The 243,793-nt window shown below is 36.3% G+C and overlaps 4 protein-coding genes and 1 long non-coding RNA gene across 6 annotated transcripts; 2 read left to right on the forward strand and 3 right to left on the reverse strand.

Moving 5' to 3' along the window:
* The first annotated feature begins 36,364 nt into the window (after positions 1-36,364).
* LOC134798230 (G-protein coupled receptor dmsr-1-like) lies at positions 36,365-65,646 on the forward strand. Of its 2 annotated transcripts, XM_063770603.1 has the most exons (7): positions 36,365-36,652; positions 51,283-51,441; positions 58,203-58,339; positions 61,638-61,740; positions 62,239-62,819; positions 64,190-64,244; positions 65,505-65,646. In XM_063770603.1, exons 1-6 carry the CDS (start codon positions 36,374-36,376, stop codon positions 64,212-64,214), a joined length of 1,284 nt encoding a protein of 427 aa, XP_063626673.1. In that variant the 5' UTR covers positions 36,365-36,373; the 3' UTR covers positions 64,215-64,244; positions 65,505-65,646. The 2 variants fall into 2 exon arrangements, with proteins under 2 accessions (XP_063626673.1, XP_063626674.1); XM_063770604.1 differs by lacking the exon at positions 64,190-64,244.
* Positions 65,647-119,434: 53,788 nt separating this feature from the next.
* On the reverse strand, positions 119,435-123,520 carry LOC134798005 (uncharacterized). The gene is made up of 3 exons (XM_063770339.1): positions 122,929-123,520; positions 119,665-122,854; positions 119,435-119,492 (listed from the first exon to the last, which is right to left on the reverse strand). The coding sequence occupies exons 2-3, from the start codon at positions 122,688-122,690 to the stop codon at positions 119,435-119,437; spliced, it is 3,084 nt and encodes a 1,027-aa protein (XP_063626409.1). The 5' UTR covers positions 122,691-122,854; positions 122,929-123,520.
* A 12,162-nt stretch (positions 123,521-135,682) lies between these two features.
* Positions 135,683-214,982, reverse strand: LOC134798232 (G-protein coupled receptor dmsr-1-like). Its single transcript, XM_063770605.1, has 7 exons — positions 214,816-214,982; positions 159,092-159,491; positions 158,481-158,639; positions 154,351-154,487; positions 152,063-152,165; positions 140,347-140,734; positions 135,683-135,937 (listed from the first exon to the last, which is right to left on the reverse strand). Exons 2-7 carry the CDS (start codon positions 159,359-159,361, stop codon positions 135,714-135,716), a joined length of 1,281 nt encoding a protein of 426 aa, XP_063626675.1. The 5' UTR covers positions 159,362-159,491; positions 214,816-214,982; the 3' UTR covers positions 135,683-135,713.
* Positions 161,263-161,927, reverse strand: LOC134797874 (uncharacterized). The gene is made up of 2 exons (XR_010145123.1): positions 161,855-161,927; positions 161,263-161,819 (listed from the first exon to the last, which is right to left on the reverse strand). It is a non-coding gene; the product is annotated as an uncharacterized LOC134797874 (long non-coding RNA).
* On the forward strand, positions 192,862-237,526 carry LOC134798006 (uncharacterized). Its single transcript, XM_063770340.1, has 4 exons — positions 192,862-193,605; positions 194,149-195,347; positions 196,074-196,403; positions 237,326-237,526. Exons 1-4 carry the CDS (start codon positions 192,975-192,977, stop codon positions 237,524-237,526), a joined length of 2,361 nt encoding a protein of 786 aa, XP_063626410.1. The 5' UTR covers positions 192,862-192,974.
* The last annotated feature ends 6,267 nt before the right edge of the window (positions 237,527-243,793 follow it).

Raw genomic sequence — 243,793 nt, forward strand, 5'->3', positions numbered from 1 at the left:
GCCACTCAGCATATGCCGTGCCGGTGACTAAGATAAACCATGGCATTGGTTTTCAGGGCAGCCAAGAGAAAAATATTAAATAAAACAAAACAAAACTAAGAGGTAGCAAGTGAGATTAAACTAAGTATAATTAGACAAAAACAGTGCATAATCCGGGCTTTAACAATTAAAACGTAAAAGTGTTACTTACGAAAAAGTACTTCATTCATCATTATTCAAGTACTAAGTAATTTTACGGTTTACGAAGGTGTGCCATGAATATCGTTCCGTCTATTTACAATGTACACATAAACGAAGTTCGCCTGGCTCGAGCAAGAAACTTTAAAGAAAAAATAACAAAGAAGGATGAGAACGGATAGGATTTAAACAACATTAAGTTAAACTTGGCCACGTCTGTAAAGGATTGCAGGGACCACGGCACGAGATAACTTGGACGAGGATCAAGACAAGTATTATTTGTTTGTGTGGGCATTTCAAAAACCGTCCCCCTAACTTTTTTTAATGACGTCGATGGCAAACACATGGCCTGATATTAACCGCGTGGTCAGGTTAGAAGTAAAGTCGGAAAACTCGGACGGACGGAAAGACCAGTTGATGACCAGTTTATACAGTTTATGTTATAGGGTCGCGTTGGAACCCTCCAGATACGAAGCTCTAGAAATACAAGTGGTATTTTTCTAAAGCAACGGGACGTCATTGTATAAAACGATTTCAATTCATACACACTTTGTGCTTCGTCGAGATAAAATTGGTTAATGTTTTCAACAGAACACTCCATGAGCATTTAGTACATTTTGTTCATAATTAAGTAAACTCAACTCGTTAAATAGCCCCAGGACATTTCGATACCTACTGGCTGTTTTTAAACTGTAAGTAATTTAGCGTGACGGCGTGAGGTGATTAGCTAGGTCATGGACAATGGGACCAACTCCAATATCGCGAAAAATAATTGGGTGTTACTCATAGGACACTTGAAATTTTATCTAGTCATGCTAGCTGAATATGATGGAAGAGTTGAAAACATACTGTGACTATAGTGATATACAGAATGTACCTAAGGAATTTTAAATTTTATCTTCCTAGTTACCCGTATAGTTTCGCCATGTCCGTTGTCCGTCCAAAGCATTGGTATGTACCCGAGCAAGTGAAAAATTCCAAAATTGAACCACGAGAGTAGCGAATGGTTCGAAAAGTGGAATCTTGAGCGTTGCGAGGGTTTAACTTGTTAAACGTGCCTTGGCACGAAGGTTTAAGGTATAGTCGCTGACGGTCTAGAACGCAAAATGACTAGTGTAATATTTTGCCTATATCGCTTTAGTCTACATCGCGAACGGTCTAGAACGGAAAATGACCACTTTTTTATATCACACAGGTAGGTTAGGTTCGTTAGTTATCTTCAAATGGCCGAAGGCCAAACCACACAGAATAGGATCCCCGCGGTAGCGGGGCTCCGTCGACATCGCTAACGTAAAGATAAAACGACAGAAAATGATGTAGGCATTTTGCGTTCTGGACCGTTCGCGATGTAGACTAAGAGCGATATAGGCAAAATGGTTAGTGTAATATTTTGCATATATCGCTTTTAGTCTACATCGCGAACGGTCTAGAACGCAATATGACTTTTTTTTATATCACACAGGTAGGTTAGGTTCGTTAGTTATCTTGAAATGGCCGAAGGCCAAACCGCACAGAATAGGAGCCCCGCGGCAGCGGGGCTCCCTCGACATCGCTAACGTAAAGATAAAACGACGGAAAATGATGTATACGCATTTTGCGTTCTGGACCGTACGCGATGTAGACTAAGAGCGATATAGGCAAAATGTTACACTAGTCATTTTGCGTTCTAGACCGTCCGTGAATAACCCAGATTTAACAATTTTTCCACCGAGTGAAACACAAACATTTTTACCACACCAATGCGTGGAAAATACTAACCGTAAACAAAATCAAATCCAAATGAATGCTATTAAATATAGTTGGTCAAGTAGATCTTGTCAGTAGAAAAAGGCGGCAAATTTGAAAAATGTAGGCGCGAAGGGATATAGTCTCATAGAAAATTTGCCTTTTTCTACTGACAAGATTTGCTTGACCATCTATATCTATCATTCAAAATCATCATTTAAACGTAAATTCTACTAGCCAACATAAAGATATAACTCAAAATTTGCATCAGATTACTTTGCCTCACATTAAATATGGATAAAATGCAAAGGCCATGGCAGGATAAGCTAAGTTGAATCGGTTCAGGCGGAGTATGTCACTTTCTTAGGACGTCACATTCTGAGGACGTCACATTCTGAGTTCGTCACTTTCTGAGTACGGCACTTTCTGAGAACGCCACTTTCTGAGGACGTCACTTTCTGAGTTCGTCACTTTCTGAGTACGTCACTTTCTGAGAACGCCACTTTCTGAGTACGTCACTTTCTGAGTACGTCACTTTCTGAGAACGCCACTTTCTGAGTACGTCACTTTCTGAGGACGTCACTTTCTAAGAACGCCACTTTCTGAGGACGTCACTTTCTGAGTACGTCGCGTTTTTTAGCATAGGTACGATTTAACAGTATAATATACCTACACGAAAAATGTATACTGCCAGCAACCAGATTAGCTGTTCGACATACGGTCGCTTTTATATCTTACATACCAATACCAATCTCTGTTTGCCTTACGCCTGACTGGTAGAGAATTCCATTTGGCAAAACGTCCTATGTTTCGTGCAATAAAGTGAAAATAGAGAAATAAATAATATAGAAACAATCTAATTATGTTTAAATCATTATTTAATTCAGAATACTTAGAAACTACAAGCACCAAAACATTTAGCCACAGATTGGAGTTTGGCCGGCAACAGCTTCGATTCAATACACATAAATGTTTCGCGCAGTAGGAACCATGATTTTATCATTCGCCGCTGTGATTAGCTGGTGAAGGTATCACGGCAAGCTCGCTGACACAAGTAGAAGGTCATTCCCACATATTTACATTTAAACGGACTGCCGCTCCTTTCGTGACAACATATTCTTCAACATACCGCGTCTTCTGCTATGTCTCCATAAACTGACGTCTTTTTTTCTGTTGATGGTGTAAATTTTGGATATCTGCGTATAAAAATCAGCTCTTGCAGTTTTGGTTCAGACAATATTTCTTCTCGTGTCACCTGTGGAGAATAGGCGTCAAAGGATTTTTTCTTCATATCGGCAACTTCTGCATATGGATCACTCCCATACTCTCATAGTTCTCATGTTCTGTATATATTTAATGTAATTTATTTGTTTGTTTTCTTCCTATATAGGTTACATGATGAATTTTTAAATTAATATTACATTGTACTTTTAGCCTGACAATAAAAATCTATCATGTCGCCGATTTGACATCGCTGATTTTTTTCTATTTAAAATCCGAAACTACAAAAAGATTATAAAGTTTGTCAAAGGACTGTCTCATTTCAAACATAGACAGAGATAAACATACTATCTTTGTCTTACACTAGTACTAGCACCCAAAAGAAAAGGATGACTGTAGTTTTTAGTGTTCTTATTTAATGACAAATTTGTTTGACCACTTACAGTCCGTTAACTCTCAGAATGAACTTCGTTTTTCGGGTAAAATCGGACGTATTCGCGTAATAGAATGACAGCGTCGTACTGATTTAGTTGCAACTTGCAATCCAACACTCAAAACTATACAGGGTGGTCTATACCACGACGTCCAAAATTTTTTTTAGATTCCTCAATTCAATTACAGAATATGTATGTTAGCCGGTTTTTCATAGTTTACGAGTTATGAATTTTTGAACTTTTAACTTTTGTTAAGTAATTCCGGGCCGAACCAATTAATTTATTAAAAAAAACTATTGAACTTTTTTGAATGTTTCTTTTTATAACATAATCCTTTACAAACGACGCAGTTGCTAAAAAAAATCAGCATCCTCACTTGGCTGCGAGTTGGAAAAAAAAGTCAAAGTTTTACGTTCAAGCAGGTCAAGTTTAGATTTTACCTAATTAAAAAAAAAACAAGCGAGTTCAACGACTTTTGGTTATTTTAGAAACTGCTAGTCCCTAAGTTTTTTTTAAAGGTTAAAAAAAAGTGACAATAGTCATAATTTGACAGAGTCACCGGTCAAAGGAATCGAGGTGGAAAGTTCCCAAATTAGTAATCTGATAGCCCACGTAGTGAAGATACTAAAAAAAAAAACAATGGGTTGCACTCCGGGAGTGCCGGCAGAAGTGAAAACTCAATGACATTGTAACAGTTTTTCGATCAGGCCACGTGTCCGTCTTACGTCTTACGAATCTTACGGTCACGTGACCTGTCGCGAGTTTAACATTTTTTTCCCCATCACAAAAAGTGGACAGCGCCGCTAAAGAAGTTTTCACTTAAAAATTTTGGACATCGAGGTTTGTACCACCCTGTATAGAGTAGTTAATACCACCATAACTAGTAGGTAAATATTTAAATTCATATTAAAATATGTGACTTTAAAGTACTGTGTAATTATTTACAAATTAAATTTAAAATTTTTGTTTTAATTTATTTTTTTATGTTAAAGTAAATTTTAATTAAAACTAGAGATAAAATAAAAAACACAAGCTATAAAAAATATACTTACCTACAAAAAAATATGTGACTGTTATTATTACCACTCTGTATAATTTCAGCCAGAAGTTGTAAATGACGGTGTGACGTTCTGCTTTCAAATTCTGATTCTATTTTATTTAGATTATGACAAAAAGTCAAATCGCAATATAGTCATCAACCAAATATTAAGCATAACGTCATTAAATTAGGGCTTGTTTTACATTGAGACAATAGGTATCCCTAACTTTTGGCGAGTGAGTAAGAAAGCAGAACAGCAGTATCACCTTCGCGTGTTACCGCCGATACCCGATGTATCTTTCTAAAATCCGAAGGTCATTCTGAGAGTTAACGGACTGTAGATAATATGTTGAGCTAGCTTCGACCCGCGACTTCATCTGCTTGGAAATATCATGATGATGATGATATCGTACCTATGCTAAAAAACGTGACGTACTCAGAAAGTGACGTCCTCAGAAAGTGGCGCTCTCAGAAAGTGACGTCCTCAGAAAGTGACGTACTCAGAAAGTGGCGTTCTCAGAAAGTGACGTACTCAGAAAGTGACGAACTCAGAAAGTGACGTACTCAGAAAGTGACGAACTCAGAAAGTGACGTCCTTAGAAAGTGGCGTTCTCATAAAGTGACGTACTCAGAAAGTGACGAACTCAGAATGTGACGTCCTCAGAATGTGACGTCCTAAGAAAGTGACATACTCCGCCTGAACCGTTGAATCTGCCCCCAGCGAGTTTTGGCTTGTAATTTTTTTCGATGATGTGGCTTTGTATTGGTAACAAGTATGCAAAATATGAGCCCCCGAAAGTTTATAGTTTTAAAATAAAAAATAAAAACCGGCCAAGTGCGAGTCGGACTCGCAAACGAAGGGTTCCGTACCATTATCTATAAAAACGGTCACCCATCCAAGTACTGACCCCGCCCGACGTTGCTTAACTTCGGTCAAAAATCACGTTTGTTGGATGGGAGCCCCACTTAAATCTTTATTTTATTCTGTTTTTAGTATTTGTTGTTATAGCGGCAACAGAAATACATCATCTGTGAAAATTTCAACTGTCTAGCTTTCACGGTTCGTGAGATACAGCCTGGTGACAGACAGACGGACGGACGGACGGACAGCGCAGTCTTAGTAATAGGGTCCCGTTTTACCCTTTGGGTACGGAACCCTAAAAAACGAAATATGATCTTTTTTAATATTTTTTTTCTAGCCAGCCGATTTTGACGTGCGTCACGTATAATGTGCACATAGTAAAGACAATTATATAACATTAATTATAGGATATATTGCCATACAAAAAAGAAAAAAAAATACAATTACTTTAAAAAAAAATATTACTTTCACGTCAGCGACACCTCCAATTTTTTCACCAAAGCTAGGCTCTTTAATAAGTTACAAAATGAATGTATTTACTTAATTTTATCTGTGGTAGAACAAGGTGTTTTTTTTATTGAATACATCACTCTACATTTTCTATACCCGCTCGTCAAAACTACTCATGTAAATGCATTTATTTTGTAACTTATTAAAGAGGCTAGCTTTGGTGAAAAATTTGGAGGTGTCGCTGACGTGAAAGTAATAAAAAGACAACGGGTTGCACTCCGGGAGTGCCGGCAGAAGTGAAAACTAAACGACATTGTAACTCTAAATATTAATAACAGCGCCATCTAGTGCAAAATGTCTGCAGCACTATGTATAATTGAGGTTAACGCCATCTAGCGTTATTTCGTCGCATTACTTGAAACCCCTAAGCACATTACTGTGAGTACTACAGTTATATTAATACCAGTTTGAGGGAAACTCACTAGATGGCATTTAAATCAAAAAAGAAAAACACAATGACATTGTCCGTCACACGTGACGTCACGCAAGCGACCTGCGCCGCCTAAACGAAACAGCATGCTCAGGCATACATTTTCGCCGCGTGGTAGAAAGAGAGGGTTACGCCTTACGCCGTATGCCTTACGTCTTACGCTGTCTCGAGTTTAACATTTTTTCCCCACCCCAAAAAGTGCACAGCGGCAGCGCCGCTAAAGAAGTTTTCACTAGAAATTTTTTTTTGAAAAAAGTAATTGTATTTTTTGTTCTGTTTTGTATGGCAATATATCCTATAATTAATGTCATATAATTGTCTTTACTATATGCACATTATACGTGACGCACGTCAAAATCGGCTGGCTAGAAAAAAAAATATTGAAAAAAGATCATATTTCGTTTTTTACTTTTTATTTAAAAACTGTAAATTTATGGGGGCTCAAATTTTGTATACTTGTTACCAACACAAAGCCACATCATCGAAAAAAATTACAAGCCAAAACTCGCTGGGGGCAGATTCACTTAGCTTATCCTGCCATGGCCTTTGTCATTACATCAGTTTTTGAACAATCAAGAGAGCCTTTGCCTTTACCAGCTGGCGTGATGAAAAGATATAATAAAATTACGTTAACACTTTAAACTCTCGCGTTTTGTACACATATTTAATTACACAAACGGGTCTACCGCGATATAATTTCATTGTTTTTACCTTTAATTCCGACGCGCGGCGTTTCAGCTGAGTTGCACCAGCTGTGGCCACGGAAAGACTGACGTCCCAACAAATGTCAACGGAGATATTAATAAAACAACACTAAACTATCCGAAATTAGTTTAAAAAAATGTTCGGGGTAGACAAAGAAATTGCAGCTACCCGTTAAAGTTTAATGTTTATTGTCCACGGCACGACACGCAACACTCACAGTATCCGTACACTGGTCCGAAGATATATCCGCTGGTTTCAACATTTGAATCACTGGTCCCCAAGTAGACGATAATTTGTACCCGTCCTCTCGACCCTCCGTCCGTCGTCCGTTCTGTCGTTTGTGTAATTAAAAATTACGTTAAGATCAATCTGAACCCGAAAATTAAAGTAGCGACTGAAAAATGTTTAATTTTTACGTGAAAATACTTATTATTTTATTCATAAACATTTCACTGTTGTCCAAAATCGATTCGCATTAGAAAATAAAGTATTGCTTCAACTAATTTGTTTTTGTTTTTCGATATTTTGTGAACAACATCATCATCATCTGCCAGCGCCATTTCCCATTATCTGTGGTTGATGGCTTTCCTTGTCCGTTTTCTCCATTCCAGGCGATTTCGGGCGATTTCGGGCGATATCTGGGTTCATATCATAGGGATATTATGTGAACTACAACTTTACAAAAAAAAATCACGTTGGGCGTTGAGGACCTTCATTCTCGGTCTATAGATCCAACCAATAGATCCAAGGCATAGGTATATGCAAGCAAAATAAACCCGTTAAAATTTGTTTCATTTTCGAATCGATTCTGATTCCAGCGAACATACTTAACAGGCAACAAGTTTGGAACTAAAACTAAGTAGTTACTGTACAAAATGGTAGTTAAAGCGATTTTATAAAGTTTGCTCGTCGACAGAAAACCAATTCGAAAACCGTACAAAGTTAGTTAGTATGGAAGCGCGACCGCTTATTCGTTTGAATTAAACCTTTACACGTGAACATGGAATTTACTTGGTACAAGCAATAAAACACAAATCAACAATTAGAAAATACAATTAACTGCAAATATCAATTTAACTAACTGCAAATGTCGATTTGTAAAAAAAAACCCTATTTAAATTAAATAACAGTGTAAAAAAACAGTGCGAGTATGACTCGCCCACCGAGAGTTCCGTACTTATTTGTTGTTATAGCGGGAACAGAAATACATCACATGTGAAAATTTCAACTGTCTATCACGGTTCATGAGACTGCCAGCCTGGTGACAGACAGACAGATGGACAGTTGAGTCTCAGTAATAGGGTTCCGTAGGGTAAAAACCCTTTGGGTACGGAACTCTAAAAAGTATACCTAATAAAAAAAAACAAACAGATAAAACTAAAATCTAAAATTATTTATAGGTGTAAATGTCTCAGTGTAAGAACTAAAAGATTATTATATAGTTTATCAAATTATCCTTGTAAGTTTTCTATGGAAAGCACCACGTGATCACCGATCAGCTGTCATAGAAAAAGACATGCCGGACGCCTCGGCTCGGCCTGGCCCGGTCTAGCGTGCGTCATCCTTAATTCAGCTTACATGTACATATGTACCTACCTGTTGCTTATGAGCAAGGCCTATTGACTTCCTTGAAACGATGTGACCCTTCAAAATTTGTACATGTGTTGTCCGTTCCCAGACGAGATTGCCAGTAATTAACATCAATAGTACATTATTGTCGAGGCTCGGAAGTAGCTACTTGCAGGCTGAGGATTCGTTTTAAACGGACGACCTTGGGAGTCCGTTTAATTGAATCCGAAGCCAGCAAGTAGCCTTCCAGCCGAGTCATATATAGTGCTTTTCTCAAAAATGGTGCAAGAAATATAAATATCATAGAAATATTTTACAAAAGCAACTTTCTTACGTATATATTTTCACAGAAAAAAGTAGAAACAATTGAAAAAATTAGCTTAGCCGCCTTTTTATTTTTTTAATAAAAAAATAGAAGTGTATTTTTCTGCCGAAAATACGCCAACCTATTTGAGACAGCTAAATAGTCACGGTACTAATCATCTGTTTGGCTGTTTAATGGGCCTGTGCCTTCATTTGATATGGCCATTTCAACTTTTAAAAAGTTTGGAACTCGACAAATAATGGAATTTGTATGCAACATTGCAGTCCCAATATCGAGACTGCAATGTTTTTAACTTTTTAATTTTTGACTGACCATAAACTACGCGCTTCGCAACCTATTTTTTAAACGGCAAAGTCGACTTTGCCGTCCATTTTTGAGAAAAATATTTTACTACAGCAACATTGCTAGAACTGGCTTTGTCTATAGATACGATTTCTAGGAACAAATCAAATTATTTTGATTTGTATTTTATGAAGTAAGTAGTCATATGTAAATTATTATTTATTTTTTGATATATGTATATTATTATCTATTATATTTCAGTTTGTCTTTGTCTATGTTCATAAAATCTACGAAGGGTAGACGTGCCTCTACCCTCCTTGATAAAATAAAAAAAAATCTTTGTCAATTGGCCTCTTTGATAGGCCTTGATTTGGGTCTGGCCGGTAAGAACATAGACACGATAAAAGTCTGTAATGTCAATGCTGTCATTTAAGTAATTTAATGCAAAATATAAATTTTCATATAAAACGATTTATTCACTTGAAATATATTTATTTACCTATTAATTTTAAAAATAAAAACTATTCATATGTACGAGCAACATATCTAAATGCGTCTTCGCACAGACTTAGTTAAATTTAAACCGTTGTCTCTCTTCCTTCCTTGCTGTATGTATCCGGCAATGGCGACTTTATCAACAATTCTTATCCGGATTATGGAAAGCCCTAATATAATGTGTGTGTGGAAACCGTTGTAGTAAATCAGAAACAGCGATAATTTCAAGGTAAGATATATATTAATCTTTAAATAAAAATGAGCGTGCTAATTACCAAATTCAAATATAATAATTTAATCTTACTATCCCCGTAAGTCCCGCGGACGCTATATCGCGTCCGAAATTATAATCAAAATTCAACATAGATGTAAAACCCCACATTGTTTAAGCTGGTAACCCTAGGAATTAGCGACGTTAGTAATTAGGAAGATAGATTATATTGTTTAATTTTTTGACTATTTTGTTTTAGAAAGTGAATCAGCAGATGGCTTGAGCGTGAGATAATAATATAATCCTGGGCCGTCATATGATTTCTTGGAAAAAGCTCAGAAGGGCACGTATCTGCCGCATATCCAAACTAGTTTCCCGGTGACCAAGAACGCTGCGCGGAGCTGTGAAGCAGAAAATGTCCGATAACCGGATATATGTAATAACAACTTGTAACCATTTGCCATATCAGTGTATGTATTCATATGTATTATGAAAATATTTATATCTTAATAATACGTAACTTTTTGTTACCTTTTATATTTCACTAATTTCTGAATATAGTACCTAATCATTATCTTTTAACGTATTTTTTTACTTATTTGTGAAATGCTAATTTAAGAGCCCAACAACGTGCACACTAGCGCCACTGCTAAATAATCGTGATTATTTAAATTTAACGACATGTATTTAAAAAAGGGGCCGCTACGGACTGTATTGTGTATTTAGGTACCTTTTGAATACATCAAACTAGATTTTATGTTGCTGGATTCGTCGATCTATGAGCTCAAAACAAAAACGGCCGTTTTAACTTTGGACGGGTAGATTGACGAATCCAATAACATAAAAACTAGTTTAATGTATTCAGCAGTGGCGCTAGTGTGCACGTTGATGTGCTCTTAAAAACCTGACCCCAACAAAAAAGAAAAAAATACAAAAATAAATTCCCTCTCTGGGATTCGAACCCAGGACCATTAGCTTCCTGAACTGGATTACTGCCAATACCCGCTAGGCTAAACGGGTTGTCAATTCTAATTACAATGGTATCCTACCAGAGCGCTAGTAGTATAAACGAACTTTTGAAAGGGACATTCTTTTGTATGGAGTTATCGTTCTTCTCCTAGTGAGTATTATATTCTTTGCTTATGAGCCACATATGGGCCCGATTCGGATTTTGAAATAGACATCTATTAGACATCTTTTAGACATCACCAAGATACGATAACGATATGTTTAAGATCTAACCTGTCAAATTTGACATTTGCGCGATTCTGGAGATGCTGTTGAACGATTTCCACAGGATATGACTTAGAGATCCAATTCACATCTAATAGATATCTTACTCTATCTAACGTAAAAGTGACATTGGTTGCCCGAATTGCGCTGCAAAAGAGAACTAGTTGATATCTAAACTATAACGTATCTAGAATGGATCTAGTCTTAGAGAATATAACCAACGGAGACGCCATGTCTAAAATTTTCGGTACAAAATAGTCTGCCGTTTTTTGCGGGGGAGGGGCACATCAAATGTATAGGTACGTCATGTCAGATAAACGTCAGTCCATACATATGGTTGACATGTGGTTGACCATTGGCCGCCTATTTTCGACAGAGGGGAACGCCTGTTAATGGCGGCTCCAGAGGATCTAGTACGTGTCGTCTCTAGTGAATATCTTGAAGTTCGAGTACGGCAGTATCATAGAGCCACGAGCCGCATTTATAAACATTTACCCCAGTATACCTTACCTTACCTTATTTTGTCTCCACTACCACTCTTAATTTTGGGCCAGAGTACTCAATAGTTAGGCATCGTCAGATGGCTTCGTTTAGTAATTTATTTTTCTCAAACATGCAATGAAATATTGATGTTATGTTCCATAAAATAGGCTGCGAAGTATGACGTTTCAGGTGCGGCTAGGACAAAAGGTCGTAATCGAATTTCATACACATCTTGCAGGCCTAGGCCGGCAAAGTCCTCTTTTTTAATTTTCATTTCACAGATATTTGTGACACAGCATCGTGGCATTCATCCATTAAAAAAAACTAGAGGCAGTATTTGCTTTATGGTTCGTAATGACACTCTGCCACTACGCCTATAAAAAAAAAACAAAATAATGTTTGCTATAATTTGCAGTTTTATTTGTATAAAATCAACATGAACTTAATAAATAATACATTCTATAATTTTATAATTTTAAATTATAAATTTAACTACACAAATAAAAACATTTAAAATATTTCATCTAAACGTTAGCGGTAAAAAGGTCTACTCAAACACGCGTAGTTATATTTTTTAAATTGTTATGGAGGTAAAGTTGAAAAATATTCATTCTGTTTTATTGGATTTATGGTGCGTTGTTGATTTTTTGACTTTAATATGAGTTCCGACGAAATAATGAAATTAATATTAATTGTAATCGTAGGTGTTGGAATTGGCAGCGTAAGCAGAATTGATTTTAATAACTTGCTGCCTCTGCCGCCAAGTCAAAGACGAAGTATGTATATGGTTGCTTATGGCAATTTTATTATTTGAGAAACTCAGAAAAATGGCTTACAGTTTATTAGAAACAGTTTTGTGGCATATTTTAAATGAATGTAACTACAAATTCGTCTACACTGTGGAAATTATACTTATTTACTCCATGCATAAAGCAACGATGTATGTGAAACATGATATCAACATGAAAGACTATGTAAACTTATGTGACGAAAACGACAGTCAGACGGATACAAGGCGAAAAAATCAAAGATACATGAAAATATACGGGTAGTAAAAATACACGACTCGTGTAAAACATACGCGTGATAATGATATAGGTACGTGTTGGTTATATTTTGGGTGTAGTTTACTTTTAGTTTTTTGTATAAATAAAACTTGGTCGTGGATTTTTTATTTTATTTATTTCATTGCATGTTTGAGAAACGCACTATACATACCTCGGCGGGAAATGGGGTTGCCCGCGCTCAGACCTATCCGTCTAAGTATATGTCTTCGGCCGGCAACCCCTTTCGTCCCGGCCTCTGTAGTAATGTACTATTATTACCGCACCATATGGCATTAAGTAGCAATAAAACCTCGAAGCTCTCTATATGATATACCTCATATACCTAACTCGCACCAGAAACGTTCCTGGGCGGGGACGGATTGAAGACCTTAGGTCACACAAAAGTCTTATAAATCATGTATGTACCTATGTCTGATTTATCCTTTGTCTTTCTGGTACCTTGTTGTACATAAGTACATGTTGCTGCATTTGTCACCCTCTTTTCACTTTCTCCTCTCATCTACTCAAAGGTTAACTGGAAGAGATCCCTCAAATGGATATTTAAGTAAGGGATATTTGTACTTCGCTTTTCCTAATTGTATTATGTTACTTCCCAACTAACATTAGGCGCTAAATATAAGGGTTAAAAGAGTTCTACATAAGCGTTTGTTTACTCCAGAGGTTCTATTGATGTTCTAAAAATAGGAGTTATAGCCGGCTATAACTCCTTAATACCCCCGGATTGGGCACAATTTTTATCACCTTGGGTTGTAAAACGGCGCTACAATAGAGAAATAAGAGGTATAAGAGCGCTAAATTAGTGCTGTAATAGCGTTGATTAAGTACTTAGGATTTAAAAGGGTGCCAAATAAGCGACTACTAACTATTTGAGTAGTAGTGTAGGGACATATAGATGATACTTTGAGCTTTAGATGGTATATTAGCATTCAAAGTCAATATTTGTAATACTCAAGAAGGTAATTGCGCATTTTTTCCTTAGCCCTATCTGTTTTGGTTGCAATGTTTCCATTTTGTTGTATTATTATTCGCAAGCTTGCACTGTGACAGCTTGAAGTGAAATGAAATGGCGGATAAATAAAAGCAAACAATTATTTTAGTTCACTGATGCCGGCGTTATCTGCGGATTTATGATGGCGAAATTAATTACACTGTCAATAAATATACCTATGTATTACTAACAAAATTTTAAAGGGCCTCTGATCCTTTGTATATTTATCTGAATATAATATTTTATTACTTGTGGTCCACCGTATTTAATTTTCGAAAAATTGCACAATATACGTGGAATCCGGTTTTAAATATAACTATACTAACATTAAGCCAATATTGAGTAAAAGTATCTATTTTTATTAAGTATTTACGTTCTAATTAATAGTTTTTGTTTTGCTTATTGATTCATCGGTCATCTCAACATGGCACTATAGGCTTAGGTTGCAAGTAAGACTCTATTAACAGTATAAGATGTACTAAGGTATTGAATAACGCTCGTCTGCGACTACATGATCTATAATAGTGACTCGTAACTTCTCTTTTCGACTGTAAGTGATACAAGAGAGTTAAGTAGCGATTGCGATACACGGAGCTATAATAGTTATTTGTACAACAAGAGATCAAAGTTTGATATTTCTTCGAGTGCTTATTTTGAGTCCCGTGCAAGCGAAAGATTCTATAATAGATTCACGAGCGTAGCGAGTGAATCTAATTTAGAATCTTGAGCGTAGTAAGGGATTCAAAAGCGCACGAGATGTAAATAACTTTGATCTCGTGTAGTACACAACATTTTTCACCCTAAGCAGTGAGAACATACCTAGAGGGACAGAGATAATAGAACCCAAGTATATCGAACTTGTATTAGACCCCGCATGTTGAAATTACATTTGACTATAAAGGTCACTTGAATGTCATTTTGTCACACGCTCAGTGAGCAAAATGAGATTTTGCTCACTGAGTGAGACAAAATGACTCAGTGAGCAAAATCGCATTTTGCTCACTGTTTTTAAGAAGCAAAGTACCCCTGTTCGAGCTGCTGAGGTGAAAAAGACTTTTTATCGCCTGTTTAGAACCTTGAGTGAAAATTGCAGCTGCTTATTACTCATATAGATGTTAAGGTGGTAGAATTCACTTTGAGCTATAATTAACGGTGCGTAACGGTGCGTGTAACGAAACGTTACACTATCAACCCAATAGAGTACTCCTTTAAGTAGAGGACGTACTCATTAAATCGCTCTCCATTGGTATTAAGGCTTATTAATCAGTAACCACCCGCTGAATATTAATGAATGTAAATATATCTACAATAATGTGTACAAAGAGTACGATTGTTGAAATGTATTCAACAAAATAATGTCGTATGGAATGTAGGATTACTACAAAATATTTTTAGATAATATTTACATTCATTAATATTCAGCGGGTGGTTACTGATTAATAAGCCTTAATACCAATGGAGAGCGATTTAATGAGTACGTCCTCTACTTAAAGGAGTACTCTATTGGGTTGATAGTGTAACGTTTCGTTACACGCACCGTTACAATAATACTAGCTGCTTAAAGATGCATTATAGCGGCCAAAACGGCTACTGTGGATCTTAAAGCTATACATGGACCTCTTAAAGACCTTGATATCACCAGAGCCTGTAAGTTTAGAATATGTAGCTATTCTACAGCTGTTCTATGTCTTTAGGTGATAAAATAAGTGCTAAGTGTCGCTTAATTGTTTGTTGGGTTTTAATATGTGTTATTGTACAATAAAGAGTTTACTACTACTAAATAAGTAATGTAAAGTCTAATCCATAATGGAACAAATCGTAGTAGGTATATGATTTTATTTCTAACTTTTGTTATTTATTGATTCACCAAAAGCGCTAGTGGCCTAGCGGTAAGAGCGTGCGACTTTCAATCCAGAGGTCACGGGTTCAAACCCCGGCTCGTACCAATGAGTTGCTTTTCGGTGAAGGAAAAATCGTGAGGAAACCGGGCTAATCCCAATAAGGCCTAGTTTCCCCTCTGGAGTGGGAGGTCAGGTGACAGTCGCTTTCGTAAAAACTAGTGCCTATGTCAATTCTTGGGATTAGTAGTCATACGGGCCCCCGGCCCCCATGAGCCTTGGCCATTATGGATTAGACCCACTGCTATGCCGGGGTAACGCGAGAAAGAAGAAGTTATTTATTGATTTTTAAGAGATATGGAAATCATTTGTTAACAAGCAGCTTACGTCGAACGGAACTCTTCAACGAAGCGTATTTTACGTTTGGCGATTTATCTTCTTCGTGGAGTTTTTAAGCAAGTAAGGTTATTCAGGAGCATATTTGTCAAGGACCAGTTCAGGTGATGGGTTCCATGAGGAATTGAGGGTTAAAAATAGACACCTTTGTTATTTAATTCTGCAGACGCAGTTTACTGCGCAAACCAAACATCTGCGAATAGAGTCTATGTGTATACTGGTTCCTGGTTTGTTTGAAATACCTACCCACTGCTATTCAAGTTTATATAGTAGATTATTAGTTTACATAGCACAGTAGTTTACGTAGTATTTCTGATAAAAGTTATTAATAGGTTTATTATGGACATAAACATTGGGAGAGAGAATAAGTATTGAGCTGAATTCGTTGACTATAGAGGTAGAAGAAATACTCGAAGGTACATGAACATAATTGTTGTAACTTACATATAGTTATTGCCCAAACCAGTAACGTTATATCAAATTCTTGCCATTTGTTTCGCCAATGTACAGTCTGCATGAAATAGGTAGTGACAACCAAAGTGTTTGTGAAATAGGTAGTGACAAAGAAAATTTGATCACTTTGGGCGTCACCATCTATTTGTTGCTGTCTGTACTTAACTTGCGGGCACAGAAGGGACAAATAAGCTAAAGCTGTGTATGACTGAGCTGCAATCTCCATGTAGAGGAAAAACTACCTGAAAATGAACCTCTTACATTAGTAGATATAAAGTTTAATTCGAATGAATACCGAAACTATTTTCGCCATATCTCCGAAATTACTTTCATGACCAATTCCCTCGTTACCCGTCAGATAACACGAAAGTTAAGTATTTATTCCCTGAAGGAATTACCGGGCGAACGCTAGATGACATCTCACGGACTCAATAGATTTGGATAGATAGTGGAATCTTTTCTGACGAAGTAAATTCTTTTGATTCCCACAATACTGAATAATCTTTCTCTTGAAATTAAATATACTTTCTGTAAGCGGATTATTTTTTATAATACTTTTTACCTAAAATAAAAACTAAACATACAGTCCGTATTAAAAGTATGCGTCAAAAGAATAATTATCTTTTGAAATTGCTGAACCTACAATAAATGATACTAAATATATTTAAAATTTGTGTGAAAGAAAACAATGAACGCGAACTCTAAAGCCGGGTCTCCACCAAGCGCACGGTGGCCTCGCGAGCCAGCCTCGAGGTTAGCCCGGAGACACTGAGGCGAGCCTCGCGAGGCAGACCGAGCCATCAGAAGTCCCGAGGCAATTCACGATGGATAGTTGTGTAGTTTCTGCTGCTGCAATTTTTCTAGTGGCTTATTGTTTAAAAAAGAGGAAAAACTCACGTTTTAAGAAAAGGCCACAAAACGCTGGTGGATAAAAAAACTTTATGAGCGTCGCAATCGCAATCAACACGGAAATACATTATTTCAAGAATTGCAACTTGAAAAAACCGTACATAATTTTACATGCTGTGACGTTTATACAATAAAAGTGCAATGCGAACTACCTGCAAGTCGACATTCTGTTGTCAACTGTCATGGCGTACAGGCGGGTCGCGGAGCACACCTGACTGACCAACTGAGTTTTATTTATCACCTTGTAATACAACAGAACCTAGACGTCACACATGCATTGAAGAATTTGAAAATTTGTGTTTGTGTCATTGTTGACTGAGAAAGTTAAAAAGTGCAACACAAGTCATAGAGAATCTTTAACTGTGAGAGAACGAATTTTAATAACATTAAGATTTTTAGCAAATGGAGACTCTAATACAAGTTGGCAATTCTTATTTCGAGTATCGAAACAGAGTATTTCAAAAATGCATTTATTTAGACATTTCCCTCCAACAGTCTTCCCTCGTAAATTTATTTAAATGTTTTGGATCTTTGGGATCCCACAACACCTAAGGTATAGTTGAATAAAACGGATCGACTGCTCTTGAGAGTTCATAACTATTTAAACTATATTCGCGCTCGCGAGCCAAAACCACCACCAGTCCACACCGAACGAGCAGCGCATACCGAGGCACCTTTGAGCATGTCGCATTTACCGACAGCGGACGGCTCGACCCCGGGGCACGCTCGGCCGAGCCAACATGCGTCCGAACGGCCCCGAGGCACGTCCACACCGACCGAGCATTTGGCTCGCGAGGCTGCCTCGCGGGCGCGTGCGCTTGGCGGAGACGCGGCTTATGAGATATCTTTATTTGTTAAGCTACTTAATAGTGGGTGGTTGATACTTTTTGTGCGTTGTTTTATCAGCTATTCATGCTGACTGCTTTAACCTAAGTAAATAATGTTGAGTACACAAATAAACAATCCTTTTACGAAGATTCGCCTTTATAAGTATAGACAGGATGACTCACACTAGACCGGGCCGGGCCCGTGCCGTGGCGTCCGATACGTCATTTTCTATGACGGCTTATCGGTGCTCACGTGGTGCTTTCCATAGAAAACAAAGCGCCGGAAGCTCCGGCCCGGCCCCGGCCCGGTTTAGCGTGAGTCATCCTTTATGCTGATGAAAAATATATTATTGTCCTTTAGTTTTGTCTATTTTTAGTTTCATATTGTTAAAGAAAGGTTATAATATAAAAAAAAAACTAAAGACGTAATTCCATTGAGAAGCTTAAGTACCTAACTATTTAAACATAAGCCAGATATACTCGTACAACAAAGTTAAGACTTGACTTTTTATGGATGGTCTAAGTACAGTATTTAAGTAAATACCTATTGGTAAGTACGTATTTGTAAAATATAAAAATTGGATATAAACCATTGCTTATAAGGCAGGCTGGCAGACAGGGTGTGTATGTAAACAAGGGCCCCATAATAACCGTAGTTATCAGCATAAAGCTGGCTTCATAAAGTCGAACAATCCACGTCACGAAAACGCACATTGTGGCGTCACCCGCCTCCAAAGCATTCAGAACACTCTGATGTCTCTAGTCTCATCTCTGACTATGGCAGTTGACGAATGCTTATTTTTTTGTCAATTTTATTATTATCATTCCATTTGTTTAATATTTTATTACTAAGACAATAAAAAGACAAATAACTTATGGACTAAATATATCTATGGATAAAACTAAATTAAAATTAAGAACCGTAAACTATATCTAAAATATCGCACAACGTATCAGCATTGCGATACAGCGAGGAAATGCCGCCAGAATCCTTGGTACAATGCCTCAAGGGCCTATTTTAGATTTAAGCTAGTTATTAATAGTACCACTGTATATATACCTATCTTGAATGTAAATAAATGATTTTTACATATGGAAAAAAAAAATCTAAAACAAGCAATGTAAAAACTACTGAAATAAGCCTCCCCGCGTAATCCCCGGAGCAAAGGTGTCGTTGGTTTTGGTTCAGTTATCAAAAGAATTTGCTCAAAGCCGGTTGTATAGTTATTGCTATAAAAAGCTTTCCCTTGTAATGAAACTTGATATACATATTATATTAACTCGTACCAGTTTCCTGCTTTAGTCTCGAGCACTAATTGAAGTGTAGCCTCCGTCATCAAACTCATCAATAATGGATTAACTAGATGCCCTAAGAGCGCTCAAAATACACCCGGAATTACCGACCCAATTGTGCTTAAACGCCGCATGAGCACTATTTAGCCAGCATTTGTGATCATTTCGTCAATGCGTTAAGGATAACTCACGCTAGACCGGGCCCGGGCCGGGCCGAGGCGTACGACATGTAATTTTCTATGACGGCTGATCGGTGATCACGTGGTGCTTTCATTACCACATACCCTAAACGAACTACCCGAAGTAACTTATAATAATATCAGTAACAACCCACATAAGTGTAAACAAATATTGAAAGCCCTATATCTTAGTTAAGTAAATTATATGTCACACTTATAGGAATATCTCATATCACGAAGGTCGAAGACGGGGTACATGCGGAATCTAGACTCGCAACACCTCATAATAAGAAACATGATTGCCGACTTCGTGAAATGAAATACTCCATAGTTTAATATAATATTAAGAGTAAATAAGAGCGATTACAGCGGCAGTTAAGCCTCAGGGGGCTTTGTTCGCTGTCATAATTCTTAGAATGTATGTAAATATTTTGTGTTAATAAATAAATGAAAAAATAAAATAAAAAAAACCGGGCAAGTGCGAGTCGGACTCGCGCACGAAGGGTTCCGTATCATAATACAAAAAAAAACGAAAAAAAAAGCAAAAAAAAAAACGGTCACCCATCCAAGTACTGACCACTCCCGACGTTGCTTAACTTTGGTCAAAAATCACGTTTGTTGTATGGGAGCCCCATTTAAATCTTTATTTTATTCTGTTTTTAGTATTTGTTGTTATAGCGGCAACAGAAATACATCATCTGTGAAAATTTCAACTGTCTAGCTATCACGGTTCGTGAGATACAGCCTGGTGACAGACAGACGGACGGACGGACAGACAGCGAAGTCTTAGTAATAGGGTCCCGTTTTACCCTTTGGGTACGGAACCCTAAAAACGAAGCTCTGGAAGCTCCGGCCGGGCCCCGGCTCGGTCTAGCGTGAGTCATCAAGAGGATAGTGGACAACCGCTTCTCGATACAATTTCCTTCCTGGATATTTATTTATTTAAAGTATATTGCACAAAAAAAATTAAAATAAGGCATTATCTCGCAGTCAACCATTGGCTCAAACAGAGACACTTAAATAAAATAATAGTAAATTACGATACAAGTGCAACAAGTAGGAAATTCGCAACGACCGAAGGGAGGATAAATATTATATGACGTTCTTAGACAAATTGACTAAGTCACACACATTAAGTCAAGAAGGCTCAGGAAGGAAGAAAGCAGGCATTATTTATGTTGGTGCAGGAGAGATTCATATCAAATACTTAACTGCAAAAAAAACTGTAAATATTTTTCAACTCCTGATCACATTGGAGAGGATAAAACAACTTTTTATTGTAACTCGCCGTACCTATGTCAAAATGGGTTAAAAGTTAAAAGTTTTCAGTAAAGGGCGTCTCTCCCATGGATAATTAAGTTAGACAATGTAAGAGAAAGACACAAAGCGTTCACTCATATTAAAAAAGTTTTTGATCTAAATAATTTTAAACTTCAAATCAAACACAGCGTTGACTACATAAAGCAACTTATTGCGCAGTCAGTGGCGTGCGTACATAGACACTAATTACTTAGAATTAATTACAAATTATCAACGTTATTTTCATACCTTTAGGAACTAAACTGCCAAAAAAGTAGGGTTCTACAACCCTACAATAATATGTATGCGTTTCAAACTTGAAGATCCTACTTTAAGCGGTTTAGTTAGGCTGTCAATCAATATCTAAGTAACCGAATTGTTTTATACATTATACGAGTACATTTATCATTGCATGAACAGAAACAGGACACATAATTGACTACCTACAATTAGTGGCAACTGGCATTAAGTTTCATTTATATTATTTACTGGCCACCGACGATGGTATTTTTGCCTGAACCTTCACATGTTTAATAAACATAATACTTATTTCAAAAATGGTGTGACGCGCCCCGCTGCCAAGGTGTTATCTGGACATAGCTTAATTATGTTGACTCAATATGGCCACTACGTCACTTGGCTTGTTTACCGGCACATATTGACTGTATATTTAGTTGCTATTTTTTGACCGAGACGAAGAAGATCACCATCACCATGATCACCATGGGCAAATTCAGACTTTGCTCTTGCAACTTGCCCATTCATTACTTTGTGATATTAGATTGATCTATTTTGCCTCGTACGTGTGTATTCGTTAAATCGATGTTGTAGTGGTGTAGGTAGGTATCTATAAATTGCATAATACTTAGTTCTTGGTTTCACACTTTTCTCATCTGCCGAGGGGCGGGATGTTGTCTTAAGGGCATAATAGTTTGCATGAAATAATTATTGTCCAAAGAAGATTATCTTGATTTTATTAACTTAATTCTTATTACCTATGCATTCATTTCATTTTATTACTTCTATCGGATATTTTCTAAATTACGAATCTATGGAAGCCAAGATACTAAATGCTAAATTGTGCCACTCGCCTGTATATCTCTACATCCAAGAAACTAATCTCACAAGTACTTAAATATTTATGGGCTAGCTATAATATCTATCTAGCTAATCGCATAAAATAGTCATAACAACAAACAACTGTCAATCGAAAAGAAAGGTTTTGCTTGTAACTCCACGCGCGAAATTAATAACGTGGTTTTAGATGTCGGCATGGAAACTGGATTATGAAAAAGGTTCCTCATTAATTCACAATAGTACATAATTAGATACCCTTCAACACACAATAAAGTTAAATGAATAAAGTTTGGAATTGTATTATTTCGAATCTAGTTTTGGGTTTAATTAAATTTTGTCTTTATAACGAATTTTACTGTATGAAACACGAGACAAACGGGTAAGATATTGATATATTTTTATATCACTTGCTATGGGAGTTCGGCAACCTAATCCCAAGAATTGGTGCAGACACTAATTAATGTCAAGTGATAGGTGTCTAAAGGACTCCACTGTCCCGTGTACGTCAGACAAATGAACAAATTAAAATACTTTTGTCCGTATGCAACGTAATTTCCATGAAAGGAATTTAATAAGTCATAGATCGTTTAATTATGATAATACTAGCCTCTGCCTGCCATTTTATCAGCGTAGACGTCGTTAAACTACCCCTCCCCTTCTTTAATTACACGAGCAGCCCATGGATCTCTTAAAATACGTACACGAGCAGCCTGTGGATCTTTTATACGCAGAAACAGTACAACGCCCTCCGTGTACCTACAGTACAACAATGCCTTCATAGCCGGAGAGCTAGCCACGGCAATAGGTATGCAATTTATAGAGCAACGAAATCCCTCTAGTTAGTGTGACATACTATCATTATTAATTAATTCGGGCGCCTGGAAGCTGTTCAGCGGTGGGTGCGGGAGTGGATGGGCAACAAAGGGGTTGTAAAATCAATTGAAGGTGTGCAATTTATAGAGCTCTGAGTTTGGTGTGATATAATAGCTAATTATGTATTTAATTCAAATATAACAATGCCAGGCGTTTTATTTGGGGGAAAAGTAGTGCCAGGTGATAAAAATACACAGTCACTTGTGCGCCTGCAGGAAGATCACGAGCAAATTGCACCTGACTCACAATCTACGCGTAAAGCAATTGTGAGTACTTCCTGCAGGCACACAAGTGATTGTGTATTTTCATCACCTGGCACTACTTTTCCCCCAAATAAAACGCCTGGCATTGTTATATTTGAATTACATACATAATTAGCTATTATATTACACCAAACACAGAGCTCTATAAATTGCACACCTTCAATTGATTTTACAACCACTTTGTTGCCCTGCATCCACTCCCACACCCACCGCTAGACAGCTACCAGGCGCCCGGATTAATTAATAATGATAGTATGGCATACTAACTAGAAGGATTTCGTTGCTCTATAAATTGCATACCTGTTGCCGTGGCTAGCTCTTAGACCATCAGGATGATGATGGGGCTGTCTCGCTACTGCAGCGCATCGGGGATGTTTGCTGATGCTAGCGGTGCACATCCCTGTCGCGTAGGGTGCGGGACAGCTCTAACATTATCCTGAGGGCATTTGCGTCAAAGTTTGACTGTCAGTACATAAACCAATATGATACATGTACTGACAGGCAAGCCAATATACTGTATGTAGAAATAGTCTGTGATGTCCTGTATATGTCGTAGGACGATAATCACATCAAACCAATATATAGGTAGGATAGGTTCGTTAGGTTGCTACAGATGCCCGAAGGGCAAACTGCCCAGAAATAGGAGCCCCGCGTAGCGGGGCTCCGTCGACTCAGGGAACGAGTCAAAGATTTTCACGTTTCACGATATGCCTAGGAATTTCACGATATGCCTGATCTTACGATCGGCCGCCGACATATATACTAATCTTAGTTCAAAGAAGATTAATTATTTCATACTGCTACTAACAGATGTAATGTATTAATGGTATAATTTAATTTAATTGTAATTTTATTTATTTTAATTTAAATGCTTATGGACCTGGTCTGAAATAAAGAATATTCATTCATTCATTAATTTAATACTTAAGTAGGTGTCTAAATAACAAGTTTTACAGTCAATTTTACCTATTGTAGTGTGTGCCTTACCCACACATATACAGTGTTAGAGTATATAAGGCTGCACATGTATCAATTGACGCGCATTATACTAATATCATAGCAAGCAGTTGTTTGTATTTACGTCCCACCTCACATGGCGACCCTGCCAGTGCGGGCTTGTGCTGCGCTGGCAGCGCGCCGCGCCAGTCAGTGAAGGTCGAGCCAGAGAAGATCGTAATTAATATGTGACCTTGTTCAAACTATTTTCCAAATTAACACATAAATGGAGAAAGTGCTGAAACTGTTATAAATAGACTATGTGAAGAACGTTGCAAAAACATTTAGTGAAGTGACTCAAATAATAAGTAGTGAAGAAGTGACCTTTTACAATATAAATATTAATTACGATTTAATTAAATTGACAGTTTTTCAAGAGTTTATTACGTACGTACAAGAAGACAGGACTTTAAATTAAAAACGGGCGGTAAAAAAACGGACAGTGCATATAAATGATTTGGGATAGTATGCAGGCGGGAGTTGTCGGTGTCCCTGGACTAAGACGGCGAGCCCGGGACAGGAGGTACGATACGAGTACGGCGGCAACAGCGCAAACAGAGAGGTGCTTAACGTGAAATAATTGGCTAGGTTATGATTAAAAGAAAATTTGAATAAAGGGTTGTTGGTACGTAGGTAAATAATATTTTTAGAATTTTTATTTCTTTGTAGGTAAACTTTTGAATGACATATTTGTTTTAGTTGTGGTACTTGGAAAATGGACTTTTTGAGTGTTAATTTTAATTTAAAAATTTATAGCCAATATAATAAGTAATTAATATTAAGGATATCGTTATATCCGCTTAAAGTTATAGAAATTTAATATGGTTAAAAGGACGGTTAGTTGAAAATAAACATTTACTTTTATATTTCTCACTTTTATAAATAGTTTTTTTGTGTGATCTAATTTTATATACATTTTAACACAGTGTTTTTCCAGCCATATGTACATGTTTTTTTATTTTTTATTTATATAATCGTGTTATTTTTAACGTGCCAAAAAGACTAAAAGAAATAAACTATCATTCGTTGTAAATCAGTATACGAGTATGTATTAGGTGTAAAATACAAATATAGCGCGGCGTTGCGAAAGCGTTCCCGTAAACGGTTTGGTATGCAGAGGGTATGTTATTACATCTCAAATTTCAGTCACAGGTGTCTTAAAATGAATCATTGTGCATAGTTTTAGATTATTTAAGTTTTATCAATTTTATCATAATGATACTTATTAAATGCTAGTAGAGACCGCACCGACTTTTAACCATGGCATAGATTTGGTATTTTAGTATACAAATGTTTTTGTTCGTATTTAAGATTTTTTAAAGATTTGGTGTACCGGACTTATAATTTTGTTATTATTTATAATAACGTGGATCTGATATATTATTCAAGGAGTGACTAGATTAGTTAATACAAGAAATATACACCAATTACCTACATACTTATGAAGAATGAGTTCATAGTTAAATAGGGAAATCGTAGAGTTTGTGTAGACCAGTTTTTGTAGGTATGGGCATGATACTGTAAAGATTAACGATGGTTTTCAAGGATCGCAAGTTTTGATAGTGGGTAGGTATAAGTAATTGAATGTTTATGGAAGTTTTAGAAAGGTGTTGAATGTGAAATAATGGTTAGCTTGGTCTTGGATTGTTTAATTAAAAAGAAAATTGTTTGTTGTTGGAAAAGTGCGTTAGTAAAGTGGTTGGGGAAACTGAAACGGATAAGTTTTTCAAAGGACGATTAGCCTGATCAACTAAGAGTTGCTGAAATTCTTATTTGTTGACGTTTTCATAGTATTTGAGTTATGTGGTTGCATTGTGAGTGTTTTGAAAGGGAAACGAAGGTAAATACAAAAAAAAATATGCCTATCGCATCTTCGGTGGCCCGAGGGGCGGCCTTGAGCGATTAGGGTAACAAGGGTACGCCAGGATACAAGGCAGGCACGGAATCCTTGGATGTCTGACCATGATTCGGTCGAGTATCAATTGTGGAGACTCCTTGGACACATGGAAGGTTATGATGTAAGGATGTGTTAAAAGAACTGCCTGAATGTGAATAGAAATATATTATGTATGTGTGCGCGCGCAAAAATAAAATATCCTTGATCCTTGTATTCTGAGCAAATAAATAAATGAATCGGCCGACCACGTGTATAAAAGCGTTGTGTACCCTGGCCAAAAGTGATGCATATAAAATGCCCACTTCAAGCGTTTATGAAAAAAAAATACTGTAAGTAGTAAAGTGTAATATAAAAAAAATGGATAGACTTGCAAGTCATACAAATATACGGATATATCATATAATAAACTCGAGAATTGACTAATTTTTAAATTATGACATGACGAAGAGCAACTAAGGATGTCTTAGGTACCTATTGAACGATCGAAACATTAATGTAGACGGACGCATTTAACAAGTAAACGATAACTGTAAATAATAATAATCGTTTGTCCCTTTCCGACGTATTGGTATGATGGAAAGGGACAAACGATAATTATCGGCTTGTCAACTTTAGTAAACGTTAATAAATAAGGGGGATATTCTGTAAACATTAAAATTATTGTTAATTGTCTATTTAGTATTTCATCATCATCATCATCATGATGTCTATTTAGTATTTACCTACCTATTAAGTAACTTTAACTTTTGTGTGTTTTTCTTTTAATGTTAAAACTAAATTCGAGATGACTTGAGCCTATTGGTTCGTTTTTAAATGTATTTTAGGTAGTAAGTTTCTTTAGAAATAATTATAATTTTTGAAAGATGCATAGTTATACCTAAAATGTATCCCGTACATGCAGAATTTATTTTATAACTCGAGGTCAATATCTACATTCCAGGGTCAATATCTTATTTTTTTTATATTATAAATTCAAAAATGTACCAAAATGTACTTCAAAGAAATGTGTTGAAATTATTAATAGCAAAGTAATGCATTTTTTAAACCTAACGAATATAATGTGTTTTTCTTAATGAGGTTAAGTATTTTATTTTTAAAATGTGTATTACCTATTTTATTACCTTTTTGTTTGCTTTCTTTTCATATATAAAATTATTTTTTATAAAAAAATAGATTATCGTTTTTCTGTTTTAAGTACAGTAATCATTTTTTTTCTCCAGGAGGGAAGGTGTAGTGTGTGCCTTACCCACACATATACAGTGTTAGAGTATATAAGGCTGCACATGTATCATTTGACGCGCATTATACTAATATCATAGCAAGCAGTTGTTTGTACTTATTTACGTCCCACCTCACACTATTTATGTGGGGTATGGTTCCCTGTATTCACATAATTATCGATACCTTAGTGCATACTCGTCCTAATTACAGGGAAAATTTCATTGTAACTCTAAGTTGCTAATTAAATATGTTATAGACAAACTTTCAATCTTTAGTTCTATATTCAACACTTTGCACTTAAAAATGACGGCCAAGAGCATGTCAGGCCATGCTCAGTGTAGGGTTTCGTAGTTATTATTCTGTAAAAATAGACCAAATGGGGGATTAGTAAGTATTGATATTTACCAAAGACATATGTAACTCCGTATAAGATGAATAAAGTCTAAGAAAAAAACGTGCCTCGGAAATCAAGAAAAAGTCATTCTCGGATAGGTGGCGCACACACCTTTGGCCTATGGTCGGCTAGATGGCGTTGACGACACCATTTTATATTTAACAATTTTAACACATAGGTATCAGTGAATGAACATGGGTCAAATTGATATAAAAATAATAAAATCATTTATCCATATAACTACCTATATACATTTTTTCGATAGTTTTATACGTTTTCATTTTGAGTTTTAGTCGTGTGTCGATAGATGGCAGTAAATTTACTGTGACTACAAAATTTACTATGACAGGACCCCTCTATACTATCTATTCTCTTTGTACTTACTAATAGCCCCCGTTTGGCCTATGTACAGAAGTACATTACAAGTTACAAGCATAAGGGAAGTACCTTTGCAGCGCTTTGTACGTCTTTTTACTAAGACGATTTTTTGCTATAACTTAAAAACTACAGGATCGATCATGTTCGCTTTAGTTTTCATTGAAAGTATTTATTAAGCTTATGTTTCATATTTATTCATATTTGTTGGACCCATGGTTCAAAAGTTAGAGAGGGGGGGACACATATTTTTTTTTCGAGTTTTTGAACACGGATTAAATTAATTACCAATAACATATGTTTTTACATACCAATAAAGGTTAAACACGTAAACCTAACACTTAAGTATTATTTTGTACCTGGCAATGTTTAATGCAAAAAAATGATCTGTATCTTTATCCGACGAAACAGGAATCCAGCGAATCGGGAACTAGCAATTATTTTTTTAGTGGATATCACAGAGTGTGATCACATCACGTGGCGTCGCATAACATCGCTGTCGTCCCTCAACTGGGACAACGGGTAAAGCAAATTGTGTGACTGGAATTAACGTCGTTTTATGTGCCTAAATTTGACTGCGGTATTACAAAATGCCGCCAAATTGCTTCATTTACGGTCAATAAAATAGATGCCTCACTCTGTTCGTGTTTTTATGATCTTATACAGGTAACTGACGCGTTAAATGTTACTTGACGTCATTTGGTGTTACCGGGAATTTTGCTACGCTTGCCAATTTGCATGGGTAAACGTTTTGAATATTAAATGCTGAATAAAATGTTGCTGTGGGTTCTGAAATAAGAGTAACTGTAAGTATTTAACAATAAAACAGTACATAGTGAATAAACCAGATACTATTTTTACTTCAACCATTTTCCAGGAGTGATTTTAAAATAAATACGCAACTGGAGAGTGCGACACAATGGATCGTGTTATTTTTGCTAGAGCTGTACCTGCCATTTTTACTTCAAGTTATCTATTTAAATTTAAAGATGGTTTATTTTTCAAGTCGGCATATTACAATGCGCTTATGAATGGCAAATAAAGCTACACCGGCTCTAGCTCTCCTACACCTTTGTCCGAGAAGATTCTAGTCCCCCCTGAATTTGAGGAGGGTGTTCCAATATTATCGGGTATGGGACTGGCAAGAGACTCGGCGGGACACATCTTTTCAAAACATTAGACCTTACAATTAACAGGCATCAATTTAATAAATACAATTTACGTAATTTACCTGAACTGTGTCACCTAAGTAGTATAGTAGTTTAAATTCCATTATTTTTGATTTCGTTCTGACTTTCTGACATCGAGTTTTGTTTTTATGTTTATATAGGAGTCAGAGGAGACTATAGTCTCCCGACATTATACAATGATTTAGTTATACCTGGGCGTTCCTCAGAGATGACCTTCGGTGCTTGACTCCGGTGCCAAATTTTTTTTTTTAACTTATTTGATATGCGACTTTATTTCCTAAAATCTATCCTTAATATAAAAAATATTGGTAGTGGAGGCCTCCATTAGAACCTTATAATTTTTAAGATATTTGAGATTTAAAAAACACCGAAATCATGTGCAGGCACTGAAATCAATTGGCGTCACCGAATTCAATAATGCATACACAAAAATCACATTTCAATTTTATATCTCAATCATATTACATTTTAATCATATTTTTCATTCTTATTTGATTATAAGCGATGTAACAAGGCTAATGATCTCGAAAGCTTACATAAATTTAATAGATATCTAAATATATATATATATCTTGGGTCTACCAAGATTTTAAAATAACCTAATTACGGTTTGTAAAACAACATCTCTAGAAGTCCTCATATAATAGGGTGATGGGTATTGTATGGCCCTAGGAACGAGTTTCAGACATGTCGACCACAAAGTCGCACATATTAGTGCCATAAAGGAGAAGATGTTTGTTTCGCACAATCTGACCGCACACGCATCAAAAACAAACTTATGTTACCTACACCCGATAAACAAGAAACTTTTGAGGGGTGTTCAATGCTCAATAAATATTTAATGCACTTATAAAGCAATGTGATGCAATACGGAAAACAAGTATTTTTGAATAAAAGAGTTTTAAAGCGTGAACTCCATCAATTTAAAACTATTTGAAGTGGTCGACTAATTAAATGCTTGAAGATCTAATTATCTGTTAATTATTTGAGGGTGCTGGAGATCTCCAGCACCCTCAAACACTTGAGGTAATCTGTAACTCCTATATTTAGACATAAAGAAATAAAATAAGAAATTGAGGATTATTAAAACATTTGCTATGTTTAATTTGTGTCTATGGCTATCCTTTAGAAATATCGATCAGTAAGGTACGCTCAGTGCCTTTGAAGCGATCTCGACATTAGAAGGCCACTTTATTTTTAATCCCTTGTTCTGAACATCCTGTCCCTTGGGTGCACCTTGCATAGTACTTACATACACAAGTTATTGTAAAAGAAGTGGGATCTAATTGACTGCATTCATTTAACATGGCTGACACGTTTAAAGGTATCGAGGTGTAGGGCCTCAGGTGATACAGAGGACAATTAACATTATTTACTTCATTGGTTTGAAGATAATATCAAGACAGAGAAAGAAACATTGGGTGTACAAGTTTCAAACACACGTCTGGTTTAAAAAACTACTCATAGTAAACTAGTGATTTTTTGTACCTATTATGACTTAATTTACTCACAAACATAATTTTACGTTTATACAACGTATCTTGCACTTTTTAGGTGTGATAAATTAGTACAACAAACTAGTTTACAAAGCAGGCTTTGAATTCAGTGATCACTTTTTTGATATCGGTGGTCAAAAAATCCACTGAATCCAAGGAAATCAACACCAGCGATGTCAAAATTAATCGCTTTTTAGCAATTACAGAAATAGCATATGAGCGATACAGAGGAGATGTAATAATGATGGATTTACGTACTTTCGAGGATTTCTTAATCACTTGCATAACGATAAATGCACTAAAATTTTCGGAGTAAATTGCAACACCGATCTCAAAAAAACATAGAACCAAACCCACCGAAGGACTGTGAAACCTTTAAAAATCACTTTATTATACTGTGACTGTACCTCTACTCTATTCAACGGTTAAGGCACAACTAAAGCATACTATGTTTGTGACACTGAGTTCCTGGTTTACAACTTTGAAGGAGTACCGACATGTTTTGCAAATTACACCGAAATCAGGCACTAGCCCGGGACACATCGTAAATTTGGTTTTATTCAATGAGTTGAGCAAACACATTATTGTGATATAAAGAATATGATAAGTTAATTAATACCTTATGCGTGAATACCTATAATAACTCCGATCTAATGCCCCATCTTGAGTAATAATTTTTTGTTTCATAAAATCTGGGTGCGAGACACTCCCACCGAACATCATTTTTGGCATTTGAATTTTTTTTCTTGAATTCAGATTTATTGAACAGTAAATTCAATCATTTATTGGCCCGGACACATAAAAATGGCCCCTCTGAGAAATGCCCACCTAATAAAGCATAAAATACCTATCTGACTCTTATATAAACATAAAAAGAAAACTCGATGTCAGAAAGTCAGAACGAATTCAAAAATAATGGAATTTAAAAAAACGCGACATGATCCACTTTTAAGGTTCGCTCCTCGCCCGTAAAACTTGAATGACGAATCGATGCAATTTATGTAATTTGCCAACCGTCAATTATACCCAAGTGGAAAGGGTGAGATATGCGTTAATAAATTGGTCTCCAGCCGTTAATATGTAGCAAGTTTGATGATAGATATTTATTGCATACCGGGTAAAGTTTCAGTGACAGACATTAGGAGTAGGTTACAGGCATTCCTCCTGGTGCTGCGGTTGCTAGGGGTGTATTGTGTTGCGAGGTAAGTACGCGAGCGAAGCCCACATATAGGTTGATGTGGTGGTAATAACAAACAACGTACGTTTTGGTCCATAAACCATACTAAATTTATAGTCGGGAATAAAAAAAGTGAGGCCGTGACAAAGACAAACAATAATAACCCTTTCTCTGCTACTTCTACCCTCGTAAGTCCCCGCGTACTTGTACAAGTACAAATTAAATTCGAGTTTAGAACTCTTATAGAAATAAAAGAAAGTTCCATATTCAAAAGCGCAAAAATTGACTTGGGTCTTACGAGGCTACTATAAGACTATCCCTTTTGGTTATTTCCCCCCACCGCTTCAAACTAGATTCATGACAGCACATGACGAACGAGTTAAAAAGCTCCGCTCCCACCTCACCGTACCCTGATCGTTTAATAGTGTAGTAAATAAAGGTAGTGGACCCCGCAGTAATTCCTCAGCCAGAAAAAACTTTACGTGATAAAGTATCAATGAATAAAAAGTATTATATAAATATCCAAAGAATAATAATAATAGTATTTAAGTAAATACCTAAAGTCTTAAATCGTTGATATCTTTTTACGGAAAAATGCTCCGTTCAAACTTTCGTCTTCACCGGACATATTCATGTAACGTATTGCAACAATATATGAAATATCAAAAAAAAAATATCCCAGCAGAAATACCAATAACTTTTTGGTAAAAAAATTTTGGACGGAGGAATTACTCGGGTAAATATATAAACGGATTTTTATTTTTACGTATAAATACCTAATTTAGGAGTGTTTTAGGGTTCCGTACCTCAAAAGGAAAAAACGGAACCCTTATAGGATCAGTCGTGCGTCTGTCTGTCTGTTTGTCACAGCCTATTTTCTCGGAAACTACTGGACCAATTAAATTGAAATTTGGTACACATATGTAAATTAGTAACCCAAAGATAAACATATTTTTTTTTATAATTTTAAAATACATAGGTTCGAAATTATTTAAGAAAATACAAATAGCCGAAAATGACCATTCTCCCCTGTATCTCCGAAACTACTGGGTCTAAAATTATGAAAAAAATACACAAAATAGTTCTTTACCTATAGATGACAGTACAGACAGTCAACCGTGAGTCGGAATTATGTATGGAACCCTAGAAACGCGAGTCAGACTCGCACTTGACGGGTTTTTTTTTTTTGGATATTTACCTATATGTTAGTTTCGGCTCATACTATACAATAACCAAGCAAATTTCATCGACTGAGAAATTAATGCATGGGTCTCCATACAACAACTTGCTTCGTTTCCTACAGTAATATATAATTGAAAAGAGCTCTCTATATGAATCTAGTATAACTTTACTCACTTTCCTGTGCACTAAAGCTGCAGCAAAACGTACCAGTATAATTGCTCTTGATTCCATATCACGAATCAAAGGACCCAATCCTTTCCTCCAATCCTCACAAAGTCAATAAATGAAATGCAAAGTGCGTAACTCCTATAAATACTCAAACCATTTAGATCAAAATAGGTAATATGATATACTTTAATTCAAACAGCGAATAAGTAGGTATAAATGTTGTATAAAAACTTATAAACTAAAAGTATCCTAAATTAATAAAAATAAAACATCCCTAAACCTAAACTACGATAAAAAATCATCCCTCGGCAAGGTGCCGTAGACGCTGGATATGATATTTTCATAAAATATTAACTCGGATAGAATTTGTTAGGAAAATGTTACATGGAGTACGGCATAGTAATTTAAATTTGTAGGTACATAATAATAAAAGTAATATCGAATAAACTCAAACGTAGGAGCATAGCCTGTGGTTAATACACATCAAATTGTACAAACATATTTTCTATAATGTTAACCATGGCCATGATTGTATGAAGAGGTGGTTGTCCTCTCCCTTCTTAATATCGCCAATACAACGTCATGGCGTTGCGTCATGTGCTCTGGCGTAGGATTCAAAGGTTGCCCAAAATTAATTGAACCTATCAATAGCCTATAGTGTAAATGTTTGCTTAGTCAAATGTAGGCACATTTGTCTCAGCGTCGAGTTGCGGTTCGTACTTGATTGCAGTGGCAACACTAGGATATTCGGATTCAGACTGCAACAGCGTTAAGCCCCCTCCAGACTATGCGCGTGAATCGCAAGCGAAGCCGCGAACGCGAGTGTGGAGTCGATTTTCGCAGACAGCGAAAGGGGGCTTTAGAGTCAGACTAAAATAACTCTTTTGATAGCACAGACTGTGCAAATTATTTTAAACGTCAAACTTCTATGAAATTTTGATTTGCCTGCACATGTTGGTTGGTTGATAGAATTGACTTTAAAGCCGACCACTGACTAACAGGCCGCCGGACGATATCGGCCTGTCAGTTAGAACAAAAATTTGACAGTTCCGAACAACTGACCGGCCGATATCGTCCGGCGGACTGTTAGTCAGTGGTCGGCTTTAAGCTATCATTCTTAATGATATGAGCGTTTCTTTTATTTTTTGCCATTTTTATTATTGTGACCTTTTTTGCCACTTTTGTGTTATTTCTAGTCAGGATCGCGAGCCCTTTTTATCCTTATAGGAGAAATAAAGTGTCCTAAAATTTCCATACATTTTTCAAACTTTCCTTTTTGTTACCGCCATACAAAGTACCTATATGGGGAAATGGTAACACAATAGGAAAAAACTCTGGGACATCTTTTTATCCCATCAGGATCGAAAGAGCTCGTGATTCTGAATAGAAATAACACAAAAGTGGCAAAAAAGGTCACAATATATATATATTTAATGTCATAATCAAATAATCGAATCAAGTGAGATCGGCGAGCCAATTCCATTTTTGCTTCCACACCACACAATTTTTACAATTTTATCAGTGCAATCAGTCAACAAGGACAGTTTATGGCGAGGTGTTGGGAACTAGAGACTCTACGTATCCATATCCATAGGTAGATGAGAGACGGGTCTCTCTGCCTGCGTTCTATCTTAGATGGCCGTCCAGCGGCGGTATCGTGGTCGCATTTTTATCACTTGTCATGTCATGCGTCACTTCCGCACTTAGGTACATATATGTTAGAACGTGAGAGAAATGATGATTCATGATAAAAAAATCTACCATCTTAGCCCTACTGTGTTTGGAGGGTAAAACATAAGTGTCGAGCTAGCTACCTAAATGTTTAAAGTCTAGTAACACCTCTCTATCCTCAGCCCTCTACAACGGTCCGAAGTTGCCCTATCTAGTGAGGGTAATTCCAACACCGTATATGTATAGATACGGGAAACACAAACTTATTTGAGTATGTATATACCTACCTGATTATATTGTTGACTGATTATAGGTTTTTAATTGAATTACGCACTTCAAGTTCACCAAACTTGATGTAAAATCATCAGAAATTACACGCTAATTCGGTTTGGGCACAAATATTTACATTAAACAAGATGGCAAATTGTTGTAGCAAATAAACTATGTACATATTTTAATCTAAAATAGGCTGCCATTTTTAAGGTTCGTTCACCTGGAGGCTACCAACTAATTAATTGTAATTCCCCTCTAGTACACAGTGAATAATTTCATCTTTGTTAACTTAAGTCACGTCACGCCAATAAACCAATTTTATACTTATTTTTGGTATTACATATATTTTAGAGTACTTATACATAAATAGCGACAATATCGATTTGACGATATTTTTTTAAGATGGGAGTAAAATTAATCCACTGTCGATTATGATATGTAGATAGATACCTGAAGTGTATTATTACACTAGGTATAATTTAAGCATTTAACACAAACACATATACAGTATTAAAAATGTCGGGGAAATACTTTAAGCATCGCTGAAAAAAATCTTTTATTTTTTCAAAGAAGCTAAACCGAAATTTCTGCAATAACCCGATTTCCAAATATAGGTAGGTACCTATATTTGGAAATCGTACGTACGCAACAACCGGTTGAAACTGCTTTATTTTAGGTGATGCAATAGTTACCTAGACTTTCTTAAAACTCCTAGCTATGAAGTATTCTATGCATACAATAGGTATAAAAAACTTAAAAACGAATACCTCCGCGTTTCCTAAATAAAATACTTATTAGGTTTTTCAAAATGCTGCGCTCCTAGAGAAACTTAAAAATACAACAAATACCTTAAAGCACCTAAAAATATTTAAGTCCGATTACTGCACACGTTTTGCATGAACTTCAAGAGAATTTTAAGCGATGCAGTTTAAACAGTAGGTATTTTGATTTAGTTCTAGTGCTACGGTGTAAGACCGACTTTTCATTAATAAAATGAATTACTATAAGAACTATATAAAGATCTGGCAGATATACAGGCAATAGTGTGAAATTTTTTATCTTGTTTCAGGCACATGATGCGGCCTTACACAAAACATCGAAGACATTAATTAATCGAAAATAAAACAAGTACATTTAGTAAAATATTTTGATAACAACAAGATCACAATCATGTCGAACAAAACGCAAATCGTTTTGGAGAAGATTTTCCAAGATATACTAGCAGCGTCGGGAGATTCCACAGAAACCATCAACCAATCGCAGATCATTTCGGTGCTTCGGAAGCAAGCGGGGAACGAAGACTTGGAGTCGCTGATGTTCAAGGTGATGAGGGATGCCCAGAGTCGTCTCAACCTGAGCCTGAAGCCGGAAACCTGCGGGTACTGTGCAGGGGGCTTTAGAGAAGTCATTGAGGCGTACAATGGCATTCACGGATACGTCAGTTTACTGGTAAGTTCTCTGGTGTAGGAATACGATTTCATAAGAGTGTAGGTAAATAATTACATATTGCAGAAAACGTTAACCGTCACTGCTAAGTTACGGCCGGCAAGCGCCGACGACGACGTAGCCGTCGTAGCCAGTACAAATGTAGTGCATAATTATTTTCCATTGTTTTTTCACTGAAACGTACGTGAACATGTCTGGCTATTACAGTCAGTCTCGGCACAAAAAGTGCTCAGGTTGACCGAACTAGCATGACAAATACGAACATTTCCAAGGAAATACGATGGAAAACAATGCACTACATCTAGCATGGTTTGCTTAGTACCTATGTGGCGAGAATATTATGTTATGTTGAGGCGTAATGACAACGTGGCGTGATTCGCGCTGAATTAATTCAATAAAAATGAGTGTACTTACACTAAGTAAGTACTTGCGGAACATGCGGATAAAAAATCGATAAAAATTACCATTTCGTTTATAGGACCTAAAAGTCGTGCTGAAGTTGTTACCATACGAAAAACTATAGAAATACTACAAACGGTAATTTCTACAATAGGTACAGGACCTAACAGTTGTGATCCGATAACAACACTATGAGCACTTGGCGTGTGACCAAACAAATACAAATTTTCGATAATTCGATGGTTCATTTTATATAATGAATAACACGAATAACAAAATTTAAAATTCCAAAATAATTTAGAACCAAGTTGTTTGTCTGTTTGTCACATGCGAATTAATGTTCCATTCATCTCCAGTACTGTTTGCTTGATTGCAATTTTAGGTAGTAAAGGGAAGGTATATGATTAACCAGAATTTGTTCTTGGATAGATTTTAATTCACTAGATGGCGCCATTTTAATTTTTGTTGTACGGCTTTTTAACTAAATTGTTTTCATTTTATTAGTTAGGTTATAATGACAAAAGTGATTCCTACCCCTTATTAGGAACCGAAAACGTTTATAGTTATCTATAATTATAGTTTAATGTATAGTATAGTTTACAGTTTGTCAAAATAAGAGTACTAAAACAAAAAATTATGTGACAAAACAAAAATCATAAATGGCAATTTCATTTTATACCAATCGTTGGCTTTCATGTAATTAATTATATCAAACATTACACAGCTTACAGCCATAAATGTTGTACTTATCTAAATGTAGGTATGTTCATATTTCAGAGGAAATGTTTAAAGGGCCTATATGTTCTCACATTAAAGCAGCTTAAATTATATCCATATGTATCTAATTTATTTACGTCACGTCACGTTCCGTTTACTTTGATGTGAAAACATAGTAATTACATCCCACACCTTAAATTTTGTAACCGGAAAGGGTGGAAATAATGATAATATTGTCATAATAATAATTACAAACATTCCAAAATGTATGCATCCTAAGGCTGATTATGAATGTGTGACATTAAATAAATTTACGGTTTAGACTCACTTGTTTTTAGTCACTCGCGCGATATGTTTCGGAGAGCCTAGGTCTCCTTTCTCAAGCACTAACAGTGCGAGCAGCGTTCACGACGGTCGTGTTTCGGGTCAAAAAAAGAAATATTGTCTTAAAATTATTGAATGTTAGTAGGTATCACAACAGTTTAAATTCGATGAATCTAATATTTACTTCTAATACTTAATGCTGAATAAGCTATATATTTCGAGTCTGATTCTGATTTGATGACAATTTTTGTTTTGATCTTATTTTCATACGAGATTGAAGAGCGCTCACGCTAATCGGTGCATGCGGAATGAAGTGAAAGTCATGCGTGAGATACACGCCAATCAACAAGACGATCATCAAGGTCTTATCAAAACCAATGCAAAACCATAAAACAAGTAGAATCGAACCCTTTGTATGGTAATATTTCATGACTTGGCTAACAAGTTGGCAGTATATGCTTGAGCTTTACGCATTTCATTGAAGTAGCTGCCATACAAGGCAAAATTATTTCTAAAGTCTCTGTTTTAGAATGCCCTAAAACTGTTTCACTGATTAAAATGAAGTTTCGCACTAAAGGCCCCTACGAACCTTTACGGTAGGTATGTCAGCCCAACAGAGTGAGATGGAGCGATATTATTGTAGGTCTATTTTATTTTGTTTATCAACTTCCTCGCGGCAACAAGAAAAAAAAACATTGTTAAAAATTGTGTGATATACGGAACCCTTATTCCGCGAGCCCGAATCGCACATGACCGGTTTTTACGATTTTTAGTTATAATATATCCAATAAAATCATGACTACCTTTCGTAAATTTATGATTACCTATATCGCTGGCAATTTCTTATTTCCCATTAGGCCGTAGTATTCAGTTCATGTTTAATTACACAAACGGGTCTACCGCGATATACTTTCATCGTTTACCTTAAATTCCGACGTTTCAGCTGAGTTGCACCAGCTTTGGTCACGGAAAGACTCAACTCAAACAACTGCAACTCAGTTGAAACGTCGGAATTTAAGGTAATAAAAATAATGAAAGTATATCGCGGTAGACCCGTTTGTGTAATTAAATAGGTATGTGTACAAAACGCGAGAGTTTAAAGTGTTAGATCCCGCTCTTGGTTGCGCTTGCGAGTTACACAAAAGGCCTATATACCTATAATTTGAATGCCACCAAACGTCATTTGCTCTCAATTGCTATTATTAATTAACATGTCTTTAAAATATATGTATTAAAATATATTTCATTAAATAATTGATCATTGCACAATATAGCGATACTGATATATTAATTATTAAATTCTTTTTTTACATTGTAGCTAGTATGTTTGTAGTTTTTTAACCGCTCATACAGTTTTAAAATATATAAATTTACAGTAATATAATACATATATGCCACCGCTTTAAGTCCGCTGCCAGGTGGCTTGGGTTCGACGACGGCGCCACCCTTCCGTATATATGGATTGAAACTCCTTTTCTACCCTAAAATTTTCAATTTGTATCTTTACTTTGTTTTGAAATATACCTTTATAAAATATACCTATTTATCTAAAATAGCGCGGTGTTTGTGGCGCGGACATTGAAATGGTCTGACTGACAGATTTGTTTATGCCGTGCCATTTGCGTAATCTCCGGTTCGATTTTCTTTTTTTATCGCAAACGGAGAGACAGATTTATTTGGTTTGATAAAATTTATAATCTAAAGAATGTTTACTCAAGGGTTATGTCAAAAGAGTGTTTATTATAAATGGCCGATATTCATTTTGAACAAACGGAACACTTGGGTGTAAATAGTAATATGACTAATTGTAAAAAACACAAATTAAAATATTTTCATAGAGAGTAGGTACCTAATTAAATTTGTTCTTAGAGAACATCTCTACATAGTTATCTTATGTTACTGTTCTATTTATCTTGACTTCCTACTACATGGAAAGACCGGGAATCTCAAGTAATGAAGTAAGAACTTAAGTAGTATATTTGTATGAGCGAACTTTATAAAGCGTCTTAGTTGAAGGTACACACGGAAATTAATTTTCTCATGTATATCAAGAATAGGTGCCTGTGTAAACTACCAATGTTTATTGTCAATTAAGACTTTATGTTTGTGCACTTATGGTACTAACTAGCTGTTGCCCGCGACTTCGTCCGCGTGGAATCTTATCTTTAATTTTTAAATCTTAAATCACACAGATCAAATACATAATTAATAATTAGGTATTACATAATTAGCTGAGCAGTAGTTAGCGGTCTAAATAACTCATTGTTTGGGCGACGCTTTGATGAAAAGTTTAACTTTTAGCTGGGGATTTCCGGTAGACTTAAACTTAGTTGACGTTGTCTATGTTTAAGGAAAACATATACGTATTTAATATGTAAATAGTTTAATGTATAGTGAAACATCCATGGAAATAAGGTCAAAGAGACGCAACATATTTTTGATAGAAGTAAGTTATATTTAATGTAAAAGGTAAGAGCATAAGGAAGACAGAAAAATAAGAGTGGAGGTACGATTTAAGCTCTAGAAATATCAAATTTTTTATTATTATTGTCACCGTAGAACTTCGGTATATACTACGTTTACAGTTTCACCCTGAGGTGCTAAAATAACCAGATTTTTAGCAGAACTGACCCTGGAACAGGCTACATAAAATTGACCGTGTGAAAAGCAATCCTCCCTCAAGTCGATGCCTGCTAACTTTAATGTCTGGCCTTGAGATTTATTTATAGTCATAGCAAAACAAAGCTTTAAAGGAAACTGTATTCTTTTAAACTGAAATGGATAGTCTGATGGTATAAGTGGAATGCGTGGAATGAATACCGACTCCCCTTTAGCTGATCCTGTGAGCACAGTAGCCTCTATAACATTTCTGTGCAGGCTAAGAATTCGTAATCTTGTGCCATTACACAGCTTAGGCGGGTTTAGATTTCTTAGCAAGATCACGGGTGCTCCCACTTTTAAATGAAGGATATGTTCGGGGAGACCGGAAGGATTCAAAGAATTTAAAAATTCCACCGGATAGTGCACAGCCTCTTCCACTTCGATCACTGTGTCCACAGATTTATATTGCATTTCTACAGCTTCAAATGATGTAATTAGGATTTGGTTTATTTCTCCAGCTGAGTTATTTTTAGGGGTCAAAATTGCACGCTCACATAACCAGTCTATTGTTTTTTCTTTTATATTTTGAATCTCAGGATATATTTTAGATATTAACTCTGATAAGTTTGAAACAACGGTAGCTAAATGAGAAGGTATGTTCAGTTTTCCTTCATTTGTCGGGAAATTTCCACTGCCAATTTGAAGCAGTGTATCAGAAAACTGACCTGCCGACATATCGCCGTATAAATGCACCCTCATATTTTTTGTCAAGCATAGTTTTTGTACATTTGGCCATAAATACGAAGACTTTATGCAAGCTTTGACTTCGTCAGCTCGTGTACCTCTTGGAATTACCGGTAAAGTCTGCCGGAAGTCCCCCGCCAAAAGAACAGTCACGCCGCCCATCAAAGCATCGCTACCCCTTATATCTTTAAGGGTGAGACTAAGAGCCTCTACGCCAGCTTTGTGAGCCATAGAGCTCTCATCCCAAACAATTAGTTTACATTGACGCAGTAATTGAGCCAAATTACTTTGTTTTGCTATATTACATGTTGCTGTTTCTAAGTGCGCTAAATTAAAGGGAAGTTTAAAAGCTGAATGTGCGGTTTTGCCACCTTCTAGCAAGGTAGCAGCAATACCTGACGATGCAACAGCCAAGGCCACGCCGCAATCTTTTCTTACTTTAGCCAGTAAAAGATTTATAAGAAAAGTTTTACCGGTGCCCCCAGGTGCATCTAAGAAAAATACTTGACCGCTGCCTGCTTCTATACTTTCTATTAGTTTTGTATATACTTCAGATTGCTCTGAGTTTAATAAGATCTCATTTTCAGACACCATTTCAGCTAAAACATTCGTATTATAATTTATTTCTCGAAGGTATTCTCTATTATTTAATATATTTTCATCAGTGGTTTGTGGTAGAGGCAAACCATACTGTTGTAGGGTTTGACCCCCCAGAGAAAGTACAGTATCCTCAATGCAATGTAAACATTTATTGTAAATTTCAAATATAACGTTATCTATATTGAATTCTTCAATATCTAACTCGGTTTGGTGACGAATATCTTCGGACAGATTATCTTTGTATTTTTCCCAAAGACTTAAGGGATCAGATAAATTACAGAAGATTAACATTACTGCGAAGAGGTCCCGTAATCGAACCGGAGAGTCACTGAGAGCGGCTTCCTCCAAAGTTGCATCCCAGTGACTTTCATCTTCTAATAAGCCTAAGGCTTTACATGTTGCTTGATAGGTAGGATAAACAATGCCACTAACAGTTTTCAGTTCCGAGTAAGATGTAGGACCACGAATTTCATGCAAAAGCAGTCTCAGGTAATAACACTCAGAGTTGTTAGGGTGGACAGTATACACTCTGCCTAAAGCAGTACCTTTTTTAATTCCAGGCCAGTCAATGACATCACTTCCTTGCCGTCTTCTCTGAAATTGACCATTTTTATAAATATAGTATGTGGGAACTTCAACGTAAAGAAGAGTTTTTGCGAAATTATCATTTTGGCATAGCTTGAAAAATGCAGTAAGTGTAGTTTTGGGAGGGTCATTAATAACATTAGCTAAGCGATTGGTATCATTTGGATTGAAATAAATTCGCTGACCATTTTCTAAGTGCACAGCCAGCTGTTTCACTGCGGGAAATCGTTTGTGAACCGAAAATGCGAGAATACGCCAAACTGCTTCTGAACTGCTAATATAACGACCGCTTTCATATATTTTAGTTTCATCCTTTTCATTTTCAATTTCAAATGTAGCCTGGTCGCTGCCCTTAGTTACATATTTACAAACATATTTTATTGATTTTATTGAATTACAGCATTCTACGTTGACATGTCCTTGGAATATACGCGACAGTACAGGATTATATGGCACAACCCAGCGGTTATCAAGGGTCATACCTTTTATTTCAACAGTGAAACCTCCATTATCAGGATGTCTACGTCGATACTTTGGGTATCCATCTTCTCCTGTTTGCGTGTCATCAAGTAGGGGCCGAGGATATTTCTTGGTACAGCTACCTGCTTTCATGCACGGTGACTTATTATTTAAAATACCGCAAGGGCCGTGAATCATATTAGATTTTATTATATCATAAAGAAGAGGGTCTTTGGTCGGATCTGGTATCTCTGCGCTTATAACCCTGTCTATTTTATCTGGAGTGAGACTATCTCGAAGCCACAACAGTAAGTGAATATGAGGCAGACCGCGTTTCTGCCATTCCACAGAATATATATAGCACCGCATTTCCCCAAACAGCTCGCCCTGAGTTATTAATGTCAATAAAATCTTAACTTTTAGATGGAATACCCTAGCTATAATATCTTGTCGGTCATGGGGCTTCTGACCAGGTAGTAAGGCCTCTTCTATTTCTAACCAATGAGAATTACATGTGAACGTTATGAATAAATCAGGACGACCGTAACGGCGGACGTAAGTCATGGCATCCTGGGTTCTTTCATGCATGTATCTTGGAGAACCGTGAAATGTTGCCGGAAGCACAACCATTTGGCCAAGTTCCGTTGCATCACTGTCATGGCGCCCTATATGGTCGCGTAGATTTTTGTAATTATCCGCTCGGAGTTGCGCCTGGTTATTTCTAATAAAGTTCAACCGCTCTGTTTCTATTTTCGCGTACATATCGACCAAAAATTGACTCAAGAGGGCTCTATAATACAATAAATGATTATCTTCTGTCGACCTACTCATGAGGCGGTAAGCATAAAAGTTCATAGCAGAAACGGTACCCCTAATATTGAATTTGGTGACAGGATCAACCTGTGAAATATTAATTGCATAACCATCTTCGCCCCGACAAAACATTAACGGGTATTGTAAGGCATCATACGAACGGTGCACTTCGCTGATGCGTTGTAATTTGTCAGCGCGATTTTGGATTACAATATCGCGTTTCTCGAACTGCTGTCCTACTATAACTAATGCTACTTCGGGGGTAGTAGGTGCATTGTAACGACCACTGTGAGCACCGACTGGTTTTTTATCAGCGTGTATCACAACGGAAAAGTCATTGCCATCTAAGGGCACTTTATCAAGAGTTGTTTTTAAATCCTTTACGTAAGGATTACTAACATGCAACATTGACTGCAGTTGTTTGACTAAACCGAGCTTCACATCAGATATGTTATTACACCTTAAGCGTGCCTCTTTCTCATCCTCTCCGACAAAATAAATTTGTAAGAATTGAGGATTCTGGTTCGGCAAGGGATACAGACCCCCGATCAAATGGTACACTTGACCCTGTACTTTGAAAGTGGGCATAAATCCATCTTCTTTGACCTGTTTTGCCCCAAATGATGTCATCTGGAAACAACTATTATATTTTCTTATGCGTTCCATGAAATGAGCATGATCAGGATGCAAATCCATGATTAAACTGTATAAGGGCTCAGGAAGAGGCTCAAAAGAAGGCAGATGAACTTTTCCTTCACAGCAGCACATTCCAATTGACTCACCTTTCCATTTTAGGGCATTGCAATAAATGCATTTCAAAGATCTTTTGCCTACCGCTACAACTGCATCTTTTTCGTATGCGATAGTAGCATCATAAGCCAATCCTGAATTTTTTTTAGTTTTCCATTCACGTATTCTCCGTTCTTGCCGAATTCTAGGGTGCTGTGAATCGTGCAAAGCGGTGGATAACCTATGCGCTTCTGGATGTTTTTTTTGAAATTTAGAAACTGCCTCCCTATGCACTTCTGGGTTATTTGTTTGATAGGTTGTAACGGCTTCTCTATGTACTTCCGGGTTATTTTTTTGATAGGTTGTAACAGCCTTCCTATGTACTTCCGGGTTATTTTTTTGATAGGTTGTAACAGCCTTCCTATGTACTTCCGGGTTATTTTTTTGATAGGTTGTAACGGCCTTCCTATGTACTTCCGGGTTATCTTTTTGATAGGTTGTAACGGCTTTCCTATGCACTTTAGGGTTATTTTTTTGATATTTGGTAGCTGCATTCCTTACTTGTATATTTCGGGTTGAATCTAATACACGAACTCTACGTTTTTTTGACTGTTGAGAACACTGGGAATCAGGCATAGAAATTGTACCAGAAGTGTTTAAATTTAAACTATTAGGCTGTGTGAATGTTGGCGAATGTGTGGATATTTCCTGACTCAAAGTGGATGGGACAAATCGCATTTGAAAAGAGGCAAAATCATCCGGATTTGTGTATGTCGGTGACGAAATACTTTGTTCGGCGCATGGAATGTACACGTCAAAGTGACCATTCGACAAATTATCCGTAAAACGCAGTCTACCAATGGGGTGGCCTGTTTGTCCAGAACTTACGTACAACTCACCGTTTCGATACACTTCAAAATAGTGGTTATAAATCTCCGCCGCAGCAAATATTTCACACAAACCACCGTAAGTATTTGGACGGCTCATTTCAGTGTAATAAACCTCAGCGTTTATGTAATTATCACCATTTTCGTCGTGTGTCATGATGGAAAACTTATTCCAATTTTGCACAACGTGATCCACAATATCTTCTCGGATCTCTCTGGCCATTAATTGTGTGTTGTACAATAGGTAAGAAAGTCCCCTGAACAGGCACGCCCCATCTCCTATCATACGAACAACGGTGTGAGGTTTCATAACACCGCTTACATTTATTATTTCCGTGCATAAAATACTTTGTTCGTCGTATGGAATGTATACATCGAAGTGTCCACTCGACAAATTATCCGTAAAACGCAGTCTACCAACGGGGTGGCTTATTTGTCCAGAACTTACATACAACTCGCCGTTACGATACACTTCAAAACAGTGGTTATAAATCTCGGCGGCAGCAAATATTTCACACAAACCACCGTAAGTGTTAGGACGACTCATTTCGCTGTAATAAACGTCAGCGTTCGTGTAATTATCACCATTTTCGTCGTGTGTCATGATGGAAAACTTATTCCAATTTTGCACAACGTAATCCACAATTTCTTCTCGGATCTCTCTGGCCATTAGTTGTGTATCGTATAATAGGTAAGAGAGTCCCCTGAACAGACACGCTCCATCCCCTACCATACGAACAACGGTGTGAGGTTTCATAACACCGCTTACATTTATTATTTCCGTGACCATTATAATTAAGATGTTATTACCGTTTATTTAACTTAATATAACCCAAAGATTATTAATTCCCAATTTCCCAAACTTAAAATAACCCCACACAATTATTATTAGTTCCCAATTCCCCAGACCAACAACGACTCCAAATAATCAAACAAACCAAACGACCCAACAAAACAACCAAACGAACCAATTCAACCAACGAAACAACCGAGACAAACGACTAACGACTACCGAAATTCCTAATCTTAGCTTGACGTGCCTCATCACCCCATCAAATCTGGAAAAATCTTAATAGCGCGAAGTACACTGCATGCGGCACATGTACAGCGCCATCTATTGAGTGCAATTGTAACTAAATTTAATCACAGGCTTTTTTAAAAACAATAAAATACTTACTTAATATCTAAATAAATACAATAATGACGAAAAGTGTGCGTAATAAGTATAACTTCGTTTTGCCTTTTCAGTAGTAAATCGTGTTGCTATAAAATATGTTTACGTAAAAACAACGAAAAAAATAACGACTACTAACGGCATCTAATGACGAAAACTCAAAAACAATTAAATACTTAGAAGATTTCTCATAAAGTATGTTAAGTTTATGTTTTTACTTTTAACCAATGATAGAAGTACAGATAATTCATTTATTGACATTGATATTATTTACGTTCGAATGTTGAACTGAGTCTTAGGATGGATATTATTTCGTGTTGTTACCAAATTATTCATTGAATGTTATACCTACCTATATATACCATACACCGCTATTATAGATTATACATTATACAATAGGTACATATTTTACAGTTTCTGAGCCAGTGTTCTTATGACAATGTGACAGATAGACGTGAAATAATAATTAGAAGTCCATTTTTTAATTTTTTTTATTTGCTGCAATCTTAGAAATCAAGTACAGCTAGTGCCATCTAGGAACGAATAGCTTCACTAATTTCAATAGATTAGGTAAACTTTAAACTACGTATATTAATCTGTAGTATGTAATAATTTAAAATGTGCTGCATTTTCTGATATAATTGAATATACAATAAAAGTTGTCTTTAACTAATTAAATGAAAGAAACTTGGGAACGTATAAGGAAATTGACAACCACTAACGCCATCTATGAACGAAAAGCTTTATTAAAATAAATAAACGCTAAGCTGAGTATATCCGGGATGTTGCGGATGCAGATTTTTTGGCATCCGCGGACGCGGATGCGGATGCAGATATTTAAAGCCTCACATCCGCGGACGCGGATGCGGATGTCAAGATTTGGTAAGTACGTACTTAAAAAACGTCAACTATTACATTTTTAGCATTTTTATTTAAAAATAAAAACGAAACGTTTAGTATTTTCTGAGCAAGCATATAGGTGTGTTTTATTTAATAAACAGTAACTTGGCCGACTTTTCGGGATCTAGACGATTTCGTTATATATAATGACGAATGATTTAAATATATAGATCACGCCGCCGGCGCCACCGCTAAACATATTTTACAGTATCTGAGCTAGTGTTCTTATGACAATGTGACAGATAGACGTGCAATAATAATTAGAAGTCCATTTTTTAATTTTTTTTATTTGCTGCAATCTTAGAAATCAAGTACAGCTAGTGCCATCTAGGGACGAATAGCTTCACTAATTTCAATAGATTAGGTAAACTTTAAACTACGTATATTAATCTGTAGTATGTAATAATTTAAAATGTGCTGCATTTTCTGATATAATTGAATTTTCTGATATAATTGAATATACAATAAAAGTTGTCTTTAACTAATTAAATGAAAGAAACTTGGGAACGTATAAGGAAATTGACAACCACTAACGCCATCTATGAACGAAAAGCTTTATTAAAATAAATAAACGCTAAGCTGAGTATAGCCGGGATGTTGCGGATGCAGATTTTTTGGCATCCGCGGACGCGGATGCGGATGTCAAGATTTGGTAAGTACGTACTTAAATAAAAAAACGTCAACTATTACATTTTTAGCATTTTTATTTAAATAAAAACGAAACGTTTAGTATTTTCTGAGCAAGCATATAGGTGCGTTTTATTTAATAAACAGTAACTTGGCCGACTTTTCGGGATCTAGACGATTTCGTTATATATAATGACGAATGATTTAAATATATAGATTACGCCGCCGGCGCCACCGCTATTAATACCGTTCCTGTTTATTACCGACTTGGTCGACATCCGCATCATGCGGATGCTTCGCATCGATTTTATGCGGATGCGGATGCAGATGCGGTATTTTGTTAAACCCAACCACTATATAGAACATAGGATTTCGTGCGAGTAATTAGACAAACGCTGAAATTAGTTATCTTCTCTTTTAATGAAATAAGTCTTTACGAATGAAATATTTCTAGCTTAAAATAAAATTTGAACCCTATACAAATTTTCAACCCCCCTTTTAAACCTTTTAAAGAATGAATTTAAAAAAAAAGCTGAAATAACTTTTCTTGTTTTCTAATAATATGCCCTTATACTAATAAGATTTAAGTTCCGCACTCACAAAATATTTGATCTCCTTACAAACTTTCCACCCCTTTCTCACCACTTTAGGGGATCAGTTTTCAGAATTACTTAAATTTGTTTTCATGTTTCTTAATTTAATACCTTTTTGCAAACTTTCGAGTTCCTAGCACTTTCATCCCCTTTTTAACCCCCTTAGGGGTTGAATTTCCAAAAACGTTGCAATTACTTTTTTGTATTCGCCTATTATGCCTTTCTAAGAAGTTTCAAAGCATTTGTAATGGATTGAGAAATTCAACCCCTTTTTAACCCTGTTAGGGGATGAATTTTACAAAACGCTGAAATTACTTTTCCTATCTTCTAATAATATCCCTAAATACAAAGATTCAAGTCCACCAATCGAAAAAATGATTGATATCCATACAAACTTTCAACCCCTTTTTCACCACCTTAGGGGATAAATTTTCAAAAACGCTGAAATTAGTTTTCTTGTATTTTAATTTAAAACGTTTTTACAAAGTTTCAAGTTCCTTGCTTAAAATAAAATTTGCACTCGCAGACGAACTTCCATCCCCTTTTTAACCCCCTTAGGGGTTGAAATTCCAAAAACGTTGCAATAAGTTCTTTTTGTAATCGGCTATTATGCCTTTCTAAGAAGTTTCAAAATCGTAATGGATTCAAACTTCCAACCCCTTTTTAACCCTGTTAGGGGATGAATTTTACAAAACGCTGAAATTACTTTTCCTGTCTTCTATGAATATCCCTAAATACAAAGATTCAAGACCCACACTCGAAAAAATGTTTGATATCCATACAAACTTTCAACTCCTTTTTCACCACCTTAGGGGTTGAATTTTCAAAAACGCTGAAATTAGTTTTCTTGTATTTTAATAATATATCTTTTAACGAAGTTTCAAATTCGTAGCTCAAAAGAAAACTGTAACCCCATACAAACTTTCATCCCCTTTTTAACCCTGTTAGGGGATGAATTTTACAAAACGCTGAAATTACTTTTATTGTCTTCTAATAATATCCCCAAATACGGAGGATCAAGTACCGCGCTCGAAATTTTTTTTGATATCCATACAAACTTTCATCCCCTTTTTAACCCTGTTAGGGGATGAATTTTACAAAACGCTGAAATTACTTTTATTGTCTTCTAATAATATCCCCAAATACAAAGGATCAAGTCCCGCGCTCGAAAATATTTTTGATATCCATACAAACTTTCAACCCCTTTTTCACCACTTTGGGGGATGATTTTTCTAAAACGCTGAAATTAGTTTTCTTGTATTTTAATTTGATACTTTTTTACAAAGTTTCAAGTTCCTAGCATAAAATAAAATTTGCACCCGAAGACGAACTTTCATCCCCTTTTTAACCCCCTTAGGGGTTGAATTTCCAAAAACGTTGCAATCACTTTTTTTGTGATCGGCTATTATGCCTTTCTACGACGTTTCAAATCATTTGTAATGGATTAAAATTTTCAACCCCTTTTTAACCCTGTTAGGGGATGAATTTTACAAAACGCTGAAATTAGTTTTCCTGTCTTCTAACAATATCCCTAAATACAAAGATTCAAGTCCCACACTCAAAAAAAATTTTGATATCCATACAAACTTTCAACCCCTTTTTCACCACCTTAGGGGATGAATTTTCAAAAACGCTGAAATTAGTTTTCTTGTATTTTAATAATATATCTTTTTACGAAGTTTCAAATTCCTAGCTTAAAAGAAAACTTTAACCCCATACAAACTTTCATCCCCTTTTTAACCCCCTTAGGGGTTGAATTTCTCAAAATCGCTTCTTATCTCTTGTACACTTTATAAATGCAATCTGGTGTGCAAATTTCAACTTTCTGGCTTTTGTAGTTTCGGCTCTGCGTTGATGAATCAGTCAGTCAGTCAGTCAGTCAGTCAGTCAGTCAGGACACTTGCATTTATATATATAATAATATATAGATTACAGCAAAATTTAGGCTGTTTTAAAACGATTAGGCAATTAAAAACTAATTTTTAACTATTTTGTTGATGTAAGTAGTACCATAAGTGCACAAACATAAGTCTTAATTCACAATTTGCCCCGCGGATTCCTATGTCTGTTTATTACAATTTTCTATCGAATACGGATATTATTACATTTATATCTCTTATATGCGGTATTTGAATACCGAACATAGGAATTTTATGACGTCTCCGAGACAATCAATCAATTATCAAATTATACTCATACTCGTAGCGTAGGTTAGACTTACTTAGGTTTGCTTGATACTACTAATAATATTTAACGCAGTTGTTGCTACAAATCAATCCTATATTCTACCAAGAGCATTAACAATTATTTATGGTTTTATTTTAATTTATAAAATGCGCCTGGTACGACCTATTCAATTCAGCGCTGTAGGTACCTATAAGCGTGTATTCAAACTACAGTATATGGGAGCCAGAAATTACGCCCATAAATCTAAATTCGAGCACAGCCGACCGTTCCAGTAAAACTTCCACTGGTTTCCAGGTGTGCACCGTAGGCGTGATAGCCAACTGCCTGAACGTAGCAGTGCTGACGCGGAAGGACATGGCCGCGGCGCCTATAAACAGGCTCCTAAAGTGGCTGGCCGTGGCCGACGTGTTCGTCATGCTGGAATACGTGCCCTTCTCTGTCTACAGGTATCTGGTGAGTGCCCTGCTGTTATTTATTTATAAGTTTAAATCAGGCAACAAGGTCCTTATTACAAATACCTTGCAGTCTAACATATACGAGTATATGCATTTTATAAACAACCTTAAATACCGTAACTCGCACTCGTCTTCGTATTTGGTTCTACTCGTGACTGGTTGAAGATTTGACTGCTTGAAGGCTTGACTGCTTGAAACTGATTTGTACTACCTATGTTAAATAAGTAAAAATTGTATATCTTAACTAGGTACTTTTATTCCCAAAACTCAGCTATCTTACTAAACTCGAACTGCGAGTGATCGATCGCCGTGATATTTCTTTATTAACTGCCTGAGGTAAGTGATAGACCTTGCAATTGAAAGTGACAGGATCCTCAATTGGTTGGCCGTTGCAGACTTGACCGTCATCCTGTACTACGTGCCCTTCTCAATCTTCAGAATATTTCATGACAATTTTGACAATGGGAGATTCCAATTCCCCATGTTATTTTTAATTATTATTCATCTAGCTTCGTAAATCAGATAATAAGTTAGGAACTAATTGAGTTAGGAACTTGAAAGCGCTCAAGCTACATACAAAAGGATCCATAAATTGCTGTTGCTTCCAATTACAGCAGCTGTAATCACAAGCCATTGTAAATAAGGCTGTATCTGGAATCTCTTTTCATTTATCGTGTGTCGCAGATTGACTTCCCAAGACACAGCAACGCCAAGTGAATCGCTAATGTCGGTGCTATTGTTCGCTTCTGTTCTACTGTTCCATGCTTTAGAAATAACTCTTCTTCTTTGGGAAAATTGAGTTAGTTTATCGCTTATAATATAGTTTTTTATTTATAGTTACTGGTTTTTGGTGTTTCCGTAGATAAGCCAGCATTCGCATATTTTTAGGGTTCCGTACCTCAAAAGGAAAAAACGTAACTCTTATAGGATCACTCGTGCCCCCCTCCCCCTCTATCTCCGAAACTACGGGGTCTAAAATTATGAAAAAATACACTAAATAGTTCTTTACCTATAGATGACAGGAAAACCTATTAGAAATGTGCAGTCAAGCGTGAGTCTGACTTAAATAGTTTTTCATCCGACCCTTACGGGTTTTTTAAAGACATTTCATTCAGGTTCCACATAAAAAAATACATTGTTAAAAATTGGGTAATGTAACGGAACCCTTGAAACGCGAGTCCGACTCGCAATTGACCGATTTTTATTATGCATATATTATCAAATTACACTCGTTACACACACAAATTACGGTACACAATATTGAACGGCTATAATATTGATTGACCTTAACTATCCCATACAACCATTTCCAGTCGCCGTTACGACGCGGTGTTGACACATCTTGTGTCGACACCGTCTGTTTCGGTCACAATTCCAGTCGCAGAGTCGTCGCCGTGTCGACACAGTTACCAGAAATGGGGAAGGGTCGACACATGACACAAAGTGACATAAAGTGTGGTCGCCGTGTGCACACATTGTTTCGGGTTTGCGACTACTTTATGCCAAAATCATTCGTTCATTCGTTCATTTTGTTCCTGTCAAATGGAAACTGTCAGATGGAAAAATACTTAAATAAAAATAAGTGACATTAATACGCCATCTCTAAAACGGATTACAAGACGTAATTATATATTGTTTGCATTTATATTACAATAGGACTTAAATTATTATGGGGAATTAAACTGCTCGAGTGATTTGATAAACTAAGTGTAATATAATCAACGCGCCACCACATTGTTTTAGTTTAGCCGGAAATGAAATTGTTTACTTCTCAGTGCCTGTGTTCATAACTATATTATTTGAAGCATTTTTAGTACTTCGATGCGTATACTATACTTAAATAACAGAAATAACGCTTTACATACTACGAAACTTGTTAATTATGATGTATAAATATGGTTTAAGGCTGAGAAATATTGCAGTCACAAAGTAGTTGCAATGTTTCGACTTTGTGTCGACTCTATGTTGACACATGACACGCGCTGTCAAAAGTAATAACAAAGTTACTGGTATGTTACTGGATTTGCAAAATGGCTCCTTGTGTTGATTTGTTTTCAGATATTCTCAAAGTGTAAAAATTCCGTGGTCTGAGATGGGCATTAATCGATTAACTGTTTATTCGACTAATTCATGGAATAAAAAAAGTTAATTCTCAAATTTTAATCGCGATTAGTTTAGTCGACCTAACATAGATTGAAATTGAATTAATCTGAATATTAATCGAATAAATTATCGATTAAATCTCGATTGAAAGTTGACAGGGGGCCATTTTTGTACGTAAAAATAATAGAAAAGTCTTGCATGCAGATGGTAGCAAAACACTTTGTCATAAAAGTCGAGATGGGTGTCGATATATAGGTTTTAGGGAGTGCCGATTTCGAAAATAATGACCATTTTGGAATCCGAAATGGCGGCCATGCACTGTGTCATAAAATTCGTCATGGATGTCGTTTTATACGTTTTAGGGGGCCCCAATTTTGAAAATGATGACCATTTTGGAATCCAAAATGGCGGCCATGCACTATGCCATAAAAGTCGTCATGGTGTCGTTTTATAGGTTTTAGGGGGCGCAGATTTCGAAAATGATGACCATTTTGGATTCCAAGATGGCGGCCATGCACTATGTCATAAAAGTCGTCATGGATGTCGTTTTATAGGTTTTAGGGGGCCCCGATTTAGAAAATGATGACCATTTTGAAATCCAAAATGGCGGCCATGCACTATGCCATAAAAGTCGTCATGGGTGGCGTTTTATAGGTTTTAGGGGGCGCAGATTTCGAAAATGATGACCATTTTGGATTCCAAGATGGCGGCCATGCACTATGTCATAAAAGTCGTCATGGATGTCGTTTTATAGGTTTTAGGGGGCGCAGATTTCGAAAATGATGACCATTTTGAAATCCAAAATGGCGGCCATGCACTATGTCATAAAAGTCGTCATGGGTGTCGTTTTATAGCTTTTGGGGGGCGCAGATTTAGAAAATGATAACCATTTTGGATTCCACTTTTATGACAAAATACGTAGCCGCCATCTTGGATTATAAAATGATCATCGTTTTCGAATTCTGCACTCCCTAAAACCTATAAATCGACATCCGTGACGACGCAAGTTATCTTTATTTTCAGATCTAACAAATTGCTACAGAATACAAAGGACAAAAAAGAAGCGAGGAGGTAATGAAACAAGCAAAAATACAGATGATTCCTCGACGCAATTGGGTGATTCTTAAATTGTGTCCAGATTTTTTTTGTCATAAAAGTTTATATTTTTCACATATTACTCTCACAAGTTCCGTGACATTTCGACCTTGTAATTTTTTAAGTAAATGTTTTTGTTTATCTATGAGGATCTCAATAGAATAGTATAATCAAGGTATGTTTATATTTGATGAATGAAATAGTAACGCAAAAAAAAATATATTTGTGTCTTATATTCCTGCCGAAGACTTTTATTTTACCTTTTCCTTCTACACAAGTTTGGCCAAGTAATAAGAATTTAGGGCTCTCAATTTTATTTTGACTTCTACAACAGTAAAGCTACGAGGCCATGTTTGGTATCGTTTTCGTATAAATTCGCAGTACCAAATTTAGTTAAGGTATCACATTGACACCATTCCGAAGTAAAAACATATAAACTTATCAAAATACTTTCTTTTAAACTCCTCTTCACGCTTAAACTGCTGAACAGTTTTAATTTAAATTTGGTACACATATATTTTGAGTCCCGAGACAGGATATAATAAGTTATCTCAAAAATCATCCTTTAAAGGTGTGAAATGAGGTGTAGGGGGGAATTCAGAATTGACTTCTTGAAGTTAATACTGTTTAAGTTTAGGTTTGAAGTCATGTTTTTTCATCATTTTTAACTAAATCAAAAATGTAGACCATCCCAAATTTCATATAAATCGGTTCAGCGGTTATTGATTTCCCGTACAAATTTCCACGCCACTTTTCACACCTTCAAAAGATGATTTTGGTTATAAGATCTATCCTATGTCCTGTTCCGGGACGCAAACTATTTCTATACCAAATTTCAACGAAATCGGTTCAGCGGTTAAGCGTCAAGAAGAGTTTCAAAAAAACCGGCCAAGTGCGAGTCGGACTCGCGTATTAAGGGTTCCGTACATTAAGTCCGACTCGCGCTTGACTGCACATTTCTAATAGGTTTTCCTGTCATCTATAGGTAAAGAACTATTTTGTGTATTCAGACGGACATACATACAGACGCACGAGTGATCCTATAAGGGTTCCGTTTTTTCCTTTTGAGGTACGGAACCCTAAAAAGATTTATTTTTATTTTGTGGAATGGTGTCAATGTGATATCTTAAATGGATTCAGCACCCCAGATTTATACGAAAACGATACCAAACACGGCCTAGCACCTTCACTGATATAGATATATCAAGATAAAATTGAGAGCCCTAAATAAACTTTCAAGAGCGGATATCTCAAAAACTATTCAACATATCGAAAAAATTGACTGAATAAACTTGTAACAAATTAAATTAACTTTCATTTTGTATAAGTGGCCATGTCGCTGAGATGCATAGTTTCCGAGATATATTCGAAAAACGGGAAAATGGGACCTTCAAAGCCCCCTCTCTCCCCCCCCCCCCCCCGCTCAAGGGCTACGGCCGGGGACTTTTGATATGTTCACCTCCTAACTTGTCAAACCGAGTTACGGAGTCAAAAATTGTGTTCCGAGCATTTCCCTCTACAACTTTTGGAGCATTCGTTGCCTGACCTAAGTAGCTTATTGAATTTCTTTAAAAACTTTTCTGTAAAAGGTTGACGGGTGTTGGGTGTTTATATGGTTTCGGTCGATTATTATCATTTGCATTGCCCATGATGACTTACTAGAATTACGAGCACACGAGACACTAATAGTAGTTTGACAAACCTTGGTTTTCAAGAGGTATTTTATATTGACATTTGCTGTCAGATTTAGTCGCAAACCGCACGCAAAGTGCACACAAATGTGTCGACACCTTGTTACGGAAAAGTGTAGACACGGCGACGACACTTTGTTTCGAAACAATTCTAGACACATTGTGTGGACTCTGTTACGACACATCTGACATTTAGTTACCACTTTGTGATTCTGCGACTGGAATGGTTATATGGGTATTGTTTTACGTTAGTTTCCGTGTGATTATTTTCAAGGCATTTGCCCTTGATTATAACGTGTAAAAAAATGTAATATTAAACTGCTGCACTGTTGCAGCTTTTCTCGTTATTACCTGTGATAAATTACTAATATTCCTTAAATTTCATATAAATTCTTATCTTTTTTTTTCTTAAGTAGGAATTCGTTAGAATTTGTTAATTTGCAAACTACGTTCATATGTTGGGTAAGTAAATGAATCTTATACACACTCAAAATAAGCGCACCTAAAAAGTACAAACACACTAACCAATAACCGTGTTCAGATAGAAGATTACGATACTACTAACCGCCTCAATTGAGCAACAAAGAGTCTTTTATCCATTCGAACCCGAATCACTCAAATGGTACAATTTGTATCATGATTGGACTAACTAGAGTACTCGTACCTACCTAGGTAATTTAAGGCCCTACCAAAGCCGCGAATAGCGTTTCGTAAGCCACACCCGCTAGCTTCGTCCCCCCCGCTAGCACGCACACATGGAAGCGCTTCGCGGTGCACTTGAACTCCATCTAACTTCAAAACAGTTAACTACCATAACGCGTAACGCGGTCCGCCAGGAACTTAAATTCGGACAGAAAAGAAATAGATGGCGTTGTTACTAATGGCAAATAATAAAATAATTACATATATTGTTGTAATAAACTTAAGACTACGTAGCAAGTTCTTATTGTTGATTTTTGGAAGATGCTAATAGCATAGTTAATTGAAACGGTAAAAAGGCATTTCTTTTTGGGTAACCAATTGTGAATTTTCGCCTATTTTTGAGAATGTTATTTTTTTTACTGTAATACTTGTTTCTTATATGCCGTACCGTGTTTTTTACCGTGGGACTAGACTGATCTGTGTAAAATTGTCCTACAATATTATTTTTTTCTACATAAGATTTTTTATTTCATAACAAAATATGTAGTTATGTTAAATACACACCCAATAACATCGCCTATACCTAGAATAGAATAGAATAGAATTGATTTATTCGTAAGCACAAACAATACTTATTCATACGATTACGACTAGTTTTCAACGTTAAGGTATAATTTCAATTCTTTCTTTACCTCCTCGACCTAAAATGGTAAAAATGCCGTTAGATTATGAAGAATTGTTAAGAAATTAGTAATAAAACCAGAGAAGTAGCTGACTAGCTGATAATTGAGATTAGCTAGCGAAGTGAAAAATGCGTATTTATAAAGTTTATGCGAAAATAGTCCTGAAATAACTTAGCGCTTAATTAAATCTTTAAAAATTACCCCTCAGTCTAAATTGAAGCAATATTTCATGATGTCCATTAAAAGGAACTCTGTCACTTTCTGCAAAAAATAATTAAATTTGAGCGAAATCGAAAAATTCGACAGCACTGGCTTCTTAAAATATTTAGTAATTTCTAATATACGTTTATAAATTTTTAAATCATCACATAGAGAATATTAAATTATCTGCGGGGTTTAAATTAATGTACCTATTCAAAATAACTTAAAACATGCTTAAAATACTTACTATTAAAGCGCTGTTTTTTCATTATAAAATACACCCTTGGAGTAGGTAATTCAAGCCTCTAAGTTTATTTTAATGTATGTTTTCTTTTTGTTTTCAGATTCTTCCCGAGAAACTGGACTTTCCCTACAGTTGGGCGATGTATCTTCTCTTCCATATGCACTTTGCGCAGATTATGCACACTGCCTCTATCTGCCTCACTCTATCACTCGCTATTTGGAGATACATCGCTATCAAGTGAGTTATAATTATAATATGTATTAGTTATCTTCTTATTTTTTGCATTAATGTCATGTTCTGTTGTTGGTTTGAGGTCCTGTATTACACGATTACCTAACTACTACATGTAAAAGTTAGTGTAAATATCAGAGATTTGACCCCCTATTGCGAATATTCAGTGATACCTACTAATTTACTTTTTAACAGACTTGCTCGTAACGTGGAGCTTATTCAACCGCTTTTTAGGCACACGCGAGCTTTCTTCATTATACTATCGCACTTGTGCGGTAATGTATGATAATCCGATCGAGTTAAGACTGTAAAGAGTCTTCTTAAATTGGTCGAGTAGTTTATACAACAAGGACTCGGGGGCGCCGGGGCCCCGGCGACCAGCCAACTGCAGCAGTGGCAGTTTGCGTGACAGATTTAGGTTTTTTACTGTTCGTCTGTGTGCGTGTGTCGTGTTCGTTGTGTGTTGTTTGTGTGTGGGTGTGGTCGTTGTTCTTACCGAAGTAAGTAATACCTAAGTTAGTAAGTTTCGTTTTTTTCCTCGCAAGTGTGTTGAAAAACGTCGTATGAAACACGTGTGCATTGGTCATTACACACATCGACAATATCGCCTCCTAGTACAGCGTACCAACGTAGCACACTTCTTTACCCTTCTGAACCTTTGATTGTCACCGATATAAACAAGAAGAAAAGATTTCGCAACTATAAACAATTTTACCACAAAAATGCCAAAAAAACCCTGTATAAGATGCCAAATGAAATATTTTAATACATTAAAACATTTACAAAAGTAAAAGGACAATGGATTGCGTAGCATTCCAATTAAAATTAGTCGTTGACTTTACCGATACTGGGATTTTATTTGACTGTACTCGTACAAATGACGCCCAACTAGCAAATCTATGTGCTATAAAAGTTGAGAGCACGTTTTTATTTTCGCTTTTTGGTGCTATAAAAGGTGTTAAAACAGTCGAATAAAAGTCCTGTAAGCGTTTACTCAACGCGAAAAAGGCGCACTTATACAGACTAAAAGTGTTATAAAAATCGAGTAAGCGCTGTATAAGAAGCAAATCGATGCTGCAAGAGTGGAGTAAAAGTGGGTAAAAGCGCTTCTAGTGTTTTAATATCAACGATAGTGCTTTTATTCGACTGTTTGTTCTATAAACATTAGCAATTTACTATTACTCAGTGAAAGTGTTCTATAAAAGCAGCCGCACTGCTTTTTCTCAGCAAAAATGTTTCGTAAAAGTAGCCGAATTGCTTTTACTCGGCATTTTAAATGTGTAAGAGTGCAGTAAATGCTTTTATTCAACTAATATGTGCTAAAAACGATCTCAGGTAAGCGATTATATTTCAATTATTTTATTAAGTTTGAGGCCTAATCGTCTTCACGTGTCTAATAAAACAAAAAGGTACTTAAGTATTTTTTTACTGCTGTCATCCATGACATTTATTTTTACCGTGATTGTGTATATAAGTTTTTACTGTCTGTAAGTACACGTAATACAGTAAAACCTAGCGCGAAAAAATACTTTATTGATAAAACCAAAGGCACTGGTTCATATATATTCATGGGCCGCCTATTTTCTTAAATTTAAATAAAAAAATATTAATTAAAATAAGTAAAAATTTGCTTACACGATCTAGTTTCTGTTATATATCATTAATTCGACTATAAGTCGAGTAACTGCGTTTACTGCTACACTTATAGCACATGATGTCGCCATGTTTATGGATTTATAGTCCGGTGGCCGACTGCATGAAACCCTACCTGATAAAAAAATAGAAAAATCCTACTCTGTAGGGGTACCTGACTTTTAGCAGCTTCAACTGCTCTTGGTCGGCCGTGGCTTAACTTGGCAAATTTTGCGCAAGTGGCAAAAAAGTGTTACAAATATTCATAAAAAAAAACAAAAGTGGTCAGCTACATCCTGTGTTGGCTGGTTCCTGTGTCCGACCGAATTTGTGGTACCACGTGAGCTACAATTTACCTCATCGAAAAATAGAATGTCACTTGTATGGTAGGATAGCTGCCATTGACATTTTTTTTAATGCGGACGGACTGCAAAAGCTGTCAGGCTAAGGTGAGACCGACCAAGACATACGTCAACAAATTTAATGTAGGTATTACAATCAGTTTTTTTTTGGTACCACAAATTCGGTAGGACACAGGAACCTGCCAACACAGGATGTAGCTGACCACTTTTGTTTTGCTGTCCTCAATTCTATTATACGATGGGGTTTTTTTTTGATGAATTTTTGTGCCACTATTTTTCCATTTGCGCAAAATTTGCCAAATTAAGCCGCGGCCGACCAAGAGCAGTTGATGCTACTAAAAGTCAGCTACCCCTACAGAGTAAGATTTTTCTATTTTTTTATCAGGTAGGGTTTCATGCAGTTGGCCACCGGACTATATTGAAACGACAACATGGCTGACTTGTGCTGTTAATGTAGTTCAAAACTCTTTAAAAGTACTCTAAGCTGAATACATTTTGAATAAAACCTGTAAATACACTTCAGCTCCTATAACAGCGGTTTGAACCCCATTACCCGAATTATGATATAAGCGCGCTGTTACAGCAGCATTGTTGCCAAATGGTTATTGGATTGCTTTTAATAAGCTTTTATAGCAACAGAGAAGAGAATTGAGTAACAGTTGTATTAAAGCGCCTTATTCAGACAATTAGCTATTCTGTAGCTGTTATATGATTTTAATAGAACAATTATGCTGAATAAAAGTGATTTAGTAGCGCTAACTCAGCATTTATTAAAAGGTGGAATAAAAGTGCTAAAAGATAGTGCTATAAACGTTTATACGACATGATTATAGCACTAATTAGCGAAAATTGCTAAATAGTCGAGTTAACCGCTATTATACGATATATTGGTGTTTCAACAACCGTAACTCGGCTGTTATACGATTACAGGCTGAGTAAATCAATTCTTATACGACTATTTTGCTAGTTGGGCGTACACACATTAATGCTATAGGCACGCTATAAGTAGGCAAGCTAATAAGTAGGTAATAACTTAATAAGCTAATTGTCTAATACTATCTCAGGGCCAAGTAGAATCTTGAAAAGCTTTCATTACTTCATTAGTTATTAATAAAGGCGACCCAGATGTCTAATCACTTATTTTAGAGTGCTTACAGTTAAAAAAATAAAATAATGAAAAAATTTGGAGGAGTTAAATTCTCTTTAATCCTTTCATCAAAGGGCTGAATTAAATATTTAATTAAACATTTCTCGATCACTGAAGCGAGGAAATCCTTAGATTGAAGGAGTTTATCAAAATTTATTTTCAGGTATTCGGATCGAAGTCACATACTGTGCACGGAAAGACGTTGTAGCATAGCAATATTGACATCTTTCATTTTGCCGCCGATTCTCTGCGCACCTACGTTTATGGTAAGCAAGTTCAATAAGTACCTACGTAAGTATTTCATTCGGGTCTGTATTGGTTCCCAAAAAGTTTTAAGTCATAATGTATTGTTTGCCCGCATTTTCGTTAGTCATAATTTATTTGGTTCTGATACGCGTCACTTTTCAGGATTATCATAAAACAAACCTAACCTAAAGGATAACCTTACGAAAATCCTGAAAAGTAACGGTTTCAGTTTTATGACTAACGATAATATGACAAACAATACATTATGACTTACAACTTTATGGGAAACAAAGGGACCCCATTTCATTCATATCAACTATATACGAAGATACCGATCTCTTTGGCTTGTTATGGCTATCAGAACACAAGTCCTTGTTATTGCGACGGAAAGACGACTAGTCAACTATCACTGAACTCTATACTGAGCATGAGTGGAAATGGTCTTAGATGATTTTTTTTAAATTTAAATCTTTAATTAGCATTGAATCCGTGAAAAATATTTTGTTTGTTTTCAACAGGTATTCGATATTCACACAAAGAACGTTACCGACGCGAGCGGAAACCCCGGCATCGCATACCACGTTGACCCCGAGTTCAAAGGAACACTCTATCAAGCAAACTTCTGGGTTCACGGCGTCATTATTAAGCTACTGCCATGCTCCATATTGACAGTCATTAGTATATGGCTCATTCGAGCCTTATATAGTGCCAATCGGCATCAGAAAAACTTAAGGACCAATACGGGTTGCCCGGCTGCGGAAAAGATGGTCAAGAGACAACTGAAAGCCGATAAGCGCACAGACAGAACGACAAAGATGCTCCTGGCTGTGCTATTGCTATTTCTCGTTACTGAATTTCCGCAAGGGATTTTGGGGTTGATGAGTGGCTTGCTAGGATTGTGCTTCTTTAAGCGCTGCTACAATTTGTTCGGGGAGTTGATGGATTTTCTGGCGCTGTTGAATGGGGCCATTAATTTTGTGCTGTACTGCTCAATGTCACGACAGTTCCGACAGACCTTTCGACACATGGTGTTACAGCCGCCACTCGCGCGGTGGCTACCACCGGTACCCTCTCACTCGGACTCTCACAATCAAAATACGTATGTACCTATTATCATTAGTATCATTACCTATTAATCGCATATTGTTACATCAGTGTTCCTTACAATATTGCTCCTATATTTTAGTGAACGTAATATGTTGTAACATTGTCAATGGGTTAAAATCTTATTGAAATGCCAATGAATACCGTGCATGAATATATGTATCTATATATTACTTCGCACTCCCGGCCGCATGATTAACGTTTATCAATTTAAACTGTCATGTATGTAGGTATTTAATGTTTGAAGGGTAGTCGTATATTGTACACGGTGGCATTTGATTGGCCGCATTCCTCCAAATAACTAATACAGAGTTAATTTGTAATATATATTATATTATATGTAATATATAAGCTTTTATTAACCGGGGGTCTAAAATAAATTGTTTACAATGGTTCTATTCTCTTCCCTAAAAATCTTAACATCTTAGAATTAATTTCAATTGTGGTAAATTAACTAATTATTAGTGTTAGCTTGGAAAGTAATGCAACCAATCAAAATTCTGGCGAAAATCAAATGATAAATGCAATTACCTATTTTTGAAACGTTATTAAAATATTAAGTTTCGATGAATTAGAAATACAGTGGAACCTAGAAGGCACGAATCTGAAGGGAAATGCCAGAAAGTTCCTGTTAACGAGTGTGTTAATCAACTCAGAAAATAAATGTTCTTTTAGATTTGTATTCGTTTTAAAGAGGTTCCGAGTTACAGAGATATAATGAATGAAAAATTCGCAGTAGAGAGGTTTATACATACATACGCGTAAAAGACGATCTTATTATTATTTTCTTTGAGTTACAGAGGTTTGTTGGTAAATGATTTCGAGATAAAAGAATACGCCTTGATGTAGAGGTGTGATGGTGGTGTACTGGATAGCCGTGAAGGGAATCGTTGGTTACTTCATGTTAATGGGGTTAAATATTTTTACCAAAGCCCAAAACCTCCATAACTCAAATTCCTCAGCATTTTTGTATTAACGAGGGTTTCGTCTTATTAATCCAGAAGGTTCCACTAGAATTATAAACCAGTTTCATTAATCTGAATTAGTTTTGATTAAAATGCAGCTCACTGTCTAATTATTTTTGTTTTATATTAGAATGTAGGAATGCTAGTAAAAGGTAATTTTTAAAATATTCATTTCAATAATATTGATAGTCCAGTCCTCTTTATTTTTGCTTGCCTCGCCCGTGGATAAGCATTGAATTTTTATGCTCATCTTAATTATTCTATTATTGCGAATTCATTCATGTTTCAGTTTTCTTTAAAAAAAAAGGATTATTCGACCTATATTGCATGAAAATGTTAGCATGTTTATTATTTACTGCTTGAGCAATATCATCAATATTTTTTTTCTTGCCTCATACAGGTTCACGGAAAAGATTAAAAGATAACTTCAGCCACTGGTGTATGAAAATGTGTGCGTAAGTAAACAACTGCGGGGTGTGATGTGTTTATAATAGTGTTAGATCTAAATACTCGTATAGCATATCATTCGTATTAAGAATCAAGCACACTAAAAATTAGTTTCCAATCAGCATAATAGTAGTAGTGGTATTAGTAAACCTTGTAAAAAAGTCATTAAAAACCGGCCAAGTGCGAGTCGGACTCGCACACGAAGGGTTCCGTACCATTATCTATAAAAACGGTCACCCATCCAAGTACTGATCCCGCCCGACGTTGCTTAACTTCGGTCAAAAATCACGTTTGTTGTATGGGAGCCCCACTTAAATCTTTATTTTATTCTATTGTCTGTTTAGTATTTGTTGTTATAGCGGCAACAGAAATACACCATCTGTGAAAATTTCAGCTGTCTAGCTATCACAGAGCACGAGATGCAGGTGACAGATGGACGGACGGACGGACAGCGGAGTCTTAGTAATAGGGTCCCGTTTTACCCTTTGGGTACGGAACCCTATAAATTACATACAATTAGTAAGAAGTACAAAGGCGAACGCTTTGAGGGATCTCTTCCAGTTAACCTAATATATCCTGAGGTCCCTCAGGCTCCTTTTAGGTTGCAATCAATTTTGCTTAAGATTAAGAGTGTGGATATAATCGTTTTGCATGCATTAAGAACGTATATAATATATATAGTCAGCTTGTGATATATCTTATATCATATAAGATCTAGATTGATCTGTGTAAGATGTCCCAGATATTTTTATGTCGAACTAGAGAAAGTATGACCAGGGGGCCGATTTTTGAATCTCGAGCGCTCGATTTCGTCACTCGAAAGTCTGTGGAAAAACGAATTCATAATTTTGAAAAACGAGCAATAGGTAGATATTGGTAATCTAGATTGACCACTCGTTTTCAATTTATATATTGGTAGAATTACTAGATTTGGAGATATATTGAAGGAAAAATCACGAAATGGTGCTCTCGAAATTAAAAAATCGGCCCCCTGGCCTGGGTACCTTCAATTATCAATTTAGGTAAAAATATCGTAATGTATGGAATGGAGAGTTAATTATCAGCATGGCAATTGTATAACAAATCCATTTAAAACTAAAATTTAAATTGCTTATCGTAAAAAAAATGAAAAGAAACGTAGGTACTTAGAAAGTACAGTGTTTTAGAGCAGAAACGTATCATTTTCTGCACATTTTTTAGAACAACATCGGTCCACTTTCAGAGAATGAGAAATGAAAAATAGTATTCCATGCATTTTTTGGTTTCAGAGCCAAGACATCGTTGCCGTGAGGGCGTCGAGCAAAACAGGAGAAGGCTTTAGTGCGTGAACACTTTCTATGAACGAGCCTCTTGTTAAGTGATTGTGAACGAATTTCATTTTTGTGCATGTACAGATTCAAGGACTGTGACTGAAAAAGAACTAAATACTTAGTGGCGATCGTGTTTTCCTGGTCGCCTGTAAACTGACCAAAAGGCTGGATCAGCTTGTTTCTGGACGCTGCTGTGTGTGAGAATCCTTACGAGCAAACACTTCCATCAATAAATACGACTGTTTTCTTAGACGTCATTAAATACAATCATCTCAGAAAATATTTATTCTTTTTCACTTTCATTTGATTTCTTTGTGTAGCGTAGCTAGCGTCCAAGGAGAGTTGTACATCGAATTTGCGCTCAATTGTCTATAGGTAGCAATTGTTTTTTAAATTAATAGCGTATGTACTCGTAATTATGTATGCTATGTTTTTTTAAATATAATGGTAATATCTGAAATTCGCTTGTTGCCTTAACAAGATAATTTATTAGATTTCTATTGTTAAAAAGTTTTTCAAAGATATAGGTATAGGTATGTTTTATATATATATTAAGTTTCTAAATGATGAATACATATTTTTTTTGTTATATAGTATTCCCTATTTATTTTTGAACTGGAATTGGTGTTCGCTAGGTACCTAGTGTACAAAGTGTGAATAAAATGGTTTAAGACATTTTACAGTACATATGGGTACATACACTTTTATAGTAACTACATACACTTTACCGCATTAGTGCGATAATAAGCACATTACCCAACTATGTCGAAAATTTAAAGGGCCATATGTACTGTAAAACGTTGTACGATACATGTGCGAATAGGTAATTCAGAACTCGTGTCGATTTAAAACACTCCCTTCGATCGTGTTTTAATTTACCGCCACTCGTTTAGTATTTCCTATATTTCGCACAAACTTGTATCGTAATTAAATGTACTATTAAATTACCTCTCTCTGAGTTACGGTGGTAATTTTATTATGTAGTTATTAGTACTTTCAGAATCAATTCGAGTAATAACGAATACAACGCGCCAAAAATATCTAAACCCTGAAATTATTTTTTCTCAAACATGCAATGAAATATTGATGTTATGTTCCTTATAATAGGCTGCGAAGTATGACGTTTCAGGTGCGGCTAGGACAAAAGGTCGTTAATGGAATTTCATACACATCTTGCAGGCCTAGGCCGGCAAAGTCCTCTTTTTTAATTTGCATTTCACAGATATTTGTGACACAGCATCGTGGCATTCATCCATAAAAAAAAATTAGAAGCAGTATTTTCTTTATGGTTCGTAATGACACTCTGCCACTACGCCTATAAAAAAAAACAAAAAACAATGTTTGCTATAATTTGCAGTTTTATTTGTATAAAATCAACATGAACTTAATAAATAATACATTCTATAATTTTATAATTTTAAATTATAAATTTAACTACACAAATAAAAACATTTAAAATATTTCATCTAAACGTTAGCGGTAAAAAGGTCTACTCAAACACGCGTAGTTATATTTTTTAAATTGTTATGGAGGTAAAGTTGAAAAATATTCATTCTGTTTTATTGGATTTATGGTGCGTTGTTGATTTTTTGACTTTAATATGAGTTCCGACGAAATAATGAAATTAATATTAATTGTAATCGTAGGCGTTGGAATTGGCAGCGTAAGCAGAATTGATTTTAATAACTTGCTGCCTCTGCCGCCAAGTCAAAGACGAAGTATGTATATGGTTGCTTATGGCAATTTTATTATTTGAGAAACTTAGAAAAATGGCTTACAGTTTATTAGAAACAGTTTTGTGGCATATTTTAAATGGATGTAACTACAAATTCGTCAACACTGTGGAAATTATACTTATTTACTCCGTGCATAAAGCAACGATTTATGTGAAACATGATATCAACATGAAAGACTATGTAAACTTATGTGACGAAAACGACAGTCAGACGGATACAAGGCGAAAAAATCAAAGATACATGAAAATATACGGGCAGTAAAAATACACGACTCGTGTAAAACATACGCGTGATAATATGTATTTTTACGTTACACGTCTATATTTTACGCTTAAAAGTATCTTTGACAGTCTAATTGTTCTATATATAGAGACATGTCTATTTTTGTTGAGCTATTAGAGAGTGGTACTTTACGAGTACGATCCGCTATTTTTAATGCTGAATGTATTACTCGTCTTGTAGTACTATTATATGTATATAGAGACAGGGCCGGATTAACCCTAAGTCAAAGTAGGCAACTGCCTAGGGGCCCCGCCTCGGCCAGGGGGCCCCGGCGGCTCAGCGCGCACCAAATAAAATTTTATTCCATAGGGTCAAAATTCATAAGTAATTTTTTTATTCTTATAATAATGAGTATGCTTTGTTATTGTTTCTTTTTTCGGTCCATTCATTAAATTAATGAAATACTGTAATAAAATTGAAGCAATACGTTACAGTTTACGGGGCGTATTCTGCGTACTGTAAAATGGGGTGAGTAGGTGCAAAACTGACATTCAAACCTCGATAACATTTTATTTTTACATATATGCAAACTGAATGGTGTATATAATAAGTGTTCCGGACGTTTGTATTTTAGTTTTTATTTTATTTTGGGTAGTTCCATTTCATAACTTTGACGATAAACAGGAAATCCCACCTCACCCCGTAGTCCCTCGTATTTGGGGTGAGTTGGGTTTTCATACAAAGGTGATTTTGGAAGATTGTTGGATCGATTTTTTTTTATTATGGGTATTACTATAGCTCTATTTTAAATTGGAATACATTATTTTTGTAACAGTAGCCTTAAAATTCCATCTCACCCCCTTTCATCCCTTCTCTCCCCATCCATAACCCAACTCTCCCCGCGAACCCTACTTACCCCATTTTACGGTACCTGTTGTAAAGTTGTAATAATAGGGGTTTTCAGGAAAAATGGTTCACTTTTTTTCGAACAACAAACAACTTTTGGGTTTTTTCGACCCAGAATCACGAGGACTATTGATTAAAACAAAGAAAAAGAAAGAAGACGTACGTGACCCCAGTTTTTCATAGGACCTTGAGCCTGACTTTTTACCTCAATTTACCATTGGTTTGTGTTCCACAACTCCTCTACTTCACCTTAGCCTTTGGCCTCGCTGCGCCAAGCTCGGCCTGCGGTCTCGCTTTTTAATACAAAAGACATCGTTCACGGACATGGTTTGTGTCTGTGCTCAACTATTTATCCTGAAGCTTGATGAAGCACAGCCTTGACTTCGCATGAAAGCTCGCCTCACTGGGGCACTTCGGACTTTTAGGCCCAGATGAAGATCGATACCCGGCCTTTTAACACGCTTTCACAATTTGCGAAATTGTTAACAAAAAGTTTCGCGCTCGCTGCGCTCGCGTTTATTTTTGATTCTTTACGATGGCATACGCAATGCAAGTGTTATTTACCCGTCATAATTTCATAGAAGTTTTGACGTTTAAAAAACACTTGCACTGCGAGTGCTATCAAAATTGTTGCATGCTGATCTTGGTCTAACTCTAGTAATTTAAGTAATTTTAACATATGGAAATTCTTTATTATTAGGTTGATTCTAATCATGTGGCTCGGCGTTTGGTCTTATGGTCGGACAATCGCTGTTCAGCCTCGCAAAATATTAACTATTGAGAAAATCAACTTTGCGGCACTAGTCGAGCTTAGCCTATAGCCTCGCTTAAAATTTGCCATTAGAGGTAGATAGGAAAGCTCACATTTTTGGTATTCCACTGGGAATTGGCCTTAAGCCATAACGTTAACATAACCATTAAAGGGCTCTCCCCACACTTGACGCGACGCGAAACCGGCAAAAACCGATAGAATAAAGCTTTATGTCCACGCAATAAGAGCAAAAAAGACATCGTTCGATTTGGATCGGCTCGGCCGACGCCTGAAGATTGAAATTAAAAACGCAAACTTATTTCCCTGTACTGAATATGCTGTGTGCAGAATTGACCGTAGGGGGCCCCGAGCCTTGCTCTGCCTAGGGGCCTCGACATGCTTAATCCGGTCCTGTATAGAGATTGTGTAGCCGGAAATGAAAACGGGTGTAATGCCTAAATTCCAACGCTAAATTCATTATTTTAAACTGTGATTGAATGCTGACTGTGTATTGATAGGTACCTTCTAGTAAATATTTAGGTAGGTAAGTATAAAAATGTGTAGACATGTGAATATTAGGAATAAATGAACTAGCACCAGTGGAGATAAAAAAAATCAAATCTTTTAACAATAAAACTGTCGTGGTTGATATGACCGATGGCCAAGAGGAGCTAGGGCTACGGGCATATATTTTATTCTCTAGGGGGAAACAGCTGACTCCCCCTGCCACCCCCTGGCGAAGCCCATTCAGTTAGTGTAAACCATAAGAAACATATTATGCAACCAAGCAGGCATTGTTTTTAGGGTTCCGTACCCAAAGGGTAAAACGGGACCCTATTACTAAGACTTCGCTGTCCGTCCGTCCGTCCGTCCGTCCGTCCGTCCGTCTGTCACCAGGCTGTATCTCACGAACCGTGATAGCTAGACAGTTGAAATTTTCACAGATGATGTATTTCTGTTGCCGCTATAACAACAAATACTAAAAACAGAATAAAATAAAGATTTAAATGGGGCTCCCATACAACAAACGTGATTTTTGACCAAAGTTAAGCAACGTCGGGAGTGGTCAGTACTTGGATGGGTGACCGTTTTTTTTTGCTTTTTTTTCTTTGCATTATGATACGGAACCCTTCGTGCGCGAGTCCGACTCGCACTTGCCCGGTTTTTAGTTTTGAAATGCAGTTTATAGTCTACGTTAAAGCTGTTTTACTACAGACAAGGGTTGCTGGCTAGTAATGCGTATTTTAGGAACTTGTAATAAATCTGTTTCAAGGCAACAAAACAAAAATAAGAATAAAAACCAAGTGAAAGCCATCTTATTATAATTTTTTAATACAAATGCAAAGTATCAAAGTACGTTTCAAAATATACAAAATGGGTATAGTTTATTGTTTTCATTATTAGTTCTCATAAAATTTGGGAGTATTAAACGTATTATTACTGTAAATAAATAAAAAATTGACGTCTTTAAAATACTGTACCTAAACTATTGAAAAAAGATAATTATGTTAAGACATGTAAGTACTAATTAAGCATTGTTAAATTATTAAGTAAAGGTACAGTTTCTATAAGATTGTAGGTACCTAGGTTCGGTATATGCTACCAACATAAACTGTAGGTTATTTACAAATATACTTGTTATAATTGTAGGTACCTACTTACCTATAAGTTTGGTGAGCAAAGTAAATACTTACGAATAGGGATGTTACCTGTATTTTTTTAACAAATTATTTCACACCATGCACAACATAAAGCACCAGAAAAATATTAGACAACCTAGACCGCGGTTATTTTCAAACACAATTTCTATTTAATAAATCCAAAAGAACTATAAAGAGTAGCTAACTTGACCGTGACGTCATTGTTCTGTTTTTCGTATGCTAATCGTTTCGACAATTCTAAAAAGACACAGATTTGACTAATTATCGACTACCCTATAAATTTAAACCTGCATTTATGGGCAGCACATGTGATTTGGTCAAATTGTGTTTTTTGAAAAACAAATTATAGCCAGCATTCGATGAATCTTGATACCTTTGGGTATGGTGCTTTACGCACACTAGCGTCCCATGCCCTCCCCCTGCCGCAACCCCCCCTTTTAGCATGAAATATGTCCCGGTTGATAGTTTTTTTTAATGTTTTGGGGAAAGTATACAATATAGGAAAAAAGTGTCAATGAAAGAAATTATCGCTAAAAAAGGTTATAATATTCATTTTTTTGATATGACGCACCATATTGATGTTATGGCTAGATGAACTTCGAAAAAAATTTAACCGTTGAAAAACTTGTTGAAGATCAATATAACATAGTACGTGATAGTACTGAAATAAATTTTACACGGAGAATAATTTTGCAAGCTTATTTTTCGTATAAGATTTCTTTCAGTACTATAACGTACTATGTTATATTGAACTTCAACAAGTTAATACATGAATATGGTTAGTCTTACCAAAAAGTTGCATGTAACCTTTTTAGTTTAAAATTTATTAAGGATTATTTCTTACTTTGACACTTTATTCCTAACTCTAATACTTTTCTCAAAAATTAAAAAAAACCGTCACCCGGGACATATTTCATGCTAAAAGGGGGGGTTGCGGCAGGGGGAGGGCATGGGACACTAGTGTGCGTAAAGCACCATACCCATAGGTATCATACTACATTCATTGAATGCTGGCTATAATTTGTTTGTCTTCGCCATACATTAGAACACAACTTGACCGAATATTGGGAGGAGAGTAAAGGTACCATTCCATATTTTACTGTAGGTAAAGACCGTAAGTTCCAGCAATTCGCGTAATGGAATATCAGGGGGCCTATCCAAGATGTTAGTCGCTTGTACGACTACAACGAAACGCAATTTGTCTCTATATCACTTTTTCATATTGGTGTGACAGAGAGACAGCTAGCGTTTCGATGTCGTAGCGCAAACGATTCGCAGCATGGCTAGACCCCTGTAGGGTAGGTATTACACTGTAAACGCACATCGTTTATGATTATGTAAAGACATAACTGATTTTGTTTTAATATTTGGCTGCCTAGTTCTAATTATTATTATTGTAAAATTTGCAAGAATATCAAGAAATTCATGGATACAGTTAATTATGAAAGAACATTTTAAATAATATTTGTATTTCTCTTATACGATGTTATAACTGTTAGTAATAAGTTTGTACAAAATAAATGTTAAATGTTTTATTTATCAGACTTTTATTAACTGGAAAAGAAGCCCCATGTATTACTAAGTTCTCATTGCATGTTTGTCTGTCCATCGACATAAAACGACACGACGAAACGGCTAAAAAAATCCATATCTACTTATTTGAATAGCTCTCAACATAAAAGATACTTCTTTTTGAGGTTGAATCAAGGCCAACAATGACAACAGAAGTTTTCCCAGCTGAAGAATTGTGTCAGGATCCTTATAAATATAAAACAAATTCAGATCCATCGAATCTTTTCTAAAGAGCTCGAATTTGGACACTTTCATGCCTTTTTAAGTTTGTATGTTTACCAGAGCCTATAGCCATTTTTCTCACAAGCTAAAGACGGACACACAAACCCACTAAACCTATATTGGCAATAAAGATGTTAGAAGTTTTGAAGTTCGAAGAATATCCCCTTCCCTGAACAAGTACTTAAACAGATCCATAGTTGCTCCGGTAACGATTGAGATTACATTCAAGTGAGGACTGGGGGCGATTTTTGAAATGCGAGCGCTCGAAATCGAAAGCGAGTAGTCGAAAATAATCGTATAATTTTCGATTATGTTAGCATGAACTTTAGAAATACTTATATTTGACTTCACTCGAAAGACCGCACTATCAGTAAACAATGGACTAGCGGGTGTTTGTCTCTAAGAAGGAGTAGTCCCTAGTCATTATGACTACTTCCATTAGATGTGTTGGTATGAACCCCATCAACGCAACCACCCCATGACCAACCTATGACCACCTCACCCCCCTAACTTTCTCCACTCCACTACCACTGAGAAGGTAATGAAAAAACAAGTAAGCCATAAGAATCAGAATCATAGTCAGAATAGCCATTTATTAAATTAACGCATGCTTACTTATCACATTGTTTACAATATTTTATACATTCAAATTCATTGATTATGATTTTAATTATATTTAACGAAACAATTGAAAGTTAAAATGGTCTTTCCTTCAAGGGAGAAGAAGGAGACGTGGTAATAAACTCCATGGGTTACCAGCCCTGCTAGGAGTTTTTCAGAGACTTAAAATGGAAGACATATTTACATAATTATTTATTTTACGTCATAATCTGTTTATTTTTCTCTCACTTTAAGCTATGGCTCTCTACAATAATACTATTCATACTGTAAGCGTTTTAAATTCTACTGACATAAATGTAGTTGAATAAAAGTGGTCAATATCTACCAGTCAATACAACTCGAATCTCAAATTCCATCGCTCATATTTTAAAAATCGTTTTCATCTGAATTTCGAGTGATAAAATCGCCCCCCTGATCGCAAATAGAACGTTAGCGAACGCCTACGTGTACATCACAAAATACTTCGGTATAGCTTCTCGTTTACACGCTCTTGCTTTGCATTAAGTATTCACACATTCGTCGGTGAACAGCAGGTGATGGAGGATTACTTCCATTACAGTGTTTAAAATGGGCTTTTAAATTTAGTAGGATAGTAGAAATCTCGTTTCCTATCTGTATCTAGCTGTAAATAATACATATAATTAATGCAGTATCAAGCGTGTGTAAACAAGAAATGCAGGGACTAGTTAGCAGGGGTGCTACGGGCAGGAAACCTCCTAGAGTGCCGAGTCTCTTGTCATTCCTCTTGATCAGTTGATCCGGGGGAAAGGTAAGGGTTCTTGGACGGTGCGCCCCGGGGGCAACGGTAAGTAATCTCTTGATTTTCAAGTAATTCCTTACTGGTGCTGCCAATGTCCTGTCGTGGGGGGGTTGAGGGGGTTCCGCACAGGGTGTTCTCTCATTGAGGGAGAGTTCACCCGAGTGTGTGCTGGAGGGGGGCCTTCGGGCCGGGCGGCTGCGGTCGCGGATGAGGCCTTCGGGCCGGGCGCCTTCGGGCGCGTGAGGGCACAGGAATGCCGCTGCCCTGTATAAAACTGCGGTCCCCGTAACTGTCTAGGCAGAGGGCCTATGATGACGGCCGGGGGGGTTGCCACTGCTGGCCGGCGCCGGCGTGGTGGCCACGAGGATGACCACCTCTATAAAAAAATCGCTAAGACAACCTGAGGGGGTGGAACCCGGGGTTTTTCCATCTCCTCCCGGCGTGGAGGTTGTCATGAGGGATCAGTGTGTGGTGTCGCCCTGCATACTACCTTCGAGAGGGGGAGCTTCGGCTCCAGGGCCTTCGGGTCCAAGGAGGGGACAGCCTCGGCTGTCGGCAGCAGGCGGTGTTCGCGGCAGAATGCTCTGCGATCCCGTGTTCACCGTCACCATTGCTGCGAGACGGGCATACCGTGGAGGGTTTAGTCGGTATTTGGCCCCTTGGCCACGAGTCCGACATATCCATCCTAGTTCCCCGGCTAGGCGGAATGCCTAAATGCATTACTCCACGTAAAAAAAAAAGAAAAAAAAAAAAAAAAAAGGGACTAGTTAGCAGCCGTATATATCGCTTCTAATAACCGCTCCCCGAGGCAAGCGAGTAAACACGAGTATTACTTAAAGACGCAACGCGTTGTAATAGTCCCTAATAGCTAATAACCAATCAAAACAACACACTGAGCCAAGACATTACGCCATAAAATTTAAATGGATCTGTGGGACTCCTATTTTATGATAAAGAAATAATTAATTCCTGTAAAATCTAAACGTATTATATTTATTCTGTCATTGTAAAGAATATGTTTTACAAGACAGTTCAAGTGACACCAAAGTATATAATCTACTTAGCGGCCTGCTTTCGCAGGCGGACGTAAGCCGACCAAAAAGGGTCCGCCACAGATCTATTTGGATGGACTGTCTTATAAATACGGTGAGGTATATTTGGGTCAAACAGATCACTGTGTTATGTCATTCCTGTAGACATACACAAGAGTTAAGGGCTATAAAGGTTAATTTTCTTATTTAACCCTTATCCACGTGAAAAGGTCCTCCTTTTATTTAGAGAACTATGATAAAATCATTGCTTACATGCCCACAGGAGAGAAAAATGTACTGTTCGCGCGAACACACTAGTTTTCTCTCCTGTGGGCAATAGTTAACAGCTTGTGGGCATGTAAGTAATGATTTTATCATAGTTCTTTAAATAAAAGGAGGACCTTTTCACATGGATAAGGGTTAAATAAGAAAATTAACCTTTATAGCCCTTAACTCTTGTGTATGTCTACAGGAAAGACATAACACAGTGATCTGTTTGACCCATTTATTTACACGATGCTAATGATGGATTGGCTAATTGTCCTCGTGCAAACTCTCTAAATGAATTCCCAAGCCGACATCCTATCCGAAAATACTACCTACTCGCTCACCTGCCATAACAGAAGCTATCAAAAGGGACCCCGACCCCATCTCTCTGAAATTATTTACCCGTCTGTTGCGTATCTATAAGTAGGTACTACATATATGTATTAGGGTAGCCACCAAGTGTTTACCAATATTTGTGAGATGCAACGACACCGCTTTTAGTTTAGGTAAAGTAAGCTTTACAAAGGTAGTTGCTCGCGTTTTCTAAAATATGTTAGAAATTGTTAACTAAGAAAACACCTATTGGGAAATCGATTATCGCATCGGGCAAGAGTTGAACTCGCAACCTTTTGAACAACTTTGCTACCGAAGCTTGCTCGACCCATGTCTTGCAATCACTGCCAGCGTAGAGCAAAGATCTAAATTTCATGTCCATGACTTTATTTTAGTAACAATTAATACGGTAAAAATAAAATTAACAACATGCTGAAACGATTTACCTAAGCTTATTAGATTTTAACCGTTGGAAACGTTCCTACAAATACAATACAAATACAAGATAAAATAATAATATGTATCAAAAATAACCTATTTTTGCATTTACAAAATGAAGCTAAATATGGGACAATAAAAAGTTAAAAGGGCAGCAATATTAAAAAAATATCATAAGGAAAACGTTTGATAGGTACTTATTACAAAACATTTAATACTGTTTCCGAAGTAAGAAAACGGACGAACAAAACGGCTATATCGTAACTTTATTTATTATATAAATATTTTAAAGGATCTTATTTTTAAGGTTCCGTAGTCAACTAGGAACCCTTAAAGTTTCGCCATGTCCGTCTGTCAGTCCATACGCGGCTTTACTCCGTGATCGTGAGTGCTAGAAGGCTGCAATGGCTGCAAAGCTGCATGGCGTCAGAACGGTAAAATATAATTTTATATATTTAGATTTATTTATTTCATAATACATTATAAATTGTAGACATGTCAATCTACAAGAATTTATATTATGATCGTCAAAACAAGGATGTCACAAGAATATAATCAATAAATATCAAATTGAAAATGAAATAATTACCTGTGGTGGATCGTCAAAATCTACATCATTTATAAATTCACTTACTTACTGCTTACTGCTAGCCTTTCTCCGCAGACGTTTTGTCTGGTTGCCCTTGGCATAGGCATAATTTCACTAACAGAATACAACGGTTTAAGGATGATTCACGTTAGACCGGGCGGTACGGTGGCCGGGCCGGAGCTTCCTTTTCTATGGAAAGCACCACGTGATCACCGATCAGCCGTCATAGAAAATGACGTTGGACGCCTCGGTCCGGGCACGGCCCGGTCTAGCATGAGTCATCCTTTATCCAACAAAAAAACTCTTAATCGGCGTTTGAATGTTTGATCACACAGTTAATTTCTTAGAACGGCCGGAAGTCGTTCATAATAGGTAGGTCCTACGACAGGAGGGTTTTAAAGCTGCAATTTAAAAATACTTTAATTGTTACGTGCCCTAGGTACCTACAATCACTTCTCGAGGATATTTAAATAAGACGCTCTAATTCTTTGGCGCTATTAGTCAAAGCTCGCTTTAAGGTGGAATATTAATTGAATTAAAATTAATGAATATTATTTTCTTTGATTAAAACCATCTGTAAGAACAAGCTAACTTTGAAATCCCCCTTTTGTTATGAATATTCGTAGTACCTAATCTTAAGTACGTTCGCTACTATTAGCTGCTTATAAAATTATATTTACCAAACAAGAGCGGTAATCACCTTTCACAATTAGTAAAGTTTTGATATTGATATTCGAGAATGACACGTGCCGCAGCGAATGCCTAAACGCAGTTGGGTGACACCTAACAATCGGAATCCTCAGACTGCACGAGTGATTCCGAACAAACGGTTTGGCACTTAATAAGGAAAAGACGTCCTTCATGACGATCAAACTGAACGGCCACGCCAGCTCACCCCTGAGAGTGTGTGCGGGCGGTGCCCCTATACAGCAGGTGACCTGCACACGTCTCCTCGGGTTTCAGCTGGACAACGCATTAACATGGGAAGCGCATATCGACGAGCTGTGCGGCAAGCTGGGGCGCGTGTGCTTCGCGCTGCGGAGGCTTACGCACACCGCCGGAAGACCTGCGGTACGAGAGTGCTACTTTGCCACAGTGCACTCGCTTCTGACATACGGCGTGGAACTGTGAGGCCGCGCAGCTGACTGGAAACGCGTGTTCGCCATGCAAAAAAGAGCTGTCCGCGCTATGGCCGGCAAGGCAGCGGATACCCCGGACGTGACCTCTTTCGGGATATTAAGATCCTTCCCCTCCCATGTCTGTTCATACAGCAGATAGCGATGTTCACGCGAGAAAATATTGCCAGGTTCAAATGTAAAGGTACTAACGACAGGTACAGCCTCCGCAGTAACACACATAAAAATAGGCTGGTAGTCGAAACACACCGACTCGCCAAATCAGCGAAATAGACCCATATTTTGGGACCTAGCGTGTACAATCGCTTGCCCGATAGTATTAGAAAAGCAGCTTTAAGCACCGCGGGCTTTAAGAATAAATTATAAAAATGTGGCTTGCGACTCACTTATTTTCTAGCTATCAAGAGTTCTGTAACCTACCTATTCTAATATAAGTCAGTGTTGCGAACTCGGAGTAATTAACAATGGAGCCGCCATTAACAGGCGTTCCCCTCTGTCGAAAATAGGCGGCCAATGGTCAACCACATGTCAACCATATGTATGGACTGACGTTTATCTGACATGACGTACCTATACATTTGATGTGCCCCTCCCCCGCAAAAAACGGCAGACTATTTTGTACCGAAAATTTTAGACATGGCGTCTCCGTTGGTTATATCCTCTAAGGTTGCGAACGTGTATTCAATAAATTTATGTATAAATTATTATGTATTATACCAAAAATGGTACCTACCTGACATGTAACTATTGTTATTAATAAATTATTTCATTTCATTTCATTTGATTCCTCTTGCTCCGAGTAAATTAAACTATGTTTATCTTACCACACATTACCTTATGTCATGTCTTTGTTACATTTTATTTTTTGAAGCGGTATAGAACTGTACCTACGTTCATTAGATAACTAGAATGTATTTCAATATTCATTTTGGCTTTTAACCTTTATTTAATTTTTAAACAAATGGTAAATTAGATATGGCTGGGCTGGTGGCTTAAGTTCTTTATTACCCGGAAAATATTGCTAAATCTTCTTTTGTGAAAAATTGTACGAGTTAGGGTTTACGAGCTTTTCGGCGACAACATCATAATCGGAGTGTATAAATTACCGCCGTGACATCACGCTATGCAAATTTTATGACGCAATATTTTTATTATTTTGTTATTTTTACAGCTAACCCCTCTTTGACTCAAGTCAACTGAAAATGGACTCAACAGCAACAAGCGACAGTTTTGATTTGTTTGAATTTTATTAAGAAATTCACGGACCTATCTATTTTGATAATGATGAATACTGTATCCATGTACCTAAACAGCTTTGCAAATAAATACTACATTTAATGTTTTCAAACAGTTTAGAATGGATATAGTAATTTATCCTTAAAAGTTAGACAAACACCATCGCGGCGTTTTATTGTAGACCAATGAAAGAGAGACAATCCCACCGTATATTGTGTTGATAGCTCAAACTGATTAGTCAGCGTTTTCGATTAAAGCTCGTAGACAGACTGATTTTTTCAAACATCGTCATATTTCAAACAATTTACACAGCACTATGAAGTATTTGAACAAATTAAATTATTTTTCAGAAAATATTTTAATTTGTTTTTATCAAGTAGAAACACTACTATAGCAGAGGACGCTGGTTCGATTCCAGCCTGGGGCACTGGAGGCCTTGGTCACTTTTTCTTAGTATAGGACATTTATTTCAGTTTATAATTTACACAGCCTTAAGAAATAATACACTTTAAACCTTCCTTAAGAATCACTCTATTAATAAGTGAAAACCGCATGAAAATCCGTTCAGTAGTTTTCGAATTTATCGCGAACAAACACACGTTGATATCTAGAGATATTTTTTCACTTTTTAGGGTTCCGCTTTGGTCCCGTTTGGCTACGGAACTCTAAAAATCGAGCACTTCTAATAATAACTCTATGTAATTCTAGAGTATTAAATTTCAGGAAAACAGGAACTTTGATTATTGCTTATAGGGTTTTTCCAACTTTTTCCGGGGTATAATGGATTCCCGGGATATTGAGCATTACATTACCAATCGCTAAAGTATAAGGCACTTTTCTGCTAAATACAACTAGTTGTCCTAAAAAGAAAGGCTGTAGATTTAGGCCTAAGTAGTTTTATTTACTGATTACCCTTCTGAATACCGTGCACTAAAATTATTGGTTTAGGTACTGATTACTGATGAATGCCGGGGGGATGACGAGCATGATTGGTCTGTTACGGCGCCTATACCTACCTATAACACATGATAAGTTACACATTAATGCTGTGGCCCTAGTGAAAACGGGTACAAGTCTTCCGCGGCTTAGGTGTAAAAGGGCATAAGTGTTACGTGGGACTTACACCCTTTTACACCTGCGCTGCCCAAGACTTGTACCCTTTTTCACTAGAGTCACAGTTATTTTATGGGTTTCTAAACAATGTTACTATGTTGCTCTATAATGCATAGCAGTCGTAATATAGACCGGTGTGAAGTTATCGGCCAAAGTTATCGGCGAACGATAACCCGACCAAATTAAGAAGTCGATAGTTTCAACGTTTTTATTCGTCATTAAAAAGAGCTTAAGTACATTAGTTTAAGGAAAAGTTGAACATCATCAATACTATTAATTACATTTCATCATAAATTTTACTATATAGCTGAAAAACATGCATCGTGACTGGTCGTAGAATTTTGTGCTTATCAAACAAAGAAAATCCTACTTTCTAGTCAATAAAACGCTTCAAGTCTATTACTTGTAAAAGCTATTGACAAAAGCTTGCATTATTGTGTTAAAAAAACTTACTTTATTTGATAATCAAAGTTTTAACGATGGATAATAGTCAGCGCCCTAAAGATTCTAGATATAATTTATCAATTTGACCAACTTCCGGGCAGTAGACCACTGTCTAACTGACATCATCAGAAACTGTACATCAGAATCTTTCATAAAACGCCTTCAGAACCCACTTACCGAGCTAACTGTAGCTGCATCAGCTGAAATGAAGTTAGCGGCGGAACGATTTTGTAAACTCATTTCAACAAAAGAAAATTACATAACTTACATAAACTGAAAATTTACGTCGAGAGCTTTTATTTTAAGCTTTCAGAATCCACCAATCTAGGTATTCTAAGTATTTTTTTTAATAGTTCATTGCAGAGTCAATGGCTGAAATATTCCAAATACACATAACTAATTTTGACCCACTTCTAGACGAAAGACCACTTTCATTTTGATAACATCCGGAACTGTGCACCAAGATAAAACGCCTTCAGAACCCACTTACCGAGCTAACTGTAGCTGCATCAGCTGAAATGAAGTTAGCGGCGGAACGATTTTGTAAACTCATTTCAACAAAAGAAAATTACATAACTTACATAAAATGAAAATTTACATCGAGAGCTTTTATTTTAAGCTTTCAGAATCCACCAATATAGGTATTCTAAGTTTTTTTTTTAATAGTTCATCGCAGAGTCAATGGCTGAAATATTCTAAATACCTACACATAACTAATTTTGACCCATTTCTAGACGAAAGACCACTTTCATTTTGACAACATCTGGAACTGTACACCTAGATCTTTCATAAAATGCCTTCAGAACCCACTTACCGAGCTAACTGTAGCTGCATCAGCTGAAATCAAGTTAGCGGCGGAACGATTTCCTTTGTAAAAAATAATAATTTTGACCCACTTCTATATGAAAGACCACTTTCATTTTTACATCATCGGAAACTGTACACCAAAATCTTTCATAGAACGCCTTCTGAACCCACTTACCGAGCTAACTGTAGCTGCATCAGTTGAAATAAAGTTAGCGGCGGAACGATTTCCTTTGTAAATTCAGAAACAGAAAATAAAATTGAATCTTACATGATTTGTGAATGTAAATCAAGAGCTTTTGACATTGGAAATGTCTTTTCGTTCGCTCCAGTATAGGCTCCGATTTCACGAAAAAGTGCGATCCCCTTATATCTCGGAAAGTTGTGAAGATATCATATTAAAAAATAGGCTCAAAAGACGCATAATCACGAGAGCTGTAAGGTGCAAAAATAATTATTCGAGAAAGTCAAAAACAAAAAAAGTTATGGTCGAAATAGAGAAAATAAAATTAAATTATTTCCGAATTTTTGATTTTGGTGCTCGATAATTTGGAAACGAAGAATGATATCAAAAATTTGAGAAAAACGGCTCTGGACAATTTAGTCAGCTACAATTTGAGCCTAAAACAAAGACGATCGGGTTAAGGGTTTGCCCTGTAGCCTAACCTTTAAATAGTCAAAAAGTCAGAACGACATTTTTCACATGACATTTATGACTTCATGTTTCGCAGAGTTCGTTATCGGTGTTTGTTGTGAATTATCGATAGGGAGAGGGAGAGGGAGAGGGAGAGGGAGAGGGAGAGGGAGAGGGAGAGGGAGAGGGAGAGGGAGAGGGAGAGGGAGAGGGAGAGGGAGAGGGAGAGGGAGAGGGAGAGGGAGAGGGAGAGGGAGAGGGAGAGGGAGAGGGAGAGGGAGAGGGAGAGGGAGAGGGAGAGGGAGAGGGAGAGGGAGAGGGAGAGGGAGAGGGAGAGGGAGAGGGAGAGGGAGAGGGAGAGGGAGAGGGAGAGGGAGAGGGAGAGGGAGAGGGAGAGGGAGAGGGAGAGGGAGAGGGAGAGGGAGAGGGAGAGGGAGAGGGAGAGGGAGAGGGAGAGGGAGAGGGAGAGGGAGAGGGAGAGGGAGAGGGAGAGGGAGAGGGAGAGGGAGAGGGAGAGGGAGAGGGAGAGGGAGAGGGAGAGGGAGAGGGAGAGGGAGAGGGAGAGGGAGAGGGAGAGGGAGAGGGAGAGGGAGAGGGAGAGGGAGAGGGAGAGGGAGAGGGAGAGGGAGAGGGAGAGGGAGAGGGAGAGGGAGAGGGAGAGGGAGAGGGAGAGGGAGAGGGAGAGGGAGAGGGAGAGGGAGAGGGAGAGGGAGAGGGAGAGGGAGAGGGAGAGGGAGAGGGAGAGGGAGAGGGAGAGGCTGCTAGCAATACATGAAATGAAATGAAATGATAGCTGATGCTGAACCCTGGCAGTACCTAGTGGAGCTCGGGTTTCATACAACATAAGTACACGCTGGTTTGGTCATCGGACTCGTCTCGATGAGCACTTAGGAGAGTAGTACCCAAGATAGAGCTGATGCTGAACCCTGGCTGTACCTAAAGGAACTCAGGTTTGTTGCAACATAGGCACACGCTGTTTTGGTCATCCGACTCGTCTTGATGAGCACTTAGGAGAGTAGTACCCAAGATAGCTGATGCTGAACCCTGGTAGTACCTATTGGAACTCAGGTTTGGTGCAACATAGACAAACGCTGTTATGGTCATCTCTCGTCGCGTCAAACTGCTGTCAAGAAAAATACATATCTTGCAGCAAATGGGCCGCTGCCGATCAAGACTCGAGTGACGATAACGGCGATGTGGCTACCACTTCTCGAGTTGACTACGGATTTGCCGTGTAATAATTTTCTTGTACTTTGAACATTAATATATCCTGCTTATTAATCGAAAAATGAAATATGTACCTATACGTATGCGCCACGGCGACAATTATTCAAACTTCGATCCGCGTGTGGAAATTTTGCAATTTGTTTGTTCACATGCGTTATGTCCAGGATACTTGTGTTAGTCTAAGAATAAAATAATTATCATTCAACGTTGTAGTTTTATTTTGTAACTTTTTCCTTATCCAGACTTTCTCGTCGCTCAGCGACAATATTTTTTCGAATTCCGTAGATTCATTTCCAATGTGCTCGATAGTCGTGTGAGGCACGAAATCTGTGAATTTTTCATAAAGCTTTCAGAATCTTTTAACTTAGGTGTTCTAAGATTTATTTTTTAACTAATTTATTACCAAGTCCGTGGCCAAAATCTTCAAAATGCACATCACTAATTTTGATCCATTTCTAGACGAAAGACCACTTTCATTTTGACAACATCCGGAACTGTACACCTAGATCTTTCATAAAATGCCTTCAGAACCTACTTACCGAGCTAACTGTAGCTGCATCAGCTGAAATAAAGTTAGCGGCGGAAGGATTTCTTTTGTAAATTCAGAAACAGAAAATAAAATTGAATCTTACATGATTTGTGAATGTAAATCAAGAGCTTTTTCATAAAGCTTTCAGAATCTTTTAACTTAGGTGTTCTAAGATTTATTTTTTAACTAATTTATTACCAAGTCCGTGGCCAAAATCTTCAAAATGCACATCACTAATTTTGACCCATTTCTAGACGAAAGACCACTTTCATTTTGACAAAATCCAGAACTGTACACCTAGATCCTTCATAAAATGTCTTCAGAACCGACTTACCGAGCTAACTGTAGCTGCATCAGCTGAAATGAAGTTATCGGCGGAATGATTTCCTTTGTAAAAAAAAATATTTTTGACCCACTTCTATATGAAAGACCACTTTCATTTTGACATCATCGGAAACTGTACACCAAAATCTTTCATAAAACGCCTTCTGAACCCACTTGCCGAGCTAACTGTAGCTGCATCAGTTGAAATAAAGTTAGCGGCGGAACGATTTCCTTTGTAAATTCAGCAAAATAAAAATAACTTTGAATCTTACATTATTTGTGAATGTAAATCAAGAGCTTTTTCATAAAGCTTTCAGAATCTATTAACTTAGGTGTTCTAAGATTTATTTTTAAAAAAATTTATTACCAAGTCCATGGCCAAAATCTTCAAAATGCACATCTCTAATTTTGACCCATTTCTAGACGAAAGACCATTTTCATTTTGACAACATCCGGAACTGTACACCTAGATCTTTCATAAAATGCCTTCAGAACCTACTTACCGAGCTAACTGTAGCTGCATCAGCTGAAATAAAGTTAGCGGCGGAAGGATTTCTTTTGTAAATTCAGAAACAGAAAATAAAATTGAATCTTACATGATTTGTGAATGTAAATCAAGAGCTTTTCCAAAAAGCTTTCAGAATCTATTAACTTAGTTGTTCTAAGATTTATTTTTTAACTAATTTATTACCAAGTCCGTGGCCAAAATTTTCAAAATGCACATCACTAATTTTGACCCATGTCTAGACGAAAGACCACTTTCATTTTGACAACATCTGGAACTGTACACCTAGATCTTTCATAAAATGTCTTCAGAACCCACTTACCACGCTAACTGTAGCTGCATCAGTTGAAATGAAGTTAGCGGCGGAACGATTTCCTTTGTAAATTCAGCAAAATAAAAATAACTTTGAATCTTACATTATTTGTGAATGTAAATCAAGAGCTTTTTCATAAAGCTTTCAGAATCTATTAACTTAGGTGTTCTAAGATTTATTTTTAAAAAAATTTATTACCAAGTCCATGGCCAAAATCTTCAAAATGCACATCTCTAATTTTGACCCATTTCTAGACGAAAGACCATTTTCATTTTGACAACATCCGGAACTGTACACCTAGATCTTTCATAAAATGCCTTCAGAACCTACTTACCGAGCTAACTGTAGCTGCATCAGCTGAAATAAAGTTAGCGGCGGAAGGATTTCTTTTGTAAATTCAGAAACAGAAAATAAAATTGAATCTTACATGATTTGTGAATGTAAATCAAGAGCTTTTCCAAAAAGCTTTCAGAATCTATTAACTTAGTTGTTCTAAGATTTATTTTTTAACTAATTTATTACCAAGTCCGTGGCCAAAATCTTCAAAATGCACATCACTAATTTTGACCCATGTCTAGACGAAAGACCACTTTCATTTTGACATCATCAGAAACTGTACACCAAAATCTTTCATAAAACGCCTTCTGAACACACTTACCGAGCTAACTGTAGCTGCATCAGTTGAAATAAAGATAGCGGCGGAACCACTTCTTTTGTAAATTCAGAAAAATAAAAATAAAGTTCAATCTTACATGATTTGAGAATATAAACCAAGGGCTTTCTTATACAGCTTTCAGAATCTATTAACCTAGTTGTTCTGAGATTTATTTTTTAAATAATTTATTACCATGTCCGTGGCCAAAATCTTCAAAATAGACATCACTAATTTTGACCCATGTCTAGACGAAAGACCACTTTCATTTTGACAACATCCGGAACTGTACATCTAGATCTTTCATAAAATGTCTTCAGAACCGACTTACCGAGCTAACTGTAGCTGCATCAGCTGAAATGAAGTTAGCGGCGGAATGATTTCCTTTGTAAAAAAAAATATTTTTGACCCACTTCTATATGAAAGGCCACTTTCATTTTGACATCATCGGAAACTGTACACCAAAATCTTTCATAAAACGCCTTCTGAACCCACTTACCGAGCTAACTGTAGCTGCATCAGTTGAAATAATGTTAGCGGCGGAAGGATTTCCTTTGTAAATTCAGGAAAATAAAAATAACTTTGAATCTTACATTATTTGTGAATGTAAATCAAGAGCTTTTTCATAAAGCTTTCAGAATCTATTAACTTAGGTGTTCTAAGATTTATTTTTTATATAATTTATTACCAAGTCCATGGCCAAAACCTTTAAAATGCACATCACTAATTTTGACCCATTTCTAGACGAAAGACCATTTTCATTTTGATAACATCCGGAACTGTACACCTAGATCTTTCATAAAATGTCTTCAGAACCCACTTACCGACCTAACTGTAGCTGCATCAGCTGAAATGAAGTTAGCGGCGGAACGATTTCCTTTGTAAAAAAAAATAATTTTGACCCACTTCTATATGAAAGACCACTTTCATTTTGACATCATCGGAAACTGTACACCAAAATCTGTCATAAAACGCCTTCTGAACACACTTACCGAGCTAACTGTAGCTGCATCCGTTGAAATAAAGTTAGCGGCGGAACGATTTCCTTTGTAAATTCAGGAAAATAAAAATAACTTTGAATCTTACATGATTTGTGAATGTAAATCAAGAGCTTTTTCATAAAGCTTTCAGAATCTATTAACTTAGGTGTTCTAAGATTTATTTTTAAAAAAATTTATTACCAAGTCCATGGCCAAAATCTTCAAAATGCACATCTCTAATTTTGACCCATTTCTAGACGAAAGACCATTTTCATTTTGACAACATCCGGAACTGTACACCTAGATCTTTCATAAAATGCCTTCAGAACCTACTTACCAAGCTAACTGTAGCTGCATCAGCTGAAATAAAGTTAGCGGCGGAAGGATTTCTTTTGTAAATTCAGAAACAGAAAATAAAATTGAATCTTACATGATTTGTGAATGTAAATCAAGAGCTTTTCCAAAAAGCTTTCAGAATCTATTAACTTAGTTGTTCTAAGATTTATTTTTTAACTAATTTATTACCAAGTCCGTGGCCAAAATATTCAAAATGCACATCACTAATTTTGACCCATGTCTAGACGAAAGACCACTTTCATATTGACAACATCCGGAACTGTACACCTAGATCTTTCATAAAATGTCTTCAGAACCCACTTACCAAGCTAACTGTAGCTGCATCAGTTGAAATGAAGTTAGCGGCGGAACGATTTTCTTTGTAAAAAAAAATAATTTTGACCCACTTTTATATGAAAGACCACTTTCATTTTGACATCATCGGAAACTGTACACCAAAATCTTTCATAACACGCCTTCTGAACCCACTTACCGAGCTAACTGTAGCTGCATCAGTTGAAATAAAGTTAGCGGCGGAAGGATTTCTTTTGTAAATTCAGAAACAGAAAATAAAATTGAATCTTACATGATTTGTGAATGTAAATCAAAAGCTTTTTCATAAAGCTTTCAGAATCTATTAACTTAGGTGTTCTAAGATTTATTTTTTAACTAATTTATTACCATGTCCGTGGCCAAAATCTTCAAAATAGACATCACTAATTTTGACCCATTTCTAGACGAAAGACCACTTTCATTTTGACAACATCCGGAACTGTACATCTAGATCTTTCATAAAATGTCTTCAGAACCGACTTACCGAGCTAACTGTAAATGCATCAGCTGAAATGAAGTTAGCGGCGGAATGATTTCCTTTGTAAAAAAAAATATTTTTGACCCACTTCTATATGAAAGACCACTTTCATTTTGACATCATCGGAAACTGTACACCAAAATCTTTCATAACACGCCTTCTGAACCCACTTACCGAGCTAACTGTAGCTGCATCAGTTGAAATAAAGTTAGCGGCGGAAGGATTTCTTTTGTAAATTCAGAAACAGAAAATAAAATTGAATCTTACATGATTTGTGAATGTAAATCAAAAGCTTTTTCATAAAGCTTTCAGAATCTATTAACTTAGGTGTTCTAAGATTTATTTTTTAACTAATTTATTACCATGTCCGTGGCCAAAATCTTCAAAATAGACATCACTAATTTTGACCCATGTCTAGACGAAAGACCACTTTCATATTGACAACATCCGGAACTGTACACCTAGATCTTTCATAAAATGTCTTCAGAACCCACTTACCGAGCTAACTGTAGCTGCATCAGTTGAAATGAAGTTAGCGGCGGAACGATTTTCTTTGTAAAAAATAATAATTTTGACCCACTTTTATATGAAAGACCACTTTCATTTTGACATCATCGGAAACTGTACACCAAAATCTTTCATAACACGCCTTCTGAACCCACTTACCGAGCTAACTGTAGCTGCATCAGTTGAAATAAAGTTAGCGGCGGAAGGATTTCTTTTGTAAATTCAGAAATAGAAAATAAAATTGAATCTTACATGATTTGTGAATGTAAATCAAAAGCTTTTTCATAAAGCTTTCAGAATCTATTAACTTAGGTGTTCTAAGATTTATTTTTTAACTAATTTATTACCATGTCCGTGGCCAAAATCTTCAAAATAGACATCACTAATTTTGACCCATGTCTAGACGAAAGACCACTTTCATTTTGACAACATCCGGAACTGTACATCTAGATCTTTCATAAAATGTCTTCAGAACCGACTTACCGAGCTAACTGTAGCTGCATCAGCTGAAATGAAGTTAGCGGCGGAATGGTTTCCTTTGTAAAAAAAAAATATTTTTGACCCACTTCTATATGAAAGACCACTTTCATTTTGACATCATCGGAAACTGTACACCAAAATCTTTCATAACACGCCTTCTGAACCCACTTACCGAGCTAACTGTAGCTGCATCAGTTGAAATAAAGTTAGCGGTGGAAGGATTTCTTTTGTAAATTCAGAAACAGAAAATAAAATTGAATCTTACATGATTTGTGAATGTAAATCAAAAGCTTTTTCATAAAGCTTTCAGAATCTATTAACTTAGGTGTTCTAAGATTTATTTTTTAACTAATTTATTACCATGTCCGTGGCCAAAATCTTCAAAATAGACATCACTAATTTTGCCCCATGTCTAGACGAAAGACCACTTTCATTTTGACAACATCCGGAACTGTACATCTAGATCTTTCATAAAATGTCTTCAGAACCGACTTACCGAGCTAACTGTAGCTGCATCAGCTGAAATGAAGTTAGCGGCGGAATGATTTCCTTTGTAAAAAAAAATATTTTTGACCCACTTCTATATGAAAGGCCACTTTCATTTTGACATCATCGGAAACTGTACACCAAAATCTTTCATAAAACGCCTTCTGAACCCACTTACCGAGCTAACTGTAGCTGCATCAGTTGAAATAAAGTTAGCGGCGGAACGATTTCCTTTGTAAATTCAGCAAAATAAAAATAACTTTGAATCTTACATGATTTGTGAATGTAAATCAAGAGCTTTTTCATAAAGCTTTCAGAATCTATTAACTTAGGTGTTCTAAGATTTATTTTTTAACTAATTTATTACCATGTCCGTGGCCAAAATCTTCAAAATAGACATCACTAATTTTGACCCATGTCTAGACGAAAGACCACTTTCATTTTGACAACATCCGGAACTGTACATCTAGATCTTTCATAAAATGTCTTCAGAACCGACTTACCGAGCTAACTGTAGCTGCATCAGCTGAAATGAAGTTAGCGGCGGAATGATTTCCTTTGTAAAAAAAAATATTTTTGACCCACTTCTATATGAAAGGCCACTTTCATTTTGACATCATCGGAAACTGTACACCAAAATCTTTCATAAAACGCCTTCTGAACCCACTTACCGAGCTAACTGTAGCTGCATCAGTTGAAATAAAGTTAGCGGCGGAACGATTTCCTTTGTAAATTCAGCAAAATAAAAATAACTTTGAATCTTACATGATTTGTGAATGTAAATCAAGAGCTTTTTCATAAAGCTTTCAGAATCTATTAACCTAGTTGTTCTGAGATTTGGTTTTTAAATAATTTACGACCAAGTCCGTGGCCAAAATATTCCAAATGCACATCACTAATTTTGACCCACTTCTAGTTGAAAGACCACTTTCATTTTGACATCATCCGAAACTATACACAAAGATCTTTCATAAAACGCCTTCAGAACCCACTTACCGAGCTAACTGTAGCTGCATCAGCTGAAATGATGTTAGCGGCGGAACGATTTCCTTTGTAAATTCAGAAACAGTAAATAAAATCGAATCTTACATGATTTGTGAATGTAAATCAAAAGCTTTTTCATAAAGCTTTCAGAATCTATTAACTTAGGTGTTCTAAGATTTATTTTTTAACTAATTTATTACCAAGTCCGTGGCCAAAATCTTCAAAATGCACATCACTAATTTTGACCCATGTCTAGACGAAAGACCATTTTCATTTTGACAACATCCGGAACTGTACACCTAGATCTTTCATAAAATGCCTTCAGAACCTACTTACCGAGCTAACTGTAGCTGCATCAGCTGAAATAAAGTTAGCGGCGGAAAGATTTCTTTTGTAAATTCAGAAACAGAAAATAAAATTGAATCTTACATGATTTGTGAATGTAAATCAAGAGCTTTTCCAAAAAGCTTTCAGAATCTATTAACTTAGGTGTTCTAAGATTTATTTTTTAACTAATTTATTACCAAGTCCGTGACCAAAATCTTCAAAATGCACATCACTAATTTTGACCCATTTCTAGACGAAAAACCACTTTCATTGTGACAACATCCGGAACTGTACACCTAGATCTTTCATAAAATGCCTTCAGAACCTACTTACCGAGCTAACTGTAGCTGCATCAGCTGAAATAATGTTAGCGGCGGAAGGATTTCTTTTGTAAATTCAGAAACAGTAAATAAAATCGAATCTTACATGATTTGTGAATGTAAATCAAAAGCTTTTTCATAAAGCTTTCAGAATCTATTAACTTAGGTGTTCTAAGATTTATTTTTTAACTAATTTATTACCAAGTCCGTGGCCAAAATCTTCAAAATGCACATCACTAATTTTGACCCATGTCTAGACGAAAGACCACTTTCATTTTGACAACATCCGGAACTGTACACCTAGATCTTTCATAAAATGTCTTCAGAACCCACTTACCGAGCTAACTGTAGCTGCATCAGTTGAAATGAAGTTAGCGGCGGAACGATTTTCTTTGTAAAAAAAAATAATTTTGACCCACTTTTATATGAAAGACCACTTTCATTTTGACATCATCGGAAACTGTACACCAAAATCTTTCATAAAACGCCTTCTGAACACACTTACCGAGCTAACTGTAGCTGCATCAGCTGAAATGAAGTTAGCGGCGGAACGGTTTCCTTTGTAAATTCAGAAAAATAAAAATAAAGTTCAATCTTACATGATTTGTGAATATAAACTAAGAGCTTTCTCATACAGCTTTCAGAATCTATTAACCTAGTTGTTCTGAGATTTGTTTTTTAAATAATTTACGACCAAGTCCGTGGCCAAAATATTCCAAATGCACATCACTAATTTTGACCCACTTCTAGTTGAAAGACCACTTTCATTTTGACATTATCCGAAACTGTACACAAAGATCTTTCATAAAACGCCTTCAGAACCCACTTACCGAGCTAACTGTAGCTGCATCAGCTGAAATGATGTTAGCGGCGGAACGATTTCCTTTGTAAATTCAGAAAAATAAAAATAAATTTCAATCTTACATGATTTGCGAATATAAACCAAGAGCTCTCTCATATAGCTTTTAGAATCTATTAAGCTAGGTGTTCTAAGATTTTTCTTAAAATTATTTATGGCCGAGTCTGTGGCCAAAATATTCAAAATGCACATCACTAATTTTGACCCGATTCTAGACGAAAGACCAGTTTCATTTTGACATCATCCGAAACTGTACACAAATATCTTTAATAGAACGCCTTCAGAACCCACTTAGCGAGCTAACTGTAGCTGCATCAGCTGAAATGATGTTAGCGGCTGAATGATTTCCTTTGCAAAAGAAGAGGAAAATAACTTTGAAACTCACATGATTTGTGAATATAAATCAAGAACCATTTTATAGAACTTTCAGTATATTATTAACCTAGGTTATCTAATATTTTTTTAAATAATCTATGATCAAGTCCATTGTTTGTTTTGTTTGTTTTTTTTATGTTTTTTTCTTTGTTTTTTTTTTCATTGTTTAAGTACAAATGTACCTACTATTTTTATAATTATATAACAAATTTTGCTGTTCCCATGTTTGGCTGCTTAATTTTCATTTTAAATTTAAGTGTATGTTCGATCGTTTTTTTATTTTATTAAAAAGATTTTTAGTATGCATTATAAATCGAATTTAACAGTTCCTATGTTACGCTGGGTAATTTCCACTTAAAACCTAAGTCTACGATTAATTGTGTTTTGTAGACGACCGGTATGGCCTAGTGGGTAGTGACCCCTGTGAAGCCGATGGTCCTGGGGTCGAATTCCAGTAAGGGCAGTTATTTGTGTGATGACACAGATATTTGTTCCTGAGTCATGGCAGTTTTCTATGTATTTAAGTATTTATATATTATATATATCGTTGTCTGAGTATCCACAAACACAAGCCTTCTTGTGCTAACTGTGGGACTTAGTCAATCTGTGTCAAGAATGTCCTATATTTTTGTTACGTACAAATGTACTGATTTGATAAATTATGTGTACCTATATTACACATACAGGGTGACCTTAGCCGTTGGACAAACCCTGAAATCCCACGTAGGGTTACTTCACAGAAATGCTCTAACGGTAATATTTTTTAATTAGAACAAAAAATAAAAAAAACGAATTATCAAACAAAATTTATTTCCAATAATCGATAACAAAGAGAAACATACTGTATTAATCATTGGCAGTGCTTTTGACAATTTGTATAAAAATTTGCGGCAATTATGACATTTGTCAAAAGAAGAACAGAATCTTATTAAAAATGTCATAAATAAAAAAGATAATCAAAACGGTCGAAGAAGGTTTCATACTATTTATTACCTCAGTAGCTACTAACACATACAGGTTGCTCCAAAGTAAAAAAATCGTAATTTGTTAATTTCTTCGTAACCGCTACACCGATTCTTATGATACTTTGTAATACTGGTTCTAAATACCCTAATGCATATGTACCTACATTTCGGCTTTGTCTAATGGCTAGGGACACTCTGTATATGTGTATATAGATAATAAAGCCTAAATAAATTACATGTTACCAGACGCATTCGTGAAAAAATGTAAAGAAAGCTGCAAAATTACATAGCCACATTATGAATGAAATTCAATTAGTTAATTTTTAATTATTTTCTAGTAATCTTTGCACAATTGGCAAGTTTTGTTAAGGTGTGTGATTTTCTCAGATACAGTTATTGATTGAACTTCAGAAGATGTAAGTAAGCAAGATTGTTTAGCGTGCGTCTTCCTGTAACACATGTGGCACTTAAAATATTTATCACCGTCAATCACGTCACGACCACAACTCATGCACATATTAAATATCGCATCGCTATTTTTTAATAGCATTGTTTGAATAGTATGCCTATACTGTGTAAAATTTACACCAATGCCGTCTAGTGGCTTATTATTAACAAGGCACCAAAAGAAATATATAATCATTGGCCCGCAATTATTATCATCAGTTTGCTTACGATGTTTCAAAGTATGCACTTTATTTATTTTTACAGCGTACTTAATTTTTCGTAATAAAACGTTAATATAATATAAGTAATTCTTCTTATGTCTCAGCTCATTGCCTAATGGATCAATAATTGTGATGCTTTGATCGCTTAGTTTCATGACAACTAACGTAAAGTGACTGTGCAGGCAAATGGGAAATACTATTTCCTTGTCAAATGACCAATTATAATTTGTAACGTCATAGTTTTTGTTAAGTCCAAAGATGATTGAAGACACTTCACAATTCTTAACATCGTAATAATTATGTTCATTTATTATTTGAAAAGCATGATCAATAACAGTACTTATTACATGTGTTTTAGGTAATAGCGAATGAAAATCAGAAGCACGTAATTCCTTAACTAGCGGTATGGAATTCAGTTTAGTAATATAATAGTCTCTTAACATTACTTTATAGTAACTAGGATCGGTCACTAATCCGTTGGGAAACACATCGAGATTTACACGACTACTGCAATCAGAACCTGCTGACTGAAATGAGGATGGAGACGGAATGGGTGATAAATTTTTGGTTTTACAATATAAGCAAACATATGCACCTGAAAAGTCGAAATCATCTTCTAAATAAACTTTAGCACACGATTGGTGCACCCATTCCAGACAATCTCCGCACTCGACCCACTTTGTTATTGTGTCGTCATGCCTTGTACCACCCGTACAATACTTACAAATATAGTGAGTATTTTGTAGCGCTTCTATTTCAATGTCACTTTCTATTGATGCTACTTTTTTCAAATGTCGTGCGTCAAAATGACTGTAGACTGGTTTTCTCTTTCTCTGCCATAATTCTTCATCTTGAATAATTTTACTAGTTTTGGTAAGTCTTTTCTTTGGTATTTTGTTGAGTATTTCTTTCGAGATAGATTTAGTGTCGCGCATCAGATGTCTAATAAGCTGTGTACATTTCAAATTATGTTGCCCTTTTAATATCTCGCACTTCAGTTGGCCAAAATAATTTTCAACAAGAGAGTTACTTTCTCGTTTACTTCTCAATAAATTACTCCACTCCAATAAAAAATAAATCTTAGAACAACTAAGTTAATAGATTCTGAAAGCTTTTTGGAAAAGCTCTTGATTTACATTCACAAATCATGTAAGATTCAATTTTATTTTCTGTTTCTGAATTTACAAAAGAAATCCTTCCGCCGCTAACATTATTTCAGCTGATGCAGCTACAGTTAGCTCGGTAAGTAGGTTCTGAAGGCATTTTATGAAAGATCTAGGTGTACAGTTCCGGATGTTGTCAAAATGAAAATGGTCTTTCGTCTAGAAATGGGTCATGTAAGATTCAAAGTTATTTTTATTTTGCTGAATTTTCGAAGGAAATCGTTCCGCCGCTAACTTTATTTCAACTGATGCAGCTACAGTTAGCTCGGTAAGTGGGTTCAGAAGGCGTTTTATGAAAGATTTTGGTGTACAGTTTCCGATGATGTCAAAATGAAAGTGGTCTTTCATATAGAAGTGGGTCAAAAATATTTTTTTTTTTTAAAGGAAATAATTCCGCCGCTAACTTCATTTCAGCTGATGCAGCTACAGTTAGCTCGGTAAGTCGGTTCTGAAGACATTTTATGAAAGATCTAGGTGTACAGTTCCGGATGTTGTCAAAATGAAAGTGGTCTTTCGTCTAGAAATGGGTCAAAATTAGTGATGTGCATTTTGAAGATTTTGGCCACGGACTTGGTAATAAATTAGTTAAAAAATAAATCTTAGAACACCTAAGTTGGCTTTTGATTTACATTCACAAATCATGTAAGATTCAATTTTATTTACTGTTTCTGAATTTACAAAAGAAATCCTTCCGCCGCTAACATTATTTCAGCTGATGCAGCTACAGTTAGCTCGGTAAGTAGGTTCTGAAGGCATTTTATGAAAGATCTAGGTGTACAGTTCCGGATGTTGTCACAAATGAAAGTGGTCTTTCGTCTAGAAATGGGTCAAAATTAGTGATGTGCATTTTGAAGATTTTGGTCACGGACTTGGTAATAAATTAGTTAAAAAATAAATCTTAGAACACCTAAGTTAATAGATTCTGAAAGCTTTTTGGAAAAGCTCTTGATTTACATTCACAAATCATGTAAGATTCAATTTTATTTTCTGTTTCTGAATTTACAAAAGAAATCCTTCCGCCGCTAACTTTATTTCAGCTGATGCAGCTACAGTTAGCTCGGTAAGTAGGTTCTGAAGGCATTTTATGAAAGATCTAAGTGTACAGTTCCGGATGTTGTCAAAATGAAAATGGTCTTTCGTCTAGAAATGGGTCAAAATTAGAGATGTGCATTTTGAAGATTTTGGCCATGGACTTGGTAATAAATTATTTAAAAAATAAATCTTAGAACACCTAAGTTAATAGATTCTGAAAGCTTTATGAAAAAGCTCTTGATTTACATTCACAAATCATGTAAGATTCAAAGTTATTTTTATTTTGCTGAATTTTCAAAGGAAATCGTTCCGCCGCTAACTTTATTTCAACTGATGCAGCTACAGTTAGCTCGGTAAGTGGGTTCAGAAGGCGTTTTATGAAAGATTTTGGTGTACAGTTTCCGATGATGTCAAAATGAAAGTGGTCTTTCATATAGAAGTGGGTCAAAAATATTTTTTTTTTTTAAAGGAAATAATTCCGCCGCTAACTTCATTTCAGCTGATGCAGCTACAGTTAGCTCGGTAAGTCGGTTCTGAAGACATTTTATGAAAGATCTAGGTGTACAGTTCCGGATGTTGTCAAAATGAAAGTGGTCTTTCGTCTAGAAATGGGTCAAAATTAGTGATGTGCATTTTGAAGATTTTGGCCACGGACTTGGTAATAAATTAGTTAAAAAATAAATCTTAGAACACCTAAGTTAATAGATTCTGAAAGCTTTATGAAAAAGCTTTTGATTTACATTCACAAATCATGTAAGATTCAATTTTATTTACTGTTTCTGAATTTACAAAAGAAATCCTTCCGCCGCTAACATTATTTCAGCTGATGCAGCTACAGTTAGCTCGGTAAGTAGGTTCTGAAGGCATTTTATGAAAGATCTAGGTGTACAGTTCCGGATGTTGTCACAAATGAAAGTGGTCTTTCGTCTAGAAATGGGTCAAAATTAGTGATGTGCATTTTGAAGATTTTGGTCACGGACTTGGTAATAAATTAGTTAAAAAATAAATCTTAGAACACCTAAGTTAATAGATTCTGAAAGCTTTTTGGAAAAGCTCTTGATTTACGTTCACAAATCATGTAAGATTCAATTTTATTTTCTGTTTCTGAATTTACAAAAGAAATCCTTCCGCCGCTAACTTTATTTCAGCTGATGCAGCTACAGTTAGCTCGGTAAGTAGGTTCTGAAGGCATTTTATGAAAGATCTAGGTGTACAGTTCCGGATGTTGTCAAAATGAAAATGGTCTTTCGTCTAGAAATGGGTCAAAATTAGTGATGTGCATTTTGAAGATTTTGGCCATGGACTTGGTAATAAATTATTTCAAAAATAAATCTTAGAACACCTAAGTTAATAGATTCTGAAAGCTTTATGAAAAAGCTCTTGATTTACATTCACAAATCATGTAAGATTCAAAGTTATTTTTATTTTGCTGAATTTACAAAGGAAATCGTTCCGCCGCTAACTTTATTTCAACTGATGCAGCTACAGTTAGCTCGGTAAGTGGGTTCAGAAGGCGTTTTATGAAAGATTTTGGTGTACAGTTTCCGATGATGTCAAAATGAAAGTGGTCTTTCATATAGAAGTGGGTCAAAAATATTTTTTTTTACAAAGAAAATCGTCCCGCCGCTAACTTCATTTCAGCTGATGCAGCTACAGTTAGCTCGGTAAGTGGGTTCTGAAGACATTTTATGAAAGATCTAGGTGTACAGTTCCGGATGTTGTCAAAATGAAAGTGGTCTTTCGTCTAGAAATGGGTCAAAATTAGTGATGTGCATATTGAAGATTTTAGCCACGGACTTGGTAATAAATTAGTTAAAAAATAAATCTTAGAACACCTAAGTTAATAGATTCTGAAAGCTTTATGAAAAAGCTCTTGATTTACATTCACAAATCATGTAAGATTCAAAGTTATTTTTATTTTCCTGAATTTACAAAGGAAATCGTTCCGCCGCTAACTTTATTTCAACTGATGCAGCTACAGTTAGCTCGGTAAGTGGGTTTAGAAGGCGTTTTAAGAAAGATTTTGGTGTATAGTTTCCGATTATGTCAAAATGAAAGTGGTCTTTCATATAGAAGTGGGTCAAAATTATTTTTTTTTACAAAGGAAATCATTCCGCCGCTATCTTCATTTTAGCTGATGCAGCTACAGTTAGCTCGGTAAGTCGGTTCTGAAGACATTTTATGAAGGATCTAGGTGTACAGTTCCGGATTTTGTCAAAATGAAAGTGGTCTTTCGTCTAGAAATGGGTCAAAATTAGTGATGTGCATTTTGAAGATTTTGGCCACGGACTTGATAATAAATTAGTTAAAAAATTAATCTTAGAACACCTAAGTTAATAGATTCTGAAAGCTTTATGAAAAAGCTCTTGATTTACATTCACAAATCATGTAAGATTCAATTTTATTTTCTGTTTCTGAATTTACAAAAGAAATCCTTCCGCCGCTAACTTTATTTCAGCTGATGCAGCTACAGTTAGCTCGGTAAGTAGGTTCTGAAGGCATTTTATGAAAGATCTAGGTGTACAGTTCCGGATGTTGTCAAAATGAATCTAGAATGAAATGAATCTGAATCTAGAATGGTCTTTCGTCTAGAAATGGATCAAAATTAGTGATGTGCATTTTGAAGATTTTGGCCACGGACTTGGTAATAAATTAGTTAAAAAATAAATCTTAGAACACCTAAGTTAAAAGATTCTGAAAGCTTTATGAAAAAGCTCTTGATTTACATTCACAAATCATGTAAGATTCAATTTTATTTTCTGTTTCTGAATTTACAAAGGAAATCGTTCCGCCGCTAACTTTATTTCAACTGATGCAGCTACAGTTAGCTCGGTAAGTGGGTTCAGAAGGCGTTCTATGAAAGATTTTGGTGTACAGTTTCCGATGATGTAAAAATGAAAGTGGTCTTTCATATAGAAGTGGGTCAAAATTATTATTTTTTACAAAGGAAATCGTTCCGCCGCTAACTTGATTTCAGCTGATGCAGCTACAGTTAGCTCGGTAAGTGGGTTCTGAAGGCATTTTATGAAAGATCTAGGTGTACAGTTCCAGATGTTGTCAAAATGAAAGTGGTCTTTCGTCTAGAAATGGGTCAAAATTAGTTATGTGTAGGTATTTAGAATATTTCAGCCATTGACTCTGCGATGAACTATTAAAAAAAAAAACTTAGAATACCTATATTGGTGGATTCTGAAAGCTTAAAATAAAAGCTCTCGATGTAAATTTTCATTTTATGTAAGTTATGTAATTTTCTTTTGTTGAAATGAGTTTACAAAATCGTTCCGCCGCTAACTTCATTTCAGCTGATGCAGCTACAGTTAGCTCGGTAAGTGGGTTCTGAAGGCGTTTTATGAAAGATCTTGGTGTACAGTTCCGGATGTTATCAAAATGAAAGTGGTCTTTCGTCTAGAAGTGGGTCAAAATTAGTTATGTGTATTTGGAATATTTCAGCCATTGACTCTGCAATGAACTATTAAAAAAATACTTAGAATACCTAGATTGGTGGATTCTGAAAGATTAAAATAAAAGCTCTCGACGTAAATTTTCAGTTTATGTAAGTTATGTAATTTTCTTTTGTTGAAATGAGTTTACAAAATCGTTCCGCCGCTAACTTCATTTCAGCTGATGCAGCTACAGTTAGCTCGGTAAGTGGGTTCTGAAGGCGTTTTATGAAAGATTCTGATGTACAGTTTCTGATGATGTCAGTTAGACAGTGGTCTACTGCCCGGAAGTTGGTCAAATTGATAAATTATGTCTAGAATCTTTAGGGCGCTGACTATTATCCATCGTTAAAACTTTGATTATCAAATAAAGTAAGTTTTTTTAACACAATAATGCAAGCTTTTGTCAATAGCTTTTACAAGTAATAGACTTGAAGCGTTTTATTGACTAGAAAGTAGGATTTTCTTTGTTTGATAAGCACAAAATTCTACGACCAGTCACGATGCATGTTTTTCAGCTATATCGTAAAATTTATGATGAAATGTAATTAATAGTATTAATGATATTCAACTTTTCCTTAAACTAATGTACTTACGCTCTTTTTAATGACGAAAAAAAACGTTGAAAATATCGACTTCTTAATTTGGTCGGGTTATCGTTCGCCGATAACTTTGGCCGATAACTTCACACCGGTGTAATATAGCCTCTGATAAACAAGATTGAACTTGGAATTTGTTGTTGAAGATATACTTAAAAATATACAAGCCTCAATGAAAATGTTATAAGATGCAGGGAGGCAATTTCGACTGCGGGAAATGTCGACTAATCAAAATATCTTCCATGCCATATATGGCACCAAATGGCACTTAAGTTAATAATGTAAAACATGGAAGATATTTCGATTAGTTGAAATTGCCCGCAGTCGAAATTGCCCCCTGCACCTTAGTGTGGTATATATATGGTATATAGTGTGATGTGATTTGTTATTTCTGTTTCTTCCTGTGTATGTTGTATCTTGTATCTACCTTGTGTTATATTTTTCCTGTAATGAAATATTTGTAAGCGTTTCTCGGCGCATTGGTATTTTTACTGTAATGCCGTGTAAACATAATTGTATTAAATAAATAAATAAATAACTTATATATTTCTAAGCCTCAATTAGTTAATTTATGTTTGTATTACTTTAAATGACAGATTAAGATCAATTATTAATTAAGGTTAATTGAGGTTTCCAGCGCGTTTATAAATAGATGTACGTTCTTTTGTTACTTGGCCAAATAAAAATACTTGTGAAAATATTTAAATGGCTGTTAGAGTCAGACCTAGAAAAGTCTGCAGCGATTTTGATAGCTCACGCAGTGCAAATGTTATTTATACGTCAACATTTGATAGAAGTTTGATGTTTAAAATAACATTTGCACTGCGTGGGCTATCAAAATCGCTGTTGACCTTTCTTGGTCTAACTATACGTGACGTGACATTAAATAAGTCTATCGTTTCAACCTTATAGTGTGCGGTGTCGTTGGATAGGACTTTCAAAATAAATAGGGGTCTTTAAACAACATTTTTTGATACAGTGAATCATTTCGGAAATAATCGTTTAGAAAGAAAAAAAAAAGTTTTACCTTTTAACTTTTGAACCATCGGTCCAAAAAATATGAAAAAAATCATGAATTTAGTGCCTAAAAAAACTCATTCAAATAAAATTAAAACAAACTTGATCAGTTAAGCCGTTTATGAGTTATCGCTAAAAGTCTTTCCTTCTTATTTTATTTAAAAGCCTGGCAGCCCTTATTTGTGACCGGATTTCCGCAGGCAACCCTACACCATTCTATTCATAATAAAATTACCATCATTTTGATGTATAATTCAAGCGTCAGACAGATGAGTGAAATTATCGATATAAAATCACCTCTTTAAACACGGCAACCACATAATAGTGACCGGAAAAAGATAGGCAACCTAGTTGATTTATGTTGTACAAATTGTATACTTTCCATTGAAACTTATTTCGTTCGTCAGACATTTGTGATATTTGACGAAAAAATTTTTTTTCCAAAAATTTATGAAAAATAGCCTTGACCATATTTTTTTAGGCAACCCTATTTATTTATGTTATGGAACATATTTTCTTCTATTATTATGCCCTGATAAATCAGTATAGTTGTTGTTGAATCCCATAAGAGTAATACATACTTATTTATTGTTGAGAAGAAAAATGTATCGGATTCTGTTTCTTTGTTCTCGGAATTATAATATCCGGACCGCATTATATTTATTCATAAGTACATAGACATATTTTCATGGCGCTTGTTCGAAAAAGATCTTATTTCATGCATATGTACTGAAAGACAAAGATATATCGTTCCCTTGGGATTGGGAGGGCTTATTGAAAAAAAACTATTTCCCATTTCTGACGAGGTATTTTGGCGCTTGAACCGGGTGCTTTCAACCGAGTTAAACACTCTACTTTTCAATTCGAATGCGAGGAACAAAATACATGAGTATTTTACAAAACATTACTAAGTAAACCAATATTACAAAATTTCTCGAGGAAACTTTCATTGATCAATTGAGGTAAAAGGATCTTCAGAATGGAAATTATACGAAAAATCACTTTTGAATGTGTTTTGTTGCTAATTATAAAAACAAATACTTACTACACACTTAGAAAATTAAACTCCTTAGGGCCGAAACGTAGGTATCATTTACAACCCGCTACAATAGATAAACAACAGAACGGCATCTTTAGGTACAATTTCGTGAAGTTCGTGGAAAATTCACAGCCGTGTCTTTGTTACTTATTGGTTTGAGAGTAAGACTTAACAAACATTTAAATTTCCGCCTTGGTAAGTTGATGTTGCCCTTATTTTATTGACTACAATTCCGAATCAATTAAAGTTTATGAAGTTAAATTAGTTAAACTCGAAGTATGTAGCTCAACTTGGAAAACTTCCTCACCATCAGAAATTATTCCAAGAACGTATTACCAACAACAATATTGATATTGATATATACATAATGCTTGAGCTTTCGGCGCCGCCGGCGATTCGTTTAGTATGGAAAGTACCACGTGATCACCCATCAGCCGTCATAGAAAATGACTTGTCGGGCACCTCGGCGCGGGCCTGGCCCAACCTATTCTGTGACAAGTTGTCACTAACAACCCTACAAAGTTATTATATATTATACTTACACAACACCAAACTTACAATATAAAGTAAAGTTATTTACATTCATTTTAAATTGACACATGCCATGTCATTCATAGGAACTTGCTAGGGTTGAAACAAACAGATTTTTGCACTAATGTTTAACAAACTGTATCTCAAAAACGGTTAGAAATATTATCGTGATTAATAAGTGAAAAATAAAGTTGGTACGTATTCTAACTATTCCCCGTTTGCATAAAAGTCCCTCATTCTGTTCCACCCGATATACCTAGATAAAAGCAATATTTTCGCCGTCAAATAGCAATTATCTTGTTTTCCATACTACGGGACGATTTCAATTTACTTCAGCGTGACGGTACAGGGTGTGTAGCCAACGTGCCAATCGTTAACGCTCCGTAGCGAACGAAACGCAACTGTCACTGTCGCACTAATTTGGAAGAGTGATAGAGACATAACTTTAACTACGCCACGCTACGGAGCGTTAGCGATTGGCACGTTGGCTAAGTACTCAGTTTAGTAAGAGGCGAGGCTTTTAGTGCGTAGAGTAGGGGAAGCTGTTCTACCTCGGACAGTTTTATCTTTTATGAATTTTAGAAAAAAACTAAAGGCTGCAGAATTATTGTTTATCCGAATATTATAAGATACGTTAATAAACTATGTATCTAATACCTAGGATATAAAATTTAAAGATTAGTTTATTTATTTTGATGGGATACGTTGACGAAAAAAAAAGGGAAAAGTGTCCAAGGAACAACACCCCTGATGTACCTTGGTCATTTCCAGTTGTACCTCGGACATGATAATTACAATTAATAAATTTATAATATAATTATAGAAATAATATTTATAAATGAAATCACAGATATTTTTAGCATATTTACGCCATTAAATAGATTTTTCTAATACAATTACCTTAGAAAAATGATACTTAGCAATGGTCATTTTTTATTTTTGCCTAAAACAATTTAGGAGTGATTCTCAAAATAGTGGCATCTTAACCTGTCATCGAGTTTTTGAATTGAATGTATGTTTATTTCCTCTTTTTCATATGAAACAAAAATGTATCTAGATAAACTAAAACAATGTTTATCGAGGCCAAGTCATTATTATTATTTAAATTTAATACTTATATTTATAAAAAATAAAGAGTAGCACTTTTCACTGTAACCTGTCTTGTCCAAAATCATCGCTCTTCCAGTTTTAGTTGTTTAGATTTTATAAGCACCAATTTATGTAAATAAAATATCATACTATATAATAACATAAACAATACCTTTTATAATGTACTTTGCACAGGCCTTATATATTTTTTACAACAATATTCACGCACGAAGTTTGTCCAAGGATATTTTCACTGTTAACCTGTACCAACCTGTACATGCGCGGTATTGCATCTGACTCATACTGTATGAGTCATACACAAAAAAAAAATTTAGACCATAACTATGGCAAAATATTAGGTAAGTATCAAGCTAACCACCGTAGGGTACCATTAGGGGTCATCCATTAATTACGTAACACGAATTTCTAGGTTTTTTACCCCTCCCCCCCCCTCCTTGTCACACTTGGTCACATTTGGCAAACCCCTTCCCCCTGGTGTGACGTCACATTTCTTCAACGAAATCAGCAATTATTCATTTAATATTATATCAAAATATTTTTGACAAAAGAAATATTAGTAATTTTATAACCCAAAACTGATTAAGAAATAAAATTAAAAGAATAAAAACGATTATCGTTTCAAAAACTTGTTATTAGCGTATAAAATAATTTAAATACATTTTCGGTTACTGTTGAAGTTAAAGTGACGTCACAAAGTTTGTGACTCCTCCTCCCCCTTGTCACAACATGTCACATTTTCTTGACCCCCTCCCTCCCCCTAAACGTGTGATGTAATGAATGGATGACCCCTTATGACCTAAGTGTCGTAGTTTCGTAGAAACAAGTGGTTAAAGGCAGAAATCTTGGGTTTTGTAACGGAATGTTAACTTTAACTTGTCTCTATTATTTTACGAATTTGGTATGGGGCCTAATGTAATAATATCATTTTAATATTGTATGAAGGTTTATTCATCTATGCTAAAAGTGAGACATTCGTATTATTATCCGTTCAAGGGAAAAAATAAAAATGAATGTATTTTTCACTGTAACCTGCTTAACTTTAACCTGTGTTCAATGTATAGGTTATTGTATGTCTTGAAAATAACTTCTACATTACTGATAGCAAAGTTGCACTTTGCTATCAGTAATTCACATGTGAGGCAAGGTAATCAAATGAAAATTTTGAGTTGTTTTCTTATGTTTGCTGGTAGAACTGACTTTTAAATGATGATTTTGGATGATAAATATTTAATAACATTCATTTGGATTTGATTTTTTTGACATTTTACATTTAATATTTGCTTCGGGTTGGTGTGGTGAAAAATTTTGTGTTTCATTCGGGGGCAAATTTTGTTTAACCCTCGTGCTTTGAAACCCTCGCAACGCTCAAGATTCCATTTTCCGATCGAATTTTGGGATCTTTCGCTTGCTCGGATATCAATATTAGCACGAGCGGTTAAACAACAACTTTGCCCCCTTGTAAAACAAATAACTATTGGGTAGGTACACAAACGTTTTTAAACACGATGCATACAATAGGTACTGATTGGTTTGCAAAACCTGTATGACTTGAAAATGATGTCTACTAAAACTACTCAGGCCAATTCGAACGTGATAATCAGTTTGTGGTACTTATGTACGGAATATCATTTGACATGTATCACTAGCATTTCAGTTAAGGATAACAGTGAGGAGTTTTTCATACATCCGCGAAAATGTGTATGTGAAGTCCTCAACCCGCATTGGGCGTTGTGGGGACTACAGCCCAAGGCCTCTCGCGCGTGCTTGCATACCGAGCAGTGAGACGTATATATAGCTGGAATTATTCATTTATATCATTTTATAACATCCATGAGAATACAGTAATCTGTCTCCTTAAAAATAGACTGGAACCAAATCTAGTTTATACTTAGTTTGCCGGCGATCTATTGTCGTTATCCATCATCAATCAATGCCCACAAGGCAACGTCTTAAGTTAGTAGCATTGTTTCCGTTCTAAGTGATATTATACTGAAACGACTCCTCGACGACTCCTCGAGACGATCCTTGCATTGTTGATACTCGTATTTATTTATATACGTGACCTCATTGCCAAGTTATGAGGCAAAACTCGATTCCTGCCGGATGCTTCAAATATTTGTAAGTCTTATAAGTAATACAATGTTCAAAAACTGCCAAGTCGATAGCTTATTGAGGTTCTGCCTAACAAATCATACAAAAGCGCAGCTTCTTTCCAAAACTTAGTTCAACCTAGCGCAAGATATCAGGCAGTCTTTCTAAGTATTTAATAAGCTCCCTACTGACCTAAAAGTCATTATAGTTCGTTTTTTTCAGCATTAGAAAAAAGGTAAACAATCTTGACGTGACTTTTATTTGAAAAACGCTTTTTAAATTCAGTAACTATTACTTATGAAAGCAGAAGAATATATGTTAACGATCGTATTAGATTCATAATTGTTACATATTTGCCGTGACTAGGGAATGCAATCTCGATCTCGCAATTTCAAGATCTCGCGAGATCTCGCACGAATTTTCGAGATTCAATCTCGTTGACAGGAAATCTTGATTTTAGCAATCTCGGTCGAGATCTTGATTAATATTTTCGAGATCTCGAACGAGATTGAAAGATTGATCCGTGTGAATTACATACTTTGTTTTGAGTAATCTTTTTGACGTTAGGTTCATGTTGTTCAGGCAGTACTATTTATTGTATGCGGCCGGCTTTAGCTAACGATAAAAGCACTGTGGCGCGCTCTGTGCGGAAAAATCGGACGAACTTAACGTACTCAGTCACAATTATTTATGATTTTTGCTTGCTTAGCCTACATTTTTTTGTAAGTTGCTGAGTGCTTGTCAAAAATATCAACTGAGCATGTTACTGTCTGCCTACAATTTTGTAAAATTAAAAATAATTAATACCACTTTTTCATCGTTACATGCAAATTAGAGCTACATAGGTACATATTATTTGTTTTTTAATAAAAGTAGTTTTTTTACCTATTAAATGTTGATTAATTTGTTGATTTTCAAAATAAAACATGACGTAGGTACATGACATAAGTACGGAATTCTTAGAGATTTTTGCTCAAAATAACACATTTTTTATTACTTTGTCAAATCTCGATCTCGAAAGTGTGATGGTCGAGATCTCGAAACACCCTATCTCGATTCAGATTTTTCGTGCGAGATCTCGAATCGCCAATCTTGGTGCGAGATTGCATTCCCTAGCCGTGACTTATTTTTAAAAAGTGTTTTTCAATTAAAATACACGTCAAGATTCCTTTACCTTCTTTCTAATGATAAAAATAAACGAACTATTATAGTTCATTACGGATTGGTTTTTATTCAAGCGTAATTTGAAGTCGTTCTTATTGACTAGATGCTCCTATATTATTGAGGAAATATTTGATAGGTCGCTAATTTAAGGTATTTATAATTTAATAAGATTTTATAATAAACTTCCAAACCATATCACTGAATTATCTATTAATAAATTTAAGAATTATGTAAAGCGTAAACTCATTTCTAAAGCTTATTATACCACACAAGACTACATGAATGATAATACAACGTGGGATTAATTGTTATTCTAAATGATTATTTATTTATTAGGCATATTTGATTATTGATGAGGAAATGGATATTCCGATGTATGTAGGTACTTATTTTGTTATGTTACTTTTGACATTTAGATTTTATACTAGAAATTCTAGACTAGTATTTTTTATAAAAAATTTTTATGTTTGACGATCCTTTTGTGAAATTCTTAGTGTTAAATTTGATCTGTATAATAATCCAATGTTATTATGGAATAATATTAACATCAATAAATTGCTCTGATAATTAGATTAAGATTAATTACGATTCATAAGAGCTTGTTGCTAAGGCCTACATGAATAAAGTATATTTTGAGTTTGAGTTTGAATTGTTATTTAAAATTAGTTATTTATAAATTGTATTTATTATGATTTCTGACACAATGATTGTATTGTTTAAGAATAAAATAAATTAAATGAAATGAATCTATTGCTTAATATTAAAAAATAACTTACCTATGTGTGACTATAATGTTTTAATCAATTTTTTTCTTGGTCTTGAATTTGTATAAAGCGTATAGATAGCGGTAATGGGTTTCTCCCGAGTCCTATCGGTCCGTTTGTGCTCAGAACCAGGGCTATAACCGCGAAAATCGAAGTTCGCAAATTGCGGGCATTTTTCTCTGTCACTCTTATTACGCCTTCCTTGGAGTAAAAGAGAAAGATCCCCGCAATTTGCGAATATCGGTTTTCGCGGTAGCCCCTCAGGCCGCGTAGCCAACATGCCAATTACTTACGCTCCGTAGCGATCGAAACGCAACTGTCACTGTCACACTAATAAACGACCAACTCAATTTTTTTATCAATGCAGAAAGCGACCAAAGCTACTGAGTTAGGGTGTAAGTACTTTGACAAAAATAAAAAGTTGGTCGCTTTCTACAGAACTACGGTCATTTAGCAATGCTGCTACGAGACTCAGGGCTATAACCGCGAAAATCGAAGTTCGTCAATTGCGGGCATTTTTCTCTGTCACTCTAATTACGTCTTAACGAGAGTAAAAGAGAAAAATCCCCGCAATTTGCAAATTTCGGTTTTCGCGGTAGGCCCAGGGGCGTATTTACCATAGGGCCAAGGGGGCCATGGCCCGGGGCGGCAGGCCGCAGGGGGGCGGCGAAGCCGCCCCCTTGCGGCTTTTTCTGGGCGCCTTTTATAATCAAACTTAGCTATATTTTTTATTATATTTTAATTGACATTTAAATTAATAAACAAACGAACGCTTCAAACCCCACCAATTGCTAAAAATATCTACCAACAAGTACCTAAATTAAGCAACATTTTCGTTCAAAAGTATTAGTACGGCGCAGTGCCGGATTTACCACTAGGCTGAGTAGGCTGAAGCCTATGGCGGCAGATTTTAGGGGGCGGCAAATTTGGGTCGAAAAAATATTTTATTAGCTGTTCAGATAGGGTCGACCAGAATTTTGTCGCTCCCCTATTTATTTGTAAAATTTAAATAACAAGCCTTGTCGATTTTGCCGCCCTCTGTCATGTCAAGACCCTTTATATTGAGACAGACAGACGGCCGGACGGACAACAAAGTGATCTTATATGGGTTCCGTTTTTTTCCTTTTAAAGTACGAAACCCTAAAAATGTACCTACTATTTTCTCGAAAAAATTTCGCGCTCGCTACGCTCGCGTTTTCACGTACGTATCTAACATTATTTGTTACCCATCTGACTATATATACGGGCGGTTCTTGTGTCTTCGTGGTATTGAATCTCACTAAATTGTTCCGATCCCATGCCGAAACTCAGTACAGATAGAGTGCTCTCGATATCAGGTACAAATACAATACTTTTCATGACTTTCCAGCACCACAGAATGAGGGATAATGGTACGGCCTGTGTAATACGCATCCCTACTACTGTCGTCTGCATAGCAATGATTATCATTGATATGCAGCAATGACAGCACAGAACCTAGTGCAACGCCAGCGGTAATGTCCACACTATCGGAGCAGCTTCCGTCTACTATACGGCTCATGTGAAAGCTAGCGATCCATTTGTATAACATATAGTCCCTCGAGCAGACTCTATGCCAGACCCGACCGAACTCCTTAGCTATATCCAGCCTGACTGCCATATCTCACCTTGATTCTCAATGGCCAAAACCCAGCAGTACCCACCGGTCACCGATCAGATCAGGCAAATATAACGAGGTCGCATCGTCATTGAGTGACAAAAACGGCCCATATAAATCTGTATCTAGAATAGTGACATTAGTGACGTCACCTTTCTGCACTCAAAAGAATAAAAAAATATCTACGTTCCACTATCAGCGGAGAGCGCCTGAATAGCTTAGCTCTTCTTAATATAGAAGCTGAGCTGACAAACGTTTTAAATTACGACAGCGTTATTGATGATTTTGTCAACCAATTTGTAAATAGGAAAACAATGTAAATGCCTATGTGAGTAAATGGTAAATGTTTAGTTTTTTTTTATTTCACACCCCAAAGGTACTTGTTGCAGGTTTTTTTTTCTTAAATAAAATACTTTATCGTCACTGATGAAGGGGGGCGGCAAATCAAAATGGCCCGGGGCGCCAAATTTGTAAATACGCCTCTGGGTAGGCCCGAAATGAAAATGTTACGAAATATATTCAAGGTTTGTGACTTGTATAGAAAGTTACTTTTTTAATTAAAGAAAACCCTTAAGCGCTTTATTTTTAGCTTTCTATTACTCCCACGTAGTATTTTGCATGACTAGCACTTTTCGATAGTCGATGAAATTAACATTGATGTCAATGCGTAGGTAAATATAAATATAGACGCCTAAAAACGAGAGGTATAGCCAGAAAATTACTGCCTGATTCGAACTTTAAGATACTTCAATTAATAGATCTAGAAACGATATGGATTAGATGTGTCAGTGTCAAAAGTGACGTTTTTGTTTGAAGAAACGTATTAATTGACGTATCTTAAAGTTTGAATCGGGTCATTAAAGTTTCTAAAAAGCCAATATGGAAATCGTTGACACTTGAAGGTCGTTCGAAAACACCAATCGAAACTTAAATAAAGTATGAATATAGTCACGTGACTTCTCGTAGCATCTGTTATACCGATACATGTTTTCTTTTCATTTGGCGTTTATCGATGTTTAATTGTCATCTTGGCTAGGCTCCTGATGATATTTTTTTTTAATTTATTGCACAATTTAATAAAAAGAGTACAAATGGCGAACTCTACCAGTCAACCATTGGGCTAAAGTTAGTTTGGTGCAGGATAGAAGAGAGTAAACATTATTAGTGTATGCTGCATGCGTTTACTCGTATATGTATTTTAATAACATAATTGTTTATAACTATTAATATATACATACTTTTTAACCATAACCAGCCTACCTTTGTTTTTGCTTGATAATATTGGCTCTAAGTAACATAAATATACATATTATAATAAATACTATGAAATGATGAAACAAATGCAAATTCTCGATAGTCACAGTCCCTGTGATATTTCGAAGCTTCAATATTTGGCATACGGTTGCAAGATCAAAGGGTAAAGTGGCTGACTCGATATTACTGGCTGGTTGATATTATTATGTTGATGTTCACGAGGTTTATTGGATAGAATAGCCAATCGTTTCAAACTATCTAAATGTAAAGCACGTATTTCTTAGAGAAGTTTATTCAACTACGTTGTAACCCGAAGTTGTGTTCGTCGGTAAATTGACATTGAAAACTGCGACACTTTGTAAGTACCTTCAAGATTGGTATCAATGCCAATTAATACAGGTTAACTTCAAAATGGTAATACAAATTCAATATTTTAAACACATTTTCCCTTAACTAATCTCATTACTAAATAGGTATCATTTGCAGCAGCAGCTGCTAATTTAATCAAAATAAATTTTTATAACTATCCCAATTTTTCTGCTTAATTATAATAATTATGGTCACCCTAACACAGCGTTTAAATGAAAAGAGGTAATTTCAAGTTAACACTCTTTGGTTTATTTATTTAACTTTATTGCGCGACATAAAATTGTACAAATGGCGGACTTAATGCCTTAAAGCATTATCTACCAGTCAACCATTGTGTCAAATTGGAACTTGACACATAATTTATGAAGAAAACTCATATTGATTGATAATCGTCACTTATCAAAGAAAATAATATTTTCCACTTGGAAACAAGCACACAAAAAGCTTTTCACTCTAAACGAATACAGTAGGTATGTACATACATACCTAGATTAAGATTTACGCTCCTTTGTAAACTACGAGTACCTATGTGCCTCTGCTCAATTCTTGTCCTATCAAGGTATGGAACTCTATTACGAGTATGCTGAATCCAACATTTTAATTTTATAAAACCTTTAAAAATAAAATTCAAATGTGCCTTTTGTACTCTGATCAAAAACAAAATCGGAATTTATTTGTTGTATAGTGAAATTATTTGATGTCCGAACATTTAAAAGTCAGCCTTTTGTCGGTTGACTTTTCCAATATTTCCAACAAATTTAACCAATATAATTTATTTATTCATATTATAAATGGTACAAAAACATGTCAAAAAACAATAAATAAAAATATAATTGGCGAGACAGACTTTTCAGTAGTTACTTTACTCGTACGTAAATTAACGTACGAAGTAAATTTTCCTTAAGCTTAATTTTAAAGATATTATATTATGATAATTCAGCTGACTTCAAATTATTTGGCAAACGATTATAGATTCTAAAAGGACCTATGTATGTACCAGACTTTTTTAGCCTGTGTCGGTTAGTGAGGAGATTATTTCTATTTCGGTAGTTAGGGGTCATCCATTAATTACGTCACACGTTTAGGGGGAGGGAGGGGGTCAAGAAAATGTGACATATTGTGACATGGGGGAGGGGGGAGACACAAACTTTGTGACGTCACTTTAACTTCATCAGTAACCGATTTTTTTTTTTTATTATTTTATTCGCTGTACATTTAAATAACAAGTTTTTAAAACGATAATCGTTTTTATTCTTTTATTTTTCTTTCCTAAGCAGTTTTGGGTTATAAAATTACTAATATTTTTATCGTCAAAAATATTTTGATAAAATATTAATAATACTTAGGTACTTACTTAATTCGATTTGGCGATTTCGTAGAAAAAATGTGACGTCACACTAGGGGGGAGGGGTTTGCCAAATGTGACCAAATGTGACAAGGGGGGGGGAGGGGTCAAAAAACCTAGAAATTCGTGTGACGTAATTAATGGATGACCCCTTACTTAGGACCACGCATTCTAAATTAATTGAGATGTTTACGAACTACTTTTGCCACTTCAAGTATGTCAGACCTGATCTCGGAACAGTCATGATCCTTAACGTCCAAAATAAGCTGAGAGCAGGTGAGTCTCAGGACTCTCAGGGCACCCCAGGCACCCCACCCCAGCCATAATCCGAATTACCTTTTTTGTATTATACCTAAACACCCTCTGACTGTCCGCTGCTTGTCCCCACATATCAATTCCGTATACGTTACATATAAGTATGTAACATTTTAACTGTTTATCTTTTATTTTATTTTGTTATTTAAGTATTTCTTTGGCATTGTAACTTTAAAATTGTATTTTGATTTGGGTACAACTAGCCCATGCCGTGTGTGGGTGTTGCCTGAAATAAAACTTTTTATTTATTTTATTTTATAATAGACTGAAAGTAAGCATAGTATACATGCATTTCTGACACATTGCTCATGAAGCATTTTTATTAATCTCGAAATTGCAAAACACGCTTTGCCTAACCTGAACAAAGGTCATCTATTAATGGATCTAAGGTGAATCCTAGATATTTTGCCTTGTTTACTAAAGGTACTACGATATTATCCAGCAAATATTCAATGTTTGGGGCGGTATACTATTTTGGTAATACTTAAGTGTCCTATAGTGTGTGTGTGTGTAGTGTGTATAACCATTAGGTACTGAATAAATGATATGATATGATATGGTATGATAATAGCCGACAGTGATAGTGTCTACAAAATTTAATATTACTTGCTTATTTCTTGAAAATGTAACATTTCGTCATTGGTCATAAAAAAAGGCTTATTATTAACCGGGCAACTTTAATATTAAACAGGAACTTTCACTGGGCATATAATAATATAATTTGGCTGTGCATTAATATTTTAGTACCAATAAATTTATATTAGCCTCAAATTTAAGCACCATATTATTAAAAAACTGGCAGCAAAATCAAGCCACCCAAAAAAATTATAGGGAACTTCAATTGATAGGTTGGCGTCTAAAATAATAAGTTGGCATCTAATATTGTAAAGCGATCATAAAATTTGGTTGTTTATATATTTTGTACATAAACAGAATACCTAAGATACCAGCGTGTGTATTCCATACGGGCGTATATTTTAATAACGATTAGTATAGGACCTAAGGAGCTTAATTACATTGTTTTTTTTTTAAGATTTTTTTTTTTTATACAGAATAATTGAGCACGCAATGTATTACGTCCACATCAATTAACGTACCTAGCTAATTGTCATATGATATGACGTTTATCACGTCAGTGTTCATTAATTTAAGTAACAAAATAAACCACAGTGGTGTTAATATGTATTTATTGTAATCAATTGCAAATTCGGATCTCTGCCATCCCGTGCGGGAAACGGCGGATATTATTCAATAAAAGTCGAAAATAATTACTCATTATGTCTGCGCGTATAGACATAAGTTGGGGCTGATGGCCAGGATTTGCGCTGATGTGGATGGCAGGTTGATGAAATGACGAAGGCAGCAGGTTCTTCGAATTAACTACATTTAATTCGGGATTTTACATTATTTTTTACTGAATTAAATTTACATTAAAAATGAGCAAAAGTGAAGATAGGTATAGGCTACGTGGTAGTTCGATGTGAGAGATCAAAATTGTAAGTGTCATCCTCTGTCTTCATTGGTGCGCGAAGGGATGACGAGCCGCTACACCATTGGCTGCCGATCACGACATATCTGATGTATGCCTCTCATTGGTCGCTGGTAACATGACGCGATGACATGTGTGTGACGTCATGGTACTCGTGGTAGGTGCATCGCAGCCGGGGATGAGCGCGCGGGTCGCTAGGCGCGAGCCAGGCTGAAGGTCACGGGCCGCCGCCTGTTTCTATGCGCTTTAGGTATTGCCGTAACATAAGCTCCCGGCCTTGGAAGAGTCAACTTCCAATGTAAAGATGAGACGGTGAAGTTAGTCATCATGTGTAGGTAGCGGGCAGATTTTCGAAAAAGCTCGGCGTACAGTGCCGCGGGATGTGCGGATATCGGCTACTCGGGAGACGCCGTCTTTGCCCGGGAAAGTCTTGGTGATTCGCCCTAAGCTCCATTTGAGAGGCGGAGCATGGTCCTCCTTGATCAAGACGAGGGTATCCACCTTTAGGCCGTCCATATTGCGCGTCCACTTAGTCCTGACCTGCAGCTCGGATATGAACTCCTTCGACCACCTAGCCCAGAAATGTTGTCGCATTTGCTCCACTCGCTGGTATCGTGACAGACGGTGCACGGGAGCGTCGTTGAGGTCAGCGCACGCAGGAGCTGTCAGCGGACGTCCAACCAGGAAATGAGCAGGGGTTAAAGGGGTGTAGTCTTGCGGGTCTGAGGACAAAGGACTCAAGGGCCTGGAATTCAGGATAGCTTCGCATTGGGTCAAAATCGTGCTAAAATGTTCGTAAGTTAGCTTAACGTCACCTATCACACGTCGCAAGTGATGCTTGCAACTCTTAACACCAGCCTCGACCAGACCGGCAAAATGACTAGCATAAGGTGGCGTCATAATAAATTCAATTTTATGCGAGTTCGCGTATTCTTTTATTTCGCCTGAACATGATTTTAAAAACTTTGAAAAATCATTCATAAGACCTACAAAGTTCCGTCCGTTGTCTGAAAATATTTTTGAAGGTTTACCACGACGCGAAATGAACCTTTTCAACGCCAGTAGGTAAGCTTCAGAAGAGAGATCGGTAACCAACTCCAAGTGAACTGCGCGTGTAGCAAAGCATATAAATATACATAAATACGCCTTAACAGTTGTGGCTCCCCGACCTTTACGGTTTAAAATATAGAATGGACCTCCATAGTCCACAGCGCAATTGACAAACGCAAACCCGGGTTCTAATCGCTCTGAAGGTAAATTACCCATGATAGGAGTTAGCGTTTTACCTTTAAAACGAACGCAAACAACACAGCTGTGAACCACTTTCCTAGCGAGATTCCTACCGCTTATGGGCCACCAGGACTCGCGAAGTGAGAATAATATATGCTGTGGTCCCGCGTGCAATAATCTTTTATGTTCATATCGGAACAATAAAATAGTAAAATGGTGCTTACTAGAAAGCAATATCGGGTGTTTCTTATCGTAATCAAACCTCGACGAATTTGTAAGTCGTCCTCCGACTCTAATTAGATTATTATTGTCAATGAACAATTTGGTTAAGAAACCCTTTGCGATGCATTTGTTCTTTGTCAATGCGTTGTGAACATCGGATAATGATTCCAATTGCGATAAGCGCGAGAGCAGTATCTCAGATTCCCTCAGTTCATCTACAGTGAGCGCACCGGTACGACGTGCATTTTTATTGCGCGAGTTATGAATGAAGCGAAGTACATATGCGGCTGCGCGCTGCATACGGTTGAACTGAGAGAACCTGTCGAATGTAAACAAGTTATTGTTATTATTGTCGTTGCATACCAGACTAGTCATAGGGTTAGTTTTACGTTCGGGTATCTGGGACTCGTCTGGCAACAATGAGGGATCTACGGTCTGAGCATTATAATTAATGTCATGAAGGAAGTCGGGGCCGCTCCACCAGAGGTTGGAGGTGCGAAGCGCGTCCAACTGTACTCCCCTGGAAACCAAATCGGCCGGGTTGCACTTGCCGCTAACGTGATGCCACGAATGATCCTGGGTCATTCTCGCATTTCGTGCAAATCGGTATTATTTGCAATTTACCAAAAATGTGATGGTGTTTTCGAATATCTGTTAATGCAAGGTTGTAACATAGGACCTAAAGTATATTGGCCCGCCATGAACAATTCTAAAAAGGTGGTTATTTTCTTTATATTTACAATTAACCCCCACTATTTTCATTCCTCTCTGCATGTAACGCGTGAAGTTAAACTTTGACCTCCATTTGAACCTTAAGATACTAAAAATAGAAAACTTGTTGTTGGTTCAGTAAACAAGTAATTTAGTTATGTTTTATATCCTATAATATTATACGCTAAGAAATTAACAATAAAACTATACAGCTTTATAAGTGATGGTCCAAGCAATTTCTTCATTACCGACGCGAGAAATGGATTAGCTATATTTTGCTATATAGCAAGGGTATATAGCAATTCCCGCGGATACAACACATTGTTCGTCAGTCAGTTGGCCGCGTGCTACCACAGCGGTCGTCCGTATGTTGCTTTTGACGAAAATACCTACGTTCTCTCGTGTCGGGAAGGAGTGTGGTTCAGATAAATCGTCATCGCCATCTAGTGATATATACAGTAAGTACCAATTGTACATTATTAAAATTATACCCAATTGATGTGTTTTAGGGTTGCCTTTCGTGTGGCTTATTCTGCGAAATCAAGGTCTGATATCAACCGACCTAGGCGACGAAAACTTCCAAAACTTCATTCATATCTGTTTCATTCATTTCTTTTCCTTCCAATTTTGCCAGGGAAGGTAATGAACGAATTTAGAAGGTAATGATAATGTATTAGAGGCAGTGCATTTAATGGAAAGAGGGTTAAGTTATTATAAATAGTATGTTGGTATAAACATTTAAAACTGTATGTAATAATATATAGGGGAGCCCAACTGGTGATTTATGGATCTAACTAGAGCGCAGTAGATTAACATAACCTGCCGCTCTACATATAATACCAGACCGCACTCAAGGACTGTGCTGAGAAATTTGACACGTTACTAAGAGACTAAGTGAGTTGGAATCATCTGATACCTGTCGACGATAAGGTAGAGAACGGGGCAAATGTTTGGAATAAAGGGCAGAAACTACAGAAATATAAACACAGGCCGATAAGCAATAATAGTGCCTCCGCCGTCAAAAGCGACAATTCCCAATCCGTGCATGATAAATCTCAGAAAACTGATACCAGCAGTAAAAAGCGGTGTAAAATCCCTCTCAGGGCGGTGGACCATCGCAAGTTCATCCATCTGTGGAATATAGCTTGAGGATCGGAGGACATACGGACATATCTGCTGTTATTCATGGTGCACTGTCGATGAACTTAAGCTCAAAGGTGACTCCAAGACTTTCAAAATAGGAGTACCCTCGACAATGTATGAATCCTGTTTATTTCCAACTATGTAGCGCGATAATCGTGGTCATTTCGTAAATCCAACGTCAATGGGAGTCAGACAAAAACCAACCAGTAATACTTAGTTCGGAATCCTGATTTGAAACCTTCACTGGATCTAATTTACCAAAATGTAAGGGGTCTTAACACCAAAGTAAGTTTTTCGGGCTTCTATGCTGTTGGTCCAGACTACTTAGGTACCTGCATAAGGGGTCTTAACACCAAAGTAAGTTTTTCGGGCTTCTATGCTGTTGGTCCAGACTACTTAGGTACCTGCATATATCTTAAAGGGGTGTTTAGAGCATTTGAATGGTCCAATACACTCCATGCTTAATCTGGTACCTGCATATATCTTAAAGGGGTGTTTAGAGCATTTGAATGGTCCAATACACTCCATGCTTAATCTGGTACCTACTCACCACAAGTACATATCCTCACCATTGGAAGATTTCACGGATAAGACCGATCCCAAAGTCAAGGTATTCTTTTCTTTCAGTTTCAGCAAAGCTGTTTGAGTCCATACTCCATGGCACGTTGTCGAAACAAGTGAAACCATTATTCCTGTGCAACACTCAGCATGGTTTCAGAGCGAAACGGTCTGTGAAAACTAACCTGACCTTGGTTGACACCATCTCAGAGCATCTGGATATGCATGCATCCACATTTGCTTAACATTTTTGCCAGTTATCTGCGTGATCAACCGCAGTACGCAACGACCAGCATGGTCACTTCGTACCAGATCCGTACCATACTCGTTCTGGTGACAGCCAAGGTCCAATCTTGGGGCCTTTCCTATTTGGAATAATGGTCAATGACCTGCCCTCGGTTATCCATAACGCTCGTTGTCTACTCTACGCCGACGATCTTAAATTGGTATATTGAGTTGAGAAGGAGGAGGATTGTAAGTTGCTGCAGGAGGATTTTTCATCTCTGTTCCAATGGAGTCGGGATAACAAACTGACTTTCAATGGGGCTAAGTGTCAAGTGTGTAGTTTTAATCAAGCCCTATTTCCTACACATGCTCAATTTTTTCTTGGACCTGAGCCAATAGACTCTTAGATCAATAGACTCTTGTAATAACAAGAGTCGTCTCAGTAAAGGATCTTGCGGTCATATTCGATACGCGGCTAACATTTCACGACCATATCAAAGCACTTGGTACTGTAGCTTCAGTAGATTAGGCTTTGTCACTCGCAACGTCAGAGAATTCCTCACGGCTTGATCGTCTGCACAGCGCTTAAGACACGTGATTTTAATGTTGTTCATTATATTAATGGTGTTAATTTTCGTTAACTAAAGTTTTTTTATTGCGATTTCATAAGTTTGTTTCATTACCCTCCACTGATAAAATTACCATCCATGCCCATTTCATTACCAGCGCGTAGTTCATTACCACCAGTCTTATTAAATGAAAAGGAATAAGGTTACGAAGGTGCCTTTAGCATAAAAGTGTCAATAAATGAATCCACAATGCATGAAAACCCAAAAATTTACCATTTAAAACAAAATTTACAAATCGAGAGAACATCACCGATTTGCACGAAATGAGAGAACGACCCCCCCTTCGTGATTTCGTGGATTTGCGCAACCCTATTTTGAACGAAAGGTTTTAGTAAATTAGGCTGCATTCGGAGCCAACTTAATGCTATGGTTGAATCGGTATGAAATATTACTTGGTTGAATTTTGCGCGGAACGATTCTTTTATTTTATTGTATAATCTAGCGCCCAATAAGCACGCAGACAGCTCCAGTCGAGGCGTACTCAAAGGAGGCGAAATTGGGGCCACTTTACTTTTCGAGCATAGCAACCGGACGGTAACAGCTGATTTATTATCAATCGTTCGTAAATAGGCGCAAGTGCCATACGCTAATTGGCTTGCGTCTGAAAATATATGCAAATCTATACATATAGGGTCATTGCACATAACATGACGTGGTATGCGAATACTAGGTAAAATAGCCAGGTTGTTTACAAAGCGGTGCCAGGCTTGCGTGACGTCATCGGGAACCGCTGCGTCCCAATCAACCTTTAATAAAAACAGCCGTTGTAATAAACATTTGGCGATAATTATCATTGGACTTAATAATCCGAGCGGATCGAAAACCTGTGATGCCGTGGATAATATTATGCGTTTCGTGACAGGTTTAAGATTTGGCTCGTGTCGCGTATGATAGAACAGTTCGTCACTTTCGTTGTACCAACCGAGACCTAAAGTCTTACTATGCGCGTGTTCGCCTAATGATAATTCTTTTGACGTCGTATTATCATTATAACGTTGGTCGGTACAGTCGAAGTTAAAAACCCATTTTCGTAATGGGAAGCAACCAGAACTTAAAACTTTCGCGGTTTCATCACAAATTCGTAGCAATTCGGGAATTGTAGACGATCCAGAGATGAAATCGTCTACGTAAAAATCGTCTCTAATCGTCCTAGCTACTTCGGGATCTGTACATTCCAGCGCCAATTGTTTTAGACACCTGCAACTGAGGAAGGCAGCGGCCGCCGTGCCGTATGTAACGGTGCTCAGCTGATATATTTCAAGGTCGTCGCTTGGATTATCGCGCCATAAAATAAGTTGTAAGTCGCGTTGAGATTCGTCAATTAGGACTTGTCTATAATGCTTTTCGATGTCAGCGCACGCAACAAACCTATTTTCGCGGAATCTTAGCAATATGGAAATCAAATCGCCTTGAATAGGTGCGCCTACGCATTGTATGTCGTTCAACGATTTGCCACTGGTCGTGGGGGCGCTAGCGTCGTAAACAATTCTAAGTCGTGTTTTTTGTGCATGTGCACGATAAATTCCGTGGTGGGCCAGAAAGTAATTAGGGGTTCCGTAGGTATATACTCGTTTCATATGACCTAACGCGAGATACTCCTTTATAAAATCGCTGTACATGCCTTTATATACTGGATCGCGATTGAGACGTTTTTCCAGCGACATAAAGCGTCTTTTTGCTTGCGCGAATGAGTCACCGAGAGATTCGGGAGGTTCTTTGAGAGGAAGTTGCACGCAAAACCTACCATCCTCGAGACGGGTGGTCGTTTTGACAAAATGGTCTTCGCATGCAATCTCCTCTTCGCTGCGCGAATCGTGCGATTTGTTGTTTACCTGCACCTCCTCTATTTCCCAAAACCTACGTAATTGATTGTCTAATGATGGCGCGTCAATAGATTGCATAAAATTACAATTAATAGGTTTGGTATTGCGCGTATTAGAGGAGACAGGACCCGAGACGATCCATCCTAGCTTAGTATTTACTAAGAATGATCCGTTTATTAAGCGGTTTATCTCAACTATCCCTTCGAGGAGCTCCCAGAACAGGTCAGCTCCTATAAGTACCTCAACAGGCTGACTTTCATAAAAGTTAGGATCTGACAGACGTACGTTGTCTGGAATGCGGTATTGATTACGTTTGCTCGGAAACGTAGGCAATGACGAGGTTAACTGCGGTAAAACTCGACATTGTAATCGCGTTTTAAAATCGGTAACAAGTGAATTTATTTTTATTTCACATACTCGCGAACTATGTGTAGCTAAATTCATGATACCATTTAGTTCTTCTGTGGACTGTATATATGGCGGATTTAATTTGTTAAACAACGCTTCGGTAATTAGACAACCTTCGCTCCCATTATCGAGAATCACTCGCGTTTTATGATAATTACCGTAACTATCTTGAATTTCGACAATGGCGGTTGCTAAAATTACAGGACGCTTCGAAGACAATCGCGCGTATAAGTCTTCGTCTATGTGTGCGTTCGATACCTGCAATACGTGTTGTGCGTGTGCGATATTATTATCAGCGATCGAGGAGGAGGAGGAGGGCGACCTGGATGCGTTGTCAGTTGCCAGCAATGCTACGGAGCGCTTGTCACTGGCACCTTCCTTCTCGTCCTCGTGAATTATGGAATTGTGTTTTTTGTTACACTTCCTACACGGGCCATATCGGCATTCACTGGGCGCATGCCCCGTTCGTAAACAATTCTCACACAAATATTTCTCGCGAACTAACTTTAATTTATCTTGCAAACTTAAATCAATAAATGCTTGACACGAGTACAAAGGATGTTTACCGTTGCACATAATGCATAATTTTTTGTTAGGTGTTTGTTTGGAGTGAGATTTGTCCACGGACTTTTCGGTGACAACATTGCAGTGAACTTTTGGAGCCGAGTTCGCGTTATGAGTGTATGATTTTTTAGCATCATGCTGCGGATAAGTGCTATTTGAGCTAGACCGACTGTGCGTAACCAATAAGGTTTCTAACATATCGGCGCGGTCGCGAATGAATTTTAGCAAATCATCTACCTTAAGCGCGGTTTTGTTTTCGTTCGACACTGGTAATAAAGTGCTTTTATATTGCTCCCACTCACGTTCGGTAGTGGAATCTAATTTAGAGACAACTAAATAAATAATTAGTGTGTCCCAACTTTCTGTGGGCTCGCCGAGCATTTTTAAAGCGCGTAAATTCTTTAAAACTGTATCTAACAACTTTCTTAACAGTGCCGGCGATTCTTTGTTAAGCGATTGTATAGAAAATAATGCCTTTACGTGATTGTGTACTAGCAATCTACTATTGTCATACCGGTTAAGTAGCAATTCCCAAGCAATCGCGTAATTATCTGCCGAAAACTCAAGCGAATCGATAACAAGAAGCGCATTACCCTTGAGCGATGATTTTAAATAATGGAACTTTTGAATGCTGGTTATTTCTTGCGAGTTGTGCACTAAGGACGAAAATGTGTCACGGAATTGTAACCAGTGTTCATAAGATCCGTCGAAAGTAGGCAAAGAAATGACGGGGAGCCGAACTGTTTGCGTCAAATTATTAGAAGCTTGCACTTTAGGCTCGTTAGCTTTCTCCGAGCATTTCACCATACATTGTGCCTGAGCTAAAATCGCGTAATATTCGCTTTCAAACACCTCTCTGGTTTCAAAAAGTGCGTCCATTTCGATATCGGGAATTAAACCTTCTAACTGATTATGAATTTCAGTAAAATCGTCGAAAATACCCTGAGCTCCCTGCATGCGTAAATTGAGCTCTGTGCGCTGGGCATCGGACAAAGTTAAACCCTCAAATGTTTTTACAAACTTTTTGAAATTAGTTAGCCTACATTTTATGGAACCTCGCCTACGGTTTAAATGCTTTATGGTTTCCGAGTCCGCGTCTTGATTAGGACCTAACGCGGCGTGAAACACAAGATCATCTTTGCCAGTCATTTTGCGAATCAAATAAAGGCAGGCGCTAAGTACTCACAGTTGCAAACACCACCAAGGTCGAGCACAGCAAGGCAGCTAGCAGTAAAGCTGACGCGGGCTGCTTGCAGACTTATGCGAAGGTCGACTCGACGACGTGCGATAGGGTCACAACGAAAGCACAAGCACTGGAATTGAGAAAAGCACGGTATGACGCAAGCGTAAAAGGGAAAGGTAGGAAAGGTAAGCTGGCACGTCTCACCGAAGATCTTCACCGCTGCCGATGACTCTGGTCTTTACAGCACTCTGCCGATGCGTTCTCACACCCAATCCGTGGATCCAAGGCTGGTTGATATTCGGTCTCGAAGGTCCAAATTTTATGTCTGCGCGTATAGACATAAGTTGGGGCTGATGGCCAGGATTTGCGCTGATGTGGATGGCAGGTTGATGAAATGACGAAGGCAGCAGGTTCTTCGAATTAACTACATTTAATTCGGGATTTTACATTATTTTTTACTGAATTAAATTTACATTAAAAATGAGCAAAAGTGAAGATAGGTATAGGCTACGTGGTAGTTCGATGTGAGAGATCAAAATTGTAAGTGTCATCCTCTGTCTTCATTGGTGCGCGAAGGGATGACGAGCCGCTACACCATTGGCTGCCGATCACGACATATCTGATGTATGCCTCTCATTGGTCGCTGGTAACATGACGCGATGACATGTGTGTGACGTCATGGTACTCGTGGTAGGTGCATCGCAGCCGGGGATGAGCGCGCGGGTCGCTAGGCGCGAGCCAGGCTGAAGGTCACGGGCCGCCGCCTGTTTCTATGCGCTTTAGGTATTGCCGTAACACATTAGGGGAGACCGAGGTGAGTTGTGACAGAGGAGAGTTGTGACATTGTCGATTTTTTGGAATCTAATAACTGTTAGTGAGCTCGCAACAGTGTGCGTTTGTTAGCTCGCAACTTGAACTAACAAACGCGCGCTATTGCGACCTAGTTTTTAGTTAATAGATTCCAAAAAATTGACAATGTCACAACTCTCCTCTGTCACAACTCACCTCGGTCTCCCCTACTTTATTGCATAGGTATCTTAACTAATCACGTCGATTTACCCGCCTTAGGTACATGTTTTCTACGTGACAGCCACGCAGTTCCATGCAAGTGATGCAGCGACGGTATAAACAGACTCTCTTACACTTCTCTGGTGCTGCTCTCCGGGTGCAATGAGAAATATTGCAAAATGTTTTCCTGTACTCGTCCCGGCAGACGGTCATTATTTTGCTCTCCAATTGTTCTTCCATTGATAGGTAGACCATCTCGAATACGCTGAAGAGCATTTACGATTACTCGTGAGTTTCGGGGAGTTCGCCTGTTCGGAAATCGCTCTCTGTACAACTCTAAAGCTATTCGGCCGCGTTGTTGAGCTTCGCCGTAAATCAAAATCATATCAGCGAGTTCATTAGGAGGAAAATTCGACGGTCGCGACATTTTCAACAATTATTTTTATCACTGACGGCAACATGACAGATTATGTCAGGAAAACAGAAACCAGAAATACAATTTTTTTTATCAACCAAAAATCTAAAAGTTTTTATCTCTACTTAATACCTAAATTTAAATCAAAAAGTCAATTAGACAATTACTGGACTCCTTCGATGTTTATGTTGTAGTTTTATTCTAATCAAACCTTTCCGTTCACTTAAGGTTGAGGAGTAATAATGTTATCAAAACAGATAATGACATAAAGTGATGACAAGCAAGCAATCTGGGCCAATTTTTTTATCTTTAGATTTTAAAGTTTTATTATGTTTGTTTATTTCTTTCTTTGTTTTTACCAAATAAAATCTTATATGACAAGCAACATCAGTCGTTTATTGATAAATGCGGGTTTCCATGCAGTTAAATACGTGAATTTATCAGAAATCTACTTCACTATTACTACTTGTTTGTAAAATTTAATGATGGATATTAAACTAATAAGTAGTTTGATAGTGAAATGAAGATTCAACAATCGTATTAGCAGGATAACTAACGTAATTTGCACTGCCTCGTATCAGGTGTACAGTAAGTAATTAATTACACCTTAGCGATTGCTGCAAAATAATAATTTACTTAAGGCCATGATTATTCCGATCGTGCTTCTTTAATTTAGGGTTTGTCTCAAAAATACATAAAAATAAAGTAAACAAACACTTCATTTCACGTGGCAAGTAGTTAATTACTTGTCATGTCAAATTAAGGTGGACGGCGTACATTGCTGCTCGGTAGGATTAAAAAAATTAATTACACCTAATTAATAACACTATTTAATAAAATGATTACCTTATACGATTTGTATGATCAGATACTATAACTGGATACATTATACGCCCGTATGGAATACACACACTGTATACATAAGCTTTAAATACTCCATTTTTAAATAGTTTAAACTTAAACATATGCATACCTAGTATAGGTAAACCAGAATTTTGGGAGTATTGTCAAGAGGGCGCTCGTTTTGAATTTTATATAGCAACAATTTGTATAGTGGGGACAATGGAAATTGGCAGATGATTTTTGTTTTATTCCGACAACTTTAATAAGTGCGAAGTTTGATGTTTGGATATTTCTTCGGTTTTTACGCTATAAAATTCGTGAATTTTACGACGTATGACACATAAATCAAAATCATCCAAATCTATTTTCTTTTTTTGTTTTCTTTTTTTTAGGTTTGGTCGTTTAATTCCGCCCTTACGCCCTTCGCTAGCAATCCGTGATACCGATGCATGCGATACACCTAATACACAAATCAAATTATTACAAGACATCAACCAAATCGTGACGACCTGACTATAGTGACATTTGTCCATAAGTTTGAAACTTACCCGTCAATTCAGGTGGTAATTTTGTTATGTTTTCTAATGGAAGAAATTTCTCTCCCGCACGTTTTTTTTTTCAATAAATAACTATATACACCGTTTACAACTTTTTCTCTGTAAAATCTAAAACTTTCGGCATGATTATTGCAGTCTAATAATAATTCACACGAAACTAGACAAAGCAATGTTTACATTGTCAATATTGACAACTATCATAGAGGGTAGATGTTGTCTATTATTAAAGTTGTTGCCATTGCTAGAAATTAGTACCAACAAATTTCCGTAACATGGCGCACTCTCAATAGATCCTGGTTCACCTATACTTTAAATTGACAAATTTCCTAATCCACAAAACACCACAAATTTATTTACGTATAATACCCTACTATACTTATAGTCGAAATTCCTAATCATGAAACACCTAATGGCCATTATACCATTAGGTCTTTAAATTTTTAATTACTTATTTCAATAGTTACCACTGTGTTCTGCCAGAGTCAAAACATAGGTGCGACGACGAGCGAAGCGAGGAGGAGCGTGTTAGGTTGACCGTGTAGTGACCAAACAAAATATTTTAAAAGAACTTCATTTTAAAATTAATAGATAGCCGTTTTCTTTTTAAAATGTGCTTCATAAATAGTCTCCAATATAATAATTCAGTTGCCAAATAAATATTTGGTACCTGCCTAAAAATAAACAAAAGCCGTAACGGCATTAAAATACAACTCATATTGATATATTTTAAGGCTCCGTTTTAGTTGCGAAACTATTCATTTTAGTACCCATTTATATTAATTTAAACTAGTAGTTCGCCCCGAACTGAGAACTCGCGGTTTGCCAAAAATTATATAGAGCGATTGACTTTGTTGCACCTACTTACTCGTATAGTTAAACATAAAATAGAACAAAATAATTTTAAAGAAAAAAAAACCGAAGTCTATGGGGGCCGGTGAAAGATTATTGTACATAGATGGTGCACTATGTAGAAAAGGAGGTAAAACCACCCACTTTTCTAGTAGGTAGCATTTCGTTTCTGTAAGGGTCGCAGTTTTAGCCTCACGAACCCTCTTCTCTGATAGCAGTTCTGTTCTGTGAGGATTGCAGTTCGAACCTAACCAAAACCACTTTTCTAGTAGCATTTCGTTTTTGTAAGGCTCGCAGTTCTAACCTAACCTAACCCACTTTTTTCCGGTTCTGTGAGGATCGCAGTTCAAACCTAACCTAACGGCGCGTGCGGTGCGATGTACGGGGGTTTGAGCGGGAGGGGCTAGTAAGTTTGGCATCATTATACTTTATACCTACATTTTAACGTAGGTAATCATAGTGGTTTATTTAGCTTAGGTATCAGTGGTTTTCCGGGTCAAGGTCCGAGTCCGGGTCCGGGTCCAGTTCCGGGTCCAGGACCAGGTCTAGGTCGAGGTCCAGGTCTATGTCTTGGTCCAGGTCCAAGTCCGGGTCCAGGTCCGGGTTCAGGTCCAGATAAAAGCTCGGATCCGGGTCATGTCTGGTTCCAGGGCCAGCTCCGTCAAAATCGAAATTCGAAATCGTCAAACGTGTAGTCATTGAAGAGTTCTGTTCTGATCATCATCAGCAGTTCCACTTCATCAAACGCGACAGTTTTTAATGTAAATTCTTGGTTTTCTGATGAAAATACACAAATCTCTATACGCATGCCTTTAAGATTTGAGGAGTTCCCTCGATTCCTCATGGATCCCATCATCAGACCTCGACCTTGACAAAAATGTGGCTTAAAAACTTAACTTGCTTAACAAACATAACGAAGAGGACAAATCGCCAAACGTGAACTATGCGTCGTTGAAGAGTTCCGTTCTGATCATCATCATCAGTTCCACTTCATCAAATGCGACTTTACTTAATTTACTTAAGTTCTTGAGTATCAAACTATCCTCTGATAGTTCAGCTTAAAAACATCGAAATGCCGGGACGTGCCCCTAGCCAGCCGCGTGTGCCAAGTCGAATGTAAGAACTTCGTTCGCTTCGCTCGCTCGTTCGACTACCCAAATTCGATTAATTAGCGACCGGTTAAATACGTGCCATAAAAAACATGCCGTGTAATCTCGTCCTGACTTAAGTAGGTACCTAACAGATAAGTTAGACGATATCACAATAGGAAGAATATGTAACGACTCGGCCAAAGACTGTTCCCGCCATTTGAATATTTTGAATTCGTCCTTGGTACCAAGTTTTAGTGGATTTACTTCCCGATAGTATAGGTACCTATCGAACTAGAGAGTCGTAGGCTCAACCTGTAACAACAACCAGTATAAGTGCGCTCACCAATTCCGCATAGTTATTATGGATCTCGAGACCATGTGACACTGGATTACCAGAAAAGTTGAATAACTAAAGAGAATAAGTGGCCTTTACTTAGCAATGCTAATATATCGCAGTTTCAGAATCGCTGACATCGTCACAAATTGCATTGGGACTCATGACTTATGGAAATATACCCCTGGCCAGTTTCCAAAAAGATTCGTTGTAAAATGGTATAGCCACACTGACTTAATATTAGAAATAGACACACAGAGCGGAACAAAAACGTCAACAAAATGTGGGTCAGAATGACAGTAGCGGCAAATTTGCATTGATGATAAAAACGCTTACGTAAATTTTGAGTCAAGGTAAATGTTTTGTACGGAAAAGAACTTACTGTCGTAAGCATTAAGTGTCAAATTTGTAAACATTAGTACCAACACTGTTAAAACTTTAAGTCCGATGGCACTAAACGTAACTTCACCTTTGTATTTACGTCAAACAACGTCAAATGAGAATAATGAACGAATGGAGTCCCTTTGGTACATTTTAATAGGTATTACTGTACAGAAAACCCAAAGTAATAAATGAATCAATTTAATTTGATCGGGAGTTCAAATAAAATTAATTCATGGTAACAACCCGTTTAAGTTACATAAAACAAATATATTTTTAATAAGTAAGTATATATAGGTACGTCTTTAAATACTATTTTCCTTGAAATAAATTCAACTTATTAAATAACTGTGTATTTTAGATCTACATAATCTTCGCACTTTCGTTCTTTGCAATATAGTGCACGGGGATATTCAGGTCGCTACTGGTACTGATTGGTTATGGTCTTTATCAAGAAAATCCTGTGGTTGTCACTGTGTTCAGACAGGTTTAACATTTACAGTTAGTCGATGTAAGCCCTTATTGGTCGTGTATATGTCGGAAACAGGGAAATGCGCCGAACACACAAGTGCCGTTTTGCCTTGTTTAAAACTGCATCACCCCTATCTCTTGCTATAATAGCAGTACACTCAGCACGTCGCATAGGTTTTCTTGGAAATCTTGAATTTAAACATAATATTATATCTTACGAATTCCATATAAAAATAAAAAAAGTATTGACCTCACATCGACTCATTAGATTTTTGTTCCTTCACATCCCTTCTTTGGTACTAACAAAATAATTTATACAAAACCATGAAATTACCACCAGATTACATAAATTATGTAATGCTATCCAAAGAACTAACCGAAAGAAATACATTCCAAGCTTTTTCCTTATTTTATCATTGTTATTTTTGCATATTTTGACGACCATTTTACGACATTGTTGACAACTTCACATTTGAGCGGTCCATACAAGACTAAACGAAAAAGTAACGCGTGATCTGTTTTAACGTTACTTTTGCGGGGCCATTTTTTGCGGCTGATTGGGTATCCAGTTCTTATTCTATATCAATGTATAGCCACGTTTCCATATTCGAACGAACGAGCGTGCGAAGCGTAGTTCTTACATTCAAATTAGGGGCACCTCCCGACATTTCCAAGTTTTTGTGATTTATGATGTTTTATTCCACGGTAACTTAAATATATGTGACGTTCCATGGGAAAAGGTACCTTATGAGGTTTTCTAGTTTCGGAGATATTAAATGTTTTGTAAAAAGGTGAAAAAATGCTCAATTTTTTTTTATTGGGTGATCTGAAACCTTAATGCTTAACGTTTGTTTACCTGTTTTTATGTTTGTTATATGTTAGTTATAAGTCTAGTAATGTCGTCTCAGAGTTTAGTAGAAAAGGTACCTTATGGAAAAGTCATTGAAAATTCCCCAAAATAACTAGTCATTGACGGGAAAAGAAGTTTGGTAGCGAACTGTATTAGCATTCTGAAAAACTAATTTGATAATTTTAGTTCTGGTCGAAGGGCCTAGCAAATATTATAACCGTACATCGACCGACATTACAAATCCAAGTAGCCTGCTATTATACCAAAGTTACTCTCGTCAAGTCTTTCTTAACTAGAGTAATCTTCATTTGGTTTGGTCGCATGCAATAAATCTGCCATTGGTTTGCTGAAAAATGCCAATACCCGACGCGTTGCCATAGGGGATATCTGAGGTCATCGAACCTCAAAGTCAAAGTCTTCAATGGCAACCAAAATATATTATTGATAAGAAATAGACGATTTATAGCATCTTAACCACAAAATATTATTAGTTTATCCTAACTGTTCCATCATCATCATGCCTCATCATGTAACTTAACAACAAGGTACCTGTTCTTTACATACAAATTATAGGTCTTTTTTAGAATAGAATAGAATAGATAACCATAAGGTACCTTTTCTTAAATGTATGGAGCAAAGACCGTTATTGTTATGTAAGTTTAAAGTGGCATAAGTGGTTAAATATAGTATTTAGTTGCGGTTTTAGGACTTATTTCATTTTAATGACAGAATTTCTTTCATATGTGCTCAGAAAAATTGATTGTGGGTCAGATTAAAAGTAAAAAATATTCAATTTTGTGATCTTACATGAAAAAGTCAGAAATTACATTTTCACGTCTAATTCGATATTTTTTTTGCTTAAACTATCTCTCAGAGTCGTTTTCTAATAGATAAATTTAAATCTTGAGAGCTCATTGCAATCAATCGTGAAAATGAAACTTTATTTTCAAGAGATTGGTTAGTATACACATAAATCAGTCGATATCAAAGGTTTCTATTTATATTACAGAACAAGTCGCAACATTTTTTTAATCTCAGGAGTCTAAAGTATTATTATTTGTAGTCAACTATGTAACTTACTTCAGGAACATAGTTTTTTAGGTGGCTAAACTTAAAACTTCTCTATATCGTAAAGTTGCTCATTTTACAACATTATTTTCAAAAAAGAATATCTCTGTAACTACACAACTTAGGAGGTTGATCTTCTGTGTTATCGATAGCTTATTTATTGTACATTACTAGGGTATGCATAACTCCATACCCGCCATAAGGTACCTTTGACCATGGGACGTCACATATTTATTCTAATTTAAATGAATTTATTTTTTAAGTTCTAATATGAGCAGGATCGATCAAAGGGTTATGGTGCCAGAAATCCCAAAAGCGATTTGATGAGGGATCTTGCTATACCTATTGGTCAACTCGTTGCAAACGGGGGTCAGCATTGGACAAGTTTCGCCATCTTGCATTTCTTTATAATTGGTCTAATCATGACAACAATTGATAACTAAGGACACGAAAGGTCGCTTAATATGAATCGGTAGTCAGAATTGGAACAAACGGCCGCCATCTTTAATTTCTTTAATTTTTGGACATATTTGAGTCCGATTATTGTATTTCTTTTTTTGGCTCTGAACATGTTAATAATTTTTGATAGGTAAGTATCTAAGGGTCCGTAATCCGTCGTCAAAATTGTAAAAAGCACCGCCATTTTCAATTTCGAAAAGTTTTGAATAATCCCCTCTATAATTGTGTATACAAAAGCTTTTCCAATTGCAAGATGTTGTTGAATCGCGAGTTTACGGTTCGGGGTAAATAAACTACTAGTTATAAAATAGCATAGTCGCGTATACATTTAAATATTGCATTGCAAGTGCAGATTATTATTTAGTAGCAACTATTTGCGTTTCGTCCGCGTGGCACCAACACAAATGTTGACTTCCATTTATTTAGAGTATTATTTCCGAGTTAATAAATATGATTAGCAAGTTATATCGATCTAAATTCGTACAGCCGTCTTTGTGTGAGTGAATAACAAATATAACATCAAAACTTCCATAATTTATAATATTCTAATAATTCATTTGTTTCTCAGTCGATTTATTTTAATACAATTGGGGTATAAATAATACTAAATAAAATACATTTAAAGTTTATTTTAAAAACGTATCACATGGGTACCAACGTAAAGTTCCTTGACATTAATATCAAACGAAAAAGCTAATCATCACTGAAAATAAGATATAAAAACTTAATACTAGAAATAAGTCATAAGTTTTTCTATTATCTACCCATCTGAAGTACATAGGTTTAGCTAATACTTGTATTTGTACATTTACAAATAACCAGTAAACAATATATTCCATAAATAAATAGCAATATATTCCATAAATAAATAGCAATATATTCCATAAATAAATGATTAACGGTACCTAATTGTTTACTCCGCAAGAAACAACTTCGTCACCCAGGTTGAAAATAATATGAAACTCACATTATCCGCCAACATAGATACATATAAGAGAGTTTTAATTAGATACAATATATTATAGTTACCTACTATTTATACCTAATTATGATATAGTGTGTGACGTTTAGCTAGTTCCCTTTAAAGGTTTTTTCTTTGTATGACTAGGTCATTAGATAAAGAGACTCCGGATAAATCCGATATCATTCTGCCAAGAATGTAAATACATTCAATTAACAACATATTCTACACATTACTCTAAATTACTCCTATTTACATAATTTGACAACAATGAGCGACTTATATAACATTCACAACTAAAAGGCTCTTCAATAATAACACGCTTTATTACAACGACATACGACTATAGTCTTGTTAACAAGCCGAATAAATTTACGTGGTCTCTGAGTTGGTAGCCAATGAGTCCATGGAACAAACATTGTCCGCGATGCAAATTTTCATGTCGACCCTGCTTTAATCTCTAAGGATTTACGGCAAGAATATTTCTACGCTACGTTAAACTTAGGGATGTCACGAGGGGTTTAGCAAAGGCAGGTTAAGGCTTAGATACAATCGGCTGCAAAGATACCCGACCCTCTCTGCATACAGATTTTCAGAGACCGCAGAGCACAAAAACATTTTATAATTGTTACATTTAACTTTTACACAGTAGATTACTTCATTTTATTATGCTTATTTAGTATTCCGTTTTCATAAAATCGGGCGGGCAGCGCAGTGATTACTGAATTCATATGAAGTACAAAAAATCGTCAAAAATCGATGACGTAATTTATGGACAGCCCCATGTCAGTGGTGTCAAACGTAATTATGAAGAACGTTGCGTTATTTAAACACAGTAAGTTGCGTATATGTCGTGGCCACAACTCTATAGAAAAAAAAACCAAACGTAGTCCTCATTTTCCTCTCTGGATATTGACATTATAGAAAATGTTTTAAAATATTTTGATGTAAATATTAATTAACCACCCTGTTTGACTTTTTTCGTTATTTTTTTTTGTCATAATGTAGCACCAGATGTACTGTAAAACTATTTTCAACTGCAAAATGCTGCAATTGCAACGACATGCGACTCTAATAAGACAGTCAGTAGACAAGATTCAGATTTCATATTCCGGAAGAGAAACATTTTAGCTAATACCTAATAATACCTTGCTTGCCTAAAACCTAAACTGCGATTGAAGCTCTCGTGAAATTACGTATTTGTTAAATAAAACTTGAACCGAGAGAGTATCAGATAGGTACGTATAAAAAAAAATACCAGAAATCAACTTTTCCTACATATTTAAATATAGGGATATGATGTGTAGGCAAAATCGTATTTCTAAGATTTGTTAGGTTACTCGATGATATTCATTTCATATCACGTCTTAGAGATCACCCAATTTACAATCCCGAAAGTATTGATTTGTGTTACTACTGGGAAGCTAGGATTAAGTAATATATACATATGTAGTGACATAAATCTTCTAAACGTGTACACGTGCTATATCCCGGTTTCGCAATACATTAAATTATAATACTTAGCCAGAAAATTTTACTTTCTTTTAACGAGATATTTTAAGACAATATAAACAAGAACGCTCTAAAGTACTGTAAAACGCTGTAAAATTGACATTCGGATGGCAACTGCATTATTTTGCGACATTTCTGATGCGGCCTTGATGAGGGCGCTGTGTCTGTCAATTTGCTTGATAAAATGAGTGACGTTCATCGCCGCATTACTGCTGCGATTATGACGTTCAATCCGTCCCTCATTTTATCAAGTAAATTGACAGATACAGTCATACAGCGGCTGCATCAACGCCGCCGCAGTACTGTTGCAACAGTATTGCAGCTGTTGTTGCCACCCGCCCGAACGTCATCTTAAAAAAAAAACGATATTTTTTAGATTCTGTTTTAACTGTATGTAATTAATACGATGTGGTGATCCATTTGAGCAGGAAATTTAGCTAATATAAATTACAAATTACATATATATAAATATTTTTAGATTTGTGTTTTTAAGTAGTTAACTGAAATAGATGTCATATAAGCAGTGATTACATTTTCCAGCATTTTTGGTGTGCAAGTATACTGACTACTCGGCTTAGTCACTTTTTCTTTAATATACCTATGACATCTATTTCAGTTTATATTATAAATGATTTAAAGTTTGCCGTACTTATAGTTCGTTATTTTAGCATTAGAAAGAAGGTAATAAGCGATCTTGACAGGTATTTTAATTGAAAAGCCCTTTTTTAATCAGTAACTATTCATCATCATCTCAGCCATAAGACGTCCACTGCTAAACATAGGCCTCCCCCATGAACCTCCACACGTACCGGTTGGAAGCGACCCGCATACCACCCATAGTAACTATTACTTATTATGAAAGCAAGAGAATGTAAATAATCGTATATGATTCATAATTGTTACATATTTGCCGTGACTTAATTTTAAAACGTGTTTTTCAATTAAAAGACACATCAAGATTGTTTACCTTTTTTCTAATGCTAAAAAAAACGAACTATAGCGGTCCGTAAAATGACTGGGATATTGTTGTTACATTGCCAGTAATTGGCTATTACGATCTATATCCCTGATCGATTATGAACTGAGTATAAAGGGCATTAACTGTTTGCAATAAATTCCTATAGAATAAAGCTTTCTTCAATTATTTGTTAACTACTTACTAGCAGTCAGTAGCGATGATTCAGCTTGTTTACATTAAGTTTGATTTAATTACGCGCCTTATAGTTTGATTGTTTTGTTTGCTTGTTCTTCATGGTTAAAGCGAAGGATAACATTAATCCTTACCGCATACGAAGCCATACTATGTTCAAATTTAAACAAATAATTTTATATGACATGCAGTTAAAGTTTATGAGTGCAGTTAATTATAATTACACTGGGAAGTTAACGAACTAAATGATATCAGGGTACCTATAGTCTGTCCGCTTTACTAAGATTAAGTACGCCATAGTAATTGTATGCCGAACATGATCTTAAAAATCGGACAGGCTATACTATACCAAATACATTTATATTTTTTCTCCTTACCCAATGCGTGCGCCGAATCAAAGTAGGAGCTTACCAGGCAACAGACTTCTTTACTTATTCTGTTTGTCGGTCTGTCTGTCTATTATCTCTTTACGCTTAAACTGCTGAACCGATTAAATTGAAATATAGTATGAAGATAGTTTGGGTTTCGGGAAAGGACATAGGACAGTTTTTATTCCTGAAATGTTACACGAACGAAGTCGCGGTGCAAACGGTAGCTGTTTTATATTTGAATACAGCGAACGATCTAGAATCGACAGTGTAATTACGCCATTATAAACAAATAAAGTTAATGAAAAATACAATAGGAACAACGTTCAAACTGCAAACTTAAAAAATGGGTTATTAATTTGACTGTTTGACATTAACTCGCAGGGCATCTCACTCGCCAATAGGAATATCTTAGAATCTCGCTCCTATACTTGGAGCGAGATCCATGGACGCATGATCAAAAATAAGATCAAACTGATATCAATTTTTAAGTTACAATTGTCTTCCGGATCATCTTTATGCCAATTAGTTAACACAAATAGGTACGGTCACGCCAGTACAAAAAACAGTTCCGTTAATTATTTGTCGGTATTATAGATCTTGAACTTAAAGATTACATACACTTCGCTTAAAGAACTCAAGTCATCAATTTAAGAGACTTTGTCTCCAAATTCAAACGACAGTAGTCTGAAGTTCGGTGTGCGACGCGGCGCGCTGCGTAGGCGCACATCGCGCGCGCACTATCTGTCCGAAGCTCGTGCGGAACTGGCGCGACATCGAGCAGTAGAGCACGAAGTTGATGGCGCCGTTCAGCAGTGCCAGCGCGTCCATCAGCTCCCCGAACAGGTCGTAGCAGCGCTTGAAGAAGCAACGCCCCAGGACACCGCTTAGCAGACCTGGGAAAAATACTTTGTATTAACTTTGATTTGTACAGTAAGTACCTATAGGTATAACGTTCTCATTGCGCCGTTTGTATTGTATAGCTACTTGCTGTCAGGGTCGACCACACTGATTCTAAGGCTGTCATTATTCAGCGGGGAAATGCTGCCAGCATCCACGGCAACATGCAATAGGGGTCAGCATTAGAACTCCAGAGGCCATGAGTTCAAGTCTCACCCTAGACAGTAATTTTTCCACTTTTATATTCAGTGATTATTATAAAATATTTGCTTTGATTTATATGCAAAAAGTAAAATTAGTAATTGATTGAAAAATAATCGTTAATATAAAAGTAACCGACTTCACTAAACAGTTTGAGATGCCCTTAAAATTAATTTCAAACTATTTGCGAAGTCGTGAGTCTCATAAAAATTACAAATACATTCGAACGTACACTTGACAACAAAACGATATCTGAACTAAATGATGTCAGTTAGTTATCAATCTCCCGTGAGTGCGTCTCGCTCGCGCTAATACATCTACCTATGGATAAGTCTAAGCGAAATGAACTTGAACTTGGAAAATGAATAATGAGGAATTCCATTCTGGTCTTCATGAGCAGTTCCACTTTACGAGAAAGCAATAAAAGTGAAAATATAGACTGGTCATATTTTTCATAAAATCGATTTCGACTGGCAAAGCATATTACTTTTTAGCAACCGGGTTTTTTAACCTAATTAAACCCCGCTGAATCCGAATTTGCCGGTTGCTTGATCGAAATCTTGACCGAAAGTGAGATATTTGACATTAAAGGTCCCTTTTTTTAGTTTTTCGTAAATAACTCGTAAACGGTGGCCCCTTTTCAAAACAATATTATACATAAATATTGAACATAAAATTGTTCACAAAAAAGGTTCTGTACACTTTTTAACTAACTTTTTTCCTTTAATATCGCTTTAAATATTGATCCTAGAGAAAAGTGTTCCAGATGTTTTTTGGAGGAAATTTTATGTAGATAATTTATTCTTAAAAACCTATTTTGCTATGGGACACCGTTTACGAGTTATTTACAAAACACTAAAAAGGGACTTTAAAATTGATTATAATTAACTTACCCGCTGCTTTGTCTTTTTAAATATTGATCCTAGCGAAAAGTGTTCTACATGTTTCTTGTAGAAAATTTTATGTTTATTATTTATGTATAATTTTTTTTTGCTATGAGTCATACTTTTCAAATATTAACGAAAAAATTAAAAACAAGGAGCCTTAGAATTTATTATAATTAACGTAAAGTTTTAAATATTGATCCCTGCAAAAAGTGTACTGTATTTTTTTGTTCAAAATTTTGTGTAGATTATTAACGTTTAACAACATTTTTTGATATTGGCCACCGTTTATAAGTTATTTACGAAAAACTAAAAAAGGCACCTTAGAAGTGATTATAATTAAATTTCCCGCGTTAATATCTCTTTGAATATTGATCCTAGCGAAAAATTGTAATGAATCATCTTTCTTGTAGGCAATTTTATGCAGATTACTTATGTAATAGAACATTTTTTGCTAAGCGCCACCGTTTAAGAGTTATTTACGAAAAACTAAAAAAAGGTACCTTTAATGTCAAATATCTCACTTCCGGTCAAGATTTCGATCGAGCAACCGGCAAATTTGGATTCAGCGGGGTCCAATTAGGTTAAAAAACCCGGTTGCTTAAAAGTAATATGATTTGCCAGTCTCATCAAGAAGGAGAGTGATTTTGAATTTTTTTGTCTAGTCTAATATGTCGGGCCATGCTCAGTGTAGTTACCCTTTTATCGCAGTAGTACTATTTACTAGTAAGTATCATCAAGATACAACGAATGTAGCCTTTTAAGTACAATAAAAATAAAGAACTTGCTACGTGAGCTGTTAAGCTGTACTACATTACATAATATTTATATGTGCTTTTCATCTTTATTGGGAAGTTTCCACAAACAGACCGCTGAAACGGAATCTGAAGCGTACCTATCGAAATTGTTCCGCGAAATGGCCGATTCCGATCCGAAAGCTCCGAAGCTACTCAATATAAGGCCAGTGAACTGTGTTTTGATTACTAACGACTCTTGTGGCTGACTGAAACCTTAGTAGTAAGTAGAAGTTGATTCAAAAAACCTTTTTTTTATATTTCCCGACACCCTTATTTTGTTACACTAATTATGTTGATAAAATACGCCAAGCTTTGAAACTCAACAACAAAGGGGTTGCTTTGAATTTTTTGATGTTGTATGAAACCCAATTATTTTTATTTAAGTCAGTGTTTTCACAGTATTTGAACATGTGATTTATAAATTATGATATAGACAAACATATTTATTTCTATATTTTTTTGTCCAGATTTTGTCGTCGATTACTAGAGGGACGTTCAATACTTAATTGAAAAGCTCTATAGTATGTCACGTTCGTATAAAATACTATTTTCGATAACAACGAATATTTTATAATATTCGCAGAAATCGCGAAGCGTCTGGTTGCGGTAACGGTGACCGAAGAGCTGGCGGCTACCTCGCACAACGTATCAGCATCACGATACAGCGAGGAAATGCCGCCAGCATCCTTGGTACAATGCCTCAAGGGCCTATTTTAGATTTAAGCTAGTTATTAATTTCTTTTAGTAATACCACTGACATATCTTGTTTGTAAATAAATGATTCTAAAATTTATAATTCGTTTGCTAGGTTCTATTACAATATTTCATTGGATAATTTTAACGTTACTTATAACGTTAACGTTTGAAAATGCGTCTGCAAGTGTTTCTTTTGTTCAGTACAGTTATTTATGTCGCTGTCGGGCAAGTCAACACTTAAGCTTCGCCAAGTGTCTTGGCTTCCATTCTTGTAAGTTAAGCCGTAGAGGCGCTACGCCGTAGCATTTCACGTAGCTTTGTTTTAAAACTTTATACCTACATATTTGTTCATGTTATTTCATTAAATATGCATAATTTTTCACCAAAGAGCCTTTGCGCTCGTAAAGTTGCATTTTGTCCACAAGTGTGTCAAAGTAATTTGATGCTTTAGAGTTGTTTCCTTATGTGATAATTTCAAATGATAAAATAAATAATGAATACCTAGAGTTCATTTTAATTAATTCGTATATTTTCATTTAGTATTTTGCTCGCGTTGGTGTGGTAAACATTTTCGAAACACCCACAACGCTTAATATTCCTATTTTCGAATTTGTTAATGTGGCACATAGCTGTCATAATTTACTAATGTATGTATAATATAGTTTAAATAAATCTTATAATTTAAGTAAAATTAATACCTACTAACTTTTAAGTGGATAAAAAGCTATACATATAACATTAAACTATGTAAAACAAAGATTAATATATTATGTTTATGGAAAATTTACGTCAACCAGGCTCGTGAGTAACAGACATAATTAAATAACCCTTCAAGTGGCGGTCTACCCGTGAATGGTCGGATCGAAAAGCAGTAAACTGGCGGCCCACTACTCACGGGTCGATGCGAAAACCAGTAAACTGTCGGCCACCAGTGAGTGGTTAATGAGGTGTTGCCGTATTTAGAGGTGAAATTGAACGCATTTAAGTATAGTTACGCTCTTCTAGCGCCCGAAATTAAGTAGCGAGTTAGAGAAGGATAGCATACCGTAAGAAACACAAAAACACTTGGTATAAAATTTGTTGTTGAGGACCATTTATTCGGGAGCGACCGCCTAGTCCGAGTTCAGTCTTGATTTTTAAGAGGTTGTTTTGTAAAATAAATTGTATTGTATGTGTATAAATTGTAATTAAGTACCTCCAATAATCAATTAGTTTTGAGGTGGTAGTCATTTTTAGCAAGGAAACTGGAAAACTGTCATTCTTCCGGAGTTTGATTAGGTCTGGCCAAATGTATAAACCAGTGGTGGGCAAAGTACGGCCCGCGGGCCAGGTCCGGCCCGCGAAAGGATTTTCTGGCCCGCCGCCGGTCATTTAATAAAAATTATAATATGGCCAGCAATATAATAAAAATACATTTTTGCTGTAAATCTGTCCCTCCTCTGAAATTCTTTCAACTTTTAGCCCCTCATGAAGAAAGTTTGCCCACCACTGGTATAAACATTAGAATAATTTAATTGCTATATTCAAATAGCCTATTTAACGCTGATTCTAACGATTTCTGATATATATGTAGTTTAAAACATAGAAAAGCTTAAATCGACGATGTTGTAAAATTCCCTTAATCTGCGCTGCCCACCCACCGGGGCCCCGCCACATGACTGCTTTTGCGCAAATCCGCGGCGCCACTTGACTACTTTTCGCGTTTTTGCTGGCGCCACTTGAAGGGATAAGACATTATTTTGAGCAAACAATAATAGACATTATGAAAACCATACGGAATATATTCACAGTTAAAATATTAAGCATTTTCAAACCAATTCCGCTTACCCAGAATTCCCTGGGGAAACTCGGTGATCAGGAATAGAAGGAGAACAGCAAGCAACATTTTAGTGGTCCGGTCCGTGCGCCGCTCGGCTTTTGAGCGCTTGGTCGATTTCCTTGTGAAAATGTTCCCGTTCCCATTGACGGTCGTGTCCGACGGACACGCGTTGTAGCTCTTGAGGGCCTTTTTCCTAGTATTTGCACGATACAAAGCCCGAATAAGCCACGCGCTAATAACAGTGAGGATGACGCAGGGTAAAAGTTTTATGAAAACCGCGTGGACCCAGAAGTTTATTTGGTAAAGACTGCCGTCGAAGTCTGAATCTACAAAGTAAACTTTCATGGCGGCGCCCGAGCTCACGTCTATCGTGAAGTCCTTGTGTATTGTGAACACCTGGAATAGAAAGGTTGCAGTAAAGTTTCGTGCCGCTAGCAAAGTTTACGGAAGCGAGTAGCCGTGTCGGATAACGAACTTAACTACCAATTTGTTTTATTTGAGAAGTTTTATTTATTTATATTAATTTATTGTACATAAAAATAGAAATATACCTAATATACCTACATATAAGTAGATTGTTAATCAAGGGATGAGGGGCCATATTGCCGGGTTAAAATAAAATAAAAAATAAATACTATAGGACATTTTTACAAAAATTGACTAAGCCCCACAGTAAGCTCAAGAAGGCTTGTGTTATGGGTACTCACTCAGACAACGACATATATAATATATAAATACATAAATAGGTACATAGAAAACAACCATAACTCAGGAACAAATATCTGTATCATCATACAAATAAATGCTCTTACCAGGATTCGAACCCGGGACCATCGGCTTCATAGGCAGGGTCACTACCCACTAGGCCAGGCCGGTCGTCCAGGGTTGCAGTTAAAATAATTTATTTTAAATACAGGAAATATATATATATATATATATTTCCTGTATTTAAAATAAATTATTTTAACTTCATGCACGAAATTAAGCCACAGGAAAATATTAGAAAAACCTAGACAGCAGTTATTTTCAGACACAATTTCTGTTTAATAAATCCGAAAGAACTATAAAGAGTATTAGGTATCTTGACCGTGACGTCATTGTTCTGTATTTCATAGAGATTCCATAATAGCTAATCGTTTTGACAGTAAAATAAAAGAAAATGATTTGACTAAGCATTCAACTACCCTATTACTCGTATTACTACGTATTAGAACCGGCACAGAGAACCAGTATTTTGCGCACCGAGTTGTTGTTGTTTTGCTTAAGTTGCTTAACAGTCATCTAATAAATATTCATACTAAGTACTTACACAGGATGATTCATGAGATGTGAGCAGGACTTATCCTGCACACTCAGTAACTGGTAATTGATCGATCACCGTCGTATTTGGGTGAAACAACCACACTTTTTCCTATTTTTTACTTTTTGGTGAGGGCAAAGGCCATAGTCGGTTTTCCATAGTAAGTTGGCCCTTAAGTCAATTTGATTCGGGTTTTTTTTGTGAGTACCTCTTATGGTGAAGGATATTTTTGCTGAGTATCAACATCCTACTAGTGACAGTTTTTGACTTATGATTTTATTATTTTTTTTCTTTAATGTATTGTTTTTCGGGATGTATTCAAGCGATTTGCTTCAATTTTTTAAATAGTGTTCTTTATTTAGGTACGCATCGATAATCAAAAAACGAATACCAGTTGTCATATAAAAAAAAGGAAAAAAAAGTAAAACAAAAATAAAACATTTTTTATGTCGTGGTGAAGTAGTGACACCTCTTAATTTTTGTTCTAGTTGTAGGCCAGACATTGGCCTACTACTTGCCTAAATATCAAAATTTTCCAAACGGTACTTCCTGTCAAAAATTAGCAATGTGTGTGGTCAAGTTCTGTTTTCAATCGGTGTTTTTCAATGTAGTATACAAACATTAAGTTGTCATTGGCATTTTACTCTCATCATTTTGTTACCTATATATTCAATTAAAACTATCCAATATAGATTTAACATCCCTGTAGTGTGCAAATTATTTTACTAGTCCATCTTTGAACTGTTCCTAAAACTTATTACTTGACGACCTCGCTAAGCCTCGGCCGTAAAAAACAGCGCCGTCAAACTATTCTATATATCACGGTATATGTTATAGCAGCTTATTTTAACACGAATAAGTTATTAAAAATAAATTAAAACCATTAGAATCTCGAAGACTATGAACATTTTATAAGGGATTTTCAAGGGGGTGGTGGGGGGTACGGCACCACTTTTCAGCCCGGCAACATCAGGTTTCTTGTAGCCTAGGAGTAGACAAGGATCAGAAGTCAAACTGTGGTCTAACAATTATGCATACGAGACTCTTCTAGAGATCCTGATCTAAGTTTTCAAAAGTAACCAGACCGTGATGACAGTGATGACATTCAATTTGACACAGAATATCGGTAGTTAAGTATTCTAATTTTAGGGTGACCATGCATGTCGTAAATAAATTAATAACTTTTTTTTTCAAACCGACTAGAAAATTAACGTTAACCTCACTAATAGTGATATGAAACAATTGCTTGAATAATTTACGAAATGCGCAGTGTTAGTCCTGCTCACGTAATTCTGAATCAGCCTGTATAGTACAACTCCTGTATTTTTTAAAAGGCTAACTTATAGACAAAGATGTATACAGGGTGATTCAAGAGACGTGAGCAGGACTAACACTGCGCATTTCGTAAATTATAAGCAACTGTTTCGTATCAGTATTAGTGAGGTTAACGTTAATTTTATAGTCGTGTTGAAAAAAAAAGTTATTAATTTATTTACGACATGCATGGTCACCCTAAAATCAGAATACTAAACTACCGATATTCTGTGTCAAATTGAATGTCATCACTGTCATCACGATCACGGTTACTTTTGAAAACTCGTATCTCACTCAAGTTGACAGTTGATTTTCTTCGTAATCAAAATGCTGTCATTACGGTTAAAGAGGTTTTATGTTTATTAATTAGGTCTTGTAGGGTGACCATGATTGTAGAGAATTAAATTTGCGCTGAACAAAAAGTTAAAAAATAAGAAAAAGTGTGGTTGTTTCACCTAAATACGACGGTGATCGATCAATTCTCAGTTACTGAGTGTGCAGGATTAGTCCTGCTAACGTTTCATGAATCACCCAGTATTATAAACAGAGATCGGACAAATTTGCGACATTGCTCGCAATAATGTGGACATGACTCTAAAATTTATTAAATAATTAATTATTTAATTAATTTCTTACCTGAGGTTTAATTTTGATTCCTAATCAATAAATAACACAAAGATTACTTGTAATGTAAATTTATTTAAAAAAAAAAACTGTATTTTCCAATTTTTTTGTAGGTACTCATTTTTTATGTCAAAAATATATTTAAGTGCTATTTATTGACTAGGGAACAAAATTAAAATTCAGGTAAAAAATTAATTAAAATAATTAAATGATTAATTATTTAATCAAATTTGGAGTCATGTCCACATTATTGCGAGCAATGACGCCAATCTGTCCGATCTCTGATTATAAACGATTTAGTATTGTATAGGTAAGCACTTTGATTTTATTTATCGTTTTAGGTGTTTGCTGCTGTCGTAGAAAAAAAATAAGTAGAAGAATTTTAAGAACCCTTATTATGTACCTGTTGCACAAAATACTAATATAGTAGTGTATCGAAAAAATATTTGACATTAAGTTATTAAACAATACGTATCGTGTACATACAATGCCTACTACATTATCATTCATGTAATCAGTTTTGTGTTTTTTACAGGAAAGTATAAAAAAATAGCATAAGAAACAAAAGAAAATTATTACAAAAGCGAGAATTATGCTTTTAATTAAGGGATAAAAGAAAGTTACGCATGCCATAATGACGTGTAGGTAATAGATACGTTATCAATAAACCACTTTCTCGTCATAATCGATGTTATTCATTAGGTACTTGTTATTCATTATTAGTTTTTATCTCGAAAGTTATACAGTATCGACTAATAATAAATAACCTTTGTATATACAAAAGCAGAAGGTAAACAGTCCTAGTAAATATCATTCCCTTGAGTTTCGGTTCGAAACTATTATAATGGTGGCTTTCGTAGGTAATGAATAGTCACAGATCGATTATTTTAAGGTGCGAGTCCCATAACCTTGGGCAAGCTTCCGGTAATTGATTCTATCACGCAATTCTCATCTTTATAAATCACCTGGGAAGATAAATGGTAAGTTAGACGACGTGTAATTAGTCAACGCCTCTAAATCTATTAAGCGTGCATAAGTGCGGTTGGATTGGAGCTAAGTTTCACAACGGGGGACCAACTTAATAAAGCCTTCCATTGAGCTTATAGAGAAAAGCTTGTTTGCTTGCGGGAATTACGTCTCCATTAAATAATAAACTGTATTTTCTACTTGTTTACGTTTACTCAATACAAACGCTGCGGTACTTAGTTTAATTCGTAATTTGTAACAGATCATAATTCGCCCATGCAAAATCATAGTCTCTCAACTGTTTAGTGTTTACCTTGTTGAGTATACAGTTATCTATGAACTTATTAGCTATTGGCCGCTACTTAGATCGCCAGGATGTTTATCCAAGTTGTTGTAGTTCTACAATACATACCGTAAAACCACCCAACTATAGGCCAATACTGCAACCGTGATCAACATCTTCAAAAGGAAATTAAGTATCAATACCAATGTTCCTTTTGGTTTACTCCGAGTTTTTTCTTCTATTTATAAGCATACCTATGTTTATAAATGAAAGTAAGTTTATAAACATAGGTACATACCTTGTCTTAGAACTACAAAAAATACCTACAGCAAAATATACAAAAATTACAGTTAATTTTGGAGCATAGTTTATGACATGAGCGAGCTTTGGACATAGTTGGGAGGTTTTACGGTACTTTCAATTTAAGCCACTGCATTTGTTTTTTATTAAGTAGTGTACAAACATAAAATCTTTTTATTCAAAATTGATACATATTCTATAAGAAATAACAATCCTAATTTTTTTATTATAAAACCTTGAGATATGTCAATACATGTCAACCGTATTACAATCTAAAACAAAACGTATATGCACATAATAGACATTAAAAAAATACAAACAAAGACACTAAACTACCTTAAACAAAGCACACTATTAATAGGTACGCAACTCTACTTATACTATCAGCCCCATTCCGACCCCCACTCAGCCCAAAAGTGCCAAAGATACTAGCGGCAATCCTAATTATAATTACTTGTTCGGAGGTATTATTGCAACGCCTTCAAACTCGAGATCGAGATCTAGCGAATCGCTAACTCAAGTTGGTGACTCTCTTCAAATTTTAGACGACACCATGTCAAAAAGCCTTGATTTAAGTAATGATATTGGAATAGTATCAGAATTAAAAATTGAAATCCAAAGGCTGAAACTAGACCTGTCTATCACTGACAATGAGCTTCAAAACGTTATCTTGGAAAAAAAATAATGTATACGTCAAAACGAAAAACTCATGCGGGAAATCTGTACTCTTAAAAACATATGTAAATCCCCACAACAGTCAAGAAAATCTCGCAAAAGTATGTCATGTAGCCCAATTACAAACCCTGAAACCCTACAGTCAGAAACCTTGGCCAAAGTTGCCGCTATGGAACTTCAGATTAAAGACTTGGAAATTGAATTACTCAGGTCACAACATGAACTTGGTAAACTCCAGGAAATTATGAAAAACATTGAGAAATGCCAGGACTGTAATAATGGTGCCACTAAAATGAAGAGGATCGACACGCAAGAAATCTTTCAACCGGGCTCACCGCAGAACGCGTCACCTGGTCCGTTTAGCAGTACAGGAAAAGCACAAGAAAAGGTACACCCGGATCCGCCAAAGAAAACATCACCTGATCCTTCTAATAGTAGTATTCAAACTAACACACCCGTAAACTGTAATCAAATTAATTCATCATTCGAAAAGAACCCAAATAAAACCAGATTAGTTATAGCCAGTAACATCAAAAACAGTTGCATAACGAACATTTTGCGAAATGCAACCTTAGATAATCACAGCTACTGTCATTTTGTAACGCCAGGTGCAGGAATCAGGCAAATACTACGGCAAACTGAATTTCATGTAAAAAACTTAACTTTATCAGATTATTATGTCGTAATAGTGGGTGAAGAGGACTTTTATGAAAATGAAAATTATGATGACCTAGTAACATATATTGCTGATACTCTATATCAGATCAAAAATACAAATATAATTGTTGTATGTCCTACATATATTTGTGGTAAACCATTGTATAATTGTAGGATTGAGTTATTCAACAACTTATTACATAAGAACATAAAATTTCATGAAAGACATTTTTCATTCGATTCAAATCTAGACTTGACTTTTGAAATGTTCTCGAAAACGACAGGACGTGTTAACAATTTAGGTATGAAGAATATTATAGGTCACATAAATAGGTTTATTTCTTATAACAGTCATGTCATTTGTAATCGGAATATAATAAGGGGAAACTATAAAAAAGTACAAAAAAAGATATATGATTATTTCCCACGACTCAAACAAGCTATTAATATAAGTTTACATTCGCAAAGTGACGAGGAAAGAAACTTGTTTTTTCGTGAGCAGGAATGAACATAGTAACCATTCTAGCCGCTTAACGCCATGTTCAAACAATATCCAAGTTAGAGATAGGGAATTCTGTGTTTTCCATCAAAATATAGCGGGAGTTCTGGGAAAGCTAGATCAACTCACCATTGCACTGGGTCAATTGGAAGAGCAGACCGCATGTCCTGACGTTCTATGTCTTACCGAACACTTTGTCCCATATGGCCAAGAAAAAAATATTCAAATAGAAGATTATGTATTGGCGGATATTTTTGTCAGAAAGAAAGATAAGCACAGTGATATGTTACGGAAAAAAAATTAAAAAAGGGGTGGCTCTTGTATTTTGCTTAGGAGAGGCATAGAGTTCCAAGTTATCAACGACAATAAATCATTGGGTACAGAAAAGGTCTTTGAATGTTGCGGTGTATTTTTACCAATTAAAAAAGTGTATCTGATCTGTCTATATCGCACCCCCAATAGTGATATAAACTTATTTTTTGAAAAGCTAGAGAAACTTTTATTAAAAATATGTTACAAGAAGCATTAAATTATAATATGTGGTGACTTCAACATAGATATCCTAGACAAAAACAATAAAAATCCAAATATAAAGAATTGGTTTAAAAGTCTGTTAGGGACGTTTAACTTATACCCGCGGATACTTGAACCCACTAGAATAACGCATAGAACACAGAGTAGTATTGATAATATATTAGGTCCTTACCTATGAAATTGGCGTTTTTGTTCATAGATATAAGTCTGATCCTAGTTTTTATTTTTTTTACAAAAGTACATACACAATTACAATAAAACTACAATATGATTTCGCCAAACTGCTTGACAGCAATTAATTGTTATTTTTTATTGTTAAGTGTTCAGAATTAAGCCTTGAAAATAGGTCTTTTCATGTGCTGTCGGTTCGAGTATTAAAATTACTTATATTTTTCTAATGGTACCAATTTTCAAGAAATGGAGATATTGAAAACATACCTTAAAGGTGTCAAAAATTACTGGAAAAATTTTGTTTGGTTTGAATTAGCCATCAAAAAAATATCCGCAAAATTAATTGTATGGAAATTCGTGTTTCGTTGAAATTCTCCGAACAAAACGCCAATTTCATAGGTAATGACCTAATATTATGTAATTTCAAAAATGGAACAGCAAAAATTCATCATCTCGCACTATCAGACCATACTGCTCAAACAATTACAATAAAATTAAGACAAAAACTTCAGCCAAAATACTGGTTTGTATATAAAAGAGACCATAGTGCAGAAAATGTTTCCAAATTCATTAATTGTTTAACAGCTTTATCCTTCTCGGAGGTACTAAATTCGGAAGATGTAAACACTGCATATAATAATTTTACCAATGAATTTAAATTATTTTACGATTTATGTTTTCCCAAAATAAAAATAAAAATTAAATCAAGGAATAAAAATAAGTTCATAACAAAAGGGATCAAGATATCTAGCAAAGTCAAAAGATGCTTATATGTACATGGATTATCAATATAAAGGTTTAAAATGTGTAAAAGAATTGTATATAAAATATGCATGCATGTTAAAGAAATGTGTAAAAATTTCATTAAAACAAGCTAATCATAAATTAATAGAAAGTGCGAGAAACAAATGTAAGGCTTCTTGGAAAATAATTAAACAATACACGGGAAACAACGAAATGCCAAGTATGATAGAACAGATAGACCACAATGGGGAATTAGTTGATAAACCTGAACATATTGTAACACACTTTAATAACTTCTTCATTGACTCGCTTCCTAATGCTATAACGGCTAGCAAAAACCCGTGTAAAAACATAGAGCATAACCTAACTAGTATATATCTTTCTCCTGTTACTCCTCAAGAAGTCTTCAGAGCAATAAAATCACTAAACAATACTACAGCGGTAGGTTGTGACGATATAAGTACAGAAACGATAAAATATACTGCATTTTTAACATCTATCCCATTGGCGCATATAGTAAATCTGTCCTTTCAAACTGGCATGTTCCCGGAAAGACTAAAAAAGTCAATTATCAAACCACTTTTCAAACAAGGGGAAAAAACCAGACTAGGCAATTATAGGCCTATAACATTGATCCCAATTTTCTCTAAAGTGATTGAGCGACTTATGTATAATAGAATAATCGAGTACTCTGACAAATACCACCTACTAACAAACGAACAATGTGGTTTTCGAAGGAACAGGTCTACAAATCTTGCTATATTTCAACTGCTGAAAACTATTCATGAATGCATAGACAAACGAATTCACGTATCCTCGATCTTCACTGATATGTCTAAAGCTTTCGACTGCGTTAACCATACCATATTGCTTAATAAACTCGAGCGTTACGGTATTCGGGGGCAGGCACTCGAGTGGATAAAAAGTTATCTCTCAAACAGGTTCCAATGTACTGAGATTAATTACTACTGTTCCAAAAACAATACCATTGAAACAAGAAGATCTGTATATAGACCTAATCCAAGAGGCGTGCCTCAAGGCAGTATTCTTGGCCCTCTCTTGTTCCTGTTTTATATAAACGACCTCCCACAGCAGACGAACAATCAAGTAGTACTTTTTGCTGATGACAGTAGTGCATTAATAAGATGTTCAAGCACAACAAAAGAATATGAACTTGAAATTAATAACACTCTTAATGATATTATTTCTTGGATGGAAAACAATGAATTAAGCATAAATTTGTCTAAAACTCACTTTGTCCAATTTCATACGAGCCGTAGGCCAGGTTTGTCAATCAACATATCGCATAAAGCAGACGCAATTACAGAGTCAGAGACGACTAAGTTTCTTGGACTCATACTTGACAGTAATTGTAATTGGCAATGTCATATAACCGAACTATGCTCAAAACTTTCAAAGTTTGTCTTTCCGATACGTAGGCTGATACATAATGCATCGGAAAAAGCGGGACTAATGTCATATTTTGGTTACGTCCAGTCTAGCATCACGTACGGTATAATTTTTTGGGGAAACTCCACCGACTGGTTAAAAGTTTTTAAGATGCAGAAACGATGTGTAAGAGCGCTCTGTGGTGCATCTCAAAGAGACTCCTGTAGGCCTCTTTTTCATAAGTATAAGATTTTACCACTACCTTGTTTATATATTAAAGAAGTTGCTATGTTTGTAAAAAAAAACCTTAATTTATATCAAAGGAACGATAAATTCCATCGTAACTTGAGAAACGAGTACAAACTTGTAAATACGCATCAAACTAAATCGATTTTTTACAAAAATAGCATTTTTTCCATGTCAATCAAGATTTATAACAATATTCCAGATGTATTTAAGAACCTTGACAATACTAGATTTAAAAAAGCACTTAATGAATGGCTACTGAGCAAAATGTTTTATTCCCCACTTGACTTTTTAAATAATAATGGCAAATTATAAAATATTAAGGTAATAATAATGACTAATTTAGGTTTAATTAGGTTTTTATTAAGATGTAATGTAATGACACAAAACTGGGGACTTTATGTAGTATTTGTAAATACTGTAAATAACTCGACTGCATGTAGATAGTGCATGATATTAAATATTGTACACCATAAATATGGTAGACTGCGGAAAAGGACTTGTATCACCATTAACATCTTTTATATTTGTACCTGTGGTCTGACAATAAATAATTTCATTTCATTTCATTTCATTTCATTTCATTTCAACATGTCAGTTAGTCAGTTGTAAGCGTATACAAAAGGATAATGTATTATTTTTTCCCTTCTTTGAAATCGGTTATCTTAATAAAAAAAAATTATAACGTTAATCAATTCCTAAATTAAATTTAGCTAAAAGCTAACAAGACATTATACTGGCGGAGCGAAGTCCGCCGCTGGGGTCCCAGGCTAGTCTTAAAAAAATAAACTTTTTCCAGTTACTAATTCCAACTTCTATGGAACTTCTATTTCTAATGGTACCAAATTGGCCGTACTTAGAACGAAGGTGTTCGATTCCACATGGGTAGGTATTTGATTACGGAGTAAATAATGGATATTTTTACCCGCGGACATTCAATTCCGCCATTAAATACTTAAATATTTATTAATCTACAAATATAATTTGACATTATAACTATAAAACTCCCGTGAGACTCAAACATATTAAAACCCTGTGTTGGATCGAAACATGTCGTGCTATTGAACTTAAATATCTGGGAGACCGAGCTTTGCTCTGAAAACATAAAACATATTAAAAAGTTGAAAACTCAAACAAAATGCGCATTTTCCCAGAGATAAGACCTAGCTCGATTTTTCGCCCTTATAATCCCCATATAGCTAAATTCATCGGAATCGTTAGAGCCGTTTCCGAGAAGCCCGTAATCTATAAACAAATAAATATACATAATATGTATATTACGAGCAATTCTATATATTATATAGAATTGCTCGTTTAAAGGTATAAGATAAGATAGGTAATACGTAAGTGGCACGTTTTAAAATAATTTAATATAATTTAACATTATATTAAATTATTTGACATTCTTTAAAAGCATATTACGAGCAACTATGTACCTTGGTATCTCTGTTATGTACAATATAATATTTAACGACCAATAAAAGTGAAGCTTAACAACGTAACGTTAAACGAGAGTCTCTGTAAATTGTGGTATTGATTTTACTCTTTAATGTTTCATAAAACAGTTTCCGAGCCGGATAGTCGTCCGGAGTGCTTAAACTACCGATCACGGATCCGTTTGACTTAAGAGGTAAGGTTTACTCGGGTAATTCCGAATGTCGAAAACTGTCGGATAATTCCGAAAAGAGGCTTTTATTATGATGGAATTAAGGGTGCTTTTCATCTGAATTTCGGAATTATCCGACATTCGGTATTACCCGAATACACCTTACCGTCGTTTCCCATTATCCGGCTTAATGCTAACTTCGTCTAACTAACCTTAGTGGGAGTGGGATTTACTCAGAAAATCATCATATATCTTGGAATCCCTAAGATAGTAACCTATAAACAAGCTTAAAAGCGCAATCAAAGAATTAAAATCAAGTTTGTTACAAAAATGCCAAAATGAGACATCTATTATAAACTAGATAGAAAAAGTTCAAATATTAATAATTAACACTAAAAATGAATACTAATACTTACGAAATATGAAGGAATACATAGAATCGGCGGCAAGACGAAGCTAATAAGAATCGCCATGGAACAACGACGATCAGTGCACAGCATTGGGCTGTGTGAAGGGTACCTGCAACAAAAAACCATTTCAAACCAACAGCACTAGATTTAGACCAAGAAAAGTCTGCAGAGATTTTGACAGCATTACTCATACATTATTCATACGTCATAATTTCATAGAAGTTTGACGTTTAAAATAACACCTGCACTGCGTGTGCTATAAAAATCTCTGCAGACTTTTCTTGGTTTAACTCTATCTATTCCGTAGTATTGATTACCTAATTTTTAAATCTTGTTATAAGTAAATATTATAGTGAGACACCTTAGCATAAAACTTTTCAAAATATTGAAACACAAAACACCGGAGACAGGCAGAAACTTCACATTGCATTAAGCTTTTAAGAAGGTTGGCGTTGAAATAACTCGTCAAGAGAAGCGCTCTAAGTTTTCTTATATAGTTAGTTTTTGTATGAATGTAAATATGTGTCGCTTAACTTCAAACTCGGGTAAATCCATTCGACCCTCTAAGCAAATATCTACCCTATTACCTTTTCTTAATGCCAAAATCGCATAATCTGACAGATGGATTTACCCGAGCGTTTGAAGTTAAGCGATTCTTATGAAGACAGCAGTAAAACTTTTCAAATTAAAGGTCGCGGCACGAGTCACTCATATTTTGCGTGAAAGGGCGAGCGATGGATGCAATATGGTGACGAAAGCATAAGATGGATAAGACTTTTATTAAATTTCGAGTAATATTAATGTATAAAAATATATTTTTTGTTATAAAATCTGTAAGTTCCAAATAATGGTGAAGTACTCGTATAACTTTACAAATACGCACCTCATCATGTGGATGAGTAATTTTCCCTGTATGGATAGTGAACTATACAAGGTATTACTGAATATATCTAATATAGAAAAAATATGATCACATACTACAACATTATTGTATTGTTATATATAATTTTAAGATTTTGGCTTGGTACCAACTTCAAACATACGAGTATCAGTTGCTAGCGAATATAAAACGTTTTATTCTATCCGTTTTGAAGTCGGTTTTACTTTTTTTAAGATTAATTTTAAATCAATTGTAGCCATATCCATATTACGTACGTTCGACTTTATTTTGACGTAATTTGCATCCGTCAGTCGCCCATTCTACCAATTAAGATCGTATATATCAAGGAATAGGTACAGAAGGCAGGAGCGAATTGGAATTCTTTTGCAGATTACCTACGATTAAAAAGGGGTAAATAACCCATGAATTTGAGATGGAATGCCACATGATATATGTAAGCCATCGTAGTCTAGTCTGCCTACGGAACTGGATGTCCTGAGTTTGAATCTTAGAAAATATGTAAGTATTTAGGCAAGTATGACGACGTTATCCATTTCCGTTCACAGCTCAATTGGCTCCCTATAGGTTTTCGTCGCTACTCTCACATTTTGAATTTATAAGATGGCTTTAATATACATATTATTATATATTTATCTTCCCGGCAACTCCCCGCTGTCTTAAAAAGCTTTTCAATTATCCCTGTTCTGTTACGTAGTCACGCACTCACGCAATACGCTTCTTTTCATCCCGTCCTCCTAGTTCTATTTTCTTTTTATGTTCCAAGCTGTTCGACTTTTGGAAATGAGGCTCGGATCTCTTGTGGTATTAAAATAACGACGTAATGAGTTGTATGTTTTATGTACCTACATGTAATTTTGGTTAATCTCAGCATACTTGCAGGATTCTATTATATTCCGCAAACCTTATTATGAACTTTAACAATCTTTTTCAGAATATTATTTTTGTTGGTTATTTTCATATTATGTCTTTCTTAACGGAGCATAATTCAACATTGTTATATTCAATAGGATTATTTTCGTCTAAAATTTTTGCAACGATTTATCTACTTAATGACGCTCCATTACTTTATTGTAATAATGAAAACAAACCCATCTCTTAGTAATAAAGAATCTACTTGGGCGATCAAATATAATAATCCTGTGAAATTATCTTAGAGGAACCGCTTTTAATAAAGTTAATTTACTAAGCGCGAAATATATGAACTATAAACTTAATAATTACTAATAAAAGTTGCCATTTCATAAAATGTTACTAAATCTCTTCTGTTTGTAAAATTTAATCAAATAACGCGAGAAGTAGTAAGGTAGTAAGTTTACAATATCTGCGTACCTACTCATGATTATCGTCATGCTGGTATATTTGGCAAATGAAAAATAGACATAGACACACTTACTTGATAGCTATATATCGCCAGACAGCCAGGGACAGCGTGAGAAGTATGGACGCAGTGTGCAAGATCTGTGTGAAATGCATGTGGAACAGCATGTACACTGCCCATGAGTACGGCCTCTCCTCTTGTGCCGGTAGGATCTGAGTAAAAAAGTAAATCAGTCAGCAAAGTCGACAAAATACTTTATACCTAGTAAGAAACAAATACAATACACAGTATATGCATTAAGGGTATCAAATAGTGACCCCAATTTCAATGAATATGTTAAATCATATAGTAAATTATTTAAAAATATATGTAACATGGCTAAATCCAAATTTTTTGCACGTAAAGTAAAAGACTCAAACAACAAAGTCAAAACAGTGTGGGGAATTATTAGTAGTGAGACTGCTAAAGCGAAATCACGTGATCCTAATTTTGCTCTGAAAGTAGGTGATAAATTAATTAAATCAGATGTAGATGTCGCAAATGAATTTGAACGTTTCTTCACAAATATCCCCATTGAAACGACTAGAACGCTTAACTCGTCCTCCTCTATGGCCGAAAATATGCTCACAGCAAATGTGCCGGAATGCCCGATGATTTTCTGTTTTAAATACGTCACACCGCAAATAGTCATTAAAGCGTTTAGGGCATTAAATGTAAAAAAACCGGGCAAGTGCGAGTCGGACTCGCGCACGAAGGGTTCCGTACCATAATGCAAAAAAAAACGAACAATAAAAGCAAAAAAAAACGGTCACCCATCCAAGTACTGACCACTCCCGACGTTGCTTAACTTTGGTCAAAAATCACGTTTGTTGTATGGGAGCCCCAGTTAAATCTTTATTTTATTCTGTTTTTAGTATTTGTTGTTATAGCGGCAACAGAAATACATCATCTGTGAAAATTTCAACTGTCTAGCTATCACGGTTCGTGAGATACAGCCTGGTGACAGACAGACGGACGGACGGACGGACGGACGGACGGACGGACGGACGGACGGACGCACGGACGGACAGCGAAGTCTTAGTAATAGGGTCCCGTTTTACCCTTTGGGTACGGAACCCTAAAAAGACCGAAGATATTTGGGGCCTATCAGTGAAAGTTTTACAATCGATAGTGGAGGCTATTGCACCTCACTTAACCATGATTTTCAATACATCTGTTGATATAGGAGTTTTTCCCGATCTAATGAAGCACAGTCGAGTCATTCCATTATTTAAATCCGGATCAAAAAAAGACCCTACAAATTTTAGACCTGTTTCTATTCTACCGGCAATAAGTAAAATCTTTGAAAGAATCATTCTGGATCAATTGCTATCACATTTTAACGTTAATAAACTATTCTATAAAGAACAGTTTGGATTTACACGGGGCAGGTCAACGACGGATGCAGGCACGACCTTAATCAAACACATATTTGAAGCTTGGGAACAACAACTAGATGCAATAGGCGTGTTTTGCGATCTGTCGAAGGCCTTCGACTGTGTTGATCATGACACTCTTATTCGCAAGTTAAACCACTATGGCGTGAAGTGTAAGGCTCTTGATCTCATCTGGTCCTATCTTATAAACAGAATTCAGAAAGTAGACATAAATAAAACTAAATCGTCGGGGTCTATTACTTTAATGGGCGTCCCCCAGGGATCTATTCTTGGTCCATTCTTGTTTCTCGTATATATAAACGATCTGCCTTATATAGTTAATGAAAAGCATAAGTCGGTTCTCTTTGCAGATGATACATCTATTATATTTAAAGTAAAAAGGAAACAGAGTGATTTCAATGAAATAAATGATATATTGTCCTCTATAGTTCATTGGTTTACTACTAATAATTTACTTCTCAATGCCAAGAAAACTAAATGTGTTAGATTCTCTTTGCCTAACGTCCAGCATACAAGTAACGCACAGGTTGTTTTAAAAGAAGAAATTTTAGATTTTGAAGATAAAGCTGTTTTTCTAGGCTTAACCTTGGATTCAAAATTACAGTGGGGTACGCACATTTCTACACTAGCAGGTAGACTAAGTTCGGCAGCATACGCAGTTAAAAGAATCCGTCAACTTGCAGATGTTGAGACAGCACGGCTGGTGTATTTTGGATATTTCCATAGCGTCATGTCTTACGGCATCCTATTATGGGGCAAAGCCGCTGACATTAATTCAATTTTTGTTTTACAGAAACGTGCTGTACGTAACATATATAACACTGATTTAAACTTTCACGATTATTAAACATTATCAAACTGCACAACGGGACTTAATCGCGTATTTAAGTTTTAAGATTTACCTCCGACGTTTCGAGGACGGCGTTGTCCCCGTGGTCTCCGAGACCACGGGGACAACGCCGTCCTCGAAACGTCGGAGGTAAATCTTAAAACTTAAATACGCGATTAAGTCCCGTTGTGCAGTTTGATAATGTAACATATATAATTTAGGGACACGGGTATCTCTCAAGGATAAATTTAAAGAAATCAATATTCTCACTGTTGCTTCCTAATATATTTACGAAAATATAATGTATGTAAGAAAAAATATTGACATGTATAAATTGAATAGTGACATACACAATTTTAACACTAGGAATAAAAATAAATTGGCCATTCCAAGATTACGTTTAAATAGAGTAAATAATATGTCATTTATGGGGAACAGTGTGCGCTTTTATAATAAGTTACCATCTAATTTTACGAAATTGTCAATGAATAAATTCAAGTCAATGGGGTTGGCCGGTGGAAGTTTTTAGCAGATGGCGCCATCATAGCTTGCCCCGTCAATGGGTCAAACAGATCACTGTGTTATGTCTTTCCTGTAGACATACACAAGAGTTAAGGGCTATAAAGGTTAATTTTCTTATTTAACCCTTATCCACGTGAAAAGGTCCTCCTTTTATTTAGAGAACTATGATAAAATCATTGCTTACATGCCCACAAGCTGTTAACTATTGCCCACAGGAGAGAAAACTAGTGTGTTATCGCGAACAGCACATTTTTCTCTCCTGTGGGCTATAGTTAACAGCTTGTGGGCGTGTAAGCAATGATTTTATCATAGTTCTCTAAATAAAAGGAGGACCTTTTCACGTGGATAAGGGTTAAATAAGAAAATTAACCTTTATAGCCCTTAACTCTTGTGTATGTCTACAGGAAAGACATAACACAGTGATCTGTTTGACCCCAATCCCTAGAATTGTGTCAAATTTTTGTTTTTTTAATACCCTGGATGCCAGCTCTTTAAGCCAAATCTCATAGAAAAAGGGGCAAGCTATTATGGCGCCATCTAGGCAAACCTTTGACAGTTGCCAACCCCATTGTGAAACGACAGCTGTTACAAAAAGCTTATTATACTGTTAAAGAATTCGTAGAAGATAAGAATGCATTTATGTTAAAGTAGAATATTGTATATATAGTTATAAGATGACATGTAAAAGAGCTAGCTTAAGCCTACTTACAGAATAAACGTTTTGATTTTGATTTTGATTTTTGATTTTGACAGGAATAGGAGAAAGGAAAAACCTAGATTATATTCAAATTTCACTGCATATTTAGAAAAATATACAAAGGGATTAATTTTTCTTTGAAATACAAAAGGAAACGGTCCAATATGGAGGGGGCAACATTTTAAAGTCTAAGTGGCGTCTCATTTGAAAGAGCTTGAGTTGAAGTACATTGCAAACCGTTGTACGTTTTAAACGAACTCTCACTTGACCGGGTTTTTTTAATTATCTTCGTGCTATATGGACGTTACGATGCTATTAGATGCTAACCGATGATAAGCGAATCCGACAGGACATAATGATACTCACCAGAACCCGTACCACGAGTCAGTGACAGTGTCGCACATGTCAGTACGAGCGAGATGCATAGAAAGTAAGTTACGTAGACGTTAGCGTATATGTCAGTTGTTGATCAGTGACTCGTGGTATCAAAGGTGAAGTGCACGTACTCCATTGTAACCAACACGTTGCCTACCACCAACCATTGGGGTGGGTCCTGATTATTATTAACTTGGTCGAAGATCGATAGCTGTTTGCTAAGTAGACAGGGGGCACTCCTGCATGGCGAATCGTCAACCACCGTCAGCTACTTGAGTCTTGTGACTATCATATCAGCTTGAAGTTCAACGACAAGTACTTAATAGTATGAACAGAGGGCACTGACCAGGTACCTGTAGACGGCGAAGGGCACGTACTCCAGCATGACGAACACGTCGGCCACGGCCAGCCACTTGAGCAGCCGGTTGATGGGTGCCGCCGCCAGGTCGCGCCGCGTCAGCACCGCCACGTTCAGGGCGTTTGCCAGGCTACCAAACAGGCATACCTGCGCAACATATTTTACTTCTTAATAATCTTTGCTATTTTAACACTCGGGTACGTGAGGTCGCTAATCCCCAACAGCTCGCCACAAGCTGCCCTGCGTTGACTGATGGCACTGGTAAAACTAGCGGGTGATGGGGTCGTCACATCCCTACGCCTGTTTGTGATCATATTTATGATTACAAATAGTTTTCCGTGTTTTTCGCATGCATGGCAAACATTATATTTGAATGAAAGATTTCAATTGCTTGATTATAATGTTTAATTTTCAATATTGACGGATTTACTCAGAGTAAATATAAAACAGGATTATTTATTAATTAACTAGCTAGATGAATGAAAATAGCTCCTACATGATATTTTTCAGTGAGCTCTATTGCCAATAGAGTCGAGGCTGGTACTACAGCTACCAAAATTAAGTGACTGTTTAAATAATAGTGATAAGTTAAAACTTACCAACAGGCTAACGTATCCATGTATACTGTTATAAGCGAGTATAATATCTCGAAACTCCCCCGAGCAGTAATCCAGCTCCGAGCACTCGCTGCCAACCCTGACAGATATGTTGTTCCTACTCCTCCAGTCTTCCAGGGCGACGAGCACATCCTTGAAACTTGACCGGTTTTTACCATTAAGAAGCGACAACAAACTTGGTTCATAAATGTAGTTAGAAAACTCGCTCGTGTATGAAGTGTCATTGCCGTACCGAGTGTCGTCGGCTAACATTGTCACGTATTGTTCATCACTTAACGCTGCATTTGAATGTTGGTCGCTCTATGATACTATTTCTCACGATTGAGTCATCTCTTCTGCAGTTCGTGCGTGGGCAATAATCGAATCATTTTTGTTTGTTGATCTGTAAAAAGAAAAACCTAGTGTTAGCTCAGCTTGTAACACAAGACAACTGTCACAGTACGATTGTAAAATATAATTATCCTAAAAATAGAACGCAGTTATATATACTGTACTAACCCAGTCAAATTAGATATCTCTTTATCGAAAAGATTTATAAATATAAATTGTATCTTTAGAAAACAACCCTATTATAAATACAGTATGTATCTGAACGAAAAGCAATTACTCAAACTCGTTAATGTTTAGGTCATACTGAGCAACTTTAACTATGGGACCAACCCCGAAAACGCGGAAAAAAAATTGGATGTTTCATACATTTTGCTGGTCTGATGTTGAAATTTCCTATGGGAGACTATTATTACTTCGTTTCATTAGTTTTTATGAATGTATTATTATGCAGTTTATTTAGATATATAAAATATTATAAATATAATTATATATGCATATATATTAGGCACTTTATTTACGTATATAATATATTACTCGTATAGCATGTTTATGTGTTATTAAATTTTTTAAGTGTGTTTATTATTTTACTTATGAATTTTTCGAACGATGTTTTTGTTATTTCTTTTTCTATTATTTTTGATATATCATATGGGTCTATTTGATGTAGTTCACAGAGAAACTCGTGGTCACAGCGGAAGTATGAATATTTGGGACAGTGTTTGAGGAGATGGTCGATAGTTTGTGGAGTTGTGTCATCGCATGGGCAGGTATCAGTGTCGGTGATGTGGAAGCGTGCTAGATAGGCTTTGTGATATCCATGACCGGTAAGTATTTGAGTGAGTTCGAAGGTGAGTGACATATGCTTGCGAAGTGTTGTTACATGTGTAAGTGTAGGCAGATGTTGCTTTGTGTGGGTTCCTGTTGTACTGTTTGTGTACATTTGTTCATGTTTTCCTACTATTGTTTTATGTAGGTTCTTTTTATGAAAGGATAAGGGAAATCTGCAGAAATCAGGACTTCTGTGTAATGATGCCGCGTGTTTGGCGGCTGTGTCTGCTGCCTCATTGCCGTGAAGGCCGGCGTGGGCTTTAATCCAACAAAAATGGATTTCTCCTGCTTGTTGGATTTGGCGGATTAATTTATGGATACTGTTTATTGTTCTGTTTGTGCTGCTGCGATTTGCAACTTCTTGCAGCGCAGACTTCGAGTCCGAGAAAATTGTGATTTTTTCAAGGCCCAGTATGATGCATTCATGACACGCTCCTTCTATAGCCACACATTCAGCCTGAAAAACTGTACAGCTCTTATGTAGCTTAATTTTTTTAGTTCTGTCACTTCCATCAGGGTAGTGTATAACGAATGCCGCTCCTACTCCTGCATCGTGCTTGCTTCCATCAGTGTAGATTCTGTGCATATCTGACGTATAATAAGGTTCTAAGTCGTTTTCAGTAAGTAAGTAACAACAGCAGGTTTGCGGCTCCGGTATACTTACATTCTAACTATTATGTATATTATAATATTCAAACCTAAGGGAATGGTATTACAGAAAAGGGAATTAATTAAGTCTAGCTATGCAATAGTCGGAAACGAAGGTTATGTGATTATTTTTATTATACAAGTAGGTAATGTTACTAAGTTGAAGTCGGAAACCAAAGTACACATTCTGAACTAATTGGATTATAATAAAAATTGTTGGATGTAAACCTCACCGTAGCAATTTCGCAAGCTTACATTGTGCAATAAGGGAGGTATGGCTACAATAGTTAACGAGAATCAATCTTAAGTTTACAATTTTAATGCTTCCCCTGTGATACAAAAAAAAGTTTTTATTTTTATTTTTATTAGCCTATGTGTGTGTCCCACTGCTGGGCAAAGGCCTCCCCTCTCCCTTTCCAATCCTCCCTGTGCTGAGCAAGATCCCGCCAATCCCGCTGGAATGCATCCAGGTCGTCCCGCCATCTCTTTCTCGGTCTGCCTCTGCCTCGACTACCCTGGGGATGCCAGCTAGTGGCTATTTTGGCCCATCTGTCATCATGCATCCGGCAGACATGTCCAGCCCAGTCCCACTTTAGCCTGGCGGTCTTCACCCCAACATCAACGACTCGGGTTTTGGAGCGAAGCTCTGTGTTCCTCACCCTGTCAGATCTTCGGACACCCAGGATACTTCGCTCCATTGCCCTTTGGCAAACCTTGAGCCGGGATTTCTGCGCCTCAGTTAGTGACCAGGTTTGGGCACCATAGGTGAGGATGGGCAAGATGCACATGTCGACGAGCTTGCGCTTCAGTGCAATTGGGAGTTTACCCTTCATGAGTTCCTTCATGGACCAGAAGCTCCTCCAGGCGTTTTCGATCCTTCTATCGATCTCCTTGTCCTGGCGATCTGTGAAGGAGACTATCTGGCCCAGATGGGTATACTCATCGACATAATGCAAAATGTTACCATCCACCGTCACCCTGTGCTTCTTGCTGTTGGTCATTAGCTGGGTTTTGGATCTATTCATCGTTAGACCAACCTCAAGGCTTGCGTTGCTAAGTTCCTGTAGCATACATTGCAGTTCAGTCGCCGATGGTGAGAAGAGTACGATGTCGTCCGCGAATCGAAGGTTTGTCAACCTCTTATCGCCGACCTCGATACCCTTTGTCTCCCAAGAGACCGCCAGTTTTTTGAAAACTTCCTCCAGGCAGCTGGTGAACAATTTAGGAGAGAGCGGGTCACCCTGCTTCACTCCCTTAAGGATTTTAAATTTGGGACCTGGTGCGTGCAGCTTGATGCTGGCCGTGCTACTTTTGTATATCCGTCCAACGAGTTCAACATACGTGTGGTTTATTTGTTGACTACTCAGTGCCGCTAAGATGGCTCTATGTGTGACACTATCGAAGGCTTTATTGTAGTCAACAAACGCCAAATACAATGGTTGTTTGAACTCGTTGGATTTCTCTACAATTTGATTTAGGGAGTGAAGGTGGTCGATTGTAGAAAAAGAGGGACGAAAACCGGCTTGCTCAAAATAATAATATTCAAATATGTATTCTAAGAACGATTGTTTTCTTTTTGCATTTTGAAAGACGTACAAATACAATGTAATGTAAATATTACTAAATATATGTACATAGGTATTATTAACTAATGTTAATCACATTTTACTCTGCGTCATTGAGCAATACATACGTAACAGAAGTTCTCATGTATTCAGTGAAGTATAATCTTCTAAGACAAGCAAATATTTTTACAATTTATTTTCAAGTAGTACTTAGTAGTTTCGAGCATTTTCAAGGTATTAACAAATCTCCCGAAAGAGTCGCGTCTAGATGTAGGACACCTTATAAATCTAGACGTTTACTGAATAACAGGGCTGTTTCACTTAGAACTACCAATATGAAGTATGGGGGCGTATGTCTTGTCAATGTATCTAGAGATGTCGCCGGTAACGGCAACAATTTTACCCCTCACCCACTTGTTTTATTTCCTGGTGCAACATTTCACGGTGCTCAGCGTTTAGTTATACGCAGAAAAAAAGCGGTGTGGTAGTCTGTTACGGCTATCAGTATTTATGGTCTGTAAAACGCGGAAAATTTAAAAAATATAAGCGCGATGGGTTATCGTCCCATAGACAATCAGAATTTCGCGTCTTTTTCTACTGACACAGTTGTTTGACCGGCTATACTTTTGTTATTTTTGCTACATAAAATCATATTGTACTGGCATAATGTCACTGCAATGAAATAAAAAAATACCTAAACTGTCTTTCAATTGTCTTTTTGACTTTTTACTAGGTAACCTGATTTTCAAAACAAACATTTCTGAATATCGTGACTCGTGTCTTGATTTTTAGTTTTACGGCCAACTCGGCGGCGTAGATAATGGCCGCATCTGAAAAACTTTGCTGCGTTCGGGGATGCAGCAACTCTCGTAAGTAAAATATCGAGCGGGAAAATTTAAAATAATAGTGCTAACCGGCCTGTACCGGCCCGGCGTGCGACCATGATGTGTTTTTCTGTATTTATTTGTAAACTGTCGATGTATAATAATCGCTCACGCTGATTAGTACATGCGAAATGGATTCTAATGCGTATTTTTAATATGCAAGCTATAATACATGTCAAAGAATTGTCATCATAACATGATATAATATTTATAATTCATGCTATTTTCCCGTTAGTTTTGCCTAAAACACTACTAGAGTTAGACCAAAAGAAGTCTGCAACGATTTTGATAGCACACGCAGTGCAAGTTTGACGTTAAAAATAACACTTGCACAGCGTGTGCTATGTAAATCGTTGCAGACTTTTCTTAGGTCTAACTTTATACTCAGGTCTAAACCATGAATCTAGTACCTATAACTGGATCAGGCATGAGGGGTGGGGGATATGACCGAATGGGAGAGTTTTATGTATCTTTCAGTAGGAGTAGCAGAGAAAGCGCTAATTGTTTGTCCTTGTCGCAGTATCACATTTTTATTCCCCAGCGTAAATTTAGTATGCTTTATGGTGGGCAACAAACCAATTCGCATTGCTTATGTTCTGTCCCTCACGGACGCACGCGTATAGCACATCATATATTAAGATCATCTATGCTCTAATCCAGGGCTCTCACGCGTTCCAATGACAAAGCATCCGGCAGCGGGAGCCCTGCTCCAGGGGTTCAGGCCTAACAGCAGAGCAACCAGATACACCTCACCTGACTCCAATGACCTGGAACCGGATGAGAACCAATTTAGCGGTCAAGGTACAACAAATAATCTATATCTATAGTTGACCCAAACCAAACTGACGACCGGGGTCGTAAAACTTCTCATACACGCTCGCATGATTGAAGGTGGGGTGAGAGAGATAGAGATATGATCCCAGTCGTCCGCTTGGTTTGGGTCTAATATAGCCTATGTGTACTTACTTGTACAAAACAGTGTGTAGTATCAATGTGTGAATGCGTTGAATTTGCTATAGTAGATAGGTAGGTAGGTAGGTACCTACTAAAGCAAATTGTGTTTGTTTACACAACGTGTATTTTGAATTAGAACTTAGTTGTACTTATTAATAAATTTTTGCTTACCCTGTAAGACTGTTTTCCCGAAGAAGGTCGTAAGTGCTATAGATCCCGATGGCGCTTATAGATTGTTCCTCGTAAAAAGACGGGACATTTGTATAGGTATATTTAATTAGACTCAAATCTTTAATCGACAAACGCCAAACGATAAAAAGAAATGTATCGGGGTGATAGATGCTGCGAAAAGACACGCACTATTTAAGTTTCGATTGGCGTTTTCTATCAACTATTGTGATCTTGGCACCCTGGGCATTTCGCTGTTATGTGTGATGACTTGATGAGCAAGAAAAAAATTATAATTCTTCAAGTAAGAGGTTCACAATTTTTTTAATTTGGGTTCTGTACCCAAAGGGTAAAAACGGGACTCTATTACTAAGACTCCGCTGTCCGTCCTTCTGTCCGTCTGTCTGTCTGGCTATCTGTCTGTCTGCTTGTCTGTCTGTCTGTCTGTCTGTCTGTCTGTCAACAGGCAATAACTCATGAACCGTGATAGCTAGACAGTTGAAATTGTCAGATAATGTATTTCTGTCGCCGCTATAACAACAAATACCAAAAACAAAATAAAATAAATATTTATGTAGGGCTCCCATACAACAATAGTGATTTTTTTGCCAATTTTTTACATATAAAACGCTCACGCCGCGCTCACGCCCCGCCCGGAAAACGCGCCTGTGTGACGGAACCTTTAAGTAGATGCTCACATAACGCTCATGCTCATACTTTACATACATTACTACCTGCGCCAGCTATCGGATGCCCTATGTCATTCATACAATTTTGTTAATTAAGTTAACTTAGGTAGATACAGCTAATAGGTAAGTAGGTAACGATGCGAGTTGGGTTATAAAGTTCAATAGTTATTATGGGTTAGCTTAGGTTTAGTTTTATTTATAGTTAAGTTTATTGCAATCACATTTATAACACCACAAGTATTGGTATAAGTACAGGCGCTATTTATAAGAAAGGAACTGCCATCGGAAGTTTAACTTCAGAAAGAAATCTAGGCTTTATTGTGATAAGATTTTTTTACGATATTTTTCCTCATCGAAGATGATCAGATCGTAAATATCCCTGTCCCAAAATGTGATAATGAAACTGGAAATCTTTAAAGGAACCGCGGTTCACGTGATCGTTCAGTGATATTTCGTTACTACCGGTCTAGGTACATATTAACAGTAGGTAGGTATAGGTACTTGAACACTATGAAGTTCCAGGACCTGAGTGATGACCTGACGTACGTGACACGCTAGACGCTTACCAAAGCCGGGCGCCTTCGGCGCCCTCATACTCAGCTTATAGCGTCGGGCGTACGAGGCCCGCTGTATGCATTCCAGCCGGTCCTGATGTTCATGCATGATTTATGATGGCGTGCATATCCAAATCCATGCCATTATTGCAGCTTTCTAGCACTAACGATCACGGAGGTAAAGTATAAAGTATACAGTTTGTCAAAATCCATTTTTGATGATGGGATCGATGAGGAAATGAGGGAACTCTTTAAATATTATAGGCTTACATTTAGTGATTTTTATTAGGTATTGTACAAAAAGTAACATAAAACAAGAAAAAACACACATCATTTGTACAAATGCGAACATACTCGTATATCTCTTTCAGGGATCTTTCCAGTTAATCTTAATGGTGTTATGTTGGCCCACGATGGGAACATAAGAAAATCAAGAAAGTGCGATAAGTGCAGGGGGGCAATTTCAACTGCGGGAAATTTCAACTAATGGAAATATAGGGTCATTGCGCTAGTTTCCGTCCGTGCTCTAGTTTTCGTCCACTTGACAGAAAAGCAAATAATAATATATATGTATTTGATTTTTAATTTTCTAAATGCGAAATATCATTTTTATGTACTTAGACAGATATATTGTTTTGACATTAAGGATTGCAATACGTACAAATTTGTGCACTAATGTAGGTTTATATTCAAATTTCATCAAGTGGTCGAAAACTAGATCTGGACGAAAACTAACACACCTACCCTATTCCATGTTTTACATTATTAACTAGAGTGCTTATTATTATTATTTTACATTATGAACTATCAAACTCTGACTTCAGTGTCTGAGGTATGTTCATATGGGTTAGTTTTAGTTAGTTGAGCACACAGACAAAACATCCTCCAGACTTAGCATAGTCGCGCTACCCCCTCTGCCACGCATACGGTAATTTTACTCCATGTTCGAGTCGAAAGTGTCTTTGAACGGACCAATCACGGCACGAGACTTTGCTCACCTCGTCCCGCGCACCCCCGCATTTTTAACCGACTTCCTTGGCATCATCGGTTGCATGAAATAATTGCTCTGAACTCGGTCTAGAGAATTCCTAGTCTATGGTTGAGCACAAACCATTTCGTATTTAGGTGGCGCACCGCAGTCCAGCATATCTAGAGTCTTCAAAAGGCGAGTGGGCGGACAGGAGGACGCCGACACCGACCGGTCGGGACGCAGTACGGCAGTACGGCGAAATCAGCAGGGAACAGTTCCGAATCATGTACGAATCATCGTCATAATTATTATTGTAGTATGTATATGTATATGTAGTATAGTATAATGGACACGTGTTTTGCTATTTGGGCTCAAATTCATATTTTACAAAAAAAAACACACTTCAAAATGTCATACTTGTCATCGTTTCACGCGCTTCACTTCAAATACCGTGTGTTCACGTCGCCCGCCCGGCGCCGCCAACACGTTGCCGCGCGCCTAACAGGGTATTCAAATATTTCAAATGTACACTTTTAGGATCTTTGATGTTTCAAAATATGCTAGGACTTAATGTCCAAACCGGTTTACAACCATGATAACATTGATAACATTTTCTTCACTACCGGGAAGTTTTTAGTTTTCATGATAAAAAAACGAAAAGATAACTAACGTGAAGTTCGAGTGAAAGGATAAGAATTATGAAACTTTGAAGTGTGTTTTTTTTTTGTAAAATATGAGTTTGAGTCGAAATAACAAAACACGTGTCCAGTATTTTTTCATGTTCTGTAACGTATATGCAAACCAGTAATTAACTTGAAATTTGCTTGAATAAAACTCTCTACAGAAGTTAGAGCGTTTTGTCACTTTTCAGTACTTTGGAGGCCAATTTCTCCCAGGAAGTTGAGTATGGGCAGCTAAACAAAACACGTGTCCGTTATTTTAGACTACCTAAGTACTCTATAACATATATAAAAATTAATCAAATTTGAGCTGACCAGTTGGGTACCCTTCCGTGTTAGAAAACAGTGTTTTATATTAACTGTAACAGTTTTTGTAAAAAGGATCTAGTATTTAAAAAGTGGGCTAGGTAAGGCACTATGGGCCTTACATGGGTCATTAGTTACCTAAATATACTCCGGTAAACCAGCTTTGTTATACTTATAGTAGAATATGGCGACAAATTTGAAAAATGTAGAATTCCATACAAATTTCCAATTTCGCGCCTTTTGTTACTGCCAAAGTTGGTTTGCCTTAGTATAGTTAAGTCATCAATCGGCTGATATGTACCTACATATATAATTGTAGTCAATATGTTGGTACATAGTATAACTAGTAAAAGGTTTTGAACATAAAATCAAATTAATAAAACCGATAGACTACAGTAAGTTTAAATACCTACCTACTTATAATAACCGTAATACCTATCATAAAAGTAGGTACGAAAATAGATTAGAAGCTAGTTTGTTAGTAATAATACCTGCTTAAGTTAGTTTGGTACCTAGTAATTTGTAAAGATAGATAAAGCAAATGAGAAATAGTCCTTAAATATAACGGAATAACCAGTTAATTTGTTACCTAATGAAAATATCGTCGTTGAGAATGCCAAATCCGTTATGTGCACGATTTTTGATTGACAAATAGTTACCTAGCAACAAAATACATAAGGTATTAATTAATTTGATTAAAATCGCGCACATACCGTATTTGGCATTCTCAACGACGATATGTAAGATAACTTGCTGTGCTTGTATATAGGCGGTATCTGTACCTATGAGGTGAACAATAAACAAAGTGTCAGACAATCGATTCTGGAGTGGTGGATAACGTGAGAAAGAAGAAGAATAATGCAATTAAGTCAAATTGAGATCATAATATATTAGTACCTAGGCCTAGCACAGGACGGATACGACAACAGCATCTCGCCTCGCTCGCGAGACAAGACTACCCGTCTTTTTCAAATTAAGTATGTATTTATATAAATAGGTTGAAGCGAGACACAGCGATCGGACCTTTCGTTTCCATCTATGGTTGTCGCTGCCGCCGTCGCCAATCGCTCAATGACGTGGTCGAGCCGTAAGTCCTTTATGCCAATTTCCGCATTATAAAAATTTCCAAAATTTGGATCGATAAACAAAAACTATATTGTCATGGCGTGACATGACCAGATGGTCACAAAATTTTACGAAAATAATCATAGGAAGACTACTAATCCAGTAAACTTGTCGAATTTTGTAACGTGGCTCTTCTGCGTTAAATCCGGTAATAGTTATATAGAGGTTCACAATTCCTTTATTTAGTTTCGTTTATATATAGCCTATAGCCCTTTTCGATCGACCGAGCAAAGCAAAGCAAAGTTCTTACATTCAACTTGGAACTCACGGGCCACACGGCTGGCTGCACTTTCGCCTTGGATTTTATCAACGATCGGCCAAATGTCGCAGGTAGTAACGTGAAATCCAACATTTGACTAAATGTGTAAACCTGCAAATTCCAGAGGGAGTAATACTACCGACGCCAGTCCACCTGTGGCTCCGGAGAGCACACAGTACTGCCCTGCTGATCCTGGCCGTCCTGGGACGCGGCGCCTGTGACGTCCCGCCGAGACCTACGCGCACACTCCACCACAGCGCCGCCGCCGCGCCGTGCAGAGAACGTGCCACTCTTTTTAACCAGGTCACATCAATTGGCTAATACCTAATAATAAAACAAGTAATAAAATTAAGAAACTAAAACTGAAAATTACAAAATAACTTTTACACAATACACAATATCCAACTTTCAAAAATGCTAGAAAGATCTCAGGGAGCGACTACTAGTTACACTTTAAGACTTGACTTTGGTTTAATTTCTAGGCTCTTCTAGCTCCATAACACCTTCATCGAATCTGTAGGTACGGTCAACCAAGAAAGTGATCTACCACTTTCTTGGCTGACTGTACATAGGCAGGGTAGGTGGACTGTTGTTTGATCAGCCTAATCCAAAGGATTAAATAATAAATATTATATGACAATAATTACACAGATCGACATAGTTCCACAGTAAGCTCAATGAGGCTTGTGTTGTGGGTACTAGACCACGATATATATAATACACACAAATATATACCTATATAAATACTTATATACTTACATAGAAACATCCATAACTCAGGAACAAATATGCATTATTGCGATAAGTTAAGTTTTCTTACTATTAAGTTATTCCTTATCGAAGAGATCGTAAACCATTGTACTGATGTGATTTTAAACCCTGACGATGGAACTGGAACTGTTTAAAGGAACCGTGGCCGTCATTTCAGGCCGTGCTGGCGAATCGAACGATCACAGTGATAAGCATACATCGGATTCTAGGGGGCAAATTGTATGACGGGATCCCTATCCGCCATACAATTTGCCCCCTAGAATCCGATGTTTGGTGATAAGTGTACGTAACTTTGCTATCAAGATCTATAAGTACTTACTTTTTAGATTTTTTACACACAATTCAACGAAAATTTATTTATTTAATTCCACGCAAACGAAGTTGTGGGCGGCAGGTAAGTAGTCCGACATAATTATAGGCTATTATAGTAAAATATTTTTTAAGAAATATGTAGGGCCATCTCATCCATCACCATCAGCCACCCAACATTATAACACAACACAGACATCATCCAGACGTCACTAGGCTGCTGAGGAAAGAAAATAGAATAGTACGTTTTGGAAAATAATGAAACAATTCGTCTCTGTACTATACGAGTATACGTATTAAAATTAAAAGTCTCGGGGATCGAACTCAGATACTTTGCGAACAATTAGTGCCAAGCCAAAACATACGCTCGATCGTACCTCTAAGCTAAACCGAAAAAGTGGCAGATTATGATGTTGACTCCACGGTAGACATTATAAGTAATAATGGGACTGATGGTCATCATTATCCCAAGAAAAATCGAAGAAATACAGGAGAATCCCAATTTGTAATTGCAATTTGTCTAAATTCCAATTTGTAATAGCACAGCCTGGCCGTGAGCTCCATTCCCAGTAAATAAAAAGTTAAAAACCGTGATTACGCGAAGCAGAATTTTGACTGCACGAAACAGCGACATCTACGTGTAAACTTATCTAAATGTACGGATATTTGTTCAACTTTCAATTGTAATTTATATATAAGATACCTATTTATATTCAATTGTAATTTATTTTTGTTATTGTACATAAGGCCGTAGGCCCGACGTGAGGTTGTCAAGACACTTTTCCTATTGGGTCGTGTTTAAGCTCCAACTTCCCCCTCTCGTGTGACGCTTCGGGCCTTCAACCCTACGCGGAACTCGGCCTTCGGCCTTCGCGAGCCTCGACAATACTTAACTTTGAGTGTATACCCTAAAAATCTACCGATCACTACCTGGTAGGTACATACCTCTGTACCTGTATTCTTTTTGTATGATGGACTTTTAAAATTACAGGTGAGCCCCATGTTTCCAACCAACAAGACAAACGAAAGAGACTGCAGGCTACACAAGTACTACTATTGGATATCTAGCAGGTCAGCTAAATTCAATTAAAGAGAATTATGAATTTGTCACTCTAAATACGCCGTAATGGGAGTAAACGAGAAAGATGCCCGCAATTTGCAAACTTCGGTGTTCGCGGTAGACCCCCAGCGCTGATTTAAATATCGTTTTAAGTAGATAATTTATAATCCATGCATTAGTCGTCCTACGTCCTGAAATATATTTTTCATTAGATAGCTTTATTTTTCCACTTTGAGCTATGTGAAGTAAAATCTGCTTGAGTGTTTGATTACAGTCAACAAAATAGGTATATCTATTCATGCACCGCAATATAACAGCGATAGGTACAGGAATTGCGAACTTGTGTTAATTAAGACGAAACAGGAGCTGAGTTTTAAATATTTTAGGTAAATATACCCGTCTCGCTAACGGAAGCGGCTCCTTAATTAAACTAGTGCGATAAGGACAAGGCGAAAAATCCTGCGTAAAAATCTCAAAAATGGAGGTTTCGTACTCGACTGTTTCCTCCTCCAAAACTTAACCAATCGTAACCAATTTTGTAAATCTAAATAATTATGAAATTATCTGTGTTGGACCGTTTTGCTTTTTTGGCTAATTGATGTCAGTTTTGAATACTAGGCCTCTCATTGCGGCATAGTCAATGAGGCCATTTTAGAAAGGGCTCTAGCGCCTTAGAAAACAAAAATATCAAAAAAATCAAAACGGTCCGACACAGATATTGACAATATTAATCTGTGTTGAAAAAATCATTGCTCTAGCATCAAAACCCATGGAGGAAACAGTCGAGTACGTTTGTATGGAGAAATGACCACTCCTGTTGGCTCTTAAGCCATTCAATACACACTCGTGTGTAAATTTATGTTTAAAATATCTGGGAGACCAAGCTTAGCTCGGAAAATATATAATAATCTCAAAAATCCGCGTTTTCCCAGATATAAGACCTAGTAGCTAGATCGACTTTTCGCCCCCGAAAACCCCCGTATTGAGCTGAAATTTTTCATGCATGTATAAATCGGATGACAATGCAATATTATGGTACCATCGAGCTGATCTGATGATGGAGAATTTAAAAATAAGTTACGGCAAGTATGTAACAATTATGAATCTAATACGATCATTTATATTCTTCTGCTTTCATAAGTAATAGCAAAATAGTTACTGATTTTTAAAACGCGCTTTTCAATTAAAAGACATGTCAAGATCGCTTACCTTCTTTCAAGTTCTTTCTAATGCTAAAAAAACGAACTATAACAATTAGTAAAGAACATTATTTATTTAGCTGAAGCATATTTTTTTAATCTTGTTAAAACTAAAAAAGGATACAAATTGCAATCAAAATTACAAATAAAAATTAAACACAAAAAGTTCACCTTTCCTGGGAATCGAACTCAAGTCACTTATGCGATCACACTTTCTGACGAAGCAAAATGCCAGCAATATGACTGTAAATGAGGGCTAGCGTTTCTTTGCTCACCAGTTGGCGCCACTGTTGATGGTAGTCCAGAAAAACAGAAGATATCAAAATTTTTACATGCTTATTTTTCTAAATGCATATAAGTATTTTAGTTGGCACTTTTTTTATAAGTACCACTAATATTTATTGAGCTATAGCTATGGTTTACCATGATTACAATCAAAGATTTATCACAATTATGAATAAGGAGTGAAAAAAGCGATAATTAAAAGCTTGAAACCCCGAAAACTTCTATACATTTGACATTTTGAAAGATAATCCATCCATCTACAATAGCGCGGGTTTACTTATTAATTTTGAAATAAATATATTTTAAAATAAACACAAAAAGTTCACCTTTCCTGGGAATCGAACTCAGGTCATATGCGTTCACACTTTCTTCCGAAGCAAAATGCCAGCAATATGACTGTAAATTAATCAAGTTGTTTTTAGAATTTTTAGGTTATTACAATAGTTACATAATGTTTTAAAACTCAATAAAATTTTCTTTGTTGCTTTTTTTTTTCAGAACACAAGAAGAGTCTCCAGGCTGCAGGAGTGCACTTAAACAGCGGACGATTTATAAATAGTTACGAAAAGAAGGTACTTAGTTCCAAAAGCTGCAGAACAATGTTACGGGCTGTGACTCCAATCTCAGGCGGTTGGTAAAGAACTTGTGCGGTAGTTTTCTAATAGAAGGCAACTGAACTTTGGGACTAAAACTAATTAAAAAATATTATACTTTTCTCAGTGAACATAATAAAAATGACCTTGATCCAGGCAGCCTACGGACTGGGTCAGTTAGTAACTTCTTACCAATCGCCTCAGTTAGGCCTCTCACTAAAGTCCAAGAAGCAGCGAGCAGGAGGGACCGAAAGTCAATGAGTAAATTTTTCACTCGACGACTATTTAAGGCACATCACACACTACCTGAATCAGTACCTAATAGTCAAATGGCACCTGTCTTTTTGTATAATACCGGTTATTACATCTACCCGGGGCCCAGGGCACTCTTTGTAGGAAGGCCGGTCAACGGTTGCTATACCATCCTAGTAAGCGTTCTTACAGCAGTTTTCCGTTATACTTAATATCTAATAATACGTAACCCTTCGTATGCCTTTGTTAAACATTTGCTACTGATTTAATAACCTACTGATATGAATGAAAATTGTAAATTACAGTCCAAATTGTGTGGTACGTACTACCACGTACACGGGACAAGGCATACGAAATTTTAAGAGGAAATAAGACAGCCGCTTCAAACAAACGTAGTCCCCATTTTGCTCTCAGGATATTGACATTATGGAAAATTATTTTTTACATAATTTAATTTATACTTATTATTCTTATTAACTATTATTACTTAGCTATGCCTCTACGTATGACATTTTTCTCTGCAGCTGACTGGTGGCAGACCCTCTAACGCGTTCGGTCCCTATAAGCTATAGCTCAATAAATCCAAAAAATAAAACGATGCGGCATGTCTGTGATTGATATGTACCTACTTGACATCAAATTGTGTAAAAATATTATAAATTATCAATTGAAATAGATGATTTGTTATGAAAGGTGATTTTGCGCCGGTCGACTTTTCAAATAGTTATTGTTAACGATCTTTTGATATTTTGTGAAAGGGTAACAGCCCAAAATGTAAAAAAAAAAACAAAAACTTCTCCCGTGGCGGGAATTGAACCCAGGTCACAAGCGAACACTTTGCGTTGGGCCAAGCATACATAGATCTGCTTGCTAGATTAAGACCAAGATAACTCTGCAGAGATTTTCATAGTAGTCGATTAACAAAATATCTTTAATAATGTTAGTTATAAATTGAAATATATGTCCATCTATCCAGAGATAAATCTATCCTGTCATCCACTTTTATTCTATAAAAATGAACTACATTCATTTAACGTTTTTAGCAAATCAAGATAAAACAATTTTTTAGTTTTAAAACATTGTTAACGATCTTCTGATATTTTGTGAAACGGAAAAGTAACGGAAAAAATAAAAATAATAATAAACAAAAAGTTCACCCTAGGTGGGATTCGAACCCGGGGTCACAATGCGTGCACACTTTATGAAACCATGTTCTAAACCTTATTACAAAAGCATAAGCATAAGGTCCACCGATGGATAGTTAAGAGTATTGCTGTTTGTACCTAAGCCGGTTTTCTGAAAGGAGAAACTCAGCGCAAAAAGTAAAAAAAAAAAACGAAAAAGTTGACCGATGGCGGGAATAGAACCCAAGTCACAAGCGAACACTTTGTGCTAAGTCAAACATACCTAAGCTGCTAGCTAGATTCAGACCAGACATGCAAGTGTTATATTTTAAATGTCAAACAGCTATGAAATTATGACTTTAAAATAACACTTTGCAAGTCTTTGCTTTGAAAAACACTGCAGCGTTACCTTGGTCTTACTCTGCCACCCTAGTTAGTAAGCATGCTAAAAGCAGTTTTCCAGAATTATTAGTCGATTAATGTCTACAAGGAAAAATGACAAATTATAATAATGTAAAAAAAAAAACCGCCCAAGGGCATGTCAGTATCGCGCACGAAGGGTTCCGTTACTCAAAAACCCTAAAAACGGGAAAAAAATCACGTTTGTTGTATGGGAGCCCCATTTAAATATTTATTATAATCTGTTTTTTAGTATTTGTTGTTATAGCGGCAACAGAAATACATCATGTGTGAAAATTTCAACTGCCTAGCTATCACGGTTCATGAGGTACAGCCTGGTGACAGACAGACGAACAGACAGTCTCAGACAACGGTTAAGTATACTATTCAGTTATATTAGTGTGACAGAGACATTGGGCGTTTCGTTCGCTACGGAGTGTAAACGATTTGCAACTTGGCTAAGCACCCAGCTTCCTCGCACATCTCTGGTGGAAACGCAGCCTAAACCTGACATTTTAAGCATCGCCTTGGTTACATTGATTTAGAAAATACGATTCTCGACATTTTTTTTCGGACTATTCTCAGTTAGACTTTTAGTTTCATTTTTGTACTTCGTTATTGATACTTTTAGTCTTTTAAATTTCTTGACAATAATAGGTATTTAGACATTTTAGGCGTTATCCGTTTTCCGTTCCACATAATATCAGGACACTGTTACGTCCGTTACCAATATACTTTTTAAGAGGAAAGGTGTCGAAAAAATATTAATCATTGAATATTATCGGCAATTCAAGGCAAATTTTTTTTTTTATTTTAAAATATTGTAAACAATCTTCTGATATTTTGTGAAACGGAAAAGTAACGGAAAAAAATAAAAATAATAATAAACAAAAAGTTCACCCTAGGTGGGATTCGAACCCGGGGTCACAATGCGTGCACACTTTATGAAACCATGTTCTAAACCTTATTACAAAAAGCATAAGGTCCACCGATGGATAGTTAAGAGTATTGCTGTTTCTACCTAAGCCGGTTGTCTGAAAGGAAAAATTCAGCGCAAAAAGTAAAAAAAAAGGAAAAAATTCACCGATGGCGGGAATAGAACCCAAGTCACAAGCGAATACTTTGTGCTAAGTCAAACATACCTAAGCTGCTTGCTAGATTCAGACCAGACATGCAAGTGTTATATTTTAAATGTCAAACAGCTATGACATTATGACTTTAAAATAACACTTTGCAAGTCTTTGCTTTGAAAAACACTGCAACTAACGTTACCTTGGTCTTACTCTGCCACCCTAGTTAGTAAGCATGCTAAAAGCAGTTTTCCGGAATTATTAGTCGATTAATGTCTATAAGGAAAAATTACGAATTATAATAATGTAAAAAAAAACCGCCCAAGTGCATGTCAGTATCGCGCACGAAGGGTTCCGTTACTCAAAAAACGGGAAAAAAACACGTTTGTTGTATGGGAGCCCCATTTAAATATTTATTATAATCTGTTTTTAGTATTTGTTGTTATAGCGGCAACAGAAATACATCATGTGTGAAAATTTCAACTGCCTAGCTATCACGGTTCATGAGGTACAGCCTGGTGACAGACAGACGAACAGACAGTCTCAGACAACGGTTAAGTATACTATTCAGTTATATTAGTGTGACAGAGACATTGGGCGTTTCGTTCGCTACGGAGTGTAAACGATTTGCAACTTGGCTAAGCACCCAGCTTCCTCGCACACCTCTGGTGGAAACGCAGCCTAAAACTGAGATGTTAAGACATCGCATTGGTTACATTGATTTATAAAATACAATTCTCGACATTTTTTTTCGGACTATTCACAGTTAGACTTAAGTTTCATTTTTGTACTTCGTTATTGATACTTTTAGTCTTTTAAATTTTTTGACAATAATAGGTATTTAGACATTTTAGACGTTATTATTTTTAGTCATTTTTCCTTACGACAATAGTCGCCTAATTCGTTTTCCGTTCCACATAATATCAGGACACTGTTATGTCCGTTACCAATATATTCTTTAAGAGGAAAGGTGACGAAAAAATATTAAGCCTTGAATATTATCGGCAATACAAGGCAATTTTTTTTTTAATTTTAAAATATTGTTAACAATCTTCTGATATTTTGTGAAACGGAAAAGTAACGGAAAAAAATAAAAATATAAATAAACAAAAAGTTCGCCCTAGGTGGGATTCGAACCCGGGGTCACAATGCGTGCACACTTTATGCAACCATGTTCTAAACCTTATTACAAAAAGCATAAGGTCCACCGATGGATACTTAAGAGTATTGCTGTTTGTACCTAAGCCAATACTGCTACCGGCTGTGGTGCCGGTAGACAGGTAGAATAACGTTTTTCGATTTTGTGATGTTGGCTGTAGTAGACCCTCAGATATCATTCGCGCGCCAAAAGTCTAGCTGTAAATTACATTACGACTGTTACGAGTAATAAAAGCCCGATATAAGTCGGTCATAAAATAAAAAAATAAATTGTTTATTTCCGCAAAATATTTCTTGGATACAGTTATAACAAAGCATACTAAAGCAATTCACATACCTTACTTATTGTGTACCTACTTAACTGACGGAAGGGGCGCAGCTAAGATACGTTATAGTTATCGACAGTGATATCAGCATTTCACTTCTACTCTACGTATTGTTTACGTATTAAGCGTCGGGCGATACGTATTAATTATGTGAAACTAGACGAGTTTATTTTCGAATAGAGATTGAAATAAATCTAATTATTTTACTACAAATAGGTGTAACTAAGTATAGTATGTCAGAGGACTGTCTAATTTCAAACATAGACAGAGAGAATCATAGTATCTAAAGATCTTACACTAGTGCTAGCATCCAAAAGCAAAATATAGTTTTATTGTTCTTATTTACTGACAAATTGGTTTGAGCTACCATACTTTTTGAATATAATATAATTTAATATTTAATATTATAAAAGGAACTCTATCTGTCTGTCTGTTACCTCTTCTCGCTTAAATCGCTGAACCGATTTAGATGAAATTTGGTATTTAGATTGTCCGAGTCCCGAGGAAGGACATAGGATAGTTTTTAACCCATAAATCATCCCTGAAAGAGGTGAAATTTTGTATGGGGACTTAACAACAACTGCATAACAAACTTTGTCAATAGGAACTATACCGCCCGCGAGGTGTAGCACCGGCGCTGGTGTACGATTTAGTTGAAATTTGGTATAGAGATAGTTTGAGTCCCGGGGAAGGAGAAAGGATAGGTTTCATTCAATAAATCACCCTTTAAGGGGGTGAAAAGGGGCGTCGAAGTTTGTATGGGGAATCAACAAAACGCAGTATGGATAAAATAATAGCTACCTAAATTACTAATTCCACGCAAACGAAGTCGCGGGCAAAAGCTAGTAAATTATGAATTGAAATAGATGTCTTAAACTAAACAAAAAGTAACCACGCCCTCTAATTGCTGCCGAGGCCACAATCGACCATCGGAAATCCATGGTACAGTCAACGGTAAAAATATGGGTGTAGACAACTTACACAAAAATATGTCCCATAGTTCTTAATTCACTGACATAAGAGTTATGGGACATATTCTTGAAATGATTTGTACACCCATATTTTTACCGTTGACTGTACACCCGCCCTTTCGAAATTGCTCGGCAATGGTTTAATGTAATAAAAAGCGATATAAGCTATAAGCGCTTAGTAAAAAAAATATGTATACCTAGTCACGGTACTAAATTTATTAATAGGGTATGAAGCGTATTACTTAATTCTACTACTTTTTCTTCTTCATTTGACATGCCCTAACGGAAGTCGGCGACCGCCTTTGCCATCTCTCTCCTGCTCTTAGCCATTCTTACCAGTGTGGCTGCGTTATCCATGTTCGTCCACTTTTTTACGTTGTCAAGCTAGGTGACCCTCCTTCTTCCCCTTCCTCTCTTGCCATCAATTTTTCCTTCCAATGTTAGTTGTATTCTACTACTTAACTAGTGACAGTAGTGACCATATATTAGATTCCCGGAGAAAAAGAAAACTTCTATTTTAAAAAATCAGTTCGCGTGTGATATGCCTCAGAAGTGTGAAAAAGTGCCGAGCGAGAGCGGGGCAGCCTTTTTAAAAGTTGACACAGTAATATATATTAACATGAAAGGTATTGAAATCTGTAATTTTATAGTTTGGTAAGTAAACAAGTAATTGTCAGTAAAAAACTGTAACGAAAAAGAGAGTACTGAGCTATAACCGCGAAAATGAAAAGTTCGCAAATGGCGGGGATCTTTCTCTTTTACTCCAATGAAGGCATATAATTTTTCATTGCAGTAAAAGAGAAAGATCCCCGCAATTTGCGAATTTCGGTTTTTGCGATAGCCTCTCTGCCTGCCTAGCCAAGGTTACAATCGCTATCGCTTCGACAACGAAAAGCTTTATGTCTCTCTATCACTCTTCCATATTAGTGCGACAGTGACAGTTGCGTTTCGATCGCTACGGAGCGTAAGCGATTGGCATCTTGGCTACGCGGCCTGTTCTTTCTGCTTAAAATGCTCCACTGAAAAACGACTCTTCCCAAACTATAGATTAAGTACAGGTAAGTAGTTTACCTAGTTTATTTAAAATTAGCAAATACCTAAGTTAACAATGTAACGTTAGGTATATGGTCTGGCAAACCAAATTTGTTAGAAGAAAAGGCAGCAAATTTAAAAAAAATTGGCGGGAAAATTCTATCTCCCATATGAAATTTGAATTTCGCAACTAAATGCTTGGTTTGCCAGGCGATATTAGATATGTACCTGTATTTGGATACATGTGGCCACTACATGTGTATAAGTGGGTGAATCAACTTGTTTTACCACTCATTGCCATAGTTATGGTTTTCTGAACTACAAAACAATGGGTACTCATCCCTTTCTTTTGGGTGCTAGTATCAGCGTAACACTACAAAGACTCTTTCTGAAAGATTATTTGTCTAAAGTGTAATTCTATGGAACTTGCTAACTACTTATGTAAACAAAAGTCAGAAGTAAGTTCATCATTCAGAGACAATTTCAATGTGTTTACGTAGTTGTATGTTTACATAGTTAGCAAGTTCCATAGAATGACACTTTATGTTTGATATGAGACAGTCCCTGGACACAATAGGGCTTATTACACTTATCCTGCCTTCAGACGGCTAACGATGAGCCGCGACGTCGGCCCCGATATCGGGCAAGGATCGTTTTACGTTTCATGTGGTTTCATGAAATATTGTCACATCGTTCACAATATTTCTTGGTGTAAAAAATAGTTCAACTACAAAAATATCAACCATGATTGCCAATTCGAGACAAAGTATATGTTACATGTCAAATATTGTTGACGATGCTCTTATATTTCGTGAAATGCAAAACGATCTTGCTCGGGCGCACCGTCGGCCACGATCGTATTAAGGCCCGACGGTGTGGAAGTGTAATAAGCGCTTATAATGTACATAACGTCAAGGAATAGTTGATCCACCCATTTTTTTTTACTAGTTGTGACGTGGCTTCGCCAGTCTCCTTTGTGTCTTTTGAGAGTGTGTGGTACATGTATGGTAACGAATATTGTCAGCTAGAGGTCGGTTCTGTAACTTCCAACAACTTCTGTAAACAGGATTGACGTCCGTACAAACATAGCTAACGTAATGTTACATTTTAAGTAAAAATTAAGGATGACTCACGCTAGACCGCGCGGGATCCGAGCCGAGGCGTTCGACACGTAATTTTCTATGACGGCTGATCGGTGTTCACGTGGTGCTTTCCATATAAAACGAAGCGCTGGAGCTCCGGCTCGGTCTCAGCCCTGTCTAATAGCGTGAGTCATCCTTTATGGTGATCTCCTTAATAGAAATAGAAGGGCTAAATCTATCCTCTCACAAGTGTAACAGGATAATTTCTGCTGTGAGAGACAGCTCTTAGTAGCAAGTTAGCAGAAAGTATCCGGTAGCAGAAAAGGTATAATCCTTAGCCAGAAGATTCCTCCGACGATCTCACTCCTCACATTTTTTTTAGACAGAATAGCATAATCTAGTTATTTAATTGTGACTATATCCTAGAGCCTCAGCGCCCGTTTTTGTACCCGTTTACTATCTGTGAATTATGTAGAATATTGTAAAATATAGGTAGTAGGCAATATAAACTGACTACCTGATAATTATATATTTTTTTTTATAATCAGGCAGACCACTAAGCTTATAATGTTTAACGTAGGTATTTTTAGACACTCGCGCGACTTGTATGTACCTTTACAAACACCACCACCAGACCAGTACAAACGGCAAATATCAATTTACGCTTTTCCTACTGACATATTGGTTTGCCAAACTACAATTATAATGTACCATAATTGGAATATGCTTAGGTATCGACTGCAATGTATTATTAGTTACTGCAATAAAGAATTTGTATTTCCAGTTCGATTGTCAAAGCCTCCATTAGTAGTACCTAGGTGATCATAGGTCCTAGATCCGGGTCATCCGGGGGCTTACGATAACTTGCTTACTCGTCAAGATATGACGAGTAATTATTGTATTTTAAATTGTTAAAAGATTTTTATAGTACTTATTGTTGTGTTGCTATAACTTTGTTAGTGGATTTGTTTAAAATTGCTGTTAAATGTTATAAAATTTGGTAAATAAAGTAATTTAACCATTTTTAAAGTTGTTTTACTTAATGATTAACAGGATGCCTTTAGTTTTTAGGGTAATCAAACTATTTATTATATTAATTTAACCGTACAAAGAATAGTTTTATTACCCTAATCAACCATGAACAGAATTAAAATTTCCCTAAAAAATTACCCTAGTGCAAGTTATTTTGACATATTTCGCTAGATGGCGTAGTGTCTCAACGCTGAGTGTATACTCTATCTCAGTATATATAAGTTACTCTATGCTGAATAAACGTGTCATTTCGCTGTGTAAAATGTCAACGCCATTGACATTTAACGATTAGGACAGCTAAAGACGTGTTTACACTTTGCCAAGTAGCAAGTGCAGGTGAGAAGTGCAGGTGTCAAGTGATTAGTAAAATCAACGTCAAGCTCTGAGTCATCTCGCTTTATCCCTACTTAATATTATTAATGCAAAAGAAACTTTTGTTGTTAGTTACCTCTTAACGCCTTAACCGCTGAACCGATTTAGATGAAAGGGTAAGCATAGCCAAACTGCCCTTAGCGAAATAATTAATTTCCTTTTACTGGATTATTAACCTATTTATATGTAGTGTTTTCACCAAAAATGAAGCCTCAAATGCTTCAGGTTTTTAAAAAAAATGCAAAAAAAAGAAAAAACATTTTTTTTTATTACAGCCAAAGTACTAATCCGATTTCTTTGTAATTTGGGTATGTTGTATGTACAATTAAGGTCGCTTTCTGAAAAAATAATTATTGAATTATCTCTTGAAAAAATAGTAAAAAGTTGAGTTGAAAATTTTCAGAAAAATAAAAAAAATACGTGCGAGATTGCGACAGTTACCAAATTTACATATTTCACGTAGAATTTAATATTGTTTAACATATTTTTTTTTTAATTAAAATCGGGATTAATAGTGTGAAAAACTCGAATTTGTAACATCCCATAATACTTTCTAAGTAGACAATAAACGAATGAAGTATATGGTGAACGCAATCTTTTCGAATTTGAATTTAGAATGTGACGTATTGCACTATAAATGCTTTTATGGCTATATATGGCTACGGCGTACGCATTTTTTAATATCCCATACATACATATATTCGTGTTATTACGTAGTTGTATCAGCGATTAATATTGTATCAATATCACCGCCGGCGTAATTTTAGTTCATTTAACAAAATAATATTTATAATACCATACCTCTCGCGTTCAGATATAATTGTGTCCTATAAAGTCAGAGAACTTTGAAGACACTAACTTCTAATAGGTATGTAGGTACCTCAATACCTATTACAAGATCAAGAACTTGTTTCTGAATTAAATAATAAACACTGTATTAGCCTAGCCGCATACAGCCACGGAGTTTAAGGTCCGCACGGTCAGTAAAATAAGTCGCGTTCTAAATTCAAATTGCGTTGGGAATAGGGAATGCAATCTCGCACCAAGATTAGCGATTCGAGATCTCGCACGAAAAATCTGAATCGAGATCTCGACCGTCACACTTTCGAGATCGAGATTTGACAAAGTAATTAAAAAGTGTTATTTTGAGCAAAAATCTCTAAGAATTCCGTATAAATACTACTTATTTAGAGTACGTCATGTTTTATTTTAAAGATAAAAACACCAAATTAATCAATATTTAATAAAAAAACTAAGTACTTTTATTAAAAAAAACCTATATATGTAGCTCTAATTTGCATATAATTATGAAAAAGTGGTAATAATTGTTTTTAATTACTACTTATACAAAAGTAAGCAGAGGCAGTAACATGCTCAGTTGATATTTTTGACAAGCATTCAGCAACTTACAAAAAAATGTAGGGTAAGCGAGAAAAAAACATAAATAATTGTGACTGGGTACGTTAAGTTCGTCCGATTTTTCCGCACAGTGCGCGCCACAGTGCTTTTATCGTCAGCTAAAGCCGGTCACACACAATAGCACTGCCTGAACAACATGCATCTAAGGTCAAAAAGATTACTCAAAACAAAGTAATTCACACGGATGAATCTTTCAATCTCGTTCGTGATCTAGAAAATATTAATCGAGATCTCGACCGAGATTGCTAAAATCGAGATTTCCTCTCAACGAGATTGAATCTCGAAAATTCATGCGAGATCTCGCGAGATCTCGAAATTGCGAGATCGAGATTGCATTCCCTAGTTGGGAATAACAAGTACAAGTTATTTTGTATGAAGATAAAGTATTATGGGATGTTACGAATCCGAGTTTTTCACACTGTTAATCCCAATTTTAATTTTTGAAAAAAATATATGTTAATAAATTATTAAATTCTACATGAAAAATGTAAATTTGGTAACTGTCGCAATCTCGCACGTAATTTTTTAATTTTTCTGAAAATTTTCAACTCAATTTTTTACTATTTTTTCAAGAGATAATTCAATAATATTTTTTTCAGAAAGCGACCTTAATTGTATATACAACATACCCAAATTACAAAGAAATCGGATTAGTACCTTGGCTGTAATAAAATATTTTTTTTTTTTTTTTTTTGCATTTTTTTTTGAAACCTGAAGCATTTGAGGCTTCATTTTTGGTGAAAACACTACATATATATAGGTTAATAATCCAGTAAAAGAAAATTAATTATTTCGCTAAGGGCAGTTTGGCTATGCTTACCCGGCTATACCCTTTGGCATGGAGACAGACCGTGCCCCGGGAAAGAACATAGGATAGTATTGATCCTGGATTTTATCCCTTAAGGGTTAAGGGGATGAAAAGGGGCCACCCCCTTTTTACTATGAAAGTCGTATAAGGTGCAGGGGGCCAATTTCGACTGCGGGGTGATTTCAACTAATCGAAATATGTTCCATGTTTTACATTATGACCCGACCCCTTTATATTTATTACATGGGTAGTAGGTTGAATATCTTATTTATCGACATATACCTACTCGTGACTATTTTTTCTTTGCTATTCCTGGTATCATTTTATCTGTCAATTTAGTTTGCGAGATTCTGGAGGCAAGTTTTTTTAAGTGAATGAGATAAGGGCAAGCGAATGATGACACTGCAGAAGATTGGCTTCAGATAAAAAGTTGAGCATAAATTAGTTTTTCTTTGAGGCAGTTTTTTTAGAAACTCTGTTGAAATAGACATCGTCTTTTTAGGCGTTCCGTACAAATGGAGGAATAAATATTCAAACATCGGTATCAACGTCCGATTTTCACGGCACCCGCAAGCCCGCCGTAAGAGGGTAGCAAAAAAATAAATAAATTCGAATATAAAAAAAAAAACATTTTTATTTTCTTTTTATGTTTAAACTAGTGATGTACCGACTATTGATTTGGCCGACTAGCCGACTAATCGGCGCTCGGATGGCCGATTAGTCGGCCGACTAATCGGCTAGTCGGCCAGATCATTAATTTCGTCTAAGTTCGGTTAAGATGCACTTAAAAAAACAATCGTTTTACCCCTTTCGTCGCGCTATTCATGGTAATTAGGTAATTAGGGAAAAATAAAATAATCCTAAGGCTATATTTTATACCACAATCAGACAAGAAAGCGATGACACGGTCAATAATTGGAAAAAAGTTTTCGTACGCACCCTAAATAGGAATTTGGGTAAAATATGTGAAAAGCTTATGGTAAATATTTGCTGTTTATTTCTTTTTGCCCTTTTTTTCTGTCACTTATAAAGTGCCGACTAATCGGCCATTTTTGCCGACTAGTCGCCGACTACAAATGAGGCCGACGCTTTCCCGACAAGTCGGTACATCCCTACTATTCATACGATAACCGGACATAAGAAAGCGACCATACGGTCAATAGTTCGAACAAAAGTTTTCGTAAGCACCCTAAATAGGATTTTGGGTAAAATAGGTGAAAAATTTATGGTAAATATTTGCTGTTTATTTATTTTTGCCCTGATTGTCTGTCACTTATAAAGTGCCGACTAATCGGCCATTTTTGCCGACTAGTCGCCGACTATTCGCCGACTACAAATGAGGCCGGATAGTCGGTTTTCCCTACTAGTCGGTACATCCCTAGTTTAAACTCAATTATGCTATAGCTATCTGTAGTTATAAGGGATTGATGTTCTAAATATGTCATGGAAACTTTAGAACTCATTTTGCATTCGAAATATAATAAGTGCCAAATAAGAAAGGGCTGATAATTTAATAAAATTTATTATCGCCGCGTTAAACACGCGTTAAACACGCGTGAACCAAATGCAATTGTGACGGAAATTCTCTGCAAACTCATTTAATTTAAAAGTTGAGTTACTATGCGTCGATATCCACTTTATTCGAATTGCTGAAAACAGAGCCTTGCAGAATCAATAAACGTAGTTCACGCTTTACATGAAAAAAATGACAACATTTAAATTACACCATAAAATCAGACAAGTTTATTTTAAATTTAATAATGTGTTAACGAAGACCCCTGGTTATAACAGTAAGTACATACTTATAAGTACACATCGGTAACTCGTGGCATTTAGGTAGCACTTAAAAGATTAGTGATGAGCTCACATCGGTAACTCGTGGCATTTAGGTAGCACTTAAAAGATTAGTGATGAGCACACATCGGTAACTCGTGGCATTTAGGTAGCAGGCACAGACTAGTGATGTGACAATGTTCTTCCTATACGAGTCGAGAAAAAGAAACCATTAAAAAAAGGAATTAATTAAACTAATCTTTTAAGTGCTACCTAAATGCCGCGAGTTACCGATGTGTACTTATAAACCAAGTGCCTAATAGCAAAGAGGTTGAAATACCGTGTCGCAAAAAAATGTAATCAATATTTTCAGTACTTGCCTTACCTTCCAATAACCTCAGTTAATGTGGAAAGGTCCTTTAAATGGATATACTTGACAGCAAAATGTACGGAAAAAAATTGAGTACCCAGGTAATCTTTTCAAACCTCACATTTTTACACATTATTAGCGTCTTTCTTTTAGTTTACTTATAAAAAAAAATAAGATTTTAAATACTAGATGTATTTTTTGTTTGTATTTGGTTTTCTGCACACCGTACTTTACCATGATAATTGAATATTTATACCAATGTTTATTTGTACATAGCTATCCAATTGAAATGAAATTAATTTCATTTCCCTTAATTTTATTAGTAATTATTAGACTGTTTTCAATTCAATAATATACGCTTGAAAATGAAATACGTTAATTAATTAACCATCAAAAGCTTCAAAACATCAAACGTTTTGTTTCAAAAAATTGAAAGAAAAATTGGAGGTACTTACGCACTTTTTTTACACAGACGCATAGTACGATTTTTTATTTATTCACAATTGATTCTGTAAAGCGGGCCATAGGTACCGTTCTGTATTTAGTTTTGATTTCATAATTGTATTACAATACACATGGTGCTACTCACAGGTGCTACTTTACCGCACTAGTGCTATAATTAGCACATAACGTAACTAAGTCGAAAGTATAAAGGGCCATATGTACCAATTGTAAAACGTTGTACGATACATGTGCGAATAGGTAAATCGCAACTCGTGTCGACTCGCACTTGTATCGTAATGTACTACTATAACACTCTGGAGTAGGTAATTTTTACGGTTTAGTACCTACCTCGAATCGAGGAAGTTAAAAATACATTTAACGGCAGCTATAATTAACGACTTCAGACCGTTGTGGTACAATCCTCAATAAATCTAGTGAATGATCTTTATAGTTCCATAAATTGAAATTATTTATTACACGGACATGAAAATACAAATTCCTGTTACTGTATAATTTATAGTAGAGGAGTTGTATGAAAACTTGTAGGTGAGGGTCAAAATAATTCCCACAAAGACGGGGTTTGATGTTTTTAGTTCTTTGTGTGTATCTTTATGACATACTAAAAATATATCAAAATATATTCATGCAAAACGCATTTATTGACATTTGAAATTTGAAAAATCAAAAATAATATTAAAAATCGTGTGTGGTATCAAATAACAGGAAATTACACGCTAAAAAAGATTGTGAGATTGATTTTACAAAATAAAAATAAAAAACAAAAGTAGTGGCTTAAAAACTGAATTTTTTTCAATGTTGAAAGTTATTTTCTACACTGAAAACAAAACTAAACTATTATAGTTTTACACATCAAAATACATTGTGTAAAAGAAAAGAATATTTAATTCATTTACTTATTTTTAATTATATTATTATAATATGAAAAATATAGGCTCACAGGCTCTATATTTATTTAAAAGTTTTATCAATAAACTGAACGCACTTCAAAGGAGGTGATTGGCAGAATATAAAAAACAAAAAACGATTGTAGACTAGTCATCCGAATTTGCTCGATCGAATTCTTGGCCGGAAGTGAGATATTTGATATTAAAGGACTCTTTTTTTAGTATGTTGTAAATAATTCTTTAGTATGTTCTAAAACGGTGGCGCATAGCAAAAATGTTCTTATACATAAGTAATCTGCATAAAATTGCCTACAAGAAAGATTCAGTACAATTTTTCGCTAGGATCAATATACAAAGAGATATTAACGCGGGAAATTTAATTATAATCACTTCTAAGGTCCCTTTTTTTTAGATTTACGTAAATAACTCGTAAACATTGGCCAATATAAAAAAATGTTGTTAAATGTTAATAATCTACACAAAATTCTCTACAAATAAGATTCAGTACACTTTTCGCCGGGATTAATATTTAAAAAGATAATAAAGAGGGAAAGTTAATTATAATAAATTCTAAGGTTCCTTGTTTTTATTTTTTCGTTAATAATTTGAAAAGTATGACTCGTAGCAAAAAAAATCTTGTACATAAATAATAAACATAAAATTTCCTACAAGAAACATGTAGAACACTTTTCGCTAGGATCAATATTAGAAACGATATTAAAGGAAGAAAGTTCATAACAATTAATTCACAGGTCACTTTATTTTAGTTTTTCGTAAATAATTTGTAAAGTATGACCTATTTTGCTATGGGCCACAGTTTACAAGTTATTTACGAAAAACTAAAAAGGGACTTTTAAATTTATTATAATTAACTTACTCGCTGCTTTATTTTTTTAAATATTGATCCTATCGAATAGTGTTCCATATGTTTCTTGTAGGAAATTTTATGTTTATTATTTATGTATAAGTATTTTTTGCTATGAGTCATACTTTTCAAATTATTAACGAAAAAGTATAAACAAGGAACCTTAGAATTTATTATAATTAACTTTCCCTCTTTATTATCTTTTTAAGTAATTATCCCTGCGAAAAGTGTACTGAATCTTTTTTATAGAGGATTTTGTGTAGATTATTAACATTTAACAACATTTTTTTTATATTGGCCACCGTTTACGAGTTATTTACGAAAAACTAAAAAAAAGGGACCTTAGAAGTGATTATAATTAACTTTCCCGCGTTAATATCTCTTTGAATATTGATCCTAGCGAAAAATTGTACTGAATCTTTCTTGTGGGTAATTTTATGCAGATTACTTATGTATAAGAACATTTTTGCTAAGCGCCACCGTTTTAGAACATACTAAAGAATTATTTACAACATACTAAAAAAAGAGTCCTTTAATATCAAATATCTCACTTCCGGCCAAGAATTCGATCGAGCAAATTCGGATGACTAGTCTACAATCGTTTTTTGTTTTTTTATATTCTGCCAATCACCTCCTTTGAAGTGCGTTCAGTTTATTGATAAAACTTTTAAATAAATATAGAGCCTGTGAGCCTATATTTTTCATATTATAATAATATAATTAAAAATAAGTATTCATGAATTAAATATTCTTTTCTTTTACACAATGTATTTTGATGTGTAAAACTATAATAGTTTAGTTTTGTTTTCAGTGTAGAAAATAACTTTCAACATTGAAAAAAAATCAGTTTTTAAGCCACTACTTTTGTTTTTTATTTTTATTTTGTAAAATCAATCTCACAATCTTTTTTAGCGTGTAATTTCCTGTTATTTGATACCACACACGATTTTTAATATTATTTTTGATTTTTCAAATTTCAAATGTCAATAAATGCATTTTGCATGAATATATTTTGATATATTTTTAGTATGTCATAAAGATACACACAAAGAACTAAAAACATCAAACCCCGTCTTTGTGGGAATTATTTTGACCCCAAAGGCTATATCCTCTCTACTATTAGGCATCACTTGCAAACCTAAAGGTTCCGTCAAACAGGCGCGTTTTCCGGGCGGGGCGTGAGCGCGGCGTGAGCGTTTTATATGTAAAAGCGGTACAATTTTACACAGATCGACCTAGTCCCACAGTAAGCTCAATAAGGCTTGTGTTATGGGTACTAGACGACGATATATATAATATACACATATATACAAATACTTATATATACATATTAGAAAACATCCATAACTCAGGAACAAATATTTGTGATGAACACACAAATAAATGTCGTTACCAGGATTCGAACCCGGGACCTCCTGCTTCGTAGGCAGGGCCACTACCGACTAGGCTAGGAGGTCGTTATGTCTACTTAAAGCCTACTAAAAATCTACTTTACCACTTTTGGCCACCATCAAGCGCTACGATTGTTTTCGTTTTTCTTGTAAGAACTTGTTTAAAACAACAACTCTGCAGCCTGTCAATACTGGTCTAAGAGCTAGCCACGGCAATAGGTATGCAATTTATAGAGCAACGAAATCCCTCTAGTTAGTATGCCATACTATTATTATTAATTAATCCGGGCGCCTGGCAGCTGTTTAGCGGTGGGTGTGGGAGTGGATGGGCAACAAAGTGGTTGTGAAATGAATTGAAGGTGTGCAATTTATAGAGCTCTGTGTTTGGTGTGATATATAGCTAATTATGTATTTAATTCAAATATAACAATGCCAGGCGTTTTATTTGGGGGAAAAGTAGTGCCAGGTGATGAAAATACACAATCACTTGTGCGCCTGCAGGAAGATCACGAGCAAATTTCACCTGACTCACAATTGCTTTACGCATAGTGTCGTTGTTAAGGATTGTAGTCTTAAAATAATTTCGCCTGGCAACATTATAGTTCAAACTTTAAAAATATATATATATATATATACTTCCTTCTTCTCGTATCGCGAATGTAAGATGTCGGAGCGCGCCTCGCTGCGCTAATTATTATTTTCGAATATTATCGTCTCGTTTCATCTAAAAGATTCAATTTCATCTGTAAATTGTGTATAATCCTTGTGGACAGCTAATCAGTTGAAAGAAGCACTGCTCCTGCTCCGTTTCGGTGTCCACGCTGGTTCAGGTAACTCGGATTCGAGGTAAGTCTGGACGAGCCCAGGGTCTGAGCAGCCTACGCCAGCCACCACCGAGAGCTGCACCGTCATCTACAGCTCAGCAAGGTGAGTGCTTTCCACAATTGATCTAGCCTGTCCTAAGTTCGTATCGTATATCGTTTCGTGTCTCGTCTCGTAATTCGTTGAATACAGTCCACATAATTTTAAAATATCGAAGTAAAATAATCCCATTAACATTTTTTGGTCCTTCGAGCCGGATAATTTGTAAGGTGACCGTGGTTATTTTCGCTTTAAAAACCAATTTTCGTCAATAAATTGTTCATTGTAAAATCATAAAAACATTGGAGGGTAAGATTGAAACACTTGGCTTGGGTGTTTTTCCGTTAGTTAAACTATCGAGCGTTTAGTTCATGAACTAAAATTTTGTGTCGAATTAGTTACGTTTCTGAACGCAACTTTTAGCTGTCATTTTTTGACAAGTGTCAATTGAAAATCATAACCTTATCATATCTGTGTTATCGAATCAAATAGTTTTGTTGTTGTTTTAGTGAATTAGTATACATATTTTACAAAATAAACATGACAAATGGTGCGAGTTCGTCCGAAAGTTTCGACAAGAGCCGTGTAGGTCGGGATTATGCGTTTGTGCGGATGGAGTATATAAAGAGTTCCAATCTGCAAGGTTACTGTTTACAAGATGTAATTAAACTTGAAAGTGAATTTCATGCCTTTCAAATTGAATTGCTTTCTGCGATTTCAGCTGGTGATAGGTCAAGTGAATTAGAAATATCTTCACAGTTCGAACAAATGGTAAAATCCATAAAAATACGTTTAGCGGAAATGAAGACTGATGTGGTAAATAAAAGTGACAGTTGCGGTTCAAGTTCGAGTGTTAAATTACCTAAAATTAATATAGTTCCTTTCGATTCGAAAATTGAGAATTGGGTGTCATTCATCCAGATCTTTGACTCGCTGATTCACAGTAAAAATATCCCGGCAGTAGAAAAGTTGCATTATTTGTTATCGAGTGTGACCGGCCATGCTTTTGACTTAATTAAAAATTACCCATTATGTGATGAAAATTATTTAATGGCCTATAACACACTAAAATTACATTTTGAGAAGAAAAGAGTTATTGCCAGTATATTCTATGAAAAAATATTAAACTGTGAGGCGGCGAAGTCCAAGACTGCATCGGAATTAGTTAGAGTATGTCGAACCTTTAAGGAAAACTTAGAAATTTTATCAAAGTATCAATTGCCTGACAGGAACTTTATGTTATTCCATGCACTTTGGTCAAAATTAGATGTTAGTAGTAAGGAAGCTTTTGAGTTGCAACTTGAATCGAACACAGAAATTCCTAGTTATGAGAAATTAATTTCGTTTATTGAAAAGCGGAGCCAAGCATTAGAGAACAGTGTTGGTAAGTCGTTAACATTACCTAGTAAACCAGTGTATAGTAAGCCAGTGTCGAATAAGGCTAAGCCTGCTCTCCTTGTGCCGCCAGTGAGCAACTGTGCCATGTGTTCCGCACCGGGACACAAATTGGACAATTGTACTAAATTTTTGGAACTGCAGCCATTGGAAAGGTTTGCTCAGGTTAAGGAGAGGAGACTTTGCATACTTTGTTGTAGGCCATCCCACTCGGTTAAAAATTGTAAATCATCGGTGACTTGTGGCATCTGTAAGCACAGACACCATACATTATTGCATTTCAATAAGGATAAGGAGTTGGAACCAACAGCTCAGCCGACCCAAGTGGCATTGGCTGTGCATAATGCAAATGCACCAAGTTTGTTCTCGACAGCTATCGTGCTGATAAAAAATAAATTTAATAATTTTGTGCCAATCCGAATGCTGATGGATAATACTTCTGCTTGTAACTTTGTATCATTGAAGTGCGCTCAAAAACTGGGAATACCAATTAGAAATAACTCACCAACGGTGAACGGTATTGGTCTTTCGTCGACTGACACTTTTGGAATTGTCGATTGTGAGATAGTTCCTTCGAATGGGGACTCCTCATGCAAATTTTCGTTTGAAGCGTTCGTGCTTCCCAAGATCTGTCATGATATGCCACCAGAACTACTGAATGTCTCTTCTTGGAGGCATCTGAAGGATTTAGATCTCGCTGATCCGTCTTTTCACAAATCTGGACCTATAGACATGTTGGTTAACGTCAACCTTTTCGCTGCTGCACTACAATCTGGCGTTGTCAAGGGCAACGCAGATGAGCCCATAGCTGTCCGCACTGTTTTCGGCTGGTTGGTGATGGGTGAGTGCCCTATAATCGTTAACACTTCTCGTTCTCGTTGTCATAAAGGTTCAGAAGGTGATACTCAGAGGTGCTATCTCGTGTCGAGTCTATCGTTAGACAATAATATCAAGCGCTTCTGGGAACTGGAAAGTGTAGATCCTCCCAAAAATATCGTTTTGTCGAAATCAGAAATGTCGTGTGAAAACCAAATGGAAACTTCATATTGTCGCACTCCTGAGGGTAGGATGGTAGTACCATTAACTTATGTCGATCCTCAGGATAAACCCAGGTTTTCAAATTGTCGTGAGATAGCTCTCAAGCGTCTCTTAAATTTAGAGAGGAAATTCAAATTGAATCCTCAGTTTCGGACAGCTTATGTCAATTTCATGGATGACTACCTTAGTTGCGGTCACATGGTGGAAGTTGATCCTCCCTTGTCGTCTGAAGGTCAGTTTTATTACATCCCCCACCACGGAATTTTGCGCCCTGACTCCTCCACTACTCCTCTTCGTTGTGTTTTTGACGCCAGCGCCCAAGATTCTTCAGGGAAGTCCTTGAATGATACACTGCTCGCCGGCCCTAAATTGCAAAATAACATATTTGACTTGTTGGCTCGTTTTCGATGGCATGCAGTAGTGTTCACCGGTGACATCAAACAAATGTACCGGCAGTTCCTTGTCGATTGGCAGGACTGCGACTATCAGCGCATTTTGTGGCGTCCGTCACCTGATGACCCTGTGAAAGATTATCGTTTGCTCACAGTGACCTATGGTGTGTCCTGTGCTCTATACATGTGCATATCGAAATTAGCAAAGGAGTTTTCGTCTCGTGCTCCTCAGGGTGCTGCAGTGTTGGCTAGGGATGCGTATGTCGACGACGTCGTTTCAGGTGCAGACTCAGTCGAGGATGCGTTAGTGTTACGACAACAGTTGGTGGAAATATTATCGTCTGAATTCTTAGGCAGCTTGCCTGGTTCAGAGCTGTATTCAGATCAACTTCACAATTTCGAAAACGTCCATGATTTATCGTTAAAAATTCTCGGTTTGTCGTGGCTTCCTAAGGAAGATACTTTCACATTCAAGACCTCCTTGAATGATTGTCGTTGTACGAAGCGATCGATCCTCTCGGACATCGCTCGTATCTTTGATCCTCTGGGTCTATTGTCGCCTGTCGTATTTTTCGCAAAATATTTAATTCAACTTCTATGGGTTTCGGGTGTCGATTGGGACAGCGAGGTTCCTATCGCTATCGCTCAAGAATGGCGTAAATTCAAATCGCAATTGGCCGAAATGAGCTCGTTGTCCATTCCCCGTAGAATGGTTGTATCTTTCGTATCGTTACAGCTTCACGGGTACTGTGACGCCTCGGAGAAGGGTTACTGTGCTGTCATTTATTGTCGTGTCGTTCAAAATGACGGATCCGTTGTCGTGCGTCTTTGTTGCGCTAAAACGAAGGTGGCCCCCCTTCGTAAATGCTCTATTCCGAGATGCGAGCTGTTAGCTGCTGTCTTGTTGTCGGACTTGATTGTCTCGTTTACCGAAGCTGTAAAAGATTTTCACACCTTTGATGATATCCACGCTTGGTCAGACTCTACTGTCGCGCTGACTTGGATTCGTTCGTGTCCATCAAAGTGGAAAACTTTTGTGGCTAATAGGGTTGCGCATATACAAGAAAACGTTCCCCCTGAAAATTGGCACCACGTTTCTGGTTCGGATAATCCAGCAGATTGCGGCTCCCGCGGTTTGTTACCTGCTGATTTAATCCAGAATACGCTATGGTGGGCGGGGCCTACTTGGCTGTCTAATCCTCAAGAATCTTGGCCGGAATCTGAGATCTTTTCAGATCAAGCTGCTTCGAACGAGCAAAAAATCTATAGTTTGTTCACAGACTCTAATATATCGTTGATTGACAACATGTTGAGCAGATTCTCGTCTTTACAACGCATATTGCGTATTTTCGCTTATTGTTTTCGGTTCATGCATAACTTGCAAAAATCATCGTCGAAAATCACAGATCCGAATCTGTCGTCTGAAGAAATTACGAAAGTTCTTCATTTTCTCGTGAAACGTGTCCAGGAGCGAGCCTTCGCCTCAGAATTGCGGTGCTTGTTGACAGATAAGTCGACCCACTCTCTATCGAAACCCATGCGGAAATTGGCGCCGTTTGTGGATGAGCGTGGAATGCTCAGGGTGGGCGGTCGCCTTTCTAAAGAGACCTGTCGTTCGATGTGAAACATCCACTGTTATTGCCTCGTGATCATAGGTTGACTACGCTGATCATTGAGGATTACCATCACCGGTTTATGCACCCTGGATTGCAAACGTTGCAAAATTTATTAGCCCAAGAATTCTGGGTTCTATCGGCAAAAAGGGCTATAAATTCGGTTATTTCATCTTGTATGAAATGTTTTCGCGCTCGGCCTAAAGTGGCATCTCCGCCAATAATGGGCAATTTACCATCGTTTCGCATTAATCAAATCAAACCATTTTCGTCAGCGGCAGTAGACTACGCTGGTCCCTTTGACACAAGTTTGGCCCGGGGCCGTGGTTTACGCACATTTAAATCGTATATTTGTGTTTTCGTATGCACTGCCACCAAAGCAGTACATCTTGAGCTGGCTTCAGAGCTCACCACAGAGGCTTATCTCGCAGCTCTGCGCCGTTTCATTTCGCGCCGCGGCCGGTGCTCTAGGTTGATCTCGGATCAGGGTAGAAACTTTATTGGCGCATCCAATATGCTCCAAGAATTCATGGCCAAGGCTTCACGTGCAGAACAAATAAATTTCGTTTTTAACCCGCCCGGCAGCCCACATTTCTCGGGGTTAGCCGAGGCTGGTGTCAGTAAAGACACATCTCGCTCGCGTCGTGGGTTCTCAGCGCCTTACATTCGAGGAATTTTATACCATTTTGACCCAGATTGAGGCGATGCTGAACTCACGGCCTTTGTCCCCTGTCAGCTCAGACCCAAACGACCTGTCAGTGTTGACCCCCGGACATTTCCTTACTTTGGAGCCGCTCACCATATTGCCTGAAAGCAACATGGTCGATGCGAAATTAGGTCCACTTCAGAGATGGAAATTGTTACAAAAGATCCATCAGGATTTCTGGCGTAAGTGGCACGTCGAATATCTGCACACATTGCAGCAGCGCCACAAATGGTTCGATAGCCAGAAAAACATTGTCGTCGGGACGCTCGTGCTTATTGTCAATGAGCAATGTAGCCCCATGAAGTGGAAAATTGGCCGGGTAGTACAACTCCATCCAGGGAGTGACGGAATTTGTCGAGTTGTCACAGTTCGCACAGAATCGGGCGAACTTAAACGTCCGATAGTTAAACTGTGTCCCTTACCTTTGCAAAACTAAAGTGTTAATTCACTATCTTATAGTCATAAGTACTAATTTTATCGTAGCTTTAGATTAAAGAAAAAAAATAGTAATAGGAAAATAAACCCTAAGCCATATCGATTCTATCTTATCCTCAGTTGACAATAATAGTACAAACTTGTGGAAAATACGTTGTATTTTGGTGAGCGGAAAATGTTAAGGATTGTAGTCTTAAAATAATTTCGCCTGGCAACATTATCGTTCAAACTTTAAAAAAAATATATATATATATACTTCCTTCTTCTCGTATCGCAAATGTAAGATGTCGGAGCGCGCCTCGCTGCGCTAATTATTATTTTCGAATATTATCGTCTCGTTTCATCTAAAAGATTCAATTTCATCTGTAAATTGTGTATAATCCTTGTGGACGGCTAATCAGTTGAAAGAAGTACTGCTCCTGCTCCGTTTCGGTGTCCACGCTGGTTCAGGTAACTCGGATTCGAGGTAAGTCTGGACGAGCCCAGGGTCTGAGCAGCCTACGCCAGCCACCACCGAGAGCTGCACCGTCATCTACAGCTCAGCAAGGTGAGTGCTTTCCACAATTGATCTAGCCTGTCCTAAGTTCGTATCGTATATCGTTTCGTGTCTCGTCTCGTAATTCGTTGAATACAGTCCACATAATTTTAAAATATCGAAGTAAAATAATCCCATTAACAGTCGTATATGTCTTCTACTTTTTCCTAACACTTACCTAGGCGTAATTGAACAGAGTAGTACTGTTATTTATTCTGTGACAAAGTACAAAAAGTAGAAGACATATACGACACTATGCGTAAAGCAATTGTGAGTCAGGTGCAATTTGCTCGTGATCTTCCTGCAGGCGCACAAGTGATTGTGTATTTTCATCACCTGGCACTAATACTTTTCCCACAAATAAAACCCCTGGCATTGTTATATTTGAATTTAATACATAATTAGCTACTATATCACACCAAACACAGAGCTCTATAAATTGCACACCTTCAATTGATTTTACAACCCCTTTGTTGCCCATCCACTCCCGCACCCACCGCTGAACAGCTGCCAAGCGCCCGAATGAATTAATAATGATAGTATGGCACACTAACTAGAGGGATTTCGTTGCTCTATAAATTGTATACCTATTTCCGTGGCTAGCTCTCCGGCTATACCCTAACTAGAAAAGTTTACGGTCGGAGACAAAAATTAAAAGAAGAATAAAGTTTCCTAAATTGTTTCCAGAGTAGTCTTGCAACTTGTGACTGGGAAACAGGCTCACGGAAACGTATTCTGATAGCATTAGCAAGCGAACCTTTTAGGTGTCAAAAGTGCCACTTTTGACACTGAGAGATCATATTTATAACAAATTCAGGTCAAATTTATATCCTGTTGTTACAATCAGAATACGCCTCACGGTTTTGTGAAAACAACAATCCGCGCCTGAGTAAACCGCTCTTTGCCGCTCGCTCGCTTCCAAAGCTTTCGTGAAATGCAGATTACTTTGCCTCACATGTGGATAAAATGCAACATTCTCAGTTAAATCAGTGTATTCTCAGAAGTTTTTGAAGTACCTACAAATAGAGCCTTTAAGAGCTGGTGTCGTGAAATAATAATTAAAACATACAACCGAATTGAGAACCTCCTATCTACTATTGAAATATTGAAGTCGGTTAAAAATACGCTAGCCCTTGTTCCTCATCCTCTCCTTTAAGGATGACTCACGCTAGACCGGGCCGGGGCCGGGCCGCAGCTTCCGGCGCTTCGTTTTCTATGAAAAGCACCACGTGATCACCGATGATCGACCGAGAAAAATGACATGTCGGACGCCGCGGCCCGGGCACGGCCCGGTCTAGCGTGAGTCCTTATCTCCATTCTCTTCGGTTCCAGTACCGATAATACGGACTACGTCCGGTGATTAATATTCATCGCTTACTTAAGTTATTTATCGACAGTATTAAGTATTAAAAGTGACGCAACCTTGTCAGGGCAGATACGATGAAATTCTCTTCAACACGGAGCAGGTTTAATCTACTTTTTCAGCAAAATTAATGAAAAAGGGAACGAAAGTGAACAAGGGAGAATATTGAACAGCAGCGGCGGCGGCAGGGGGACCGATTTCTGTTTGACTGGAAAAGAAAGCTAGTAAAAAAAATATGGTTGTCTGTAAAGTCGGTTTACGGACGTTAATTTTGCGTGATAACGTCATAAGAAAACATTGATGAAAAATTGCATACTTTGGCCGTAACGTTACCATGGAGATCTGTCCACAATGTTACCATGGAGATCTGTCCACAACGTGACACTTTTTCGTGCATGCTACCGGTGTTCATCGATTTATAAGACTATAACCTATTATACCTTATAGACAAAATAATATTAAGTGTTAAATGTAGTAAATATGGCTGAATGGAACTATCATTGCCACGTTGACTGACGTTAACAGAAAAAAATTAAAATTAAAAAATAAAACCGGCGCCCGCTATTTTCACTTGAAATTTATTAGTTGTATCAAAATAATTATCTTAAATTGCAACTGTAAGAGTGGTTTTGTATGAAATGAGTTAATGTGATTAATTTTGGCAATGTAAATCAACGCTGAACGTAGTTTATAGTGCTGAATATACAATATCATTCAAGTTCAAGGGAAAATTCGTAACTGTAAGTGCAATGCTCATGTTACCAATATTTGTGTTATTGTGATTTTTCGCAAATGTATTAAAAAACGTCGTTCAATGTACGTGTGAAAGTGTTATGATTTACTTGTCCCGTGTCTTTTATTCGTCTACGGCTCATAAAAGACATCTCGGGACTCGTAAATAATAACATACTTTCCCCACTTGCATGGAAATGTAGGTACTATTATTAGGGTACCTCCCGTACAGGTACAAACAGCAACACTCTTAACTGTCCAACGGTGAACCTTATGCCTTCTGTAATGTGGGTGATGGTACAATATATAAATAAATAATTATTTATTTTATTTTTTAAAAATCAAACTTTAGGGATATACCTCCCTGGGCTGTTATATTACGAGTATCTAGTATAAAATACTGAAGAACACAACTCAATTTTCAATTGCTCGAACCGCAGCATTTTGCAAGTAAAATTGCACCTATGTGTGGTGACCTTGTGCTCTTTGTAAACGCCTCATAATGCGGTGTCTACGTAGTCTGTGGCCTGTAGATGCCGGGTTTAAACAAGCGCCAGGCGCCGGAGAGGCGCACCGCAGACATACAATGATCGTTTTCGAGCATTTACATTTACACCGCTTTATCATACGCTGTATGCTTGTAACCTTGACTTTTTGACAAGGTTACTTCACTTGTTGACGTTAAAGCCATTAGATAATACCCAAAACAACGTTACTTTTTTATTTACGAGTATAATAGGTATGTATTATTATAGTTTTCAGCTAAGAATTATGCTAATAGAGCCAGGATAATTATTTTTGCAACGGTAGAAGATTATTTTTTTCTTCGTAGGTAAACGCGAGGTAAAAAGGAGCAAAATTATTTATTTACGGCGAGGGCGTACATTGAATCCTGAGCGTAGTGAGGGATTCAAGTGTTAACGCCCAAGGTGGAAATAATTTTGCTACCATGTAACGGATAGGTACTGCTTTTCACATCACCTATGAGGCAATTATTATGTTTTACAATTTTATTTAACCAACAAAAATAGTATGTACTTACAAAAGAAAAAAAATTGTTTCCTAAAACAGAAAAATGCCACTTTGATCCCTCCTAGCAGGGAAGAAAAAGCCGCTTTTTCGAATAGGTGATGTGAAAAACATTGTGTGTAATACCGGAGGTAAGAATATTGAAAACTCGAGTCTTTAACTCACTCCAGCCTGAGGTTGTCATGAATTAACACCCTCGTTTGCAAAATTGTACTTACCTCTCTCGTTGCACATTGTACTATTTCTGTTTACAAGCGTGTTTACAAGCTGTCTAACTAATTTTTAAAACTAAAAGCTAAAGTATTTTCAGATCATATTTAATAATATTTTCAATATGAAGGGGATAACATCAAACACCCATCTCAAGTTCTTTTTTCAACTGATAGCTGACAGTCCCCAAACTGTGGGGAGCTTTAATAAAAATTGTTTAATGTAACACAAGGGCCCGTCAACACTTTTCTCAACGGCGATGACAGGCCCCTTTTGTATTGACAACAAAAACATTCAATGTTTTCCGTCGTAGGGAAACCTTCCGGTATAAAATGAAGTACCGTAAAATGGGGTGAGTAGGAGCAAAACTGACATTCAAACCTGGATAACATTTTATTTTTACATATGCATATATAATAAGTGTTCCGGACGTTTGTATTTTAGTTTTTATTTTATTTTGGGTAGTTCCATTTCATAACTTTGACGATAAACAGGAAATCACACCTCACCCCGTAGTCCTCCGTAATTGAGGTGAGAAGGGTTTTCATACAAAGGTGATTTTGGAAGATTGTTGGATCGATTTTTTTATTATGAGTATTACTATAACTCCATTTTAAATTGGAATACATTATTTTTGTAGCAGTAGCCTTATAATCCCATCTCACCCCCCTTTCATTCCTTCTCTCCCCATATTCATAACCCAACTCTCCCAGCGAACTCTACTCACCCCATTTTACGGTATTTACGTTACGTTCGCCACCGAAGTGGTATTAATAACAAATACTAGCCGCTGTTGCAGGTCGCACCCTTTATTGATTAGGGCTTAAATTATCTAAGTAGGTAAACATTTAAACTATCGCAGTTGCGTCACCTGGCGTGACCCGACCCTTCAAACTACTTCCTTCCTAACCCAATAGCCTTCTTGACCTGTTCAAGCCTTAGAGCCTCGTTGGTAGTTCCACTGCCATTTGACCTAAATAATGAACATTCCAAGGCTACACCTGAACTAACACTCATTAGTCCATCAGTACAGGTAGCACCTGACCAAAAATATCCGTACACTTTGGTACAGAATAGATAAATACCAAATACTACGTAAGGAATTCTCACTGTCACAAAACCAATGTCTGGCAGCGGAAGGAAGATCGAATCATGAGGGACTACATAATACCCTAACGCATGACAATGACACGTACGTTATCTTATCTTCGTCGCTCGTTAGCGGCATAAGGGAAAAGTAGACGACTACTCCTCCATACAAACGTAGGCCTCATTTTCCGTTCTGGATATTGATATTATTAAAGAATATCTTTAGGTATAAAATGTTATGTAGTTATATTTAACATAGCTATTCAATGCCTTTTCGTTTGAGATTTTCGATTTTTTGTTTCATTATTATAGGAGTAGGGAGCGAAAAAAAATCGTAAATACTTTTTTAATACAGTTGCTCACAAAGTGCTACTTTACGTAGCTGTTTAGCGTGCGGAAAGTTGGTTATGTCGAACTAGTGCTTTTTACTTTTCCAATTTTTTTAAATTTATACTTGTTCCAATTCACGACTACTTATTGATGAGTGTTAATATTAGTTTCCTTTAAACGTCGTAATCAGCATAAAAACCTACTGTTAATGTAAGAATATGAAAAATATACATATTTCATATTTTAATACTTACCTCTTCATCATTATAACACGTTTATTTTTTAATATTGAATATTGAAAATTCCGTTCTTAATAAGGTGTCTGAATGGAACGGAATAGCTGCCAAACGCCCATAGATATAATATACTTAAAGACGACGTCTAAGCGAGCTGTCACTGTTACCACTTTTGTTTAGTGTACGATTAACAATGTTTTACTTATTTTTTCGCAACTGTATTAATACTTTTTCACCACACCAGCTCGGAAAGGCTTACTTTGCACTTCAAAAACTGATAGCAAAGTTGAATTTTATTCACATGTGAGGCAAAGTAATAAAATGCAAATTTTGAGTTGTTTTCTAATGTTTGCTGGTAGAATTGACTTTTAAGTGATAATTTTGATTTAATAACATTCATTTGGGTTTGATTTGGTTTGGAATATTTTACATTTAATATTTGCTTTGGGTTGGTGTGGTGAAAAATTTTGTGTTTCCCTCGGGGGCAAATTTTGTTTAACCCTCGTGCTTTGAAACCCTCGCAACGCTCAAGATTCCGTTTTTCGAACCACTCGCTACGCTCGTGGTTCAATTTTGGCATCTTTCGCTTGCTCGGGTATTAATATCAACACGAGCGGTTAAACAACAACTTTGCCCCCTTGTAAAACAAATAACTATCGGAAGCTCCTAGCAACTTATTTTTATATAATAATTGAAAAATCTAAGAATCTATCGTTTACAAGTAAATACAGATCTAATGACTATGTAAGGCATGATGAACTATGTGAGGTATGCAATAAAGAGTATTGTATTGTATCTAATTGTGCAAAAATATGTATAAATTTATAGAATGTTAATATCCAGGGAGTAAAATCGGAACTATGTTTGTATGGAGAAGTGGTCGCCAGCCATGCGCTTCCGACCGAACAACTGACTGAAAGAGTATCTAACACTTGGTATCAAGAATGCTTCGCAAAGCATTCGCAAGCAAAGCAAGCTTAAGCAAAAACACAGTAATAACCATAATGCTTTATTAGATGCTTCTAATAACCTGTATTGTATACAATAAAGTGATTACTTCTACTACTACTACCAACCTTCCCCTGTAGGTAAATCTACAATATGTTGAATGTATGTACCTTTAAATAGAATCAGAATAGAATTAAGTAGGTAGAAATTTTGGGGTCACACAATAGAATTTCTCTCCATTATAACTAAAGTAGAATTAAGATCCCTTACACAACATACCAGAATATAGGTACATAATTTCATAGCACCTTGATGAGGATTAAACTCCAAATATTTAAACAGTATTTGTATTGCGAAAGGTCGTGTTATATTGTACATATACGAGTATAAGAAAGGAAGGATTGTGAACCCTTTACTTGTCTCTGTTCTACTTATTCAAAAGCTTATTATATCCATATTGGACATTAAGCCCCGACCGAAACTAGAATGGCGGGATGTGTTTCATAGTTAAATATAGAACCATATAGTCCAACCAGTCCAACTCATCAGTACGTCTACCACCAGTTTTGACATTGACATAACGCTCACGTCTACGTAATTTACTTTCTGTACATCTCGCTTGCACTAAAATGCGAGTACGAGCGAGATGCATAGAACGTAAGTTACGTAAACGTGAGCGTATATGTCAATGTCAAAACTGATGGTAGACGTACAGGTATTATTTAGGTAGAGTACGAGTTATAAAACAGTGCAGCGAAGTATTAAATGAGCTTCGAGACACAATCAAAATCGGTCATGTCTAAAATAATTAACTTCTATGTTATGAAATGTGAGCAGATATTATTAGAACTTTCTAATACAGTCGACGTCAAAGATATGTGTACACTTTTGCACTTTACTCCTTTGTAATAAGGCGAAAAATGTATATATAATCTTTGACGTCGACTGTACAAGGTGTCAAAAGTTCATCAAATTGTAATAGTTTCAGTATTTCTCCTTTAACATAAACCCTAAATAAGTAATTAATTTTGTAAATAGCGTAGGTGGTGTACCTAAAAGCTCCTAATAAATAATATGAGTACCTATACGAAACAAATAATGTTTCAAAACAGGGCGTTTTAAATTTTAGGTAGGAAGGAAGGTATAAAAATAAACTAGGTAGGTAGATAGGAAGGAAGGGAGGTAGTTGTTTGTGGAACAAAAAGTGATAAAGATGGTTGTGTCTCGTAATGAACTCTTTGTTCCATTAGAACAATATGTAAATCGCGAAAAAATGTCCTGTTTCTCTATCCTTCGAATATGCAAGAGCGGTATACTATCTATTTATCTCTATAGAGAGGCAGATTAACGAAATATCGATTTTCATATTTTGCAGTTACGAACTTATTTACAGTTTGTAACTCTATCCACTTTATGTGAATTTATCTTTGTCGCATTCTGTGCCCTGAAGGTGACAAACGGAACCCTATTACTTATTCTCTTTGCTATTACTAAGCCTCCTCTCTCTGTCTGTCTGTGAACGGACTTTATCTCGAGAACTATAGGTAGATAGTTGAAATTTTTTATCAGTGTATTTTCAAATTACAACTCGTGATCATTCGTGATTCGTGTGTTTATCTCCTGTCCCTTACCAAATTTACAATGAACATTAGTTAAATTAATAATTATGGGTCATACACAAATAGTAAGTACTTACCTGCATTATTGCAGGAGCCGAGAAATGGCAATTCGTGGATGAGATTCGATTTTGTCGGATAATGCGAAGCAAAGTCCGTTAATAACTATTAAATTAAAAATCCAGCGCTATACAACAAAAATTCCATTTTATGCCAAAAATGCTGGATCGATTTCTATCAAACATAGCTAAGAACCAGAGCCCGGAATTCTCGTAGCCTTTTTGAGCGGTCATAGGGACTTCTCGTTTATCGACTCCCGATTATACATATGTACCTATATCGATAAATACAGAATACAATATGAAAAATATGATTACGAGTAGAAGTAAACAACATGCAGTCTTATCACGAATGAGCGGTCTCTTCGAAATAACCTTTGGATACCAACTTTTATATGATATCATTATAGGCTTGATAGCAATTCTCGTTGCAATTTCTTTCGAAAAATGTTTATAAGGCATAAGCAGTCCACAAATTATTTATAAGAAACAATAAAATATTATTATTTTAATTTCTATTTCCTAAAAGTTGGTATCCAAAGGTTATCTCGAAGAGATCGCTCATTCGCGATAAGACTGCAAGTTGTTTACTTCTACTCGTAATCTTACATATTGTATTCTGTATTTATCGATATACATATGTATAATCGGAAGTCAATAAACGAGAAGTCCCTACGACAGCTCAAAAATGCTACGAGAATTCCGGGCTCTGCTAAGAACCACCGCAAGGAATCTCGCTTGCACGTAAAACAAAACCGCATCGATATCGGTCCATCCCAGAGCTACGTTGCCACAGACGACAGACACACAGATATACATACATTGGCGTCAAACATATAACACCCCTCTTTTTGCAATAATAAACAATACAGATTTACGAAAAAACAATACAGCAATAATCTTCCTGTCCGCTAAAACAATACATTTTTTTTTAGTTTGGCCATAATGAAAAACTTCCCTTTCTATCTTTCTATCTTTTCTACAATAACGTGCATGTGAAAGCATATTGGAGAAAACGTATTTATTTATGTCTTTTTTAAATACTCCATAAAAACAAATAATGAAAACTGGAAGCCAATTTAAAACTACATTTTGATGTCAAAATTCTACCTAACTAAATGATGTCAGATTGTTTTTATACGCGCGTGCATTTCGCTCGTATTTGTTCGTACATGTAAAGTAATTTCAAATTGTTCAAGCGTAGGTTATCCTTAACGAAAATAGTACATTACTACAGAGGCCGGGACGAAAGGGGTTGCCGGCCGAAGACATATAGACGGCCGAGCGAAGCGAGGCCGGATAGGTCTGAGCGCGGGCAACCCCATTTCCCGCCGAGGTATGTATAGTGCTTTTCTCAAACATGCAATGAAATAAATAAAATAAAAAATCCACGAAACCCAAGTTTTATTTATAGAAAAAACTAAAAGTAAACTACACCCAAAATATAACCAACACGTACCTATATCATTATCACGCGTATGTTTTACACGAGTCGTGTATTTTTACTACCCGTATATTTTCATGTAAGTATCTTTGATTTTTTCGCCTTGTATCCGTCTGACTGTCGTTTTCGTCACATAAGTTTACATAGTCTTTGATGTTGATATCATGTTTCACATACATCGTTGCTTTATGCATGGAGTAAATAAGTATAATTTCCACAGTGTTGACGAATTTGTAGTTACATTCATTTAAAATAGGCCACAAAACTGTTTCTAATAAACTGTAAGCCATTTTTCTTAGTTTCTCAAATAATAAAATTGCCATAAGCAACCATATATATACATACTCGTACTTCGTCGTCTTTGACTTGGCGGTAGAGGCAGCAAGTTATTAAAATCAATTCTGCTTACGCTGCCAATTCCAACACCTACGATTACAATTAATATTAATTTCATTATTTCGTCGAAACTCATATTAAAGTCAAAAAATCAACAACGCACCATAAATCCAATAAAACAGAATGAATATTTTTCAACTTTACCTCCATAACAATTTAAAAAATATAACTACGCGTGTTTGAGTAGACCTTTTTACCGCTAACGTTTAGATGAAATATTTTAAATGTTTTTATTTGTGTAGTTAAATTTATAATTTAAAATTATAAAATTATAGAATGTATTATTTATTAAGTTCATGTTGATTTTATACAAATAAAACTGCAAATTATAGCAAACATTGTTTTTTGTTTTTTTTTTATAGGCGTAGTGGCAGAGTATCATTACGAACCATAAAGCAAATACTGCCTCTAGTTTTTTTTAATGGATGAATGCCACGATGCTGTGTCACAAATATCTGTGAAATGAAAATTAAAAAAGAGGACTTTGCCGGCCTAGGCCTGCAAGATGTGTATGAAATTCCATTAACGACCTTTTGTCCTAGCCGCACCTGAAACGTCATACTTCGCAGCCTATTATAAGGAACTTAACATCAATATTTCATTGCATGTTTGAGAAAAAATAATTATATAAACGAACTTTTAATATCGGGTGTTTATTGTACAGGTAATTAAGGCACACTTGAAATATAAAGATAGTACCTACTTTCTTTTGGGAGCCCTGGTGCTACATTTCTTCACATTATTTAATTAAAAGCAAATCAATATTCATGTTCCTATTAATCACTCCGACTTCGTAACACGATGATAGGTTCAGGTTTATTGGTTTGACTTTTACCATTAGGCGTAGCTAGAAAGGTTGTGTGATTTGTGTTAATATTTGATAACACTCGTGTAAATACAACCAGACTAGTAAATATCAAATCAGGATAGTGAATATAAGACCGCCTGTTGTTTACTTCTACTTTTATTTCTGTTTTCTTTTATTGAGGTGTACAATAAACAGTATTTGTATTAGTATTTTATTGTATAAGAAGACTTACAAACCCCATACAACGTCGCCAGAATCGCCATTGTTGAACCCCCAAATATTATTTATACTTTTTTATTCTATTGCTATTTATAAGTTCAAAACGTAAAATAGGACTTGTCTGACCTCTGTAAGCAAAAAAATATAATAAATACCTACATAATAAGAACTTAGCATCAGGTATTTTTATTTAATGATGCCTAGTACTTATAACTTTTTAAATCTTCAAAGCTCACTAGATTATACTCGTAACTACCTATTCATATTCGAAGTGAAAAAAGTAAGTAAATGAAAAGTACATAGAGTGTTTAAACTCGAGTGATTGCGATATAAAAATGATGATCAAACGCGATGTTAATTAAAATAGTTATATATACCTATGACATTTTATTTAAAAGGGAAATAAAAGTGTAACTTGTACATATAACATTTTTTTTTATAAGTTCAATTAGTTGAAATCGTTTGTCATCGGATCAATCAATCAAATATGGCGGCGACAGTTCTAATTCCTCGCTTCGTTGCTTACTGCAATTCGGGGCCAATTTACCAAATATTTGTTCACGTTGTCAGACAACACAAAATGGATGCTAATTGGATTTTTATGCCAGTGCCTGTAGTGCCTTATTAATGAGAGATAAGGTCCATTTATAACCGCTTTATTATTTATTTATAAATATTATTGAACAATTAGTACTATGCTATTATTTACAAAGGCAGACTGATATAAGGCAGTCAACCATGGGCTATACCGATAGATTGAGTCGGTGCAGCGTCACTTAGAGTCCGCAATCTCGTCGCGCTGTGAACTTCATAGTATAGGTTGAGGAGTAAATAGTCTCCCTAATTTAAATAAGAGTAATTTTGTCTTAAAATAAACATAAAAACATAATAATGTTAGTTTTGGTAATATTTTGAATTATTGTAGATTTTTAAGTAGGTATGTAGTTGTATTTAATTTTATATATTTAGTTTCATTTTTTTTAATTCAGATTTAATAATTTAATAATACAGATAAAGCGAACACAATCTTGTACGTGTTAATAGTAATACACTTAGCTACTACTCGTATAGCTGCAAACTTAGTCAAAGGAAACGGGAAACTTGTCGGTTATTCAATTATAAGTAGGTCTACTTTCCACATATCTCAGGCGGTTGGGTAAAAATGTTGCGCGGTGATTCTCTAAGTTGGCTAAGTTTTGGGACTAAAACTAGCTTTTATTTAACTTGCAATGTTTTTATGTATATAGGTATGTATATGTCGCAGTCGGATCGTATAATCCGCCGTATTACATTACGGCTAGCCGTTTTCAAAACCAGGGGCGTTTTGAAATGCGACGGTTTAACGATTAGCCGGATTAAATGCGGCTGAATGAGAATCCGCCGGAATGTATTCGGCGCCATACTTCGGTATAATAATATACTCCGTTACGTTATATAAATAGAGGACGTTAGCAAGACAGTAATGCCCAAAAAAATAACAATGTACTTATTCTAAAATGGAGTCTGTATTTAAAAAAACATTTTACTACATACCCAGCTCTGTTATGCTTATCTAGCGCAAGTCACGATGTATTAAATAATAACAAAACGAAAATAACTATTATATTCAATGTTCTTATATCATGAACTACGCAAATACACGAAACCAGTTTAAAAATGATACGAAATATGTCTAATGTGACGTTGTGTAAACATGGGCGTGAATTGACGAATGACTTGAGTTTATTTCGATGCGCTGAAATCTTACATTTTTAGCTGCTCAGACTTTATAACAACTAACTCACTTTAAGCATTTATTTGCCAAATGAAAAGCACTTATGCACGTGTATAAGTGACGTGTCAAGTTAGTATTTTATACAATCGTGATATAATAGAGAGCTTTTCAGTCGAGTACCGTGTTTAGGCAACGAAGCTTGCTGAGTTGCCTAAGTAAGGTACGAGATTGAAAAGCTTGATTATATAACTAGTGTATACAATACTTTTTCTACGCGTCAACAAAAATAATACTTTAAACTAGTAGAATCATATAGGTAAACAAACCAAAAGTATACAGATAAGATACGCGAGCAGCCGCGATACTTTCATACTGGTACGCGCCCCGGCCGCGGCCCGGCGGCGGGTTGGTCAACGACACCTTCTTGTAACTCATGAGGCCCTGGTACTTGCTCCGCGCAAAATTCAATTTTTAAAAATTTTTTATCGCGATTTTAGCCACCGTAGCATAAGATAAGATAAGATAATTGTTCCTACAATACAACCTAAAATAATTAATTAATTTGAGCTATGGTTTTGTTTCGTCCTCTTGACCGCGGCGAGCTGTGATTGGTCAATTTCATTATAGATGACTAAATTGTATCGAAATGAATATTATAGTTGAGTTGGGAGCCCACACATTAAAAGTACCCAAATGCAGTTTGGTATACGAAATCTTAATTCAAGAATTACAGTCAACGAGTAGAAAAAAGATGTTTTGAAACAGAAACTAGTTAGCAATAGAAACTAGTGGCTCTACGAGCTGTAGAACTCGCGAACCCCATGGCTCCGCCATTTTGAAAAGTTCACAAATAAAATTAACCAAAAAAATGTATCATCTAATCATTAATTATACCACCAGAATCGGTTGAGAAGTGGGACGTGAAGAAATCAGTCGGACCGCTGGGTATACGAAAACATTCATGGAAGGAAGACACTTGACTCGGTTAGTAAGTCAATTGACGACCTGTCTTGCCTATATGGTAGGGACCCTGCCTATAAATCCAATGGTCGCGGGTTCAAATCCTGGTAAAGGCATTAATTCGTGTCATGAGCACGGATATTTGTTCCTGAGTCATGGGATGTCTATGTACCTACCTATTTAAGTATTTATATATGTATATCGTTGTCTAAGTACCCACGACACATGCTTATTGAGCTTATTGTGGGACTTAGTCAATTTGTGTAATAATGTCCTAAAATGTTTATTTAAAAAAATATTTACACATTATAATATAATTGGTAAATATTTTCCTCACTATTTTAAAATGTAATGCTCCAAAGCTCATTGTTAGTATTCTCACGAACATCTTTTATCGACGTACGATTCTGATGCACGGAATAGTGTAGGTAGTGTGTTATCTACAAATATATTACCTACTAACTTCTTCATGCAGCATATCTGAGTGTTGTTGTATTTATAAAACAAAGTCCCCCGCTGCGTTTATCTGTATGTATGTATGCGATAAACTCAAAAACTACTAAACGGATTTTCATGTGGTTTTCACCTATCAACAGAGTGATTCTTGAGGAAGGTTTAGGTGTATAATTTCAAATTATATTATTAATTTGTTAAGGGTAACCCGTTCGAAGCCGTGCGGGTCGCTAATCTGATATTAAATCGGAAATTCTGTTCAAACTGAGTAATTTGCTAAACATAATTAAAATATTCATGAATCATGAACAGCGCTCATGTTGGTCTAGCACTGATGAAGTTTCTACGGAATAGATGATAGACTAAGTAAGGGATGATACAGACGTAGGGTTGTAAAAAAACGGTTTTTTTCTGACTTGAAAAAAAACATGAAAAAAAACCGTGAAATAAAACCGTTTTTTTTCTGGAGTACGTTTTTTTTCAAAAGTATGAAACTCAAAATTTGCAAGGCAGTTATACTTTTATACGGTTGTTTTACTTGTTTTAGACTTTATGTTAACCATTAAACCAATTTAATTTAACAACTTTGATTAATAACAACATAAATGAAATCTGTAGTGGTAGTTATCGCAATTTACTGTTGGCAACACCAACGCCTCTTGTCGCCGCATCGGGGAATTCAGGGATTCCCCAAAAATTACTTAGTTTTAAGTTACTTATATAAATAAATCACGAAAAACCGTTATTATGACATATTTTTGTTCATCTGAAAAAAAACCTAATTTAGAAAAAGAACCATGGTGCCAGGTTATTTTTCATGTTTTTTTTCATAACTTTGAAAAAAAAACATTTGTTTTTTTTTCTATTTGCAACCCTATACAGACGGACTGCAAGTATTGCAACCCGACATTTTTAATGGGAAGTGCAGGCCGACTGCACGCCAACTGCAACGTCGGCGTGCAGTTCCCATACAAGTTGCAGTCGGGTTTCAGTCCGTTTGTACCGGCACTTACATCCAAATGCAAGTTGTCGAAAAGCCCTCCACAGTTTGACTACTATGACTAATTAATTTAATGCACTGAACTCATATTAGTCGGTAGAGTAGGTAACAAATTAGATCGAGCGGTGGGTTAGGTAAATAATCAATTAATACAAGTATATAACTAGACCTATTTCTAGTTGCATAAACTAAAAAAAAGAAGTTTATGAAACCTTGTTTAGTTATATTAATTTACCTAAATGACGTAATGAACTAGTTATGATCCATCTTTTTTAACGGTGACGATTTGGGTTGGCGCGGGGTAGTTAGTTAGTTAGTTATTTATTTTTATTATTACATGTATACTTTTTATTTATACGACAAGACAAGTTTTTCTATTTTAATCGTATACAGAGTAGCATTATTACTGGACTAAAAGTAATTTACTTAGATTAAGAATAAGTGTATTTTGTTTTTAAATTAATCAACCCAATCATTAAAATAATTTCTAAAGATTCAACTCTATATAATATGGTATCATTGCAAACGGTGTAAGAAAGAATCGCGGAGAAAAACCACATGTTTTAGACTGACGGCAAAAGAAGTGCTCTGAATTCATGAATACTCGTTTAACTTCAGAATGTTTTCAACACAACACTTACCAGTTAACGAAATGTTCCTTGTAAACACTTAATGCATAAACTGATAGTGTTCCTTAGCGATACCACAGGCACTTTGATTTTGTATGTAGAGAGTGAGACGTGCGACTGTGTGCATGTTTCCCGCCGCAAAAAATGGCAGAACGATTTTTACGGTAAGATATCGCTTGGGCCCTTCCTACGTGACGGAAGCCGGTGTTGCTCGAAGTTCACAACTTTTAAATTGTTACAATCAGTCAAGGCATGGCAGCTTGTGACAAGCTGTTAGAGAGTAGCAACCCCAGTGCCACTGGGGAAGTTCTGTCACCCGAAGTGGGTGGCACAGGTTCCTCTGCCTCTAGCTTTCCTTAGCCGGCCGTCCTGAGAGGAGTCGTGAGAGCTGCGTTCTCGAGGGTAGATGTGGAAACGTAAGTTGCCAGTTGGCTGTATATTTAAAGTCCAGTGACACCTCTACCTCTACCCTCATCCCTCTAACCGGTGTTGCCCTTGAGCCATCCTAAATGTCGCTTTTTACATGTTTTTACAGAGGCCCATCTTGTGGGGGCAAATGCCTGAAAAAATTGCATACCTACCGTTTTATTAGGCAGGCGTTCGATTTTTAATCCCATAGCGCAGTATCTCTGCTCAGGGCTCTACGTGTTAGCTTCGGCTCCGCGCACGTCTTCCAAATGTCCGGATCACCATTGTTGATGAATTCAACGGCGTAGGGATGTGACGTCCCCATTGCCCGCTAGTTTTACCAGTGCATTCAGTCAGCGCAGGTCAGCTTGTGGCAAGCTGTTGGGGAGTAGCGATCCCACGTACTCGACTGTTCCGCTCTGTCACCACTTCACCAGAAAGATGGGTGGGTGAGACAGAGCTCACAGAGTCCTCTGGCTATGCATTGCCTTAGCCGGCTGTCAAGAATGGATTTAAAAAAATACTTACCTATTCCTAATTTAGGTTAATATTATTTGTTATTGTAAATACAATAAAGAGTTTACTCCTACATAGACTACAACTACAAATTTGTTTGTCTACTAATGGAATTCAACATACCGTATTATAGGTACTGTCATTTAATCGATTATTTATTACTCGTACTCGTACGTCAAACATAGGTATCTAACACCCGCACAGACCCGCACCCTGGATACTTGTGTCAGTTGCTTAATGGTTTATGTATATAAGTACGGAGTAGGTAATTGGAGGACTGAAGATATTGGCCGATATTGGTACCTATTAAGGTATTAAGTGATCTCAATATTGTTCGATGATTAAAGTTAATCGATGGCAAATTCCGTTTACTCTGTGTATAGGTACAGTCGACGTCAAAGATATATTTACATTAATCGCCTTATTTCAATGGAGTAAAGTGCAAAAGTGTAAACATATCTTTGACGTCGACTGTACTATAGATTCGACTTTATAAAGTGTTTTCAAAGACTCGTTCATACATATACGTACCTACGTATATGTAAATGCTGTTTAAGAAATAATATTACCAATTTTTTTATACCTACAGTTTCTCAAAAAGTATAAGTAACTACTTTTTGTGTGCGCAAAGTTTGTTTTTGTGAAATCATACTTTTTACTTTGTTTAATTTTGGACGCTTTCTCTTGCTCGGGTCTCAAATTATAGCACGAGGAGTAACTAAACAACAACATGGCTACCTTGTTAAAACAATCTAACCTATTTAACAATCATTTAAGGTGTGTTCGTGATTTAATTCTGCATACTTACTACAGAATATCGGGTAATTCTGAAAATCACCTGTAATAGCATAATGTTAAAGTCCAGTTTCGGAACTACCCGACCATATCAAGTATTGGGAATTACCCGAATTCAGGCACCTTGTATATTTAATATACCTAATTAATAACCTTGTATTTTTAATTCTAATAGCTATACCTATCAGGTACATGTATAATCACTGTGACGCTCTGTACTAGTACACTGTGTACTAGTAAAATTCCACACCATAAGCTACTACAATTGCTACAACGTGGCTACAGCAGTATTTATTTAGAGACCATCTAAGCTAAGTTTGCACCGTTCGCCAACCTCAGAAGTTGCAGTGAACTTAAGTAGCCGGTTGAATGTTTTTATGTGGGTTAGTGAGACGCCCGCCTAGCCACTAGAGGCTACATCAGTTGCGATAATTAACATACGTCAAATAGTATTCAAATGTTAGCCTATTATATAATTAAAAACTATTTTGGCCAAGCCGTGCGCGGTGCGTTGTATTTGCTTTTAGCGCACTTAAGTAGCCTAGATATTAATTTAAACGTTGTATTTTTTACTTCTCTATTGTGCGCACAAATAATCAGTTATGAGGTATCCAAGCCAAATTTAAGCGTAAAACGTAATGATCGTAAAATATCATAACACTTAAAATCGTAATCGGAAACAGTTTGTTTAAAGAAAAATAAAAAAATAACTGCGCGCCGCGCGTAAATTCGAACTGAAACGTTTTCCATGTTTACATTACTCGATAATGGTTTACCAGATAAAAAGACTGTGTGTTTAGTACTTACGAATGTTATCCGGTAGTACAACAACGGTTATCAAAGCAAGCTTTGTGGGTATTTATACTATTTATTTGAAGTTGTTCGCGAATAGGCCGCGTTCGGGCGGTCGACTCCACCGGCGATTCTGTATCTACTGAGCGATCGCCTGTTGCTGTTCGCCCGCCAACATCGCCCATACTTTATCTTTTATTACTATCACCTAGCCGGTGCTTCTGCGAAGTTTACTGCAAGGCTCTAAAGGCTGTTTATATGATAGATTGAACATAAACTTGCGTTTGGTGATTTAAGATACCTACAACAGCAAGAGTCAAGTGAGGAATTATGAAATAAATGTTTGAGAAGTTAGAACAAATAGCCGAGCAACCCTGTTCACATCTGTAACTTTTTTGTAGTTCAACTGCTTGTAAACTTGTATTTTTACTGAAGATTTTTTTATTTCACGATTATTTTAATCTCATCAGCGAGTGACCACTTGGGAGATGAACTATATATTTTGCTGTTTCGTGAGGGAAAGTAATTTGATAAAGTTTTAATAGGTACATTTATTTAGATTAGAATGCTCTCAAACCATGCACATAATTGACATTTCTGGTGCTGCGGTACATAGGATAAAAAATTTCACTGCAGCGAATAATATTTAATGAATAATTTCTATACATGTATACAATATACGTTTCATCTTTTTTTACAATACAAGGTAGATATGTATATGTAGTGTAAATACCTCTCATTGACGCAAGTTCCACGTAATGTAATCTACATATTTTACTATAGGTAGCCGTACCTAATTGATTATAATTTGCTACGGATCTACAATTATTGGTGCATTGCTGCCGTAAATGTCAAAATCTATGTTTCTGTCTGGATTTTTGATACACTTGCGGCAGCAATACAGTCGACACTGTCGGCAATACTGTCGTGCTGCAATAATGCAGCACTTGCTGGTCTAAATCTAAATCCGACATACAAGTATAACATAAGTATAACAGCAGCATAATACCTACTTCATCACCACTTTTTTGATTACTTACTAATTATAGGTAAAACTGTGTAACAGTTAGAACCTCATTCTTTTTCCACATTGGTAGGTAGGTACTTAAAAAAGTTGCTCATACATAAAAGGTATGGAAAATTTGGTCACTTTTTTTCACCTAAATAATATCTATTGTAATAATATCTTAGGATCGAAACTTATATGTATTGTATACTTAGGTACCGTATATTATATTCTGAAATGAATACAAAGCAATACAATAAATTGTATAGGTAGGTATTAGACTTACAAGAACCGGCCAAGTGCGAGTCGGTGTCGCGCACGAAGGGTTCCGTACTATTACGCAAAAAACGGCAAAAAAACAGGTTTGTTGTATGGAAGCCCCACTTCAATATTTATTTTATTCTGTTTTTAGTATTTGTTGTTATAGCGGCAACAGAAATACATCATCTGTGAAAATTTCAACTGCCTAGCTATCACGGTTCATGAGATACAGCCTGGTGACAGATGGAGAGCCGGACAGACGGACAGACAGATGGACCGACAGACGGACGGACAGACAGACAGACGGACAGCGGAGTCTTAGTTATAGGCTCACGTTTTTACCCTTTTGGTACGGAACCCTGAAAACGGGCAACAAATCATGACCAAGTCAGTGCCAGACGGTAGTGTGGTCAGAAGGCTAGCTAAGTAGATCCATAGACCTAAAGTTCGAAGAAAGGTCCTATAATTTCTAATATAAAATTTCCTAGATATAACTAAAAAGACGAGTAATTTTTTTTAAAATAGAATCACAAAGTGTTTACGTGTGACGTAAAAAGAACGAAATTCTTACATAATACTTAAGTACTTACCTAATAGACAGTGCGCTGCAATGTTGTTTGACTTTAGTCTGGAAAGTTATCAGCATATTAAATACATACAAGCGAGTGTCTAATTACAAAAAAGTTACCTACGTATAACGTATTACAAGTAGGTAAGAATATGAAGAAAAGGTGCCATAATATATTAGTTATATTACAAATATTTAATTTACAAAGGCAAAATTTAGTTATCTACTTAGAATTTACGTATTTCCAACACAATTGGCAGCTTTTTATCTGACTTATGACATGTACATTATGTACCTAATTATGTACAATCGTATAATTGTTTAGTTTTTGTGGCACACCCTGTAGGGCGTGTAGCTGCAGCTACGCTACACCCATGCAAGAAACTATTTCTCAAATATTTCAAACATATACAGGGTGTTTGGTACATCGTTTGCCAAATTAAAACGGTAGATAGCCAATTTTTTTTTCTAGGAATGAGTAGATAGCAGATGACTCAACCTATCTGCCGTTTTAATTTGGCAAACGATGTACCAAACACCCTGTATAATCTAAATATAAATCACACCACCAGCGAATAAAATTTCTATAAGGTACCTATTCCTTTTTATATTATTATTTCCTTTTGGTATTATTATACCAACCGGGACTGATGCAATACTTAGTAAGGTTTTAAACACCTTACACTTCCAAATGTTACTTATTTTATATTAAGTACAATGTTTGATTCAAAGGTTTTATTTAAAAAGTTCGTCTGGTTTTCCTCTAAATATTATTTTCTCTATACAGTGCATCCATGCAATACGGGCGAATATTTAAACGATGGTTAGCATAGTATAGGACCTAAGAATTATTTTCAGATAAATTTTGCTTCGAAATACAATGACTATTTAATTACACAAACGGGTCTACCGCGATATAATTTCATTTTTTTACCTTTAATTCCGACGTTTCAGCTGAGTTGCACCAGCTGTGGTCACGGAAAGACTGACGTCCCAACAAATGTCAACAGAGATATTAATAAAACACCACTAAACTACCGTTTGTGTAATTAAATATGTGTACAAAACGCGAGATTTTAAAGTGTTATACAATGACTATATTAACCATACAAAGTAATTCGGCCCGCAATGTAAAACAACACATAAGTTACGAGATACCTACGAGCTTTTCAAAGTAACTGTCAACGCTTGTTGATAGTTATTTACATGTACTATAAAAAGCTCGTGTCTCGTAATGTCATATCATGTTTATGTCTCATAATGTTTGCAGTAGGTCAGGTACATTGCTGCTCGGTAAATTTTCAAAAATTAATAACTTGCTTTAATTTATTACTATCTGGTTTAATTTATTGCCCGTTTTGGATTTACACACTGTATATAAAAGGCAACTTGCTAATACTTTAAGAGTCTAACATTTCTTCGTCTTGTGTTTGCGATTCGCTTGATTTCGTAATGTTTTCAGTTAGCGCACGAATTCACAAATGTAAACCGCGCCTCGGAGGCGTTCAGCGTGGTAGAACATTATACCAATTTTATTTCATTATCAATTCATCAGCTTTAGCACAGTCGTACAATATGTAACTGCCGACTAGAAGCGCTAAAGTACTGAGTATTGATATTAAATTGGTATATTGTTAAACGTTTCTAAATACGCCACCCATTCCGCGTGTGCGGATGCGAGACGTAAACATCTAGTGATTTTTTATACAAACTGATTGTATTGTACGCTATGTCTAGGTACCTATCTTCGGATATTTAGAGCAATATCACTAGCGTTGCGACCGGGTTGGGTTACATTATCTTCATCAGACATATGTATTGATTGCAATAAACTTTATTTATTATACTTAATTTCAAATAAATAAGGCAGATATTTGGTTCAAGTCGTACGGTTTTAGAGCCACGAATTGTCAGGCTATACATACTCCTACCTCCCTTTCTAGGCATAAATGATTATAAGATGGATAAATCCAATACAGCCTCACCTTAAGATTTCACCAAGCGATTTGTAATTTCCATAAGAATTTATAACAAATCGCCGAGCAAAATTGGAAGAGGAAAAAACTGAAACATTTTTATTCGCAAATTGATATAGAGGAATGACCGATGGTGCGCTGCCATAAGCGATTCCATGCACATTGTTGTAGTTGATCCACCAATCACAATATCGGGAGCCTTCTAACGCTGCGTTTTTCTTGCGTGAACTTTCTGAGTGGTCAAGATCATTTTCTGCTTCTCCCCAAAAGGATATCGTTTTTAAGCATTGTACCTACCCCATTACCACTTATGTAGTAGGTATGTCTGTACTGTACTGTGACGACCGACCCTGAGGGTGTTCTCTTATTTAATTCCTGGCATAATATTTGCTTCCCACAAACGTCACTCAAATACATATATCAAGGTAATATGTAGATATTTCTTTGTATAATTTTTTTGTCAAAGACGGAAAATTACGTCGTGTTATCGAGTTTTCCGTTACGTTTAGTAAATGACCATTATTTTCGTGTAACAAGCGGCAAACAAACAATAATAGAGGTAAGTGACCGGCGATGTTTAGAACTATTCAGCTGTTATTTTTAACCAGACGGCAACATAAGGGCTTTAACGTGTCTTTGCCCTCTGCTGAATGAATGTTAGGTATGTAATGCGTTTTAGTCGTCTGGATGAGTTTATATAAGAACGAGGGGTATAGGTATATCAAACTGTTGAGTAATACTTCTTTTTAGTAAAGTGTTTATAATTATAATTTTAGCCTATATACGTCCCACTGCTAGGCACAAGCCTCCTCTCAAGCACGAGAGGGTTTAGGCTATAGTCTAATATAGTATAGTAGTAAAGTGTTTAAATAAATATAAATTAGGTTCAAATAGACATTCGATATTTTACAATTTGAGATGTAACGTACCCTATGTTACATCTTAAATTGTAAAATGTAAAATGCACACAATAACATACATAATTTACTTAAACTAAGAAGATTGATTAATCTTTTTCATTTATAATTTATTGTCAAGAAAATTAAGCATAAAGATTACTTATCAAAATAAATCAGAAGCATTTAAAAGACAGTGGTTTGTTTTCTATCAATCGGTTATCGTTTCAAATAAACTAATCTTAATTAGGACTAGCGGGCTACACAAAACCAAACAAATTATACTTCTAAACCTTCCTCAAGAATCACTCTATTGAGAGGTGAAAACCGCATGAAAATTCAGTAGTTTTTGAGTTTATCGTGAACATACATACACACAAAGAGATAGATGCGGCGGGTGACTTTGTTTTATAAGGTGTAGTGATGACGTTGACTGTGCAAAACACATATTTTCACTTAGGAAAATATGTCAGAGTATTCCGACTTTTTCCAACACCTTTCTAGTCCCAAAGGACCGGTTCAGACCTTTTACCCCAAGCGCATGGGGTGCGGTTCGCTTTGAAATAACTGTGTTAATGTCAGTGTCACGTCATCAGACCGAAGTCTACAACTTTGTTAGCAATATTCCACGTGCGTTGCTTATAAAATAGACCCATATTTAACTTATTATGCTTTAACCTCTGGCTGGGAGTTACCTACGCATGATTGCCATAATTGCTGGAAAGGTAATTTTCAACCAAAACCACTTGCTCTGTTTGCATTTTAGATCTAACTCTGATACTTGTTAGACATTAATTACTTTAGGTAGGTATTAATTGATTACAAATAGGCAGGTAACTAATATTTTTGATGTTTATACCTATTGATTAATATATCATCACTACCTTATAAAACAAAGTCCCCCGCCGTGTCTGTCTGTGTGTTTGTATGTTCGCGATAAACTCAAAAACTACTGAACGGATTTTCATGCGTTTTTCACCTATGAATAGAGTGTTTCTTGAGGAAGGTTTAGGTGTATAATTTGTTAACCCGAGCGAAGCCGGGCGGATTGCTAGTTTTTAATAAAGATAAAAAATAGCGTTTGTTGACATGACATAGGTATACACACATATACAAATGTTAATTACAGTTGCATAAGTCGAGATTAGGTGATTCAGAAGTCAAAAAAGAGATAATTTATTTATTTTAACTATGCCAATAGTTATTACATAAATAGTGATACAGAACCAATTATAGGATTTCACATATAGAGCAGCATGATAGTATTTAACAGTAAGTTACACGCACAATTTTACATGGACACATGCATATTAAGTATGCAATGTTATGACACACGATGTAGATTCGTATACACTATACACATATTGATAGTGAGGTGCCTAAATAATACCTATTACATGCAAGGAAGCCTGCCATAGTAGGTCATGCTATATTAGAGTGTACATATACATAGGATGAAATACCATCTATTTATCAGTTCAGGGTCGATTCATGTAAGCATGCTATTCATAAGAGCGGGCCCATTATAAAGTTATTTTTATTCTACTTCTTATAAGAATATACAGATTATTTAGCGGTTTTTTTGACGTGATAAAGTCTTATAAATCGATAAACACCGGTAGCATGCACGAAAAAGTGTCACGTTGTGGACAAATCTCCATGGTAACGTTGTGGACAGATTTCCATGGTAACGTTACGGCCACGTGTTTTTTTTATGACGTTATTTTATTACGCAAAATTATCGTCCGTAAAGGTGACAGTCCATTTCCAACGACAGCAGCACTACCATTCATTTTACTATGGAAATTGACAATAACACCGACGCGTTAGTACTAGTAGTGCAGCTGCGGTCAGAAATGGAATGTTACCCTAAAGATGACAGTCTATTTCCAACGACAGCTGTACTACTGTTCATTTTACTATGGAAATTGACAATAACACCGACGTGTTCAGTACCAGTAGTGCAGATGCGGTCAGAAATGGAATGTTACCCTAAACCGGGTTTACAGGTAACCATATTTTTTATATTATAAAATAAAAATATTTTTTTTCAATAATATATTTTCGTAACATTATATAAGCAAAATTTGGCCCAAATAATCGTGTGACTCTACTTGTTTTTATTTATTTGTCCCTTACGAAAATATTATGTTCTCGATGGCAAGAATCTAGCGCTTGTGAAAGTACTTGCATTTTGAGTATTCTTTTATTCCACGAAAATATCGGCTTACATGAAGATTATTAATTTTAAATAATTGAATAGGTACCATGCAAAGTATCGTATGATTCAATTAACGAACTGAGTTTTCTTTTATCTCAGACTAGCAAGATATTGTTTACGCTCTCAGATATCAACGCCGTCGGCCGTGATAAACTAGACCAATATTTCTTTTTAACTAAAAACTGAACCAGCTATATCATAATATTCATAACACAGAAGATAGGTAACGTCAGCCAAGTTATTAGCTTCGCACTCCTGCTTAGGACTTTAGGACATTTGGTCTAACCACAAAACAAAGAGCGCGGCGCGCTCATTCTTTCTTCCGTGGGTCTAACGTATTACAGTGACTTCTGAGGCCGACTTTACTTGTTGGTGTAGATATAGATACATACGATAGAAGTCCTGGAATCTACTTTTAACCGTCTTCGAAAAAAGGAGGAGTTAGTTATAGGTTATAGGTTCTCGCGGGCTCGGTTTCCGCAACTCGACGTCATATTAATGCGCCTATTTTGCGTGGTGGGTTGGCGGCACTATTCTTGCCAACCCAACTCTACCAGGAAGCCTAGCAGACCCTTGACGTTGCCGACGACTTCTGGGAGAGACCCCGGTGAGCCGAGGTGTTGTGCCCGGTATTCTGCCATCCCTGGGCATTCGAGAATGACGTGGGCGGCTGTCTCCTCTGCCTCCATGCAAGCTCTGCAGAGGGGGCTATCTGTAACACGTAGGGTTGATAGGTGCTTGTTAAATGGGGCGTGGCCAGTCATAGCCCCAGCTATAAGCCGGAGCTGTGGTCGCTTCAGCTGTCGCAGCCTCCGCGACAGATTGGGGTTGAGTGTCGGGAGGGCTTCCTTCGCCTGCCTGCAAGTGCCTAGGTTAGACCAATATTGTTGGTGTTTTACCTTGGTGTTATGGGAGGAGTTAGTTATCAAGAGTGTGATCAATTTGACCGTATTTATGTATTTATGTACTAAGTAATTAATCTTGGAATATTCCATACATGTTAGTATACATTATATAGGTAGGTAATCTTAATTGGTAGATAGATCCGAATATAACATTAGATCAACAAACTTATAAATAGCCTGATGTCATAAATAATTGTTGTGATAAAAAGTAACCCCAAAGAAAACACGTTACCCACGTAATTCGATAATAATAAAATCTCTTCAACTTCCAAACGCGACGCGCCTACTCAATATTAAATTCTAAATTCTTCGCTTACCTACATATCTAATCTTGTTGAGAAAATTCAATACTTTAATGCTGGCGTTCTGGAAATTCTGTAAGAATGTTATTGTCGTTATTCTTTTTACAAAATTCTTAAACTCAATTTATCAAAATTCACGTGACGCATAGAAAAGCTTTCGCTATCGTTTTTGAAGTGGATAGGTAGTTTTTTGTTCGCAAAGTTGTTTGAATTTGCTTACGTTCAGGATTTAGTAGGAATATCAATCCGCAACAACTTTTTAACGAATGCTAAGCCTAAGCCTAAGCTCGCTCAAGTTGACTTATATTACTTAAGATCAGACATCGTCAAAATACGTCTCAAAGGTTATAACTAGAAATAACAAAAGTGACACGCATAACGTAAAATTTTACGTTTGGTATTCATTTTCTTGCATCAGCAATTTTACCTTATAAGCAGTGATCGTACCTATTAAACTTTGTAGCAACTATGTTGCAGCGTAGCTGGATTTAAAGGAATTGTTAAAAATGATGTTTAGAGACAAACAAGACTAAACAATTTAGATTCATTTACAATAACAACAATTATATATTGTTATTCAAATTAAGTATTAAGTAACTAAATAAATTAAAACTAATAAAAAATACAAATATGTACAAATACAAATCCTCTTTATTGCATAAGGCTGGCTACATACCCACGCTGAATAGCCTATTCTTTGGCCTAGGTAACAGCCAGCCGTAGTTTCAATATAAGAGTGATTCTCAAGAAAGTGGCATCGACAGGTTAAAGTTAATGAAAAAAATGTTTTTGTATTTTTTTAATTTTAAGAATGAAAAATATGTTTTACTACTTCAAGTACCCCAAATTTTCAAAAGGGAACGGAAAATAAAGAAGTTATTTTCAAACCTTACAATAACCAATACAGCTGCAATTGAGTATACAGATCCCATTCGCAACAATGCTACACGGAAATTGCTACAAATTTTACAATGTTTGTAAGCTAAAGTGATACTTAGTTTTAGGAGTTTAGATTGATTTTGTTGGTTGTGTTTTATTCCGTAGTTGTATACAGTGAGTAAATCCAATGCAGGCAATAAATCAAACCAGGCATAGAATGAACCCGTGTAATCAAGAATTAAGAAGTTTTTTGAAGTTACACATAATTATGACCCGTAATTATTTTGACATTGGAAATGTCTTTTCGTTCGCTCCAGTATAGGGTCCGATTTCACGAAAAAGTGCGATCCCCTTATATCTCGGAAAGTTGTGAAGATATGATACTAAAAAATAGGCTCAAAAGACGCATAATCACGAGAGCTGTAAGGTGCAAAAATAATTATTCGAGAAAGTCTAAAACGAAAAAAGTTATGGTCGAAATAGTGAAAATAAAATTAAATTTTTTCCGAATTTTTGATTTTGGGGCTCGATAATTTGGAAACGAAGAATGATATCAAAAATTTGAGAAAAACGGCTCTGGGCAATTTAGTCAGCTACAATTTGAGCCTAAAACAAAGACGATCGGGTTAAGGGTTTGCCCTGTAGCCTAACCTTAAAATAGTCAAAAAGTCAGAATGACATTTTTCACATGACATTTATGACTTCATGTTTCGCAGAGTTCGTTATCGGTGTTTGTTGTGAATTATCGGGATTATGACGGCAGAATAACACTTGCACTGCGTGGGCTATCAAATTCGCTGCAGATTTTTCTTGGTCTAACTCTATCTATCCTGTTTGAGACGGGCGTAGATAACGCACTATTCGACAATCTATGCATATCATTAGGGTAGAGGTAGAGGTAGAGGTGGAGGTGGAGGTGGAGGTAGAGATAGAAATAGAAATAGAAATAATTTTATTCGTGAGCACAAACAAAAAATAAAAACTTATACAGAGAAACATAAAAAAGAAAAAGTGCCACGAAATGGTCTCACCTCAGCATGTTGCTGGCGGCTGCTAGCAGATAGCTGATGCTGAACCCTGGCAGTACCTAGTGGAGCTTGGGTTTAATACAACATAAGCACACGCTGTTTTGGTCATCGGACTCGTCTCGATGAGCACTTAGGAGAGTATAGTACCCAAGATAGAGCTGATGCTGAACCCTGGCCGTACCTAAAGGAACTCAGGTTTGTTGCAACATAGGCACACGCTGTTTTGGTCATCCGACTCGTCTTGATGAGCACTTAGGAGAGTAGTACCCAAGATAGAGCTGATGCTAAACCCTGGTTGTACCTAGCGGAACTCAGGTTTGGTGCAACATAAGCACGCTCTGTTTTGGACATCCGATTCGTCATGATGATCACATGGTAGAGCCTTACCCAAGATAGCTGATGCTGAACCCTGGTAGTACCTATTGGAACTCAGGTTTGGTGCAACATAGACAAACGCTGTTATGGTCATCTCTCGTTGCGTCAAACTGCTGTCAATTTCATATCTTGCAGCAAATGGGCCGCTGCCGATCAAGACTCGAGTGACGATAACGGCGATGTGGCTACCACTTCTCGAGTTGACTACGGATTTGCCGTGTAATAATTTTCTTATACTTTGAACATTAATATATCCTGCTTATTAATCGAAAAATGAAATATGTACCTATACTTATGCGCCACGGCGACAATTATTCAAACTTCGATACGCGTGTGGAAATTTTGCAATTTGTTTGTTCACATGCGTTATGTCCAGGATAGAGTGGGACCAAAAAAAGTCTGCAGCGGATTTGATAGCCCACGCAGTGCAAGTGTCATTTATACGTCATAATTTCATAGAAGTTTGCTGCAGACTATTCTTGGTCTGACTCTACTTGTGTTAATCTAAGAATAAAATAATTATCATTCAACGTTGTAGTTTTATTTTGTAACTTTTTCCTTATCCAGACTTTCTCGTCGCTCAGGGACAATATTTTTTCGAATTCCGTAGATTCATTTCCAATGTGCTCGATAGTCGTGTGAGGCACGAAATCTGTGAATTTTTTGATAATTTACCGAGCAGCATGTACCTACTGCAAACATTACGAGACTTAATATGACATGACATTTCATTGCGGGCCGAATTATTTTGTATGATTAATCTTTAATTGTTTTTTTAAGAAAAAAAACATAAAATGTCATTAGGACAATTTGATTTCGCAAAAATAACTTTTAGACAATGCAAAGAGCTCGATTTATTATTCACGTCATTTTAAACGTTCGATACTGTGCAAAGTTGGCCAGATACTACATGACAGGGGCTGCATTTCTTGAGCTAGTTTCTTATCTGATCAAGCAAAATACCTATCTTTGGATTTTGAGCGTGGCAATGTCGTTGTCGCATTAAGCTCGGGACACACTTATCACACGTACGCAACGTATGCAATGCATTATGACATCTGAACCCTGAAATGTGTATGCTTAGAAACATACTTGTCATACGCAACGCAACGCATGACAAGTAGGTATGTTTCTAAGCATACAACTTTCAGGGTTCAGATTGTCATAATGCATTGCATACGTTGCGTAAGTGGGATAAGTGTGTCCCTGCCTTTATAGACTTTTGGGGCGGGTAGGAATGAATTCGGGGCTTAGGCGTGTGTCTTATTAGTATTGGGTACGTTATACCTACCTAGGAGATTATTTTTTTACTAAGTATTTGCGGATGGATTATCTGTCCTAAAATGGTTCTCAATGTTCTCATACAACTTCATCACTACACCTTATAAAACACACACAAACACCGCGTCTGTCTGTTTGTGTGTTTGTAGTAGTAGTAATCACTTTATTGTACACAACACAGGTTTACATAATATTTACAGAAATAAAGGTACAAAGGCGAACTTATCCCTGTAAGGGATCTCTTCCAGCTAACCTTCGAGTAGATGAGGGGAGAATTCAAATTAGATGGACAAACTTACGAAATGCACAGTAACATTTTAAAAGTAAACTAACCAAAACGTCCAAAAGTAAATAAAATACATAAATAATATTATAAAATAAAATACATGCTACATACATCACACAAGTGTCAACAAAAAAAAATAAACATCAGTACTTAACCAAATCACGCTTGGTTGGAAAGCATAAGTTTCTTCAAATTAGCCTTGAGTGACGCTACAGACTGCGACCGTTTGAGCGACAGGGGCAACTCGTTCCACAACTTCACAGCGCGTACCGTGAATGAATTCGCATATGATCGTGTCTTATTCGGGGGAATAGTAAGCGTGTTTGTATGTTTGTTCGCGATAAACTCAAAAACCACTGAACGGATTTTCATGCGGTTTTCATCTATCAATAGAGTGATTCTTGAGGAAGGTTTAGGTGTAATTAAATAACCCGTGCGAAGCCGGGGCCGGTCGCTAATATTTACATAAATCAAAACTCCTTAAAACCAAATCTGTTGGTAGTATGGACCAAAATGATCAAATCCACAATCTACTTAACGATCAACCCACGACCAATCAATGGACCAAAATAGATGGGTAAAAATGGTTAATGTAAACTGTAGAGACTGCACGGGTAAAAAAGTATCACTCATATCTGAATCTGACACGCTCGAGTAACTACAAGAATTCCCTCTTAGAAACAATAGTTTTGAAACCTCTTTAAACTAACGTATTATTCTTTCGCACCCTGTATTTGCTTTCAACAGACTAGAGTGGCTAGAGCCTTAAAGACACAGTCATGTTTTATGGTTGATTGAGTCGTCCTTTACAACATAGGACATTGCCCAGCCTAGTGGTTAGGATTCATTCGATTTGAACTAGGTACTCTGGGCTAAAGTAAAAGTAGGTACAATTAATTTACTGCCCTGCCAATGTTGAACATAAATACGTTGAACTAAACATGCTACCGATTGAATTTGGTTGAGTTAACAATCTGGGTCAACAATCGACCCTTTCCATCCTTCGCACAATGTTTTGGTCTCAACAATTGTGCTCCATGGAGAAGGCAGACATTCCTTTACCAACAAATTTGATTTTAATCAAGACGCAATGTTTTCAAAAGCCGTCTCTGGAATTTGTAATGTCCGAAAATGGTGGTACTTAATAAGTTTAGGAGAGTTCTGAGATGAATGTCGTCATGTTCTGTTTAATTTCAGGAAAAATTACAAAAAATAAGGTAAGTAATAAGTTGCTACCTAAAGACAGGGTGTTTGGTACATCGTTTGCCAAATTAAAATGGCAGATAGGTTGAGTCATTTGCTATCTTCTCAGGCCTAGAAATTTTTAATTTTGGGCACTTTTTATTTTTCAGCTCTATGCCAATTTTTCGTAAATTTCAAATTTTTACTTGCGCAGTAGTAAAAAAAACCATGGCCAATTTTTTTTTCTAGACATGAGAAGATAGCAAATGACTCAACATATCTGCCGTTTTAATTTGGCAAACGATGTACCAAACACCCTGTATAAAGAAGAGTGAGGTTTTATGTATCAGGTATGCTTGTGCGAGTGCGGTGAGCCTCCTATATGTCATTAAAAGAACTTACAGTACTCTGAAGAGGTACATACCTATCTCTGTGAGCGAGTGAATTAATTTAATTAGAGTGAGCACTCTCATAAATGGTTTATAGGAAAGTTAGGTACGTTGGTACTCAGTTCATTTCCCTTGTCGATCGATCTGAGGATCTGACTTACGGATTAGATTCTGACAGTTCCATTCCCGTCCGATTGTGGTACCTATTTATTAATTTAGTATGCATAACCTTGCACTATCAAGAAACGCTTTGGAAATTGTTTCTTGAAACTATTTAAAAGTAGGTATGTTTATACCCTCTAATACATAGTTTATAAGTCTCCTCCCCATTCTACAACTCGGGTGGTTGGCAAAGTAGTTGCGCACTGAAGCACTACCACCAGTTTTAACATTGACATATTCACTCACGTTTAAGTAACTTACTTTCTATGCATCTCGCTCGTACCCGCATATTAGTGCAAGCGAGATGTATAGAAAGTAATTTACGTAGACGCGAGCTAATCTGTCAATGTCAAAACTGGTGGAGTAGCCGTACTGGTCTCTACAGGTGCCTACTGATTAACAGTCCGCCGGACGGTATCGGCCTGTCAGTTGTTCGGAACTGTCAAAATTTTGTTCTAACTGACAGGCCGATACCGTCCGGCGGACTGTTAATCAGTGGGCCCCTTAAAGTAGGTAGATTTAGCTTTAGGACTAAATATCCTATAATGAGCTTTGATTTTACTTAACTATAATAACTTCTTGCCAACCGCCTGTGTTATTCGCCTATTTTGTTATGTTGTAAGTATACTTCCTGAATAGTCCTTACTGATAACATGCAAAACTTTGTTAAAAATTTAAGGTGGATGTGTAGGGCTGTCCTGCCGACTAGCCACCAAAAGATGGCGTGATTGTGCACAAATTGCGGATTATCACTATTTCTTTCAAAACCCAAACAATTTTCTAAGATGTGTTAATATTGGCGCAAACAATAAAAAATATTACGTCTAAATCGAAATATATTCCACTCAACAGTGTCTCATTTCATCAAAATCTGACAAAACTGCAAAATATTGCAATTTCATGCATTCACGCACACTACCATATCCCCCAGTGTCAGTCTTGTGACCATTAAGCCAAAACAGACTAGAGGTCGCTAGTACAGAAGATGGCTTTTCTGATTACTCTCATTAGCTAACTAGGGACAAAAGTGTAAACTAGATGGCGCGGTGTAAGAGATGATTTTTTTTGCAAGATTAATTTAAGGTAAAGGCGCATCCAGACGAACTGAATTTAGCACCAGAATGGGCGGATTGTCTATGGTCACGGACGGTATATTCTGTAAGGCCTCGACAGACCTTGCTACAAATACCGGAATGGAACGGAAATCACATGCAATTATCGGTGAGGTATATAGAGGTCCATACAATAAATTCGTGACCGTATGCAGACCTTTATTATTCTTTTTTGCTCGACGCTGCCTTCGACTGCCATACATTTGTTATACTACCTACATAAGCAATACCCACATTATATGCACGTAAAGTCTATTTCAATAGAACTTGCTAACTATGTAAACAAACCGCCATATTGAAATTGTCTCTGAATGATGAATTTACTAGTGATGGGCAAGACTCCTACTTACTACTTTACTAATGTCAAACCATATCGAATAATAAAATGCCAAAAGTAAAAAACAAGTAGTTACTTATTTTTAATTTGTTTAATCACGATCAGAAGACAAATTAGTACTTAAGCATGATGTATTGATGTATTTTATAACCGCGGTGGTAGGTACAGAGCGTGGGTTGGGTAGTGTGTAGAGGGTTTATATCACAAACTTTAGTCACAACACTACCCATCATAGACAATTGTAGAATTTAAAAGAAACAAAACCGTCATTCCATCAGGTCCTAATAACCTAACTTATGAACCCATTTTAAACTTTTAATTAAATATCCAAGATACAGTTATATATTTATGTATTTTACGGAACGGACCGTTTCATTAGTGTATATGTGTATGGTTTCAATGGTGTTTGATGAGGTGGTGTGAAAATTCAAAGAGAAACAGTGATAAAACAAAGTTACTTTGTTTGTTTACATAGTTAGCAAGTTCTATTGAAATAGACTTTAGCGTACGTTTCGTGGCTCCTGGCCGAGGCGTTAGCTTGGTCCGATTTTAAGCTACCTACATTCCAAATTGTAAATTTCAAAGGTCACGATTACATACTTTCCACAATGTTTGTTTTCACACCGCAATGAATGATGAGTGTTTCCAAATGGTCCAAAAGAGCTTTTTCCAAAAAAAAAATAGACCTGAGTCTCACAGACCCTATATATTATAATAATTTGTTTATCTAGTTCTTCCAGCTCAAAATCACTGGCATATTCAATCCTGATAGTAAAAAAATCCTCCAAATATTTGTGGCTTTCCATTACAAATGGGTCCTTATACTTCAAGTGCAATAAGGTCCTTTCCAACTGAAATTCTTATAAAAAGGTTCTTATTGCACATGAAACATAAGGACCATTGCATTGTCTGAATGGAAAGCCACATTTGTATGGAAATTGTAGATTCCACTAAGTAGGTACGTCAAACCATGAAGTTATATTGTTTAAACTGGAGCGAGTTGTCAGTTTTTTTGCCATACTAATTTGAACCTTATCACCGAGACAGAATGTTGTTCGTACCAGACTAGAGAAAACGGTCCACATGAGATAGAAAAACCTGAGCCCTGTGTCTCACTCGCACATGTTGCCAATGTTAAAAAGATACCATTGTGATAGAAATTATATCAATATACTACTGAAATTCATTACCTTCTTATACTATTTTAGTGCTATATTCTAATTACAGTTCTGATATCTTTTAAGTAATTTGTTAATTATTATGATGTTAATATTATTAACTGATTAAGCCAAGCATGTGCGCAACAAAAAAAACAGTAAATTGAATATGGTAGAAATTGTAGTAACTTTGAATATTAATTGGTATCCCCAACTTGATGACGATTAGGGTCACCATGATGTCGGTACGATTTGGATCGGTCTTACAAAATTGTTATTTCCTACTTAATGTAAAAATAACTTTACCTAAATAGTATACTAATAAATAAATAAAGATATACTTATTTTGGCATGTTTAATTATTCGGTTCACGTAATGAGAGCTACATAATTGCCAAAAATTAAATCCGAAGTCCTTACATTACAGATTGGACATTACAGACTCATATTTTTATACATAGTATTTAATTACTGGAACGTTAATTCTAACTATTTATATATATGTAATCGATTCTATATAGGTTGGGCCGACATTTCCGTCAGTATACAAAAGCGGCAAATTTGAAAATGTTGTTTCAATTACAGATCTACGATGACGCTAACGCTTAAAGAATAGCTAAAGTATGCAAAAGGGAAGTCATCACGTATATGAACACACCATGAGTATGATATTGATAGTGATAGGTATTTTGTTAAATTATGAATTATGAAGAGCATAAATAGTGTAGAATGCCGGTTTACACAGTTAAATGTAAGTTTTTATTTCGTCGTGTGCTAATATTTTATCATTTTAGTCAATAATCAAGATAATTTCGTGTAAAAACATAAATTGTTACGCTACGCTAGGGCTTCACAAAATGACTAGTATCGATAACCAGTGGGCATAGTAATAATATAAATTTATTTGCGTTGCAAGTGTTGAAAGTAGGAATTAAATTCGCAACGAGTGGTGATAAATTAAAACACGACCGAAGGCAGCGTTTTTAATCGATACGATTTGCGAATTACCAAGTACAACTACAACGTTTTACCCGACCCTGGATATTTGTCTCGCTCTCTCTTATAGCTGTCTTTGATAGAAATAGAAAATATTTATTTGGCGTACAAAAACATACCTACATTACGGTAAGTACACCATAAAGTTAACAATACAGTAAACATACACCAAATAGGATGCCGCTCAGCATAAGCAGTGTCTGTAAGACACTACGCTGGTTTTCACCCAATACGTACGATGGACGTACGGCGGACCACCTTCCTCACAATAAACCACGATCGCATTGATCGCGATCCAATACGCCCATCCCATCTGTAACAGCTTTTATAACGACTAAAAGCTTTATAACGACTAAATTAAGTAAGGTTGTGTGAAGCGTTTTACAGAAGAGAAAAAAACTATATCCATCTCTTTTCTGGGGCAATTATACTAGCATAGGGTAAATACAGTATGATTCTCTCTGATTATGCACGAATGAGAAAAGATCCTGGCCAAACTATACATTCCATCTTATGCTAATATCCCACATTCATATGACTTATGGTCACCCTAATTAGAAAGAGATGGAGGGCTCAGGTTTGACCTCTCATGTGGACACACTTTTTGGCCAGTGTACACTATCCAGTTTACTCTCTACGTCCGTGCGTCAAACACGTACAAGTGAAGTACTAAAACGTGACGTAATGGAACGGACATCTCGGGACATTTTTTTAAGTGGTAGTACGGAATGCTGACGGTGTAGAATGAGCCCAAAAATGTGCATGGACACAAAGTTAAATTTCAATGCAGAACTGAAATATTCATGTTTTAGTTTAGGGGAAAGTACCTACCTAACCTAATGCAAGCTTTAAAGCTACTATTCCATCCGCTTACCGAGCGCGTCGAATGGGATGACCGCTTGGGCTAACCAGTATGGTCGTATTTTCCGATTATTCACAGTTCTTAGATCTCTAGAGGGTTCAGCCAAGATGCCAATCATTTGCGACAGAGAGACGTCAGAGTTTCGTTCGCTATGGCGCAAACGATTGATATCTTGGCTAGGCACTCAGTTCACACTACGTTGGACAGCGGTGAGAGAAACTCAATTCCCTAGTACTCGCCCGATATTTGTTTTACTCTGCCTGCTTATTAATTAACGATTGATCCGACTTTCCTTCTTCAAAGAATAAGTATTTCAAGTTAATTACTAAAGTGATACAAAAAGCTTAATATCACTAATAGATATTAGAAGTACTTATACATGCAGAGTGTAGTCTAGTCGACAAGTTCAAAATGGTGAAAAATAGAGATACTACTAAAAATACGTGTGATACCTGGATTCGGATGATGTATAGAAAAATGTATTCGAAGCGTTTATTAGAACACAAAAAAAATCAAAAGTTATAGACATAAAAGGCGGAAAAGAGAAGATACCGTCAACCGGGATGAATAGGGATGATAGGGGTGATAGGGAAGGTCTTCTAATAAGACCGCGTTTTCGCGTAGCAGCACGGGATATGGTAGCTGCTCTCACTGACCCAAGAAGAAAATCCACCCTGTATGTATACCTTTTCGTTGCCTGACCTAATATTAAGTAAGTTTCAATAATTGGTCAATGCACAAATTTATAATTCTTACGTGCTATTTAGTAGCTACTTCATAATACCGCATGAGTTTGTGCCGCACCATAACGATAGTACCTTGTAGTCGACCGGGGTACCACATTACGATATTATATAATAATAGTAGACAGTATTAACAGATTCTGCCCCATGTTCCGGCCCTGCCCAACCTTACGTGTAGCAGAGGAAGAAAGTTGGAAAGGGGCAGAATCTGTGAATACTGTCTACTATAATATAATAATGTGATACTCCGCTCGACCGCAATGGTATAATGGTTATATATTTTTTGATTCATATATATTTTATATAATTGTCACAAGATTTAAAAGAATTTTGGGTAATTCTTAACAGGAAATGAGTTCTGTGTCGAAACTTCGTAACAATTGTCATGTTTCTTGTGACAATTGTCATTAGCTTCGCCAAATAAGTACCTACCTACTTATTTATTGTATAATAGTATGCTGACTAGGTATTTTTTTACACTTAAATTTCATAGTTTTTTTAAATATTTACTTATCTTGAAAAAATTAAAAACTTCGTAATGTTGATTGATCAAGTGCGGGCTAAGCGTATTCAGTGCACTCCGCGAGCTCTTGAGATTTGCCTCAAAAATGGCGTGAATGGCCGCTAAGACCGAAATACTTGTTTTTAAATAATTATGTCATGCGTCGCCTGTTTGGGTTTGGACATGTATATGTAGGGCACATACTGACTGATACCATGGACAATATTGTATGTATGGCCATGGGACAAAACGGAAACGTACACATGCATTAGGGTATTTAGAGCCAGTAGACAGTATCATAACAACCGGTGTAGTGGTAGTGGTTACGAAGAAATTAACTAATTACGATTTTTTACTTTGGAGCAGCCTGTATGTGTTAGTAGCTCCTGAGGTAACCTTCTTCGAACTTTCTGATTATCTTTCTTATTTATGACACTAATAAGATTCTGACTTTTAATAAACGTCATTATTGCCGCACATTTTCGAACAAATTGTTAAAAGCACTGCCAAGGATTAATACAATACAGGGTATATTGTTTCAAATAAATAAATCATTCATTATACATACCACATGCTACAAAGTATATTTCAGAGTTTTTCAGGGCGAAACATTATTCCATACTTTATTCATTTTAGGCCCTGGGTAATGTTTAAGTAATCATAACTATTACAACACAGTAAACTAAAGAAAATAAAAGTATTTTCTTATTGTACTATTAAATTAAAAAAAAACAACATATGATTTTACCAAATTTGAGTATATTTACAAATAGGTACTTATTTTTTTCATTTTCACTGGTTCTGTTGTGGCCAGGTGATATTTAGGAGTTCACTCCCGTAGGCAGGATATCGGTAGCGGATGTTTGTGTTTGATGATCAGCTAAAAAGGATCAAAATAGATAATATTAACTAATAAGGAATGAGGATAATAAATTTTAAGAAAATCTAGTTGAGACTGGAATAGTTTTAAAGTTACTTAAAATGAAATTACTATACTTAAGTTTTTATATTATTTACAATTAATAAGCTTATTTATTTATTTAATAACATTTATACAACTTTATAACAAAACACTAAAACTTATATAAAAAAAAACAATTAATTAAATTTGCCCTGTTACTATGTATGTTAGTTAGTGTATCTAGGTCAAATCTTGAAAGCTAAATTTAGGCTTACGGCTCGATTCGGAAAATGAATTAGATTTCTACTAGACTTCAACAAGTTACAATACGGATAATTTAAAGATATTTGTAAGGTAGATATGTCAAAGGTCATTGGGCGTTTTGTTCGGACATATGACCCACAGCGTACACAAACGAAATAGGGCTAGGTATGTAGGTAAATGTATCTGCTACCCACTGGTATGAGTCGCATTCTTGCAAGACATGGGAGAATTGAGAAAAAAATAAAAATCATTTCTCATCATTATAGCATTTTTGCAATGAATTAAGTCAGAACTATTGGAATTATTTCAAATATACTTTGAATAGCTGCTGTTAGATTACGTTGCTGTTGTTATATTGTTTAATATCAATAGGAACAAAAATAAAATCCAGTTCTAAAAAAACAATATTTTTATTCTGCTTGATCAAAATCAATTGTTAATTCGTCTAAAAAGGCAGCAGCAGGCGCGTCAATCACTTCTTGATGCCTGGCCCATGATAAAAAATAGACTACGCTTGCAGCATGTGCACAGCTTCCGACGGTTTAGGCGGAGTATGTCACTTTCTTAAGAGGGCACTTTCGAGTTAGGTCACGTTCTAAGGACGTCACTTTCTGAGGACGTCACATTCTGAGTTCGTCACTTTTTGAGGTCGTCACATTCTGAGCACGTCACTTTCTGAGAACGCCACTTTTCGTGGGCGTTACTTTCTGAGTACGTCACTTTTTTATACTAAGATTTAAGCGTATACTTACACGAACAATGGATACCAGCAATCAGCTGTACGGCATACGGCCGCTTTTATGTATGACATATACAGGTTGTTTTTTCAGTCGCCATTAAAGGAAAATATGAATCTATAGAGGATAACGGGCGTCTGAATCCAAACGGCAACGACAGTTTCCTGTTATCGTCTATAGATTCGTATTTCCCTTCAATGGTCACTGAAAAAACATTCTGTATGTCATACATAAAAGTGGCCTTATACCGTACCGCTAATATAATTTCTGGTATCCATTGTTCGTGCAGGCGCACGGTGCACGTGCATGCTAAAAAAGTGACGTACTCAGAAAGTGACGAACTCCGAATGTGACGTCTTCAGAAAGTGGCGTTCTCAGAAAGTGACGTACTCAGAATGTGACGACCACAGAAAGTGACAAACCCAGAATGTGACGTCCTCAGACAGTGACGTCCTCAGAAAGTGACCTAGCTCGAAAGTGACCTCGTAAGAAAGTGACATACTCCGCCTAAACCCTTCCGACGGTAGTGCGATGGCCTTGTATACACGAGCAGTAATAGTTTTGAATACTATTTCTTCCAATAACAACACACAACACTAAGGGCCAGTTGCACCAACCACATTTGACAGACTGATCAACGTCAGCCGGCGCGCCCCGGCGCCTTACTATGAAACTTTCCATACATCAAAAATTAGCGAACTCTTTAACGGTACGAACAGTTTGGTGCAACTGACCCTAACACTATCTCGTACACATACTGTTGAATAACTTTTTTCTGCCGGTTGATACATAAAAAAAATTACATATTTAAAAAAGTGAGATTAAATTCTCTATTTTAAAACTAGTTTGGTCTCTGTACGGGAAAGTTCATAAAGCGGGTCAAAAACGCCCAATGACCTTTGACGTTTCCGCGATTCTGGAGGTCCTCTTGAACGATTTCGACAAGTTATGACTTAGATATCCAAGTCACATCTAGTCGATATCTAATGTAGATCTAGTTGATCTCTAAATCGTTGCAAGATCTTGTGATTATCTCGAAATCCGAATAGGCCTGTTACTTCCCGATTTCCGATTGAGCTGAAATTTTACATTCATATGTAACTTGGAGGTTATTCCCACTAGTTACCACCATGTTGTTACCACCATCGAACTTTCCGTTTTGGTTTCTTGTGAACAATATGATAAATAATTATTAAAGCGGCAGCTGCACGACGACGTACGTCCATGGTTCCTGAGTACAAACTGGTCGATCGTCGGATTGCTTGCCGCGCGCGGCTGCCGCGCTATAATTCAAGATGGTGCCAAAAATGGCTCGCGAGCCAAAATACAGATTTGCCGCGGTCGAACAATGCTTGCGCGGCCGCCGCGCGATATCGAGACGCGGCTTAAGAAAAAGTGACCAAGGCCTCCAGTGCCCCGGGGTGGAATCGAACCAGCGTCCTCTGCTAGGTCACGGCGGCAAGGGCGAATTTTTCTATGTACAGTCGACGTCTTTGATATGTTTACATTTTTCGGTTTATTACAAGGGAGTAAGGTGCAAACATGTAAACATATCTTTGACGTCGACTGTATGTACATATTATTATATATTTTAATGTTTGTTATTACCTATTTTAATTTGTTTGACATGCCTAGAATTAATTTGTTATTTTAGAATAAGAATTGCTGTGCCCTTACAGGGTCCATGTCACTGTACTCGAAATTGTATTGTAACACCTTTATGTAGCAACATGGAAATGCAATACACAATAAACAATGATGATCGGCCTAGCCTAGTCAAAAAGAATCTGAAGTGGATATGCATGATGCAGTTTGCAGGACAGGACCAGGTGCAAAAAAATATAAAGAATTAAATACGAATGTCACACATCGTGACAAACCATAAACGTTTATCGATTATATTATATATTCCTATACATATTTATACTCGCGCACGAAGGGTTCCGTACCATTAGGCCGCCGCCCCACTGCTGCGCACGCTATGTACACGACCCACGTTCCTATTAGTAGGAGATCCCACATATATGGTCGACCTTCACCAACCTGTCTGACGGATGAAACTATGAAAATATGAAAGAAAATATGTTCCAGAACATAAATAAGGGGTCATCCATTAATTACATCACCCGTTTAGGAGGAGGAAGTGGGTCAAGAAAATGTGACATGTTGTGACAAGGGGGAGGAGTCACAAACTTTGTGACGTCACTTTAACTTCATCAGTAACCGAAAATTTATTTAAATTATTTTATACGCCAATATACATTTAAATAACAAGTCTTAGAAACGATAATCGTTTTTATTCGTTTAATTTTATTTCTTAATCAGTTTTGGGTTATAAAATTACTAATATTTCTTTTGTCAAAAATATTTTGATAAAATATTAAATAAATATTTGCCGATTTCGTTGATGTGACGTCACACCAGGGGGGAGGGGTTTGCCAAATGTGACCAAGTGTGACAAGGAGGGGGGGAGGGGTAAAAAAACCTAGAAATTCGTGTGACGTAATTAATGGATGACCCGTAAATAGGGTTGCCTAAAGAAATATGGTCAAGGCTATTTTTAATAAACTTTTGAAAAAAAATTTTTTTTCGTCAAATTTCACCGATTTGTCTGACGAACGAAATAAGTTTCAATGGAAAGTATACAACTTGTACAACATAAATAAACTAGGTTGCCTATCTTTTTCCGGTCACTATTATGTGGTTGCCGTGTTTAAAGAGGTGATTTTATATCGATAATTGCACTCATCTATCTGACGCTTGAATTATACATCAAAATGATGGCAATTTTATTGCAAATACAATGGTATAGGGTTGCCTGCGAAAATCCGGTCACAAATAAGGGTTGCCAGGATTTTAAATAAAATAAGAAGGGAAGACTTTATCGATAACTCATAAACGGCTTAACTGATCAAGTTTGTTTTAATTTTATTTGAATGAGTTTTTTAGGCACTATTTTCATGATTTTTTTCATATTTTTTGTTTATATATATTATATTGTTTGCATATTTATCCAACGACATGTCACACTATGGGATTGAAGCGAAAAAAATGGATACATACATTTTTTTATTTTTCTGCGGTTGATACCTATGTTGTGATATGTCATTTGATATGAATTTTAAAATGAATAAGGTTCTTCAAAAATTTTTTTTTTGCTAAAGTGAATATTTTTGGAAATAATCGCTTCGAAAGAAACAAAATGTATGTGAGGATTTTTTTTTTCGTTTCAACCCTATGGTGTGGGGTGTCGTTGGATAGGTCTTCCAAAATTAATAGGGGTTTTGGAAGAACATTTTTTGATTAAGTGAATATTTTCGGAAATAATCGCTTTGAAAGAAACAAAATGTGTGTGACAATTTTTTTATCGTTTTAAACTTATAGTGTGGGGTGTCGTTGGATAGACCATTCAAAATAAATAGGGGTATATAAACAACATTTTTTGATAAAGTGAATCATTTCGGAAACAATCGTTTAGAAAGAAAAAAAATGGCTTTTCCTTCTAACTTTTGAACCATTGGTCCAAAAAATATGAAAAAAATCATGAAAATAGTGCCTAAAGAACTCATTCAAATAAAATTAAAACAAACTTGCTTAGTTAAGCCGTTTATGAGTTATCGCTAAAAGTCCTTCCTTCTTATTTTATTTAAAAGCCTGGCAACCCTTATTTTTGACCGGATTTTTGCAGGCAACCCTATACCATTCTATTTGCAATAAAATTACCATCATTTTGATGTATAATTCAAGCTTCAGACAGATGAGTGCAATTATCGATATAAAATCACCTCTTTAAACACGGCAACCACATAATAGTGATCGGAAAAAGATAGGCAACCTAGTTGATTTATGTTGTACAAGTTGTATACTTTCCATTGAAACTTATCTCGATCGTCAGACAAATCGGTGAAATTTAACGAAAAAATGTTTTTTCAAAAATTTATTAAAAATAGCCATGACCATATTTCTTTAGGCAACCCTATTTATTTATGTTCTGGAACATATTTTCTTTCATAAAATATAAGTTTCATCCATCAGACGTATTGGTGAAGGTCGACCATATATGTGGGATCTTAGACCATATACAAAATTTCGTGGGCTTGCCCACGGTTTGTATTAAAACGTGGGCCGTGGATGTAGCGTGCGCAGAAGTGGGGCGCCGGCCTTAAGCAAAAAACGGAAAAAGAATCACGTTTGTTGTATGGGACCCACTTAAGTATTTATTATATTCTGTTTTTAGTATTTGTTGTTATAACGGCAACAGAAATACCCGGAATGGTGGTGTGGTCTGGCCTAGTGGGTAGTGACCCTGCCTATGAAGCCGATGGTCCCGGGTTCGAATCCTGGTAAGGGCATTTATTTGTATGATACAGATATTTGTTCCTGAGTCATGGTTGTTTTCTACGTATTTAAGTATTTATATATTATATATATCGTAATCTGAGTAGGTACCCACAACACAAGCCTTCTTGAGCTTACCGTGGGGCTTAGTCAATTTGTGTAAAAATGTCCTATAAATGTCCTATAATATTAAATACATAATTTGTATGAAAATTTCAACTGTCGGACGACAACGGAAGACGGACGGACGATCAAACGGACAGCGGAGTCTTAGTCTTCGCCGTATTCCTTGAAAGGGGTTATTCTATGGGTCATTTGCAATGATTTAAGTCCAGTCAACCAGGGGTCAAAACTCATTGGTTTCCAAGTTATATGAGTTTTTAGTTTTTTGTTTACAAAACCCGCCTTTCGACTAAAAAGTGGTAATTGTGAAAAAACTACTCAAATTTGGACGTAAAAAAACATTCACCTAATAGCCAATAAACTACTGATTACGTGAAATAAAAAAAGATTGCCAAAACTTTCCAAAATTTTCAAAAAAAAAGGATTTGAAGTCACAATGTTTTTGTAATTTTCCCCAAACTTTGTAACTAACATTTTAAGGCATTACTTTAAAAAAAAGTATGACACTTTGCGTACAAAATACAGAAATGAGTTCCTCAGCTTTCCAAAAAAGTACGAATGTCGACATGTTCTCTTAAACTTTTTAAAATAATAATAATAATAGCAGAGCAGGTAGGTACCGAAGACAAAAAATGCTTACGTAGAAACTAATTACCGTAATGACTTGACATGTATTAGGTACTTACCGAAAATGTAAAATAAGTTTATGGCAAAAATTTCATTTTTGGTACAAGCTTTTATCGCTGACTATACTTTTCTTACGACAGACAACTAATACTCATTATAAATTCTAAAAACCCCTAACACAATTAGGTTGCGTTGTTTCATCACAGAGTTCCTATGGCCACCTCCTGTCTCCATCATCAGATCAGTTCGACAGTACCATATTATTGTATTGTCATCAGGCGGCTTAGCACGGTCGTGTTTTTATCCCTTGTCACCATGCCTGTCACGTTCTAACAAGTATGTAAGTGCGAAATAAGGGACGCGCATAGTGATAGTCGATAAAAATGGAACCGTGCTGAGCCCGCAGAACTACATACAGCTGTAAATTTTCATGACGCTACGATCCTTGGAAGATGGTTAAATTAGTTACCTTAGATTCCATTACATAGTTAGTTACATACAGGTCGAGAGTTCCTATGGCCACCTCCTGTCTCCATCACCAGATCAGTTCGACAGTACCATATTATTGTATTGTCATCAGAACTACATACAGCTGCCAATTTTCATGACGCTACAATCCTTGGAAGATGGTTAAATTAGTTACCTTAGATTCCATTAAGTACATAGTTAGTTACATACAGGTCGACCTAATAAAAGCCTGTTAATGAGTTTTAGTTTAGGCGTCCGTATAAATAAATCCAGCGAGTAAGCCACAACCACAATACTCTTGCGTACAATAGTCTAATTTACGGTGAACGGGAAAAAAATAGAGCGGTAGGTAGGTAGTTTAAAAAAACGTATGCAGAAAAACGCACAGCTTATCTATGGAATAAGTACCCTTCACACTCTCGCGGACTTAATAATAATTTATTATAAATGTTATGATCTTATAAATTTGTAAAATCAATGAAAATTCATTTATAATTTATGAATATATAATTTTTATTTAAAATCATTGAAAAATTATCACCTTACTACCAATCCCAGTTTTGAACTGATAATTGATTAACGAAAATTCCTAGAAACCCTTAGAAAGCAAATCTGGCCTGACCTCCGATTAGGTAGTTACATGTACTAATGTAGGGATCAAATTTTAACGGAAATGGTTTGTAAGCTAAACTATTACAACATATTTTGTGAATTATATACCCTTACGTTATTACCATCTATTGAGTAAATTAGACACTACTTAGTTAGGTCACCTGTGTTAAAGTGACATCTATGTTGGTTATTATTAAACTGAATCTCGCCATCTTGTTTTACATGGATAGTGTAAAGATCACTCACACAAACAAGCGCTTAACTAAAATCTTCGCATTTTTCAAATGGTTTTTAATTAAAAATATTGAATAATTGGTCATTATTTTTAACTTGGCGACGACAGACGATTATGCACTACCTAAACATCAAGGTTGTAAGTGCTGTAAATCTACGTATTAAGAGAAAATTGACCAATAAAATTGTATGAAATTCGCATAAGGAGAACCACCTTAAATCAAGTGTTATTTTCTGGCAATGTAATAATAAAAAAGTGTAAATTATTTAACGAAATACCATCAGAAATACATGGTTCAGTATATCGGGTTATTAGAGCCCACTATAATATCTCTGAAATGGGATCCTGGCATTCAGTTGAGCTGTTTTCCTTACGGATATTATTCTACTTACAAACGTCTCAATTATATCTTTGTGTCTTGTTCATTATGTTCACTAACATAACAAGAGAAATGTTTAGTCACTGCACACAGAGCAAAACTGCATTGTGCTCACTATTTTGTAGCTGCAAATTAGGTATGCTTGTTTCTGTTACTGAGGTGAAAAGGTTTTTCAAGGACGAATTTACTGCCATGAATCCGAACAAACAGGAAAGGTTAATTAAGTACTTAGTGCACAATCTGTGTGTTGTAAGGCAGGGTAGTTTTAATTACTCCGACCAAAGACAAGTAAATGAAAAAGGCATAGATATAATATATTTAAAGATTACGTCTAAGCGAGCTGGGTGCGCCAAAGTTCATATAAAATTGCAAATTCGATTATGGAAACTCCGAAAATGTATCTCATACAATTTTACATCCTAATGATCATTATACATTTTCATTTTAAACAATACTCATTGGAACTTCGAATTTATTATATTCATAATGTCATTCTACATAAATGTCTCTGTTACTAAAATGTATGCATATATTATTACTCGACATATCGATTTCGACATATTTGATTTTATTTATAGCAGCATGCACCAGTGCACCTGCAATAGTAAATTCTAAATAAGAAAAAAAAAGACAAATTTAAACAGAAAAGTAGGTCAAGTCAAGTTAAAACCCTGCAAGATAGGTGGGTTAGGTTAGGTTAGAACTGCGACCCTCACAGAACCGAAATGCTGCCAGAAAGGTGAGTTAGGTTAGGTTAGAACTGCGACCCTCACAGAACCGAAATGCTGTCAGAAAGGTGGGTTAGGTCAGGTTAGAACTACGACCCTCACAGAACCGAAATGCTGCCAGAAAGGTGGGTTAGGTTAGGTTAGAACTGTGACCCT

The sequence above is a fragment of the Cydia splendana genome, chromosome 16 (genome assembly GCF_910591565.1).
Source record: "Cydia splendana chromosome 16, ilCydSple1.2, whole genome shotgun sequence".
Classification (NCBI taxonomy): Eukaryota; Metazoa; Arthropoda; class Insecta; order Lepidoptera; family Tortricidae; genus Cydia; species Cydia splendana.

Coding starts and splice junctions, on each gene's coding strand:
- LOC134798230 (XM_063770603.1), top strand. CDS start 36,374: ATGTCGAACAAAACGCAAATCGTTTTGGAGAAGATTTTCCAAGATATA. Junction 58,340..61,637: donor TGGAGATACATCGCTATCAA/GTGAGTTATAAT, acceptor ATTTATTTTCAG/GTATTCGGATCGAAGTCACA. Junction 62,820..64,189: donor GACTCTCACAATCAAAATAC/GTATGTACCTAT, acceptor TGCCTCATACAG/GTTCACGGAAAAGATTAAAA.
- LOC134798005 (XM_063770339.1), bottom strand. CDS start 122,690: ATGACTGGCAAAGATGATCTTGTGTTTCACGCCGCGTTAGGTCCTAAT. Junction 119,493..119,664: donor AAGACTTTAGGTCTCGGTTG/GTACAACGAAAG, acceptor TTTTTATTAAAG/GTTGATTGGGACGCAGCGGT.
- LOC134798232 (XM_063770605.1), bottom strand. CDS start 159,361: ATGTTAGCCGACGACACTCGGTACGGCAATGACACTTCATACACGAGC. Junction 154,488..158,480: donor TCGCCGTCTACAGGTACCTG/GTCAGTGCCCTC, acceptor TTTTTTACTCAG/ATCCTACCGGCACAAGAGGA. Junction 140,735..152,062: donor TATGTATTCCTTCATATTTC/GTAAGTATTAGT, acceptor TTTCTATTCCAG/GTGTTCACAATACACAAGGA.
- LOC134798006 (XM_063770340.1), top strand. CDS start 192,975: ATGCCACCAGAACTACTGAATGTCTCTTCTTGGAGGCATCTGAAGGAT. Junction 193,606..194,148: donor TCCTCCCTTGTCGTCTGAAG/GTCAGTTTTATT, acceptor AGCTGTATTCAG/ATCAACTTCACAATTTCGAA. Junction 195,348..196,073: donor ATGAGCGTGGAATGCTCAGG/GTGGGCGGTCGC, acceptor ATTTTGACCCAG/ATTGAGGCGATGCTGAACTC.